Source organism: Ammodytes marinus, assembly GCF_949987685.1.
Source record: "Ammodytes marinus genome assembly, chromosome: 4".
Classification (NCBI taxonomy): Eukaryota; Metazoa; Chordata; class Actinopteri; order Uranoscopiformes; family Ammodytidae; genus Ammodytes; species Ammodytes marinus.
In genome coordinates, this window is record NC_137233.1 from 17,997,239 (window position 1) to 18,277,525 (window position 280,287).

The window sequence follows — 280,287 nt, forward strand, 5'->3', positions numbered from 1 at the left end:
TGCAACACGCAGCATGGGGAAAGGAAGAATCGTGAGGCCCTGATTCCGCCGTCTTAGTCCAGAACGGGGCGACCCCGCCCCAACTCCTGGTACCTGAACTTCGGTTGAGTAGAACCTACCGAGCATCGAGTAGCACCCCCAGGGACTCTGGGGGAGGGCGGAGGCTGGACGCCGACCTCCTGGCGCCTGAAATACAGCTGTAGCGCAGTGTTACGGCACTGTACAGAATGTGCTGAGAAGCACTGGCCCCTTGATTGTCCACCTGAACGTGGTTGAAGCTATTGGCACGGGGTACCACAGAGGTTCCCGGCCTGGATCAGGCAGAGGTGCACGTCGCAGCGTGCAACTACTGTCTAGCCTGGTCAACCTGGACACTTCGCACCGGGCCTGAAGAGCAGCTGGCCGAACGTCTGGCCTGGGATCACTGGAAGAGAATGGAGGGTCTGTCGACACACCTCCGACTGGGACGACGTCACAGTTGACATCAACCTGCCTAGCTCCCTAAGTCATAATGCAAAGTCTGCAGTGAAGCATCACTGAGGGTCCATGCTGAGTGACCAGCACCTGACCCCTGTATGGTTTGCGACCGAGCCAGGACTGTGTGAGAAAGCAAATTCCCAGATGGCCCACACAGGCAGCAATGTCGTAACTCCTAGTAAGGAGGTCGCCTGAAATCCGGCACTGGGGCCGAGGGCAGCGCACATCGGCTCTCAGAGCCTCGTCTGGGGAGACAACCAGGGATGCTATAGCAGGCTCAATCGGAGCTAACCAGTCCAAGCCCTAACTATCAGCATTGTGCATGGCTGCCAGAGCTCTGCTGTCACTAGTGTGATGGGAGAGAGCCCTTAAATCTGGCCAGCATCTACAGAGCTCTGTGGAATAAGGCTCAGAGGGAGGCACACAGAAACGGATGATTGAGGGCCTGCCGAAAAGAAGGCATTCGTGGGTGCAGATGAAACCAGAGCTTCATCTAACCCCATACTTGGCAAGTCACGGACGGACACTGACCCTCTAGCCGAGCTGCCCACCTGTATAACATTACAGGATGCAGCTGTGGACAGCATGTCATCCCCTGAGTAGGAAGGATGCACAGCCGCAAGGCTACTCACTGCCGCTGGTACCCTGAGCTGGTTGGAGGCTAGCAGGAGAGCTTCTACCTAGCAAGCCTCAGTGCCTGAGGCATGAAACTACGGTTCATGCATGGGTTATCTGACAGTGCTTTCCTCAGGTGCTCACCCCGAGACCTGCAGGGCACTTGTCATGGCCATTCTCCACTGTAGGGAGGCCATCCAGGCATCACAATTATGGTTGTTTAGCATGTCAGCAATTTAGCAGGCTAGGCTAAATGAATTAGTAGCCTACTCAACCGAGCTTCAGGTGCAAGCACCAGAGCAACGGAGCGACACCCTTAAAGTAACAGTGACGGCGACCTTAGGAGGCCTAAGCTGCCCATTGTCGAGCCAATTAAAATATGCATCTGTTAAAGGTATGCAACCGGGCTTCAGGCGAGAGCAACCGAGCCACGGTGCGACACCGCTAGAATAAAACGGTGGCGGTGTAAAACTATGCTGCCCACTGGCGAGCACAATTACAGTAGGCTTTAGGCAATCGAGCTTTAGGCGAGAGCACCCAAGCAACAATGCGACCTGTTGTGCAAAACTATGCTGCCCACTGGCGAGCATAATTACAGTAGGCTAGGCAGTCGAGCTTTAGGCGAGAGCACCCAAGCAACAATGCAACCTGTTGAGACAATTAAAATATGCATCCGATTAAGGTATGCAACCGGGCTTCAGGCGAGAGCAACCGAGCCACGGTGCGACACCGCTAGAATAATACAGTGGCAGCGCAAAACTATGCCGCCCACTTGCGAGCAAATACAGTAGCCTGCGCAGACACGACAACTGTGTGACAGCTACAATAACACAGTGAAGTCCTTTGGAAACATAAGACGCTCACTGGCTAGCAACTAATGTATGCAACCGGGCTTAGGCGAGAGCAACCGAGCCTCGGTGCGACACCGCTAGAATAATGCAGTGGTGGTGTAAAACTATGCCGCCCACTGGCGAGCAAGTTACAGTAGGCTAGGCAACCAAGCCGAGAGCGCACCCACACAGTTCAAATGAATTCAGTTTACTTAAGAAGGGGACAGTGCAAATCAATAAACCACATGACCATACATGGGTTAAAAAAATGCTAGAATTAGCCAATTAAGCTATTCTCTATCTGTAGTCCCCTGGCAGTGTCAGCGGCTCTTGGTAACCCCAGCCGCCCACTGGAGAGCAATCAACGAAGGCTATAGGCACTGTGGACAGCATGTCATTGAGCCTTAGGCGAGAGTCCAAGCAATAATGCGCCTTAATAACACAGTGACGGCCGCATGAGCTACCGCAACGGTGCGACACGGCTATAATAACACAGCGGTGTGAAACTAAGCTGCCAACTGGCGCCACACTACAGCAGCCTACACACGAGCAACAGTGTGACACGGCTAAATAACACGGTGAAGGCGATTTAGGAAACTAATTCGTCCACCGGCGAGCAATACAGCAGCATACAGTGTATACAACAGCATACCAGTGTGTGGCACGCACACGATTGGTGCGACACAGCTCAAATACAACAGTGAAAGAGACTTCTGACCCGAAGCCGCCCACCTGACGAGCAAATTAAGTAGCCTATGCAACCGCTCTAGGCTACTCACAGCGACAATGCTACAAAGTAGGCTACTGTGGCGGCGGCTTGGAGCCCAAGCCGCTCGCTGCTCGATTAAATCAAAGTAAGCAACCGGTCTAGGCGAACTTATCACCCGATCAACAGTGCAACAATGCTAGAAAGACAATAGCCTACATTCGAGCATACAATTAGCAACCGGGCTTAGCGAAAAACACGCAAGCAACGGTGCGAACGAAAGAATAACACGGCGACTGTGAACCCAGCCGCCGCCTGATCAAATCAAGCAAGGTGGAAAGGTGATAGTAGCTTCCGCGGTAGCCTCGGGCTACGCGTAGCCTTCACACTTTACTCACCCCTTACCGGCCGCAGCCAAGTCGAACGAATTGCAAGTCGCAGCCCTTGGTGGTCGAAGTCAAATCGAAGCACCAACCCTTAGGTACGAGCTACTTGCGACAAGCTAATGGTATATTATCACACGACAATGTGTGAGACCTGCTAGTCCGCGAGAAAATAGAAGGAACAGAACCTCTGGTGACTTCCGGAATATATACATTCCCGGAGTCACCCAGGTGTCACAGGTGACTTTGTTGGTATAAAGATCTCGACCTGCGCATGCGCGCGATGGAACATCCAGTGCTGTAAGCACCGCCTCTGGCGGTCAGTAGGAACGAAATAGAACCGCAATCATGGGTAACACTGCCGACCTGACTGCTGTCCAGAAGGCCATCATTGACACCCTCAAGCAAGAGGGTAAGACACAGAAATACATTTCTGAGCGAATAGGCTGTTCCCAGAGTGCTGTATCAAGGCACCTCAGTGGGAAGTCTGTGGGAAGAAAAAAGTGTGGCAGAAAACGCTGCACAACCAGAAGAGGTGACCGGACCCTGAGGAGGATTGTGGAGAAGGGCCGATTCCAGACCTTGGGGGACCTGCGGAAGCAGTGGACTGAGTCTGGAGTAGAAACATCCAGAGCCACCGTGCACAGGCGTGTGCAGGAAATGGGCTACAGGTGCCGCATTCCCCAGGTCAAGCCACTTTTGAACCAGAAACAGCGGCAGAAGCGCCTGACCTGGGCTACAGAGAAGCAGCACTGGACTGTTGCTCAGTGGTCCAAAGTACTTTTTTCGGATGAAAGCAAATTTTGCATGTCATTCGGAAATCAAGGTGCCAGAGTCTGGAGGAAGACTGGGGAGAAGGAAATGCCAAAATGCCTGACGTCCAGTGTCAAGTACCCACAGTCAGTGATGGTCTGGGGTGCCATGTCAGCTGCTGGTGTTGGTCCACTGTGTTTTATCAAAGGCAGGGTCAATGCAGCTAGCTATCAGGAGATTTTGGAGCACTTCATGCTTCCATCTGCTGAAAAGCTTTATGGAGATGAAGATTTAATTTTTCAACAAGACCTGGCACCTGCTCACAGTGCCAAAACCACTGGTAAATGGTTTACTGACCATGGTATTACTGTGCTCAATTGGCCTGCCAACTCTCCTGACCTGAACCCCATAGAGAATCTGTGGGATATTGTGAAGAGGAAGTTGAGAGACACCAGACCCAACACTGTGGATGAGCTTAAGGCCGCTATCGAAGCATCCTGGGCCTCCATAACACCTCAGCAGTGCCACAGGCTGATTGCCTCCATGCCACGCCGCATTGAAGCAGTCATTTCTGCGAAAGGATTCTCGACCAAGTATTGAGTGCATAACTGAACATAATTATTTGAAGGTTGACTTTTTTGTATTAAAAACACTTTTCTTTTATTGGTCGGATGAAATATGCTAATTTTTTGAGATAGGGATTTTTGGTTTTTCTTTAATTTTTTTGCCAAAATCATCAATATTAAAACAATAAAAGGCTTGAACTACTTCAGTTGTGTGTAATGAATCTAAAATATATGAAAGTCTAATGTTTATCAATACATTACAGAAAATATTGAACTTTATCACAATATGCTAATTATATGAGAAGGACCTGTATGTGTGTGTGTGTGAGTGTGAGGTGTGAAAAGCCTTTGTCTGTGGCGGGAAGAGCTTGAGGCTTGGTTAGCCTGTGTGTTCCCCTAAGGTTAAGGTCTCAAAGTATGTAACAAAACAACAATGAATAGTTCAAACTAAGTCAATATACATTTCCAAGTTAACAGTCTTTTAAGCCATGTGTTCTGGCTAAGCTAAGCTAACTGCCCAGTAGCTCATACGATACCAGATGATGATACACAGCGTTTGTTGCAGTGTGAGAGGTTCTGGATCTTTTGGCATGGAACAGGGGTTTTGCTTGGCAGGGTCGGTCTTGATTCAGTTCGGATGAACTGGTGCTTTCTGGATCTTCAGTAGCTGCGTGCGAACTGGCGTTGTTGTCTCTGGTAGTTTTGCTGCCAGCTTGGTCTGGTCTTTGGTTCTTCTGGTTCCTCTTTAGTTGCTTGAAGCAGCAGGGTGGATCCTTGTTCCTCTTTGGTTGAGAGGGGCTTCACGGCTGTTTGGACAGGCCATACTGTAGAGCCTGGATCAGGGAGACCAGAGCTTGTCTGGGTCCAGAAGGTTGAGCTACCCCCGGCCTGGGGTGGTTAGCAAGGCAGGAGTGAGCGTGCTACCTTCCTTGAGGTGCGTAGAGAAGAGCGTGGACCTCCTTCCTCTCTGGGTGGAGGCGAGGAGAAAAAGAGGGTTGCACCACTCCGTTCGGAGATGCAGAGAAGAAGAGCACTGAGCACCTTGGATGGTGCTTGAAGAAGAGAGCGAGCTGTACTAGCTCACTAGCTGTTATCAAACAGCATAAGACTTCTGACCAATGGCAGAAGAGACAGGGGGACACATGCTGGGGGGGTTAGAACAGAGGGACTGATAGGTGTGGCTTTACAAACAAAAGCCTGGCTTCAGGCAGAGAAAGGTGTAAAAACACAGATAATGCCTTGGCTCAAGGCAGAGGAATGTTGGGGGTTTTGACAAACGCTATCCGTATTTAAAGTCACAAGGCCAGTGAATGAAATACATGTACACATTCACTACAACTGTTTGCTGAGGTCTAAACATTCCTCCCCAAGTGTCTCCAAGGCAACATTCATCACTTTACCTTTTATCTTCAGTAACGTCACTCCACCACAATTGCAAGATATCTGAAAATATGACAGACGCTTGTTATTGTAGCATGATAGATAGATTGTTAAGAATATCTCCTTCAGTCGTGTCAGGTATTGTGGAGCTTCACTGAACAGATCTCTTTAGTGCTTTAAGCTTTGATGTTATTAAACACAAAGCTGCTTAATGTTCTCCCATGCCTCGGTACGCCTGTGCTAAATGTGCATTTGAATTGGAGTTGATTGTTTGTGTAGGTTGCAGTAATTATGTTTTGGCAAATGTAATGGTGTGATTGTATTTCTGAGTGCGGCTGATATTTGCGCGTCCATATCTATGGGTAGTTATTATTGGCAGTAGGGGCTCTCTGGGGTTACTGCAGCGTCCTCTGCTATTTCTGAGTGCGAATGTGAAGTCTATTTTCAAGGTTGCCATGGAAACCATTGTATTTGTGGTGGCAGCGATTGGTGCTGCCGGCCGAGCAAGACTCTGCTATTTTTGTCATGAGTCAACACCTGATGTACACACACACACACACACACACACACACACACACACACACACACACACACACACACACACACACACACACACACACACACACACACACACACACACACACACACACACACACACACACACACACACACACACACACACACACACACACACACACAGGTGTTAATCCCTTAATACAGATAAAAACAGACAGAATAACACATGTACAAAATCACATACTCTAAAACATGGACACAAGTAGATACTATATATACTGTTTGGAAGGCGTTATGTGTTACACAAGCATGAGGCTATGTTTCATCTTTCCTCTGTGTTACCAGACATCTTGATACATCTTCACCATGACAACAGCAGTAATTGCTGTCCATTAAATCTCTCCACCCAAGCGCATCATGTTTTCTTATGTTTTGCAGTAAAGGCATGTGTCATGTTTGAAGTATTGACAGGGTGAGCCAGCTGATACTAGCTTTTAATCAGTTAGGTTAAGCCAACGTTTAAAGAACATTGGTTACTATAGGCTCACATGAAGTGTAAAATAGAGGAATCCGACTATACAATTGGTACTGGTGTAATGTTTGATAGATAAATGTTGATTGTGAGTAAAACAACAAAATTGCTATTTTACACTCTGAAAATATGGTTTAATGGCGAAAGGACATATTATTTTTGTGTAGTAATAGTGAAAAATGGCTACATAATGTCCCAATTTAGAGGTTTAAAATATTTATTTGTCCAACTGGCAGTCCAAAATACACATGACATTGTATTGTTAACAGTTTCCCTTGTAATATGTGAAATTTAATCTTAATGATCTTATCTTATGTAAAAAGTATTCACTTCACTATCACAGAAGACACATATAACAAGAAATTCCCCACATTTGAGAAACCGGAACCAGACACTTTTTGCCATTTCTGCTTGAAAAACAAAACATTTTCAGAATAGTGGCAAATATACCAAGAATAGCATTAGGAAAAACGGCTATTTGGGAACTACAATAACCAATCCCTTCAAGACATGTGCAGCAAGTTAAAGCATGCTTTTTAATGGTGCAAGATGTGGTTCTCATGAAATGCAAATGCTGTGTTTATTATCGCAGGGAATCTTACAAATGCAAATGAAACCCAGGACCTAGCAGCTCCATCCTTGCTCCTCCAGCAGAGTAGCCTTAGCCATAATGGCCCAGATTTCATTGTCCTCCACAGACAGAGCAATGAGATGGACTGTATATGAAAAAGATCACCGTGGCAACAGGAGCCCCAGTTTGAGAAGCTGGGACAGTGGAGGCTGAGGCTGGGCCTAATCAATGCCTCACTGTCTCAGTAAATCTTTTACTGGAGGGCACTAAAATCCATGAAATTACTGCCCGTATCATTACTGACTGACAACAATAAATAAACTGAGAGAGGAGCAAGAGATCAAAGATTATATGTGATAATTGTTCACATTCCTATTAGCCTAAGTAAACATGCTTAAAGGCCTACTTCACCGGTTTGAATATGAAGGTGTATTGAATTCTGAGATCCTATGTAGTATAAATGTGCAAAAAAAATTGAAATTGGTTCATCCTAGCCTGAGAAAAGGCAGAAAGAGTGTTTTTTTAACCCTATATTAGTCTTACTGTGACATCACAGTAAGATAAATATAGGGTTAAAAAAAAACCTTACTTTGTAAATATTACTGTGATTTCTCCTACTGTGACATCACAGTAATATTTACAAAGTAATTTTTTTTAACCCTATATTTATCTTACTGTGATGTCACAGTAAGATTAATATAGGGTTAAAAAAAACACTCTTTGTGCCTTTTCTCAGGCTAAGATGAACCGATTTTTTTTTTTTTTTTTGCACATTTATACTACATGGGATCTCAGAATTCAATACACCTTCATATTCCCACCGGTGAAGTAGGCCTTTAAGTCACTCGGAGATAACCTGTTAGGCATTTACCTGCAAGTCAGTGTAAACCAATACTAAAAGTTGCAAGCTGTCCTATTTGGCTGCTATTTATTAAGTACGGGCCCTCAATGTATTGAGGGCCCGTAATTATTACTCTCCACCATACTTATTCTGACTTCTGACTTCTGACTTCTGACTTCTTCTTATTCTGCCTCAAATTTCTAGCTGCTTCTCCTCCCACACCGTTACACGCAGACATGCAAAAATTCACACAACGTGCGTCCCCACCCCCCGGGGTGTGCTATTATACAGTTTTTCCCATTTCCGCTAGGGGGCGCTGTTATGAAGTCCCGACTGAAAGAACTTAGAGAGGCCACGCCCCGCACGCCGTAACTCCGATTGACTTGAAATTTCTCACACAGGTGTGTGTTAGGGTGCTCTACAAAAAAGCCTCTGGGACCATAAAATTTCTTTGGGGAATATTTCCCGCTAATTAGCATAAAGTGAAAAACAGCGTGTTATCCACAACTTTCTGCAATTTGACTGTATCAACACCAAATTTCTCGTGAAGCCCCGGGGGACTACAATAAACATACCCGTAAAAGATTAGTAGGACAACTTGAAAAACATGGCAGCCATTGACCAAAAAGTTTACGCAGGGGCGGGGCTTAATAACACGTTGGCCATAACTCCTTAACCATAGGTCCTATCATCATCAAACTTGCTGGGTATGTGCGGAAGTCATGTGGTAGCATGTCCATAGAAGCTTATCGAGGTTAACCCATAGGGGGCGCCACAAATGTCACCCGACTCCGATTCACTTGAAATTGATTACACTTGTACAGCTCATGGTGCTCTACAATATAGCCTCACGGACAATAGGGGTCAGCCATGATTATTTTTTTCGCCGCCATTGCCCAAAAAGTTTACGAAGGGGCGGGGCCTATACACAAATTGGCCATAACTCCTTAACCATACGTCCTATCATCATCAAACTTGCTGGGTATGTGCAGAAGTCATGTGGTAGCATGTCCCCCTAAACTTATCGAGATTAACCCATAGGGGGCGCCACAAATGTCACCCGACTCCGATTCACTTGAAATTGATTACACTTGTACAGCTCATGGTGCTCTACAATATAGCCTCTCAGAATTTTTTTTAAATTTCCGCTAGGGGGCGCTATAATTAAACCCAGACTGAAGAAAGTTTGAGAGGCCGCGCCCCGCACACCGTAAGTCCGATTGACTTGACATTTCTCACACAGCTGTATGATAGGGTGCTCTACAAAAAAGCCTCTTGGACCATAAAAGTTAACCTGGAAATATTTTCGGCTAATTACCATAAACTGAAAAACAGGGTTTTAACCACAACTTTTTCAAGTTTTACTCTATCGACACCAAATGTCTCACGAAGCCCCGGGGGACTATGACGCACGTCTCCGAAAAATATCAGTAGGATAGCTTGGAAAACATGGCCGCCATTGACTAAAATGTTTACGCAGGGGCGGGGCTTAATTACAAATTGGCCATAACTCGTTGACCGTAGGTCCTATCATCGTGAAACTTGCAGGATACGTGCAGAAGACATGTGCTAGCGTGGCCCTCTAAGCTTGTCGGGGTTAACCCATAGGGGGCGCCACAAATGCGAAAAACGTCATTCAAAAATGCAATGTTTGCCAGGTCACGCCCCTTTCCCCCTGACTCCGATTGACTTATCATTTGTCAGACGTGTACAGCTCGCGTCGCTCTACAGTAAAGTCTCTCGGATCGCAGGGGTCGGCCGTGATTTTTTCCCTTCCCGGATTTACACGGGCGGCCCGTACTTTCAAAATCTCCGCGGGATTTCTAGTTTACATTACGCACCAAGTTATCATAAAAACGTAAAGGTTACAGTTGAACTTAGCTACTTAGAATCAGCTGATTTGTTGAGCTGAGAAGTAAATTTAACTAGCTATCATGCTGACTGTCTGTCTCATCATGCAAACAGTAGCATACAGTACGGTTAGCATTCTAACCATGGATGATGCATATATGGGTCACATGCCAGCATTTAGCATGTTGGCATGATACATTTATTTGTTGTATATATTTGTTTTTAAATGTTTACTGTAATATACTTAAGTTTAGGGCAAATATTTTTTGACCTGGTTGTGGAATAAAAATAGGCAAATCACATTTGGCGATTTCATTCATCCTTTGAGGATGATGCATGTCTGTAAAAAAGGACATGACTATCTGATGTTTGTTTTAATATGCTATATGCATTGTTGTTCATACTTTTAGTAACATCTTTTGTGAGAGTTGGAATGGCAGATACAGTATATTGTCATCCCTGTTCGGATGGCTACAAAAGGTGGGCTGGTAAAATTTGACAATGTCGTGAGGACACTAGGACCCTGTGGAGGCACCAGCTCTGGTCCTCTTTCTCACTGCCTCCTGCTCCATCTCTGCAGTCACTGTGTGTGAGTGGAGGGGGAAAAGCAAAGAGTGAGCTGGTGTCTTTGCAAGCATTTACATCAGCAGCGTCTGAGAAAACCTCTACTGCCACAGCTGAAGCCATTCAGCGAGGAGGATGCAAGAGGCAGATCAAGGGATGTACAGTGAGAAGTACCTCAGCAGCATCCACAGTGATTTATGTCCACTGTGTACCTCAACAATGGGAGCTACACCAGCTTTTCATCCTCAGGGACCAAAGCAGCAGACATCTGCATCAGGAAATACTCTGATTCAGGTACATAATGCTCTCTGCCTTGATCTCTCTTCGTTTTCTTCACCTCCCCACCTGATTCTCACCACTGATTCTTCCTTGTTCTCACCCTGTTCTTCTAATCTGCTGATTATATACTGCTGAGTGCAGCTATACATCTAATTAAATTGTGGTGTGATAAATATAATGTGTGCCTTGCTTCATACAGTGGGTGTACTGCATTAATGATTGAATGAGTAGGCGGTAAGACATGACTAAACCAGGCAGGAGGGTTCAACAGAATTGGGAGTACCCCTATGTGGGATTTAGTGACGTTACTCACCGAGAGCAATCATTCATAGGTTATGAGGGAGGATAGAGCTCAATTGTGACCTGATTGGTGCTGTTATCACTGCACACAGGAGACAGAACATCCAAGGCTTTTGTTATATCTGTGGCATTGAGAGCATTCATGGCAGTAAGCAACTGGATTTCCTTGATCTAACACAAACATATTGCAGCGGCTATCAATGTCTGTTTGTTAAAAGAAAGGCACAGTTATATGCAGACAGTCCTGTGTAACCTATCAATTCCCTCAGGTATTCCATTTGAAAACTCAGCCCAGCAGGGCTCGCCTCGTCAAGTGTGCAAATGCCATTTTAGAACATCTATACAATTAAAAGCATACGTTATTTTTAATCGAGGACCTAAATACTGGGGTATACAATGGCATTGGCCTGTCAGAAATCTGCATTGTGCCTCCTTTTTTGTTTTTAGAATAGCCATTTACAATCAGTTTAGACCGTGGCTATACATATTCAACAAGAGCTCTCACAGCAGGTGCAGATGTGACTGAAAATGGCCATCACCTATTTGGTCATAGGATTAGATTTGGGAAATTAGCAGGCATCCATGCATTACCAGGATTTTTGGCTAAAAAGAGCAGGCTGAAATAATATTTGAGCTTTAAAAATGAATGTGTGTGTATATATATATGCTGTATATATAAAGATATATATATATATATTTTAATATTAATAAAAGTGTTTAGAAGTTAAGAACACATGCACCTGTGCACCTAAAACTTAATCCAAGTGAATCCATTTTAACGGTAGTTGGGACAAGAGGGGAATTCCGCACAAGCAAGCTATTGGAAGAGTTATTTCATATAACCCAGAAGTGCAAATATGCATTCACCCATTACAGAAATACACATGCAAACTCACCTGAACATCTGTTTTCCTCTCTTGTTTTAGGGTACTTAATGACTGATGACAGAAATGAAGTCTCTCTAAATGGACTGGAATCATAAAATCTCCCGACGAGCACAGCATCACCCTGCAAACTAATATAAGGCAGCTTTTAAACCTTTTTTAATCCGCTGTTTTCTGGCCGTACTTCTTGGCTTTGAAGGATGGGTGATGGGGCCTTGACTGATCCTGCCTGCCCACCTCATCCCACCCATCAATGGAGTCAGTGTGGAACTCCTCCCACCCACCTCCACAGCTCATGTCCAACGTGTCCGCCTCCTTTCTACCTGAGGGCTGGGCTCTGTCCCAGTCACTAGCCCTGCTTGCCATGCTGCTCATGGATCTGCTGGCTGTGGTGGGCAATGTGTCTGTCATGGCCGTCATTGCCAAGGCCCCACAGCTCCACAAGTTTTCCTTTGTGTTTCACCTGTGTGTGGTGGACCTATTGGCAGCCCTGGTGCTGATGCCCCTTGGCATGCTCTCAAGCCGAGCCTTCTTTGGGGAGGCCCTCTGCCGGAGCTACCTCTTTCTCAGTGTGTGCCTGGTTAGCGCTGCCATACTCTCCATCTCCGTCATCAATTTGGAGCGTTACTACTACATCATGCACCCTATGCGCTACGAAGTGAAGATGACAGTTGGCCTAGTGGCGTCAGTGCTGGTGGGGATATGGGTCAAGGCCCTAGCCATGTCTGCTCTGCCACTGCTGGCTTGGTTCCTGCAAGGTGGAAGAAGTCCTCTTCTGGAGAGCAGTGCTGTTCCTGGAGTAGGAGGGGCAGGCCCATCTCCCCCTGCTCAGGGTCATAGGCGCTGCTCACTACATTGGACCGGGGGAGGGTCAAACCGCATGGCCTTCATGGTCCTGTTTACTCTGGTGTATTTCCTTTGCCCACTTCTGGTCATTCTTGTTGTGTACTGCAATATGTTTAAAGTGGCTCGGGTAGCAGCCATGCACCATGGGCCTCTGCCTACCTGGATGGACACACCTCGTCGCCAGCGGTCAGAATCCCTAAGCAGCCGTTCCACAATGGTTGCCAGCTCTGGGACGGGGACTGGGACGGGCAGAGCCACTCCGCAGCGTCCCTTTGGGGGCGGAAAGGCTGCAGCAGTGCTGGCAGCAGTAGGTGGGCAATTTCTTTTATGCTGGCTGCCCTACTTTACTTTCCACCTGTATTCAGCACTGGCTGCCAGCCCTCCAGCCACACTAGCCTCTCTGGAGGAGGTGGTCACCTGGATTGGCTACTTCTGCTTCACCTCCAACCCCTTTTTCTATGGCTGTCTGAACAGACAGATTCGAGAGGAGTTGGGCAAGCATATACCTTGTCTGTTTCGTCGAGCAGGCGCTGAAATGGAGGACAGGTTGCCCAGTCGTGAAGGATCCATAGAGGAGAATTTCCTTCAGTTTCTTCAGGGCACAGGCTGCAACTTGGATCCACAAAACTCTCACAGTACCTCAAGTCCTAAAGGGGAGGCCTGCTGCCCCGGGCCTCAACCACAACCACCCGAGCCAGCACAGCCCATACCAATTGATTTTCGTATCCCCGGACAGATTGCAGAGGAGACTTCAGAATTTGTTGAGAGCGAGCAGGCAAAAAACAACCACATATATACAGACAATTAAGTTTTTAATGTCTTTATTTCCTGAAAACAATACACATTTTAAACATTCAGATTAAAACATTGATGTTTTAAAAGGTATTTCAGTAAAAAAAAAGAAAAACGTTTCTCTATTCCTACTGACGGCTGTCCAACAGTTCACTTAAAAGGCTTTACATTGTATCTTTGAAACATTGCACTCATCAGATTCCATCAAATAAATGGTCACGATGACAAAATGACATGTAGTTGTTTGAGATGCATTTCAAAATTTTGTTTGTGAACAGGGAAATGACTGCTGGATTTGAAAACATTCCACACAACCGCTCAGCTCTGTACAGTAAATGACTCAGTTAATTAATATTGATGTAACTTGTGAAAGGCTTTTTTTATTTTTATTTATAAAAATCAACATGAATTCTTCGTTTGATTCTAGGTAACCAAATAGTTTATAAAGCGAAATCTTTTCAGAATATCTCTTTGATCTCGAATGACGAATGAGTGAACCCTTCCTGAAATACACTGGCTCCCTCTCGTTTAATTTCTTTTGTATTCTGCGGTGAAGCAGTGCTATTAGACAAGCTGCCTTTGGTATTCAGAAGTGAAGATTAAATGGTTCCGCACACCAACTGATAATATTTTTGTGACTGACAAATCAATCATTTAGGAGACTGGTAAAAGGATTATTTTTGAAAAGAGTTTTGTAAATTACGGTAATGTCAAAGCAGACAGCAATAACATACAAACAGTTATCAGTAATTAGGGACTCTATTGAGAGAAAAGCACTGCAGTCACTATTGATTGGTAGTAAGGCTTTCATCAATGACAATAACACTCTTAACTCGTATGCCAATCTGATTATAATCGATAAGGAGACGTTCATATTTAGACTCTCATGGAATATGGAATTGCTTTGAGTTGTTTACAGCTAACATCTGAATTTGGTACTGCTTTCTTTGGTGCTTGTCCAAACCTTTTTTTTTCTAAGAAAAGGATCAAACAGCGTTCTGCCATGGGATATATTTATCAGTGCATTTGGATATAGATATTTTAAAAAACAATTTTTCTCTTGATGCACTGCATCCAAATGTGATTTTGTTCCTTAAATTTGGTATATGTACTAAACTGTATGTTTTTTTTAAAACTATAAACTGTATGATGGTTGTGTGTTTCATTTAACATCTTCATTTTATTCATGAGTTTAAGTACTTATGAAAGTATTTTGACACGTATGCAGTAGCTGCTTCTTTGTTTTGATTTTTTTCAGCTATACAGATTTGAAGGAGAACGAAATTTAGATTTGTTTGACTACCCTGATTAGGTTTTTGCAGTACCTCACATATGGGAACGAAAGAAGATTATTTTACAATCCTGTGCAGTTCCGTGTCAAGTACGACTCCTGCTAATGTTGTAAGGATATGAAAGTGATTGGCTTGATGAAGTTTTATTAGAAATGAGGGTGCAGACTTTCGATTGATGAGGAGCTGAAATGTTTGGTATAAATATGATCAAATATAAATGGAAATGTTAGATTGAAACAACATAATATTTCTTACTTAATGTGGATAACAGGGTTTTTCAGATATGTTTTCCATGTTTTTTGAGCAACAATGCCAATCCATAATTCAAAAGCTTGTTCAGCTTGATATCTTCTTTTCATTATGTCTGAAAATCCTTGTGTATGATGTGGAATGTTTGTGTTAGGATTTTTTAACTTTTTTTTAATGCTGTGACAAAAATAAAAAAATAACTTATGCTGGACTACAATGATATGAATGTGTTTAGAAAAACACGTGGCTGAAAGTTGAATGAGAAATACTGTTGTAATAAAGAGTTTCTCTGTTTGTTAAAACATTTTGGATGCATTCTCATAATTGTACCAACGGTATTGAGGCTGCTGTCATGGATAGGGTTGGGTGATACCAAATGCACGTTAACATTTAGGGTCCTTACAGTCCTACAACAACTCAGTGCTCTGTTACTGTATAACTGTACTGATTCAATATGCTAGGCATCATCTCCTGGCTTTGCTTTGATATTCCATTGCAAAGAGGAGAGTGGAAAGATACAGTTCAAACGCTTTGACCTTAAGGTAATTTGAACTTCAAAGGCCAAAGCCAGTGATATGACCTTCAACAGACCAGATACTGGGATGAATGGATGGATGGATAGATAGATTGGTTGATGTAAAGAAAGAACTGCAAAGAAATATGAAAAAATGCATCCTGCCACTGTTTAATGCTGTGATTCTGTTGGAAGATGCTGGTGTGCGACAGGCCTCACACCTCAACGATGGCCCTCAGTCAAACCACCCCCAGCCCTCGCCAGTTTCTGCCATCCCCATGGCAATTATTACCTAGTGACATTTCTTCATGCTGTAGTGGGCGGTAGGAGGAGCTTATTCTATTGGGAATCCAGCCAAACACCCTCCTCTGTGACTTCTTAAAATAAATTCCCTAGACTAAACCAGAGCTGACATTTAGTTTTAGTTACCCCCCCCCCCCCCACCCTGCACACTTGGGATTGCATGTGTGAGTATTTCTCACACTGTCATCATGTTTCCCACAGTTGTTATGAAGAAGTGATGATGCCGATGGACAAGTAGGTTGCCGCTGTATTCTGTGTCAGAAGCAAACCTATTATGAGGAGCAAGAAAACAACAATATAATTTCTTTATTTCAACTAGATTTCTAGGCACATTAACAATATTTCAGAAATTACAGATACTGCTGTAAGAACAACAAGGGGACAAGGCAAATGCATGCCGCATGCTGAATTGATTCCAGCCGGTACAAAAAGAGTGACATAGTAGACATCACCTAGAAACTCACCCCAAGTTGTCATTTCTTATCTCAGACTATATGACAAATTAAAACTGCGAGCAGTGATGACCGGGTCCTCGCACTCCGGTGCTGGAAGCCGTCCCGGCTGGCCTCGGCGCTCCGGGTGAGAGAACGCCGCGGTCTCCTCCTCTTCGGAGCGCGCGGCACAATACCTGTCACCGGAAGCGCGGAAGTTGCCGCGACGCGCTTGATACGGATGCAAGGACGTCCTCAGGCCTGGGCTCTTACCAGGCAGGTGAAGTTTGGAGCACATGGGACATTGCAGAGCGAAATTACAGCGACTTCCTGTTTCGTGGCGATGCCGCCGAGAAACTACGAAGGCCACGGAGCCGACAGAACCGGCTTTCCGTGTTATCATTGTCTCTAGACCTCCCTGAGCTGCTTTGAGGTTGATTTGATCAAGTGTGTAGGACTTGAAGGTAAATAACTAGCATGCAATATTTACTTGACCCAGTAGTCTCACTTTTTCTTAATATTATTGTGTGGGCTTACTCAGGCCTTGGGTCTCATTAAGCCAATCAAATGTTGAGAAGATCAGACTGAGTATAGTGGAGTTACAGCTACTTCCTGTTTACTGGCGAAGGCGTTTTGACAGGTGGCGCTCTCACTTTCTATGAATATTAGTGTTTGGGCTTCCTCAGGCCTTGGGTGTCATTGACCATGACACATTTGGAGAAGATGATACAGAGTATGGTGGAGTTAGGCCAACTTCCTGTTTTTTTGTAGAATATTTCAAATTAAAAGTCTTCCTGTTGATTTTGGGGCGGGGCTTCAAGAGGCTTTTTTGTTTGTCCTGGGATTTTACATTGCTATATGAAATATTGTGCATCTAGGTGTAACACAGCCTGAGTTATGATCAATTAAAGGGTTCATGAGGTCTGTTTTTGATGTTTTTTGGCGAATGACGCGCCGGTGCTGCAAGACGGTGGTTCCGATTAAAACGAGCTTTCGGGTATATCATCTTCCATGTCTGAGGACTTAACCTATCATATTTTGCACAAAAAGTTGTTATGAGTCCACTTTACCCTGCAATCCTGCAGAGTAATGTGGAGTTATGACATATGAGTGAATTTTGGCGAATATTGGCCGGCATTTCGTCATAGTTATTCGGAATCAAACAAAACTTTTTTTGGTGTATCTTCCATGTCTTATGAGTGTCCCTAGAGTTTTCGTTTTGCTAAATATGTTCCTGCTAGGAGTTGTGAATTTTTTAACATTGTGATGATTTTCGAGTCAGAAATTCACATATTTCAAATTAAAAGAGTAAAAACTCTAGGACGAGTTCGTAATTTGTAATATGGCGATTTTAGGCACTAAATCCAAAATGGCCGACTTCCTGTTGATTTTGGCCCTGGACATATGGGTTGCGTTCCGAATCGCATACTCTTTCTTTTTTCTATTCTACATACTACATCCTACGATAAAAAAGAATGTAGTTAGGATGCAGTAGGCATACTATTGGGACATACTTTACTCTCTTATTTCATCATAACATTGCGCCTTGAGCTTGCCTCTTGCTTTTATATCCGTCGCGTCCCCGTTTGTTTTCATATGGAGGCTTCGTCGATGTTACGTTACTTCACGTGCGCACTGGATTGTGGGTCAGAATCGCCCAAATAGGATGCACTTTTCAACACTAACAATCTTGGCCGCATGAAGTAGGACATCCGGGTACTTCTAACCATCCTAAATCTGGCCATAAGAATCGGGACATTCTAAATCTTTTTTCTACATACTATATAGTAGAAAGTATGCGATTCGGAACGCAACCAAAATTGCATTTATGTGCGCCTTGGGCCATTACATGTTGTCCTAAAATTTCAGGCTTCTAGCCCAATTTTTGAGCATGCATTTCCTGAAAAACTGTTTGTGGCCATAGGGGGCGCCGTTTTTTTGGCCCGGACTCGAAACCAACGATAAGTTGCAACTTAATTTTTTGCAGGTCTGATGGGTACGCAACACATTTTCAAGGTATGCATGACGGGAAGGGGGTGAAAAGTGCCAAAAATGACTAAAAATAATAAAGATGAAGAATAAAAATCCTTTGCATTTCAATAGGGCTTCGCACCGTATTCGGTGCTCGGGCCCTAATAACCAAACTAATCAGACTCATCAAATCTAATATTTCCACACCCACAGGGTCTAGTCAGAGAGCTTTTAGGTGCCTCCATTGATGTCCATAGTAGGTCACTAGGCTATATAGCTAAGAATCAAACTGGGCCTACTGTTTAATTTCTCCATATCTAAAATAGCATTTGGTGTTAAATTGACAATTATCATAATGACTATAGGCGACTGCCTCTTATATGCAACCAAACTAATTTTGAATAGCCATAGGGTTCCCCAGGACAGGACGCCCTTTTTTGTGATTTAATCGGGCGACCTTTGAACCTTGTAATAGGTCCATGCTTTGAACAAACACAGTGGGCGGGGCTCCTTTTAAAGTTCAACTTTAGAGAAAAGTGCATTTACGTCAAACAAAAGCCCAACTATCTGAGCAAAGGTGCCGACAAGGCCTACCTCTGTTAATTATTTGCAAACCCAAATGATTACTGTGTTTTCCGTTAGTTTCGGTGTAAAGCAAAGTTGCATTGGGGAAGTAACTAACGTATACTTACCCTGAATCATCAGGACGTTAAACTAACGTTAGTGCTGTCTCGTGACGTTATAGCCTATTGGTACATTTTTACTGCGACGTTATTCATATCTAAGATACCACAGCTGCTCAGTGTAACTGACAGCGTATCAGCTCGCGAGCTTACGGTTGCTGCTAGTTTTACATACGCTCTTATCTTATCTGTACTGTGCTCGGTTTTCTGTAGAACATCCTCCTGTCCTGAGCAACTACAGTCTTGACTACTTCTCCTCCCAGCTACGCCTCAGATGTCAGGTGGTAAGTCAGCAAACAGTGACACAGTGCATGACGACGCAAGCATGTTATGCTCAAGGTTACATTTCGTAATGCACTTACTGTCAGTAGCCTAAAATCAGAAGTCTGCCGTGGCCTACAAAGTAGCTTTACATCATCTTGACACAAGTTGTAGGCTATAGGCTTAATGGTAGTGAGTAGACCTACTTAGCCTATTATGCTGTCGTCAGTTGTGTAAGTTATAATGCACAAATCTCAATTTCATCTAAAATTGCGTAACAATCTATGCATCATGACATCCTTTATCTATCTATATGCGACTTTTGCTTTGGTTTCAACGAAGTTTGTGCCATTGAGTCCATGGGCCAGACCAGGTATCGGTAGCCTACTGGGTGGGCAAATTCTAGTTGTGATTTTTTTTTATATCCTATAGGCCTACATCCCTAGCAGAGGTTTTGATGCGATAGACCTTTTATATTGGTAGCTTTTTAGTGGTTATCCCCTCTTAACATAGAGGCTACTGTACTGGAGGTGAGATACTGCAGGTAAATAGGGTACAACTTTGAACTTATATCATCATGAACCTTGCCAGTTGATTACTTACATTAAAACAATAATTCTTTATATAACAATTATTTAAGAAATGTTTGAATACATTTGCAAATTTGGCCATATCTGAATAATTATATGTAGCTACATTTGCATTTTTTTAAAACCCCAATATTAGGTGTTGGAAATAGCCAGAGTTAAAATCATTATTTAATTTTTAGAACAGAATATGGCCTTTTTTTATTTTATAAATCAAAAAATACCATCAAAAATAGTGTTGCCTTTTCGGCATATTTTTATGAAGAAAATGTATCATAAATCACACAATTACCAACATATGAACAACTCCTTTTGTAATAACCTTCAGAATAGTGCTAGAAATGATTATGGAAAGTTTATACGATAAGTTGATTTATGATAGTGTTGGAAACATCAGCCTTTGAATGCAGAGTGTACAAAATTTAATGTATGTAAAATTTAAGAAAATTATGCTTTTTTCAGTTGGGTTTGATGGCATTTTACATTTCACATTACTGATTTTATGACAGCTTTATAGGCTTCATGAAAGGAGAGAGCCCTGTGTTTTTTTTCTTTTCTCGGTGTACGGTCTCTGCAAACAAAATGCTGAATTCCATGAGCTTTGCTCTGAAGGAGTGGGGGGAAATTCTCTGGCAGCCAGTGATATACAGTGGTCTCATTTTTAGCGAAGGGGTGTGTAGACAGAAAAGCTGGACCAAGCAGCCGAGATTTAAGTGAAAAGCAAAAAAGGAATAAAAGATAACATCAGGCTGACATTGTTCACCTCGATTTCCAGGTAAGACTTTGAGAATGTGACGGATTTGTTTTTTAGATAATTGTATGACATTCTTGGGGGTGGTAAATATATTTGTTTCAGACAAAAGTAGGCCTCAAGTTATTAGCCTTTGCTGCTGCTGCACCAGATGGTGAGCGTCAGCTCTCTAAAAAACTGGGTCAGATTTCTTAAAAAGCTGGAGACAAATTGAAACATGATTTTTGTTTAAACTTGGCAAAAGATAAACCTTTCGTCTGCCGACACACTTTTTTTTAAAGGTGTTGTTGCCAAGCTCCTGTAACAGAGAGGTTTAGTTTGAGTCATTTGATTTTTACATGTGCAACTTGTTCTCAATCTTCAAGGCATAGTTTGAACCGGTTTGTGAGTGGAGTTAGCCTTTGTTTTGGCCATATTTCCCACTGATTCAAACATAAAATAATTCAAAGATTGTGTTTTACAGTTTTACAGATCAACGCAATCTAATTATATTCTGAAGTCTTTAAGTGGAATTGATTGGATTATGGTTGAGGAAATTAGTGAATGATTTGACAATAAATAGGTCTTCAGTGCAGGCCTGTTAAATGGACAACACTGTTTAAATATCAATTGCCACCTCTGTTGACTGTGCTATATAATGTTGTATGTAGAAAGTTAATTGTATTAGTTGATTTCAAATCATGGCAAACCCCCTTTTAAGCCTGTGTTTTTGTCAATGAACAAGTCAGATGTTTGCTGTCTAGTGTCTGTAGGCCTACAATGTAAGGTAAGTGAAGCTGCTTGAAAAGCATTTGTTTTCTCAGAAAGGACACATTTTTGCCAAACTGCATAAAAGTTTCATACCACTAGATGGAGATCTTCACCATCTTTTGTGGCTCTCATGCTCCAAATACCTTTGATAAGTTCCAAAATACACTGCAGGCCAATATGAGATAGTCAGGCAGTGTTGAGTAATATACAGGAGATATTATGAAGAACAACTTCAACTTTGTAGTCTATAGGGATTTTTCAAAGAGTGGAATTTTACAGTTATCTTTCAATAATGTGATGAATATGCCACCAGCAAGAAGATTCAATAGAGCAAAGTTTAGAAAAAGTGAATTCTGGCGTTAGGAAGCGTGTGCATTTTTGCAAATGAAATAATGGTGTGGTAATAATTAATGCTCAAACTACAGGAAAAACACGAGAGGAAGTTTTGTACATACTTAATTTCTAGCCTTGCTGGGCATTGGTTGTCACTATTTATATTACATGATTGCAGGCAGGCCTTGATGTGTGTGTTTAGGCAGTCTGTTCCTGCTTCAGCATTCCTGCAAAGAAGATTGAGAGTTCACTAGTTCAGCTTACACACTAAGCTTGTTTCTGTGTTCCTCCACTCTCACCGTTCTTCTACTCTCTTATTTTTGTGCCACTTGCCGTTGATCTGGATCCTGTTTGTGTTGTTCTCTCACGATTGAAAACACACTCTCGTGATATCTTATCTAATTAGTATTTTTAGATTGGTGGAAAAAACTTTTGTCCTTCACTCACCTTGGGGCTCAGCTTGTGGGGCCAAGTCGGTCTCCAGACTTGCTGGCTGTCATGCTAACTGCACACTTTGATCAGCAATGCCCTCCTCGGTGGCTGTTTTCCCCTGCATTGGCTACAAGAGGCTAATTCCCTGGTTGCTAGGGCAACCAAGGAGGATGGCCGCCAGCAGGAGCCGGGGATGCCTTGGGCTGCCTTTCAGCTGGGCGCTGCGCAGCACGCCTGCTGCTCTGCTGCGGGCTGGGAGGAGGAGCCAGCTCTGCAGAGGAGCTTCTCCCAGCACCACATGGGTCCTGACGCCCCACTACTCCACCATGAGGCAGAGCTCCAGCAGCAGAGCTCCTCTCTCCCTCTGCTGGCCACGTCACAGCTCTGACTCCATCGGCTCCGCCACTAACAGGATCACAGGCAGCAAGATGTCATCCTCTTCCACTTCTTCCTCCTCCAACGATGGACCAGGGAAACCTAAGCCTATATCCCCGTTTCAAAAGAGGGGGAGCCTGCAGAGCACCACCAGCCCTGGTGAGTGTGGGTATGATGGGGTCCCATACAAGAATGAGTGAACTCCTCAGCCTTTAAGTGAATGTCGAGCGAGAAGATTACACAGAGGCTTGTGCAATGGCATTTAAGAATTCATATTGCTCTCCAGGGGCTCTAAAGGATGGAGGTTACAGGGACAGGGAACACTGCGACTCTTTCCCCTTTGTTTCTCCCAGTTTAGCTTTATTTCTGTTTTTGGAGTAATTTTTTTTTACTGATGTATATTTAGTTGATACTGCTTTGGGTGGAATTGTAATGAAATACACTTAACTTTACACTTTACAATACACGGCAAAAAATATATTTAATACTAGAGCTGCAATCAAGTTGAAGTTATTCTTTTGATAATTGCCTTCTTATCAGAAAATATGGACAAAAGCACCTTGTGTGTTCTTATAATAGAAAATGCTATGAGGTTTATTTGTGATTGTGCAAAATAAACGACTCATTAATTAATCAGGAAATCTTGTTTAAAATGATTCTGGATTGATTGAAATGTTTTCTATAATGGTGCACTGATGTACAACCGAGTCTTGATGCGCAGTGTTGTCCCGGGTTTACCAACTGAACAATGGAAAGCTATTATTTTTTAAAATGTATTTTGCTTTGGCAGTTTATGAAGGTTTAAGGTTAGGGATATTCGGATGATTCTTTGAATGTAAACAGATCCCCAGCCCTTAATGGGCCCCCTCTGCCTTCTGGTTGTAGCTGCTTATCATGGATCTGGCTTGGGCTTCTTCTTATCTTGCAACTTCAGCTCTCTGCTCATTACAACGACACCTTCCCCAAAATGTCATTATATTTGCTCAGGCAAATTTGCACTGACCATGAATGCACTGAGAAGTAAAGCTCTTTTTATATCATTGCTACTTTATTACTAACCCCATACGTTCTAGTTAGATTTTTTCCATTAGCACATGTTTAGCTTACTTTAGTGACAAATGCAAAAAAAAGTTTGTGCCACAACATTTAGGAAATTAAGTTATTTACAAGATTAATATGACAGAGCAGTTTAATTTCAGATGCTAATCTGTATTCTTCTTTGTTCACTTCTTTGTAAGTTATTTTGCTAGCTGCACTCCTTCAAATCTTCAGCTAACTCAACATGTTCGCTCTTTGAACACATTAATGGATGTTTTTCTATCGTTTTCTTCTTCTTCTTTTTTTTAAATATTCAGCTTTAAAAATATTATTTAACAATTTAAACCAATGGGGGCATACTTCAAATCCTCTAAAACATTCTCCCCCTTTGAAATGTATTTCATCCAGCATACTTTTGAACAAGTCCCAAAGCATCCAGCTATTCTGTATTTACTTTTCTTTTTGAAATCTTCTTTACTTTTTGAAATATCACAGTTTTAGTTTCATGCTTTTTTCAGCATTTTCTGAATTTATAATGGGTTTGTATTGTTCTCCTTAGGGTGCATGATTTCACCAGTGATGTCACCGTCTCTGCCTCTGCTGCTCTTCTGCTTCTTCAAAATGTTCTAACTATAATTCTTCTTTCTCCAATACATTGCATTTCAAAACGTAGAAAAATATATCACCTTTCAGCTCATATACATATTTAATCTGTAGGATGTGCAGTTTTTAAACAGTCTCCCTCAAAAGCAGAAATAAAATCTTTCAGCTTTCTCATTGACAGTGACAGCCATATTATTCAAACTCTCACAGTCCCTGCCAAAAACACAAATGTGCTGATATTGAAACGGTGATTTCTCTGTCATTTTAAACGTTATCCACACCAATAATGAGTTTTCATCTTTAACAAAACTTTGTGGTGCTTTGTAGTGAAAACATTTCAGCAGTATTACCTACTTTTTTCATGTGATACTTTGGCAGGATTTCTCTCTCTTTCTCAACAAGGACTCAGCACTTCAGCCCCCCACCTTACCCACTTACAGTACACACAACTCATGCTGCTTGGCTGATTAGACGTTTTGCAGTGTCTGCATCTTCAGCTATGTTTTGAAGTTCTTGCATTTTCAGCAAATTTTTGCATTTCCTTTGAAATGTCTGCTTTTCCAGCAATGTTTTGCAGTTCCTTTTCAGAATGATTTCCATTGCAAATTTTCAATTTGTAAATCGTCATTCTCCTTCAGCAATCCAGTTTAGGGTCAGCTTTTCAGCATACACATTCACACGCATTCAGCAGGAAATGCATTTTCTAGTTGACATTGATATTTGTATTGGATACCACAGGTCTGTACCTTATGGCATATGGTGGTGTAATAATTACTATTACAGTAGTGTCAGTTAAGAAGTAGCGTGCAGTGGTTCATTAACATGTTGTTGTGTGATGGGATACAGGCCAAATGATCCTAGCTCTATCTATGGTTACCTTTTGAAGTAATGCTAACTGGTCTGGGGTTAAGCCAGAAAGTCAGACCAGCAATCTATCTGTGAAGAAATTAAATGTTGATATTAATTGGATTTGAAGCCTCTTCCCCAGTGTGCCAAGGCATAGCACAAACATTGAGTGTTTGGAGGGATGCAGCAGCAGATCTCAAGCAGTAACTCATGTCGACAGATACTATGCTGTATTTGCAGAGGAGGCCTGTCTTTGCTGCAGTAATAAATAACTTAGAGGTCTCTCCATCTAAGCAGTCATTTAAGTCCTCTCAATTAGCCGCTTGGCTGAGCCCTCTGCACTCCCAGTCCGTCATAAGAGCCACATGTAGGCCACCCATCAACGTACCCCCATCTATTCACACCAGTCGGTTGGTGTTTTCAATGCCACATTACTGCTGTAGCAAATTCTCCTGCAGCTGCAGCATGTCATGAAGACTTTCATATTTCCTGAGTTACATAACACCAGAAATAACTCCAAAAAAGCTTTCCTTACAAGTCTCTCAGAAGTTTAAAAAATAATCAGTTCCTATCTTCAACATATTTAAAACTGTTCTCTTGTGTAAGTGTTGGTGTAGTTTTGCTGGTGGAAACATTGATTACTCAGTAGGAATGCAGGAATCCGTCTCTGCCTGCTGGCTGCTCTCTCCCACTGGACTTCCATTACGTCACATGAAGCAGAATATGTGATGCCGTTGCTTTGCAGGCAAAGCTTTATGACGTGATATATAGAGGCTATTAAGGTATCTGCCAGAGAGATGGAGGGAATTCCTCTCTCCAGCATGAGTAACTGCTGCGCTTTCCGTTGGGATCTGTTGTGATACAGAGGCTCTTACCTCTTTACTCCACTGCTTACCAAATCATTATTAACCCATTGTTGTCCTGTGGACTTTATACTGTAAAACAGGCAACCCCCCTGCCCATTCACTGCACAAGCAGGAAACCCAAACATGCGACAAGCAAACACTGAGAGTCCCTAAGGCCCCATGACCTCACAGCTGTGGGTGTGTAAGCATATTGTAGGTGTTGCCAAGTACATTTACTCAAATCATTTTCTTAACTACATTTTCAGGACAGGTAATATATGTTTTATGCTCCTCTGAAAAGAGCCATTCTGAATTCTGATAAATTTTACTTTTGTTATTTAAAGTCTATATTTTGATGCCTATAGGCTAGGCCTACTTATGTACTTATGTTTATGAAACAGGTTATTTTTTCCTTTGTTGATTTATAAATGACCTGTGCCTGCAAAAAAGCCATCAGCAAATTTAAAGCTATTTTTGTATAGTTGTATTAATGCCTTTGCACGGGAAGAGCCTGTCTTTATGCACATAACTTAATCAAAGTTTACTTTGCTTCTCCATCATCATATTTCCATTATTAATCAGGCATAGTGAAATATAAATTAATTTCCTCATATCGATGCATCTGTGGTCTCTCTTCATAGTCATATTCACTCGTTTCCTTAGCAAATGCACGCGCCACGGGCTATCGCTAATGTCCAAAAGTGCCTCTAGAATCAGCAAAAACTGAAAACTCTTGTTATGTGTGAATGTTTAAAACATATTCTGTGAACTGCTTTTCTACACAACATTTTCAATAGCACAATTCAATACAGTACTGCAATGTTTTCATCTCACCACTAGAGGGCGTTTCTGTCACAATTAAGTGTTGATTACTGTAAGACCATCAGTCTGAAACAAGTGGCTGGTTGTCAGTGTTTTGGGTCTTTGGTTGTTCTGCAGTCAGACATGACTAAGACCAATTTGCTCTGTGTTTGGGTGAAAATGTCCAGGGCTTTCCTCTCCTATGAATAGCAGTTGCTTCCCATGTATCCGAGGAAGTGTGTCAGTTCTGGAACAGGGAATTTGTAGAACCAGCAACTAAGGCCTTGAAAGCCTTCACACCAACAGGTGGGCCTGTTGTTGCTGGGGTTGAGTAGGTATCCAGCAGAGCCACAATATCTGCCCCTTTAATTGTCACCACAGCATCAAAACACACACGCACCCACGCAGCAGTCGGACTCAAATCCAATTGTGCCAAATGGACACACTGTGGACACACCATTGGTCTGTCTCTGCTCTCATCATGGTTCCAAATTAAAATCAGTTTTCTAGAAATTCACTTAATTTGATCAAAGATAAACCTTATTTTTTTATACATACACATACTCATGCACACACAAACACTTCAGAAAGATGCAACACAGGAAGAAGACATGTACTGTTTCCACACACTACCCCCACATCGCGATGTACTAATCATAAGGGAACTCTGTGGATGAACAACACATTCCTGGGAGGGGGCAAATAAATGATCTTCACAGTTGGTCAACATTCATCCAGTCGGACAGTCCCCCCGGACAGCAATTATCTTAAACTAATATCAAAACTGCTAAGCAAGACTATGAAAACGGAATGACTCTTGTTATGTGTTTACATTAGTGATTCTTGAGAAGTGGGACAAAAGACCGTCTTGCAATAGTAACTGCTGTTATGTTTAAAAATAAAAATATTTAAAATTGTAGAATGTCTGGAACACAAGTATCCCCTTAAATGTAATTGTATCATTATTATGTCAAATTTATGACACTTGTTATCGTCTCACGACGTCCAAAACAGTGTGTCCACAGAGAAAGGTTCAATCATTCATATGCAATAAAACCTATTAAAAATGTACTTTAATGACTAAAAAGAGCATGTCTAGCATAAGTTGAGGGGAAATTAATTTGTGTTTTTGGTGTCTGACGGTGTTGACACAAAATAAGGAATGGCAAGGTAAAACGCCTATTTTGATAAAAAAGACAAAAACTGGGCGTTTGTATCATAGCGTAGCTCAGTAGCTTAGTATGTGTTGGATACGTATGTAATTTAATTTGACTAAACATAGGGTTTGTATTTTCTCAACATTGCACCCTGCTTTGTCCCACTTCTCAAGAATCACTGATTAGCACATTCCTGTGCTTATTAGTCCACTGAAATGTTCCCCTCAGCGAAAAAATGTAGCTTTCCTTATTAAGCCTAAGTTGATTGCTGAAATCAGTAGGCAACTGGATTCATCGATTATTCAATCTACTCAAAATAGAACAGCAACTATTTTAATAACCTTTCAGTCATTTTTCAATGACTGGTTCCAGTTTTTCAGATGCTATTTAACTGCTCTTCTCTGTTTTATGTCACTGTACATTTTTTATCTTAGGCTGTTGGTCAAGAAATCTTAAGTTTTCAACTTGGAAAACGAAATGGACAATTTACTGGACGATAATGATTAATCAATGTTTTGACAGTTATGTAACATTATAGTTGCCTAGTGAATGTTCAACTAAGTCACTCAAAAGCTCAAGCAGTGTGGTTATAGAGCCTAACATACTTTGATTTAACCTTGAAACAGATTTTCTTGTATTTATAGCATTCTGTATACAACAAGCAAGACACTGAATCAAAGCAAGAATGATGAGTGTGAACAGAGTTAAGTAAAAATAGCCATTACCATGTGTGTACATGTGCATGTTAGTCTATCAAAGTACCATGTGTGTACATGCATAGATATATATAGAACACATATCTATGTGTACATGTGCATGTTAGTCTATCAAAGTACCATGTGTGTACATGTGCATGTTAGTCTATCAAAGTACCATGTGTGTACATGTGCATGTTAGTCTATCAAAGTTCCTAGAATCAGCACTGGTTATCGGAAGCCTCCTCACTTAGTCATGGAGCAAGCATTCCTTTTATTGCCTCCAGCTTTGATCCCAGACACACCTTTGGTCTAAGGAATGAGATATTTGGCCCTTGATGTCCAAACAGTGCTAAGCACAGTGTGCTACATGTTGGCAGTGTCAAGTGACACAGTGCTCCTCTTTGCTATATTCGGATATGATGAGAGCCGCACTGACAGTGGTGGGAGGCGTGGTGACTGGACAGGACTCTGGATAATCACAGAGGATCAGAGTGTGTGACTGTCAGTGTGTACATATGTGTGTACATGGGAGGATACAGTTTTGTGTGATGGGCTGCAGGCTCAGAGTTACTGTTTCTATGCCTTTCCCCATGGACTAATGAAAAGAGATACACAGCATATAAGTCTACATGCTTGGTTTGCGTGTTTGTCCTATTCTATTCATATGGGAAATTATGTGCAGAGATAGAGAGATTAGGGTTTGCCAACAACGGCCTTAAACATAATGCCATCTTCTGTGTGCCTAGCTATTAGACCCCAGACTGCTTTTTTGAAAATGTAATTTAAAGAAAATAATCACATTGTCTAAATTGACATTTATGCCGTCCTGTATCTGGCTTTTGTAAGCAAACATCTCAGCTGGTTCTGATTCTGTTAAGGAAGTAACGTTAAAATGACAGAACAAATACTCAAAAGCTTCTAAATAGGTGAATGGTTTCCTTTTAGACACAATTGAAATATGGCAGCAACAAAAGATTGGAGGGTAATTACACATCCCACCCTTATACCTTCAAAGTTGTTGACACACGCTAATAAAGTTAATGAACAAAGCTATTGTACTTTGCACACACAGTCAAGTTGTTTACTATCCTCTCGTTTGAGTCATCTATTCCAAAAATGTAAGATTATTTCATATTTTATTTTGCCGTAATAATATGTTTAAAATCATAGTGGGTTCAGTGTTGCAAATCAACACAAACACATCACATCCTGTTCCCATGTTGCAGCAACAGTCTGGAATCTTTTGCCATGAAGATCAATATGACAAATTTTGAACATGTTAATTTTCTCACAGTGCCAGGATCTCAGGATCCTGTTAAAGCCTTGCACTCCACCACAATGTCCATGCCAAGTCATGAGTAATGTACTTCTAGGCTTTCAAAATTCATTAAAAAAAGAATATTGTTTATCTTTTATCCCTACATATGCACTGACATTTTTCAAATTTGAGATGAAGGCAAATATGGCAGTTCTAATGTACAATTATTTTAAACTTAATAAAACATTTATTTGAGGACACTATATTTATCAGAGTGCCTCCTATGTTTGCTCGAATTGTTGATTTAGGATTGTATTTTTAAATGAAGTCTTTTTCAAAGCAAACATCTCCAAATAGATTGTTTATTGCCTGTGGATTCGTTAGACCTGTTACATTCTGGCCCACTTACTGCACAGCAGACAGGATGTGGGAACATCAATGACCACCACATTTTGGGTGCCTCATGGAACAGGCCGCCTGGCTGCAGTTATGACTAGTATTGTGTATCTAGGTCAACTTTTTATTCAATAGCTGTTGTTGGTGGTGAAGTGTTGACTGTGGTGAGAGTCAATGATATTTTTAGTATTTGCTTACGTAAATGAGGTCACATATCTGTTTAAATTAATTTAAAATCTAACTCTTTCTTTACTCTGTTTTTCATTGCAATGCTTGTCTACTAGTACGGCACGGTTCATGAGCGCATATCAATCTTTGTTTCCTGGCAAGCTCCATCAGTCAAGCAACTTTGGAGACACAAATATCCATATTTCTTAAAATTAGGATCTGTCCAGAATACCGCGCCTATAAGGTTTGTTTTGGCCTTATGTGTGTTTTGTTTGTGTGTGTCTACTGTATGTGTGCTTACATTTTTTTTGACCTTCAACTGGAAAATTCCATGATGATATTCTTTGAGGTTCACTCTAAATGGAACTCAAACAGAAGCTAAGCATATTTGTAGTTGTGAAACCAAGTAAAACAGGCTTTCTGTGTGCCGTTTTGCAGTCACGTGAACTCGGAAGGAAACAGCCCCCCATTGAATCATGTGACCGGGAGGAAGGATCATGGCTTTGTAAAAGCACAATCATATACCCAGACCTGCATCTACTCATCCACACAAACATCTTGGCCTTGTGCAAGTGATCACAATGAATTTAACCATCTGGCAATCGCAATCAAATGACTTTAAAGACCTACATTTTTTAAATTGTTTCATCCTAGCCTGAGAAAAGGCAGACATAGTGTTTTATGGTCTCACTAGTCTAACCTTACATTTTACTAGTGTGACATCACACTAGTAAAAATGTAGGGTTACGATTAATAGGACAGCTGGGCTAGGGAAGATTGAGGAAAGACTGAGGGAAGAAAAACCTCATTCATTATATTATAATAGCGATTTTATAATGATAGAACGCCGGTTCCGTATGGGTGAAGTTATCTCTTTAATCTTAACAATAAAAAGTTCAGTTAAGTCTTTATTTCCCCTCATGTGCAATTTGGCTCACAGCATCAACAGCAAACAGAATCTAAAAAAATAAAAATAAAAAAAAAAAAACAACAAGAGAGACTAGCATAAGTCCAAGATCATATATACAATGTTGAGTTACCAATGAGTAATGGTAACATAGTGCCAATTAAGTGATATCATTACACAAACTGGGTAGATATGCTTGAATCAATACACATGTAGCCTATTAAATGTCTCTAACATAATTTATAGATTTGTAGTCATGAGATGATTGAATTTGTGCATTCATGAATAAGAAATGGGAGTGACCATAGATGCAGGGCCTCCTCCATTTTACACAACACAATAGAGCCTGAATTGGTTCAACCCAGACCCTCCCCTTTTTTCTGCCACGTGGTATGTTCTAACCCAGTATTTAATCCGGGAGCTTGAAGGCTGTGTTGTTCATGAACTGAAAACCGGTGCAATACAGGAAGCAGCTGAGAGGCAGAGGCAGAGAGAAAAAGAGAGAAAAAAAGAGAGAATTGCAGGAAAGAGGGAAAAAACTGCTTCACCAGCAGATTGGAGGTGGCGTTAGTAAACGCAGCAGAGGCTAAGAAAAGAGAAAAAAAACAGGGAGGGATAGTGTGTTCCTGGTTTTAGAGCAGCCTGTGTTTAAGAGAGAGTGTATCCTGTGTCTCTCTTCTCCTGTCTTTTTGCTGTCATTCTCTCTCTTCCACTGTACCGGCGGGGGAGAGTACAATTGGCCGTCCCAGGCCTAGTTACATGTCCCAGCATCCTGCAGGACCGCTACGGAGACTCTGAAAACAGGACAAGACAGGGAGATAGAGGTACTGTACTATGATGTGCATATACTGTGTGGATCCTTTTGAATGTGAATGCTGTGTTACTTAGAAGTTTACGCAGGCTCATAGTGACGGATGAGGTGCTAGTAAACACATCATGCAGTAGACTGTGGGAGGAAATGTAGAAAAGAGGAAGGGGGGGGAGAGCATAAGCAGATGCAAGAAAAAAAACGCCATGCATTTGGTTGCTAAAATGCTGATATTGGGGAAAAGCTTGGCCTTGGCTATTGCAGAGTTTGGCTGTTGCAATGAGAGGACATTCGGGGTGTCTATAGCATCTACTGCCTTTCTCTACAGTCCTGTATGATGCAGCAATATTGGAATAATAACAATATCACTGGTTGTTGTGAGTGTGCCTTCAAATACAAACAAAACAAGCCCAAAACATTTACAGCATGTGACTCACGTTCTACAAACGTTTGCATTTCAATCAGAGAGGTTGCAACAGGGCTGATAAGGTGCCTCTGGATATTAATTCAGTATTGCATTTTCATTAACACTGTACTCAACAGACACTAAGTGTGAGCAGACATACTGCAAGCTGCTTGGGTCTTTTTTTAAACTGCTGACATTGTTTTTGTGTGTTGCTGACTTATCGACCTAACGCTTTAAGGCAGTTTATCTTATTCAAAGTTGCAGTGTAGCAGTACATGTAGATTTCCACAGTACTGTGAATTATCTTGTTTTTTGCATGCATTGACATTTATTTTTGTCTCTCCAGCAGTCCTTCATTAAAGTTTTTTTCTGAAGAAAATAATGGCTCAACTCTCTGTTTTTAAAGAGTTAATTTGCAGGGAGTAGCTTTTAGATCACAAAATTCATCCCCAATGTTTGTTTCTTTGTATCCAGCCTGTCGAGTAGCCATGAGGTTTTTTCTTCTCAAGACGAAGGCCTGAAGTACAGGTTTATTCTCATCTGTGGTTGCTAAGGAACATCTGAATAATGTGTCATCATCACTCTCCCTCTCAAGGAATAAAGTAAAATCTGTACTGGATAGAGATGATCCATTACAATAAAATGAATGTAGCAATTGAACTGGGAGATAACTGACTCTATTAGGAAGGGAATAGCTCTACATGTCTACAGTGGCAGCTAAATCTCATTTGTTCTCTGGATGTTTATCTCAAGGTAAATGGCTCAGCCAGTATGTCTGATGGGAAGTTTTTTTCTCACTATGTGGAACTTATGGGGCTTGCAGTTTGTTGTGTAAAGTTATTTTTTTGTCTAGATTGTTCTGGCACTGTAACATTTTCTGGAGATACTTTACAATGTTTCATTTGACTTCTGCTTCAGTATGTACTAGGATGGCATTTAAGATAGAAGGGTTGAGGTATTTCATTGTAAATAAACAAACACACACACAGAGTGAACAGCGTGTTTGGGGCTAGAAGTATTGGCCTGGTTCTGCACAGTGGCTTAAATTTTTATTGATCCCAATAAATAGTACCTTACCCAGTTGACTCTCCTTTTACAAGTGACTCACACGTTTTATTTTGTCAAGGACAAGACCACAGTTTACTACAGTCTAAAGTTCTTTCTAGGGTTGGACTCCATCTTGGCACTGACATCAAAGACATTTATCTTTGTTATTCCTAAATAATTGATAAGACATTGTCAAGACAGATTAGCCATTTAATTGTATTTATCTGTCTAGTTGATATTTAGACAGGTTTTCTTTCTGACTGAATGAATCATACATGTGTTTATGACCAATAAAAGTATTTCTTGAAGTGTTTCTATTGTAAATGATTCTGTTTTTGTTTTAATGTTCAGCTCTCGTTGGCTGTGTTGATTTTGAAAGAGGTATCGGAGTGAGGAGCAGAATATTCACAGAAACTGGCAGGGAGATGCTGTGCAGAGCTTCATTCTTCAACTTATTATTTTTTAACTTGATAGTCTGACACATTTTCTCTCAGGTTCTTTGTAGAAGGTATGTGCTACCACCATGAAGTCACAGAGATAAATAGAGTTGGGGCTGGATTAAGAGTCATCTGTGGAGGAAAAGCTAGGGGATTACATGGATACTATACTAGGGACATACTGTGTGTGTGTCATCTTGTATGTCCATGTGAAAATAGACATTGTCCTTATATCCACATACAGTACATGTGTATGCTGCAAACCATCTAATAAATTGGTCAAGCTGATATGACTATGGTGGCCGTTAGTATGGCGCAAGAAATTGAAGTACTGCTAAAAAGTCAGCTCAGAACCAATAGTGATCATACATCTTTATGAATTCAATCATATGGAACCCTTGTAAAAACAAATGGCTTAGTCATGTGTTAATGTTAGAAAAATACGCCAGACTAAGAGGATACGCATACAGTATAAACTCAGCACGCCTTCCATGCCCTTGATTGTCAGCAGATTGTGGCACATCCTTTTTAAAATGTGACCTATTGAAATGTTCAAGTGTCATGTCAATGTGAGAGTTACCCTCTGCTCACTCCTATCTCCACAGCCTCGTAGGCTGACAACAGATGGTGAAGGCTATTTGTCACAGGCCGGACACTGCACCAATATTATGGCAACTATTTTAGAGGAGGGTAAACACATACCACTCTGAAGCCATGGACCTTATCATGAGTTGCTGTGTGTGCACACAACAATGGTTCTCTTTAAATTAGGGTTCTCTGTAACTTACATTTTTGTCTGTGTTGAGAAAGGACAAAAGAGTCAGTGAATTTGACTTTCCTTCTTCAGCTTACCTCAGACCCGGGTATTTTGTCTCTTGGCATTCTCCTCTAATGTGTTTGGTTCCGTCTGGAGTAGAGCTGGCATCATCTGTTTCCAGCAGGTTGAGTGGAGGGAAGGCCCCTCTGTGTCATCTTCAGGTGTCTGTGTACACACATGTCAGCTTGTAAATGTGTATTAAGGTCATTCAAGTGTGTGCATGTGTGCTTGAAGTGTCACAGTATCTGGTACAGCTGTCTTTCCGTAAGCCTACTTCTGTTCTTGGAAACACAAAGGATTTTCATGCTCAGTCAAAGTTTGCAGACCACCGTCACTAGAGCTTCATAGGATAGCATGATGCCCTGTTTGCATTGGTTTAACTTATGTCTGATTTGTTTAGTTTTTGTGAAATATGTCTTTTTGTTTGATGTCTGCAGCATTGTAAAATGAAGTATTAAAAAGCATGCAGCTGTATGTTTTATGTTTGTTTTAAATGCTCTCAGCCATCGTGTACAGTTAACTTAGTCTGAGCTAAGAATCATATTTTCCTCATTCAAGCTACCACATGTTGCAATCTTTGGTAATCTGAATGTAAATTGCTTTCTATTTTTGTCCATGGTACTTGTTAGCCTTGTCTGTCTCTGTTTTCAATAGACTCTAAAATGATTAAATTTTTTAGAGAGACTGACAGCACCGCAATTGAATTAGCTGTGAGCCTACAAAGCACCCAGATGGTCCATGTGTATCCCAACCCCAAATCATTTCTGTCAATGACTGCACAATACACATCTCATAACGTAGTCTGTGGTTGTCTGTACACCATGACTAATTGGACTCTGTAAAGAAGTAACGTGTGTGGTGAGAGGTCTCATTGATTGTTAATCATTTACGGTCAGAGGCTCAGAGCTATTCCAATACTAAATGTTTACATTGAGAACTACAGATCTTATCAATCAAATACTTATTTGCATGAGCATACACAATGCATATCATCTTGTTAGCCTTTACTTGTCAGGCAAAATTCAAGAGGCTCAATTACATAGACACTATGCAGTAGTGGAATGATTTGTTGTCAACTGGAGGCACTTTTTGACATTTTACTTGATATATTTGGCTTCTTTGTGAACTTCAGTAATGGATAAATATAGCTTATTTTAGGTTGCCAAGTTACTTAAGGTCTTAACATCACCACCCATATCGTCCGTCCTGGGGACCTGCCCAGCTGACAATTGTTTCTCTTTTCTCCAAATACACTGACAAATGACTGTTGCAAACAAATTGGGGAAGAGAAATAACAATATGCTCTTTATATCCCAACTAGTGCAGTTGAATAGGATAATATCATGTACTGTATACAAAAGCAAAACATCTTACGTATTCATTTGTTGCACCATACACACTAGATCTCATTGATTCAAATAAACATACAGGATGGTAGACTGGGCTGAACAGGCTTCTAAATACAAGCAGACCCTCCCAAAAGATGGGCTAAATGATGGGTCAGCATGATGCCACTTTAATCCTCAACTGTCAAATAATATTAGAGGGGTATTTTATTTGTGATAGTGACATTAGAAGATCTAGCAGGAGATACCACTGACCTTATTACCTGTTCCACTTAGCATCCTGTCCGTCTCTGGTCATCCTGCATGCCCTAATGCTACATTCACCTTCTTTGATCTGATGATATAAGGGATACAACTTAGATATAGAAACTAGTTTTAACTAATATTAGGAAGATAACCACAATAGGCTAGTTGCTTCAATAAAAGTAGTCTTATTATATGATGGCTAATATTAGCCTAGTCAGCTAACACAATGACTCGGCAGAAAATACGACTTTTAAATGATTTGACTCATTACTGCAGGGCCATAGCAGTATCATGCACAACTTCTTTTGGGAGGAGATTTTTCTCTTTTTGTTGTTGACCAAACGTTTAGATTTTGCCATGATCAAAAGGTTCAGTGTTTGACGCTTGGTACATATTATCCATGCCCTCTGCATTTACTGGGCATTGGACCTAAAGAAAACACTCACTGATTTGGAAGTTATAGTGACACCATGTTTTTGATATGCTGTAAGTGTTTTCTGTGTCATCATACAGATCTGTGTGGTGAATCTGGGCCCAAGCCCCTCAAGCCCCAGAGATCCCTCCCAGGGACGCCTGTTTCTCTCACACACATCCCAATCGACCTGCGAACATCCATGGAGGAAAAGTACAAAGAGATTGCTGAGGTAAGAATTCAAAGCAAGATGGTTTGAATTTTTTATTTTATTTATTCGTATATATTTATTGACCATGATTACATTAGATATTTAAGGTACAGCTAAATATCTGAATAATATTAAACTAGGAGCTAAGAGAGAGTATGCTTTGTTGATTGACTGAATGAATCCATGTAATATCAAACAGCCTTATCTTTTAAATCAAATGTGGTGTCCTATAAATGTAACAGTCGTTTTTATATGAGCCTCAGCGTCGGCCATATCTGTCCATAAATACAGGGGAATTGACCCCCTTTATGACGCCACAAATTGTTATCACTTATGTTTGCACCAGGAGCTGTTCACACGCAGCATGACCGAAAGCGACATGCGGAGCGCTCCGTACGAGTTCCCGGAGGACAGCCCCATCGAACAGCTGGAAGAGCGGCAGCACCGTCTGGAGAGGCAAATCAGCCAGGACGTTAAGTGAGGAAAAACAAACACACACACACACACACACACACACACACACACACACACACACACACACACACACACACACACACACACACACACACACACACACACACACAGCTGCTTAAATAAACAGTTTACATTACCCTCGGATGGACAAACAGCTCTTCCTTGCCCACACCTATTACACACAGTCTTGCTTTCATCCATGCACACATGCTTATCAGCTTCCAACATGCCAGTTTGTGGGCTAACTAACCCCAGCCGTCAGCTAACTGGGCTAGCCAGCAGTAATCACCTGTTCTGCTGTTGAATATCTTTCTTTACAAACGTTTACAAGGAGGTGGGTTCTGTCTTGGTTGCCATGTTTTTTACACTATCTGCAACACTAAGCAGCTCGTTGAGGTGGTAATCTGACCGCAAGCAATCTCGGTGCACTACTTCTAACTGATGATGTTTTTCTGTTTGTGTCAATATTTTAGATTTCTTAATATCTAATATGCTTTGTGTGGTTGTGTGTGTGTGTGTGTGTGTGTGTGTGTGTGTGTGTGCGCGCTTAAATATGCATATATTTGGTCTCTCTCCTTTTGTGTGCTTAACTTCTTCTCACTGCCTCTGGTGCCCGTTTGCCCCTGCCTTGCCCACACTCCCCTGCGCCGCTGCATATCACCGCAAGGCTTGAGCCAGAGATCTTGCTCCGTGCCAAACAGGACTTCATGAAAATCGACAGTGCCTCAGACCTTGCGTGAGTGAGCTCTGCGCCAGTATGTTTGTTTTTGCTTTGTGATTTTCTCTTTCAGTTCTTCTATACTGTACTCTGTGCAATGAAACTTCTTACCTGAATTTTCTTGTATTTAACAAAACTACATACTTATCACTGTCTAGTCTCCAGTATGTAGGATCCCTACACTAATGTAAGTACTCTTTGCCAGGACCACTAACAGAGATTATCAGCATATTTAGACATACTTAGCCCCAGCCCCTTGCTGGTGACTTGATAGAGGAACCTTAATCTTTTGCTTTTTAAATGTAACAGTGTAAAACCTGCGACTTCATTTGCATGCTCTATTTTCTTTGATTTGAATGTGATTTCTCTGTAATGAAAAACTATATCCTGTGAACCCAGAGAAACTATTAACGTTCATCGAGCTGTTCTGTAGGTTAACTATTAAAGATTACAGCACAGATACGTTGAAACATTATCCTTTGTGTACAGTGGGTTTGGAACGTTATTATTCTTATTCACTTTTTGATTATTTTTCTTAATTCAATTTGTTCTTTCTTTTTCTAAGCTTGAAATCCCAGTGTCCAATGGAAAAGTGAACATTTTGAGAGATGATTGCAAATGTATGTAGACAACATTTCTAACTGAGTTTGGATGCCACCTCCAGAACTTTATTAGAGAGCTCAAATTCAGTCAGTTGGACATGACTTTCCGAAGTTCACACCATTTCTATTGAAACAGAAACTGCGCACCTACAGTTAGAAAAGCTTATATATATATTTTCTTCTAAAGCATGCAAAGTGTGCAGCAACACACTGGAACTAAACCACAGAAGTTCTGTGGAGAGACTTGCTGTTCACTTATGTCCAGCATCCAATCTCTCCACATCCAAGATGACTCCAGGTTGTAAAAACTGCTTGTCATTTGGTTTTATAATTTCTCTTAGTTTTTATGTGACACTTAGTGACTTCTGAGAAACCTTGTTAACTTGGTGTTGTGTGTTGATTGAAGTGAAGGGGTCTGAATACTTTCCAAACCCACTGTTTCAAACACTTAACCGTACTGACTTCTGATGCCGCCGTTCTGACTTCATAAAACCAATCACATTTGGATTCTCTACAGTGACGCTTTCTGCCACTTCCTTCTCATATCCACATGTTTTCCATCTCTCTATGTCCTCCTCCATCCCACCTGCGCTTTCCTTTCTCGTTTAAAACGATCGTTTTCTCTTTTCAGGTACATGAAAGACGACGACTTGGACTCTGTTGACGATGGCTTTATGGGAAGGGTATTGCCCATGGAGAAAGAGTACCAGCGGGTCTCAATATCGGGAGAGGAAAAGTGCGGGGTAAGGAGATTTTTCCAATGTTTTTATTAATGTTTTCAACTGTATTTAAACATAAACTCTAGTAAGTTAAACAGCCAATTTCTGCCCTTTTTTGATATCCTCCCAGGTGCCCTTCACTGACCTGGTAGATGCTGCCAAGTGTGTGGTGAAGGCATTATTCATCCGTGAGAAGTACATAAATCGATCTATGCAGAACTTTTGTAAGACCACAGCTCATGCCCTCCTCGAGCTTGGAATGACGCCTCTGGATCTGAGAGTCTATGAAGATATACTGGAGACCCCTGTAGATGCTGGTATGACATGGACAAACGACACAGATATTCTACTAAAGTTGGGACAACATAGAAATTAGAAAATATATCAGATATGACAGAACCTCATTTGAAGTCAACAAATCCTTCCGGTTGTTGTTCTCAAGTCAAAGGGCTTTGTCGTTGTTTTTTGTACCCAACAAATATAAGCCGTTATGGCAGTGTGACATACTTTGTTAATATGCAGTACCATTGGAGACATTTTATTAATTTAGACGTCTTCTTACTTTGGCAGGGAAAACCAGTAAAAAAGTGGCTGTTGCCATTTTAAGTACACCACGTGGCCCCTATTCTTTTGATAATATTCCTCAGAATACCTGGAATGAATGCATCAGTTCTACAGGAGGTGTCGTTGGGCTGTTTATATACATGAGGCATCAGAAAGTTGCACCCTTATCCACCTGATCTATCTGTAATGATGAATAGGTAATTCGATTAGTCGATCAACAAAATATAAATATAACTTTGTTATTTGATTTAATTCTGAGTTATTTCAAAGCATAAAAAGCAACACTTCTCTGGGTCCAACTGCTTCTTTTCCATAATTCTCTTCCATTTTCAAAGACAAACCTATTTATTGCATTAATAAATCTTTAAAGTATTTATAATAAGCTTCAACTCTAAATGTAGTATATTTGCCCATGAGAACCAAGTGTCTTTCTTTTGAAGTCTTACCCCCTCTTTATAGTATCAGGAGTTAGAAGTTTTGTAAGGTGTTTCAGTTTTCTACATGCCTGTCTCATGTTGTGATTAGTGCCAACATAGCTGACATACAGCATATTCCATAGGGGTTTTCCTGTACCAAAAGTAATGGACGGTTTTAAGCTTGATGAAGGTGTGACAGTCTCTCAGATGAGCCTTTCAGACATGATATAAAATAGGTTCAAGTTCAAGTTTCTTTATTTTATACCCCTGGGTAAATTTGGTTTGCAGTTCAAGAAAAGGCATTCAGCGTAGCATACACACAATGAAAAACATACAACAGAAATAATAGGCATATGTTAATATTGAGTCAGCAAAGACATGCCAGAAATAAAGTGAAGAACTGTGTTAACCTTTTAATCAAAAAAGCCCACATTTGCAAACTGAACTAGTGTGTGAGAAACACTTGCTGAACAGCTTTTCATTTTTTTTTAAATGTTATTAAGCTCCCCAAATTCAAATCTAGTTAAAAAAATAACATTAGTAACCCTGATCCACTATGTAATAAACTACACTTTGTCTCTTTTGTCTGACCATCTACCGTGTTGTAATATTAGGCAACATTGATTATATAGCCTCATTATTATTCCAGACGCCCCTGTCCACCCACCTGTTTCGGAGACCCACCCCTATGACAATCAGGACCTCAAGAATATGCCAGCAGACACAGGATATGGATGCAAAATGGTGGACGGAGTAGTCCATGTCTACACCAAGAACAACAACATGGACAAGTATGTGTGTTTGTACCTATCATAGTAATAATTATAAGGGTGGGTCTCTTTGTATTCTTGTTATACTGTTGTCCATTTTTCAGAAGTACAGAACTGGACCTACCCTATCCTGACCTGAAGGAGTACATCGCAGACATGAACGTTATGATGGCGCTCATTATCAACGGACCAGTGTGAGTGTTCCTTTTGATCATTCAACATACGTCATTGTTTTCAATCTATGTGTTTATTTGAATTAAAACAACACCTGTGCTTCTTTCTGTATGGTACAGAAAGTCTTTCTGCTACCGCCGCCTGCAGTACCTGAGCTCTAAATTCCAGATGCATATCCTTCTGAATGAGATGAAGGAGTTGGCGGCTCAGAAGAGAGTTCGACACAGAGACTTCTACAACATACGAAAGGCAAGAGCCAGCCAACGTGTGTGACGTGTGATGCAAATATTTCAATAAGAGATTTTGAAGTGATGACAGTAGGTATAGAGCCGTAATGTAACTATTGCATCTTCTGCTCTGTCCTAACTCCAGGTGGACACACACATACACGCGTCATCCTGCATGAATCAGAAGCACCTGCTGAGGTTCATCAAGAGGGCCATGAAGAAAAACCCAGACGAGATTGTTCACATTGAGTGTGGTCGCGGTCAGACCCTCATGGAGGTGTTTGAGAACATGAACCTGACGGCCTTTGACCTGAGTGTAGACACTCTCGACATGCATGCGGTGAGAAATACGGGAGTAGAAGTATAAACAAATATTTTGAGTGGTCATATACAAAGGTATGCTGTGTAAATACACTTGCTATCTACACAAATGAGGTTTCGACTGATTTCGTTATTGCTAATCAGGACCGTAACACGTTCCATCGGTTTGACAAGTTCAACGCCAAATACAACCCTATCGGAGAATCCATCCTGCGAGAGATCTTCATCAAGACTGACAACCACATTGAAGGAAAATACTTTGGACACATATGCAAGGTTTGAAATAATTTCGTATTAAAGTATATTTTGTTTCTCAGCTAAACAACATCAGTACGTACACACACACACACACCACACCACACCACACCACACCACACACACTGATACATCTGTGTCTCTTGTCACTGTTTTGTCCAGGAGGTGATGTATGACTTGGAGGAGAGTAAGTACCAGAACGCCGAGCTCCGTCTGTCCATCTATGGTCGCTCCCGAGACGAATGGGATAAGCTGGCCAAGTGGGCCGTTAAACATCGCGTGTACTCGGACAATGTGCGCTGGCTCATCCAGGTGCCTCGTATGTTGTAAGTACTCCACAGACTTATTAAAGCTGAGCCGAGGAGAACGTAACCCCCATATATTTGCGATTGGTTAGTGTAAGAAGAACCAGTCGAGACAAAACATTATAGCAAGTTGTCTCTTTTTGCAACACATGTATGAGAAAACTTAATTTTTTCCCATAGGAATATTATATCACGCAGATGGTAAGAGTGTGATCAAATATAAAAGCTGTGGATTTTAGCTCGATAGAAGGACCTTTGCTGTTGTTAAAGGTCAGCGCTTGTTGATCAAGCCCTGGAAGGAATGTGTCTGATGCAAGCAAAAGAAGATATGACTCAACCTGTAACACAGTTTGATTACCGTGGTTACAACCCCGTCTGAGAGCAAAAGTGCATATCATAAGACGAGATAAGTCTCCTTCCTGCCGCTAGTTTAAAAAAATCAAAGAAGAAGCCACTATATCTAACTCCTTAAACAGTGTAGACATGGTTTATAGATTATAGCTTCTAGCCTCTTCAATGAAACTGTAATGCCATTAATGATCATCATCATCATCTCTTTCACCGCATCTCCAGTGATGTTTACCAAACAAAGAAGCAGCTGGCTAACTTCCAGGAGATGTTGGAGAATATCTTCATGCCTCTGTTTGAAGTCACGGTCGACCCCCGCAGTCATCCTGAGCTGCACCTCTTCCTGGATCATGTGAGAAAATCCCTTCACAAGAAATCCAAACTGCTATCTTGATGCTTCACACTGAGAGAGACTGAGTTATTGTTGTTGTTTTCTTGTGTGTGTGTGTGTGTGTGTGTGTGTGTGTGTGTGTGTGTGTGTGTGTGTGTGTGTGTGTGTGTGTGTGTGTGTGTGTGTGTGTGCGTGTGCGTGTGTGTTTCGTTAGGTGGTGGGCTTCGACAGCGTTGACGATGAGTCCAAACCAGAACACCACATTTTCAATCTTGACAGTCCGCTGCCGGCTGACTGGACAGAAGAAGACAACCCGCCCTATGCCTACTACCTCTACTACACCTACGCCAACATGACTGTGCTCAACCACCTGCGAAGGTAAGGGGCACATTTGTAACACACACAAAACTTTCAACACATTATCATTCACAAAAAAGGCACACTTAATTACGAGTGTTGGAGCTATGCAGTTGTAAGATTTAATTAGAAAACATTTATTTAGTTTGTTTACTTAATATAAAATAATATGATTATTTTGTGTTTATTTTCTCGTTTGTATTATAAATTAAAGTTAATTTGAGTTTGTTTATGCTTTTGTTTTAAAATGATTACTATCCTATATGTATATAGAGGCACCAGGAAGGGTCATGTTTTTTTACTAGCTGTACGAGAGAGACAAAGGAGATGAGGCGGCAAGTTCCCACTGTTGCACATTTGTTTTGTTTGCTTGTAAGATCGGAAAATAAACCTTCAGAAACCCAAAATCCCGACTGGACAGTTGACTCTCTGCCCACACTGCGTAAGAGTCGCCCCCTGGTGCCTCAGTGGCTATTTTGATTGATTTATTTTCCAGTTATTGTTTTATTGAGGACAAATTGCCCCTACAACAAGGTTTTATGTTGTTCTTGTAAAATATTTTGGTCTGAATCAGGCGGCGGGGCTTCCATACATTTGTGCTCCGACCTCACTGTGGTGAAGCAGGGCCGGTGCACCACCTGGTGTCAGGTTTCATGTTATCAGAGAACATCTCCCATGGACTGCTGCTCAGAAAGGTCAGGACAGAGCACACAGGATTGTTTGTAAACCCAATGAATATGCTGCATTTCATTTGAAATGTCATGTCTTTTGTCCAACAAACAACGACAACCAAACAATATTACACTGGACCAAAATAAAAAATAAATGTTGCTGTTTTCTCTTCATCAGGCTCCGGTGCTGCAGTATCTTTACTACCTGGCTCAAATTGGCATCGCCATGTCACCGCTGAGCAACAACAGCCTGTTCCTCAGCTACCATCGCAACCCGCTGCCTGAGTACCTGTCCAGAGGCCTCATGATCTCTCTGTCCACCGACGATCCTCTCCAGTTCCACTTCACAAAGGTCAGCTTATTTGGACGTTGGCCTACATTTACACATGTCCTAAATTTAAGTTACAATCTGCGAAAACAAAAAGAAGGTCTGAAGTGATGATGCTGAAATAACATTTTTCTCCTTGTGTGTGCGTTTTTTCCGGGCTAGGAGCCTTTGATGGAGGAGTACAGCATTGCTACTCAGGTGTGGAAACTAAGTTCCTGTGACATGTGTGAGCTGGCAAGAAACAGTGTCCTCATGAGTGGGTTTTCACACAAGGTAAACTACATTATGGCTTTCTAATTACATCATAGCTCTTCTCATTCAGTGTATTTAATCAGTTGACATACAATCAGTGACTACTTTATTAGGAATCTAAAACAGTTCAATACAACAGCTCTGCTTAAAACTATAATAAATGTATAATAGGTGGGGGTAAGTCACTAATGTGCAAGTCTCAAGCAAGTCTCAAGTCATAACCTGCAAGTCCAAGTCACTGTGGTGAGAATCAAGCAAGTCACAAGTCAAGTCATTGCTCAGGTCAAGCAAGTCACAAGTCAAGTCATACAAAAATCATATTATCTAACCCAGTTTCTACATTTAAAAGACCTGCATTCCACAGTTCTCTTCTTCATACCGTCATCGACAACATCATCCTTAAACTACAATTGAATTATTCTTGGTCTGACCGAGGGGTCTTCAACTAAAATTGAAATGGGTCCAGTTGACAACATTTTCTTACAGCAAAGGTCCGAATCTCATAATGTCTGCATCCAATAGCGACCCCTTATCTATTACATATGATCAACACCGCACATTTCCTTTTCTTTCAACCACATTTAGGCTAGGCTACTTTCAATTTCCAAGTAGCTTACTTTTAACATGGAAAACAAGAAAGGCAAATAGTAACAGATAGGCCTATACTTACACAAAACAGACACTTAATGCCCATAATGCATTTAAAAGAAAACAGGGCAAGGATCTGCGCTATGGCAAAAATATCATATCGCCTTTTATTTTATGGCAGGATCACATTTTGATTCATCCCGATTAATTTATTTTTCATACTGGGGGCGAACTGTCATAACGGGCAGTTTGCTGTGCTGTCGGTGTGGGGGCGGAAGGAGCCGGTGAACGTGAAAGGTCGAACTGCATCATATAGGCCTAGGCCTACTTCATAACGGCTGTTTTGTCTCAAGCAAGTCTCAAGTCCTCAAATTTGCAACTCGAGTCCCCCATGTCTGAATATAGCTATATATTTTTTTTAAATAATCACAAACGTTAAAATTAAATTGTATGATTGATAATTACTGAGGTCATTTCATAGTAGTTAAAGATGGTGTTGTACTGAACTACATTATCTTGAGAAGTGCTTCTGTTGCTCCCTCGTGTGAAAATCGAGAGGAAAAACAGTTGAATCAGTACGAGCCCATCACTAACTATGAATTCAGTGCTAAAACATTTTAATTTTTTTAAAGACTAGTTTTTAGCGCTTTTCACTTTATTTGACAGATTTGTAGAGACAGAGTTGAAATGGGGCAAAGAGGGAAGGACATGCAGAGAACCTACAGGTCGTACTTGAACCGGGTCTGCTGCGATGAGGACCGAGCCTCTCTCACCATTTAAAAAAAACTCTTGTGTACATTTTTTTAAATTAAAGGCATATTAAAAGTCACTTTATAGCAAAACAGTTGTGTTTGATTCCATTTGTTTGTACAAGTGTAACTTAGACACATTGTTCTCTGTTGGTTCCCTCACACCTATTAGTATAGAGGGATGCTTTGAATCTAAAACTAATGGCGCTCAAAGTTTACCAACGTTTCTGAAAACATGATGTCCAATTGATACCAGTCAGATGTTGTCTTTCCTTTCTGTGTTTAACGTGTGTCTGAGCTTCTCACTCATGTAGCTTTATCCTGATTTCCAGGCCAAAAGCTACTGGTTGGGGCCCAACTATTCCAGGGAGGGTCCTGAGAGCAATGACATCCGCCGCACCAACGTCCCTGACATCCGCGTGGCATACCGCAGTGAGACGCTCTGTGAGGAGCTCAACCTCATCACTCACGCTGTGCGCACCGAAGAGCTGGACACCATCGACGAAGAGGACTCCCTGTGCATGGGCCCTCTCCCGGGGGGTCGCTAAAATCCCAATTGTCCCATACCCAAACCCTGTTGTCCTCCCAGCATGACAAGGAAGAGTCGTGGTGTAAGAATAAGTCTGCCCTTCTCATCTTATATACCGTATAAACACCACCAACCATCACTATATAGAAGTATGGCGCAAAGTGACCGCTACACTGATACCAAAAAGCCATGGAGTAGTTCTGCCGGAGAACTTCAGCTTCAGCGTTCTTCAATTTCTTGCGTCCCAGTCATTTTTCAGTTGAAGGAAAATATTTTATCGTCTCCAATATTATTTATATAACCTCCGTTTCTTTTGTCCTCTGCAACATGTTTAGACTCTGTCGGTATAATGAAGGTTAGCAGAGCGTACCAGCACCAGTTATTTTGTGAATGAAAATCAAGAAAATGCTCCTCAGTGACACAATGTTGTCCTTTCTTCTTCATCCAACATATTATGATATTCAGCTAAATGTTTGAATTAACAGTATATAAGTATATTTGTACTATAGAAACCCTCACAACCAGCCTGTTTAAACTTTCCTCACGTCAAACCTGCTCTGATACTGCTCCTCTTCATGCTGCTTCTCTGACCTTCCTGCTCATTATACAGAGCTTAGGAAAGGTTAACAGTTGCAGTGTTATTGAAATTTTACAGCAGGTTCATTGGTGAAAGTTGTCTGCACAAGGTTTCATGTTTTAAGCTACATCAGGGTGGCCAAAAGCTAGGTGGTAAACAGTTAACTGTACTGTGTGCCCGTTTCGTTCCGCCTGGTTTCAGATCATCTATGTGTTGTATTTCGTACCTCCAATCGTTCTTCCATTATTTTAATCAGCTCAGAAAGTAAAGACGTAAATGACATAAACTCCATCGTCTTTAAGTCAGGAGGAAAGAAGCCTGCTAACATTCCATATAGCAAACGGTCTGCAAATGAAATGATTCCCAGTGGGCTACATACATATTGAAATTCATCTGGGAGGGATGGGATTATTTCTGAAGTAGAGAAGATATTAAGGGGAAATTTGAATTGTAGAATTTACCAACAGCACAAATGCATGCTGATGAATTCAGCATCATCCGAGGAGAATGTCCTTACCGTTGCCTCACTGTGGCCATGAAGACATGGACCTTTTGTCCCTCCTAATGGGCTCTGATTTCACTCATTCCTTCCCCTTTGGACTTCTACAAAGTACACTTATTTCCCCTTTGCATGCAGTGCACTGTACATAAGCACCAAGCCTTCACAGTGCCTTTTCATTTTCAGCTTTGGGCGCTGCATGCCCCGTTTTTGCCTTTATCAACTGCAACATGTATTGAATCTCTCGTCCTCAGTCATATACAGTAGGCCTCTTTGCTGTTGTAGTACCAACACCAAACTAACAGGAACCAAGCTACCTGCTTGGTGCAAAATAGCTTCTACGTTGGCCTTCTTTCGATGAGAAAAGTTGATTTTGTTCTCTGCATAAGTGCTTTTTATTTGCATGCCTGCATGAATAATTGATGATTTATAAGTGCAAGTTGTTTACAGCAAGCTGTAATGTAAACCATCTTAATTAATTCAGGGCTGACCAGCTTCCGAGTCAGAAAAACTGTTGAAGTGAATGTTTCAGCAAACAAGTCAGCTTTGTCCACCATGTAGAAATTAACAGAACCATGCTGGGACATGGTTCTTGTAGCGTTTTTTTCCCCTTCTTTTTAACATTTGAAGATAAAATGTGTGATCACATTTAAACAAGCACACTAGTCATCCTGCCACTGGACTTGGTCCAAACTTCCCATCAAACTGTGAGCATTCTGCTTTTTTTGTGGCATTTTTATGCTTTATTATATAAAAACAGAGATGGGGTTGGAAACAAGGAATAGAGGGGGAAGACATGTAGCAAAGGGCCGTGGGCTGAAATCAAACCCACAGCCGTTGCAACAAAGACTTGGCCTTAGTAGTACGCACTCTACCAGTTGAGCATTCTTTTAAAACCTAGATGCTTCTGTTGAGTAATATTCGAAGCCAAGACTAGGAGACTGAATCAAAAAAATTCACGCCTTCTATTTAAATACCTAACCATCATGTATTATTATATATAGGTGTTTGCTTTATAGATGAATAGGGTCAAAGATGAGAGCTGTGTTCAGTGAAAAAATACAGCAGCATCGAAGTGTTGAAGGGGCTGCACTGGAGTTGAACACTGATCACGTTGAAATGTGTGTTTGTTGGACTTCATGTATAAAGTGTATTTTTTTTAAAGGCGATATAGAGATAAGAAATTTTATATTCACAATATATTTGATGTCAATGTTCAACACATGTTTTTTTGCTGATAATCATTGTGAATAAGCATTATGTCAGAACCACAGTTATTTTATATTCTTTATTTGTCGCTAGTTAGCCTTTTTAATATGTTAATTAGACACACATTTCTCACATTTAAGTCAGAAACTGACCTGCTCGCACACACACACACAAACACACACACACACACACACACACACACACATGCAAGTGCATGCATAAATAAACCATCACATCAATAGAATTGGCTTGTTATGTTCTAGTAAGAAAGGTACCATTTGGGGTTACGTTTTTGATAACATTGTAACTGTCGTGGTACATATCAATGAGAGACGATCTGAATCTGGACCAACCTCAACCTTTTCCATCCATTCAGCTTTACAACTTGTTGTTTACAATATGTATGCCCACTTCATGGCTTTGTGGGTTTTCATTTACACTAACCCCTGAGACACTCATAATGCACCCTACCTCACAAATATACTGTTCTCTGATTGTCATGTTGCTGAACCGTGTTGTCTTCAGCAACAGACATCATAAACTTTACAATATGTCCAACAGACATCATAGACTTAATATAGGCAGCAAAGCAAAAGCAACACATTTCATGTTTGAGATGTTTTTAGTCAGTTTTACATTTCTACTCTACTCAATCATTACAATAACTGGTGATTATTTTTCAGTGTTCAACTAATAGATTATTCTCTGTAGATAATTTCACTTGACAAGTGGCAGAGAGCATATAAACATACTGATCAATGTAATCTGAGAGCGGTTATTTGGATGCCAACACATAAACATAAATAAAATATATAGCACAGAGGTTTTAGTTCACATTTTCGGTTGTTAGGACGTTCAGATTGATTGATTACTGTGTACTTAGCGTTCGGATGCCCACACATTCGATATTTTTGTAGCTGGCTGATTTTTTTATTACAGTCTTGTCATTATTTTGGACATTTATCTTTCTTAATTTAACCTAATTATATGTCCATACTATTGCCTGAAATGGATTGCCAGTGTTGAACTGGTTCAAATGATTCTGGTTCATGTGTAGTGTCTGAACAATGAAATAAAGCATGATTATTCACTTAACCTTTGTATGTATGCGTGTCAGAATTTATTTCCAGGTTACAGAACAGCTACATTGATGGATTTTTACTCACCAAAATTCAGACGATTACACAGTGTTAAATGTCCAACTAAACACCATTAGAATAATGTGACTGGAGAAATTATCCATTCTATTGCATGCCACCTTGAAACATATCATGACATTATACCAAACAACTGTGGTAATATATATATATATATATATATATATATATATATATATATATATATATATATATATATATATATATATATATATATATATATATATATATATAACCTGATGCAATATGTTATAATATATATATATATATATATATATATATATATATATATATATATATATATTTATATATATTTATATATATATATAACCTGATGCAATATGTAGCACATTTCATGTGAATGTGACAAACTGCAAGAAAATAATCTGTGAAAACAAACAAGCTGTAAACCATCACCCATTATTACAATTTAGTATTTGAGCAGCGGGGACTTCTTTTGGTCTTCTTGAACTTTCCTCTTGGACGTTCTCTGATGCACTGTTGGTCCCTTTAAGTGTCAGCCTGCAGTGTTTTAACACAAAACAGTCAGATGGTTTAGGTTCTGTGTTGACACCATCGTTCATTAGTCTGATAAAAATAAATCTACAGGAGGCAAATGAAGCTGTGGTCTGTCACTTACAGCCATGGTGGACCTAACCGCTTGTAACTGGAAGAAGACACGCCCCCCTTCCTCTGGACACACGGTCTTCAGTTCCTCTCTGGCCATCCCCAGCAACATAGAGCCACTGAGCACGCCCAGGCAGCGTACAGTGCTGCAAGAGATCACATATATATTGATCTGTCCTTAGTCAATTCACATGTTGGAAAAGTGTTACTACTCCACCAAACTGTAACTTGTGTCGGGTGAGTGAAACTCCAAAAATACTGCAGCCTACATTTCCCATCATGCATTTTCCTGGTGTGTTTTTGGTCTAACCTAACATTACATCTCCAGTTTTATTATACAAGCTTTCTGCAATAAGATAAAAAAAAAGAACCCATCATCAGTGTTATGACATCATCAGGATTATTTTTTATCAGGTTCAGATGAAGGTCCCTCTTGAGCTTATTGAAATATTATGCAACTATTTCCAGCTGTGAGAAGCACTCCTCCAGACAGGTAGAAAAACAAAACAACAGAGTGCCCCACTTTAAAATGCATAATCAGCAAAAACAGGTAAACGAAAACGCCAAAAAACAAACCAAAAATGTTGCTTCCATTATATATATGAATATGAATGTATTGCTGCATAACGGTCTGAACTTACATTTTACTAAAGCCTTTGTCTTCCAGCCATGCTTTCACTTCTGCAGGCTTGGACTTCTTGGTGAGGACAGGAGAACCTCCAGTTTGCTGAGAATAATAATTGCATTGTGATTTCATTTAAATGTAAATCTGACAATAAGGGATTATAAATCACCAATGATACCATCAGCCTTAGTATACAATGGTACAGAGTTTTCATTCCGTTCGCAAACTAATCAGTTTGATTTTTTTCCGCTGCACTGGAGGCTAAAATGGCTTTTCCATTTTGATTTACTCAGGTAAATGTCAGTTGAAAGGTCAAAACCACTGAGACATGACATATTAATACACACAATCATACCAAGTGTTCAATTTACTGAAGTGTAGTTTAAAACCGTAATTGCATATCCCTTCCTTTCCACCAGTGGTGGTGACGAAGTTTAATCTGAGACTGACAATCTGTTCTCTTATTGCGAAGTTGCGGCTTTCACTTCACTGTCACTGCCAGTATCACCCAGGGACTTTTTCTTCCTTTTATAGGCCTACCTTTGGTGTCAGTGGTACCCACCTGGAAAGGTTGCTTGTCATCAGCGTCCAGGATATTGTTGGGTACATAGCCCTCCTCCCCTCTTCTGTTCCTCACTTTCCACCACTGCTTGGACATGTCCAGCAGCTGTGGACAGAAAAAGCAAGTCCTGGAGACAAAGAAGAAATGGAAAACAAAAAGAAAGAGTAGTTGCCTCATGTCACCTACACTCACCTCAACCATCTCCCCTTTTGAGACAGTGAGCTCTCTGTTGTTCCTTGAAACAAAGTCGTACATGACACACATGGGACGCAGAAGGGTTGACTCACTTGAGCTGAAAAACACATCACACAAGACATTTAAAACATTCCCATCACATTGATGAAATAGGCCTATACTTTGTGAGATGGTGTGTACCGTGCTTTTTGTTGGGATCGTGGTGGTGTCCACTTGGCTGAAGTCTACACAGAAGAAGTAGACATTTTGTTAAGTTTGTTTCCTTCTGTGATGGTGTTTCGTACTGAACATTTAATGTGATTGTGAAGGCTTACCTGGCTGTGTGCACTCTCCTGTCTGCTCACAGAATCTCTGGGGTCAACCGATTCAAATGCCTCCGGGGGTTGCCAGCCGTCAAAGAACTCCAAAGTGTATCTCAGGATGTCCTCGTTGTCATCTGGCCATTTGCTTCTTTTAATGTTGAGAAAATCATACCTGGTTATTATCCTGACACTTATCAGACAGGAACATATCAAACCAAATTGTAAGTTTGTGAACATCTCCTCACAATCAGGTAACTGTCCGTAGCCTACTGTGTGTGTGTGCACTGCAAAATAAATGTGGTTAATACACACAGCCTAGGCTCTGTAAACAGGTAGTTAAACAAACTGGCTCGGACCGACCCACCGTAGCTAGCAACAATTGGCCTATGATATAAATAGCTAAGATTTTTCACCATTAAAATACAGCAAGCGTGTGTTTTTAATAATACAAGCAAGTTTGACAATATGCCTGTCAATATTTAAATAGGTGTTGAAGCCACATTCTTCATTGTTTTTTCCTCTTTGGGCTTTTAACAGTTATTTAATGCAACCATCTGAGGAGTTTAGAAGGAGAAAGACATCTGAAAAGTTGTAAAGAGGCCGTTACTAACAGCTTATTTTTTGTGGAAACTACCAGTTTAATCTTAGCACTTACAGTATATGTTATTTTAATGTACAATCTTCATCTAAAGAGTAGGCTAGTAGGATATCTATGCCTATCAAATAACACAATTTTTCTTTGAAATCTCATGGAGTAGGCTAGTATAAAAATGGAAATACTAAAGTAAAATACAAGTACTTTAAAAATTAAGTACAGTCCTTGCGTGAATATAATAAGTTACTTTTGACCACTGCAAAGGTGTGGTGAGATGATTTTGACCCCATCATACAGACAATACAAAATAAATAAAAAAAAAGCTGATGATTTCCAGTAGTGTCCAGTGTCCCACCTTGGGATGTTCCAGGCATCTCCCAGCGACTGCCACAGCTGCTCCTCCTCTGTAGACACCTCTTCACTCATGAGACAGAGACACTGAGGCGTCAGCAGCGGAGCCACGATGCTCGGTGGCAGATCCTCAGGGCAGTGAGATACCACCTGGTGAGGGAAAACAATGGCAGACGAAAACATGCAATTTGTGTGTGAAGACTTATTATTAAGTACGTGATAAAATATGGATAAGACTAAGAGTGCATTTCTTGATTTTTAAATCAGATTATAAAAGGCTTTGAAAAAGTTAAGGTTAACGTTTCTCACACCGGCAACCATCAACAAGTAGTAACCTAATTAGAGATGTAGTCACTTACGAATGCTAATGAGGCAAATAAGGAATGAACAAATTCAGGAGCGCTGGGATTATTGATGTTTCCCTTCAGCTCCGCCTGTCAACAGAAGAAAAAATGTTTTACTCAATACACAGCAGACCGTTACACACACTGTATAGTACAGACTGAATGGGGAAAAATCATATTGTGTTTCATATAAAGATTAAGAACACATACCACAAGGTTGAAACCAAATTTGATTTTTTGGAGACATGCTGCAAATTCTGCAGCAGGGGGCATGCTATCCATAGCTAAAAAAAAAAAAATGTAAATATGCAATTTAAAATATTGCATTTTCCAGTGTATACACAGTTTTCAAGATGGAAGACATGTAAGTTTGCCTTAGTTCACTGCATTAAATGACCTTTTCCTTTCGTCTTCTTCTTCTTCTTCTTTTTCTTGGCATTTTTAGCATCTGCTGCAGCTATTTGTCCCATGAAGATTTCTATGTCACTTACAATATGGTTCAAGATATCCTGTATAGAACAAAGAGGAAATCACATTCTTCTTATCTTAGATGTTATTTTGTATCCTGTTTAAATAGAAAAAAAAGCTTGGTAATCGGTATACCAAACTATGGCTTTCGTATTGTCTGAATCCGAAAGGACACTCACTACATTCCTGTCCAGCTCTGAGTACGGTCGTGGAGTAGACATAGTATCGTGTTCATCCCCCTCCTCCAGGGGTACAAACAGTTCCGGCTCAATGCTGTCATCCTCCTCTGTATATACAAAAGAGACTGGAGGTTTGTAATGATTTTGATTATGCCATTAATAATCAAATGTAGTCGTGTATCCCCTGTCACAGACTCACCATAGTCAGGAGCTGTCCATTGGGGCACTGGGGTAACTGCACGCTTCTGCTCTTTTGGTTCAGAAGATTTTGCAGCGTTACGAGGGTTTGTCCTTCCCACATGTCCAGCCATAAGTCCTGCATTGCTGCTTCAACCAGGGTGGAAAAATCATTTTGAGGAAACATTTTTATTTATATAAAAGATAATAAGTGTCAGCTCGTTTGTTCTCACTCACCTAATGCCTGGATCCTCTCCCCTGCGTGACAGTACTTGAGAGAGAGCCTTTTGAACAAAGTCAGCCTGTAAACAACAAAACAACATTGACTCATTCGCTTCTTTCACTTAACACTCACAACAATCACTGCTGTTTCCATGGGTTTGTCCTCACCCTGACATCCTCACACTGAAACATGAAGACAGTGGTGATGTTTTTTCTCCTGGCCTGGACTGACAATGTGAGCAGGGAGGTAAACACTCCAGAGTCCAGCACTGCCTTTAGCTCCAAGACGTCACTGAGAGCCACAGACTCCAGCTCTTCCTAAAAAAGAAACACAACAGATTTTCATCCACATTAACCACATAATAGACCTCAGCACATACAGATGAGTAACAAATAAAACAAATATGAACATAAAGGTTTATATGGGTGGTAATCAGACACATTTATTCAATTCATTTGTTGTTCCAAGGCACCCACAAACAATTTAGAAACACAAATGTCTACATTAACATAAACACACAATACAGAATACGTTTCTAAAATAAGGAGATCCTAATTGACTGCACCACATTGGGTTTTGATGATCGTGTTGGAGACTGATGTCTAACCTGTCTGTCCAACATCCCATAGGTGTTCAATTGAGTTGATATCTAGTGACTATGGACGCCATAACATATGGTTCACATCTATTTTCACACTCATCTTATCATTCAGAGACTCTTTCTTGCCCCCTGGGTGGGGGTCATTGCTGTCCTGGAACAGACTACTCCCATCAGATTTGTATTTCAATTTGTCACCCATCTGAGGATCTAGTTTGCTGCTTACATTGGTTTCGATGTCTGTGAGAAGCAGGTTGGTTCCTTTCACCTCCAGCAGCATGCTTTGACCCCACACACGACCCATCCCATCCAGCAGCTTCAGCCGCTCCACACAGTCAGCCAAGTTTCTCAACTCTCTCCCATCCAGCTCACAAGTGAACAAGTGCTGTGACAGAGAGAGGCATTGAAAAGCAACATTTAACATGGCATGATTCAGAAAGGTTCACATTGGTAGGCAAGGCAAGGCAAGTTTATTTATATAGCACAATTCAGACACAAGGCCACTCAAAGTGCTTTACAGGGGCAAGATTAGAATACATAAAACACATTATAAAACATTTAAAAGCTAATAAAAGAAGCAAATAAAATAAAAATTGCAGGTTAAAATGGAAACAAAAAAGTCTTCAGACTCGATTTAAAAGAACTGAGAGTTGCAGCAGACCTCAAGTTTTCTGGGAGTTTGTTCCAGATTTTTGGTGCATAATAACTAAAAGCTGCTTCTCCTTGTTTAGTCCTAACTCTAGGGACTGTAAGTAGACCTGTCCTAGACGACCTAAGGGCTCTGGACGGTTCATAACGTATCAGCATATCAGTAATGTATTTTGGCCCTAAACCATTTAGTGCTTTATAAACCAACATCAGTATTTTGAAATCAATTCTTTGAGTGACAGGAAGCCAGTGTAAAGACCTCAGAACTGGGGTAATGTGATCCACTTGTTTGGTCCTAGTGAGGACTCGAGCAGCAGCGTTCTGAATTAGCTGAAGCTGTCTGATAGATTTTTTTGGAAGGCCAGCAAGGACACTGTTACAGTAGTCAAGTCTACTAAAGATGCATGGATAAGTTTTTCTAAATCTTGCTGAGACATAAGCCCTTAGGTAGGGATAATGCGCGCTAAGATACCTCCACTCTGTATTGAAATCCGTCCAGCATCTTGTTTATTGATGATGCGTACTCCTTCCTTTGCACTGTTCAGACATAAAACAGTATCTCTGTATTATTAAAAATATATAATACAACGACCAGGTATAACATCTGAATATGTCCGGCACAGCATTGTTGACTTACAGTAAATTGACCTTGCACTGGGCCTCGACAGACTTGATACCTGTGATGACGCCTCGTCCATAGTGGAGAAGCCACTGTGAAAACAAATGCAATTTTTTACAACAATGATCGTCTACCGATGAAGAAAGTGATAAATGAAACAAAGCACTTAACCACATGAAATTTATAAATCCATACTTAGTCTGGTTCGATCCCATGTAGCTGCTGGCGTCGTTGCCAAGGGGACTGTTGCTCCTGAACATTGTCAGTGCTGACCAAACACACCTGCTGCAACATTTATATACGATGGGAGTTACAAAACCATAAATGTGTCATATCAGTGGTATGAGGTCACTCAGCAACTTGCATCTCAGATATATCAATGTTATATTTCTTTCCTCGAAGCTGACTAAAGCTTAAGGAATTCAAGATTTGTTCAAAACACAACTTTTACCTATGTTGGAAAATAAATTAGTCTTTGTTAAAACAAATCCTCTTATTAGCAATACATTCATGGATGGGTCATATTAATCATCATCTATTTATCATCCCCGCCCTAACAACACAGCAACAACATCTTTGTGATGTGAATATAACATTTCATTTATTTGCTTTTTAAAAGACAGTCAACTGTCCAATGTGAAACAAAACTATGAAATCAGTCCAAAGGAAAATTATCTGTCCGAATACAGTTTAACAAAGTAAATATGTTTCAAACACAGTAAATGGTTGAGAATGTTTTATGGTAAGTACAAGCCTTTCATCTATTCTAATTAGATCAGTTCTCAAGATCTTTTTTTTTAAGGAAGATTATGGTGATGTGAATTCAGTTTGAATTGGTGATAATAAATGAAACGCAAACACACAGCAACCCTTCACCACAGATTACTCAAACAAATAACAAAGATGCATCCAGATTCACCGTGGCAAGCTCTTACCTTTAGTGTCAGGTAGGTGAATGTTCTTGTTGCTTCCTTTTGTATTATTTCCCTTATGACCAAATACAACTCATACTTTAATCCTTTACCCCAGTCAACAACACCTAAGAGTTCCTTGTTAAAGAGGACAAAGTCCAGTGTCAGTAGCACAACGATCTGTGGGACACTTAGTCGACTCAGTTTATGGTGTGAGATCTTTAGTGTGCCATCCCTCCTGAGCAAAGGTTACCAGATAGAGAGGAAATGACCTCTCCTTGGAAAAGCTTACCGGTTTCTAAGGTAAATTTCCTTATTTTTACAGGTAACAATGTCGCGGGATTGTGAGTTTTGAGCCACAGTGCTCCAACTCTTATTGTTGCAAAACAATACTTTGGGACAAAAGAAATATGTGAATCCTACCACAACTAACCGATAATGCCAGATACACGTCACAGTGAGCTAAAAATAGATAAAAAAAGAGATAACGCAGTAATTATGGGATTGATATTGTGACCACCCTCTTTCCAGGGATGTTCATATATCTTTGTGAAACTCCCATTTTATTGCACTCTAGATACATTGATAACAAACAAACAAGAATCTATCAAAGTCAGGATCAGACCAATTAAACATGTTTTTAAAGGTATTTAATGTAATAAAATAAGACTGTCAGCTCACTAAGCGGACTTACTTCACAGTAAAACCACTAGCCTTTTGTCTTTTTATTTTAACTGAAGAAGAATCAAACTGCCAACCATTAACCAGAACATATACCTTAATGTTGTAATAAACACAGAGGATCTCACATGGGGATCATAATATGTGACACAGGTCACCTACTCATCATCCCTATTTGGATTTAATGTGATGATAAGAATTTGTCTAAGATGCAATAAAAAATCAGCATAACCGGTGGCTAAATTACTACCTGTAAGTAAATGTGATAATAGAGATAGAGAGAGTCATGAAACATGGGGAGCTTTAAGTATTTCACGCCACAACATTTTGGGGGGAAATGTTGGCTACTTACAGTAATGTATTTGGCAGCTATGCTTACTATCTTTACAGATATTATGAACTCCCACAGCAAAATAAACTGTTAACATTTGCTCTATCGTGACCTGCCACAACATTCCAATTCTGGTAACATGTTGATAAGATAAGAAAAGATAGGAAAAACTTTACTGTCTGTCACAAGTGACAGAAATTTGTCAAAGACAGAGACAGTCCAAAAACAATGACAATAAATGATGTGTTGATGTTTAATGGCTACTTTTAGTTTTATACTTTTAGAAGAAGTATTGCTGATTTTTTTATGTTATTTTACAGAAGAAGAAGAAACCCATTGAGATCAAAAATCTGTTTTTTAAACGTGGACAAAGTTAATGGAATTAAAATAAATCAAATCAATTCACATTACATCAATTTAAAAGACCCATTTTTGTAACCAGGAAAAAATATTGAAAACACTGATATCTTAAAGCCTACCGCCCATGCCTTTCTTTCATATAGACTTAAAAGACTGATAATACTAATTCACTTTTAAATAATTGACATTCTGAATGCATGTCTTTTACTTGTGGCTGAACATTGTGGTATTGTTACTTCTGCTATCTAGCCAAACACTGCTTCTACCAATTCTGTAGAAGAATATTCATTAGATTCAAAGAATGCATCAACTATTCTATAACAAAATATGCAGGTTACATTTTGCCTGTCTCTCTAGAGGTCATACTTGTGACATACTTGGCATTTAATCTCAGATCCTGGAAATAAACTGAATTCAGCTAATCAAAAACAACCTCACTTTGGAGGTTCAGGCCCTTTCACTGATGCAGGCACTGGACCAAAAGACACCACATAACATTGTAGCCAATCCAGGCCTGTTGCTGTTTAACTTAACCACTGGAGGTCAGTAAAGCCGCATGAACACATTCAGAAGGGACACATCTGCCAACCTGCAGTCTCACCAGTAACTCAGCTGGAGCAGAGGAGTAAACAAACCATGTTCAAACACGGAAATACAGTCAATGTCAACAGTCCCGCTGTTTGAGAGGGGACAAGGTAGTAAAAGTGAATGGGGGACTAATGCTGCACAAAGCTGAAAATCAAGTTTATGTTTGTAATCATTTAAATAATTCATAAACTCCAATGTTATTTTCAAGATGTTTTATTGATAAAATAAACATATAATCACAGGATAAATGGATGAACATTCAACTAGCCATAAAACACAATTCAGCACCCCAAAGTGCATTGGCATCCATATTAAAACAGATCCATAAAAGGTGAATGTTGTTTAGTTAAATGACTGCCTGGATACAATAAATGGCTAACAAGCAAAAGAAATGAATAAAAAAATATCATACAATATAAATGGAAAAATAAAACAACTGAAGACAAAGCTGCAGGCCAGGCAAGGTGAAGACTCCTTTGTCAAAGGTGTGTTTAAAAAAGTGTAAATGCCCAATTATGCTTACAGGTGAATGGGTTCTCACACGGCTAAGTACAGCTGGACTGTTTAGTGATACATGGATAGAAGAAACCATCTTTCTTATAATTCACATTTGCCTACATTTCATCCAAAATATACAAATCCATGTTATATATAATATACAAAACATTTCATGAGATCAAAAGCACTAGGGACTTTCTCAACACTAGGGAATTTTGCAATCACTGACCAGCTTTGGATGAATAAGGCACAGGGCATTTTCTGTAACTCATTAACTAGGTTAAATGTTCCCTTGCAGCAAGCAGGACTTTGGCCCATGCAGTCACCACGGCTGTCTACTGTCTCCTCACACACCATGCAGAGCAATGCTGGCTTGAAGGCACTAAAGTATACAGAAAAGCATTGTCACAGTACATTTATACTAAAGAAAAAAAAAGATGACAAGCACATGCATGGTATATAATGAACACTTCTAAATATGAATACACATAAGTCATTCTTTGCTAACAGTAGGTAACTGGGTAGAAGTGGAAAACATACAGGGTTATATGATATAGATGTAAAGTTCACAGTGTGGGCTGCTTCACTGCGCCTGCAGGGCCTGGACCAGGTTAAGGCCTGAGCCGGGGGGCAGAGCCCAGCCGTCCTGTCCCTGGTGGGTCTGTAGCAGGCAGTACAGCTGCTTGAGGTGGGTCACTATGTTGTCTTTGATATCTGGGATGGAGATCTGCAGGCGCACACTGCCGCTGTCAAAGGATCGTGTGTTGTCCCCAGAAAACATCTCGGTGATCATGCGGGCCACCACCGGAATGATCTGCAGAGGACAAGGGACCAAAGTATGAGTCCCAAAAACCACGACTCTCAACACAAAAGAAATCTGAAAAAGGAATGCAGCTTATTGACCTGCCACAGTTCACGTGTAACGAGGATGAATAGTTGTTGCGTGAAAATGTGCGACAAGAGAAATATGAGAGGTGTGTGACTAAAGGTGTTCAGTTGCAGCTCAAGTTGTCTGAAGCAGCGGTTTAACGTCCATTTCCTTTACATAATAGACAAATGTGTTAAAAACCTTTTCTTTTTGAATCTTTTACAAAGTTTTATTATTTTTATTCTGCCCCATGATCATTGGGCTGCTTTGTCCATTAATCACCACAACTATTCATTACTCCATTGAAGCCCTTGTTTGAGAAACAAAAAAACTTCTTCTTACCTGAACCATGATGAGTTTCCTCTCCCTGGGCCTCCCATCAGGCCATTCCTCTCCAAAACACAGGCTGATTTCAAATGAAGGCGGAGTTGGCGTCTGGCCACGCTGATGGTTTATCACACCTGCACACCATGAAAATTTGAATTAATAAAAAGTCATTCTCTCGATCAGAATATTACATTGAATTCAATATTTTTTTTCCCAGACTAATTGTCTTAAAATGAAATCCACTTACCACTGAGAAAAGACTCCAGGCAGAAGAGTTTGACCTTCCTCTGGCGCTCTATGAGATTTGGTGCGGCCGGATTTGGGGCGCAGGGGCCGCACCAGTACACCTTACACTGGCAGAGACGCACTGCGTAGATATCGTGTCCGTTGACCTCCAGGACCAGGCCTCTGTCCATCACGTCCAGCAGCCGGCTGGTGAAGACCCTCTGCTTGTCGTTGGCGATGTGCTCGGTGGTGGGGAAGCGCAGCTGCTCCAGGTTGACGGGGCCAAAGAGCTCCTCCTGGTTGACCATGGGGCCCAGGTCTCCATAGAACAGCCTGCAGCCCTGAGGGTTACTGACGTTCACCGTGGGACACATCTCCTTCCCTCTGTACAAGAACTGCACCTCCAGGTCCGTCACTGGATTCAGAGACATAATGAAGGTACATGTAAGAACTGTGCTCGACTAAAGTGCATGGGGCTTGATCCTCTGCGCCACCTTTTCCTCAAGTATGTTTTACTAAAAGAAATACTACTATATCCAGCTCTTTTTTCAGAAATTACATAACCTTTTTTTAAATCGAAACTATTGACCCATTTGTGAAGATTTAGGATTTGTACTCACTCGGGAGGGAACTGATCCACATTTCCGGGGAGGCAAACAGGGCGTCAGGTAGAGAAGGGGGGTGCATCGGGTGATCAGGCAGAGGAGGGGGAGGCATGTCACCCAGTGGTGCGGGGTTCATCTCTATATCCACAGGCTCTTCTTTAGGCCAGATTTTGTCAGGCTCCTCTTTGGGCCAGACCTCATTTGAAGGGGGACAGCTGGGTGGCTGCATGGGGGAATCTGAGCTCATAGGAGACCACATAAGGAGAGGAGAAGGACTGGGGCCTAAAATGAGGAAAGAGGGACAAATGTATAAGTTGTTAAACAAACAAACAAACTAACTATCTCTTTTTTCTTAGCTGACAGAAAATATGCAATATGAGCATAAAAGTATGAGAAGAAGTCATGTACCATTGGATGGGTATGGTGGAAGGGGCTCTGGTGTATCTGGAATATCTTCCTCGTCATCATAAGGGGTACGAGAGCCAGCGTCCGACGAGCCTGTGGGGTAAGAAACCGTGATTAAAAAGCGATAAATATCACAAAATTAAAGTTTAAAAGGGTAACTTTGGGTGTTCTAAAGTACTAAATCACACCTTGATAAACAAACTTTTTTCAACGGATTATTAGATTCCTGGGACACTGTTTGAAGTCATAAAGCTACCTTAAAAGTTACTGTTTCACTGTTGTTGTTTACAGCAGCAGGGCCCACAGTTTCTCTTTACAAACATACTCTAGTCTTACGTTTGGTTCCAGGTCCCTCAAGATAATTTTGTTTTGAATCATTCATTACAAAGATTTACATGTAGGCTAGAGTAAATACATTTTATAAACTAACTGCAATTGTAAACCAAGGCCCCTCCTCTGAAACTGCAGAGTGCACCTTTAATGGACAAAAGATGAATTGAGGATGAAGAATGTCGATCATATGTTCACCAGCTCTTATTTACCTTGGTTGCTGAGGGGCTGCGGGATGTCGCACACATCGTAAATCTTCAGAGGGTTCATGGGGACCTCCTTGGTGCCATCATAGACCAGGTTGAATTCTCGACTCTTGTTGAGGGCACATCTGAGCTGAGCTTTCCACTTTGCAGGATCAGGTTCATCCACTCCCTCCTGGAACTTCCCGGTCTCCACGGCCCACGCCTGGAGGAACATTTCAACAAAACGGCGGTGTCAATAACATGGTACTGTTTTTAGCATTTTTTACATCCCTGTGCAGGATACATGGGTTTGTACTGTGTCCTTCAAAAATATATCCTAGTTGATGCATTATGTAGGGTACAAAGAAGATGTTTTGTTTTGTTTTTAGGCCGTCATGTGAATTAAAGTAGCCTACATGAGACAAGCAGAAGCAGAACATTTTAATAATTAAATATCTATATAAAATCTCATATAGGCTAGACAACCAGAGACAGTATGTCACAACATTTCTGACTTTGATTTTTAATAGGAGCAACACAAGCACACACTCAATGGTAGTACCTACTTAGCCGTTTCTTGTTCATATGATCAATCTTAATGCTAGAGGCCAGCAAGATCTTATGTAGGCCTAACTGTGTTGCAAAACCAGATGTAGGCCTAGTTCCAGAGACATGCATTAGTTTTTTCTACCATATATCCACTTTTAGAAGCATATTTAAACATGGCCAAAATAAGCCTTTCTTTAACATGGACTTCGGATAGACCAAATGCCCGCCTGTCTACATTCTACAAGGTCTACATTCATTATTCTATAAACAACAGACAAAGTTTTTCATAAAATCCGTTGATGGGAGTAAAAGGGTCCCAAATGTAACCTTAAATATGGTGTCTTCATCCTCGTGCTGGGGTGTGTGTCGTGTGGCGTGTTTCCATGGGATCCTGAAGCGCATGTTCTCCCGGTCAATCCACCCGAGACCCGGGTATCGCCCGCTGTCCACCTGCGCGACCAGCCACGGCTTCAGCCGCACGCGCCGAGGGGTGACCGCCATCCTCCTGTCAAGAGAAACACAAACTAGTCACTCCATGGTGGTTTTCTAACTCTGAATCCTTTCCCCAAACTACCATAGGTGTTTCACATACTCGGTGACAAACGCAGCTGCAGCACTGTTTCTGCACGTCCAACAATTTCAAAACTGCTCGTCCACACCTTGACAGGCGGATTAGGGCATTCAATTTATTTTGTCTACCATGTTGCTTTTCAGGTTAAACATTTAGCCAAGTATAGGCCAACACATCTTCAAATGCGAGAATTACAGCAGAGTTGATCCCAATGAAGCCTCAAATAAACAAAGGCGACCAAACACATAACGACACACACATACCTGTGGCGAACCAGGAAGTCCGAGACGTTCTTCCTCGTCGGCCTACTGACCGACAACTAGCGATAACATATAAAATAAAAATAAAACGCCTGATTCCTCTGAATATTCCACCAACTCCTGCAGGTCCCCTTTAAACAAAGAGCGTCGACAATCACTACGAAAGAGGACTTAGAGAGTGTTTGAGAATGACAACAAGAGGAAAGATTTATCTGAGGAGTAGATGTTGTTCACCCGGCTTGGCCCTTCCCCTTTCCTCACCGAAACTCAGGTACGACCGTGACGTCAAGGCGCCGACACACCTTTTCTTTTTTTTCTCCCTTCTTTTTTTTCAGCAGCTGGAGGGCAGCGTCTCCCTGAGCACGTGGACAGGAACACTTCACTGGTAGCCCGAGCTGGAGGAGCATACGAGCATCATACAGATAAAGCTTTATGCAAAAATAATTATGAAGAAGTAGTTAGGAAGAAGTAGTTGGGCCTATGTAAAATAAATTTTATCTCCACATAAAAAGTTGCATGTGTAAGGCGCAGTCTGGCTATGTACTGTTATGGCAAAATGAATATTGAGATAATTTACTAAGCATCTGTTTTCATAATTTCCCAAATAGAATGACTGAATAATCCAATTAAGAAGGTGATAATCTCGCATTAAAAACAAATGATTATACATTTTATTTTTGTTGAAGGAAAAGCAGCACAATTTAACATAGGTCCATTACCCTGCAACTATAGCTGGCATAGTAAAAACACTACCACTTTTGTCCAAAAGGGGTGCAAGAAAGAACAAAAACTGAAAGTTTCTCTGAGCACCTTTAATATGCACCATTCTGACCACGGGTGATGATGATGCCGGTCCCTTATTGCCAAAACAGCCCGACAACAATAAGCCACTCCCTGAAACTACTCAAGACTTTGAGAGAGTGTGTGTCCGCTGTCAGCTGCGCACCATTCATTTTTTCCTGGTTTCAGCATAATGAATAATTGGCCTGTTGCCATGTGTGTGTGTGTGTGTGTGTGTGTGTGTGTGTGTGTGTGTGTGTGTGTGTGTGTGTGTGTGTGTGTGTGTGTGTGTGTGTGTGTGTGTGTGTGTGTGTGTGTGTGTAATGCTAATTATGAGATTTACATTTAGGGAGTGGGCTAGATGGCTGTATGGGCCTACTATGGCTGGGTGTGTTGGGTTGTTTTGAGTCTATCAGGTAATTCCCTTTAGTGCCAGCTGCCTGTAGGTGTTCCAACATAAATCCAACATCAAAGAACGGTGAGGGTTCACCAGATGATTAAATGGGTGAATACAATTATTACGAACAATTATATTCCTTTTTTCCCTTCTTGGCTCTAATTTTTGCACTCTTCCTCAAAATCATTCAATGGAAGCAAACCAATAAGACATAGAGGTCATACACACACATCACAGTAATGCCATAATCTGAGATAAGGGGTCCACAGTATTTTGCTTGATTAGAAGTGGCCACACGCCAAAACCACTGTACCACAAAGTCAAACAAAAAGTGCTTGTTAAAGACTTCAAGTCCTCCTTATGAAATGTGCCAGTCATTCTGTTAAAGTCATAGCCAATTAGTAAAATTGAGTGGATGAAATCTGTTATGCCTTTTCAACAGTGCGCATGCACATACAAACACCGTCAACACCAATAAATCATCCATGCACCAACAACATGGACCATTTTGCTTTTCCAAGAAAGAAAAAGTTAAAATTTTAATAAAATGAAGTTGATCACTCACAGAGCAGTCTATTAGATGGACAGAAGATATGCTTTCTTTGTAATGTATATACAAATTTCAATTTTCCACCATCAACTTGAATTCTTTGTATTTCTTTTGAAACCCTCCAGCCAACTCATTTAAGCAAGACCCAAGACTACATGCTGTTTAATGTTGTGGAAGAGAAGAATAACATAATGTTTTAAAACTCTTGTCAGAGTTGTTAAAGAGCTTGTTATTTCCACTTGCTTTGCTTCTATACAACAATTGGAAGGGCAGCTTCCATCCAGTGTTCTTAAGTTTTCCTTGTGCAGGCAGCAAGATTCCTGCCGAAGCTACAATCAAACTAGAGGCTAATAAATGAAAGTGGCATGATGAATTTGATAAAGGTAGGTACTGTTGTTTTTTTATTTCAAAATCATCACAATCATACATCACAGCTACTGTCCAGTGAATCTAAAAAGTTGTTTAGATAGTTGTTTTTGCAGCTTATTCATTCAAAATATAAAGCATACAGTATAAAGGCTTTACAAAAATACTTACATTTCTGTATCGGTTTGAAATAAGGGATTTCCAAAATAAAAACTGCTAGTTGTTTTTACCTAAACACATACGGTTCAACTTGATTTAAATGCAAACAGCATTCAGTGGATAAAATTCATGGAAATAATGGCACTTAATAGAAATGAGATAGAAATCATTCAGTATTTCATTTGAGTCCAACAGTGGATGCACATGAACATCACATTACTTTCAAATCAATAAATAGTGTGCATGTGTGTGTTGTGTTTTAGGTTCATGTTGAAAGCATTAGAAGCTATGGTAGAACACTTTGCTTTTCAGAGTTTGGGCCCTTTCATTGAAAAACGTCCACATTTTTGGTGGAAAGTCTTTGCTTGCCCATGAAAATGTGAAAACATAACCAAAATGGTACATCTAGTTATTATGACAGTTATAAACACAAATGAATTGGTCAGGATCCATGAATTTGGAAACATCAATTGTTGGCCCTCATCTCTCCTTGAATCTTTTGGACAATGTTAGAGAGGTCCATACTCTCTGTCAGTGTCTTCAGCAGCATTTCGTCGTTCTGAATCCCATCCATGAACTCCTCATAGGACAGTTCACCTGGAAAACAAACAGACAGGTGGCCACAGAGACTAATTTTTAGTGTATAATAAAACTATATTAATTCACGTATTCGTTTCTTAAGAGGAAGATGAGGAATCAATGATGATCAGGAGTCAGATGACAGTTCTATGGAGATTTAATGAAAAATAATGACGGCGAGTTACAGCATATTGCAGATCAAGCAGACAACAAAAAAGTGAAGTGTCTCCGGACTTTCAACAATATTTATCAAGTTCAGATATTCATTTCATTGGATTTAGATTAGTCACATGTTTATGAAATCTTCCAATCGTCTTTCTTCTTCCGGATTGATGAATCTGCTCTATGGGAGAAAACTCCTACGTGCCGATGTCCTTGGTGCAATAATGTGTCTTATGGTTTGGTCTGCTGCTAAGCTGCAGGTGTGAGTTTTACAGAGGCCTATTGTTTACAACAGACACCTCGTCTTGGCCTCTAGCGTTATCATATCGAAAGTTATCAAGGGGCTTTTTGTTGCAAACTCATCCCTCACTCCCTTCCTTTCTCACGAGCTCTGGAGTGAGAGAATATTGAGAGAAGTTTAGTCACAAGTTAAGAATATATCGATTATTCTATTGATTATACATGCGTAAATGCAAATAAATGAGGGGGGTATTAGACATCATTAATTCTCAGAAATTAAAATCCTGACATGTATCATTTGCTAAGGTTACAATGTTCAGCCCATTTCCCCTCTCAAGCCCCTAACGGAATTTGTTTTTTTGTATTTTGGTCTTGCCATCTCCATTTATGTCAATCTTGTCAAACACCATGTTGGCCTCTGCCGACATCTCTGCCGTCATCTCAATTCCATTGATAGCACGGATGGACTGCACATGACACAAACAAAAAGACACATGCATTGCTTATCTGTTGTTTACATTTCTTCAACCAGTAGATGTCAGTGTCAGCTATGTCCCTCTGCACCTTGCACTGCAACATACATTGGGCCCGGTTTCACAGACAAGGCTTAAAACTAGTCCGAGACTAAAATGCCTGTTGAGCTGGATTAATTCAAAGCCACTTGCACAGACTGAGTTTAAAATAGTCCTAGATTAAAGATATTCTGGATTAAACAAAGACACTTGCAAGACTGTCAACTAGAGCTACTCTAGGTCTAAATTTGAGATTAAATTAATCCTCCAAGGAAGCAGGTTTAACTTTAGTTTAGTGGTGTTTGTGAGAGAGCGTTGACTATTTGGAATATAAATGAAGACCAACTCCCACTGCAGAGGCCAGCCAGAAGAGTACTTGTGGATAGGTCTTATCCAAAACATTTATTTGATGAACTTACATTTCGAGACCGCTTTCAATATGGAAAATGCACTGAAAATAACAACTTTGCTTGAGTTTATTAGATGGATGCATTTAAATTGAAGATGTATTCAGCACAATACAAGGAGTGTCTAAAACAATTCTGTTTTCAAATGTGGTTGTTGTGATTTAAAATACTGACACACATGAATAACAAAATGACAAAACACAACATGAACACCTTTTATTTTCTACTTATATCTTCACTGTGATTAGTAATCACAATTGTCTCAGTATGTATTTTATGCTAAAAAGATGAAAAGCATGTGATGAATACACTTTGAGATTAAATTTGACATATCTAGTAACATTAGATTAAAGGTATTTCCTTAATGGAAGATAATAAATGAACCTACATCATTCATATCGAACGTTGTAAACATGGACATCACGTAGGCGTTTGACGTATCCGACAGATTCTTCAGGCCAAAGAATTGCTTGAACTTGTAGTAAGTGAGAAGTCCAGATGGGCACTCAGTCATGAATCTTCTGTACCACTGATGACTCTCACAAACTTGTAGTTCTTCCATAGACAAACCACTGCAGTTTCCCATGTCTGTTTTTCAAAATAAAGATGCAAACAAAATCCAGTAAGTACCATAACCAGTGTCCTGCGTCCACCAAGTGTGTGTGTGTTTTTGTTTGTGTGTCATCATCTCCATGTGGGAGAGGCTCAGAAATTGTAAACTTCTTGGCTTGCCAGCAAAGACTTAACTAATTAAAGATACCTAAGAGCAAAAATAAATCCTGTGTGTACATAATCAAACCATCTGACCAAAAAAAAATCATATTTAAGATTCCTAACTGGCTTTTATTAATCAAACATAAATTTTTGCTGCTCACTTACTCAATTTCTAGGCTGTACTTGATGCTTATGTCATAATTCAAGTTTGCTTACAGTGATGACAACACTAATATGTGTACAACACTTGTCAATTTGGTGAATGTGTTACTGCTCTGGCACTGCAGGTATATTGATCAGTGGCGGATTCAGAACCTAATTTGTGGGTGGGCCTAGGAATATTCTGGATGGGCCTTGTTTTTTTCAAAGATTGATCTGCCTGTCAAGAATACAGTTCCACAGCGCCCTTAAATCATCATTGCTCTTGACAGCCGACGTTTTTCCCAGCGTTGTGGTGACAACAGACTCGTGAAACTTTGAAAGAAGCTTGCGTTCACGAGAAGCAAGCACGTCCCAGTTAGTTATCTCATGCTTTTCCATCAGTTCTTCTGTCAGTTTGAGCACGTCACCAAAGTCACCCTTCGAGTCCTCGCGGAAAGTTGCATATGTAGCTTTCAGTGTTTCAATCAGTGAAATGCAGTCTGTCACACAAAGCGTTGAGCTCTGCAGGCCCTTGGTGGAAAAATCGCTGTTTTCAAACAGTTTGTAAAAAGTCACAAGCATGAAAACGAACTTTTTCGTTTGCATCTGCTGCAGGAGCTGCTCTGCTTCTATTTTCGTTTGTCCACTGGTTTCGGAAAAGCCGGCCAGAGCCTCCAGTAATGAGCTGCTTAGCCATTGCTAATTGAGGGTGCTATCTGATGGTGCACGAAACCGCCATCCGCTGTCTGCGTCGACCATGATGTTGCGTAAAGACGTCACTGGACAGAACTAATGAGTAGGCTACGAGAGGGGTTTCTGAATATTATTATTTTTTGGTAGCTACTGTAAATATTTTAAATTATAAATGTTTTCAAGAAAAAAACATATAGCCTATTGTATGAGAAAAGACCATTACATTTTTTATTTTTTTTCATGAATCTGATTGGGTGGGCCCACTGTCAATCTGGGTGGGCCTGTACCAACCAGGCCCACCCGTGGATCCGCCCCTGATATTGATATGAACTAAATCTCACGGCAAAGAGGTCATTGACACCTGGGAGAAAAGGGGAGAGGTAAATATCCATGTGCACGTACATCACAATATTTGGTCATATTCATAAAGCTCCTTAACTTAAGTCTTCTCACCGCAGAGGTCTGAGCCTTCAGACCTTACATCTACTATCTGGTCCACCACAGAGTCTGTTGTTGTGTTGTTCAAGATGTCCACACGCACATGGAATGAGTTAGCCAGCGAGTTAACCACAAAAAGTTCAATCGAAAGTAATTTTTTTCATCTGGTGTCTATTAAAGGATTAAAATTAAAACAATTGCAAAAAAAAAACTAAGCATGCAACATTAAGGAAATATTGATATTGGAAAATATAAAATATATAACAAGACATAGAACATGCAACACAGAAACATGCATTACACAGGACCAGCAACACTTAATTAAACACAAAATTAAAGTTACGTTCAAACGCCAGCTCTTTAATCCGGAGCGGAGTGACTGCCTCTGTCATCGCAGTAACTGCAAACATTCTTCCATACAACAAATGTAGTTCACACGTCATCTGCAGTTTCATATCCATTTCCAGTGGATTCACGCAACATGTTGATTCACGCCTCCTCATGATGGAATGCAACATATCTATGGCATTTTGGTCTTCATTTCCTTGCAATCGCAAATTGTCCCTTTCTTTATACTTATTAATGCTTTTACTAATGCCTGCATGGAATGTAGCTAAAATCTTATGAGAAAAAATGAAAGGAATGCAGAAATTGTTCTGAATAAATGCTGTATATTGGTGCATTCATTAGGGCTGTCTACCGTTAGAACCCTGCCATGTTTACTATATTTGCTATATAATTAACTATATTTGCCTGTTTTAACTGCATTCTTTGCTTGTTTTAACTGTCAGGTGTCCTGGTGTGTTCTGAAAGTTTCCCATAAATAGAATGGATTATTATTATTATTACTTATAATTATGTTTTAATTAATTTAAGTGTGGGGCTTTCACTGCCCACATGGCACATGCAAAGCTGCACAATATGTCCGCTGCTGTGAGGCAGGTGAAGCATTGCAGGCTCTTGCCAGCACATTCTTTACATTTCTGCCAGCATCAGTCGACATGATGAATCCCCGCCACGGGACAAAGGAACTGGATGGACCAGTATTTTTTGTCTCCGGGACAGTTCAGGTTTAGGTGTGACTTAACAGAATCACTTTGACTGTTGCCAAGAGGGAGAAAAAGATTAACTGCCATTCTGAACAGCACGAATATTTTAAAAACCACTTATGTAATTAACTGCACAGGGTCAAAAGTGCTTCAAATTAAATTTCCTTCACAAATTACAGCCGATATTTAAATGTATTCATCCTCCTACGTTTAATGTCATGTTGTCCTTATTAGATTGTTGTTGATAAGATTCATTTATCTGTATAAACCATTGGGGGTGAATATATTCAGAACCAATACTAAGGTCAAAGTTGTGATAGCAAAAAGTTAAAGAATAATCAGCTAAATGTACTTAAGGCGTCAAAATCAAACATACTCACAATGCTGTTTGGCCCCTGTCATTGTAATATTATTTTATATTATTTATTTTGTCTGATTATTCCTTTAAATTATACAATTTTCATACTTAAATATTAATACCAAAGCATAGCTTCAATCCCTCAGTTGTGTATTGATATCAAGTTATTTATACAAAAGTAATTTCTTTTTGATTTAATGATTAGCTGGCATCCCCCAGCCTTACTAATAGATCATATAATATCATATCTTCCCCGATATTTCACCTTTAGTCATTCAAAAAATCTTAGCATGGAAGCTGGTAACTGTAGCTGAGAAAAAAAAACTAATCCTCAAGGATTAACACACGTAGTTTCCATCTTCCATTGACATTATCTTTATGTAAAATAGACTTACGACTGTAAACAACCACAAAGTCAACCACAGCTCTAAGGACATGAACCAATAAAGCTGTACAGAAGGTGGGGGCTGTTTTAGGTCGCTTTCTCAATATGAGCTTTATAGGAGTCTTGATCCTCTTTAGCCGAGTCCCACTACCACCTTTACAGTTGACCTGCTTATGTAGGTCACATGCTTCACCCTCCTTAGGTAAATAATGGCACGGAATCGTGGTGACACAGATTTGTAATAATGATTCAACAAAGGGGTTTATAACAAAAATGAATTAATGACTAACTCACACTAAACACAGGCAACACTGGGCTTAACAGATTGTTTTGACTTCTTAAGTACTCCATAGTTTGGCCCCAGAATACTTCTTCTAGCTATTTTAAACCAGATGTCAATAAACTTTTGTGGTGAGAAAATCAAGCAGAGTGAGTCTATACAAGATAATAACAAATGTTTCCTATTGCATTAATAAGTATTCCAACATTTGAGTCCAGAGATATATCATATGCAAAATATGCCACCACAACTTTCCACAGTCTATGCTCAGGACAAAGGGCGATCATGCTTTTACTGTTTTACCTCCAACTCTGTAAAAACTTCCCCTCAATATCAGCTCAGATGGCTCTGTGCCCAATTGTAAAACTATTTTTGAAAAACTATTCCTGCTTAGGCTGGTGTGTTATATTATGCTCCAATAGATTTATGTTGTTCTTTTTATTTTGTTTACATCGCCATGTTGAAACTTTTCCTGAATTTCTTGTTATATTTCATGATTATGTGCAAATCATAGATAGTATATAAAAGGTGCAAACCTGCAAATCACCCAGTAACGGAAGTTAAATTCAGATCAATGAAGTAATGTAGAAGCAGCAATACAACACTAAATACATAGTAAATAACAAGTAAAAGAACTCCAATAAAATCTTACTAGGTAAACATACATTTGTATTATCAGAAAAATTAACTAAAGTATCAACAGTTCAAGTACTCAATCTGCAGATCTGGCCCGTTTTATTTTATGCATTTATCACATTATTAGATTATTTTTATTGATGGATTAACATGTAGCTACACAGTTATTGTGGTATTGATTATATGAATCCCAATCTTCAAAGTATAGATGTCTGATAAACAAGAGTAAAATTACATACAATACGATAATTTGTCTCTGGATTGTGGTGGAGTAGAAGTTGGAAATCTTAAAGTGAGAATAGGCTTCCTGATTGCATTAAAGGTGTATTTACACAATTTAAGAAAATATGGCTCTAGTCACTTTGTTGTCTGCCTGGATTGATTTATAATTCGGCCTATATAAGGTGCAATAGAAACAAAGTGTAATAAATGTTATGATCTTATTTCCCATCATGTCTTATTTCCTTGTTGAAATCCAAAACAATGGGTGACCCATACACGCCCATTTGGCTTTTTACCTGGGTGTTGTGAAATGTAACTGTTCCTGAACATGTTTATGGTGGGTATTAATGGCCTGATGTGACAAGCTCTGCCGGTCAGTTAGGCCATAGTGCTTTTAAGTCCATTATGTGATGATGATGATGCTGCTGATGATGATGGTGATGATGATGACAGAATAATTTCATGAAGATCTAAGCTTTTTAAAAAGTAAAGTCAGCAATCATTAAGGCAAACATGAATGGCAAAGGCAGCTTCTTCAGTACGCAGGTGCACGTAGGTGAGGCGTTGTGCTGAAATGTCGCAGGAAAGCAGAGCCCAGGCCTCACCTTATGGGAGTGTATCAAAACCGGGAGTCACAGCGAATGGGGAGTAGGCGGGGTTACAGTAACTCCATTTTCTCCGTCCGTCCCGAAAAGTTTGCTCCAAACTGCTGGAATCAGAGTTACCTGGTGCGCGGTGGTGCACCTGTCGAGATTAATCGAGAGAACCTCACCTGCTGCTTTACCTCGGATTTACCTGTTGATCACAATGCGTCAATAAGTCCCGTCTAAACTTGAAGACCGACCCGTTATACATCTACACATTCACTGATCGATCCATTATGAAGAAGGGAGGGATGCATTTTTGGGGTCGAAAGAAACAGTCCCTCTTCGGCTCCAATATCAAAATCGAGGACATGGGTGAGTAGCCTTCACGGCTGCCTCTGGTGTAATGGAAAAACGATTTCTATTCACCGAATAATAATAACACGACCTTTGTACTTGTGTGTTGACATGGACACAAGTGTCAAACGTGTCCACGAAGCTCCTATATGTAGACTATAACGTAGGTATAGTCTCTCACTCTCTCTTTCAGGCTGAATGTATGTAGGCTATGTATGAGTAAAGGCTCTATATGGCTAGAATATTTGACATGCTGTTAAAAGTGACTCCTGTAAGAAATCAACATTTCATTAGGCCTATTTTTTAACGACACGTCCTGAAGAACAACGTATGCCATCAAGGGAGTGTGATCCATGAAAAACCTGTTCTCAAACCTTAATGTCTTCTAAATCTGGGTGAACTTGCAAATGTTGCTTCACACTGAACTGCGCTCTGTCCTTCTTAAATTGTATTCTTATTTTCGGAAATAAGCGGTAGGCTACTGAATTTCTCAAAGATCCCTTACTCTGTAATTGGAAAATATGTCTAAACAGCTGCTTTTTTGACTGAATTGTATATTCTGACACAGTTTGAGAAAAAAAATACAAATGGTATCCTGTGTTGATTGCGGTATCACCTAGAATTATTATAGGGGAAAGATCCTGAAAAAAAATGACAATCTGACAGCTGGACTGCATGAAACTGACACCATCGAAAATCACATGACTTTTGTTTTAATACCTTGATATCAGTACATTATTATATTGAATTTAACTCTTATTAGTAGTACAGGAACAAAGTATAACAAGATACTGTTAAACTGCTTATAGACACACTATTACAACTGAGAAAGACCATGAGGTGCAGTTGAAAGCTTGAGCTGAATTTGAGTTAAGTCAGAGCAAAGTGTGAAATAATAACCATGTATTCACTGTCAACTCAGCTCAAACAGTACAATAATACAAAGCTTAAATGTAAAGCAGCCTTTAGAAAACAGGAGCATACATCTTAAGAAAGAATACTATAGTAAGCCAAATCCCAGACAATATCTACTGCCACATGTTGATATCAGTTTACTGATAAACCTTCCAACTCCATGGGACATGGTTCCATTCGACTGGTGAGAGTAGGAAACAAAAGGAATTGGTATGCAAAATTACTATGGGAAAGAACATTTGTCTATTTAAATCAGGCAGGTGCACGGCAGGCTAAGCTAATAAAATGGACTGGTTAAACACCACAGCTCCCTATAAACCCAGTGAAAAGTGTTAGTAGAGAATCTGACATAACATGTGAACTAAGTGTCTCATGTCATCAGTCAGTTATTGGACAGACAAGAAGACTGACATGGGAATGAACAGCAAAGGAATGTACAAATTCTTCATTTCTTTTCTCAAGTTAACCCTGACGACCTCTGATATAATCAGTTGGTTTAGCAGAATGTTTTGGTGTTTGTATGTTTTAAATGCTTCTACATCTTTAGTTGGATGAGGATACGTTTAGCTACTAGTCGTTGAATCAGTGCTCTTTCAACTAACATTTCCCCCTTTTGGCCTATGTCTAGGATCCTACTGATTCGAACTGAATGAACGTTAAATACATTCATATGTTCCTGACATGTGATGCAAGAGTGAAAATATATTAAATTGAACTAATTTAATCTGAATTGATCCCAAGAAATGTTCTGAGAACTCCTGAAATCAATTCGCCAACCTTCTCAACAAATACACTATTGCTATTTGGAGATACGGATAAACATTATCGTTTCTCATGCCACCAGCGTTGTTACCAACATACCTAAGCTTTCACTTCCAAAACAATGGCGACATTTAAACAAAGATTACAGTCATGGTGATCAGCCACCCATAACTATTTAGTTGTCAACCACAAAGCTAACTCTAACAGCACATGTCATCACAAACAATTTCATTAGGTAGAGTGACAAAGATCTCATTACCTCTACAACGACCACTCTGTACTTATCTCAACCGTAAAGACGTACAACGGACACTTGGACACAGTTATGCAGTTTTGGATGTTGAAATTAGCTCAAAGGCCTTTTGGCATTTTTTTTAATCTAAAAGATTTTGATAAAAAATTATTATATACTTTAAAATGTTGCAGACAACCCAACATCAGTTTTGTTTCAATTCTCTTAAAATGAAAAGTACCAGCTCAAATTATTCACATAGTTTTTAGCAGAAATTCAGTGGCTGGGAAAATTTCCTGAAACTTTGTTGTTAACACAGGACTGGCCAGGGAATTTAAAGCTTTTTACTTTTTTATTTCCTCAGACAATGTTGAGCTGGTGCTGAATTCGGCAGCCATCCCTGAGTCAGGAACTGCCAGTGTGCGGGCAAGACCCACCGTCAACCATCACACAGTGAGTAGCTCTTTCAAGCTTCATTGTGCACACACACCGTAGTTTCTTTTTACATTTATGACTCTTTTACCAATGTTAGAAAATAAGATATACATTTATGAAGAGCCTCGCCCTGTTGTTTATCTACAGTCGAAGGATTACTTCAACTCTGTATCGGAAGAGGTACACAGATAAAAGTTAACATATAGGAGACAGTTGAGTATTTCTAAAATCTTGGTCTGCTTAAAGGTGCACTATGCAGTTTCAGAGGGGAGGGATTTGTTTACATTGGCTGAACCTGCAGTTAAAGTTTACAAAACATATTTACTCTTCATGTATTTCTTAGTATTGAATAATTATTTCATCATAATAAATCAAAACAAAATAATCATTAGGCACCTGGAACCAAAGGTAAGACTTAATATGTTTGTAAACAAAACTCCGTGCCCTGCTGCTGTAAACAACAACAGTGAAACAGTAACTCTGCAGGTAGCTTTCTAACATCCAATTTTGGATAAGGCATGTTAGCAAGTGTCTGTTGATCAACGTTGTTCACTTTTTTTCCTGGAATGATTAGCAATGTGGCTGTGAAAGATGTGGCAATTGCACAATGCTATATTATCACAACATGCCCCTTGTAGAGATGGTATCATTATCCAGCTGTATCACACATCATAGTGTAGGACAAAAGCTAATTTTTCAAATTCATTTTTCAAAACATGTACTTTATTTTACAAAATAAATAATGTTATGTACATTGATTGTGTTAAGAGGGGTTTTAAGTTTTTAACTGGAAATGTTGAATGAAAAAATGACTGCAAATAGCAAATTAAAATACAAAGTCAGTCATGTATGCAGGCAATAGAAACAGCCACACTTGGTGGCAGTGCATTGATACTACTATTACAATTCTGAGTTACTTGAAGTCAACATAAGTAGTTCCATATATAATACCCATGGGGGAAATTCTGCCGCATTTTTTATTTTAGTCAAAGATCCCAATAATGCTTCCACTCGTGCGATGTAATTGTAAATTACCCCAGGTTATTGACATATTGTTTGAGTGCTAATATGCAAGGGTTGGGGAGACTGACCTTTCGTCGTAGCGCCACATTAGCAGACAGTGTGACTGTCAGGCCTTCCATTAAATTGTCATGGCGCAGATATAAATAAAAAATCTAATCTCTGCACTGGTTCACACACCTCAGTGTTTGGGAGTGTTCTCTAAAATGCGTCTGTGGCATGCGTCTGATGTGGCACACCCAGCAGCATACGGGCAGGACATCTCTCACTACGGGGACAAATGTGAGTCACAGTGGCGCAGGGAAAAAACAGATCGAATGAAACTGGATCATACACCAGTTAACGACACGCCCTAAGCCTGCGGTGCTGTGTTCATACCTTTACACAAAGTGTCCTGTGATTATTATTAACTACTTTAATTCCAAATACATTTCATTTCATGAAGTTACCTGAAACACCCACAAGGTTGGTTTTATTTTATGTCAGGGAACTTATTAAGAAAAAAATAAGTAAAAATAAATTCAAACGGTTTGAGCTTTGCTGCATTAGAAGATACGTCATCGAGTCTTCAGCAAAATTACAAACAGCAGTAAAAACAGGTTTTGTGTTCCTGGAATGCTTTTCTATGCTTTTGAAGGGCATAACTCTCTGGACTTGTATTGTGTCAACAAAGTCTGTTTGGGTCATGAAGAGACCAGCAAATCTCTTGTATCTTTTCTCTCAAACAAACACACACACACACACACACACACACACACACACTCACTGCCAGGCCAACATTTAACACTAGACAATGCGTTCATTAATAGGTGTTTCCTCTGATTCACCAAGTCCACCTCATCAATGAAGTATGTGTAAGTGTGATGTAACTAACATTTTCCTTTAGAAATCTCCACCTCCAGTTTAGTCATGGCAAAGAAGTGTAAACACACTTTATCATATTCACTGTACTTTGTTTTATAAAAACATTTTTTCTTACATACTTTATCTCAAATGATTTGCCAATAACCTATATGTAAGCTGCCATACCGTATGGTTCCTCATAATACCAAGACCTGAGAGATAATTCAATTGTTTGGCAGCAACTTTTGTATTATTGATGGAAATAATGTGACAAGTATTGGACTTGCTAATCCGTTTTCCAGGAACATTATTTGCTGAGAACTGGTTTGTTCACTCTAAGAGTGAATACTTGTCAGACAGTAAAAAAAGTTTAGAGTTTAACTCATGTTTACCAATGTTCTTGAACCATGCTTCGTTTCTTGTGTCGAAACATCAACAGTTTGATTGTTTTTTCCCCCTCACAGGCCTCATATGAAAGTTTTCAAGGGTTTGCCGTCCCAACACCAAAGGTTCCCCTCCTCCCCCCTGGCAATGGTCCAAAGATCAATGGTTCAGGTGAGAATCTACCCACCTCAAATATGTACTTGCAAATACTTACTATGCAAATGCTAGAAAGTCATAATTTACACTCTGAAGGACCCATGTCAATTGTGTTGCTTTTACTTAGACTTGATGGATCAGCGCGATTAGAATGTCTCAATAAAGGGTTAAAAATGCAGAGCAGTTAATGTTTTTCCAGGCAATTGCTCAATAACCCTCTTGAAAGAGTCCAAACAGCCATACCACATTGCAAGCAAATTTTCCGAATGGGAGTGTTTGCAGAAAGCAGTGGATATCATTATTTTCCAAATCTATGTAAGATTAGCACGTTACTGGGTCATTAGACTTTAAAATAGAGAACTTATTTGACAGTAAATTGTAATTTATTTAAAATCTACTTAACTATTTCTCCTTTTTAAGATATTTGCTTTGCTGATTGTTGCTAGAATGAAAGCACCGCATCTTGTCCAGAATCAAATTTAGTCATTTAATTGTATTTTTAATATTTTACCATACCTAACACTTCTCATGTGGTTCTGAATGGTTTTACAGTATTTAAGTGCTTGAAACATAGGACAGAAACACATGCACATTTATATATAAAAGAGCACACAACTTTGAAGTGATTCTGTTTCTTCTTTCCCCCCCCCATAGTCGCTGGAAATCATTTGTTCAATGGATCTGTTCAATCTCTACCTAACTTTGTGGAGGAGGATCTATTTGTTCCTCCTCCTCCCTCTTCGGCACCTCCACCCCCTCCTCTGGCCTTTATCCCTCCTCCAGACTTCATGGGAGACCTGAACAGTCTAGACCTTGCAGACCTTCAGCCAACTTCCATGTCTGAAACAAAAATGCCTTTTGCTGCACCTTACATGGAAGAGGAAGACTTAACCATCTTAAAACCACCACCAATGGCTCCACCAAAGCCTCCACCTACTTCCTCTAATCATTCATCGGTGCCCATTTCTAGTCAACCACCTGCCAAAGTTCCTGAGCACCCCACATTTTCCCCACCACAGCCCCCTTCTGAAAGGCTACATAAGACACCACCTCCAAAACCAATTAGACTGTCTTCTATCTCAAACCTTGACTTCCCACCAGAGTTTTCTGCACCACCTCCCCCCGCGCAGACACCAACACTGTCCACATTCAATCCCCAGAACACAGCAAAGATGTACGATGTTCCTAAGACCTCAATTCTCAAAAGGCAAGAGGATCTCGACACAAGACCCAAGCAGACGTTACTCCTGCAAGATTCTGTGTCCGTCAAATCTGCCCCAGTGCCTGTCCAGGTGGATGCAATAGCCCCTAAAGTGGCTACACCATCTGAACCAGTTTCCAAAAGTGTACAGGAGCCGAAGGAACACTTACAGATTACCCAACCCTCTCACACACTCCTGCCTGAGCCAATCAAGGAGGCTAAAACAGTTCCAGCACCACCAATAGACAAACCTCTCCGGATTCAACGTCAGACTTCTCCACAGTTTCAGAAAACGAAAAGTACATTGCCCAACAAGGACAAACTGGAAGGATCTCCAAGTCAAAGTCAAAGTCAAAGTTTCAGTCCATTACTGGACCGTAAACTACGCAACCTGAAAAGTAATGAAACCAACGGGACTGGACACGTAGCTTCACCGCTGGCTCTTTTGATGGCGGCTAAAGAAAGGGATAGATACAGATCAACCCACACTCTATCGCGGGAAAACAGTGCCAAGAAGAATGAGCAGCCTAGTGCAAGCATTCACCCGAGTGACTCAAGTCCCAATTCCTTTATTGTCACCCCAAGGTCCAGCGCTCCCTCTCCTCTACCATCTCAAGAAAGAATACAGGAGAGTCCAAGGTCTTTCAGTCATTTGGAACATACGCAAACAATTCAGACTCCAGAAAAATCCAGCAGTCCTGTACTGGTGAAGGATCAGAAGCCATCTACCAGTTCAGTTCTCAGTAGGATGGCGGCATCCGCTAGTTCGACCAATCGGGTTTCCAAGGAGCAATATGCGGAGCCGACCCCCTTAAAATCTCTATTGACACAGCATGACAATAATAAAAGTGAGTTAAGCATACCATTTCTCCCTCCGCCACCAGAGTTTGATGATTTAGACGAGATTATGGAGCCTCCTCCTTCAATGCCGCCACCTGACCCTCCCATGAAAAAGGCACCAACACCAAGTCCGCCCCGTCTCCCCCTAGCTCCAGTGCCCCCTCTAACTCCATCTCCTCCTCCTCCACCACCAAAAATTAAACTCCCAGCCGCTCCAAAACTCCCACCTCCTGACTTTGATGTCAAACCAAAGCCGAAAGTACAGACACTGCCCAAGATGGCCCCTAACCAGCCACCTTCCAATATGTCAGCCAGCCAGGCCACACTCCTAAGCATCTTACAAAAGAAGATGATGGAAATGGACCACAAAATGGACCAAGTGAACATATCAGAGTCCACTTCTGATGACTGGGGTGCCCCCTTGTCTGATGAGGACAATAAGGCCCCTGTTGTCCACAAAGCCACACCACAGGGTAAGTCTTACCCTGTGTTCAACAAGGCAGCAACCCTGGACATGAAGGAGGTGGAGAGTAAAGTGGCAAGAAAATATCAGGAGAGCTCCTCGGTCAAAATTCCCACCAGGTAAGTCTTCCAGTGCTAAAATATTACATATCCCCATTTTGTGACAGTAAGCGAGTGTTTGGGTGCAGTTTTGTTTTCTAACTATGAATGTGTTCGTCTTTTCAGCAATGGACACAAGTCAAAACACAAGTATGGAATGACCTTTACAGTACGGCCTGGAACCAAACAGCCTATTACTCTTGTCAGTCAAGGGGAAGCCCAATGAGATGAGTGAATGAGATGGGGAAGAGCACTTTGAACAAACAAGTTACACAAATTATTTTCTTTCTTTGGCTGCTGTTATTCTTGTTTAAAGGTATATGTTGCATGCTGCCTTTTTTAACTTAGCGTTTAATCAGTCTCAATTCCACATGGTTAATATTCAAAGTATAAACAAATTCTATCAATACATTTTTTTCCGCTTAGGTCATATGTAGTTATACAAAGTGTATGCTTGAGTGAAAACGCATCTACTATTACATACATCTATTATTCAGCAATTTGTGTGTTTGTGTCTAAAGTTTAAAAAAGAACGTGTATCTTGATTGTAAAATACAATATAATGTACAATGTAATTATTTTGATTCATGCTGTAATTACAAGTCTCATAAATGAAGTTATTTTCAATGTTACATTATGTGGGTCCTTTGGAACGAAGCAAACAGTTAATTCAGACAGGTGCGAAAGTATGTTTCTCTCAGGATTATTTCTCATATTTATTTATCCATGAAATATTTTGTCAACTGTATAATTGTTATTCTACTGCAGTAAAACACCCATTTAGCCACATTTATTTCACTATGCTGTATATATCAGTTTGTATAAGAAAAAAGAAATGATCTATTGTAAAATGTTGTTTTATGTACATGTTAATGTTGTAAAATCAAATTATTTAAAATAATTATTAAAAAGTCTCTTTAAGCAGAGCTGTTTAGCTTAACTTATTTTCGTCCAAAAACTCCCCAAGTGAAGAAAAAATCTAAGCATAAATTGCACGATTTAATAAATGTCCTTGAGTATTTCTTGACGCACAGTATTATGCTTTTGTGTTTGTATCAAGAAGACCTATTCAAGAAAAGACAAAAGTACAGCTAACATGAGTTTTCTGGTTTGTTAATGATAAATAACTTTTACACTGTAGAGTAGTTGGAGTATACCTTAGAGCAAAGTTAAGGGATGCACCAGCATATAGCTAAAAAAGCTCAAAATAACTAACATATTTTCTCAGACATGGTAAGGAGCATTGCAGAACCAATTCTAATTTTTACACCCTTTGTTGAATGAATCATCAAATATGGGACGACATGATCAAGGATATACATTTTTTAACTGACAAATCACATCTGGTTCTCATCATACTTTCCACAAAGGTTCCATTAGTGCTGATTATTATATTGGGCTTTTTAACTCAAATACATATATTGTAAAGCAATATTCGACTCAGAACACAAGTACCAAGAAAGTACACATGATGCCAAAAAAACATTGATCCTGGAGGACGATTTTTTATCAATACACTTATAGTGACTAAGGTAGTACTTTTTCCAAGGACAGCACTAAAATGGTAAATGGCAAGATGTACTTTGAAAGAGTAAAAAAACATGTTCCTGAAAGTGAGCTAAAGGTGAAATAACATTTACCGGTGATCTTCAGAAAGTAAATTTGGCAAAGACAATAATACAAGAAAACATTATTGCAGCCGGCCTGACTGTTGGTGTTCAACCGCTTTAATTGTGTTTCTACAATAAACATTATTTTGGTGACGTTTGTTATGATGGCCTCAACACATTGTGCTGGTGCCATGTGAAAATGATTATGCCATTTTAGGACAGTCTACAGATCAGACAGACCACAGAATAACAATGACACTGTAGCCTGTCACTGACTGTGTCAATCAAACATGTAATCCCTTTAACTTCTGAGCCAGATGCCCACTCTCACACATGAACATGTCACCCACTTACCTCTATAAACCTAGTGGTAGGGTCTGCCTCAATCATACAAGTGTATCAGTATACAGTATGTTGCAATGGTTTACACTAGCATATGGCCTCAGCATTAACTCATAAGAAAAATGCACAATTATTTTCATCATCAGCATTTTCAAACTAAAGATTCTTCCTATATATAATAGTCTTGCAGGTGTTGGCATACAATAGATTTCAGGAAATGAAATAAATGTCAAAACACTGTTGCTTTCAGAACCTTAAGTTACCTTTTATGTAAAACAATGCAATACAAATGGGTTACCTTAAGTGCAATAAGACATGGAAATGCTATACAGTATGAAAGATGTTGAGAGAGAGACCGTTTGTAGAGTAGGGTGATAATCAGGCCTGGGAGAGCAAAGGTCCAAATGTTGTGCTCATATCTAGGGTAGTAAAATGACAATGAAACACTGAAATCCTCATTTTCTGACTGACATATTTTAATAACTTTTTACATATGCATGGACACCCCTTAAAAGTGGGGGGGGGGGGGGGGGGGGGTGGACAGTTGCCATTTTAAACCGTGCTTTTTAAAGGTCTGTGAGCACCTGTTGGGTCTAAGAGGAGGTGTCGGGAGCTCCATTGGCTGGACCCACCGTGTGGTGAAGCACTTGGTGATCCCAGCCTATGGTAGTAAGAGTGTTGGAGCCGCCATGGAGCCAGGACACACCTCTGACATAGTCCTGGTGTCGACGATCTCTATGTCTACGGAAGAAAATACACAATTAGTGTTTTTTTTTAATGGTATAAGAGACTTACCAGGTGTTTTAGTATGAAGTGCAAAAGACTTACACTTCTCCCAATTCAGAGTTCAGAACGGCGAGGGAACAATCATCACTTATGGAGGCCAGCAAGGAGGCACTGGGATTTAAGAGGGAAGGGGGGGGTTATTATTATTTTTTTAAAGAGGAGCAATGTACAAGTGCTAATGGTGCTGTGCTAGGACTTGTGATTACCTATGTGTAGAGAAGGCAAGCCCATTTATTCTGCGGCTGTGTAATTTCTCCACCCGGGCCGGCTCTGTTCCCAGGAAATCCTTTACAGTGACTCTGCCCAGCTCATCACCTGAATCACAATGAGCATGATTTTTTTTTTAAACACAAGGACCACCGATTTACTGTCCCCGTCTTTTAACAATCTGGTGCCGGGCCTTACCGAAAGCAATGGTGCTTCTGTGGTGGGGGTGCCAAGCTGCGGTGGTAGGGGAGCAGCTTGGGGAAACTACATCTGGGACGAAAACAAAGAAAGCAACGGAATAACAGCGTCATAGGGTGTAGTGCCGTTGTGTTACCTAGACAGAGATTCTGGGATCAACAGTCACACAATTGAGGTTTGATGAATTCCAGTAATGTCATGCTGGGACATGGCACTCACCTATTCTAGAGGCTGGTTTGTTTGGCTTTCTCCTGTCCCACATCAGCACACGGCCATCCTGAGAGAAGGGAGGATATCCACAGGTTGAGTTTAAATGAAGACAAGCATCCTTTTTAAAGTGCACATTTCTCCAAAATCCAACTCCACCAGCTATTGTACTTTAGGGGTTGTGTTTACAACCATTGAAAATCTGTTGATCAATATCTTACCTGGCCACAGGAGATGAAGAGAGACTCGTCGGTGGGACTGCAGGCGACATGACTGACTGGCTGTGTGTGCACTGGAGGAATGAAAAAGTTGACATTAAGTTATGTTTTTACTATATTCATGAATAAGCATTTCTTACATGCATCTTCCTTACATGCAACCACATGTCTTAAAATAAGACAAATGATAATACAATCATACTGTTAAATCACTAGAAAATACTGTGAAAAATGCACAGAACTGGCAATTAAAAAGGACAGCAGTAAAGAAGATAAGAACATTAAAAAGTCAAAAGTGGAACACGTCACAACTAAATTATATTTCACTGAATATGATTTGATTGGTAAAAGGGATCAAAACATCCCATTCTTTCCATCTTGACATTCTGAGAACAGGTTTGACATGATGATCCCTTACCACTGTAGGTAGTGACAACCGTCTCCTGGCCGAGATCCCAGACTTTAATTCTGTGGTGAAGAAAAGAGAGAAAGAGGTGAAAAAGAAACTGACAAAATCCTGATGCCAAAGTTGAACGAGTAAACAATCAACACGTATGCTGTGCGGTGAGGGACACTTCAGGAAACTGGTGTGTGTAATGTGTATCGGTGTAAAACAGGGTCTTACCGACAGTCCATGCTGCCGGTGACAGCACCGCTCCCTCCAGAAACCGGGCTCACTGTGGTGAGGATATTGTCGTGCTCGATTTTGGTGAAACGATTCACAAGCAGGCGCTCGTCCTCTGCCAGCTCCCACAGCTCCAAGGCACCTGCACAGGAAGCAGACATACTGAGGGGTCTTTTCACACCTACCTTGTTAGGTCTGGGCCTAAATTAAACATCAGACTTATCTACCAACCAATCAATGTCCAGAATAGGGGAACGCAGCCCATGTAGGGGATAAACAAAGGACTTAAGTATGTCATGGAAAGTTCTTTTGTGCGCTGGTAAAATTGCAATGTGGAACCAAACCTAAGCGCATCAAATCTATACAGGGGATTACAATAATAGTCCTTGGTTCAACCTTAGTGAAGGCGTTCCAGTGTGAAAGCCCCCTAAAGCCAGTTCAACATGTAAGGCTCGAGACCAGAACATCATTAGTATGGGCTGGGACTCTTGCTTATTATTACCCGAGTCTGATCCTACAACAATGCCCTTTTCTGACACCCATTTGACATCTGTGATTCCAGCCTCAGTCTGCACGCCAGCTTTGCAGAGTTCTTCATTGGGGGCCTTTGAGGGGTCACTGTAGATCCAAACAGATCCCTGCCAGCTCCTGCCAGTGAGGCTGGAGGCACCGAGCAGCAGTGTGCCATCTAAGAAACCAACCAATAATATTAAGAAAAACATTAAGAACACCTATATTTTAATGATGCATTGACAAAGACTGAATTGTTAAGGATCTATCCAGCATACAATCTACAGAAAAAAGCTCATATTTCAGCTGCGAACTTGCTATTTGATTGATAATGATCTAAATGAATAAAGAACTTAGCTGGGCTACTGGGCATGCGCACAACTTTATAAACAAAGTTACTAATTTACCATTTTTTGCGGTTAATACATACGTCGGTCAAACTATACAGCCGCACAATTGTAAACATATTCAGGTAAATACAAGCAGTTTGGTAGTCTACAGCACGTGTGTAACCTTCCGCTAGCTTGCTTTGTTACGTTAGTTACCCACCTGCTCTGTACTGCGCCGCGCAGAGATGCTTCTCCATGCACGCTGGGGCATTGGGGGGTACGTTCCACCGGTTCTCCTTGACCATGCTGGTATCCAGTGCACCTTTCATTCAAATAAAGCAATTGATTTTGGTTTTCCTATTTTATTTCAGTGGCTGCAGACACTCGTTCCCAAACAACTTTAGCGCGGTTTCTACGCCAGTTAGCTAGCGTTGTTGTTTGCTTGCAGGGACACCACCGTTTCGTCTTACGTTTTTTGGAAAATATTGACAGTTTATCGCATCCTTAAACCACAATGATGTCCGTCTCGTTTAAAATAGCCGTTTGCAGAATGAATGAAGAACTGGACAGCAACACATGGGACCCGAGTCTACACTTCCTGCTCCGGGTCTCGTCTTCTTCTTTGTGAGTGTTTAAAGCAGTTGTTGTCCGCGACGGTGCAGCACTGCCTCCTACTGGCGGTAATTAAGCTATTTCACTGTTTCACAAACTGAAAAGTAAAGATTTAATCCAACATAGACGTTGTGCATGTGAGGATATTACATAAACTAAAACAAACAAAACAAATAGGCCTAGCTTATGTTGTGACCCAAACAAGGTGTTATACATAACACTGTGAAGCCTGACACCGCCCTATGCTTTCATGAATCGCGTTCTCTCTTGTTTTCTTCCTCGTTTTTATAATAGCAGAGATAAGCCACATGCACACTACTGAGCCCTGAAATATCGTCCTTTTTACTGTAGCCTACATATGCAAAGGCCTGGATAAAATAAAATCCCTTCTTAACTCAAAACATTACTCTGTCCTATCCAAAGACATGTTAGAAATGTGCTCTGTAGGCTTCTGCCAGTGATCTTTAGTTGTGGTCTCAAACGTCTTTTTTTAAGTTGTCTTGGTGTTGACTTGTTGCATCCTCACCACCGACTAGCCTATAAAGCTAGTCTCCACCAAGAAATAAGGCAATGTCTTTTAAAACCGAGCTAGGACTATATCTCTTAACACAAAATGTATTTGGCCAATTCCGGTAACTTATTTCCCTCAGCCTGAGCAGGGCACTTTAGTCACATTTTAAAACAATGGAAACATCAGATCAGACAACATCAACATTGTTTCAAACACTTCTCTAAGGGATATTTCCAGCTTGACCTGATATATGAATCACCGAATTACACATCAGTTTAAGCTCTCAATACTTCCTGTTAAACTAATGGGAAAGAAAATGAAGTTCAGACATTTTCCCGGATGTGATATGGCAAATCTCCTCTACTCAGTTTATATTGTGATGTTAACACTTAACCAACAAGGATATACTTATTTTTTTCATTGATACAATTGGTCATAACTCAAAATTGTAGAATAACCTGCCCAAGACTGGAGTTGCAATCGTTCAGCTCTCTTTTGGAACACGTTTGTGGTGTTTCCAGTAGTTCTCCTTTAAAGAATACTTCACCCATATGGAACCAGCGTTCTATCATTATAAAATCGCTATTATAATATAATGAAAGAGGTTTTTCTTCCCTCAGTCTTTCCTCATTCCCTTGGCCAGCTGTCTTGTTAATTCTAACCCTACATTTTTACTAGTGTGATGTCACACTAGTAAAATGAGACAGTGAGACCATAAAACACTCTTTCTGCCTTTTCTCAGGCTAGGATGCACCATTTCAACAAAAAAATTGCACATTTATACTACGTAGGATCTCAGAGTTCAATACACCTTCATATTTCCACCGGTGAATTAGGTCTTTAAATCAAAATGCCATCTTCTCTATTTCCGACTGTCCCTATTATCCTCATCATTACTTTTTCATCCTCATATTAGCAGACAGGCAACTTGTTTAATTGGTTTGCATCCACCTAAAGATGCCCTGCAAACGTTTCATGGAGAAATTGAGATTGTGCAACTTCTAAACTGCTGCAGAAATGACACAGCCTACCACCGTTAAACATCTGTTGAACCAGGCCAGCTAAACTGAATTAGAAAATGTCAGGAAGGAGGCATTCAATTTACATTTTAAAACATGTAATCTTTTTATATAGCTGAAAATATACCATTGTTTAGGCCTACCCATTTTCCTGCCCCTTTGGTAATGTTAAGCCAAGCATTGACAGCAATTCTGCCAGCTAAATTGTGCTTTTATTCATTGTTGTTTTTCAGGATGAATTTAGTGACATGGTCGCAGTGGCCTAAATGTTCCCATCAGAGCCTGCAACTTGAAGAACTCTAAAAACACTTGAATTAATCTTTCTGTCGTTTAGGCCATAAATAGGTCACATAATGCACAATACAAACATGACTTGTCCTGTGAAGATGGCAAACATAAGGCACTTGTGATCTAAACACATTATGATTGATACAGGGTTATTTTCTAGCTGTAGCTGTAGCCGATGTTGTAGTCTGCCGTAGGTTAGAGAGCAGCCGAAGTGTTTTCAGTCGAATCGAGAAAGGTTCAATCAAATGGCAATTTTGGTGTGTAAAATGGAATTCAACTAACCGGAAGTCTACTGTGCTCATCAGTGTCTCCGTAGCTCACACGTTTTATTTGTATACTTTTGCCATGGGTATTCTTTATAAATACTTGAGTGTCGCAATCCTGCTTATCAAACAAATCAATTATTAAAGTGGGACGAGGGGAAAGAACAATTCCAATCCTGTAAAACGCGTTTATAACTACTGCGAAACCATAGACGCTTTTATTCTGAAAGCGAGCAAACCGGAGCAGCACTCGAGTTGCTGCTAGCTTCACACTCCCGTCTGTCTGGTCTAAAATCGATAAGTGATTGGTTTTTTGATGGTTCAGATATTGTGGGTCTAGTAACGTGCTCACAGCAGGTAAGCACACACACCTGTGTCAAGTTGACTGAAATATACAGCCAAATAGTTGCCGCCATTTTCGTCGGTTCACTTAACGTTCTTTTTTTTGTAGCGATAGACGTTGTAGCAGTGGAGCCTTTTGTCTCGGCTGTAACTAGGTGATGTTAAAGGCTAACCGTTAACTATAGCTAACGTTAGCTGCTCTGTGGTCAGGCTGTACCTGTCCGCGCTGAGTGACAGGTGTGTGCCACGGCCGCTGCTCTGGCTGTTAGCTCACTGCTGATGTGTGAGGTCTGTGTGCGCAGCTAGATGACAGCAGGGAGAGCGGCCAACATGTCTGGTTAATCAAACCTCCAGACATACCAGCATCCTCGGGGTACAGTGAGGGAGCTGCTATACCTGATACAGATCGTCAGCTAGAGTGGATGTCACCTTTTTATTATCTGAAAAAAAAGACCTTGCTGAAAATGACCCTCGAATTACTCAGTGTTTCAGTTGCCAATTGCAACAAGAGAGTATAACGAAATGTAACCCATGTGTGTAGTAAAAAAAAAAGTAAAAAGCATTTAAATGAGTATCAGAGTTTATTTAGTTTGAATTGAAATAACTAATCATGGATGACAAGTGGGGTTTCCCCATCATTATATGCCTGCTTCCAATACACAGAAAGTGAGCATCGAAAATTGTCTTAATTTTGTAACCCAAAATAGAATCTTTATGGATTTAATTTGAGTAGTTTTCGTCTTCTAACATCTTGCATCTTCCCTCCTTTTTAAAGAAAGACTTGTTAATGTCCAGCTTAAAAAAAATACATGAATAAACAGTTTTAGGACAATCCCCCTTGTGTTGCTGCAAACGTTTTTTCCTCATTATTTAGACTTTACTTGGAGCTGAAATATTAACATAATCATTAAATGCAGAGATTAAACATTATTTTTTTTCCGCTTCAAAAGGCCTCTTTTAATGAAAACATTTTGGAACAGGTGCAAATTATAGAATGAAGGGCAGTTGACTTATAATATTTTTTTGCCATTCGTAAAAGCAGCTTGTTGCATTTGACAGGAGAGGGACATGTCATGAAGTGAACAAGACCATCCGAAAAACCCATGCCAACTTTTGATGTTTGGTTTGTGAAATATAGAATAAAATGACCACAAGACCTGATAATATCCACATATCTTACAGTATATACGGATATGATTATAAGTCTATATATATAAGAGGCAGATGGGTTGTAAGAGAAGTAATGTGGTGCGTCGTCAGTATTGGTGGATGGGAAGCCGATGTGGAACTGCCATATCATGATTTGCGATATTAAAAAATTGTCCCACTCTGTATCACCCGTTGTAAACCACTGAGACAGCAGTCCTCAATTTGGATTCATCGCCCATCTGTTTGTAATGTATGTGACTTCAAGCCAATATAGCAACAACATAATAAATGAGCAAAAAAACTGAATAGGACAGATGAGTTCTGCCAACTCTTGTTATGTTCATAAAATAAGCTCTTTAGTCATGCTTTACATACGTTTTATTAGTGAATATTCTCTCAGTCTTTGTAGTTAGTAAATACACTGTTAATACTGTTAAGAGGCAGTTGGATAACTGACTGTGTTATGTTTACAGCTGTAATGTAATTTGACTGTCTCTTTTTACTTCAGGGCTTCGTCATGGCCTTGAAAAGAAGAAGGGCGACATCCCCCTCTAGCAGTGTGAGTGGAGGAGACTTTGACGATAGCCAGACTCCATCGTTAATGTCTTCAATGGGGAGAAAGAGGAGAAGGACCTCAATCATTCCGACTGTGGATCCTGTAATTTTACAAATTTTAGTTTCCGTTTTTTCTTTTAACACAATGTCAGAATAATTCTACCTGCATGGAATTGGTAGTGACTATATCACACTGTCCAATCCTTGCCTTTGCAGATTGCTGTATGTCATGAACTGTACAACACAATCAGAGACTACAAGGATGACCAGGGCAGGATGCTGTGTGAGCTGTTCATCAGGGCGCCCAAGCGAAGGTAAGGAAACGGAAGAATTGTTATCAGACGTGCTGAAATTAACATCAGTCAAGTCAAAGAAAATATATAAGTCCTCCCCCCACACACTTTTTTTCCCCCCCAAAGGAACCAACCGGACTATTACCACGTGGTGTCCCAGCCCATTGACATGATGAAGATCCAGCAAAAATTAAAGTTGGAGGAGTATGATGATGTTGAACAACTCACCACTGACTTTAAGCTGTTATACAACAATGCAAAAACATATTACAAGGTAAAAAAACAAAACAAACAAAGAAAAATCATAAAGTAAAAAGGGTGTATATATCAGTGTGGACAGATAATAGAAATAAATCCATGCATGGCTCATATGAATATGTATCGCTTGCATCTATCTAGTCTGACAGTGCAGAGTACAGGGCAGCCTGCAGACTGTGGGACCTTTACCTGCGGACCAAGAACGAATTTGTTCAGCGAGGGGAATATGATGACGATGATGAAGATGGGTACGACGCACAAGACAATCCCGGAGGCTCCACTGAGGATGAGGTGACACACACATTACTGATAACACAGATTTAAAATGACTCCATTCTTTACCCACTGCTCATAAAAAGTATCTTAAGGTTAAGGTCCATGTTACAACTTGTTTCAATTCATTCTCTTATTACATTTGGCTTCTATGATGATGGTATTTTGAAACTTTATACCTACTGCACATATTTGTTTTTTTTCTAAGAATTTTTAGTATGTTGCTGAATTCATTTGCATATTTATGGATTATCAATTTACTAATGGAAAGTATTTTCCCTTTTGCATTACACACATATAACATACCACCGTGACACGGCTCATATTAATAATTCCAAACTATGTTAACAACTACAGGCCTTCATGATTTAAATTAGTTCTGTTTATTTATTATGTAATATATTTTATATACCTTATTAATATTAAATTACATTATGGAGCTTGGGTGCCTATTGTTAAAGAGTACTGTTATTTATAAGGGAAATTATTAAAAAGTGCAGCCTGATTGAAAGCAAATGTATATGTCAACCTCTTGTGTCTGACAGAGTGCAGCTACCTGCTTGAAAGAGGTCCTTGAGCAGCTCCTCGATGCTGTGGTGACTTATACAGAGCCTACTGGACGCCTTGTCAGCGAGCTCTTCCAGAAACTTCCCTCCAAAATGGTATGTGGCCCTTCAATAGGATTTAAGACATTATCAGTAAAATCAGTGATAAAGCTTTGATGTGTAGTTTGCCTTTTCCATTTAGCAATACCCAGATTATTATGCCATCATTAAGGAACCCATAGATCTGAAAATCATCGCTCAAAAGATTCCGGTACGCTCTAACACTTTCAACGTCAAATATTCATGATTATTTATCTTTCAAGATTTTTGTTGATACAATTTTAAATATATATATTTGCATTTAGTTGGGCCAATACAGGAGTGTCAGTGCCATGGCTAAAGATATAGATTTGCTGGTCAAGAATGCCAAAACCTACAACGAACCTGGATCGCAAGTGTTTAAGGTGAGTCTGTGTAAATGAGAATGTGATACATGCTGTATGTCTTCAGAGGTGTTTGACATATAAAAACCTATGAACTGCTCATGTGTTCCAGGATGCAAACACCATCAAAAAGGTTTTTGCACAAAAGAAGTCCGACATGGAACATGGGGAACCAATTAAGTCCAGCATTCGTATCAGGTAAATATGACAACAGTGGGAATAATGTGAAATATAGTCATGTTAAAGGTGGAGACACTTTTTGTCAAAATCAGGGAATATCTTGTGTGCGCTGAACAAAAAAAATCTGGAGTTAGTTTATACACAGCCTAGGCTCTTTAGACTGGTATGTAAACAAAGGGTATGTAAACAATGGAGGCCCACCATAGCTAGCAACATGCCTGTTTACAGAGCCTAGGCTATTTCAATTTCAATTTCAAAAAACTTTATTTGTCCCCAAGGGGGACTATGTATTACACCGGCTTTTTTTTTCAGCTCAGATTGTGAGGAGATATTAACTGATTTTGCCAAAAAGTTATTTTGACAACAAGCATCCTTCAGAATTGCTGACTCCACTTTTTAACTTTTGAATCTAACTCTGTGACTCTTGCTCTTTGTCTGTCAGGAATAGAAGGTCTGCCCAGGGAGATCGTCTCTCAGCGATCACCATGGCTCTTCAGTATGAGAGTGATGAGGAAGGCATACTCTCTGGTGCATCTTTATTATTGCATCTTATTTTGTCTTATCCAACAGACATGTGCATCCACTGAGCATTGATGAAGATGCTCTGTACAATAATTTGTGGTGTGCCATTATTTATTCATGTCCCCCTGTAACTGCTCAGGTTCTGTCCACTACGACGAGGGGGAATCTGAGGCAGAGAGCATGACCTCTAACATGGACATGAGTAATCCCATCTTCCAGCTGTACGAGGCGGTGCGAGGCGCCAGGAACAGCCAGGGCCAGCTGATCTCTGAACCGTTCCTGCAGCTGCCCAACAGGAAGGACTACCCGGACTACTATCACCAGATCAGCCAACCCATCTGCCTCCACCAGATCAAGTATGACACGATTAGTACTGATCTTACTACGTATATATCTACGTACATAACTACATTGAAATCGGTCTTAACAACTCATTCAACAAAGATCTAATATGTTTATGTAGAATTTATCAAAAATTAATGGTCAAAATATCTCTTAGAAAAAAAGTATTCACTATTAAATTGAGGGGGTTTAATACCACTTTAAATGTGATATACATTTTTAATTCATTTGACAAAAAAACATTGTTTTTATGCATTTGTTTTGTTTATTTTCAAGTGATATTTTTTATTTTGCATGTGTCATAAGATGATGGAGTTTGCTGTGAATTCAGTATCTGATAGTACAGCTACCATAACCATTTTTTTTTCAAATGCATTACAATTAGTTTGCTACGGAGCCCCTCAAGGGACATGGAGAAAAAAGAAAACATTTGGTTTAAATTTTTTTTTAAAGCAGAGAGAAAGAATAATAATTGGTTTGCAAACACATTTGCGAGATATCGCAAACCCCTTTGGCAAACCTCACTCACCAACGGTCCATGCAACAAAGTCCGATCAATTCATTTATGGGAAACCACACAAGAGAAGAGTCATGGGGAAATACTTGGAGCATTCTCTCTCACACTAACAACAAAATACAACCTATTAAACTAACTTTCACAATGCACATTGGAGAGAACAGTGACAATGCTTCACTTCATTTTGACACCATGTACAGAGAGCGAAGGTCTTATTTTCAATACACACACACACACACACACACACACACACACACACACACACACACACACACACACACACACACACACACACACACACACACACACACACACACACACACACACACACACACACACACACAATATTTAGACAAGATAAGTTTGACTATATCAAAAAAGTAAACGTTTCCTAGTTAACCAAAATGTTATAAAGCTCCCTGCTTAATTTAACCTTGGCTTGATTGCAAGACGGACACAATGCCTACACACTACACCTGAGGAGAACTCTGTGTGGCTGTATTGGCGGGTCTGATAAAGGCTATTATGAGTCGCAAAGAGTCCTTTGCATCGGATTAGGCTCTGTCCACGTTCTCCATTGACTCCGTATGATAGGATCTTGAAGCACAATAGTATAGTCCATATATGAAATTCAACCGGATTATGCAAACTTTCTATTTTTCCTCACTTGGAGAGAGGAAAAAGAGCTGTTCTTGTGCGCTCTGGCAGCACTACACCAGCTGTGCCCGGCGCGAGCCTCAAACTGCGTTTTAATAGAAAAGATAACTGCAGGTCATGTGACAAAACTAGTGTAGTGGATTTTGAATGGCTGATACCAGAGTTTGCTGAGCAAAGGCCTTTAAATGTTAGAGGTCACTGTGAGAGACGAAAACAACCTTTTAATAGATAAACGTCATCTGATGCTGGGACCTGTGATATGCCTATTGTAGGAGAACCAGCTTGCCAAGGTTTTGATATAAGACTGCTCACAGGCGTATACAGCTAGCCTTGAGGGGACAGCCCTCCTTGCTCATGCTACCACCAAGTCCTCTGTATGTCTGATGGAAACTCCTGAAATAAACCTGAAACTGATGAATTGTCCAGCCTCGCCTTTGTCTTTGTCAGCATGGGGGAGATTCGGTCACCACACAACACTAGCGATCGGCCTAAGTTAGTAAAGCCTCATTCACACTTTCAGCCTTTCCCAGGGAGGGGTCACTGGAGAACGTGGACAGAGCCTAATCCGATGCAAAGGACTCTTTGCGACTCATAATAGCCTTTATCAGACCCGCCAATACAGCCACACAGAGTTCTCCTCAGGTGTAGTGTGTAGGCATTGTGTCCGTCTTGCAATCAAGCCAAGGTTAAATTAAGCAGGGAGCTTTATAACATTTTGGTTAACTAGGAAACGTTCACTGTTATGATATAGTCAAACTTATCTTGTCTAAATATTGTGTGTGTGTGTGTGTGTATTGACAATTAGACCTCCGCTTTCTGTCCATGGTGTGTCAAAATGTGAAGCGTTGTCACTTTTCATTGTGAACTTTAGTTTTATAGGTTGTATTTTGGTGTTAGTGTGAGAGAGAATGCTCCATGTACTCCTTCATGACTCTTCTCTTGAGTGATTTCCCATAAATGAATTGATCGGACTTTGTTGCATGGACCGTTGGTGAGTGAGGTTTGCAAAAGGGGTTTGCGAGATATCACAAACCTCTTTCGTAAACCTCACCAACGGTCCAATTTTTTTTTCTCTCTGCTTTTTTTTCCCCCCTCCATGTCCCTTGCATGGCTCCATAGTTTGCATTGCGGTGTCAGCGTTTTTTGTCAACTATAAACATTTGCAAGAAGAACTTTACGAGAATTTACCAACACATGGACATTTACCAACATAAGGAAACCCATTCCGATTTCGGCTGAATTTTTTTTCTAATTTGTTCATGTTTTCATAATTGATTTGATTTGTTTTGTTTCACCAACGTTCTCTCTTTTTTATTTTCCACCCCAACGGCCTTACACACACTCACTGTACAGTACAGTATTTCTGTGCCCTCCTTCCCAAATGTGAGAGCCCGTAATTCCCCACAGGAACAAGATGAAGAACAACGAGTATGAGAACGTGGAGCACATTGACTCTGATCTGACGCGGATGTTCGAGAATGCCAAACGCTACAATGTTCCTCACTCCTCCATCTACAAGCGTGTGCTCAAACTTCAACACATTCAGCAGGTCAGTACCAATGCACCCTTGTTGTACATATCAGCATTATAACCATTTTATATACAACCATTGCCTGACATCAGCATTATAACCATTTAATATATATGTATGTGCCTGACATCTGTCTAGATGAAGAGAAAGGAGCTTTTACAGAGAGACGATGATGATGGAGACAGCATGCTCTCATCTGCCACTTCTGACACGAGTAGCACAAAAAGAAAAAGGTTTGCACTTGGTCACATTTCACTTGCTCAACTGTGTAGTTTTTTTTCATGCTGGGAACTACAGTGACAGTTGGGTGTCCATTTTGTTTCCAGTCACAAGAAGAATACAAAGAAAAACCGGATGAAAATCCTCTTTGCTTGTGTGACTGAGGCCCGAGAAGCCGGCACTGGTCGGAGGCTCTGTGACCTCTTTATGGTAAAGCCCTCGAAGAAGGACTACCCTGACTACTACAAGGTCATCCTGGAACCAATGGACCTCCGGACTGTTGAGTTCAACATCCGCTCAGACAAGTACATGACTGAAGATGCAATGGTGGAGGATATGAAGCTGATATTCCGCAATGCTCGGCACTACAACGAAGAAGGCTCCCAGGTCAGATCTGTAATCTGTATCTATCACACATGATTGTTAAGCTTTCAAATATCTTGTCCCGAGACGTTCTAAAGCCTCAAAAGCAACTCCTTCCTGTTGTAAAGAGTTCACTTGGAAATCAGTTTTAAAGTTGATGGACAGACTAAGATGGAAAACTGAATGTTACAAAGGTGAAAAAGGTTAACCTTAACCAATATTTAGTTTGAGATAACTTTTGTCCAGTATCCAGGACCCCCCAAAATGAACTTATCTGTTGTGTTTTAGGTCTACAATGATGCTGATGTCCTAGAGAAGATCATGAAAGATAGACGAAAGGATCTCGGGCCAGCGACAGATGATGACGACATGATGTCCCCAAAGCTGAAAATAAGTATGTCACTTAAGTCAGACAGATTTATTTAGTTTAATTCAATCAAATCCAAGCAAACGGCGAGCTTGTTAGCCTGTCAAGCAGTGCTAAGGCCTGGCTATCATTTAACACTTTATTCGATTGCAGGAAAGAACAACATTCCCCTGAAGAAGTCCAAATACCTGACACCCTTACAGCAGAAGCTGAACGAGCTCTACGAGGCGGTGAAGAACTACACAGACAAGCGGGGCCGGCGCCTCAGCACCATATTCCTGCGGCTGCCGTCTCGCGCCGAGCTGCCCGACTACTACATCGCCATCAAGAAGCCCGTGGACATGGAGAAGATCAAGAGCCACATGCTGTCTAACAAGTACCAGGACGTGGACGCGCTGGTGGAGGACCTGGTGCTCATGTTCAACAACGCCTGCACCTACAACGAGCCCGAGTCTCTGATCTACCGAGACGCTCTCATGCTGCACAGAGTGCTGCTGCAGACCAGGAGGGACCTGGAGGGAGGGGAGGACGGACACGTACCAGACGTGCCCCGACTCATCCAAGACCTCGTCCGGAGCCTCTTCGTTTCCGTGCTGGGTCACCAAGACGACGAGGGCCGTTGCTACAGCGATTCGCTCGCCGAGATCCCAGCCCCGGATCCGTCGAATCCCGAGAAGCCGCGACTCAATTTTGAGGTCATCAGGACTAATGTTGACGGAGGGCGTTACAAGAGGCTGGATGTCTTTCAGGACCACATGTTTGAAGTGCTGGAAAAGGCCAGACGATTGAATAGGTGAGGTTGTGATTGTCATTATGGGACAATATGAAAATAATTGCGATTCACGCTATTATCCCAATGATCATAAGCCTGGAAATCCAGACCCTGATATCTTGAACGATAGAGGGTCTGGCCATGATCAATAGTAATATCCAACTCAAGGGGCGGCTCCTACTCGTGCATTTCAAATGCCACTTTACGCAGTTGGATAGCACTACAACCAATCAGAGCGATGCACAAGGTGACGTAGTTTAGCGAACAGCTGTTAAACTGTTAAATTAAACGTTTGCCGTTGTAGGTCGGCAAAACGGAACATTCCACTTACTTGCTAATGAAAGATTTGAGTGCCGTCTTCCAAATCGCTAAGGGTCGAGGCCAAAGCAGTCTCAAACTCACACAACATATTCGCAGCCATCTTTGATGTTTACTATCACGGCTTCGACGTTGCATGCACGTCACTGTCGTCATCCGGTTACGTCCTCCCCAGAGTACCATATAAAGAGCTCTGGCGTGCCCATATTAGATAGAACCAATTGAAACGTGAGCCCAGATTTCTGGTCTTCTTGATAAAGCTTCAACGGAGCGTGTCCAGACCAACAGGCGCAGCAAATTTAATTTGCCAGCGCCTAGTGGCAGGTCTGGGAATGCCAGGCTAAATGATCATCTAAATATTCTTAAAAACTCTTACAGCATGGCTCTCAAACATACTACAATCACTTTCTCTTACGATTTGTTAAGAAATAAATATCATCAGTGATGACCATGGCAGTACAAGCCTTCAGCCATGGTGACTGCTTAGCATTCAGGAAAGATGCAGTGCCCAACTATACAATATAAACTATACCCAAAAGGGAAATTCAACACAATCAACATATTGTGTATGTTATAAATCACGATACTATTTGCGATAAGATCTTACATCCTCCAATCGTAGGATTACCTTTATTTTATTTTATTTTTTTAAGACAAAGTTGTATTACCATATCTTCATAACAGGACTGATTCAGAGATCTTTGAAGATGCTGTGGAGCTGCAGCAGTTCTTTATCCGGATCAGAGATGAGCTGTGTAAGAACGGAGAGATCCTGATGTCTCCTGCTCTCAGCTACACGTCCAAACATCTGCACAGTGACGTGGAGAAGGAGAAGAAAGGGAAGCTTCCCAACGAGTTTGAGGAGGACAAAATCAAGAGGGAGGAGGAAAAAAAGGGTATTCTGTTGAATATCATGTTAGAGACATAGAATAGCACACACACATAGAATCGTCATTTGCAGCATTGACTCTGCCGCTGTTTTACTGAGTCTGTTGTGAATTTCCTAGAAGCTGAGAAGAGAGAGGACTCTGTGGGAGGATCGTGGCAGTCCAACCTGCAGCGCACATACAGTCAGGGCTGCAGCTTCAAAGACAGTATGTACCACGTGGGAGACTATGTGTATGTGGAACCCGCAGAGCCAAACCTCCAGCCTCATATCATCTTCATTGAACGCCTTTGGGAAGACATCACCGGTCAGTCTCATTTTTTGCACTAATCAGATAATAAGTATTTTTTGTATGAAAGACACGTTAATAATTTCTGCTAGCTTTGTTGTCACATACTGTATATTTATTTGGTGTTCCAGTTCAGTAAGACAATACTTCATTCAGTATTTTCCACCTCTTCATAAATGCAGGTGAGAAGTGGCTGTACGGCTGCTGGTTCTACAGGCCAAACGAAACATTTCATCTCGCCACAAGGAAATTCCTGGAGAAGGAAGTTTTTAAGAGCGACTTTTACAACAAAGCTCCTGTCAGCAAGATTCTGGGCAAATGTGTAGTTATGTTTGTAAAGGTAAATGCTAAGTTTTTAGGTTTTATTTTTCAAGCATGGCCTATTTTCAAAAAGTGTATTGCGTGTTGACCAAATATTTCTGTTGTGTGTGGGATTTTAAGGATTACTTCAAACTTCACCCAGAAGGCTACAGAGGCGAGGATGTCTATGTCTGCGAGTCGCGCTACTCTGCCAAGTCCAAGTCCTTCAAGAAGATCAAGTTGTGGACCATGCCCTTGAGCTCTGTTCGGTTTGTGCCCAGAAACGTCCCGCTACCTGTCGTCCGCGTGGCGTCCATGTTTGCCCCTAAACAAGAGGAGAAACCACCAGAGATGATAGATGAAAACAAAATGACAGATGCTAGTGTAGATAAGGTAAAGGCCAGTTTTCTCTTCCCCCATTTAAAGAAAAAGTATACATAAAATAACACAGGCTTTTATCAGGAAAACAATTTGTGTCTGCAGGAGCGGGAGGATGTTCCAATGGATATGTCCAATGGAGAGCCAGGGTGTCAGTACTACGAGCAGCTCTGCTACAACAACCTGTGGCTGAAAGTGGGAGACTGTGTTTACATTGGTTCCCATGGACTAGTGCGCCACCGAGTGGGCAGGTAGAGTAAATGCATTTGTAAGGCGCACAGTACATGCTTCGATATACTGTTTTTGAAAGGTGTGTGTGTGTCTTCGTTATTGGAGAAAAGCATTTAGCTCCGAGATTTTGTTTAATTTCTATAAGCATTTTCTTAATCAAAGGCATACATGCAAAAATGATTGCAAAGGCTTAGTGTCACTGTCTTCTCTTCAGTTATGGACACACGTTGTGGTATGGTTGGAAAGCAGGGAATACCGGGAACTTGACTCAATGGCAACGATAACGTTCCTTGATTTCCAACATATCGTATTCAGATTTTTGGCATTTTTTATTTTGTTTAAATGTATACAACAGGATTGAGAAAATGTGGATGCGTGATGGAGCAGGTTACTTCTTTGGCCCAATCTTCATCCATCCAGAGGAAACAGAGCATGAGCCCACCAAGATGTTCTACAAGAAGGAAGTGTTCCTTAGTAACCTTGAGGAAACTTGTCCTATGACCTGCATCATAGGTAAGCTCCTTACTCTACATTGGGTTGAACGGAATACCAACACTTTGCTTATACAAATGCGGCAGCAGTATGTAACATTTCCTGTATACATTTGATAGAAATAAATTAATGAGTTTACTGTGTTAAATTTTTTTCATTTCACAGGGAAGTGTGTAGTGTCATCCTTCAAAGACTACCTGTCCTGTCGGCCAACTGAAGTGCCAGAAGAGAATGTTCTGCTCTGTGAGAGCCGCTACATTGAAAGTGAGAAGCAGATGAAGAAGTTCAAGGGTCTTAAGCGCTTCTCTCTCTCTGGGAAGGTAGTGGAGGATGAAATCTACTATTTCAGGTGAAAAACCTGAAATGTTATTGTTGGCTATGGGAAAGGAAATAAAAAAATCTTTGACAAATATGTTTGTCAGTAAGTTAACATTGTACTGCTCCTAAATTTCGAAAACCTATAATGTGTTTAATGCTTGGTTGTGTTCTTTTTGATTCTCCATGCCTGTTTTTCAGTTTCATAAAAGAAGAATTTAAAGTATCGAATCCAGTTCTTCCTAAATTAGAGATTTATTTTGAACAGATGGAGATATTTGCACTGAAGGCCTATATATTTTCTGATTTTATTTATCCAGGAAGCTCATAGTTCCCCAGAAGGAGCCATCCCCTCTGCTGGACAAGAAAATTGAGGAACTGGAGGCCAAGTTTGCTGATATGACAGATGAGGAACTGGAGGATCTTGGGGATGATGACGGTGACCTAGGAGACCAGTCTGTTCCTCAGATGCACTCTTCCATGTCTAGTGACTTGGATATCATGCCCTACACTCCTCCGCAGGTCAGGGTGGAATTATTTAACTACAAATGTAAACAAGTGATTGTGTGTGGGTTGTGTCATTTATTCAGAAATGCTTCTCCTGTGTGTTTTGGTTGCAGTCCACACCCAAGTCCATAAAGGGCCTTTCAAAGAAGGAGGGCTCGAAGCGGAAGATCAACATGAGTGGCTACATCCTGTTCAGCAGTGAGATGCGAGCGGTCATCAAAGCCCAGCACCCAGACTTCTCCTTTGGGGAGCTGAGCCGCCTCGTTGGCACAGAGTGGAGGAACCTGGAGAGTTCCAAAAAAGCAGATTATGAAGGTGAGCAGAATGTTAAAAAAAAGTCTATGCTTGATCCAGATGATGTTTGTTTTTCATAATTGTGAACCATATTATCATTGTATTCCAGAGCGAGCAGCCAAAGTGGCCGAACAGCAGGAGCGCGAGAGGTCCCAGCATCAGACGTCCCCTAGAGCAGGTACCCCAGTAGGGGCACTGATGGGGGTGGTGCCTCCCCCAACCCCCATGGGGATGCTAAATCCCTGCATGACGCATGTGTCAGGTAACCCCTCATAGATACAGATGGATCCCCAGTGGACACTAGAAGGCTGGATTAAGGAGCTGAACTGCTAAACATTCACATTTTTAAGTTTGCTATTAATGCCCCCATGTCTGCATGTTTGTATTGTCGTAGTGTTGTGATTACATTTTGTGGTTCCTCTCATATCCTTTAATAAGTCCCCACCTTCATTGTTGTACAGTAATCTTTATTCTTCATCACACCATGGTAGACTCAACATGTCTGTATTTAAATGCAGAACACAAAGTGGAAAGGTTTCTGCACACCATTTGAAGAGTTGGACTTAAAAAAAAAATAGTGCTTGAGTGCATGTGCTCTAACTTGTTTACCTTGTGTATTTTTCATTTGTGTTGTCTGTTTTCTCCTTTTATATCCATCCTAATGAAAGCATATAGAGTATGTGTTAACACATCTCTGCATGCCTGGTAGTTAAGTAGTTGATGCACGTTTAACTAATGCATGTTGCTGTCATGTGTTACTACTGTTTCTTCTAACAAGGTATGATGGGTGCATATAGGGCAGCTATGATGCCCCCGCAGGGCTACAATGAAGGCATGTTTAATATGACTGGCATACCACCACATCACATGGGGATGCCTGTCTTTCCCCAACATCTCCTGCCTGTTATGCCTGGGTTTCCTGGAATGCACTACTTTGGTAAGAGTGCTGTCATAGCCACCCCACAAACCATGCAGTTGCTTCTGGTCTACCAATCTGACTTGCTGGAGGGGCTACCTGTACCAATAGACTGAGGTCCTTCAGTTGATGACTTGCATAAAGCCTCAACTGGGGCCTGGTGTTTTTTCCTGCTCATTAACAGTGGGGTGGTAATGAGCAAGTTAACCTGATACTTTAATTGATATATACATTAATGCCACTTTAGTGCTTTAATGTCAGTATTGGACTCGTCGTATTTTTAATATAAAACCAATATTGAGTGGCCCTGTTGCACTTTTTGACAGTGTCTTGATGTTGAATTACCCTACAGGTGTCAATGGCATGGGAGGCGGAGCAGGAAACATACATGGATCCCAGGTAACCTATAAGGCTTTGTGATAAAGTAATAATTGCAAACAGTATGTAAGATCAATGTTTAAATACTGTAGTGTTGTTCAGAGAGGGATATGTGACTCCTGGTTATAATCAAGATATGTATTAGTTTAAGTTTGCATCAAGCTATTCTAAAACATTTTCAGAAATGGGAGTCAAGATCCAGTTTTAGTGTTTTTACAGTTTTTTATAGTTTTATCAAAGCTGGAATTCAAGTTGGCTTGGAGGCCTAACGACGGAAGAAGGCAAAGCTTTGTTTGTGGGACCACATCACTTTATTAAGCTAAAGTCTGCGAGTGGGACTGGCACCAGGGCCACAGCCCGAGGAGACTGTGACGTCCCATACAGACGTACTACATTCGGACAAACTGTTCTGTCAGTCAAAGGAACTAAATATTGGAATACTCTCCCACTCACAATAAGAGACACACAAAATTATTCAACCTTCAAAACACACCTCAAACAGTGGATAAAAGAAAACCAAGTCTGTGACCACCTTTAAACTCTTTTATTTTCTTGTGTTATTTGTGCCTTTGTATATGTATGAATTTTTTAACCTGTATTTCTTTGCATGCCAGGGACAACAGATGAAATCTAGCATTTTTGCTAAAATCTGGCATTTTTACAGCTGTAAATGTTACAGCTGTTCATGAATATGCACTGTCCCTAACAAATAAACAAATAAATAAATAAATACATTTAATCAGAAAAATAAAACACAAAATAGAAATGTTGTATGCCTGCTAAATCATAAAAGAAGAATTGAAACAATAGGTCACGGCTTATCATTTGAAATCTTACATTATATTACAATATTTGTATCATATTTCTCTCTGGAGTTGTAAGTAGTAGGCTATAATACAAAACAAATGTAAAAAAAAAAAGTGAGTTTCTGATCATTCTCTCATGATAAACATTGAAACAGCCCAGGGTAATCTTCCAGCAGTATGCAGCTAAATCAGCAGCTGGATTCACTACTTCTGTAAGATATACTATTGGACACACACCAGTTGCATATTGGATCTTTAATTTGTTCAAGATGTACAAGAATGCTCTGTTAGTTTCAATATGAATCAGAGAAATAATAAAAGTTTTTATTATATTTTCATTAGATGGGTTTGATGGGCCCAGGGCAGCAGGCTCCACCACCATACCCAGGACAAGGACAACCTGCGCTCCAGCAGCCATCCACCCCGCTGTTTGTGTCCCCACCAGCCAAGTCTCAGCGGCTACTCCACTCTGAGGCATACCTCAGGTACATCGAGGGCCTTACTGCCGAGTCCCCCACCATTAGCAAGTGGGACCAAACTCTGTCAGGTTAATATATTTTTATTTTCTCAAATGCAAGTGATTAGGTTGGGTAGAGATGGGGTTGCTGGGATTTTCACTGTTTCTACATACAGTGACAAACATTCCTGAGGAGATAATTATGGATGATTATTTTGTATTTGTGGACTTTCAGTTCAAAAACAGGATGTGCGCCTGACAAAAGAGCAAGAGAGCAGACTACCATCCCACTGGCTGAAGAGTAAGGGGGCCCACAAGACCATGGCAGATGCACTCTGGCGACTCCGTGACCTGATGCTGCGAGACACCCTCAATGTCTGTCAGACGCACAACCTGTAGCATGCTTGTGTTCTGAGCCTGTGTTCCCTCTTTACCTGTGAGACAGGGAGAGGGATAAGCTCACTAAAAGTGTTAACCTTGTGTTGTTGTTTAAAAGAAATGTGTGTGTAGCCATAAAAGCTGCTTTCTGTGTTGAAACGCTGTTATTAGTTTGTTTTACATTTCAGATTGTTATTTGTTTGTTTTACATTTCGGATATACTGTTCTAAGTGCTTTATTGTTAACGACTGTTCATTCCGTGATGGTCGCCTTCATGCTTTCACGATTAAAATGTGAAGTTTAATTTGGTTGTGTTTACTTACTTGGTTTGACTTACTGTATTTTAACGTTTGAGATGCATTACCTAAACTAACACAATAGCTGTCACTTATAAACAATGAACATTTAATAAAGTATCTCCTGAAAGCCAGACCTGTAGGTATTAAATACATTTCAAGTATTTCTGTGTTCTCTCCATATATGTAGCCTTCCTATACACTGGAGATTATTTATTATCCTATCATTGTAATATTGAGTATGTTAAAAATATAATTTGTATTTCATTAAAATAGTTGCCTTTTTGTGTCTGTACTTGATGCAAGGGGCGTGCCTTACAGCTTTCGTCTAACATGTGCGCTTGCGCAGTGTAGTGACCGCGCAGTTCCTTTTGCTCCAGACGTTTGAAACCTGGCACGAGCTCGCTGGAACGGTTTGTAGTGCCTCCCCATCCCACCCTGACTGAAATTTACTGTAAGGGTAAGACGTCTCAAATGCTTTATCAGTTATCATACCCAGTAATACAGGATTCAAACTTGTAAAGTGGATGCTAGTCCAATACTTTGCGAGGAAATGCGCCATGTTTGCGAATTAGCTTAACTTTATGGTTAGCACAAAACACATTAGCAAGCTAAAGCTAACTTTAGCAGGATGACTTGGAGGGGACCGGGTGCTGGATCAGTCTATTCACTGGGTTTATGATATTGCTTTCCACGCCGCTTTAGATGACAGTGTATGTTATGTTGTTATTTCGGGACAGTCGATCTAACATCTGTTCAGTGCAACTTGATATGAGTTCCTGCTAAATCCCGACCACCATGTGCTTTCATTTTAACTCTCAGAACACTAGACAGCCTTTACACTGTTAGCTTGAACAGTAGACTGCATAAAAACAGACCTGGAGTCGGCGGGGCCAGCTGAGCTAATGCCAGATTGAGGCAATGTAGCTAGTCAAGCTAGGTTAGCTGCTAGTAAGCTAACGTCAGACTCAGCGGTAGACGGAAAGCATGAATGACTGAAACTAGCAGAGGACCTGTGAACTTAGTATTAAGAACTGTTGTTGGATACATAAATCAGTGAGACGTTTGTTAATCACTGCTTATTTTAGTTAAACGATTAAACTTTGCACTCATTAGACAACTTAAATTATTGTGATCCAGAACCAACACATATTTTGATATCGCACGTCAATTATGAGTACAGACTTACTCAGCAAATTGCTGCCAGTCATTAACTCTCTTTTATTGATTCACTCAAAGGTTTCCTTGGCCTTTGTTGCGAGCATGGAACTCAATGACGCTAACTTACAGTCCCTCACCGAGTTTCTCAGGAAAACACTCGACCCAGACCCAGCAGTCAGACGTCCAGGTAATACCACTTACCGGTAATGACATAGCATTGACTTGCATATTTTAATACCGTTTCTAAATGATACTATTACCATATCCTGGCCAAGTATTCACTTAATTGGTCTATCTCTGCTTTGCAAAACCTGTTTCTATCCCGATTTCTATATGTATTTTTTCTTTCTCAGCGGAAAAGTTCCTTGAATCTGTGGAGGGAAACCAAAACTACCCCCTATTTCTACTCACTTTGCTGGAGAAGTCTCAAGACACTGTGATTCGTGTTTGTGCTGCTGTTACATTCAAGAACTACATCAAAAGAAACTGGCGCATTGTGAGTCGCACTAAGTAACATCAGGTTTCGATGTTCTTGTTACTCTATGGGACAAACTGTATACAATGTAACTTTAAGTGTCAAGCATGAACTAAACCATTGACGTAATAACATTGTTGATTATTTTTAATTTTATGGACTATTTCTCTGATAGATTGAAGATGAACCAAACAAAGTCTCAGATCCAGACAGAACGGCGATCAAAGCAAACATAATCAATTTGATGTTGAGCAGCCCAGAACAGATTCAAAAACAGGTAAGTCCTCAAGTCACTGTACCTTTTTGCTTTATTTTTAAGGAAGTACATTTGAAAGTTTCAAATTTACTTCCTTTTTTTTAAAGAGGACCTATGATGCTTTTTGACTTTTATGACCTATAAACGTTGTTATGATGATTCATAGTCATGCTTAACCATACTAAATTATCAAATAATGACTTACATGCATTTCGACGTATTCCCTGCTGACCGTCTGGTGTGTCTGTGCAGAGCACTAAACACTATTCTAGCCAGTCGAGAAGTCACGTCTTCAAAGCGGTCTACCCTTTCATAATTCGTGATGTCGCATAAAAATTCGTGACGTGACCACGCGGATGTTTCCATGTATGGTAATGCTGTCACTTCCCTGTTCGCGTCTGCCTCGCGCCCTTATAGGTCCATGCTCGCGCTTCCCGCCACTGAAAGTGTTCCGGAAGGAAGGTAACCAATCACAACGGAGTGGGGTTTGCAAGAGGGGGGGGAGGGTAGCGGAGATGGCCGATGCACAGGCGGAGGGAGCGGAGATTGCCGAAGCACACACACTCAAGTGTTGACAGGATGTGCTGGATCGCCAAAATAAGAGAAAGAGCTTCCCGAAAATCTACATAGTTTTTTGTGATGTGATTCGTGTCAGGTTGCTCTATAGCAGTGTAAAACAAGAAATTAAGACCAGAAAAGTAGTATAATAGGTCCTCTTTAAGGAAGTAAATTAAAGATGTGAGAGATGCTAAGCAAAGCCCCTGTTCATTCCCATGCATTTCCACAGTTAAGCGATGCCATCAGTATCATAGGAAGGGAAGATTTCCCTCAAAAATGGCCCGATCTGCTAACGGAGATGGTGACACGCTTTGGAAGTGGAGACTTCCACATCATTAATGGAGTGCTTCGTACTGCACATTCCATCTTCAAGAGGTAGGGCTTAACTTTAAAATGGTTAAAAAATGTTCCCCTCGTGAACTTCAAACAGAAAGTTTCAAATCATTTTTGCCCTTTTTTCCTCTAGGTACCGCCATGAGTTCAAGTCAAATGAGCTTTGGTCAGAGATCAAACTAGTACTGGACACATTCGCCCTACCTCTGACAGAGCTCTTCAAGGTTCGGAACGACTTTCATTTCAGTTACCACAACATTTAAACATAAAGCAGTTACTCTATGACACTTAACAAGTGTCAACATTTTATTAACATAATTATTACAATTGAACCTTTTCTTGTTGTTTTTTTCTCTTTGCTGCAGGCCACTATTGAGTTGTGTCAGACTCATGCTACAGATGTCAATGCTTTGAAAGTCCTCTTCTCTTCCCTCACCCTTATCGCCAAGCTCTTCTACAGCCTTAACTTCCAGGTCAGCTCAATTTGCTTTGTATGTAAAGACTCAATTGTTTGGGAGAGTTCCATTGTCTCTAAAGGTAATCCTTTATTTCCCCCAAACAATAGCAAATCACGATCCACCTTCTTTGTGTGTGGTTTCCCCTTTATACATTTTGGTGGCATTTTTTTGCTGAGGAAGTCTTTGAAGCTGCAACCAAGATCAGTGTTGATCATGAAGGATTGCTAGCCGTTTTTTTGGTTCTTAATAATGAGGAAAGTCTTGCTGATGAATGTCTTTCTTTTTTGAAGACTTGATGTAGTATACAGTTGTAAACCTCTGGTAGTCATGTATGCAACAAAGACAAATATAGAGGGAATAGCAAATGTTTAGGGACCCCGTAAGTTGGTTTGAAGCTACAACTGTTGAACGCGTTATTGGTTGATTGTGTACAGTTTTTGAACAGCTTGTAAACACTGTTGTATGACCTAACCCTTAGCATTTCTATGTAGCTTTCATTGTTGATGACAAGGTTTTTGTCTTTAACATGCATGTAGCCAATAGCCATGCATACGTTTTTTTCTTGGTTCTCCTGTGGCACATGTGATAATCATTTTATGGTTAAAGTTTTTTGTAGGAATTGTTTTAGAGACTAATTGAAGCCTGTAGTTAAAATTGTACACTATCATCTTTGCCTTCAAATGTACACTGTATTGCTACACAGGACCTTCCAGAGTTTTTTGAAGACAACATGGAAACCTGGATGACCAATTTCCACGGCCTGCTGACTTTGGATAATAAACTTTTACAGACAGATGTGAGTTTTTTTATATATCGTGTTTGTCTATGTATGTGTGTATATATATGTATATGTGTATATGTATATATATATATATATATATATATGTGTGTGTGTGTGTGTAAATATACAAATTTGCAACACTGCTGTGCTATGAAGTGTTTAAAAAAGAAATATGGGAATATAAATGCATGTCTCTGTACAACTCTGTAGGATGAGGAGGAGGCAGGTCTCCTGGAGCTGCTGAAGTCTCAGATCTGTGACAACGCTGCTCTTTACGCTCAGAAGTACGATGAAGAGTTCCAGCCGTATCTGCCCCGCTTTGTCACTGCTATCTGGAACCTTTTAGTTTCTACGGGCCAGGAAGTCAAATATGATCTGGTGAGAGCACTGATGCCTGATAAGATGGGTTGTTTTTTAAAGCCCCCCCCCCCATACTAACAGTACACCTTGTCTTTGTTGCAGCTTGTAAGCAATGCTATCCAGTTCTTGGCATCCGTCTGCGAAAGGCCACACTACAAGCATCTATTCGAAGACCAGAATACACTCACTAGCATATGTGAGAAGGTCATTGTGCCCAACATGGAGTTCAGAAGTAAGTAAATGCTTTTTTCATTGAGTTATCAGATTACACCTGGAAATGTTGTCGGTAGTTGGCAGATTTAGGACTCTACTTGCTTGGAAACAAACTTATACTTGTATATTGTGTGATTCTGACCAGACTGCCCTCAATGTGTTATTAGGTGCGGACGAGGAGGCCTTTGAAGACAACTCTGAGGAATACATCCGAAGGGACCTTGAAGGATCTGGTATTGATTATAAATTATTCACCTAATGTAACCATTTCCCATAACAAACATGGGGGGGAAATGCAGTTTGTCCTCACATTTTGAGTTTGATTTTGTTTGGGAAGTTCAATTTCTAGTATATAAGGTTATTGGAACTCCATATGCACAGTTATTTGGTCAGTTGATTTGTTAGTTGGAATACATATATATACATGCATTCAAGAGAAGGTTTCCACATAAAGCTGGGAAATAATAGACGGTTAACAAAAGTATGCCATTGATAACCATTTCCCCATTGTTGACCTGTTTTCCTATCTTTCCCCAGACATTGACACTCGTCGTAGGGCGGCCTGTGACCTGGTGAGAGGCCTTTGTAAGTTTTTCGAGGGCCCCGTCACAGCAATCTTCTCTGGCTACGTGAACTCGATGCTGACAGAGTATGCAAAGAACCCTGCGAAGAACTGGAAACACAAAGATGCTGCCATCTATTTGGTCACATCACTGGCGTCTAAAGCACAGACACAGAAGGTTATTTTGACTTTCATTTTTAAACGCTTACTTTACTGCTAATTAAATAAACATTAAATACTGTTTTAAAATAACAAGCTCATTCATTAAGATGTCTTCTTTTTTTCACCAGCATGGAATAACACAAGCCAATGAGTTGGTGAATCTGAATGAGTTCTTTGTGAACCACATTCTCTCCGACTTAAAATCCCCCAACGGTAAGAATTATCTACTAATGTAAAATTACAAGTGTATGCTAGAGCAGCAAGCTCGCTTCAGAATTTGGCTGATCAAATGAACCTATAAAGGCTTTTAAACTTTATTAACCTATTGTTTGCTGCTCGCAACATGAAACAAACTGTGGTTAAATGTGAATGTCCAAATGTATTTGTGTATACACAATAAATAACATGAAGCATCACCTGTCATTGTAGTTAATGAGTTCCCAGTGCTGAAGGCAGATGCCATCAAGTACGTCATGATCTTCAGAAGCCAGGTATGAGCTGTTACTTTCGCCACCACTTGTATAATTTCAAAAGCCAAACTGTATGAATGATAGCGGTGATCTTCTATCCCTTTTGCTTCAGCTTCCTAAGGAGCAGCTGCTGCAGGCCGTCCCTATGCTGATAAGTCACCTGCAGGCTGAGAGCACTGTGGAGCACACTTACGCAGCCCATGCTTTGGAGAGGCTGTTCACTATGAGGGGCCCCAACAACACCACACTGTAAGTATCTCCAGTAAAACAATACTAATAGCTATAAGCTCACCCGGAACTGTTTCCCAAATTCATACCTAGTGTGCAGTTATTGTACATGTGCACTATTTGACTTGTCTAATAAAATTATGCTTGCATGAGCATGGCAAAGTGTCAAAAGTCTGCTCAGAGTTTTGCAGCTATCTGTGTTGCTAATAGCCCATTATATTAGCCAATAATCCCTCTTTGTATGTTTTCCAGTATCACTGCTGGAGAGATGACACATTTGATTGAACAGCTCCTCAACAACTTGTTCAAGGCATTGGCTCTTCCCGGTTCTGCAGAAAATGAATACATCATGAAAGGTAAACCTGACTTACCACTGTCATCTATAAGCTCCTCATTAATGTTCCTCAACTGCTGTCGGACAAATTCCAGAGTTATTTTTAGTAGCCTCGCCATATCTTTGTTTTAATTTTTTCTTTCTTTCCTTAAAGCCATCATGCGCAGCTTCTCCCTGCTGCAGGATGCCATTGTTCCCTACATTCCCACTCTGATTGGCCAGCTCACTCATAAGCTCCTCCTAGTCAGCAAGGTAACACACACATTATTATTTATTGATACAGATTAGTTCTTTGTTTATTTAGGGGAGACAGAGGTTACCACTATTCCAAAATCTGTCACTCTTTTGCAGAATCCCAGCAAGCCTCACTTCAACCACTACTTGTTTGAGTCGCTCTGTCTGTCTGTGCGGATCACCTGTAAGGCCAATCCCACCACTGTCAGCAGCTTCGAGGAGGCACTCTTCCCTGTCTTCACTGAGATCCTTCAGAATGATGTCCAGGGTGTGTAAAAAAAAACAACAACATAAACCTTCAATGTGTGTGTATAGATGGCGGTGCTATGCCGATAAACGCCGCTAATGGCTGGGAGAAGCAACCCCACTCATCCTCTTTGTGTCCTCTCTGTTTCAGAGTTTCTTCCGTACGTGTTCCAGGTGATGTCGCTCCTCCTGGAGATCCACTCCAACTCTATCCCTGATTCATACATGGCTTTATTCCCTCACCTGCTGCAGCCGGTGCTATGGGAACGCACAGGGAACATCCCGCCTCTGGTGCGTCTGCTTCAGGCGTACCTGGAGAAAGGAGGCTCCTCCATTGCCGGCGCTGCTTCAGATAAAATAGTAAGCGATGGCACTGTCGTCTTCGGCAGTGAAAATCATAATGTTTGAGGGAGGGTGATGAGTATGATTTGTATCCATTTGTCTTATTCTTAGTATTGTGTCATGTATTCATTGTGTAACCAGAAAATTGGCCCTGATCATCTTTTTCCCTCTCAGCCTGGCTTACTTGGAGTTTTCCAAAAGCTAATTGCCTCTAAAGCCAACGACCACCAAGGTTTTTACCTTCTCAACAGCATCATAGAGCACATGCCCCCGTAAGTTGATTTAACAGTCAAAAGTAAATAATTTTATAGCCGATCATCTATAGGATGTAAATGTGTGTGTATGATGTTGGGTCATGACATGCTTTGTTTTTCACTTTGCCAGAGAGTCTATCATCCAGTACAGGAAACAGATCTACATTTTGCTGTTCCAGAGGCTCCAAAGCTCCAAAACCACCAAGTTCATCAAGAGTTAGTACAATGATTTCATTACCAATACAGATGTTCTCTTAAAATCTATTACCGGTAATATTTGATAAATAACCAAGCACATGCCTTTTTACAGTTACCTGTTTTAGTGTTCACTGTATGCTTATGCTGAGTTTTAATTGTTAGAGTTTTATTATTGTTCCGTCTTTCCCTCAGGTTTCTTGGTGTTCATCAACTTGTATTGTGTCAAATACGGAGCTATTGCACTGCAGGAGATTTTTGACAGCATCCAGCCCAAGTAAGTGCATTTTAGTTTAACCTCAACATGTTAGATGAAAGTACACTGATCTCTGATTGCTGTTATTTAGTAGGTTAGTACACCAGTGTAACATCAGTCTCTATTGAGAGTAATGCCACAAAAGATTAACAAACCCTTTTTAAATTGTAACTATCCAAACCTTTTTTTTATCAATGTAAAAGCACCATTGTTGAGAAATTGGACATATTTAAAAGGAACACTCATGCCAAAACATTGATTATAAAACACTCAGCCATTTTCTAAGTTTTATAGGTGGCATGTCATGAAGATGGAATCTATAGTCAGAGATAATGGGCGACTGTGGCTCAATTGGTAGAGCGGGTCGGCTGATGATCAAAGGGTTGGAGGTTCGATCCTCGCCCTGCCACCTGTGTCATAGTTGTTGTGTCCTTGGGCAAGACACTTCACCCACCTTGCCTCGTGTGAATGTCGATAATTAGCCCGCTATCGGTGTATGAATGTGTGTGTGAATGGTAACGTGTAAATGGGAACAGGTCTCCCTTGCAAAAGAGTCTTCGGACTCAATGGGATATACCTGTATAAATAAAGGTTCAAAAATTTTTTTTTACAGTTTTTTAATCCTGTTTGCTTTTTTGTGTTGCAGAATGTTTGGTATGGTATTGGAGAAAATAATTATTCCAGAAGTTCAGAAGGTGTCTGGACCAGTGGAGAAGAAGATCTGCGCTGTTGGCATCACAAAAATCCTTACTGAATGTCCTTCAATGATGGACACGGAGTACACTAAACTCTGGTAAGAAATCAGCCTGAAGTTAACGCAACCAATGCGATGTCAATGAAATTAAACAAAATCCGTAATTTAAGGTTGGGCTCATGAATGCCAAGGAGGAAATCGTTTTGCATTTAAAATAAGCCAAGCAAAGTTAAGCTACCATGGTGCAACAAGTACAATGTGTGTCAACACATGTAATTTAAGCATTAATAAACTGGAAGTGTTTCAGGTGTTTCCACCGCTGCAAGACTTAGCTGTGATCTGAGCTTTAGAGGGTAAATCCCTGCAGAATGCTTAGTGTTGGGGGGCGCCTTTAGCTCAGTTGGTAAGGCGTCCCCCTCCCGGGCCGGGCCCAGCAGCAGACCCGGGTTCGTTCTCTGCATGTCACTCCCCTCTCTGCCCCATTTCACCTCTGTCTCTCTGCACTATCAATAAAGCATAAAAATGCCCAAAAAATATCTTAAAAAAAAAAAAAAATGCTTAGCGTTTGTCATTTAGCCTACTGTTGTCGTGCACTTTGAGGTGTGTCGACGTCACCTTGTCATTTTGCGTTTTCAGGTTCCCTAGCATTTGGTTGAAATCCAAAATATTGCCAAATAAGCGCGTTTGCTTTCCACTTGAAAAGCCAAATCCTCCACCATTGCATTGTTGGTAAACTCTCCTCTGGTTATGGGAGACTCCGAGTGTTTTCCTTCATTTTGTCCTGAGTAAAACTAGAACCAACCATTTGGTTTTTAATGTTTTTGTTCAGGACCCCTCTTCTCCAGGCGCTCATTGGTCTGTTTGAGTTGCCTGAAGATGACAGCATCCCAGATGATGAGCACTTCATCGACATCGAGGACACGGCCAGCTATCAGACAGCGTTCTCGCAACTGGCCTTTGCCGGGAAGAAGGAGCACGACCCGATCGGAGACGCTGTGGCAAATCCCAAGATCCTGCTGGCCCAGTCTCTCCACAAGCTTTCTACAGCCTGTCCAGGACGGGTATGTTAAGACATGCAGGAAATATTCAGCAATGTATGCCAAAACTAATCTTCTGCGGTTAATCTTAAAAAACAAACAAAGTCAAAATAGTTTTGTATGGAATAACAGAAAAGTTATAATCTTCCATTGATGATGGGACTGTGCAGAAAGCAAATCAGTTATTTTTGTCTCAATCTTTCTCGTGCAGGTTCCCTCAATGCTGAGCACCAGTCTGAATGCAGAAGCCCTCCAGTACCTACAGGGGTATTTACAGGCAGCCACTGTGCAGTTGGTTTGAAACAGACGTGATGGTGTTGAATTAATAAGGTGACTACAATACGCTGTCGGAGTAGCAACAGTGAACTCGCGACACACGACAGACCTGCCTCAGCTGAAATGAGTCGTGACAGCTTTGGTTTGACACCACAGCTTATGACAGATTTGCTAGAGAATAAAATGTTGCCCGAATTGAGGGTTGTGTTGTTCTCTGATGGAGTTTTTTTTAAGGGTTTTTAAAGACACTACCAAGAGTTGACCCAACTGAGTAAATTAAGGATTTGAATGACATCTTCTCAAACAATCAGTTTATTTCATTAACAGCAGCAGCAGATGTATATTCAATATTATTGTGGAAGCTGAACATCTAAATCGTAATGGGGGGGGGGGGGGGGGGGTGTCTTTAGCTTTTCTTTTGTATGTTTGAATTCATACTTGCAGTTGTGGAGACTGTATTCTCTGGCTCAAACATAGTGCTTCATATTTTTCTGTTGCATGTTTCCTGTAGATTTGTTTACGTCTAGTCTTTGTTTCTACACTGTTTGTTAATGTCTATGTGAATAAAAGAGGCACTTGTACAGATCTGTTATCTCTTTTCCATCAACAATTCTTTTTGATTGATTTTCAGTTGTGGAATCTTAGTAGCTCTTTGGCCTCCAGTAGAGGTTTGTAAAATATATATATTTTTTTATATTATGTATTAAAGGCCCTTCGGTTATTAACCACCATAGATGACTCGACTTGCAAACAGTACCATTGGGCTGTGAATAAGGCTTTCCTTTAGCCCAGTGTAAATATAAACATGCAGATGTTGGAATTTGCCCTCAGATGACATTAATCCATTAAGAATATACAGTGTGAGCCTTTGGTGTCGGCATTGGTCCATAATTTAACAAGGTTAAACGGAGAGAGAGGCCTCAGGAGGATTTGATGTGTCCATTTGAGGTCTTAAGTTCAGTGTTCTGGATGAAGGGTAGCATACATTTGTCACCTCCCATGAAGCGATATGTCGCTAGATTGGCCTCCCATGGTAGCAATCTAGAGAAGAGAAAAACAAATCCCACATTAATTTGTCGTCTTTGTGTTGATACATTGCTGATATTGGCTTTATTACTGATTATAATCATTCTGGGAAAAACAATCCAATCTATACTCACGCTCGTGTGAGGAATGGAATGTACATAAGACGTGGGATGCAGATCATTTGCTGTTCAGCTAAGATTGCTTTCATAGACTGCTGGACAGTGTAGAGTGGATCAAGGGGTGGAATCAGACTCCGAAGCTCCTTTCTGATAAAAAAAAACAAATTAAGAATGTATGATCTGTTATTTTCCAGTGTGTTAACTGAAAAAGGTTCAAATGACAAATGGTGGCATCTCACCTGATTTCACAGCCTGCAAACATCCCTGTGTCCACAATATAAGGGCAGACCAAAGTGGTTTTGATGCCATCCAGATCTTCTGCTAGCAAGTCATGTGTCAGTGACTCATGGAAACCAACAGCTCCAAATTTACTGGCACAGTAATCCTGGAAGAGGAAAGTAAATACAAGCCGTGTGATGTGCATTTCTGTGTGCTCTTTAATGGTTTGTTTAAGGATTTATCTGTTCAGTTTGCGGTTGGGGAAGTCATGAATCATGTGTCTTACCTCTACACACGCTGTGCTGAAAAGCCCAAGTGCACTGGCAATGGTTACAATGTGACCATGGTTCCTTGCTTTCATCTGAGGCAGGAAGGCCTTTGTCATCTGTTAAATAGAATCAAAGAAGAGGATCTGAGTAACCCATCACGCCCAGGGCAGGCTCAACATTGGCATTTTTCACAGCGACCCATTGTGCCCCCTTACAAAGTTAATGCAACTGACCAAATGGTATGGTATCTGACGCCGTTTATAGGATTACAATCAGGTGAAGTGTTCCAACGTATGCAAACCAAATATTTGTTAAACATGCAGCAGCCTATGTTTGGCTCTGTAAGCTTGCTTTCATTTGCTCAAATGAACATTTTTTTTATTTATTTTTTTTAAAGATATTTTTTGGGCATTTTTTTTAATGCTTTATTGATAGTGCAGAGAGACAGTTGAAATGGGGCAGAGAGGGGAGTGACATGCAGAGAACGACCGCGGGTGGGAATTGAACCCGGGTCTGCCGCTGGGCCCGGCCCGGGAGGGGGACGCCTTACCAACTGAGCTAAAGGCGCCCCCCAAATGAACATTTGTTAAGGAATATGCAGCACAAAGGCAGGGAATCACTGAAAATGAGTGATTTGTAACTTGGTTAGTTTGTGATTATGAACCATTCACTTATAGAGTCACTGCTGTTGGGTTGGTTCTGCTTTTAACTGTGTTTAGGCTGTGTCTCGAAGAGGGAACTTTTTTTTGGTATGTCATTGTAAGACTTATAACTTAAGCTGGAGCTTAACTTTAAAAGGCTGCATAGGAATACACAAGGCTAAACACATAGAGAGTGAGAACCCAAGGTTTAATAAGGCCACAGCAGCTCATTTTAGCGCATGTTGGAGTATGGTCTTAGGGAAGCTGCCAACAGAGAGAGTCCTCCTTTGCCCTATTGTTTGGAAGTTGCTTTCACTAAAATGATGACCACCCACTTTATACCAGCTGTATGTCTTATCCTTGATATATGGGGCTTAACAGCTTATACCCTTTGATTGTATGACCATGACTGGGGCTTTAAAGGGATCAATGGCAGAATCACATGCTGGCTTAACTGGTGGGCTCCTTTATTTCTGGGGGTTTGAGTGGACGAGATTACCTACTGCCACCTGTTTTTAACCTTATGTCAACTGGGACAATTAAACAGTCGTGACTGAGAACATACTGTAGCGTGATGTACCAGCGCTGCAGCGGCACAGGCTGCTCTGATCCCTTCACACGCCAGTGCACACATTTACTGACCCGAGCCGGCGGCGGGGGACAGCAGTGACTGCCACGGTGAATAGATATTACGTAATTCGCGACAGGCTGGTAGTACATAGGCTACATGATGTTAGCTCTTCATGGTGTAACCAAAAGTGGAGCCTTCTTAACAGTTTCACGTGTCTTGCGCGTAAAAAGGTGCGTGCGTCAAATTCTCACCCAGAACAGCGCGTGGCAGTTCACCAGCAGGGTCCTCTCCAAAAGCTCGTCGGGACAGTCCAGCAGCCTCCGCCCGGCCACCACGCCGGCGTTGTTGACGAGTATGGAAACTTCCCCGACCTCTGCTCTTACCCTGTCCGCCGCCTCGTAGATGCCCTGACGCTTGGACAGGTCCACAGTGTACGTGTGCACACGAACCCCCAGCTCGCGCGCCAGTTTGGCGGTCTGCTCATTGGCGTCCGTGTTGCAGTCCCACAGCACCAGGTGCGCTCCCTCTTTGGCAAACTCCAGAGCGAACAGCCGACCCAGTGCGCCCCCGGCCCCTGTTATCAGACAGAGCTCCCCGTCAATGCACTTCAGCCTCGGCGGGAGGAAAGTCTGTATGATAGCGGCCACTATGGAGTAGGTGAGGTCGATGAGCATCAGCACCAAGTCCACTATAAATATCATGATGCTCCAGTGAAGACCTGTACTCCACAAGCTGACCAACAAGCTTTCGGAGTATATATTGTTTCTCTGTCTGGCGTGGGATTGGATGGCCATTTTATGTAATGTGTGTGTGTGTGTGTGTGTGTGTGTGTGTGTGTGTGTGTGTGTGTGTGTGTGCGTGCGTGCGTGCGTGCGTGCGGGTGTGTGTGTGTGTGTGCGTGTGTGCATGGGATTAGGACGCCACTGATGGTGGCCACCAATAGAAGAGCGTTTTGTCTGATGACCGAGGGGCTGACGACTGACTAACACGTGCACATACATAACTCGTTCAAAAACAATGGCTAAACAAGACTGAGGCAGGGATTAGGATTAGTCCAGAGAGCCAAAGCCACCATAGCCTAACCCAAGATGTTATATCGATCCCATAGTATGGGATGTATTAAGCATCTGCAGGCCACATTACCACATATATGTGTATTGAACCAACAGGTTTATAGTTTATTAGAGATTAAGTCCATAAAGGTTGGACATAAACACCTTCATTGATCAAATCCTTTCCATAAATCCACCATTTCACATTGATCTTGAGTCCCTTTCTGCTTGAAATGATAGGGTAACATTTTGTTTTTCAAGTCAGTCTTTCAAGATTAAATGAAAAACGTTTTAGTTTGATAAAGTTTTAACTTTAGTGTGTATTGATTCAAAAATGTTCCCCAGAATGAAGACTGTGGATTTATTCCCCATCACTAGATTACAGCACCATTACATCCGACTGTTTTAAGGAAAGAGACCTCTTCACCAGAATGGAGATGAGGAATGATGACAGTGATCAATAACTTTTACTTGAACACATAAGCATAATAAACATGGAATAATAACAAAGGACTCTGTTCAATAAGGTGTATCCTCCTTTCAGTGGCTCTTAAAACCAAATAGCTGTGGTGGTTACTGTTGCTTTTCTGTCAACACCCTAAAACATGAAGGTATCAGCAGTGGCGGACTCAGACTGTTTGAAGGGCAGGGGCGAAAAAATAAAAAGGGCACATTATGGACAACATGGGGCCCCACCAGCGCACACAGTGGCTTTTCTAACTTTATGGTGTTTTGTTCCCCCAACGGGGCCTTAAAGGCAGCGCTGCCTTGAAGGTCCTATCCCCTAACCTTAGCAAGCGCTGCCTTGAAGGTCCCATTCGGGGCAGTTGTTACATCTCCATGTAGCACTTAAAAAAAATTGTTGGGCTTATACAATTAAACGTGGGGTCTGGGGGTCCCCCCCAGAAAAAATGTTGCTTCAAAGACACTGTTTCCCCTTATTCTAGCGACTTTATAAACACCAAAATGAGTTGTTCACATCATTGTGCACTTTCACATTTTAGCCTAAGAAAGGAGGATGCCTTGCTGCTTTCATCCTTACTAACATTTAAGTAAAAATTTGACAGGAGAAAATTCAATGTGCCGCTACCATACAGTCTTTGACCGCTGACAGCCAGCTACGGAAATATTGAAGGAAGTTTTCCTTCATGTTGAGGTGATAGCTGACTATTATCGTCTCTCTTGCATGAAATGACCTACACTTGAATGATCTTGAACGCTCAAAAAATGTGTATACATTTTAAACGGATTATGCAAACTGAAAACATGTTTTTCTAGCTTTGCATCTAATTGCGCTTTTCCACTATGGGTACTGACATACTCTTAATCCGCTTTTTGCTTAGTTATCCAGTGGAGATTTGAGTACCACTCGATGTAGCTGTTTGTCATGGCGACGCCACATGAAAGCAACGCCTCTTTCGCATTCCCCGTTCGTCAGCTACCAAGGAGAGGAACGTCTGCACCTCAATAGCTAACCACAACATGTTTTATTCGGTTTGCCATATTCTTGCTCCAGAGTGCACATCATCATCATTTAGGCCTATTGTATGGAGGGGCAACCTAGGGCACTCATTCATTTTTGTTCACGTGTAAAGGGCAGCCAATAAGGCACTTTCTCTCATTTTCACCACAATAGAGGGCACTTTAGCACACTTTTTCAACCATGGGGGCACTAGACGGGCAGAAGAGCACTAGAAGGGCACTATAAGGACCAGGCGGGCAGAAGGGGACTATCAGGGCACTAGAAGGGCACTGGAAGGGCACTAGGGTACTATAAGGGCACTAGAAGGACCAGGTGGGCAGAAGGGGACTATCAGGGCACTAGAAGGGCACCAGATGGGCAGAAGGCCACTAGAAGGACCAGACGGGCAGAAGGGCACTATCAGGGCACTAGAAGGACCAGACGGGCAGAAGGGCACTATCTTTTTCATCCATTGAGCCTCGAGGGGGGGCGGTCGCCCTCCCTGCCCCCCCCCCCCCCCCTGAGCCCACCACTGGGTATCAGTGTGCCAAAGTGGGTAAGTTATTTTGCGGTTACATAAAAAAAAGTCCCTTCGTGCTGTAAATAAGAGTTGCCTGGAAAAGAATACAAATAACAAAGTTGTCTTATAATTTAAAAAAAAGTGAAACTTGAAAAAGTTTTACTTTGAGGTAAATGAATATCTTTACCCCAGCCATAATTGTTAACAGTAGACTACTTTAGCACAAGCGTAATATTTTTAGTATTTTGTCCATGAATGGTCGCCTCTTAAGTGGAAATTCCTTTAATCGTTTCATGTAACAGAAAGTTATTTCCTGATCCATGATGTGAGGGGGATTAGCCACCTCTGAGTAACATGTTAAGGTGATAAACTGCTCCGCACGTGAGCACAAATCCCTAGTGTAGCAATCTTCATAAATTCTAGTTTTTGGATATATAATCTGTTTCTTCTCTGAATACGATTTTGCTTTTAATTTGATTGTATTTTGGAACATTTTACTGTTCTTGTGAGCCATGCTTTTTTTCCTGCAGAGAATGTTTTCTTTTGGTAGTTAAGACCGTTCGTTTGTGTTTTGTGAAAAGCTTAAAGTTGTGACTGGCATTGACTGTGACGTAAACCTATCTAAAACTTTCGTCATGACCTGATAGAAAAAAAAAATGGGAATCTGCAGCTTGCATTGGAGGATCATTTGACTTACATTGATTTTATCAACCGTTAAAACACCTTTACAAGTTTTCTGTCAATCGATTAATCGAGTGGCAGAAAACATGATACAGTTTTGATGCCCGATTATTCAATTAAGGAATTGAAATGCCAGAGAATTGCTGCGACCATCTTGCTAAATATGTTTTTGCTTTCTCTTTGTTTAAAATGATTTTAACTAGAATAATTTGGGTATTTGAGCAGTTGCTCAAACAAGACATTTGGAAGATGACTCCCTGGGCTGTGGGAAATCGCGATGGACACATTTTTAGTATTTGTTATAGTGATTTTATATACCAAACAAACAATTAGTAAAAAAAAAAAAGTTATATGTCATGCTAATATTATATATGTATTCTATTAAAATTATATATAAAGAGTATTGTAAATAGAAAATAAGTTGTAGCTGTGAACTATTCAACTACCTATATTATATTAACTATTCCTAAATCCAGTTTAGATTATTCAGAACAGCATTTTTCAACTTTAATCCAAAATTCAAAGAGTTCATCATGTTTAACTCTAATATTTTCCGAATAAATAACATGACCTATAACTACACCTTTTGACTTCAATGTCAGTCATGTGTGGAGTTGGTAGTCTTGATATTCTTTGTACTGAATACAGAACAGAACACTGGAGGGAGCTGTTGTATAACATGCAGTTTCCATCTACAAACCAAAAACTCAGTCATTGACCAATCTTACTGTTCGCTCTCATGTATTTCAGTCCAGTTGTAAATATTCAGTGGTTTTAGCAAAACACACTCAGTAAATGAAGTGAGGCTTGTAGCACCAATGATGGATTATTGTCTTTTATTAGGCATCAGTAAGTAAGAGGAGAAAAATTGCTTCAAAATTGCTAATCGTATACATTTTTCTAGAGCTTCTTTTAACAGTAGATAATAATTACAAGGTCTGTGTGTCAAAGTCTTATTTGCGCTACATGCATTGAACAACAAGAAAACCAACAGAGATAATAATCTATAAAGTCAACTGGTACAAAGTATGAAACTTTACAAAACAAACACTTCCCGCACACAACCAGTAAGTGCAGCATACAGTCCTGTGGTAGCTGAGAAGAGGTGACCAATACCCGAAAGACTTGGGGAAGATGATGTAAATTGTAAATGATGTGTCTGTATTTGGCTTAAACTGTTAGTGTGGCTTATTGTGCTTTAGTAAAATGGCATTTATACTTGCTGACATTATAACTTGTGCTTTTGTAAAATCGCATTTGAACCAATAAGTACATTTGTATTTTATTCAGAGGATTTAATAAGGGGGAAAAAAATCAATAAAGTGCAGTTCAGGAAACAAGAAAAAAATATATAAAAAGCAAAAAGGACATTGTTAACATTCATCCAATAGAGGAAAGAGCTGTAAGCATTTAAATAGACTATGGCTTGTTTTGGGAGTAAGTCCACTGTGACGACCGTCAATACCGTAGATTTGTCAGTATTCCTTGCATGTCTGACTGTTGTGTGATGCATGCTGAGGAATTTTCACTCTTCACTGTGTACGACACTCCACCTTTTTATCTATTTATCCTGTCTTTTCTTTTGTTTTCCAGTGATTTTCCAGTGAGCAGTCTAAGTGAGTCATGCTTGTGTATTTGTTATTTGTACCTTTACTCCTAGTGGGGCCTCTTGGACCAGATCAATATTGTAAATAAGAAACGGTTCTTAATGTTTTATCTGGAAAAATAAAGGTTTAAATAAATAAATACAAATTCGAGAAGTGAAAGTCATCACCATTGGTCAGTTTGACAATTTTCTCCTATTGTCATTCAGCGTTAAGGGCTAGGCTGCTACAAATCCCACACACAGGTGACTTCATTGTTCCCCGTTCCGTTTGCATGTCTCAAACCTATACAGTTTGTTCTCCAGAACTTCATGTCTCCATCTGACCAAAGACATTTCTGTAACCGAGCCCTTCCTGCTGGTCCAGACGCTCCCTCTGCGTGCCCAGGAATGTATTTATAGAATCGCAGAAATGAACACATCCTCAAAAGGATGCCTCAGCCCATTTTTGCACCGTCACTCTGCACGAGGCTGATCCTTGTAATGGAAAATCTCATGAGTGCTGTTTGCATAATCTGGAACGTAGTTTCTCAGTGACATAATATAATGGAAATTGTCCTGTCTAAGTGGATGCTTTATCTTTTAAAGAAAAATAGCTGACAGAGCTCACAGATAACGTTTTGAATGATCTTATCTGCGTTATTTGGACACTTGGAGCTGAAGTTGGACAACCAGTGAAGGAGCAGAGTGCTACAGCGGTCCATCAACAGGGATGTCAGCTGTAATCAGGTTGACAGCTCTGCTTCACAGCTCCCTCTTGTAACACACTGCTTGTCCCTTTGCCATTCACTTTTCACACTCACTCCGTCCATGGGAACAGGTAGCTGAAGTGAACATAGACATTCTGGTGCGTGCGCTCTGCCAGAGTAAAATAAAGGGAGGCAGTCTAATTAAAAGACAAACAATCCAGTAATCTGTTTACATAATTTCTTCAATAACTCTGGCTTCAGTAGACTGAAACCACAAGTGAAGAGGGAAACAAAAGAGATGAATGATTGAATAAATTAACAATATGGTTATGTTTGCAAAATGTTATTTGAGTCATGAAAGACTCCATCACTAGATATTAGGCTACTTGCTTACATTACATTTGAGCCAGGCAGTTATGTCAAACATCACCATGGAAACAGTGGCCATTCACTCTGCTGGGTGAGTCTGCACCTGTTTATTTTTGTGGATTGAGCCTTTTTTATGAAATGCTCAGTGCCTTTAAGTGTACAGTAAGTGTGTAGGAAGAACATGAGCGGGAGGCGTGTGGATGTTTTCTATATTAGTTGGACAACTTGATGGCCCATGTTTTCTCCGTGTTAATTCGCTGTATAATCTGTTTAACTGTCATTTGTGCTCCATTGAACAGGGCACAGTGACAGCTTCAGTGTGCAGGGCAAGCTTTTGATAAAAGCAAAGGCACAGAAATATCTAGCTCATATTATGACTCATGATTGCAAGCTGCCATGCAGAGTGACATTTTAAATAAATATTCACTGTTACAAGTAGACACTTTGTAGCATGCGTGCAAAGATTATAAACTAATAATTCCATGCTTGCATGATAAATGTAACAAAGGGCATGAGAGCACCGGATGATAAACACCCAGATTAGTCGTATGTTTGGGGTCAGGTGCATACTGTACATACAGTAAAAGCAGGATGTGGGCTAACTGGTTGAGCCAAAATGGCCCACAGACACTCCATGCCATTTGTGTGCCTGAAAAAGGGAGCTGTACATAGCTGAGAGGTGGCTTTATGTTTATAAGAGATGTCATGTGAACTCGTATGAAATTAATGTTTTAGATTTCCAGAGGCGAAGGACTTGCCAAGATCCACAGTGTGTAAATAATCAAATTAGCTTTTGAAAGTGGATGTGAAATAAAGTGCTGTGTCCCCTTATCATTCAACAGCTTTCTTCTTCAGAGGCCAGTCCTTTCGTCTGTGCATTCTCCAGCATACATGTTTGTACTGAAATGAGCAAGTATGGCTCCCTGAAATTTGTCAGATTATTCTGTTTAGAAAACTAATGCTTACACTTCTATTTTTTAGATAAAACGGGAAATCAAGAATCTATATGAGTCATCAGAGAGAACAATTTTTTGGTTCCTCACATTAGACAAAGAGGGACTGACATTCACAGGGACACAGTAACAAACAATACAAATGTATCGATTATAGTATATTGTCTAATAAATGCAACTCCATCAAAATAATGCAGTAGATACGTATATAATTAAATGCAAAACTACGAGCTTAGCACAATATATATGTCTAAGAGTCCATACTTTTAGAAAATACCTTAAAAATATAAATCATTTTGATTCTTTACCTTGTACAATACACGTGTTGGTTTTTGTAATATTTGACGTGTACTCCTACAAAACTGAAGGCTCAACAGAGAAAATCTGTGTGATTTTCAGTCCTGTTTAAAGTTATAGTGATGCTCATAAGCGCTGTCATTTTTATAAATGGTTCAGATTATCAGGTACAATAGGAATTATGACTCCTCCCAAACGTGTTGGAGAAATGTTTTGCAGACACACATGGACATTAAGAAACAATAAAAAATAAATTAACAAAGACATTTTTTTTTCTGTGTTCATAATAAAAAGCATCATTAACTTACAGTTCTCTCTTGGGCAAAATGGGAACAAGAGGGAAATAGATGGTTGTGCCTCACAGTGTCTCTCTGTGTGTCGTCACAGTGTTTTCTGTGCAGTAAAAAATATAGATGAGCATGACAATAAAACTCCTGTTGAACAGAAACGTACACAGACAAACTTGTTTCTCCTCAAGTTCACACAAGAGCTCAATTACAGAACATAACAATAAATATTGTGTATAAGAAAGATAATCATTGCACACACTTTTTTATGGATGTGCTGTCTGTCTCACTCATACAAACACAAAAATAAAACATTGTGGACAACACAAACTAAGGCCAGTTTTGATGACAGAAGTTAAAGGAAGAAAAATTTACATTTTCGCACACTGTTGCATTTGTGATGCCATTATTATACATTGTATAACTATAACTAAATACATGATAAGATTCCCCTACAACATTGTTATTTGAACTATGTAAACTGAATGAGTTTCCCAGTTTATCGTGCTACATTGCTACTGATTGGATAGCATTGGCTAAAGTGGCCAGAAAAATAGGGGTTTGCTTATAAAAATTATATTCTGTTGTCTTATGAGTGTTATTAAGATGCTAATCTGGGCTAAAACAGATGTATAAATATTAAAAATTATCAGACAGGAATTCTTGAAATCTCTTAGATCATATAAGTCCCTTTCTAAATTATCATAGGGGTCTTTTGTAGGAAAAGATTTGAGAGGCAAAAAAAAAGAAATCTTAACCTTTGTCTACGAGTAGGCCTATTGTTTCCTTTTAATGGAGGGAGCATTTTGTATTGCAGATCTGCAAATGTTCCTGCAAATGTTTCAGTGCCTTTCATATTTTTGGGAAATTCAGTTTTTGATGAGTTTACTGCGTTTCTTATTTCCCTTTCTGCTTCCTCCACTCCTGTATGTCTCCTCCATGGTCTCTCACTTATTGTTACTCCAAGCCTTAGAATATCTCTTCTCTCCCTGAAGTGGCTGTAGTTCATGAGCCATGTTGTTCTCCTGCCTTTCTAGTGGTAGAGTGCTGTTCCCTGGCTTCCTCTGCAGACCCTCCATGTGGTTGGAGCCTTGCTGGAAGCTGCAGTGCTGACCAGACTTAGGGCAAGCTCTGTCTAAGAGTCTTCGGGATGGGTTGGTCCGTGAACCATCATGCAGGTGCTCCTCCTCATCCGTGTCAGCATCAATGAATTTATTGATGGATGCATCGTGGAATGTGTAGATGCCCGGCCGTAAAGTCTCCTGGCTTTTCTTGGGTGTCCTGCTGCTGGCAGTTGTGTAGACAGACACTTGGGGGCTCTGGACAGATGAGCTGTCTGAGAGGGCTCCAGTCACTGTATCGTCCCCATCTCTGAAGTTGACTTGGATAGAGCTACTCTTGAGTGGGTTTTTGAAGGGAAGACCCCTGGGGCTTTCAGGATGCCAGCCGGGCTTGTTGCTTCGTCCTGTCAGGAGCGTATTGTTGCACTGGGATCCTTCGTGCTCATTCTCCAAGGTGGGCTCCAGGCTGGGGTTGGTGCTGACCCTCCCTGGCATGTTGCCGACAGGGCTTTGGGAAAAGCGAGAGCTCTCAAGAAAGTCAGTGGCGCAGCTGATGAAGCTGTCAACGCTGGAAATGCTCCTCATGTCTGCAACTACCTCTGCTGTGCTTGAGATTGCTTTAGCGGGAATGCTTCCCATCTCAAATCCAGCTTTTTGCCTAACTGCTTTGGACGGCCCTTTTTCCTTGCGGTTGAGGTTGAGGTTAGGTTGTTGCTGGGTCTCGGCCATCTTGTTGTACATCTCTTCCAGTTTGTGTGCACTAAGATGCTGAGGGCTTCCAGAGGGCTTGGCGTGCTCTTGGTAGCTCACTTCAAGAGTCTTAGCGTTGCTGCTGGGGCTCATCTGAGACTTGAGTTTCTGTGACCCTTTCTGCGGAATTAGAGACACATGATTATCATGCACCTTCTCCTTCATTGCATCAGGGTTTTCCACCATTATATCCATCAGCTCTACATCATTGCCAAATGCATCTTTAATATTCATGGAGACAATGCTACCATTTCGCTTAGCCCTCTCCAGAGCCTCCCTTCTTTTGATGGCTTTCTCCTGCCTCTTTTGCTCTTTGTAGAACTCAGAGAAGTTATTCACAATGATGGGGATAGGCAAGGCTATCACCAGTACTCCGGCAATGCAGCATAGACCTCCAACTATCTTTCCCAAAAGAGTTTTTGGGTAGATGTCTCCATAGCCTACTGTTGTCATAGTAATGGTAGCCCACCAGAAAGAAGCTGGGATGCTTTTGAACTTAGTGTCCTCTTCATCCTTTTCTGCAAAGAACACCAGACTGGAGAATATCATGATGCCCATGGCCAGGAAAAGGATCAGCAGGCCCAGCTCATTGTAGCTCCTTTTTAGAGTGAAACCCAGCGACTGAAGGCCTGTTGAGTGACGAGCCAGCTTCAGAATACGCAAGATCCGCATGATCCGGAAAATCTGAACCACTCGACGAACGTTTTGAAATTGCAGCACATTTTTGTTTGATGCTGTGAGGAAGATGGTGACGTAGTATGGCAGGATGGCCAAGAGGTCGATAATATTCAGAGCACCCTTAAAGAACTTCCACTTGCTGGGGGAGGAGAGGAAGCGAAGCAGGTACTCCATGGTAAACCAAGCAATACATATAGCTTCAACGTGGGCCAGCTGTCGGTTGTCTGTGGACTGACCAAACTCATCTATGTCCTGCAGCTCTGGAAGGGTGTTCAGAGACAAGGCAATGGTGGACAAAACAATGAAAAGGATGGAGATAATCGCCAGGATCTGGAAAACACAGAAGAAAAGAGCAATGAAAAACACTGAAGAATACACAATCATTTCTGAGGAATATACCCCAGTATTGTATATCCAAAGTTTACCATAACTATCGGTCTACCAATGAAATATATATCTCAACATTTATTGGACCCCAGAGGTGTATGTAGATCCTTTGGTTATTTATTTTGCCGTCTTTGGTGATTTCCTGAACTTTCCTCTAGTACCCCATGACATTGCCATTCATGGTTTTATGTGAAATGTATCAAGAACTACTGAATGGTTTGCAATGCAAATTGGTACACAAATTCATGTTTCCCTCAAGATGTATCATAAAAACAGTGTTTTTATGCTTGCGTTAGCGTTTAGCGCAAAGCATCAGTCTGCAGTACAGTCTCACACAGCTGGTAGCATGGCTGTCGACTGTTAATCTTGTTTGGTTAATAAAGTTCTCTTGAGGGTCAATTTGAAATACAGTCCACTAATACCGTTTGAGGGGGTGTTGGTCAGGTGGCTTTTAATCTGTCACAAAAAAAAGTTTAATCATCAGTACAACCCTGAACTGATGATAGTCTCCTGGACTGAAAAGATTAAGACTGCACTGAAATTGCAATAACTCTGAAGCCATCTGTTTTGCTGTCTGTCCTTCCCATTACCTTGAACCTGTGGTTGGCCTCACACTTTCATTTGAACAAAGGATCATAATTCTACTCGCAGTATATATTTCTACAAAGTGCTTTACAGATCAGACGTTTGGAGGACTAGTTTTGGTCAATTAAAGGTTGAATGGGAGCGTTGGTCAAAAGGGGAAATGAAGAAAGTCCCTAAACAACAATGCTGAAAGTTAAAACACTCCACCAATGTGGACTAGTGCTTTAACAATTTCAGAGTAAGGTCATAACTCCATTTCAATATATCAAACTGGTGCGGTTCCATTTCTGACACTAACTTGTGTTTTCAAACTTGATAAATTACTTCAACTCGTGGTGAAATTTTCTGATAATATACTGTAAGGTTACGGACCATTTCACGTTGTCCAGAGTATTCATGGCATGTACTGTGATCTTGAAATAGGGTCAGAGCTTATGTCATCGCCGGGGCAGATGTTGTTTTTTTGTGAGAGATACATGCTTTTTACCATTTCCCTCTACATTCCATTTAATGTGATTCAATCCTTCAAAACCCAATGCTACAAGAAAACCACAATGTGTTATTTATTTTATTTTTTTACAGAGCACACCATGCATGATCAGTGAGCTTGCCTGACAGACTACTGGAGCCACCTTCTAAAGATATTATCTGCTGAGTACAATAGGGTTTGGTCACAGCACTGGGGATTAAGAACAGTTGTGGGTGTGCAGGTGTGCCACATTCCTGTCACTGAATCAGTGTGAAATCCAACACAAGGTCACTGTGGAGGGGAGGATGTGTCTCATGGCCAGTGGCGAGGAGGATTATTCCCTGGCATCAATTAGCGGCCATAAGCTTTAATTAATGTTGACAGGTGACTGCTTTTACACCTACCTTGGCCTATGAGCAGGGAGGAACTAAAAGCAGAGACTTGGGACGATGGTGAGGAAAGGCAGGGGGAAGAGCAGAGTAAAGGCATTTCAACATCAGCAACCAGATAGCATTGAGGGTGAATTCAAGGGCAGACAGACTCATTTAAACCCCACAAGAGCATTCCTTGAAATAGTTTGCCTCCCTGTCTGGATCCCATGAGACCCGAACTAATGGATGAAAACGTTCAAATAGGACCTATTAGTGGTGAGGAGTAGAGAATTACATGTAACTATTACCAGTAGCTTGCTGGTAGTTCAACATCATTCATATTTCCATAGTGATTCAAGTAAAAAGTAAAATTAAACCACATGTGAAATAATTTAGCAGCAACAATTGAAAAGAGAGAGACCAGAGCATCTTTTCCCCTCCTTGCCTGGCTGGCAGCATGCCAACCTGGGTCAGCAAGAGGGGATTATCTGGGATGTGATCTCACCACAGAGATAGATTGAAAGAAAGAAGTGTCTACCCAAGACACTCAGCACAGTGCAAAATATGTGACACAGAGGGAATTAGGCTGACCCAGTCTGTGAAATGCAGCAGAAACTTGTCTATGCTGGCTGGCATGACATTGTTTCACCAATGAGGAATTATAATATGAATATCTTTATGTAGATGCCAGAGAAAACTTAGCAGAAAGAGGAAAGCAAACAATTAGAGCTAAGTGACTATTCTCAAGGTGGGTCTACAGGCACTGAAGTAAAATGTAATTGGGTGAATATTTTTTTACTATGGAACAGGGGGATGAAGACAACAGATGCTGACGATATTTATGGTTAGTGTTCTGTTACCTCATTAGCTCTTAATGATGAGCAGTGAGGTCATAGGGACAGCCCATACTGCCTACTGTTTGCCCAATTGGAAGGTGAATCTGATCAAGACTGTCGCTACTTCTACACAACAACGACAAATGCACCCATGTCACACACACACACACACACACACACACACACACTCACACACACACACACACACACACACACACACACACACACACACACACACACACACACACACACACACACACACACACACACACACAGTCTCCCTTTCACAGAGGCCTAAAGGCCAGAGAATGAATATTTAATATCCTCCTGAAGTGCAAGCAATCCTGTCCTGGAAGAGGTGTGTGTGTTGTGTGTGTGTGTGTGTGTGTGTGTGTGTGTGTGTGTGTGTGTGTGTGTGTGTGTGTGTTGTGTGTGAGTAGTTTTCATGCTACTTTCACCTCACAAGGTCAGTATTCTTCATGCTTGATCAAAGTTGCGTTGGAGAGGGAAGGAGAATTCCTATAAACAAATGGCAGGAGGTTCCTCAAGAGAGGGAGTGTCCCATCAGGAATAAGAGTTTGAGAGTGACCTGGGGCCGTATTCACAAAACATTTTATCTTAGTGCTAAGAGTACTCCTAAGGAGCACTAAAAGTTCTTAGTAAGGAGTAATTTCTTAAAACCTATTCACAAAGCTGATAAGACCAACTTTTACTATGGAATGGGAGGGACTCCTTAGCTAAGACTAGAGGGCGGTGTTGACCCTGTTGCTATGGATGATGTCATGTTCATACCTTCTATGCCCATAGTGATTGGCTGAGAGGTAATGAGAGCTAAGAGTGAATTTATGATGGAAACACTGTGGGAGATATCCATATCGTGTCGCTGTATTAAAGTAAAGAGTTGTAGCAGACCTGTGGAACGGAGGAGATGCTGGGAAGTGCCACATATAGGTCTACTCTAGTAGGAAATTAAACCCAAACGTGACACCAACAGTAACTTTCAGTGCATCGTAAACCCAAAGCAACTGGAGGAAAAGGAACTTAATAAATATTTTTTTATATAAATATAATAAATATAAATGTGTCTATACTTTCTAAATATAGCTTTACTAAGAGCATTAAACCCTTACAGCTATCAAAGGTACCTTTTATAAAGCTCACTAGCATTAAATCTCTCCAAAACACCATCAAATGGTTGTCTGTGATTTACTCTTAGTGTATTAGGAGTCCTCTCGAGGACTCCTAGCTTTTTATAGATTTAGGAGCTAGTTTTAGCGCTAAAATGCTTTGTGAATTACACTTATCTTAAAAAGTTAGGAGTCCTAAAATTAGGAGTGAAACGCCCCTTATTTTTGAGAGTTACTCCTAAATCAGCACGTTAGGACCTTAAGCCTTAAAATGTTTTGTGAATACGGCCCCTGGTGCGTAGCCAGGTTGTGCTCATCATTTCCCAGGACTTAAAAACAAAGCATTTCTGAACTATGGTGCTATATGCAAAGTCAGCGGATCACCAAAGTGTTTACAATCCATCCAATCCTAAAGGGGAGATGAATAACTGTTCCATATTGCAAACCATCCTCAGGTTGTAGGGACATTACACTTAAAGCCACAAATGTGGAGCAAAGTCATGGCATTACCAATGCCAGTAGGATATACCCTACATACATTCGCATTTTTCTCAAAACATGCCTCCATCTTTTTCTGTCTTAGACCTCACCCATTACAATGTCCTGGTCAAAACAGACATCACAATTAAGTAACTTAGCTCCCTCTTTAGCTTATTTTCATATTATTTTCATATTATTATTGTTATTATTATTATTATTATTATTATTATTATTATTATTATTATTATTATTATTATTATTATTATTATTATTATTATTATTATTATTATTATTATTATTATTATTATTATTATTATTATCATAACCTTAATTTCTACAGGTAAATCCCATTGAGACCAGAGACTCTTTTTCAAGGGAGACATGTTCCCATTCCCACATTACCATTCACACACACATTCTTACACAGGCTAACTATCGACATTCACACGAGGCAAGGTGGTTGATGAGTCTTGCCCAAGGACACAACAACTATGACACAAGTGGCAGGGCGGGGATCGAACCGCCAACCCTTCGATCATTGGCCAACCTGCTCTATACCACCTGAGCCACAGTCATATTATTTATACTTCAACTTCTAAAATCCTCACTTTTAAAAATAACTCAAGATAAATACCTCAAAATAACTCTCCAGTGAGAGATCAGTATAAATACAGTCAAAGTACTGTCAGCCTTTTGCTGTTGCAGTAGTTTTTGAGACAACGGGTTCACACAGATAGTGGCATACCTTTTTAGAAGAGAGAGTCATGATGTTCTAATCATCAGTGAAAGGATAGAGATTTACAGTGCCTTGCAAAAGTATTCATACCCCTTGGAATTTTGTCACATTAAAACCTCACACGTACATTTATTTTACTGGGATTTCATGTGATAGACACAAAGTGGTGCATTATTGTGAAGTGGAATGAATTTGAAATATGGTTTTAATTTTTTTTTAAATAAAAAACTGAAAAGCGTGGCGTGCATAAGTATTCAGCCCCCCTGAGTCAATACTTTGTAGAACCACCTATCGCTGCAATAACAGCTGCAAGTCCATTGGGGTATGTCTCCGCCAGCTTTGCCCATCTAGAGACTGATATTTTTGCCCATTCTTCTTTACAAAATAGCTCAAGCATCAGATTCAGCATCAGATTGGATGGAGAGCATCTGTCAACAGCAATTTTCAAGTCTTTCCAGATATTCTCAATTGTATTGAGGTCTGGACTTTGACTGGGCCATTCTAACACATGACTATGCTTTGATTTGAACCATTCCATAGTAGATCTGGCTGTATGTTTAGGGTATTTAACCTTCTGGAAGGTGAACCTCCACCCAGTCTCAAGTCTAACAGGTTTTTCTGCCCTGTATTTGGCTCCATCCATCTTCCCATCAACTCTGACCAGCTTCCCTGTCCCTGCTGAAGAAAAGAACCGCCAACGCATGATGCTCCCACCACCTTGTTTCACAGTGGGGATGGTGTGTATAGGGTGATGTGCAGTGTTAGTTTTCCACCACACATTGCACTTTTCGTTAAGGCCAAAAACTTCCATTTTGGTCTGATCTGACCAGAGCACCTTCCTCCAACCCTTGCCACAAGCCATGCGGGGGACACATCATATTCAGATGAGACCAAAGTTTTTGGCCTGAATGCAAAATGCAATGTGTGGCAGAAACTAACACTGCACATCACCCTATACACACCATCCCCACCGTGAAACATGGTGGTGGCAGCATCATGCTTTGCGGGTCCTGTTCTTCAGCAGGGACAGGGAAGCTGTTTAGAGTTGATGGGAAGATGGATGGAGCCAACTACAGGGCAGAAAACCTGTTAGAGTCTGCAAAAGACTTGAGACTGGGGTGGAGGTTCACCTTCCAGAGGGACAACTACCCTAAAAATACAGCCAGATCTACTATGGAATGGTTTAAATCAAAGCATAGTCATGTGTCCAGTCAAAGTCCAGACCTCAATACAATTGAGAATCTCTGGAAAGACTTGAAAATTGCTGTTCACAGACGCTCTCCATCCAATCTGATGCTAAATCTGAAGCTCAAGCTATTTTTTTAAAGAAGAATGGGCAAAAATGTCAGTCTGTAGATGGGCAAAGCTGGTGGAGACATACCCAAATAGACTTAATAGCTGTAATTGCAGCGATAGGTGGTTCTACAAAGCATTGACTCAGGGGGCTGAATACTTTTGCACGCCATGCTTTTCAGTTTTTTATTTATTAAAAAAATGTAAAACCTCGTTTCATTTTCATTCCACTTCACAATTATGCGCCACTGTGTGTTGGTCTATCACATAAAATCCCAATAAAATAAATGTACCCGTGTGGTTATAACGTGACTAAATGTCGAAAATGTCAAGGGGTATGAATACTTTTGCAAGGCACTGTACATACTGCAGTATTTTGAGACAGAGAACTCAGGAGAGACGAGGCAGAAGAGATAAGACAGAAGGGAGACGGCAGCCAGGGGAAAGAGAGTGGAGTCAGATAAAGGCTGGAGGGCGTGTAAGGAATGAATGAAAACAGAAGAACTCGACACACGACTGACATTTAAGTATGGGGACAGATGCCATGAAGAACAAAAGTGGCATTGTAGTTGCCAGAAGCAATCTTTTCATCTGGTATCTGGGGCTTTCCCTTGAGTCATGCCGCGTGAAATGTTGGCTCACGTCTAGTCATCCCTCATCGTAAAAGGTTTGGCCCTTTACACTGCATGACAAGTCAATGGATGGATTATGTTCACATTCACAGTGACTTGCTCACTTTATTTTCCGAGGGCATGTTGAGTGAAAGGTGGCATCTCTAATCCTATTGTTGTTCTTTACTTCTTCCGTGATTTGCCAAACAATGTTTTCTGGCCCAGTGCCCGGTGCTGTCAGCTGACCTTCATCCTTCCCAGTCTGCTGTGTGGGTCTGCTCCCTCAGTCGGATACAGTGTCAGTGTTTTTCCTTTAAGTAAAGACTTCAATGGAAAAGAGGTATGTAGTTACGCTGCCGGTAAACAAAGGGGAGAATCCTCTCTGGCACAGGCTGTAAACACTTCCTCCCTAGGGTTTCCATAACCTTCTTGGACGTTTCCACATAGAGATCGCTGCTGTAAATGACTCTCACTTGCTGCCCTCCTATGTCAATTAATGGCTACTCCTTCTAACCCCTCAACCCCTTTATATGCAATTGTTTTCCACTTACAGAGTTTTAAGGTTTCTAATGGAACAGGCTGAGAGAATCCTTTGTTATTATTTACTGTCAAAAAATCTACAAAATACCAAAACCAGCTACATGTAAGTCCGGCTTTTATTACTTTCCGCATTCCCCAACCTGTCTGTCGTACTCAGACTCAAGTTCATTAGTTTAAACTAGATTCAAATGCCTCACAAATGTATAGTATCATTCTTTAAAATGGCTCGTTAAACAATGTTCAACAATTTAACTCTCTATAGTATTCGTGTTAAGAGACAAGTGAACATTGTATTTTGTTTTACAAAATAATTTTCAGCCGCATGATGGCATTAAATATGTATCAATGTTGTCAACAATTTAGTCTTTTAATGGGACTTGGGAATAACAATGAGTAGGTATATAAAATGTCAACAGAATTATTTTATTGTTCAAACCCAACCATCTGTGTTTTCTTATGGCTGCACTGCACTGCAAGTGGAAATATTCTACATCCCATGTTCATCACTTTATACACATTTCTCTAAAGATCAGCCTGACATATTCTGTATCTTTTTGATCCACCAGAAGGCAAAATAATGTTTCTGTGATTTTAAAACATTTTGATGGAGTTCGTTATTATTGTTACCACTAAAACAAAAAGTGAGTAAACTTTGAGGAGGCATCAGACAGGGATCACCGATGTGTAATTTACACATGATTTCTTAAACTGCAACATTCTTATATTATTTTACATATTTAAGTGGTATTGATTGGGTAACACATGCTGATTTTAGTTGATTTCATTGTATTTTTTTAATTATTTATCCAGTATGCATTGTTAACAGATGTCTTGTCAAAAGATGAAAAACAAACACATTTAGTCTTTTAATTAACATCCTCAACTTTGCATCCCAATCTGGTTGAAAAGTGATGAACAGTTTAATATTACATAAGTGCCCCTTGTCTAACCTCCCCATCTGTTTCTAAAGCAGATAGAGAATGACATTAAGCATCTCCCAAACTTACAAGACCTCCTGTGTCTCACACAGATGTTCTGTTCACCTCAACTACCTTGTTTCACCTTGCCTGGCAACCTCGTATGTCCCGCCTATAGCAGAGAGCCTGCCTTGTGCTGAAGTGGGGTCAGGGAGATGGATGGCTGAGCTTGCGGCTACGCACAGGATATGTCCCGGGAAGTGTGAAGGTGGTGCTAAAATGATGAGAAGCCCAGACACAGACATTTGTATGGACATTTGCAAAGAATTATGAGTAATGGAAGAAATATAATTCAACAGCCGTTTATAACATAAACGGTGACATATATATGCCCGTGAATCTGATTGATGCGATTTTTTACTGCACAATGAGAAAAAAGAACAGAGGCGTGTGAAAAATAAGGACAAACTAAAAGAGTAAATGAGTGAGATGAGACATTGCTTCCGTGATGGCTGTGGCCAAATCAGTGCTGTCGCCATTAAAAGTCCCCCTCTGATAAAACATCTGTGCTTTTGCCTCTGGCCTTCCACTTTGGACAGCAAACCTTTACTCTTACATCTGGAACACCTGTGTTGTCAGGTGCAGTTGGAGAATGCATGCCAAGATCAAATTAGCATATTTGTCCTCCCGTATGTGTAGGATTAGTTCTATATAATCTTAGTTTTAAAAGATTGTTTTTAGATAATTCAAAACTATTTTATGTAGGCCATACTGGGCTGCTGCAGATCTCAGACACTAACTGAGTAGTTTCATCATGAGGCATATAAATCAGTTTAAGCATGAAATGAGAGTGGTCCAAGATTATTAAAAGATAAAATATCCCACTGGAGCTTCTGTGTTGGCAGCGCAAAGGAGGCTTATAGATCCACATAACCTTAATGATGCAAGACTATTGATTTCAAACCATAAACCTCCAGAAATTACTCTGAATCCGGCAGCTGTCACCCTCTTGTGCACCTTGCATTGATGAGTTATCATGTAAGAGCCCTTTAGCAAGGGAAATAATATATATTTTTTATTATACAGGATGTATCTAATCATAATATAAATATGTAATCTATACGTGTAATTTTATAATAAGTGGTAGAGATGGGAAAATGTGAGGTAAGTAATTTGGGAGAATTGAGTCCCATTTTCCTATGTAGAGTGCTGAATTTCCATGAAATGCTTCAACAAAACCCCTAAAATTCACATTACAGTCTTTCAATCAGACTTGCTCTAAAAGACTCAGACCAAATCTTCTCATTTTGTATATCATCCTGTACTTTTTTAAGAATCATCCATGACAAAAAAAGATTGTGAGAGTTTCCATAAATACAGTAGGGGAGAACGGGGGTATCTGAGGCATCGGGTAATGTGAGCCACCCCCTGTATCTAGGCAACGGAAAATATTTTTGGTCATGTGAGATATATGTTTTCAAGCCCCTCTCATTTCCCCATGGCCCTGAAAGAGAGGACCTCATGGTGCTGTGGTAAGCATGTTTTTTTCACCAAAATAGGTATTTTGCAAGTAAAAGTTAATTTTCTTGCTGTCAACTTAATCAACTGTTGTGCCAAAGCAAATGTATTCACGTAGAAAAACTTCTATCATACGTGTTTATGAACTACCAACATATAAAAACCATGTGATGATATTAGCTAAAGATTAGCCTGAAATGCTAAGAGAGGTAGTTTTTTCTCAAATTGTGGTGGTGGGGGAAAGTGAGCCAAATGCTGTGGGGGAAAGTGAGCCACTGTCTCACTTTCCCCCACCATGAGGCACAAGTTAAGTTTAGTCTTAAACATATTTTAATGTAATATTACATGACATATGTTTTATTTTAATGTCATACACATTGTAGAAAAGCCATCATGCCAAGGAAATACACCAGGAAGACGACCTGGGGCAACCACACGGAAAGAGCACCTTCTCATCTTTCCCTGTAACCTTCAGGGCTGGAATGTAGAGTAGGTCTAGTTGTAGAGTATGACAGGCTGATGTTATAATCCAGTTGGGTCTTCTCCTGTGTTCTGAGTCCCAGGCTGTTCTCGCTGGTTCTGATTTTCCTATGCTTTGACCCCCAGACACAAGCTGGATCTAAGGGTCCTGTGTTCTGACCCCCAGACTGTGTTCTAATCTAACTGGTTCTATCTTTCATTTGAATCTTATTAAAACCTTTTGAATTATAATATGTTGTATTTGATTTTGTTCAGAGTTACTTTCAAGTGTTTAGAAAATTTGCTTTGCTTAATTGACCAAACCCCATCATTCTTTTACTAGTCTGACACTAGTTCTGGAATGTGTGGCTAGCTTTCAGGATTCTAACTGTTACAATATGTGTTGTTATGGTAGTTTCAGTGTGGAAAAAGTAAGTGGATCAGTTTACCCCCAGCTGGTTCACTTTACCCCCTTGATTTTTCTGGTCTGTCTCAGTTTACCCCACAGCTGGGGTAAAGTGAGCCACATGACAACTTTTTTTTAAACAATCATATTTTCACTGCCCTTTGTCTTGAAAAAATTCTGCTAATGCCCATTTATAGGAAACATCCTGAATTAATGGGAAATGTGTACATTTGAGTGATAAATCATTTTAGCTCGCTTAGAGGGGAGCAAATGTAAAAAGTGGCTCAGATTACACCGTTTTCCCCTATAAGAAAAACTAAACCCTATTTCTGTATTTAATATGATTATAATAACTTGAATACCACCCAAATATGATGCCTTCACATTGACTGTCAACTCCGTCATTGGCCTGTCACCACCGTCAGACAGGAAATCTGACGGAGTTGACAGCTGACGGTGTTGACATATTTAACATTTCTTAAACAAAACAAATGGAATTAATCTAGTTAGCCATTTGTTTTTTCTGTTGATGATTGGTGCTAGTATGAACTACTTCAGGAATATAAAATTATCGAAACATTTCAAATAACTTCTTCAGAAATTGTAAGTCGGTGTTGACATATCATGGTTGTGACGCATGACTTTCAAGATTTGGAGTGTAAAATATTCTAAAACTACAACACTTATCAGAGCCTGTCTGACTCTAATGTACTCTGCAGAGGTAGAATGTGACAAGAGGTCCTTCATAGTGACAGCTGCCCCTTATTTTGGCTGATTTTCTTACATTTTAATGGATTGTCTGACGGTGGTGACAAAAAGTGTCCCACCACTTTGAAACCATATAAAACATGAATGTGTTGAAGAAAAACAGTTTTTATTGATATGAGAGATTATAATAATATATATAGAGAGATAATTGTGCTCCAGACATTCTATTCTTAATCCCTATTTTTAAAGATAACAGCAGATACATATGGACGGCCTTTTGTCCCGGTTCTCAAGAATCACTGTTATACAAAAGAGCAAATTTATTTGCACGCCATTCAAAATGTTCCAGATAAGGTGAAATTAGCTATGCACTCTCTCTCTCTCTTCTGAGTTTGAGAGACAGGCAGTTCTTCCTCACAGGATATGCCTGTCTGTCTGCATAAACCAGCTGTGGGATCCTTCAGTGGGCAGCAGCATAAAACAGCAGCATAAAACAACAACACAAAACCTGTATGGCCGAGCCCTAGTAATGGAATAAGTGTGGTTTGTGTGATCCTGAGACGTACAACCCTAATATACAGTGGGCGTTTTTGTGGGCATGAAATACACCACGTCTCGCATGGCTTGCAGCACAATCACGTCTCCTCTCACCCAGCTGAAAATGACAAGTACTCAAAATCTGGCTTTGTACTTCATACTTGTTTATAACAGGTTGGAGCTCCAGCTGTCTCTTGTTGCCATGGTCTTTGTTCACTCTGAAACTGGCAGCATAGTTAGCAGGCGATAAAAAAGTACAGAAAAAAAGAACAGAATATATCATGCTGAATCACCATCGACTGTGAAAATGTACCATTTGGCTGCGTTTTAGTGGGTAAAAAACAATCCTTGTTTCTTGTCTTATGAGTGGGGTAATGTGTTGGTTACACAAGAGGATAAGTACCAGTAGAGCGATTGCTAACAGGTTTTTGGTGACATAATCAACATGTCAATCAGTCTGGTCAAGTCAGGTTTAATTGGGCTTGGAGCAAGATATCAAACGTCAGCAGAGTGGCAAGGCAAGGCAAGGCAAGGCAAGGCAAGGCAAGGCAAGGCAAGGCAAGGCAAGGCAAGGCAAGGCAAGTTTATATAGCACAATTCGACCTAGAGAGAAGCAGTGAGACACTACTAGCTTTAAAGCAGATTATGACCAGGACCCAGACAAGAGAGAGAGACAAGACTGTATCACACAATCAAGTTCATGACCTCTGTCATTTCTGAGAATGAAAGCAAATCAATGAGTCAATTCCAGTTGTAAGCGTTGTGAGTCCAGCAACATTAGTCTAGACATCGTGACGCCATTCTGATGAAAGAGGAATATCTCTTTTCTGTAACCAAGGCAAGCTCAGCTTTGCCTGGTCCTACCAGACCATTGTAATTCATTTCATTTGTACAGAAGGTCTGGAATCGCTCAATTGACAAACGTTACCTCACTTGAAGGCGGGTGTCTGTTGAAGTTTAAAACTATTGGATCTGCCCAGTGCCACTCAGGATCTGCTAACCAATCGCATAACGTTTGGTCTTGGCGTGTGTCATGCGCCGGCTTCTGAGCCACTCCCTCTGTTCGCTGATTAGACCGGCAAAAATCTGTCCGGAGAAAACCTAAGAATATTCCGCAGGCCCACACTGACTACTGAAGGGAAATTAAAATTGAGTTGAAGTACGTAGGCGGGCGGTGCCAGGCTAAGCTCTGCTATTTACTATTTACTCAGCCAGATGTCTCCATGGCTACAAAGTGCAAAGCCTCATCACATGCCAGGACCTCAGATCTGAAGCTTGATACGAGGCCGTGCCAAGTAGCGGACACAAGAGGCCAGATAAGATGCCTTTACTGATCTGGTGTCTGCTAACAGCTAAGTAACTTCGACTAATTTACCGTCTTGGGTGACGAGCCTCGGGTGGGGTGCACTGGCCCTGTTCTGTGTTTACTATGAAGAGCAGATGTCACCGGGCTCCTGTGACATGATTAGGTGTCTGCGCTGAGTGGAGAGAGTTACCTGGGCTGCTTAATGTGAACAGCACCTGAAACAGGAGAGGCCTGGTCACTGCGCATAATCCTAAATGATGGGCAGATCAGTTCTACACTACAGTTCTAGTGCGAGACATTTGATGACATACAAGACAGAGACATAAGTCGCGAGGAGACGATTATCTTAGCTAAGCATGGAACCTGGAACTGGGGAAACAAGCTAACCTTTTTCCCCCTTTCGTTGAGTAAAATGGTTTTTCATTTGTTCTTTAAGTCATCCAAAAGAGACAAATATGAAACCATTCAAATTGTTCAGCACATTAAAACATCTGAGCATAATGACCCGTTCTAAACTTAGACACTCAGTGCGTTTACATGCAGACTCATAATCGGGTAACTAAACGAATAAGACTTCAACAGGACTTTTAAACTGCATGTAAACACCTTTATCCGATCTACTTCGCACACAAATCGGCACAATAACGGACAAGAGAAGTCAGGTAAGAACACCTAGATAACTCGTTCATTGTCGGCATTCTCTCTGCATGCATACAGGGATCGGACATCGCATATCAGAGTTTGCTTCTGCGCCTGCTCAAGAATCCCCGTGGAGGATTTCACAAGGAAGTGGAAGGAGACAACGTAAAAAAATAGTAGGGTTATAGTAGGGTTATTGCATAGATAGTATATAAAAATATAAATATATATATATATATATATATATATATACTGAGAACCAACTTGATATACTGAGAACCAACTTGATTCTGACTGATTTAGTTGTGCTTAGCTGTGTGTAGTTTTGTCCCTGTTCTTTAATTTTAGTAACTGAAAGAGGAGGAAGCAGCTAGCCTTGTGCTGTCCAAATACGAAACAAATCTACCAACCAGAACCTCTATATTAACACTGTCTTATCCGTACAAAATAGACTGACACATCAGTTTATTAAAGGATTGAACGAAGAAGTTATAACATTAATAAGTTAGCTTTGGAGATGCTAAGGCGGAATGTATTATCTTCAGAAATAGCTAACTGTTCTTGGTCTTTAAGCTGAGGTAACTGGCTGATGTGGTTGTAGCTTCGTATTTAACAAACATACTGTATACTGTATGAGTGGTATCAACTTTTTCATTTAGCTCTCAGAAAGAAAGAATAGTTCCCAAAATGCCACCATCTTCCTTGAACATGGTGGCAGACTCCTGTTGAGAGCCGAATTTACTTTGAGAGCTGAATTTACTTGTGGATGTCGGCTTAATCCAGACGCAAATTGCTAATGCATCAAAAATAAAATCTACTTAACTGGCTTAAATTCAATACGTTGAAATTATTTTAAAAAAGTGCTGTGTTACTGGATCCACAACAAAAGCTCCTCTTATACCTTCTCTATTTTCTTTTGGTTATCCGTTCATTTACACTTAGTCCGTGTAGGCTATTGGTCATATCTTTCTCTGTCTGAATGGCATTGGCGATTGATTTCTGTTCAAGCAATGAATGGTTGGTTGGCGGTTGGTGTGTTCCATTCAACATAGTCGGCATTTCTTTTAGAAATCTGAGATGCACAATCTGCACAGAGAAAGAAATGGCCCACAGTCTTGTCTTAAAAGTGAGTATGCCTCAGCATCTCCTGTGGAGATTAAGGCATCCAGCTGACACAGCACTTTACACCCAAGCCCGTTGTAACAGGATGGCAGATCTCAGCCTCAGATTCACTCCCTAAAGATAGGTTGCTTTTTTTTCATTGTGAAATGAAATTCTCCAAAAGGGCTTCCAACAGTCCAGAATTTCCACTTTCTTGAGCAGCACCATTTTGATTACTCAAGTTAGTCCAATTCAATCTATGATTATTCCTCTCACACTTAACTTGTGTAACATAAAACCATCTATTTTTCATTCCGCAGAAGTGAAACATCTGCTGTGTGCCAGAGTCTCCTCTTAAATGATTCAGTAGGAGAGGAAGGGCAGACCAAGACACTTCCTGCTTGACCACTGACAACCCCAGCTGTGTGTGTGTCTATTTAACAGTCTATGAAGTACAGAATGTCTCTTACATCAGAGTCCCACCACTAAATGTCGCCCTGCTCATTTCTGTCCAGCTGTGCTGTGCTATGGAGGCCCGACTCTCAGATACACCCACTCATCTTTAGTTATAAAGCAAGGTCAGAGATACATAATGTAGAAAGAGACCAGGAGGAAATGCTTGAAGTGCAGTGTATAATGTATGTTGCTGGAGATGTACAGGCACTGGAGAGCCCTGAGGCAACAGGCAGGGAAGAAACGTTAAAAGTGCCCTATTTTCTGAAACACTCCAATGAAAGTTGAGCTATAATGATCAACGTCCGAAATAGATCAAGCAAACACATATACATTTCAGTCTAAAAAAAACTGAGTCTGACATTTGCAAAAACAGTATAAAGGGATCTAACTTTTAAAATATCATAATTCATTCTAAGCGTCTGAGCTACATTAAAACATTCAGTACAAGTGACTTCAAGATGGAGCCTTTCAATGCAGGTTATAAAAACAACAGAACAGTGCAAATTGGGGACACACTTTACTTAAAGTAAACTATACATAACACTGTGTGTTAGTTTGAACAAAGAACAATGTGAGAACGGGTGATGTTTTGGTGTACACCATGGCCAGAGGGCCTTTCAGTCATGCTTTAATAAGAGTCCACAGAGATTGTAATGAGGCAGAAATTGTGTCAGGCTGTCTGTCACATCATATGGCAAATGCAACAAAAAAAAAGGCAGGCAGCTACATGCGGTGTGTGTGAATGACTGAACCATGGATTTGCACAATGATGATCAGAAACTCAACTGGCTCCATCAATGCAGAATGCAGGAGGATTAATTGTAATGTTGTATTGACGGAGGAGAGAAAAAAAGCCAGGTTTATTTTCTCTGCCTCTTTCACACTTCTCTTCTCACTCACACGTGAAGGCTTACCTATGCACACACAAGTACACAAACAGACATACCACAGCAGCACAGTGTAAGCAGGCCTCTTCATGGGGAGACTGCAGTAGCTTGGCCCACAGTAAGCTGATAGTTTCCATGGTGACATGAGGCTTTTAGCATTTTGCATAACAGATGCAGAAAGGCATTCACAAAAAAAAGACAAAAAAAAAAACAGGACATAGAGAACAGAGGCCAGAGTGCATTTGATCTTACTGAAACACACTGAATAAATATAGCTCATTTAACAGAGGTGACGTCAGTAAACTCTCCTCTCCAATTTGTATAAATGAATGCATGAATAGCATCTGTTAATATTGAATAACACTCAAAAGTTATCTGACAGGCAGTTTTCCCTGCTTCTATGAAACCCACATTGAATCTCTCATATTGACATTGACAAATAATAAAGAGTATTCCGTCATTAGAAGCTGGTAAGGAAGAAGTCTAAGCCAGCTGCCACCATGTGAAAAGTATTCACGCTTATGCTGAAACAATTAGTAAATAAATAGGTTACATAAATCCTGAGAAAAATATAAATTTTATAATTTCGATAATTTTTCATGCATTAATGCCAAATTTAACCTAGCTTCACTCAGCCTCTTAAATATGAGGATTTTCTACTGATTTTCTTCATCAAATGTAGTTTTTCAAATGACATTTTAGAGGGTTTTGGACCACTGATCAAACAAAACAATCAATTGATGATAAGTTAAAAAATAATCAACAGATTAAATAAGAGTTGCAGGCCTGTGTATTGCTATTAGACAATGTTCAAGCACTCAAACTTTATTTGTACAGCCCTACTTGTAAGCTGTATACAAATGCTTCAATGGGCATTAAATGAATAAAAATCAGATCCCCTAATTACAGTGAAGAAAACTCCCCAAAAATCTCCATGGAAAAGGAAATTGAATAAAAAAAGAAGCCTGCTTCCTTTAAATACCCTTTTTAGCATTGTCTGCGTGTGAACAGTCCCACAAGCTGAATGTGTTTCAAAAATTACGAGCACTGTAATGATCCAATGCCCTGTTTTAGCGAGGTGATTGGCTGCCAATATCAAATCTGGGTTGTACTGTATATTCAATTTCGAGTTAAGCGGCTTGTGATTGTGTAATAATTTACGCTCTTGTGTTCAGACGAAATCCTGCCGTCATAACACTGTTGGAATGAGAAATGTCTGCAGGTCGTTAACAGCTGGCACACAGCCAACATGGACTGCGGCAGAGAGTTGATTTCCAGCCAGGAGCATCTCTGTCGCAAGTGGCAGTGACGGTGATTTGCAAGTGGAACAAAACCCTAAATTATAGAGGGCCTGTGTTTAATGCTGCTGGCATCCTCAGGATCCCAGAGTTTAGACATTGAACATAAAGAAATCTCTGGTCTGATTCGAGTAGGTAAAACAAGACAAAAATCCCTAATTAAAAAAAACACTTGTCTCAAAATCATTTGCTCTATTTTGAGTTTCCCAAGCATGGAACCCAAGTGTGTGTGTGTGTGTGTGGAGGGGGGGGGGGGGGGGGGCTGCACATCCTGGGAAAAAAAAGAGACTAAACACATGCCAGACGTGTGCCTGATGCTCCACACACAACCCACATCCATCCAACCTGCAGTAAGCTGGATGACAGTCAGGCATGCTGCTCTAGCCAATCACTGCCATACATGGAGATGCTGACCCCAGATTAAAACACACTTAACAATTCTCTCCCTCTGCTTGTCCTGACCCTCGCTATACTCTAGCCACAATTCTATTTACACATTTCTTTGCGTGCAAATGTTCTGTTGAGTAAACAACACTGTCCAATGGGCAGACACAGAGGTTTCCTTTATGAAAGAAATCAATCAGGAAGCTGTTTTCATTTGCAGCTGTTATCCTTCCCACTACTAATCTTCCTCCTCTGCTGCTAGTGCAGCTGGTGACTTGCCCAGCAACTACTGTATTGGTTTATGTATTGAAGGGAGGATGTGTACAGTATCCTGGTGGTAACAGAAAAAAATCATCTTCCCTAGATGTGTTTGTTGCGAGCATCCACCCTGCTGAAGTGTCTGGATGTCACTGAAGGGAGTAAGTGAAAAACAATTCAGCAGTGATTTAGTAAGTGACACATTCCCATTTTCGGATCTGGCAAGTGACATACAATTCAAATTAATTAAATAATCACATAAATAATATCAATAAAAGTAATAAGTAATGTCTTTATAAACAGGATAAAGGGGTGTTCAATTTCTAAATCTGTTAGAAAATGCAATATATATAACCAAATCTATTCCTCTGTGAGTATCCTCTTGAGTTTGTGCAACAACAGGAATTGCAAGCATTTCTGTAATCACTTTTTGGCATTAGACTGTGAGAGTGAGAGATCACACCCAGATTAGAGAGCAAATCCTAAGAGATTTGGCACCGCTGTTGTTGGCATTATCCTCAGAGCCAAGGTTTCCAAGGAATAGTCCCTGGGATTTCCGTTTAATTCTGATTCTGATCTGGCCAGAGCGTTGATGAAGAGGCTCTAATGAACATCCTTCCCGTCTCATTTCCTCAAAGCTGTGTCTGGCTATTAACCCACTGTGCTGACCACAAGAAGAATAGCATTACACGAAAGCACGTCAACATAGAATTATGACGTAGACATGTTGTCTTCATTACTATTTGGTTTTAGGTGGATAAGACAACAAAGGTAAATGTTAATTACAGGTCTTCTTTACATTTTGTTTTAAACATAGTCAGCAGGTCAATTGTGCTTGTCATTGTATCCAACTAACATTTGAAATGAAAAGACTTCTTTCTGTACGAGAATTTCATGTGGTAAAGCTGCTAACGCTATCTTTATAAACTGCATATGGGCCAAGCGAGAAAGGAAAGCTTGAGGAATAACAGAAGACGGGCTCAGCATAGGGTCAACCAATTCAACCCATCACTCACACAAAGCGAGACTTTCCAAATTGTCCATGTTTAGTCTGTGTCTTCTGTCCATGGAGATCTGGAACCACAAATGTGTTAATGTAATGACAAGGGGGAGTCAAGTTTCCCACGGATCGCTAACCCTTTTAATTTACATCACGCTGCTCAGTTTACACAGGGGGCCCATCGACCCCTCATCTTCTGCTGTCTGCTGAGACTGAGCTGCCTTAGGTAGTCATGGATTGACGTCACAGGCAAAATGAGGCGTCCGGACCATTCAATTCCAATTCCAATTGTATGCTTAATGTGACTTTCATGTGACTTTCGTGCACCTCGCCGGCAGTGTTCATTACCATATAAACTAACTTACAGTCCACAGGAGAGAAAACAATGGAGCCAATTGGTTATATGTGAGCTAAATATAATGGAGAACAGACAATAGCCATTAGGTCTTAACAGCAGAGTGGAAGAGGAAGTGGCATACATCATGCTGATTGTATTGACAGCACTACTAGTAAGTTACTGATCATGAACAGTGTTTTTTTTTTTTTTTTTTTGGCTTTTATGCCCACTGCACTGGCCTTCCATAATGTTGCCAACCTTCAATGTGTGACCTACATATTGCCCTCTCCTGCTTGGCCTACTTACCACCTATATGCCTATGCATCTGTGTGGCTATAATAACCTACAACCAGACAGGAGGTTGAGGTGATCTGCTAGTGGCTGCTGTCTGTAAAGGCGGAGGGAAAGAGCAAGACGAAATGAGAGCAGCGCGTAGGCTGAGGCTCTGGAAGTATACTGGGAAGAACAGGGGTCTCCTGGGACTGCATGCTGCCTGGAGATTAGTGGGACAGTGATTGGAAACTCACACTGTCTACCCACCTTGCTGCACTGGTACTCTGCGGTATGCCTTTCAATTTAGATGAACGCGTAGGCGGTTTTCAGGATCCTTTAAATGAGAAACCCCTGCAGATGTCAGTCATCTGATGGGCCGAGTGGCCAGCGAGCCTTGTTTGAGCGATCTGAGGAGGTGTACTGCTCTCAGATAAAGATAGACTTAGGAACTTGCTTTGTGGTCCCCATTAAAGCAAGCACTACTAAAGGGGATAACCTGGGTTCTCGTATGGCTCCTCTATCCACATTACTCCGGAAGCAGCACTCATGACTGTAATTACAACAAATGAACACCAGTTCTTTCTCAGTCAGCACACCACAGGAGTCTCATGTTACCATCCATATTAGCATACAAGCAACCACAAGGATGTGGCCTTTGATTTTTCTCCCATCATCATATGTTCACACTGGGTTCTGCATATTACAAATAAACTTTTGCTCCTCTCACTTAAATGTCTGGCTGGCAGTGCATCTGTTGTTCCAATTTCATCGCTTGTTTATAAGTACGTAAGTAAATTTTGGGTGAAATATACAGCTGATTGGCAGGCGAACACAGCCTTGCTCCATTAAGACCTCTACAACGGAAACATTTTGGCAGAGACAGAAAGTGTGACTCAATATTTGGTTTCAAATGAAAGATAAATTCAGATGTTGTATATGGCACAGTAAACACAGTACACACAAGTACTCATACAGCGCAGTGTAGCATGCAGGCAGGTGATGTCATGTGTCTGTGAATATTTATATTTAAAGCATCTTAAGTAGACTTTATGATTTTGATAAATTGTTTTGCACAAGAGGAGCCTATTATCAATTTGATACTTTTTATTAAAACCTAATGTTACCTGCACAGAAGTGAGTAGACATAAGTGTGCAGCACCACTGCCACTGTTGGTCTGTAACCTCCTCTGACCATCTACTCTTTGGTATGTCAATGGGTTTTCTGCAGAAAGCAGAAAAGTGTTCGTTGAAAGAACGACCACTATAGTTAACAATTAAACCAGCTATCAGGGAACAAGTACAAACAAGCTTTGACCTTTATTAACAAATGACATTAAATGATGTGGCAGTGGTTCCAGCTACATTAAGAAGCACCGAGTACACTGGAAAACTACAATCTTCTGATCACTCTGGATCCCCACTGATGCTCTGCAATCACACCAATCACACCAATCACACCCTTTCTCCCTCACACTGCCTCATTCTGTCTCTCTGTATGAAGGAACACCTCTGCCATATCCACTGATGATTTTGACAAATTTAGACAGTCTGCTGCTGGGAAATTAGATGAAGGTTTGGTGTAGACCAATGAAAAGGTTTGTGACAATCAACTAAATTACAACATCAATGTGTCTATTTAAGGCAATGTGTGTTTCATGGGGAGAATGAGTCAGGAAATGAAGGCTAAAAAGAGAAACACGGTTGAAAAGAAATCCAGAGAAAGGGTGGGAAAATGTGCAAATTAGTGCATGTGTTAGTGTGTGTGTGTGTGTGTGTGTGTGTGTGTGTGTGTGTGTGTGAATGTGCGTTTACATTTGCGTGACAGCGTATTTATTTATAGAATCCCCTTGGGAGAGGGAGTGCCATTACCGTGCTTAGGTAGAATATCTTGTGGGGCTGTGCAGGATGTCACACTGAGGTGGCTTCATCACTCCTCGCAGCTGTGCCTCATTAAGATGAGCAACACCCCATATAATATTAACAACACCACCTCTTCTGCATTGCCCTTTTAAACCTCTGTGAATAAACACTTTAAAAAATAGTGGGATGGTTGTTAAAAAACGACCATGTATTTTCTCTTTACTGTAAATTCATGCTGGGCATCTTGTTTTTCATACAGAATTAATTAGTGAGGAGAAACATACTTTACTTTGAGGTTTTTCATGCTCCCTGTCGCTATTGATTGCCTTGGTTTGAATGAGTATTTCTGTTGCTTAAGAATGAGAGCGAGTAGGCGGACACATTGATCCAGAAATCGAAATGAAACTCTCTCAGTGGATATAAACAAACTGCCTCAGTTCTGGTAGCACGCACGCACACGCGCACACACACACACACACACACACACACACACACACGGTTCCCCCCCCCTGCCAGCTTAATCAGCGATGATTATTAGAGGTGGGGACACCTGAAGAACCTCTCACACACTCACTTCACTCCCACACTAGGGGGGTGCTAGATAAACTCGACCTCCTCACGCTCCAGAGGATCATTGGTGAAGTCCATTCAAAATTGTGCAATGGGCGCCGCGGCCACACAACTAGATATAAAACTTTGTATTGCACTTCAATGCACACATCTCCCTCCCTGAATATAAGGAGTGAAACAAGAACGGCAGATGACAGGATTTGCAAATAGCTCCCTTGTTTGCTTTCCATTCTGGCTCTATTTGCACAAAGAGCAGAAGCTATTGATTTGGACGTGTCTGGAGAACAATGGGTCTCTCTCGCTATCCATCTGCCTCTATTACTGCTGTTATTGTCCCTCAGTCACACGATAAGCCCTTGTCTATTTCAATGTATATCAGCCTATGTAAAGACTGCATTAGTGTTTGTTGGATAAGCCCCTTATGGAATTGATCAATTCTTATTTGTTTACTGCACTTATGTACCTTAGTGTATCAACAGCATCAATCGAATCGATGCCAAGGAGATCTGCTCACCCCAACTGCAACCTGACGCTTTATCGAATTCGGCGTGTCTACCGTGGAAGATGCGATGCCCTGACTGCAAGGAGGGACTGGAGGTGATCTTGTGTTAATCGAAACCTGTTGTGTGTCTTTTGGTACATGCGGCGTTCAGGTGTTGGGTTCTGTATCAAGTAATTGCTGTTTCTCAGTCTTCCAGCTGCTGTGAACTCGTGTGAGTCTGCGTTTGAATCTCAACGTGCAGCTTCATGACGCACACTTTACTGGTACTGCTGTAGTGGTGTACGAACATCCATGCAGCCCATGATACGGCCATTGTTAATGCCAGAACACTTCATTTTTCACTTTAAAAAACAAAACAAAGCTAACAATAAACCAATAAATGTAGAAAGAAGAAATAAGCCTGAAGTGAGTAATCTACCCATGTGTATCATGTGCACGGTCCCATCTCAAAGAGGAAGCCTACAGTAGATTAGTAATTACAGTATATTTTGATGTATTTACTTTCCTTGAGATTAAACTATGCTCAACCATTCAGATTTTTAGTTGTTCTTTAAATTCAATGCAAAATAGAACTCTTCTTGCTTCTGCATTAAATAACATTACACAGCACCATAATCTTTTCTCCCAGACTCAGCTACCCTTTAAACGCGACCCGCGTCCCGCTAAAATCAGTTGAGCCTTGGCACTGCACAGTGTAGCCAAACAAAAGGACAAGTCTCCACACTTCCTCAGTTTCAGTGTGACCGCATTCTGCTGCTTCACGATTTGCCTGACAGCTAATTGACCCTGGAGGGGAGGCCCTGAATGCATGCGCGCACCCTCCTTTTGTTCCGCTGTCACCAGTTGAAAACAAGCAGGGTGTAAGCCTGTGTACTGTAGCACTCCAGTTTTTCGTAAGGAGCCAAACGAGAAACATCGGAGAGCAGTGTCATGCTAGGGGAGAATCTGTGAAAGCTGCAGAGAGATGGATTACAGGCTCCACAGAAAAAATGTGGTCTGCGGTCAGAAAAAAACGTGTTGGTCCCACTACAGAATTTCATTGCATTATTCAGTCACGCCTGTCATTCCTGTACTGGTGGTTGGAAACTGACCTTTTCATTCTGCAGCGGTAGCTTAAGAAGCAGTTTTACCAAGCAATGACTTCAAAACTCTGACTCTCTAGAAAACTTCTGTTCCCCTCTGCGAGCGACCACTTGGCCCCGCACCATTCTATATCTTCTTGAGTGATGTTCCTTTCCTTGACAGGCCTGTCTGAATAATGAATGAAGGTCTGCAGCAAAGTGCTTGTGTCCCGCCTCCCCTCGAGATTGACCTATCACCTTTCTAAGTGTCAGCGCTGGTGAGGGTCCTCACAGCCTCAAAACCCACTTGCACCAATATTGGAAGAATAAGAAAAGAGGCAGCAGGAAGATAAGGCATTGTGCTAAAAATAAAACATGGATTTTGTAGGTCTGTCACACAGAGATACTATGCAGCGGGAGTCTGTGTGTGTGTGTGTGTGTGTCTGCCCCTGCAAGTGTAGCATACAGTGTTGCCCCAGCTGTCTCGTGTGATAAGCTAATGTAGCGTGCCTGCTGGATCACCTCTCTCCATGGAAACTGCAGAGCAATGGAAGGGCTAGAGTTGAGTACCTCTTTCTGAAAATCATATGCCCCAAAACTGCAACTACAAGGCACCATTGTTACTGTGGTAACTTCTGCTGTTGATGGACGAGCTGCTGCTTTAAAAAGGAGTACTTAATGGCTGACTGTCCGCAAATTATCCTAATCTTCTATGGATCGCATCACGGTACGCAACAGGTGAATTCCAGAGGCTAAAAACCAAGGCCCAACCACAGCGAGTTCTACCACAATCCAATGCGGAAGTGACAAAAACATCTGTTCACTAATGCCTCGTTTCCACCGAGCAGAGCGGGTCGGGTCGGAGCGGAGCGGCTCAGAGCGGAACAGCTCATTTTTAAGAATCTCGGTGGTGTTTCCACCGCCGACCCTACCCTTACTGGTAGGGCGGGGTTTAGGCTGGACTGCGACTGCGATAGCCGCCGCCAGAATATGGGTCAAACTATCGGGCTGTGGAACAACTGTGGTACAGCCAGCGGTCTCTCGTTTTTGCTTGGTCAAACCAGCCGCTTCTTTATTGATTCCCCCCGTGTTGTTGTGAGCGTAAACACACAGAGACGGCTCGGTGCAACTGATAGAGACAGTGAGCGAACAGTGCAGGCTGTGGGAGCTACGTGACATCGTAGCAGTGGGACACAACTGATTAATTTAATGACGAGGAAAAACAGAGGCTCAGAGCGGTTAGGTGCGCTTAAACCGTACCCTACCCAACTTTTGGCGAATGAAAAGCCAAACTACCCGGACCGAACCGCTCCGATCCGACCCTCTCTACTCTGTGGAAACGAGGCATAAGAGTTGGTACTAAAACAGAGCAATTTCTCATTGACTCCCATGTTAAATAGGCTGTTTTCACAGCATTATTAAACCTATTTACGGCCTGGTCCAAAAAGCCATTTTAGTCTGTATGTTTAGGTCATATCTCCATGACAACACTGAGAGGGGTGAATTCTTTTGTACTATGCTAGTTTTTAAACTATTGGAGGTTAAAATGTATGAATAATTAGGGGCGCAGCCTCTTGAGTGACAGCTAGCCGTCCGCTGGCCCTCACTTCGCCTCGGAGGTATACTTTTTTTTTTTTTTTTAAGATATTTTTTTGGCATTCTTTATGCTTTATTGATAGTGTAGAGACAGAGTTGATATTTTTTTGGGCATTTTTTATGCTTTATTGATAGTGTAGAGACAGAGTTGAAATGGGGCAGAGAGGGGAGTGACATGCAGAGAACGACCGCGGGCAGGAATCGAACCCGGGTCCGCTGCTGGCCGAGGCCCATGGGGGGACGCCCTACCAACTGAGCTAAGGGCGCCCCCTCAGAGGTATACTTCAGCTAGATTATCATTATATTAGGTTTATCAGCTGCCTGCTGTGCTCAGAACACAACATTGATGTTAATGATGAGAGAGAAACAAAACAGTAAAGATATGGGCCAGAAAATGAAAGCAAAGAGCTGAAAGATGGGCACCTGCAGTGTTGGCTTGTCATTTTCCGTGGTTTCATCATTACGATTGAGCCCTTTCACATACATTTAGTTAATATAGAAATAATGACTTTAATATCCCTTTAAGAGTGAAACACTGTGTGTATGACAGTGATTTTTTAATTAAACATATTTCAAATGTAACATATTAATACATGCAAATTCATCTTGCTATTGCTTTTTGAAAATCTTTTTTAAAGATTAATAATGTTTAAGTCAATGTTTTCACCTGCCTGCAGTGTTTGGCATCTGTGAACTAATGTACAGCCAGCCACACAGGACATTTTACCAACAATGTATTGCCAGCCTGCTCAAGGTTATTTATGTAGTTGTATATTAAATCAAACACAAACGAGGTCCGGAATAAGAAGACACTAATAGGACAAAGTAAGTCCGTCACATAACTCAATGGCTAACAGGAACTCCATCACTGAAGCAAGTGATTTAAAGACCACAGGAACAGAAACTGTCTTCTGAGTGAAGTGTGAAGTGTAAAACTTCACTCTCCTATTCATCAGCTGAACATTTCTTCAAGACATCAATATATTGCTGAGTACTAACATCTAAGGGTTCCGTTTATTACATTTGTGTAGAAAAACTACCTCCAATGCAATGTTGAAGCTGTGATCGCAACAGAAGTCTTTGAAGTCCCTGAGAAATAATTTCCGGCTTAGCAAGTAAGCTGCGTATGGACCACAGTCAGGCCAATGCACAAACAATTTAATCCCTATCTTTGAGGTTCACAGATGGGCAGATACTCTCCATCGATTAGAAGCACTCTGATGGGAGCATGGATGGTATACATTCTTAGGTGAACTTCCATTCATGTGTTTTCCACAAGGCTGATCACAAATCATCAAAGGCATGCATTAAATCAATAATGCTAATGTCACTCTCAGTCAACAGTTTCCATAGAGTATATAAAAGGGTGTTTAAAAATATACTCCCTCCACTAATGATTTTAGTCAAAAATTATAGCAGTAAGTACTTCAATATTCTCTGTGTAGATGAAAACCACAAGTAATCTATTTTTTTCTTTCTTGATTATGTACATGAGTGCATTGGGAGCCACAAAAGGAATATTCTATAGCTATTATCTCTATACAGTGACATGAGTAAAAGGAATACATAAAAAAAGAGTCCTTTCTATCTTTAATTAAAATGTGTTCTGTATCGAATGCTTACAAGCTGATCATGTTACTTGGACTTGAGTAATGAGATGAGAGAGTACAATAGAAGAAAACGGAGACAGGGAGATGGGATGATAAGAAGAGCAAGGAAGCGACTGAGAGACTTTGGTTTCTCTCTGTCAATGTGCCAAGCCGTCACTGCGCAAAATATATGGCCCCGCTATCTGTCTGGCAGCTTGGGAAATGGTGTGTCATTGATTCACGGCTATTCAAAGCTCACCAAGGCACAATGGAAGAGTCACTGTCACCCAGCAACAACTCATAAAATACACTCTGGTTGGATAACCAGATGCTTGGCTATTAACAGACATAAATACACACATAAATATAGTAAGAAAAAGTTAGGGGAAGGGAGAGACAGAAACACAAAGAGACAGAGGAGACACTCAGCTCCATTACTTAGAGCCACTGCTTTAAGAAAAATAACAACAGAGAGCGTTACATCATAGCAACTTCACTGCTGTGTCTCCTCTGGATCCCACTGCACTCCCTGTGACACAGTACCGGAGGTTAGCATGAGAGTGACTGCCCTCCCTCGTGCAGAGCCATCAGCAGGCAGTGGTCCATGGGAAGTCACACAGCTTAATCTCTCTCGAATGGATGGTCAGGGTTGTGACCTCACTCAACCCAGCTTGCCTCACATCTTAATGCATTTGCCATCGATTTTTCTCTTACGAAAAGTTCTGAACGTGTAGCAGGTAACAGAATACAGTGGGGTATATCCGTCCTGACAGTGTACAGCCCCATAGCCAGGGTGCACAGATTAATCTCAGACTTTTTTTTATTTTTCAAACTAATAAGAAAAGTGCGTGGAGTGAAGTCAACTGGGCATGGCTGATGCGTGGTAACAAGTTGAGTTAAGTGCCTGTAGTCATGGCTGCCTCTGGCTCACTGACAGAGGAAGTTTCTGTGCAATTAGTTCAAACAGCCTCTCGCGAGGCAAAATAAAAGTGTCAGTTTTTATAGCTCAGTCTCCGGTTCTGACCCAAAGCTTCAGCGCGTAGAGAGAGCGCTGTGAGACTTTTAGGAGACAATAATTCCAATTCATGTGGGGTGTCAAAAAAGTCTGTAAAGTAAAAGCTGTATGTGACAACATTCAGCAGCAATTTACTTAACAGGAATTTAACAACCAAAGCCTGCTCCCACTCAGTTTGAACATTATCATTATGGTCAATCAAATACAAATGCTGTGCAGTTGTCTTGGCAATAAGAATTTTGCAGCGCAGTAATTTGTAATTTCAATCTCACACAACATCCTCCATCCCATCCAATCCATAAAGTGTGTTTAATTGTCCATGATGCAACTCCTTGACATTTTGAATCTCTTTGTCATGTCATGTCTTACATTTTGTAAACTAAATGTATATATAATTGTTAATTTAATTTAATTAATTTGTTGATTATTTTCACACAACATACATGTTTCTTTTTCTTGCCATTCTAAGCTTTGGGTGTTTGATCAAACTTAGAGTTGTAAAAACAAAACCAAGGAATTAAAACCTTTATTATTTAAGTAAATAATTAAGGATATTTTCAAAACAATTCATTCTAACTTTGTAGTAAAACTCTTAACAAAGATTAGGGCCTACAACTGTGAGGTGTTTGGTGTTTTGTGCCCCCAATGGAGCCTTCAAGGCAGCGCTGCCTGCAAGGCACCGTTGGGGGACAACAGTTAGGGTTAGCGTTAGGGTTAGGTTTGGGTTAGGGTTAGGGACTTCCAGGCAGCGTTGCCTTGGAGGCTCCGTTTGGGCCACAAAACACCATCGAGCCAACTGTGAAAGGTGACTTGGTATTTCTCCGATGCCTACAAGTTTCGTTTTGTTAAGTTTCGTTTACTCATACGTCATTATATCATTAAAAACAATTGGTACCTTTTTGTGCGACTTGTGTTAAATAAACTCATTTTAAACAACCTTATACACTCAAGTTTAGGGCTAGGGTTAGGGTATAGCTGAAAGTTGGATTTTTGTGACTAAAATGGTGACAATCCAATTTGAAGTTGGAAACATTAAATCAGATGTGATGGACAGTGGCCTGTTGTCACATCATTCAAATTTTCCTAAAATGCTAATTGGTTCATGGAAGTACATCACCCTTTCCCAAATGATCCCCACCCCTTTTCAAAAACCAGCCAGAGTAAGACAAAAAAACACAGACACAGAGTTTTTTCTTGAAATAACCCAAACTGTTTCAAAGGTTACTGCAATGACAGTTGTGATGCGAATCCCCTGGGAGTCTGATTTATTGGGCAACTATAATCCCACAGATAATTCAGCAACAGAGGCATGCTGAGACCTGCTGTATTACATAGGCTGGTATCACTAAACCCCTTACTCCCACTTGTACACACTATGCTGTATCCATGAGAGATTGTTATTATTGATGAGATGATTACCAGCAGGTTTTCCCCTGTGTTTTCAGATATATTGTTATGGAAAATATTAACTTAACAGGCAGACCTGTAGTAGAAATGCAGACTCAAGTGGATTCTAAAGCAGATAGACACACTGGCTACAAACTTGGTGTCCTTCAATGTTGCTTCCACATGAAAAACGGCTTACCCCTGGTGCCCAATGTGTATTTTTGGTTGAGGTTATAACTCCAAAAGGTCTAGGATGACATAACATCTGGAGCTATAGATATTCTGGATCACACCTACTCTCTCTGGCATTTAGTCAAGCGTTATTAATGTGCAATTAAAATTTCATCAGCACTGAAAAATAAATGAGGTGGAATGTGTGTTGGGGAACAAGCCATTTCACCGATTGTACTCTTCAATTAAGCTTCAGAAACAAGACTGTTTTTAATGGCTGCCATTTAACCTCAGCATGACATTTCTAACTAGACCAAGAGAAAAGGACCCTTATTTAAAAGAAAACATCTCTTTCCTTCCCTTTATTTTAAAGAGATGAGAAGGACATAAAATGTATTCTATTTGATTGTGTGAAGAAGTTTAAGCTGAATGACACTTCTAAAAGTGTACCATTATTTTATGTAAATAACCTATTGTCACGTCATAAGGTGGACATTGTGCCTGTTAAGATGTGTAATATAACTTAACAAAAAATATTGCTTAAATGACAAATGAAGCAAATTATTCCATAATGATTGTGCCATGGAGCATGCCTTCTGCCTGTAATGAATTTACTGAGCAAACATTGTTAGATAAATACAATACATCGTATTTGACTAGTGCTCCTGGCCATTATTTAATAATTTATAGCCGCATGAGCTCAGTGAGCAGCAGCAAAACTGAGCAAATATTTAGGTTTCAAAGAGATATTTCCTCACATGTCCTCAATGAAATCATGCTTGTGTTTAAAATAAACCAAGAACAGCTAAATGAAAGATGAAATTTAAAAACAGATTACAGTGTTAGTGTTCAGGAACAATCCATAGTATTATTAAATAAGTCAGCAATTAAAATGTTTAATCAAGATATAATATCATATAAAAAAGTCAATAATTGAAAGTCAGAGCAATTATCTTCATTCATATGGTGCATAGTACTCCAAAGTGTTTTTTCTGTGTCTCAAATGTAATATCTAAGTCTGACCACTCTGTGAACTGGTACAGTATAGATATAGGAGTTATTGAGAAAGGTTTCTCTCACATTAATTAGCGTTACATGGGTCTCTGAATCCTGTCTGGAGACCAAGTCCACTCATTTTAGGGTAGAATTAGCAATATAAGAGTACAGATCTAATCAAAAATGGATTTGAGAGTCAATTGTCAATTGTATAACACTTTCTATTTTCAAAAGAAAGTATACTAAATATATTTTGCATGTACTCCACATGTATTTTAGTCTGCTTTTAAATGGCTTCAAAAAGCTAAAAAGAGGACTGAGGGGCACTAAGCGTCTTACATGGAAAATATCTTCAAGCAATGCGATTCAATAACCACGAAAATAATTAAGGGCTTCAGTAATGGGAGGTCAGCGATAGAGCAGATCCTTTTTTTGACATGAGCTGAATGAATTATGCAGGAACCCCTGTTAAACGAGGTGTTTGAAATGTCTTCAACTAACTATTCAACCACAATATATTTTGGAGCTGGAATACCGGGAGGTCTGACTTCTTTCATTCAACGTACCTCAGCAAACACAAACGTGACATCTTCATTAATTTCAAAACTCATACACCAAGGACATATTGGGAAAACATTTTCGACATAGTTAGGGTAGTTATTTCAGAATTCTAATTGAATATTGAGCCAGTAACATCTTTCGCAAAGTCAGTTCACTTAAAAATGCTGTTTACACAACTATAGCCATTGATCCAAACGAAGTAAAGCACTCTCACTGCTGGAGTGTGAGCTCTGAACCTGTTGGTGGTGGGTGGCTAATGAAGCCAAGAGAAGGGGCAACTCTAGAAAGGAAGGAGGGAGGGAGGAATAGGGGTGTAAGCATTGTGTGATGGTCTAAAAATATTAATTTGTTCAGTAGAGTTTCTTGCAGTCTGACATGTCTGATAATATTCTAACAATGAGTACCAGTCTCCTCCTCCATCCTCTGTGATGTTGCCAATAAAAAAAACAAAAAAAATATTCAAGAAGTACCCGAGAGACCAGCTCCTGGACAACAAACCAAACCTGGCCTGGGATCAAGTATCTGACTGAATAATTAAGGGGACACAATGAAGGCGGACATGTTTTCATCTAATCAAGCACAAACCAAAAAAGGTTTTTAATTGACTCTCCAGACAGACCACAAATTACTGCACCAAACAAGTCTTTTCTTCCTGGGGAAAGCTCACCCAGTTACCATTATTGATTTGAGGGGAGGTTACAAAAATGAGTTTCAAGGGGGCGCCCTTAGCTCAATTGATAGGGCGTCCCCCCCATGGGCCTCGGCCAGCAGCGGACGCGGGTTCGATTCCAGCCCGCGGTCGTTCTCTGCATATCACTCCCCTCTCTGCCCCATTTCAACTCTGTCTCTACACTGTCAATAAAGCATAAAAATGCAAAAAAAATATCTTAAAAAAAAAAAAAAGTTTCAAAAGTCTCAAACCTTTTAGATGCACACAGACACAGTAGAACTTTTCTGACAGCTTTTTACATTCACCTCTGACTAGAACAACATCTCCCTCTCTCTCTCTCCCCTGCTCCTGCTACTGACAGTGACAGATTAAAAGCACTCAGGTTAAAAGGAAGTCAGACATCAGATCAAGCCGACCTCAAAGAGGGACCACAGATAGCCTCTGGATGTTCAACTAAACCTCCCATTCTCCCACTGTTCTCCTTTGGTCTATAATATTGTAAAGTATTAACCCTATTCGTTGGTACCAAATTCCACTCAGCAAAAACAGCTCTAAAAACAATGAATTTTGAATGAGGGTTTCTCCGTCCCTCCTCTTCTGGACGGGGTAACCCTCATTCAAAATGTGACTAGTTTTAGACCTGTTTCTGGGGTTACTCATTGCTTTCACCTGATGTGTCCTGTAAAGGTAGAGTCAGCGAATTCGGAGAAAGCTTGTGGTCAAAATCATTGAATTTCTCCTCAGGATCTGCTACCTGTCCGTACTGTGTGTGCGCTTTAAAAAAACGTTTTAATGCACAGCCTAGTCTCTGTAAATTGACATGTTGCTAGATACGGTGTGCCTCCTTTGTGTTGACACAGCCTAGGCTGTGTATGAATACTGGCTATCTTTTTCAGCACACACAGTACAGACAGGTGGCGGAGCATGAGGAGATATTCACAGATTTAGACAAAAAAGCGGTTTTTACAACAAGCATTCTCCAGAATGGCGGACTCCACCTTTATGTGTTATTGCTTTTTCTCTCAGCGCACACATGGTATGGACACCTAGCAGATCGTAGGAGATATTCACTGATTTTGATTCTCCAGAATCGCTGACTCCACATTAAAGTGTGGCGATTAAAAAATGAAAAGCTGAGTTGGACACTACCTTAGCAGCAAAGGACGAACTTGGCTTCTCCAGGAGGTCCCAGAGCTTCTGCCTCTTCTCGGAACAACAGGTGGTTGTGAACTCCTCGCAGTCCCTCTCGCGCATGTTCTCGGCCTCTCGTTTGAGCTCCTCGTTCATCTGCTCCTTCTTCTGGTGGTACCGGGCCTGGCAGCAGGACTCCAGGTAGATCTCGTCGATGCCCCAGAAGTCCAGCTCTTGGCTGAAGGAGAGGGCGCACATCTCCTCCATCATGTGCAACTTCCCCGTGCGGTAGAAGTTCAGGATGGAGGTGAAGGCGCCCGGGTGTCGGTCGAAAAAGTACTCGTTGCTGTCCAGGCTGTAGTCGTCGCAAACCTCCATGATGGAGTCGTGGGTGTCGCAGTCTTGCAGCTTGCCGAGCCGCGTGCGGGGCAGCCGGTCCAGCGTCCTCCACAGGACCTCGTGGAGGAGGCCGCCGACGTTGATCCTCACGCGGCGGGTTTGGGCTTTGACGCGGATGATGTCCATTGCGTCCGGCGGCAGCGAGGTGTCCGAAGAAGGGTCCGCTTTGCTCATCTTCACTCAAAGCAACACTCGGTCACTCGAAAAGACTCGAAGATCTAGAAAGTCTGGTAGATTAAGAAGACATGGCCATGTGGATGACCGCATTAGGGTCCCTCCTCGTCCCTTCCTGTGGCTGAAAAAAATAAGAAAAATAAGAAATTATTCGGGCGCTGTTGAACAATCGATGCATGTGTCCTATACAGTAGCAATGTCAGGTGGTTTATCCACTCATCAGAGAACCCAATAGATCTTTTTAATCAGCTTTGAGTGGCACAGCCGCTTTTCTTGCTGACAAGTGTGGCGGTGGGAGGGAGGGGAGACCCGGGCCAATGATAAACTGTGCTCCTCTCGGTGAGGTGAGCGCTGTCCGGTGCTGATCCGCCCGGGCCGTCTGTCACTGCAAAGCGACCGGCGCTGTCCACGGACCCTGGTGCTGAAGCGTCTCAGCCCGGGTGGGACAGCAGCGATCAATCCCGATTCGGAGGAAGCATTGGTCGTTCGGTGAAGGATATAGGCTACGTGAATGCGTTGCTGAACTGTTCTCTATGGGGAATTGTGATAGGTTGGACTTATACTAACATATAGGCTACTACTACAATTTAGATTAGGAGCCTATTACAGCTGTCACCATGCCCTAAAACCGAAGTCGGCTCACCTCGACTTTCAAAAGACGTGCAATTATAACAATTTATAAAGTAAATTTTTGTATGAGACAAACATGATACATGCAACAAAACCGCATTTTTGGGAGGAAATCCTAAATTAAGTAATACATCTGTATGGCCTGTAACGCCGAATAGAGACAGGAGGACACACAATAGCAAAAGGAAAATCAAGTAGGCTATAAAACTGTATGCTAAAAAAAAGAAAAAAGAAAAAAGCTTCAAACAAAGTGGAAATGTGATACACACGTGTCTCCCGTATATCCCGAATCACCTCATTGAAGAACATCAGCAACATTTCCAGAGTGAACGCTCTCAAACTTGTTAAGTCGGTCCAGGTCTCCGGCGCTCTTACTGGGAGCTGATGGTGGTGGCATCATGAGCTACGAAGCGACATGGTGAAATATCTCCTCCATCTGATACAGTAAATATATATATATGTGTATATCCTGTCCAAGAGTGCACCCTCGATCTAGGGGCGACTCAACAAGTAAATTCTCATGAGAGGGAACGGGAACGCTCTCGGAACCTCTCCTCTCTACCTGCTCGCAGAGTGAGTGTGTGTGTGTGTGTCTGTGCTGGCCGGCGCATGTGACTGTGAACTGAGCGGGATCCTGCAGGGGCTGCAGTCTGTGTGAGTTTAACCCTCACAGAGCCACAGCTCAGTGCAGCAAGACTGTACAGTATGTCTGCTTTGTGCAGCAGTTAAAAACTGCAAGTAAAAGTGAGGCCATTCAACATAGGCTATACCACATACCATTATACTAAAAAGTATCACACATTCAACCATTAAATATAGACATTCTGGAAGGTATCCTAGGAACTTTTCAGCGATCTTATGTTTTTATTAGCCTGTGTGGATGCTTTTTAAATTGGAAAATGGTGAAAAGTACAATATCTGATGTAAGTCTGTATAGTATAACATTTATTTTTGGTTCCTTGGCACAGTAAGGTTCAGTGTGAAAAAGTCACTCATTAATCCATCCAAAAATAATCTAAATCTGGGATACACAATTAAACTGAAGACAAATGTATGGGAGGCAACAACAAAAAAAAATCTGTGATTGTGTATTTTAATGAAAACATAAACTGAAGTGACAGAAATGCTACAAAGTGAGCAGAAATACAAGAATGTTCTTTGTTGTTCCTTCACAAACCTGCACCACAACTTAAAATCAGCACTTTATGCCGGACCTGCTTCTGGTAGGGAGTTATCAGTTGCTATTTCCGAGTGACAAACAAATCTAAACTTTCCACTCAGCTTCACTCGGCAACCAGTCGGCATCTGTGAGTGTGACAGATGTGTGTCTGGCTCTGTTTACAGTACAGGCAGTCCCCTCATTACGCCTCTGCTCTCTATTAAACATACGAAAGCATGCACCAAAGCTTAACTTTAAGCGTTACAGCTCCTAGAAATGACACCCAACTTAACCTTCGGCGTCTTATTATTTCTGTCTTACTCACAAAATTATAATGTGAGATGCAGCGCAAATCTATGTGACTGTAATGTAGCCATTGAATCATTTTAGGCAAAAAACTCAACACGAGATTATACATAGTGTATTTTTTTCCATTTATTGATAAATAACAAAATAATCATATGCTGCAATATATAAATATAAAATACAAAAGTACAAATGGCATATTGACACTATAAACAATTGGAATTTGTTGAAATGTGCATAAAAAAAAGACATGTGCGATGTTCGTTTTTTAAGTCCTAGTGTGTGTTCCTTGGTTTGTATCGGACGAGTAAGTCCCCCTCTGGTTGTAGCATCCCAAATCCATAACGATTAGCATTTACTTCGGGCATCTTAGCATTTGGTTCACACAGCTCCAAATCATAATTGGACAACACCATGTAGACAAATCTGTAGAGCAAACAAGAGATGAAACTTGATATTACAAATATTCAATCAGAAATTTGATGGAAACAATCTTGTTCAATGTGGAACATTGTGTTGCTGGTCTTAAACCTGATCATTAAATGAAATAGTGCACCAATTCTACTATTCAACACTTACTGTCTGATGGTATTGATGGCAAACTGCTTTCCCATACAGACATTGGCCCCTGCGCCCCATGGCATGGTGTAATATTTCAGCCGCCTCCCTCCTTTATAAAAATCTCTCTTCACTGTTCCGTCATCATTCAGGAAGCGATTGTACCTGTACTCCTGGAAAGGAAACACATTTTGCATTTAGCAGCAGAAATTAGATTAGCAAACAATAAGAATTTAAAAATGTAGCTATGACAAAATTAGCTTGATCAGTTAAATCTCTGTTTATATGTCAAACTTATAGTCCATAGACTTTTTTTGAATGCATCCTAACTGCAGTGCCCTTCCCACGCCTATTAGCTGTGTTTGTGTTCCCGTGCTTGGCTAATCCCTCCGATTGTGCACAGCTCAGGGGTTAGATCTCTCACTGGCTAATAAGGGGTCAGCTTTGTGTAGGCGTTGATTGCACCTTGCATAAACAGCTACACTAATTGCACTTAAGTCTGCTCCTCCAACTAGTCCCACAGACAAATCACTAGTAATACTGTAAGCAGCACTGGAAAGTGTCGGGGGTTGGCAACAGAAAAGCAAACATTTTACTTTAACGAAGACAGGACAAACAAACCTGTGGCTCTTGGTGAATCTCGGGGTCCATTTGAGGGCTGTTGAAGGGGAACAAACACACCCGGTCTCCTTTCCTCAGCAGGTACTCTTGGCCGTCAGACATGTGGAGGGCTTTCTCCTGCACTACCTCTCTGGTGATGAAGGGGGCAGCAGTCAGTCGAAGTGTCTCATCCAGGGCACTATCTGGTAAAGGGGCAGAAACCAATGTTGCATATTTCCTCATAAAAACATGTCTGTTGTAACTGTCCACTTTTTATGATGTAAAAAACCCTAATCTGTTTGTATTTCATACTGTACACTTTACCCTTTTGCATATATGAACACAGCATTTTTTAAAATTAAATACATTTTCCCTTTGCTGTGGCATTTTCTCTCAAACGTTATTATTTCACACTCATATCTGCACTATAAATGTACATCATGCCTTAATATGTTGTGTCATCAAGTCCCTCACCAAACACAGGTGTGTTCACAGATCTGTCCAGTAAAGAGGTCTCTGACGTCTCCATCTCCCTCCTCACTGCTGCCAGAGCTTCAGGATTGGTCAACATGAAGCCCAACAGCCAAAATGTAGCAGGGCCCACATTACCCTGGAAACAAACAAAAAGACTGATAAGCCCGTCGCTCTCACTCTGGCGTTGCATAGTGACAGCGCAGGTGTTCATTTGGTTATAGCCAATAAGAACATCACATGACATGCATAGTACTCATGCCTCTCTTTTGTTAGAGACACAGTTCACCTAAACTGAAAAAGCCCAATGAGCCCTCAGTGTTGACGAGATTAAAAAAATAATGGCTTCCTTTCTTGTGCCTGGGATCAGAGAAGCCGAGCTCTGGGTAGTCTCACTACTGGCAAAGTGCAACGTGCTAATGGTGTCATGGTCTGTCTTTGTCTTGTCTTGTTTTGGTGGTTCCCTGTGTTTCCCGTTTTATTTTGGTATGTCTGTCTTGGTCCTCCCCATGTCCTGTCAAGTTTCCCTCCTGTTTGATTACTGGTCCCTCCCCTAATGTGTCCCACCTGTTCCTCGTTGTCTTGTGTGTGTTTTTAACTCCCTGTGTGTCATTGTTCCGTGTCTTTGCATTGTGGGTGTTGGTGAGTTCTCTGTGATCCCCTTGCCTTCCCTGTATTCTTTGCCTTTTTGCATTTACGCTTTTATTGTATTTTGGAGCTAAATAAATGATAATTTTCTTGAACGGTCTGCATCTGGCCTGCCTGCTAACCACCCCGTAACGAATGGTTTACTAAAAAAGGAAAGCAATAGGAAACCTGAGGTCCCCATCGGACTGTGGCCATTGGTGGGACATTAAAGCTATTTAGTTGTATGGCAAACCGCAACGCTGCCTGCCCAGAGTAAACACATAAAATACTGAACACTGTGGAAAATAAAACATAGTGAATAAAATGCAAGAAAATTGCCACCTCTGTGTAACAAACAGTATGCTTACGTTACAACACATACACAGATTGCTGATGATAGAACTTGTGTATCCAATGAAACATGCGTCAAAATAGATCCTAGAATTGTCAATCTGGTCAGGCGTGACTCATAAACAACTACATCATAAGTTATGACTAAAAAATCAAATAAAAATAATAAACCATTGTGACGAGTGCACATGTGGGTGATTAAGCAGCCTTCAGGCGACTGTTTCAGTAAAGATCTGATTAATACATTTGATGCAGTGAACCCCTCCTTCAGATATGTAAGCCAGACTGTATGAATCAATACCAAGTCCGGTTACAAGTGAGCGAGAAGACTTTCCCATTCAAGACTAAAAATAACATCAACAATAAACTACTTGCTGTCTTAAACGTTAAAAAAAACTGTATTCACAAAAATATCACTATAGCTTTGTTGTTGTTTTTTTTGCCATGTCAACGCTCAGACATTTAAAATCCATATATTCCAGAACCCCTTTCATGGCTCTCCCTCTGAAAGGCAGAACAGCCACAATGAAAGCAGGGACGAACATCACCCTCATGTGACAAACAAGAGAACTACCACTGCTCCTCTATGTTTCTATCTCTCTGCCTCATTCAATTCAAGTGTCTTTGGAGACAGACGCAGCCTCAGAGACAGCACAGCAGCATCAAGTTTACCAGGCTGAACAGACAGCTTTCCTTATGTCAAGAGGCGATCAGTAACTAAAATTCTTGTTTTGTGCAGAATAACTTCTTTGTGACTCACCTGTGTGGCCCAGAGTTGCATCAGTACAGCCTTCTCCTGCGTCTCCTGGTCGGCCCCCTCCTCCTGCAGCAGCCGCCTGTAGGCTTGAAGCCAAGGGCTGGACTCTGAGTCTGGACTCTCAGTCAGGCCTGCTGGAGCCAACAGCTCCCACAGTCTGTGCCGAGCGCTCTGGGCTCTCCTCTTCTCCTCTGTCACACGGATAAACAACACAAAGAGTGAGCAAGCCATTCTGACAGGTTGGCTCAATCTGAATGTCAATTAATGAAAAGCCAGAAACATAAACACTCATTGTTGTGCGCAGGAGGGAGGAGAGGGAACGTTATTTCAGGTATGACAGGCAGGACTCGAGGAGTAAGGTAATAATGATAATATTGTAATTGGCAAATTTCCCAGTGCAGTGTAGTATGGGTGGATTGGGTAATAAACAATGGCGCGGCACACAAAGATAGACGAGGCCCTGGAAAATACGCTGTATGCTGTGGTGACTGTAGAGTGAGCTATAAGTGCAAGTTAGAACACAATCTGCAGATTGACTGTGATGAGGAACTATGAATGGTGAAAGTCTACAGAACAGACGTTATGTAAGCTGCTGAGTAAGTGAAACTAGCCATGGCAACCGCAAAACAAATCGGAGGGATCATCCATCGATGACGCGACAACACTTAATACGAGACGACATTATGTAAACAGTGAAGGTTCTTTCTCTTGACTCATTGTTATGCTGATGTAGGCCTACCTCATAATAACTGATCTCATTCACTTCATCACAGTGCTGTCAGAGAAACTGCAGGCTCATCTCATAGTGACAAATATCAGCATAAACGTGGGGTTTCAGTGTGATAGGTGTTTTTTTAAGTGTCCCTACCTGGCATCAGTGTTCCTCTTGCCATTTTGGTCAAGAGGCTTTCGAACTTCTTGTACTCCTCATAGACACTAGAGGGATCTGTGCCGTTGTTGTTCTGCTCACCTCCAAACAGCGTCAGATAGCCAGCCCTGCAGAGAAAGGAGGGTTCATATATTAATTCACCTTTATTTATACTCAAAGAGATCATTGAGGAGCGACCATAATTTCCAATGACTTCGAGTCAGGGATACAGATTGATTAATGACAGCAAATTATGTGTGGATGCAAAGCTAACCAGAAATGTTTTCCATTTCGAGGGCTTGGAGCAAACAGTGACATATTTTGCAAAAATGACTTTAATATATCATTTTAAAAGGTCTTAATAAGTTCTATCAAATGGTAAAAGAATAACGTCACTATACATTTTACTTTTTGAAACAAAGGCTGAAAACATAAAGGCGTAAGTGAAAACCTTCAGTTGAGTTTGGATCAAAATAGGCGTAGGTGCACTGATCTAGGCGCACAAAAGGCGTAAGTGCATTAAGAATAGGCTAAAAGAGCTGACAATATGGAGGGATCGCAGAAAATACCAACATTTATACTACAGAAAAAGTGTTTTGAATATGTTTGGAGAACCTGATATACCCACATATGATGGAGAAAATATGGACACTAAAATAAACACTTTATTTTAGATTTTTTTTTAAACATTTTTTTTTTTTACAAATATGAATTCCTTGAAGCCTAATCTCTATTAAAGTAGAGATTGCTTCAATATGCTGTTTTTTATTAAATATTTACAATCAATAAAAAGTTTGTTTTTGCCCTCCTGTAAAATTCTGAAAATGTCACTTACCCCCCTTGTGCGCCAAGCCCTCGATTTGAAAGCTGACATCATTGCATGAGCTATCCCCCTTCTGACTGTTATTTAACCCCCCTGGCCCACACACTTCATGAGGCATCTTCTTCTTTTTGACGTCATCTTGTTAGAGTAAACAAGGCTACTCCTATATACTGTTTTTCCACAGTCAATATAACTTCTGGCTAAATAACCGATCTCTCTTTTTTTTATACCACTGATAAATATCGTGGAAGATATTCAACCACAGTGGATAGCTGTGCAACCTGAAAGGCTACCTTGGACATATGTGTGAAAGAGGGTAGTCATCCTATATTTTACTTTACGAGTTTACAAACAGAGGAGAGTTGCACGTAAACTGTTTAGCTAAAGGCTTTTGCCATGAATGTGTGCCTCTTGACACAGCTAATTAAAGTGTGGGAGGTTCTTACTTGAAGAGTAAGCTGTAAGAGAAGTTGAACAGTTCCTCATTTTTCCAGTCTTTCTGGTTCAAAGGCATCTCAGCTTTCAGCAAGGCCCGCATGTTTCCACTCATGGTGTTGTTAAGTGTGACTAGATTCATTCCCATGAAGTGCCTGCGGACACAAAAGGTTGCGAAAATGAGAGCAGAACAAAGATATTTCTGTGCCATAGAGGAGAGTTCTTTAAATCTTGTCACTCTGATTGATGGTGCTGTGAAGAGAATGCCATTACTATGCAACATGCATTAGTGACATACATTAACAAAGTTACTTGTTTGTCCTTCATCTTTCCTCTGAGGTAATATCACTTAGGCTTAATATAAAGCTAATTTGGGTTGAGTTTTACCACGCTTAGGACAGAAAGGAGGAGAAAGCAGCACACTCATGTGAGCCCTGCAACCCTGAAGAAGACAGTGCCCCCAAACACTCAAAATGAAAAAGACTATTCATTCTATGTGGCTTTCCCCATCTCCCTTTGATTGCCGGCCTGACAGCTGGTGTCACACCGGCGTTCTTTCACTTTTCACTTCACTTCTACACAGTAAACAAAAACTGCGTAGATGAAACCTGTGCAATAGCAAAACCAGGAAGCCCTGAAAATGAATTTCCAATAAATGGGAAGGGAGTTTTACAGAAATATCCACAACGACTTGGCGGATTGCCTCGGAAAGAACCTTGCTTCTATTTTTACATGTAATTGAAATGGAAATATACAGTATAAGCTTTTGATTTGGTGTACAAAGTAATGAGGACCTACCTTTTCATCATTGCTTTTTCCTTAGCCGGCTGGTGATGTGGGAGCCTCAGGTTGAAGATCCTCTCCATGAGCACCTGAGCATAGCGGGTGAAGTCCAGCGAGTCTGAGTCATTGATCACTGTGTCGTATGAGTGTGGGTCCAGCAACACCGTCACGTAACGCCCGGCAACACGCACCTGTAGATCATCAGCGCAAGTCAAACAACATACATTATAGCTCTAAATTCTTTTGGCAGTCATTAATGAGTGTTTAAATGTTAAATAAAATGTAGTGAACCCAGAAATGACCAATTCGTTTGTAATTATCTTAATATTCTCAAGTTTTAAGAAAAACTATTCACCACAGTTGAATTGATTTCTGATCAAAGTTCAGTATTCCATAAATCCTCTGAATGAAAACTCAGGATGCCATTTATTGGACAATGTTTTGTTAGTACCACACAAGAAATACGAAAAAGATTATTTTTCAGCATAGCTTGAAATCCATGTGTATCCGGATGGAAACTCATGTTACATGATGGTATCTGAAAAATGCTGCTACATAAAATGAACATGTATTCTCAAGCTGCATTGGCAAGGCAGCAGGTCCACCAGCCTGTACCAGATTACATTTTATAAGATGAAAACAAGCAGACAAGTCTGATTAAAAATTCACGCTCAAATCCGGAAAAGCATTAGGTATCATATATTTTTTCAAACCTGCAATGCGTAAGAAAGTTCATAAAGTGAATTGTAAATGTGTAAAGACTTTAAAGCTGAACCTTCATGCTGATATGGACAATACCTCCTTAAAAGTGCACTTATGTATCTAGAGAAGAAATTGTTGTGACAAATGCCATCATCCTTAGGGTTTCATCTACTCACTGTGAAAATGTTGCCATGTTTCAGCTTCATTCGAGCCAGGAACTTGGAAGCGTCTTTTCCAAATTCAAGTGCATGGCCCAACCACGGGATAACTCCTTTGTCTAGAGGTGGCTCACTCTTGGATCTAAATAAAAATAAAAAAATAAAAGTAATGTAATAAAGTGAACTGATTTGGTGTATTTTCAAAGAGTTGTTTATGTCTCAATTGCAGTTCATCATCCTAAACACAGTTTTCGATTTGGGGCCACTAATACAAATGCAGGGCAATCAACTATACAGTGATTCTAATTAGTTGGACGAAATAGTTTCCTTTATCGGTATTTGGTCTTTAAAACAATGTATTCATATGAGCCTTTACCATGGGATTATGGTTATAGAGGTGGAGGTCAACATAACAATACAAGGGATTAGTTGAACAATTATTATGACATCACAAACCCATTGCATGACCAAAGACCATTGAGGTGTAAAGCTTTCCTATAGGGAGATCTCTAAATTTAACACTGTCGTAGTTTAACTACATTCCTTAGACTTGGGCAGGAACATTACACTAAACTAAGAACGCTTGGTTATGAGTCAATATCATTACACTGTTATTATTATTGATACATTCACTATAAGTAGCGCGTCAAAGGGATTTCAAACCAGCCACGAATTGATTGACAGCAAAAATACAGATGTTAGGGTGATAAAGTAATCAGTTAAAGGCGATTTCCTTGTCCCGGGCTAAATGTAGTGTTTAAAATATAGGACAACAAGTGAATCAAATTGTGGCTCACCTCGATCTGTGTCTCGTTAGGATGAAAAAAAGCAGCACAGCTTGGACAAGGAGAAAAACGGTCCAGATCATCTCGTGTGTTTACGTCTGCGGTCCGCAGTCACTGCAATCCCCTCGGTCCTCACGTGGCCTTTATAGTTTAGAAGCCCTAACCCGCGGGGACGTACGGCCCCGCCCCCTGCCTCTCCAGGCATAACAGTCAGCGACACACAACTGATTTCAGAACATGACACTTCCATAGCATGGACCAATTTTAAAAGTTCCATAGTCGTGCCTATTCCGGCTCACGTCATTCTTCTTGACCTGCTTCCCAGTGATTTTGATTGACACGTTGAAACAGAACACCATCCAATTTCCATTAGCGCGAGTTTTACAAGCCGTACAACTGCTCCAGCGGTTTACAGCATTGTAGTTAAAAATAGCAGTCTTCTTTTACTTGTGACCTATTCATAGTTCATTCACTGCTATCAAGAACTAAAAATACATCTACATCAAATTCACCACAGAACATTCTCTGTGTCTCGTGTTTCTGACATGTATTTACTTTTTTGTTTTAAGAACTAAAACAACTAAAATAATTTTCCTATTGGGGAATGCAACAAAAGGTGCAGGTGTTAGGCAAAGGGAAGTATAGACATGCCTGAAAACCTTCACGTACTTAACCGTCACAATTCTGAGTCACAGCAGGCCCAGACACACATAAATTTCCTTTATGTCTTAATATCAGTTGAAAAAAAATCTTTGTCTCCCACCACCTGTAGTGTGCTGATGTTACATGAGAAGAAATCAAGGCTTGCATGTAGAGGCTAGCTCATCTTTCAAACTCTTTCCCAGCATGTCAGATATATAAAATGTTCAAACGATATGAAAACATTTCTTAAAGCTTCCCATTCCCACACACGGATAAGTCTCTTTGTTGTAAATTGACAATTGTGTGTAACCCGCTACTTAAAATGATGTATATGGTATGATTCAAATTCACATCAACTGACATTTTGTTTGAAAGTTTATTAGGCCGAACCAATGGCAAATGTGCAGCTCCTGTTAAGTGGACAGAGCGGGTCTGAGGTGTGTGCAATGAAACAACTTCCACGAGGGTTTTTAAACAGCCACAGTCAAGCAAGAGTGGAAGAACCACTCAACTGCTGCTGAACAGAAAAGCAGCTTTTTCTCATTTCTAGTTAGCAGTTTCTCACATTAAACCAAATAAGAAATAACAAAAAGTATAACTTAAAAACTGCTTGGCACGCTTGACCAGAGAACCTGAATAAAAAAACTAAACATAAAATCGGTAAAAAGTAATATAAATAATGGAAATCCTACGTGGTCTGGAATATACATTCAGAGGTTAAACGCAGGTTGTTGAGTTAAGAGAGCTCTTTGTCCCCCGAGCCATCGCCCTGCTGTGTGTTAACAGTTCCTCGTGACTCATAGACATCCTCCGGAGTTTGGCCAAACACGTTACTGGTCCGCTTGAGGACGTAGACTCCGGCGTGTAAACCCCCGACATTGACCCAAACAGTGTGCAGCTTCTTCCACAGTCCTCCCATCCTCGAGACAGCCTGGAGACCACATAAATCGTGTGAGGGCAAACTAACAAATGAGACATTTGTTTTTTAGCAACGCAAAACTTCTGCTTAAAACATATACAGCTGGTAGAAGAAGTCTTTTTCCATGATGCGCTGAGCAGAGGTAACCTGCATCAGCCAAACCGTGGAGGGCTTATGTAGAGGTCATTACAGGATGTACTGAAGCGGAAGGACCACATTAAGTTGTTTTAAACTTTAGACAGCTTGGCAAACATTAAAGAACACTCACTTTTATAAATGCAGTAAAAGGGGAAACGCTGGCTTTTTTCATTTTACAAGAGAAAACATATACTCTTAATGTTTAAGAATGATTTATAAGTACTATATAGTACATTTAAAGTTACATTTTTTGCAACCCATTACTCCATACTGAGGTCCAAAACAAACACCAATTAAGACACTTTCTTGATCACATCAAACTGACTGAGGTGTATAAAAAAGAAATACAATTGATTAAAATAGGTGGAGATACAAACCAATCTGTGCGTGGATCTTTGTAGTAATACTGTGTATTGTTCATCTGTATTAAGAACATGCTTTACACAAAAATGGCAGAACATCAGAGGGCCCCCATCCGCAGTTAATGATAATACAATTGTACAGCTGAGCAGGTCCATCTATCTATTCCCAGTGTAAATAAACATATATTTTTAGACGACAATACTTATTAGTGTGGCATAGGTATTCTGGTTTGTCTATCTTTACTTTATATTATTATTATTATTATTATTATTATTATTATTATTATAATAAGCAGCACCTTTGAGGATGTTAGGGAACCCTTGCCATTCTGCCCAAACAGTCTGAGCAGTTATCATGTCTGTCCAAACCGATGCAGCCTTAAAGAGGGGCTTAAAATATGCAACAAGTTCAATGTTCCTTGTTCTGTTTGTTTATTGCGGTGAGTTAGATGCTACTTTATGGATAACGAGGCTACTGAGGGAAGCAATTGTTGTCTCCCTAACAGAAAGTCGGTTATTTGCGTAGGGCTGCCCAAGAGTGTCCATCCGGTGTAACATTTGGTGTAGGGAACAACAGCTCGCATAAAGAGTTACCTGGAAGCAAGCCGGTGGCAGGTCAGGACTTGCGCTGGGATCAATGTCAGAATTCTCATGTAATTCTCATGGAAAAATTCTGTGACATCAAAGCTGAAGGAAGTGGTTAACTGAGATAACAGGTAACAGTTACCTTGGAAAAGCATTTCTTGTCCTGTGTCAACAAGACGGCCTTTCCTGTGCCTGGTCTGCACACACGGGCCATTTCTCTCAGACAGGACGGGTAAAGGTCCCAGTTCTTCTTCCTAGAGCCCATTCTACATAAAGAACAACGAGTAAATGATAGGAATTAGAATTGATAACTCTTGTAAGGTACTTTTTAGGTTTATGTATTTGAAACATCAACTTGCTCTGTATAATTGTTTACCTCTTCCCAAAGGGCATGTCAGTGATGACGATGTCAACAGAGCTAGTCCTCATGGGTAAATTGCACAGATCCCATTGCACTGTGTCAATAGGCAATTCAGGTGCACTGTTTGGAAGGACACAACAACGATCTTAAATCATCATGATGATCCTCAACTACACAATATCGTACATTCAAACTAACTCCTCAGTCTCACCTGCCCTTCTCTGCCCTCCGTTTCTGGATGTGACATATATTATTGACGGTGCGGTTCACTGCCATGTCATTGTTGTCACCAGCGATGTAGAATGCACTGTTAAATTCAATGGCCCCCTGTGGAGAGAAAAACACAACACAATTAGTGGTATGTGGTTTTATTATCATTGAGATCCTGACTACTGTGATCTCTAAAACAACACTGAATAACTCATTCCCATTAAAAAATCAGAAAATCACTTGTTTTGGTCCAGTAAGCCACATGTCGCCTTAAGAAATAGGGTTTATTTTATGATAGTGTTAAGAGTGTTAATTGGAACAGTTGTGGCGAAGTGGGTAGGGTAGTCGACTCTCAACTACAGGGTCGGACGTTCGATCCCTCTTCCCCCCGCCAAATGTCGAAGTGTCCCTGAGCAAGACACAATCCCCAAATTGCTCCCGATAGTTGCTATCTGTGTATGAATGTGTGTGTGAATGGTAACGTGGGAATTGGAACAGGTCTCCCTTGAAAAAGAGTATCCGGTCTTTACCTGTGGGATTTACCAGTATAAATGAAGGTTAGAAAAAAATAAAAAATAAAGATGTGACCAAACGTTTTGTCCAAGCTAAGGGGGTCTGATTACAGATAAAAGAGACAAGTGATAAGTGAGCATACTTTTTATTTTAAGATGCTTAAATAAGCTAAGCTCATAGTAAACTACAATGAAAAAGTACATGTTTGTTTTGACTTTCTGGTCATTTGACTAGTCTTTAGACAGTGGTTTGCCAATGACGTGAATTTGATGTGTGCATTAGAAAATGTGGCAGTAGGCCAGGGTGGTGCAATATAATGACGGGTGTGTTTTCAGTGTGAGGTGACAGGCAAATTAACCCGTATTACTCAATAAATCGTGAGGTTGGAGAAGGCTTCAACCTCACGATCCTATGTTCTTCTTTTGAGCAAAACTTGAAAACATATTGTAAGAATATTGTAGAAGTCATGTCTCACCTCCAACGGTATGGCTCCAGTGCCGGACATTGGATCAAGTATTATATCTGCTGGCTCAGGTTTACACAGCCTGTCAACAAAACAACTGAGTATGAATATAACACCAATTGAACATGAGAGGTTTTCTCATTAAATTAACTCATTTTATACATGTTAATATCATACAACAATTCTGCTTGTCCTTGGGCGTCACCAACAACTTTTTCCCCAGCTGTGTTGAAACTGACGTCACCAAAGGACCCAAGAAACATGTATTTAATAACCGATTAATATTATTAACAGCATCCAAAATCTACTGCACTTGGCACCGGCAGTAGCTGTTTTGATGTACCAGAATACTGACAGTGATACTCAAGAACACAAAGCTGTTCAATTACCTAACAATACTGCCCTACAGCGTGTTACATGACACCCAACTACACCGTTTCTTCAACACAATTATTAATATCACTTCAAACGTTCAAACAGTATGCCATAACCTCACTAACAACTTATTGAAACTGAAACAGGGAGAATCTAAATGTGAAATCATTTATTTTGTCTGTTTATTTATATTAGCCCTGCATTTCATTGTTATGATTTATATTTCTTTGCACAGCTTTCGTTGTGCTGATTTGGCATGAGCACAAAAAATGCTTTTTTTTGCACAATAATCGAGTAATTGCCACGTAAGTCCAATTAAACTGAAACATGCTTCATCAATAAAAAACATTTATTTTGGATCATAAACCCAAAAAACTTCTGAAAAAACAACTAAGTTATTTTTTTGGAAATGAGATGATGGATATGCAGACATCCCACCCTAGAACACGCCAGATATCACAATACCACCCTACAGCCACATTTTGACAAGGAAAATAAATCAATGCAAAGCCTGCATGTCATTCAGTGCGTTTACATGCAGACTCATAATCGGGTAACTAAACGAATAAGACTTCAACAGGACTTTTAAACTGCATGTAAACACCTTTATCCGATCTACTTCGCACACAAATCGGCATAATAACGGACAAGAGAAGTCGGATAAGAACACCTAGATAACTCGATCATTGTCGGCATTCTCTCTGCATGTATACAGGGATCGGATATCGCATATCGGACTTCTCGTTCTGTGCTTGTGTGCCTGCGCGTTATAGGCTACACCATGGGTTATTGCCGGAAGGGAACCGGACGTGGCTCTAAAACCACTTGTTGAAAGCATGGTTGAAAGGGCTACAGCGCCACCTAGCATAGTGGAGACAGCCATGCATCGGACATTTATCCGATTCCTGAAAGGCCATGTATACTCAGACAAGTGACACGGTCCGTTCGAGTGTCTAGTTCGATATATGTCTTAATCCAATCTAGTTGTGCCATGGAAATGCACTGACTGATACTAAAAAGCATACACTACTCAAAGTGTAATGTTGAGAGTGGTGTTGTAGTAGGTGTAACAAGAGATTGTGTTGAATGTCAAGTGATGTTTTTCTTTCTTGTAGAGTTATAAATTAACAGGTCCATCACCTTCATTTTGGAATGAATAATGACTCATAAGTATCCCGGCTAAGAACCCTTGTCAAATAAACAATAAACCATCTCCCTTTACAATTCTCAAAATACCTGAGGGCTTTGCAATTGGTCAATGACCTCAGTCTCCCATTCAACCTAAGAGCTACTTGTAATGATGGTCTTAAATGCATCACAACATGTTGTTACCTGCCTCAGTTGTCATCCCACTGCCATTTTCCATGCGTCATTCATTCCATGCTAACCATTAACCAGGCATGCAAACTCATGAGCCATGAAAAAGGTGAGAAGCCCGAAAACAAACAACGGTAGGGGGGTCTGGGGGTTAGTCAGCCAACCTTCTTGACGTTTCCAATACAAAGTGTGTAGGTAGCCTATTTACCAAGAAAAACGGTTAAAAACAGCTTAGAAAAACGGTTAAAAATGCTGGCAAAACCAGCTTTAAATAAGACAGAAAATAACATGGAGCCTCAAATCAATCACACCAAATTCCCTTACAATAAACTAACTATTTATATTGTGGCAAACAGGATTTGCCTTATCTTTGTTACACAACCATCAATATAACACATAAGAATACACTCTGTCACCATAGTTAATCTCGTGTTCACGCACTCACACACACACACACACACACACACACACACACACACACACACACACACACACACACACACACACACACACACACACACACACACACACACACACACACACACACACACACACACACACACACACACACACACACACACACACACACACACACACACACACACACACACACACACACACACACCTCAGTCGTGCGCAGTAACATAATGGTGCAAAATGAGACGATAGTGGAGGAAGCAGGTGAGTGTGTTGTTTCGGCGCTGATCTGCTAAAATCACTACATGCACGGCCAGAACACCACGCACCATTCAAAAACCGTGAAAACAGCAATAGACAAAAGAACATTATTAACTTGAGGTGACACGTTAATCTGCAGTGACAATCCGCCAACCGCGGCTGTTAATCAGCGCGAGCACAAAGCAATGCAAATGGCTGTAAAACAACGGTTGGCAAAATCCGTGAATTTATTTAAAAAGTGATTCACATAAACCGAGTAGGCACTAGGGTTGCCACCTTGGATTTAGGAAAAAAAGGGACACTTGATGTTTGGGGCGGAGGGCTCGGCCATTATTAGGCTACCAGTTCAGACTGACCAGTGTAATGACCTATAATAACCATAAACACCTACAGTGCTTTTTACAGTAGGATATATAAGGAGACTGAGGTGGGAACCCTGGACCTTGTAGGGTGGTCTGGGGGAATGCTCCCCCGGAAGAAAAAAATGCAACCTTTTAAAGTAAAATTCATCAATCTGGTGCACTTTGAGAAGAAAATTTCATGCAACCAGGCCCAGGGGCCCAAGGGCTCAGGGGGGCCCTAAGCCAGAAATACTGATATTAACTTTACATGTCGCATTGTCAAAGAGCTCAGTCACTCATGTCAATAACAGGGTCCAAAAAGGTATCGCCTAAAATAAGGAAATAAATCATCATGGGCCCCTCAACTAGTAGGTGAATAATAGAAAAGCAAGTGCAAAACTAAAGCATTATTAGCTCTGTTTTAGGGGCTTCATGAGGGGCCTTGAAGGCCCCCTCACACCTACAGTAATAAGCTTTCTATGTGTAAATTATATACTGTTCATAAAAAGTAGCTATCCACCCTTTATATGTTGAATAGGGATAGGGAGGAGTGGGGGAGGGAGAGGGGGGGGCTTTAAGAGTCTGGGCCCATGGGCCCATTATCCGTATATGAACCAAATGGTTTCCACAATCTTTTTTTCTATTTTCGCCAGGAGCATGCACAAGCATTATTTATTAAAAAAAATTAATAAAAAATAAAAAAAAGTGGGGGGCCACACACTGGGTCTTGAAACGGGCCTCGAGATCGTTGAGACCGCCCCTGCCCGCTTGTCGTACCGCCTGACAACGGAACGCTGCGCTTTCTCTCTGCCCGGCCCCGCTCGCCTCTCCATTGAGAATGCATTAGTTGGCGCAACAAACGCCTCGGCCCGTGTGAAACGGCCTTAACTACTGAACGAAGGAAATCAAATGAGGTGTTGGCATTTCCCCCCAAAAAACGGGACAAATTGTGTCCCGGGAGAGATTTCTTTTTTCCCGGGACAGCTGGTGAAAAAAGAGAACAATTCTGGGAAATACGGGACGGGTGGCAACACTAGTAGGCACATTAACACGGTAAAATACTAGTACTGCGGCTACTTGAACGCTCCGATGACTCGGAGAGAAAAAAAATTTAACTTTCCTGCAGACGCTCTGACTGACTGATGTCACCGCCCCTCAATGACAAACACTGTTTCTGATTGGCCAAATGACCGTCAAAGCTCATATGATAGGAGTTAACATCCGTCAATCATAGTTAGTCACTATGGTCACTCCATGTCCATGCTCCGCTCCACACACACACACACACACACACACACACACACACACACACACACACACACACACACACACACACACACACACACACACACACACACACACACACACACACACACACACACACACACACACACACACACACACACACACACACACACACACACACACACACACACACACACACGGCCATCAGACCCCCCCCCCCCCCCTCCAAAAAATATTTTCTCAACGGATTTCCACGAATCACATAGATGGCCAATTTTGTTTCCAAAACGGCGAATTTCGCCGAAAGGTGACGAGTTTGCATGCCCGATTAACTGAAATAACACAATTGAAAGAAACATTAAATCCTTATCAAACATTTTCTCAAAAATCTATCTGCCACAATAATTGGCACTGCATCATTTAAAGGCCTACTTCACCTGTTTGAATATGAAGGTGTATTGAATTCTGAGATCCTATGTAGTATAAATGTGCAAAAAAAAAATTAAAATCGGTTCATCCTAGCCTGAGAAAAGGCAGAAAGAGTGTTTTTTTAACCCTATATTTCTCTTTCTCGTGACATCACAGAAAACGTACTTTGTAAATATTACTGTGATGTCACAGTAAAAGACATCACAGTAATATTTACAAAGAAAGTTTTTTTTTAACCCTATATTTCTATTTCTGTGATGTCACGAGAAAGAGAAATATGGGGTTAAAAAAAAACACTCTTTCTGCCTTTTCTCAGGCTAGGATGAACCGATTTAATTTTTTTTCGCACATTTATACTACATAGGATCTCAGAATTCAATACACCTTCATATTCAAACCGGTGAAGTAGGCCTTTAATTATTTTGTGCGGCCGCCTACATCCTGAAATTAATATTTTCAAGTGCTGGGCAATTTTATTAGATCCACGTCCTTATTTTTGCAGCTTAGCGAATTACGTTGCATTGCGTCACCGCGTTCTTAGGGTTTTCTGCGTTGCTGAATAACAGAAAAGGGAATTTGGCCTGTGGCACCTAATAAATATACACCAGTCAAACCGGATGTCACGTCGGACCACAAAATAGGATTTATTTAGTGTGCTGATTTTCTGTGGTGCACAGATTCTTTATAGGTAAAATGTTGTTGAATAGTTTTTGAATATTTCAAGAGAAAGTTCGAGAGCATAAACAGCAAATATTTTTTTTTATCAGCTTCTAAAAAGGTGCCAATAATTATGCAGGGCTCTGTATTGGACATTGTTCATTTAAAGCGGCTACGAGTAACATTTAAAAATCTTTTAAACAGCCTCATGTTTCCTCTGATAATCATAAATTACCTTTAACAGCAAACGAGACCATCAGTGCAAAGAAAGACGTTTTTATATAGTTTTTATTACTGCTTTTGGTCTGGTTGCACACCCAGTCCGATTTTCGGTTCGCTCGTGCAGGCTCAATGGTCACATATCCGTATTGGTCGCAGATTTCAGTGTGGTGCTGCAACGCGATTTGAGAAGCCTATCCCTCCAGGTGAGGGAAGGGGAGCGGGAGCCTTGTTTGAGACAGTTATTTGTCGTCATAATGACTGATAACGGGGCTGAACCATCAAAGAAAAAAAAGAGAATGCAATGAAGAAAAGCTAAAAGGGAGAGTGATATAGGCTATGGGCGGGACGAGGGCGTTGCCAAGCAACCTGTTTACAATTTCACGAGAGCGAAACTAGACTGCAGTGTTTACTCCTAGATGAATGAGCGGTTGGTACTAACACAAAGTTTGCTTTGCTTCACCATCATCAGATAACCATTATCTGAAATAGTGATTATTTACATCAACAACACAAACACATAACCTCATCGTGATCCATACTAACTGCCGTCTCTTGTTCATTCGCTTTCTGTGAGGACACGTAATCTTTCAGCTGAGAGAGAGTAGTTAGGTGACGCTGCTGCATCAACTCATTGCAATCAGGTGTGTGTAGCACTGACTGGCATTAGTTGATGCAGTGTCAAAACCACTCTCACGGAGCCGAAAAGAGTCCTCACACTTTCAACACACGGACATGCACTATATTGCGCCCTTCTCAGTTCACACTCGCACACCTGGCACGAGCTAGAAAACAGCTTTGCGACAGCGGGCGTCGTAAAAATACTACCGCTTTTGTCCAAAGGGGACGCCAACGTGCCATGTTACTCGTAGTGGCTTTAAATGAGCTGATGATTTAAATCAGTAACATCCAGAAACTGCATTTTAACTGTTAATTTATGTGTTCATCTAGATGGAAAATGTTACTTAGCCGGGCCGATACTTGTCTATTTTGTTACACCTTAACAAAAACAACCTGGGTGTGACCTACAGATTGATTTTGAAACATAAGAGTTTTTCTTGGCTAGTGTGATAGTACGGCATGCCTATCAACTAAGTCATGTCTATTTTCCCATAACGCCTTTTGGAAATATTCCTTTGCTTAGAATCATTATTACAAATTGATCCTTTTATTCTCTCTGTCATTCAACCAACTTTGCATTGTAAAAGTACACGGAGCAATAATGGAGCAGGGTTCAGCTTCCTGCTGATGAGAATTTGGAGTGTGTGTCCCTTGTCCTCATCTATTTGTACCTTTTCCTTCATGTGTGTCTATTTGTGTTGACGGGAAGTTGGCAAAACAAATCTGCTGTGAGCTGCATGTCTGCAGTATTTTTGTGACCAACTCTTCCTCCTTCCCCTGTAAACTTGATTATTGTCCAATGTCCATGTGATCGCACTTTTTTTTACAAAAACTTTGTCATATCAACACAACCTTTATATTAATTTACCAATTACAAACTATTGATCTATACTGTATATATATATATATATATATATATATATATATATATATATATGATCACAACAAACCTAAAAATCAACTATATCCTCATAAATTCATAGATACATGGGAAGACAGAGGCATACATGCACATAGTTCTGCTGTTTACTACATTGAATGTGTGCATGCACGTTCGGCACGTACAATCCACATTCCTAAAAATATCAGCACACAGACATTTACTTTGACTTTCTCAGACATGAGCAGATAGCAATGGGGGCGGGGGTTACTAAAATGTAGGCTTAGCAGCATTAACACTAGAACCGCCACGGGGTCAATTTGACCCGTGGCGGTTTTTCAACTGCCCATAACTATACTTTTACGAAATATTGAAGCCCCCAACTCTTTGACTTTTCCTAAAATTGTGTTGTGATGCTCTCCCTGTGGTTAAATAAAGTCACAATTAAACTGGATTAAAAAAACAGGCATTTATACCTAGAACCGCCACACTGGGTCAATTTGACCCGCACAGGAAAATGAAATATTTTCGAGCAGGTTGCTAGGCAACGACATTGTTTGGGGTCCGCGATCTGACAACTGTAGCCTACGTACAATCATTCATAAACACTTACAATAAATTAGAGATGAAGATAAATACCTAACAACATTATAGTTACTAAGTGAAATGAGTGATACGAGTCTGATAGCGAGAGATCAGAACTGAGCGCTGTCTTCTATGCACCGCTGCTCGCAGCTCAACTGACAGACAGCTGAGTGCTGTCTGTGAGCCGGAGAGAGAGCGTCGGAGGGATCCTCCGCCTCAAAACATGTCAACGTGGGGAAAAATTAATGAATAATCAATTAGAGCTTACCTAAAAATAAGTTTGCCATGTTACTGTTTATTGTATTTATGATTTTAGCTCATTTGGACGCTGTTTTGACCTTCTGTTTTCATTACTATACTTGCGATATTATATCTACTTTCAGTTTCATTACTGAGTCGCCACGAAACGTGATTTGTGTTCTTAAAGATACTTAGATTATAAAACAAGAGGTCCAAAACACAGATGATTATTAAACAAACTAATTTATGACTTTATACCACACTAGAAATGCATGGGTCAATTTGACCCGCCTGGCGGTAGGTATAAATAGAATGCTGGCGGTTCTAGTGTTAAGGTCATCAGGATCACAGAGTGTACCTGGTAAAAACAGTGTGATATAATTACCTGAGCATTCCATAGCACAAGGTGGATCGCAGAGTCGTGGGTCCAAAGTGACTGATGTTTCTCCTGTGAAGACTCTCTTCTGTTAGGGCGATGCCGATCACCACCTCTACACCGTGTATGTTCAACAACACCTACAGCATAGGAACATACGGTGTTTCACATAATCAAACATCAACTATCAACCAAACCATGCACACACACTTTTTATATTCTTTGAAGCTGAAGTAATTGTCAGAAAATTAATCTGCAACTATTTTTTATTTGGATTCATGGTTTCTGACATGTTTATGCAACAATACCAAAAATGTAGTGGTTTCAGCTACATTGCTCATATATGATAAGTCAATTGACTATCTCTGGGTTTTGCACAGTTGCTTGGACAAAACAAGCAGCTTAAAGACATAACATTAGGCTTTGAAAACTTGTAATGGCCATTGTTCACATCTACTGGAACATTTTATTGATTAGTGACTGTCTTATTGAGAAACTCATCTGCAGGTTAATAAATAATGGTAAGTTGCAGAGAATGCAGACCTAATATTTTAGTGTATCATCTCAAGCACACTGACATGCAAGAACAAAGCAAGCTTATACAAGGCATTTAACACCTGGCAAAAAAATGTAGGCGGCCACACATCACAAACATAGTGCGAAGGGCTTTTAAAAACACACACATCATCTCCTCCATTTGATACACCGCTGAACTTGACATCGCACAATGTGAACAGCTTATCTTAGAGTTATCTTCTCCCTTTTCGTTCCTCAAACTAAACATTAAGTCAGGGCTTGCGAATTTGATCTGAAGTGGTTGAGTTTGTTTTGGCCGCTGCTGCAAAGGTATTCACAGTCTAGGCCTAAACAAGCAGGTCTTACCTCTATGTCAAACTTTGTCATATCTGCCTTCCACTGGAAGAATTCTTGTACGGCCCCACCAAAGTCTCTGGCTGCCTCACTAGAGGAAAAGCTGTGCTTGTCCCCGGCCCTGCTGCACGTCACACGGAACTTGATGACTTTAGGCCCGGGTGCTGCTGCTGCCTCCTCTGACTCCTGAGCACTGGTCTCCACTTCAGGCGTGCTCTCCTCCGCCTTCTCCTGGCCTTCATCAGCAGCAGCAACAGACGCGGCTGGAGGTAGTTCTTCTTGCTGCTCAGTGTCAACTACAGATGCATCAGCAGCCTCACTATTATTAGGTTTTGCTTTGGTGCTCTTTCCCACTCTCCGGAAGCCTTTCTTCTTCTTAAAGGTGGCATTCTGTTTCCAAACCTCGAGGGCGTTAGTCCAGGGGAGTTTGGAGGCAAGCTCCTGCAACTCCATCAATGTCTCCTCCTGTACAAAACAGTAACACACTGTGCATTATTACCCTGATGACAATGCGCCAAAACATGGCGGGCTACAGCAGCAGAATAAAGATGATTGTAGGTTACCTTTGATTCTTTGAACTGGTAGTGATCGTACTCCTCAACCACAACAAAGAGGTTGTCCACAGACTTCAGGAGATGGGCCTACAGAGGGAATTCAGACAGAAAGACATAAGGAAAAATGGTCAGATAGTGTTTTCCTTATTTAGAATAATGTGTTTATTCTGAAGACAATGCAATGCATATGATTCATGCAATATGTTCATAATATAACTGGACCTTTTGCAATTTATAGATATAGTCTTTTTCAACTGACAAAATTAAACAGTTTTTTTTTTCAAGATATCACCACCGGGCTCCATCCATATCAACGACTATTATTCACATCAAAGCAAATTCTCTGTGCTTACCATACAATTTGCCAGTGACTTAGAGAGACACATAGGGAGAACAAGGCATACGTTGTCTTTTTTTTTTTGTACCTGGAAAAGCTTGTCAGTGGTTATTGGGAAGTAAATGCGACCTCGATCTTTGCTGATGCGTGCATCCACTCCGATTTTCTCCTTGACCTCTTCTGCAGCTGTGTGCTCAAACCCTGTGGGCACGGTTGCTCCAATGGTGACGGTGATGACGTCCCCGGTGGCGGCGTCAACATTCTCCGTAGAAGAAGAGCTGGATGGTCCCTCTGTGCTGGGGCCTTGCTCTGCAACCCCATCTTCCTGGGAAGACATGCTGTAATGTGTGCGCTAGACACAGATGTATAACTAGATGTAACGTGTCCAGACCGGTTCCAATCTCAGTGGCTCACGTGTAATATCTGATGGTAGAGAGAGAGAGAGAGTCAAACCATCAATGCAGCATATTTTGCCATTTATTCAGGTAATATCATGACTACTCAAGGGGAGGACGTATTTTAAAGAGTACTTTCAAGTAGTCATACGTTGGCATTCATTTCAACACTGTGACTAAACATGTAACAATATTGCTAGACAAGTGTCGTTACCAATTAACTTAGCTGGCTAACGTTAGCGGAGAGTAGCTAAAAAGTTGTTACAAGGTAACTAATATTAGTCCCGGATACGGCTTTTGCATTAGACCGCTCCCACATCATGATATGTGTGTCTGTGATGAGCCCATTGTTTAACCGTAAACGCTGAAGACAATGAACATATGAGAGTTTGTTATATTGAAGTTGCTAACTGGAGTCAGACCAACCTGTCACACACACACGAGGCGACGGCAAGTTGTTTCCGCTCAGCTGCAACAACACCCAGGGTTCCGGTCGAATCCTCCACAATAAAAGCTTAATCTCCATAGTTCATCTAGATTTTTTTTTTAAATATAATTTGGACACGCAAAATGTAAAAATACTCATGAAAAATTAAACATTCACTGTGCCAAGGGGGCCTTTCTCCAAAATAGTAGGCCGAGCTGTCTCTACGGTGCAATTATTCCTAAGGCTTTTTACTATAAAAATAAAAAGTCAAAATACTTTTTCACACATTAATTTATTTTATTTCATTTGTTCATTTCCTTTCTTTCTTATTTCATGTATTTATATGTATTTGTGTATATAGTCATACGATTGTATCCTTTAAAATGTGCTTTGTATGTTTTAATGTGAATGTCTAAAATGTTAAATTATAAACTAAACAAACAGAAAACTAAAAAGTGTTATTTTTCACAACTTTCTCGCACCATTTGGTTTTTGATATGACCTTAATTTAGTAGGCATGGTGTTTGAATTCCATACTACATTAGTTGTAATTAAACTTTTTATTCTAAAAAAAAAAGTTTTATTTCGAAAATCCAAAATCCCAAACAGGGAATGTAGTTTGCGCCAGCTGGATTGTTTTATTTTATCCTCTGCCTTCTACTTCCGGGAACATCTAGACCCTTAACTGGTCGACAGAGGGCGCCATGGTGTAATTTGATCTGAATGTGAGAACACTGAGGGAAACCGTTCAACTTTCAAGAAAACAAAACAAGAAAGAGGCGAATAAAAGAGATGGTAGGCTACATGAAAAGAGAGAGGCATTGTGGTGAGTCTTCAAAACACCTCCCAACCCATGCTCCCAAACCCACAAGAGAAGTAGCCTATTAAATAGGGAAAGCAGGTTACAAGAAAAACAAGAGACAGCAACAAATAGGAACATTTTGAAAATTCAGTCATTTTAAATTTAAATTTTAGTGCATTTAATTTCATGTTTACCTTTTTTCGTATTTACTGTTGTTTGGTCAAGTTCAAAGTACTAAGAACAATCTGCAGGACTTAATTTGAAAGAAAAAACACACCCATATTGTTGCATGCATCTCCACGCTACATACAGTGTGTTTATTGGCAAATTTTACTTTTTGTTGTCATTCCTCCCGACTGATTGGTAAGTGTGAAGTCTAGAGAGCAGTGGGCGTGTGTGCACGTCAGGGAACAAAAAGTAATGCACAGCAGATGGCCAGTGTTGCACTGTGTACAGTCAGACACTCCAAAAACTTTTTCCAACTTAATGATCTTTATAACACATTAGCAAAGGCAGATTTGTTTTGTTTGTTGCATAATACATGACGTTATCGCCTCTGCAAAGAGAATAAGCAAAGAGTAGTTTAAAGTGAAAATAAACTCAGGTCCAGTTCAGTAATAAGCTCCCGAACATCAAACAGACACGACCACAATCCTATTTGACCCGTGTGTAATTCAGATGTTATCCATACACCTGGTGAGATCGCTTCAATCCTCACATGTAACTCAAGTGCAGCTGCAATCAGGGGCGTAGCACCAAATTCTGGGCCCCTATACAAAAAGTCCTGATGGGCCCCCTGAAAAGCGGTCTTACAATACACATGTCTCTCTGAGCCAGACAACTCCACAATATTTCATCTGATGAATGACCAAATCATTACTTTTACCGGTGTTTCCCCCATAATATGTCTTAGTCAAGGTGGTCACTGGGCAGGGTCACAGGAGGCGCGGCGAAAATTTTGGGGGTATTTTGCTCAAAGATGCCAATGCGCACTATAGAAATAAACAACTGTTTATTTGAATACAGATGTGCAATTTTGTTTGCTATGTGCAAGTATAATTTTACAGACAGTACAAAACACAATTAAAGAAAACTTCTACTGTTTTTGTGCAATACTATGCAGACACACTAAATACAAATAATAGACCATACACTTGTGTAGGCACATCAAGTGCAAATTAAACTTTTTAAAGTTCCTTTATGGATGGGGGGCTGTGATTATTGTGGACAATAGGCCTACTGTGATGCGATAGCCTATAATTAATTAATGGTTATTATTAGCCTACTTGCTTGATTTCTTTTTAAATACAGGTTGTTTTGGAACATGTCTTTCCCAATTTAAAACATAAAAATAAAGCAGCATTGAAAATTCAGAAAATCAATCTTGTTGGCCTACACTAGCATGCTGTTCTACAAATAACTCAATAGTTGAAATAATAAATACAATGTGTTTTCCCCTTAAAATGTCTAAATGCATTTCAAAGGCAGTAACAGTGTGGCACTTCTTTAAACTTACTGAAACTTGCAGGGGCCATCACTCTCATGTATTCATCAGACTTTTCTTTGCGCTGTCTGAGCTGATAGATAGGTTGTGTTGCCACAGTGATGTGGAGTCTTAAACTGTCCTAGCTTTGCCAGCACTTATTTCTGTACAGCTAAATATCCCCATAGAATGACATCCATGCCAGAATGAGGGAATATCCTCAAAGCGATCAGGTATGATAAACCCTGTGGGATTTAATGCCAGGATTTTCTCCCAGTGATAAAAAGACCCTGGCTTGGATTATTCTTCAGATCCTCTTCTCACCGAGGTATTACTTTATAGAATAGAAGTGACAGTTAGAGAGATATGAGCCGACTTCTTACCGTAGGAAAATCGGTAGCATATCAAAGAGACACCTCTACATGAGTGTTTGATGATTGAACGATGACAGTGTAAATCAGCATGAGAGAAAATCTATCAAAGACTACGATAGTGAGACAGTGGTTTTGCATTTGATTGTCTTTACTCTTGAGTTCAAACAAAAGGCAGAAGTCAGCGTCCATGTGGCCTTTAACTAATTGGAGCGAGAATGTAACTCAAAAGTAAACTCAATCTGAAATCAACTTCACATTTTTGGAAGTTGGAGATATGTGCCAGATGGGAACATGAAAACACTTGTAGTCATTAAATGGTGCTGCAAATACATACACATATGGATTTACATAAGCTGCCGACAAGACAGCATGGGCATGAGACAGATAGATACATATCTATCTATCTATCTATCTATCTATCTATCTATCTATCTATCTATCTATCTATCTATCTATCTATCTATCTATCTATCTATCTATCTATCTATCTATCTATCTATCTATCTATCTATCTATCTATCTATCTATCTATCTATCTATCTATCTATCTATCTATCTATCTATCTATCTATCTATCTATCCATCCATCCATCCATCCATCCATCCATCCATCCATCCATCCATCCATCCATCCATCCATCCATCCATCCATCCATCCATCCATCCATCCATCCATCCATCCATCCATCCATCCATCCATCCATCCATCCATCCATCCATCTATCTATCTATCTATCTATACATATATTGTATATATACACTCACCGGCCACTTGCCATTTTTCACATGTTGGGTAAGAAGACCAGATCATGTTATACACCACAGAAAGGAATAGTAAAAGGATCTCACAATAGTTCTTTGTGCCATAAAAAACAGTGAAGTCATAGTTTCCCAGGCTGAGATGCCTGAGGAGAGAGGTAGGGGTGATGGACAGAGGGACAGAGGTGGGAGAGATGAAGACACTACACAAAGGTTACCTCTGCTGACTTCTCTGTGGTAAACACAAAGAGAAGCAGAATCCACCCTGCTGTCACTCTCCTCCCGTCACTTCACCCCTCATTCACATGCGTAGGTGATACATGAGGCCTGACAAGCAACATACACTTACTCACCACCGGAACTTCAAATATTACAAAAGACGGGGCAATTCAGTGAGACACATAACACAGGAAGCTACTCGCCCTTTTCGTGGTCTCTCTCTCTCTCTCTCTCTTCTCTCTCTCTCTCTCTCTCTCTCTCTCTCTCTCTCTCTCTCTCTCTCTCTCTCTCATAACCACACACGCTAAACACATAGACAGACATAGATACACGTACACACCCACCCACACAGCCAGAGGGCATTTCAAATACCTCACGGGCTTTTAGTCCTGTGAAGAGGGCCGTGCATGCTCTGCTCTGCTCAATGGCCAGAAAGTATCTCATAAGGCCAGCAAAGAATTCAAACCTGATTTCAATACTGGTGGAGATATACACTACATTTTAGAGAAGGGATATGATTGCCATGAGAAAAGTGATGTAGAAATCTTCCTTATCTCTCTGCTATTGTTGAACAAGACTCTCTATGGCGAATAGCTGATTGTTTTCAATGTATTACATATTTATATTTCACATTAAATTGTCTTTTAAGTTGGTTCTGCTGGCTGCAGGCTAACATGAGGTCTATACTTAATGTGCCCTAAACTGATATGTCCTGGAAAGTCATGTTGTTCGCTATATCCTGAAACCCATCAATGACCTTACCATATAAAAATCAAATGCTTGTTTTAGAGAATGAATTATTGAAGCACAGAAATGTTAAAATTACATAGTTCATACAAAGTCCAAGGCAAAAGTAGTGTTTCTAATTGAGTCATTACATATACGGTATATATGACTATGCTTAAGGCTATTGAAGTAAAAGTATAAAGCACTAATTAGAACAAGGCTTTGGTTGGTTTTGTTGTTTGGTTTGTGGCAGGTGTGTACCCTTTCTTTTCAGTAATAATGCCCGCTGTATATATTTGTAATCCACATTAATCCATTGGTAAATATATATTGCTTTCCAATATGGGCCAGGAGTTACAAAATGTTTGTAAGGCAATGATAAAAGTTCATGACTTTCTCATATACAGTACTAATAAGCCGCCATGCAGCCATTAAAGCTAACCTACAAACTATTATAGAGTGTAAGGCTGTGTAGAAAAATCCCTTTTCCTAGCTCGATGAAGAACCAAAATCTGTAAAAAATGTCCTCCTATACCTGTCAACTTGAAACGCTGCAGGTGGTAATGTAATGCAGAGTGGCTTCTGGAGTACGGCAGTTTGCAGGTTGGAGTCACCTCATTGTGAGTCAACAGCCTGTTTCCTCCTGAACTGAGAAGAGCCAAGGTGACAGACAACGAAAACACAGTGAAGCACCTTGATGGATGAGATATCTGTCAGCAAACACTCACACAGTCCCCATCACTGCAACACTCTGAAAAGCTGCCTTTTCTTTATGAATACCTGAATGAATTCCAATCCCCCCCCCCTCCTCCTAGAAGTGTTCCTTATCTTGTACATGCTTAACACAGATACACACAGCGTCTGCCACTGATGACATTCCTACTATCAGGTTTATCTTTAATTATCAGCATCATCAGAGGAGAGAACAATGCATGCAATGGTACATCTGTTTGCACCAAAAGGAGAGTGGGGTAAAAGGACAATGTTCCTCTAGTAGGGATGATGTTGGTGTGTGCGTATATAGCCTACACATGCAGCATTGGCTTCCTTCATGATAACACGTCAAAGCGTGTTTGCATCCGTGGCGACGCTGGTGTGGTGTGTCATGTCTGAGCCGTTTAGCCACCCAGGCCATTCTCTCAATCCTCATCATCTCTGCTCTGGGTGTGTGCGATGGAGGAGCAGCATGCCAGGGATTATAGCTCTCACTCACAACCAGTGCTGAGGCGCCACATGTGCTAAAAGTAGGTGAAAGTAAGGCAGGGATAAAAGTGTGCATGAGGTTTCCATGGCAATGGAGTCTGAAAGGGGGGAGGGAAGATTCACTGGTTGGCCCATCTTCTTTCTTTCTTTCTTTCTTTCTTTCTTTCTTTCTTTCTTTCTTTCTTTCTTTCTTTCTTTCTTTCTTTCTTTCTTTCTTTCTATTTATTTATTTATTATTTTCTATCATAACTGTCATATTATCAAAACGTGACCAGCATCAAGCCTTTGGCAGTGTGATGATGATGGTAATATTATGACCTTTGTATGGAAGTCACCTAAAAAGGGCATAGGCTAAATTATATTTTTGCACCTCTCTGTGTGCTTTTGTATAGTGTGGTGTGTGTGTGTGTGTGTGTGTGTGTGTGTGTGTTTGTGTGTGTGACTTTGTATGTGCATGTGTGCGTGAGTGTGTGTGTGTGTGTGTGTAATGGGGGCGTTGGTTGGACAATATGAGGAGGCTCACGTGACGATCTTTTAAATTCCTGTTTCCCTGCAGCGCAATTTGTCAGAGAGTGCGAATGCCATCTGTCTGACCGCCTCGCTCCTCGTACGCATAATCATTTGTATTCCTTTTTGGGCCGCACAACGAAGGTCTCCGAGCAGCGTACAGCTTACGCTCTCCTCATCATGTTGTTGTTTTAGTTTGGGAGCTCGCTTGTGTCTTTTGTCTGTTGAAGCCTTGGAGTTGACTGGTGCCAGAAGGAGAGAGGAGGAGGAGGAGGAGGACTCGCTCGGTTCTTCTGCCAGACAGAAAAGAAATCTCGCTAAAGAAAGAAGAATGCAACGCTGGATCTCTGCTCGCGTATTGTTTCTGGACTGATTTTTCCTGCGATACGGCGATCTTTAAAAACTAGCCTGATCGGACGGACTGCGGGTATACGGGAAGGAAAGAGGAAGAAGAAAGCGCTGCAAACGTTATTTAGCCTACGCCGGGGAGGGGGTTCATCACCAAAGACCTCAAGACAGTCCTCGTCGTACCGCGGGGGTGTCACCCTGAAATCCTGAACCATGTCTACCAAATACAAGAAGGATAAGGAAATCATAGCGGATTATGAGACCCAAGTGAAAGGTGCGGTGTGAGAGTGAAGTGGCGTTTGTGTCTCTGTAGTGTGTCTCTGTGTGTGTGCATTGTCTCTGCAGAGCCTGTCCCTGTCCAATGTTTTACCCCGCCTGACCAAGAGCCTGCATGTTTCTTTTCTTCTCCGTTATATTCATGCAATGAAGGCTAATGCAATCCATTGGGTAGCCTAGATACGCCTAATGTAGCCTAGGCTTTATTGTGTTAAAGCAGATGGGCAGTGGAAAGACTTGCCCCACCAGATGACAGGTAAACCGTGACAGTCAATGCAATGACAGGAGCATCAGAGTGCATGATTGTTTTTCTTTTTCTCTCCCCTGTGCACATATTGCTAGTTCATGCTGTGGTCAGGATGCTTTGTCGTTGGGTTAAATGATCCCTGTGTCCATATTCACCTCATTCTATCACATTTTTAAGGAGCCTATTTCTGGCTGGTGTGGTCCAAGATGCTGATCAGAATATTTGGGAATAGATGTCGATATTGTGCGTTACATCCATCAAATACGGATTATTTTTTCCATATCATCTTTCTAGGGTCTTATAGTGGCTTGTGGTGCCAAGGAGGCTTCTTCAGCTTTCGTCCAGAGCTGATGACACTCTGCTCACGTTTGGCCTTAGATTCATTGCCAGTACTGATTGGCTGTTTTCCCCTTGCTGCTCTCACCCTGTAACATGGATGAAACACTCTAAATATCACCTTTTTCCACACATGATTATACTTACCCAGTATTTTAGAATCATGGTTATCTAAAATCTGGGTGGGTGAGGGTGGCGATAAGATTTTGCTGTTAAAAAGTCTTCTCACTGGTTGATGAAACTTTGGAGGAAAGTGCTGGCCTGGATGGATATGGATGATGCTTGGCTATATGTTTTTCCTCACGGCTCTGTTAGACAGGGGTTCAACTTGACTGTATTGGTAACACTGTGCTCACCATCTAACCCCGCTTTGTCCAATTATACCAGCACTTGTGCTCATGTGATAAACTGTGCGGCCAGTGGATTTTTGAAACAATTGTTTAAGCCTTGTGCAGAACAAAAGAAGATGATTGGTCCTATATTCCAGACGATCACAGGATACTTTAATCAACTGTAAAAAAAGAAGGGGCATTCAGACAGAGTTTGCATTTCCCTCAGTGGAGCTGGGGTTCGGTTTCAAGGCCCTGGACCCATTTACTAGCACTCTCCCTCTCAGTGGTTACACTAATGTTATACACTGTATAGGGCTGATCCCTGGAGTCATGTACCCATAGAGGCCTTGGGGTGCTCAAAGTGTGAGTGGATTTGTAGGATTGATCTGCTGACACATTCCTCTTTGTGTGGACAGTGTGGATCAGTTTCTGGTTCTCTGCCTATAATCTAACCTCAGTTTAGTCTCGTTTGGCATGGGCTGGCCATTCACATAAAATGCTCTTGTTTCGGCCGTATCAATGCCCATCTCATTCTACTTTTCACTTTACTCTAGGACATTTTCCTGGTAACTATTAAATAAATACTCTTGCTTCACAGAGCCTGGGCCTGTCTGCTCCTCTTTGCATTAGATGGGGCCTGTGAACTGTGCGAAAAGGAGGGATGTTAATTTATGGTGGAATGCTGCTTGTTTCTCGTTCACAGCTGGTGTAGTGCGTTGCCTACGGACACAGGGCTCTCCTCCTGAACATCCACTGCCTCACAACAATGGCAATGTTAGCAGCACAAGAAGCAGGCAGGGTGCGGAACCGTAATGAGATTCAGATTGGAAATTGCACCTGTCTTACTCTGAGTTATTGCTTTATGGTTAATGTGTACATAGCAGAAGGGGCCAAACCATCAGTGTGTCATGGATTGGGCCATTCCAACAATGTGGGGTTGCTTCATTATGTTGGGGGGCTAATACAATAATATAAAATAAAAATACTTTCAGTAGTTGTTTAAAAACAACAATTAGTTTTTGCTCAAATGCAATGTGGGGTGTCTGAAGGACCTTGGGAGAGTACGGAGTTCACTTCATTCAAGCTGTTCAGCTGGCAGGCTGTGCATTAGCATGTCAATAGAGAGGGTTCATACAGAGAGAGAGAGAGACTTGCCAGTTTTATAGGCAGCTTGCGAAGTGTTCCTCTCTCACTCGACCATCAGCAGTTTGACATTTACAGACCGGAACTAAAATATGGCTGCGGTGTCAACTCCCTCACACATCGGCAGGGCAAAGATGAACTGAACATTATTGTGAAAAGGGATGCATGGGCAAAGTCCATCACATCATAAGTGAACTAACTAGCCAGAAAGAGAGGATATAGAGGCAGTGAGCTATAGCAAGAGGTTGTCAAGAAGATACAATACATGTACAGGACAAAGCACGCCTGTACAGTTACAGTTAATGGCACTTGTAAATATCAGGACACGAGTGAGTGCAGTGCGCCCAGGCTTGAACACATTGTCTTCAGTACCGCTCAGTTTTATTTAATTAGTCTCGTGTTGACATGTTTTTGCTGAAGCCTACTGTACTTTTGACTCGAGAGACAGCAGGTTGCCTGTTCTGTTGGCCGTCTTCCCCGAATCCCCCTCTGCAAGGAGTTCTAGCATGATTTTACAACACTTTGATTTTCTGGCAGTAACTGGACCCCTTCGTAGGCTTATACTATATTTATTCAGTAGAAGTGCTTGTTTAGCCTGTTGGCATGATTTTTTTTTTCTTTCTTTGAACCATTTTTGCTGATTGCCCCTCACATATAGCTCATGGCCTGTCATTTCCTAGACACCATTGTCTGACTCAGGCACAGCCGCACCAGTCATTACCCACACTGACACCAATACACCCACGCACAAAGACAGGCATACAGATAGAACGGCACGCACGTAGATGAATGGTGTTAGGGAGGCGGCACAGTTTGTGATGTGATGAAAGTGATGCATGCAACTCCTTGTGGAAATTTGTCCTTCAGATGTACACATTAATACACACACGCACGCACGCACACACACGCACGCACGCACACACGCACACACGCACAAACAAACATGCACTTGAGGTGATTCTGAGAAAGATGTGTGGTTTGTACACCTCTGCGTTCAGGTTTCCAATTATTTTCTTCTTGTCAGTTCCTTTCTGTGAGAGAAATGCAAACAAGTGTAACATCCTGAGCTGATGTTTTTAAAAGTAAGAATGCAAACCTGAGTGATGACAGCAAGTTAAGTGCCACTATAGTATATGGGATGTACTAGATGAACAAAACCCTTTTTAATCTTTTATTTGCAGCATTATAATACACATTTCAATCCGCAGCTTATTTAGTATCAGCAGCCTGACCTCAGCACATACCTATCGTGTGTTCGCCAGCCACAATTCTCAATGATTATAATAAAAGTGTGCTGTCTGGTGCAACATAATGATCCTTGGTTGGGTTAGATGCTGATGAGAATTATGTTTGACATTAGGTGTGTCTGTTTGCTGTGGCTTCAGGCTACACACAGCTCTGCTTAAGGAAGTTGATTGGTGAAAGTGGTTGATACGGTTCATGGTGCCTTTTAACCAAAGCAGCAACTGTTGCCGAATACAGCCTGTGGTCTCTTTGCACTCAAAAACACGACTGCTAGGTAATGCCAGGTCAGGTTTATCAGCAGTTCTGCATGTGTTGCTCAGCCGTCTCTGTAAATGTTTCTTATGATTAGAGCTTGTTATTGGTTTGTTAGCTGTTAACCCCCTGCATTGCAGCATGAAGCCTGGCTTTGTAGAGAACAGACATGTTGGGAGTTTAAAGATTTGGTTGTACTGACTCACCGGCTGAGGATCCACCAGCTGCCAGCTTGTTTGGCAAACCTGCGGCTGACTGAGAGAACATTTTCAACAACACAACAACAACATTACTAGCTTTTTAGGCAACATTATCTTAAGTGGGACACCTTATTCATTCTTGCGGTTCAATACCTTTTGGGTTCCATTCAATGCCGGTTTGTTTGTGTGGCGTGCCAGCGACAAGTCATACAAACAGTCAGCTCAAGTTGGTCTGTCGCTGACTCGGATGAGATTGCATGACTTCATTCTATAGATATATGCTATATGCTGAAGTGTTTGAAAGTTTGAGATTTCTTCACTTTCGTGCCAAGAGTTGGGTGATAAGTTTGATGCGTTAAGAACTAAGTTGTGTACTACCTCCAGGAGCAGGTTAGCTTAGAAAAGAGCTAGCTTAAATAATTGAAAAAAAACTATACTGGCTCCGTCTTTGACTGTTTATACTTTTATCGAAGAAATATGAGCTATACTATATATACAGTATATATTATGTTTTGTTTCCAAGTTCGCTCAACTTTCTCTGCTCTGGTCTCTTTTAACTAAGTCTGGTAAATGCAGCTGCCACTTTGTCCGCTTTGAAGGATTCGAGAGATAATGAGCCGTTTATTAAAATGGTGATGTGCCAGGCGCAGATTGTCATTGAACACAGTCTCAGAATAGTTTCTTCTTGGTTCAATGCTGACATTGATGAAGTAAACAAAGGTCCAGTTAAACAAAAAAAGCATTTAACTAGTTAACTTAATTTTTTGTTATTTGGTGCAAGGCAGTGCATGAGTGTGCTATTTAATTTCCTTCAGTTGTCTATGCTGAACGAACCTTAATCGGCCCTTGTTCTGGAGAAGGGCAGTTTTCAACACCAAGATTACATTACAAGTCCAGTAAGGCACGGTTGTTTGCTATGGGACTGCAACCTAGTTACATGGCTTAATGCGCTTTATATAAATGTGTGAAGTAATTGATATGGCATACCAAATATGCATTGACAAATGTTTAGTTGTTCAATTATAAAGATGTATGCTGTCGAGGCCTGTGAATAGACACATACTTTGCCATTGTTTTGCTGTTGGACATTCCCATTAGTTCAGTTGTGCAATTATCTCAGAGCACCATTTACATTTTTTTATTAAATAATATTTTTTCCAAAATGATGGAAATTATGCCATTATTTGGATATACTGTACTGTATCACTCAATAGATTAACAGCTATCCATGGTGAGAAGCAGGAATAAGTGATACAAAAACAGACACAGTTACCTTAGAAACCGAATAACGAGGACGGTGTAAAAATAACTCTACAGAGAGTTTTAAGAAGTCACTATTTGATATGGAGTAATTAGTTAAGTTGTCGGTGTAGTCTTGGGACCTGCTATATTAACATTTTCATGTACCAGAGATTTTTGTCCCACTCGACTTTACATGATTAAAAAGTGCACCTATTTGCAGCTCACACATATCTCTCTCTCTCTCTCTCTCTCTCTCTCTCTCTCTCTCTCTCTCTCTCTCCCTCCTTCTTGCCTGCCACTTAAGGTGGAAATAGAAGCAGATGTGGCACGCACAGACTCGTTAGTTATTGGGAGAACAAAACCTTGTCATTCTGTTTGTTTTTAATGAATTGTGTCCTGCCGGGCTAATCACAAGCTAATGATTATGTACGATATTGATCAAGTCGATATTATTGACATTCTTCTTGATTAATCAGTTGTGTGGTCTATAAAGGATTTTACTTAAAGCCCAAGGTTACATCTTGAAATTGCAGTCCAAAACCCCAAACTATTTACAGTTTATTGTATTACTAGTTTTCAGTTCACTCTCAATGCAGTATATTGTGAATGTAACTGATAACTAAATAACTGAACTTCAATCTGAAACCTGCCAAAAACAAGGAACTGGTATGGTTGTGACTCGCCAAAGAAGGTGACATGTCTGTGTCGTCTTGGTTATCTCTCAGTCTTTTTTTAAACTGAACTCTGCTCTCAGTTTCACCTACTCTGTTCTGGGCGATAGCTGTCCTGGTGTCGATCTGGCTTTCACAAGACCGCACGGCACGCACAGACACACACACGAAATATTGTTGGATACATTGAGTCATTTAAAATAGCACACACACACACACACACACACACACACACACACACACACACACAAAGGTTGTTGGATAATTGAGTCATTTAAAATGTTCAGAACATGTCCTTGTAACACACATACGGAGTATTTTTATTTAAATTTTATGCAGAAGGAAATTTTGTACTGCTGTCATCAGCTGCTGCAGTGCAGACAGTGGTTACTTTATTGGCTTCACTGACAAATCTATAGCATGTCTCAGTGCATATAGATCTGCACGTGCCTCCTCACTCAAAGCTGCCACCTATCCACATCCATCAGACGCCCTCTCCTCCAATAGGCTGCTCCCTGAGGGACTGCTGCACGCCCATGTTGCCATGGAGACACCTCTCAGCCTGGCCCTGCAGAGCTGTATCATAAATACAGCAGTGATGGACAGCCAAACCCTTAAAGGGTGTGTATCCGGTTGTAGCTTAAGATCGGGCTTCTGTGAACACGCTGACACCATGGTGATATGGGATCAAGAGAGGAAATCAATGTCAGAGAGCGCTGAGGCAGTCTGGGATGAGTTTCATTTCCTTCAACTGAAAAGCAGAGCGACAATTGATGGTCAATGTTCATATTTATTTTCATCAGGAGTTGGGTGTTTTCCTTGACAGGAGTGAAGTTTAAAGACCTACAATATATCACAAGTGGGAATATGAAGGAGTATTGAACTCTGAGATCCTATGTAGTATAAATGTGCAAACATTTTTGAAATCGGTTCATCCTAGTCTGAGAAAAGGCAGAAAAAGTATTTTATGTTTTCACTGTCTAACCCTACATTTTACTAGTGTGACATCACACTATTAAAAATGTAGGGTTAGGATTAACAGGACATCTGGGCCAAGGGAAGACTGAGGAAAGACTGAGGGAAGAAAAACCTCAATAATTATATTATAATAGCGATTTTATAACGATAGAACGCCGGTTCCTATTGGTGAAGTATTCCTTTAAGGTTTATTACAGTTTGGTCTTTTTCTTTTCTTTTTTTTAATCAATAATAAACAAGTTAATAATAATTTTCAGTAAGTGTACAGAAATGTGGCAAAATTAGCGGTTCTAAACGTGTCATTCCCTCTCTCTACCCCATTTAATATCTGTCTCTTAACACTGTCAATAAAGCATGGAAAATGCCCCCAAAAAATAATCTAAAAATGAATCAAACAAACTGATTTGATGATCATTTTCACAGTCTGGAATTGACAGAACATCCGGTGGAAAATCGGTTATAGCGGCAGATAATTAGGAGGGAGGATTGAGAGCGAGGGACGAGTCGGTGACTGACAGCTGACATGATGATGTAGGACGCTCTATCGGTTCACCTCTGCTCCAGCCATTGATTGTTCTCAGCTCCTGTTGTCTTATCTCTGAGTTACATGTGCTGCAGCAGTCTGGGCTAATGAGGGGACAGACTAGAGATAGAGACAGAATGAAAACATAACCTGCACATACGGAGCGTGACCTCATAAATCCAAAATTGCATTAATTATTAGGGGATGAAAAAAAAGGACATCGAAGTGGGGGGATTAGTTCAGGGACAGACAGAGTGAATTAAGGTCTGGGAAAAAGAGCTGCGTGTGTGTGTGTGCGTGTGTGTGTGTGTGTGTGTGTGTGTGTGTGTGCAGAGCCGGCCCAAGCCTTCAGGGGGCCCTAAGCGAAATATGATTAGGGGGCCCCTCTCCAATGTTAGCGCTGCTGAAACTATAGATCTTTGTTAAATATCATTCACACACCCAGTGTTTTCCGCTAGTGCCTCCACTGTGCGGCTGTGCGAAAATATTATACATCCGAGATTCAGACCCTCCTAGGGGGGTCCGGGGGTATGCCCCCCCGGGAGATTTTTTTAACCTTTTTAAAGTGTAATGCATGAATCTGGTGCACTTTGAGAGGAAAATTAAGAGGCTAAATCTGAGGAATTTTGTGTGAACAAATTATTTGGAGACACTGGGTCAGATGAATTAGAAGCTATTGAAGAAGGACACATGGATTTTCCATAAAAATATTAATATAAAATAAAATATTATGGAGGGTCCTCTGGGTTGGGCTTGGAGCTCTTTTTCTTTTACGGGACATATTTCTCTGTAACATAGTGAATGCATTTAAATGCAGTGTGAGGAACTAAGCAGAAGAACTCTGTTGTCCAGCTACTGTATCTTTTTTTCCACAGACAAGGCTGAAATAGGCTATAGACTATACACAGTGCATGGGCAACTGAGGGCAGCCCCATTTCCAATTGTTTTTAAATAAACTCAATACACACTGTGCATGGATGTGAACGTGACATGATCAGATAATTTCGGATTTCCTCAGATGAACTGATTACATTTTTAGGCTATTAATTATCTAGACCAAAACATTTGATTTCTTTTTTTGTATAACTCACATGTGCATAATATGATGTTAATATCAAACACACAAACTAAAAAAAAAAAAAAATTTTTTTTTTTTTTTTTTTGGAGGGGGCCCCCTAGGCATTCGGGGGCCCTAAGCGGCCGCTTAGTTCGCTTATGCCTCGGGCCGGCTCTGTGTGTGTGTGTGTGTGTGTGTGTGTGTGTGTGTGTGTGTGTGTGTGTGTGTGTGTGTGTGTGTGTGTGTGTGTGTGTGTGTGTGTGTGTGTGTGTGTGTGTGTGTGTGTGTGTGTGTGTGTGTGTGTGTGTGTGTGTGTGTGTGTGTGTGTGTGTGTGTGTGTGTGTGTGTGTGTGTGTGCTTTTCATGTGAATTAGGCTCAGCAGCATATATAGAGCCCAGATACTGCAGAGCTGAGTTTGGGGATTAGGTTGAGGAAGTTGTCACCATTACACGGAGACATGTGGCTCTTTCCTCCACACTCACTGCAGCAGTATCCAGTGTGGAATAGATGTGTGCTTCTTATTATAAATGTATGCCAAACATGACTGCAATTAACTGTAGAGAAGGCGCATATTAACAACTATATTATCCTGCAGTGACATGATGCATCCCTTGTCAGGCTGCTACAGCTCGGCTTCCCCTGCTGCCCTTGGGATACTCTGAAGCCCTCTCATTCACTAGCTCTCCAATTTTATCCCCACTTCATTGCGTCAAGACGTCACGTGGCCCGCTTAAACAGCAGACTGTCAGGAAAAATGCTGCACCAGTGCATCACTTGCTAGTGTCCTGAATTGACCTCAAGGGGAGGTGCGGGTTTTGTTTTTAGGCTAATAAGTAACGTATGATTCTCTCTGCCATTCAAAGTGCACTTAGTCAAAGTCCTTTTGAGTGTGGATCACTTCGACTTTTTTTCACCTATTTGAGAAGTTGTTGTCTTGTTGACAATGTTTTGCCCTGTGCTTGCCTCAAGGAGACAACACGCTATAACATATTTTGAAAAATGTTAGGACTGCAAACACTATAAGCGCGCAGCGGCGGTTCGTAGAAGCGTTTGAGCATTAATTATATACTTTTAAAATCTCTGCGGGATTTTCTTGTTATTATTGCTGTTTATGTGAAACACACACTGGCACATTGGCTGGCCAGATGAAGTATCTTAACGTGGATGCTCTCAACCGCCTGTAGGTGAGAACGGGGTAATTTGTAACACGGGTTGGTTGTCACAATCGTTATATCTCGGAACCAGAAGGCGCTGTCTGTGAAATGTTGGTATGTAAATATCCACAATTGGGGTCAGAGGTCACCTATATAGTCTTCCTTGGAGTTAGACTGCTGAATTTGAGGTGAGAGGACTGTTTGTGTTTTTCATGTCAAATTGAAAATATTTAGCTCCTCAGTATTTTTCTTCTAGGCTTTTACACAATGGGTTTATAACAAAACACTTGTTACCCATAAAAAGAGTGAAGGGTAAACTATAGTTTAGATTGTGGTTAGCAAGCTAATTAGTTGTCAGATGGTTGTTGGCCTTGATGCTAGCAAGAAATTCAAGTTGGGGTTGGTCGTCACATTTTTTGGGGGGTTGGTTGTCACATGTTATCCAAAGGCTGCAGCCAGAAAAGGAACGCAATAACGAAAGAAATTGTCAAGCTGTGTCCTCACTGACACCCCAGAGAAGGAGAGAATAGAGCAGGAAAAGGCAGCTAGCATGCAAAAGAAAAAAGGGCAACAAAATCAAAACAACCCAGTGCATCCCAAACTAGACCAGCTGCCAAGGCAGCTTAAGTAAGTTATGTAGGCCTATTTGTCAACTTGACAATGCAATTACACGTTCAAATTTTGTTCTGCTTTCTCGTCTTCTTTTTAAGATTATTCCCATTAAGATAACATTGTGACAAACAACCCCATAGTGTGTGACAACCGACCCCTTGATGGGGTTGGTTGTCACAATGTGTAAGGGTGTCTTTGACGATTAATTTCTTCTTTATTACAATAAGATAGAAAAAGTGAGGGGTACACATTTCAAGCCAACACCTTAAGCTTCCATTTAATGTAGGAATGACTATTGAAAGATGTTTAGGTGATGAGCAATTCTCACTAGAGTAAAAAGTGTGCCTACTTACCCCGTTCTCCCCTACTGGCACAGAAATAGAAAAAGCCTGTGGAAAAAAACGCACAAAAAATAAAGTCTTGGGCGCATTCACTTCCCTTATATCGTCCATAGCCCAATGCAAAGTCTGCTGGGGAGCACAAATGAGAAGACAGAAAGGAAGTTGTCATTTTTTCATGCTCAGTGACCTCACAGGAGGTTACTGTTCTGTTCACAGCAGACTCTCAATCATTGCTAGAAACCCAGCTGCCAATACAGGGATTAGTCTGTGTGGGTCAAAGTTCAGGGATGTCTAACATCCTCCTATTGTTTTCAGAGGGTTTTCCTGTGCTGTGGGGGAGACAAGTGTCCACTGTGTGCATTCAATTCCTGTCCCTTAACGGTGTAGGAGAAATTATATTGTGGAGCAGGTGTCCAGTGGAAAGGGTGAGGCTTTGATAGTGATGATGTATGGACACAAGGTCAGAAATGTGGAGTGTCTGCCATGTATTTATACTGTCTGATCATAATATGTCATGTGCAGTATATTTCATAATGAACCTGTGGTAATTTACAGAGCAGCAGTCATGAACCCGCCTGCAGGACAATAAAACAAGGCTTTTGACCATGTTATCCGACTTAGATCTAAATCTTATGTGATTTTTCTTAAACACTTAGCATATACTGTATATAAACACATCCATTCCCAACATGGCTTCAACTTAACATAAACCTTTTAATACATATGGAAAAAGTCTGAGTTGTCTGCATACAACTCAAATGAAAAAAAGCTTTTGATTCCACTCGATTTGAGTAATAATACTTCTCTGTTTTACAGGACACCACTCAATAGAGATAATAGAGCTCTAAGAGGAATGCAGCTGTTGGGAATTATTTGTTATGCTTTTTGCTAAAAACTGAAAGAAGTTTAAATTAAAAGTTATTAGACTTTATAATTGTAGTTAATTTATTATACAGCTCAGAAGCAGTGTTTAGCCATTTTAAACAACATAATAGGCATGGGTTCCACCATATGAAAATTATATGTCATGATGATCCTGGCCAAATGAATTGGGATTCACGGAATTATCCTGACAATCACATCACAATCAGTAACTAAGTAAAGGTCTATAGACTTTAATTACACAAGCAAAAATACATGTTATTATTGTCACCCGGCCCCTTTTTTGTATGGTCAGTTTGACCATATTACAGCTGCTCTAGTCTTTCCCTCCTCTTTCTCCATCAGCCCTTTCTGTCTGAAGATCACCTTTGGAAAAAAACAACATTAAAAAAAAACGGATGGCTCCATCTCTTTATAGCAAGACATAGAGGCATCACACACTGGGTCTGCCAAATATAATAGCTGCATGCTTAATCAAGCATTAATGGTTTAACTTTGAATCAGAGCAGTTGGTTGCCCAAACCCGCACTGAAGTACCTGCCCATCCCTAAATCCAATAACGATGTAATCAAAAACACAGTTGGAAATTAATGGTCAGATCTTGATCATCGGGCATGCTCATAGATACATAGTTAATCAGGCTGATAAAAGTCCTTTATCATTCCTAATGTTTATTAATGTTCCAACACATTGCATATGGTATGTGTTTTTTTTCCTTTCTTTAAAGAAACCCGTCTGGAAAACATTGCTCTGTGCTCAATAATATTCTCACTACAAAGCAATTTGTCTTGTTTTGAATCCAAGAAACCCAGAGCACAGATGAAAGCCGTGTTGTCCATGTCTAGCATGTTAACACAGAAATATGTCAGTGGTGTACTAAGCCTTGTAACATACATGGCATGAAATGTAGGGAGGGTAGTTTCGAGACACATTTATTTCAAGGTTTTGTCATGAAGAAGAAGAGAGGTCTCTAATCTCAAACAGCTTTAAAAGCACTTGATTTGTTGGTGGCTTGAACCAGTAATCATTCTTGAAAGGAGTAACTGCTACGTACTGAGCACTCTATCTGCGCCATAAACGCTGGGCTTTTTATTTCTCTCCCTGGTTGTGAATCACAGCACAGACAATTATGGATATCAGGAGGATTTATTTTTGTAAGGAGTGTAATAATGGTGCATAGAGGATTTGCTTTGGCGGGGTTCAAAAATATAAACAACAATGTTCACTTTTACTGCAGGCCTACATTCACACAGCATTACTCCTCCATCACAGATTGAAATGAACCACAGAGGGGTCCTTCACCACAGCCAGTGAAGCCCGTCACAGAGCTGGGAATACTTAGGGAGTAATTCTCCAATTGCTCATGGTTTCTCAGAGGGAAGGGCACACTTCTGGTGTGTGCTTGACCTATTTTCCCAAACTCATCCATCAAATGCAGAGCTGCAGCTGGTGGTTCAGAATTCCCTTTTTTTTTCTAAAACTCAGATTTTTTAAAAGTAACTCCCTGCCACTTGATTTTAATGTGCGTCAGTTTTGGTTTCCTGGGGGGCATTTCTCTCGACTCGCCTGCTTTGGCACAGTTTTTCCTTTTCTTTTTTATATATATATTTTTTTTGCAAAAATAACATTGCAAAAACAGGGAGAGCATAGCTGCATGTCTTAGGGCAAGACATTCCTGACAGTGATGAAACAGTAGTGGTGGTATCCTTACCCTGAGCACTAAAAACGGAGCTTTAAGCCCTCAGAGCCCGCGAGGCAGAGGGAGGCCCCCTGGATGCAGGCGAAGGGCAGGGACAATGGTTAACCACAGAGTGAGGCATGCCGCTCGGGGCTGAGGCCAGGCGGCACGACATCACAGGGAGAGAGAGAGAGAGAAAAAAAGGCTCCCCCGCACACAACATCACTTTTTCAGTTCTAAATGGCAATCTTCCCCCAGCAGTGAGATCCTACATATATCCAGGAGTAGGGTTTGGCTGACCAAATTACACCCCGAGCCACATGGAAACACAGTCTGTGTCGTTGCTGCGGTTTTCACCGTTCAGTCAGCAGTTCATCAGATCCATATAAAATCCATGCCTAGGCCTTATTTCTTATTTTTTCAAGGTTTTAACTTGCCTCATGACTCATGTTGTAACTCAAGGATGTTGCTACATGCAGTGACTTTCATTTGGGAAGTTAATTTTTCCGTTGCTGCTTTCAACCTTAATAGGACATAATGTGATTGTGTATTTCTGTTGGTATTATTAATTGTATTTTATAGAAAAACATTTTTGTCAGCACCGTGCAGCCACGCACATTCGATGGATACCTAAAGTTCCCAAAAAACCTTACAGCGTCTAAGTACCATGATTTTTAACTCATGACATTAAATTCTCCTCCTAGACTTGATTCAGGGACTGCAAGGACAGAAATTCTGTTTTTCTGTGATGATAAAGCAACTTTAATGTGAGATGATTTAAAAAAAAAAAGATAACTTTTTGGTTCCTCCATAAATGATGCTCATTAGTTCAGGAGCTTTCCTTTTCTTTTTAAAAAGTGACACCACTCATCCTGTTTACTGAAGCGCCTTCCATCACGTGGTAGTTTGGATTCCCAGTATAGGTCTCTCTGTTCCTGAGTGGAGGTATCTTTACTGCTGATGACAGCACAACAAAGGGGAATTGGGTTTCTCTGGTGGGTTCCCACTGGCATGAAGGATCTGTTAGTCTGCCTAACGGCATCAGGTTCCTCTTGAGGAGAAATCTTACTCCACTACTCGCTCCAAGTGGGGGAGTGCAGCAGCTTGTTCTCACAGTGCAGACGCCGTCACACACACACACACACACACACACACACACACACACACACACACACACACACACACACACACACACACACACACACACACACACACACACACACACACACACACACACACGCTGTCCTATTCAGAATAAGAATCAGAAATACTTTATTGATTCCCGGGGGGGAAATTCACATTGTTACAGTTGCTCCAATTTAGAATATAAACACGAAGAAAAAAAAACAAGCGTAAATAATATGTGTTCAACCAACAATACAATATAAGAATAGGAAGTTAATAAGTAAGTAAATATGAACATTATTATACAATTTGTACACAATGGAAGTACTGGAAATATGGAGTATGTTCGAAATGTATGTCAATAAAGTGTTAAGAGGAAAAGAGTTGGAGCGACTGTAACAGGCTGCATGCACGGTTGACGCATTCGGCATGCGCACAATGTCAATGAACATTGAAGCCCATCATTTTATATTAACTGGAAATTGGAAGAAAACCTTAGCTTTAAAAAATGCTGATTAAGAGGTCTGAGTTCTTTGGGAGGGCTCAAAGGGACCAAGTGTGAAAACACCCCTAATAATAATAATAATAATAATAATAATAATAATAATAATAATAATAATAATAACTAGAACTGCGAGCAGTTGTGAACGGGGGCCAAGCCACCCACGCGACTCGGGATCGGGCGTCGTCGTCCGCGGCGCCGGCCCCTCGCTTCACGGAATCCGGGGATGTAAAGTTTCTGAATGTGGGATGTTTGGTTTGGGAGTTATAGACCAAAAGGCAAAAAGATTGCAGAGAAAGATGCTCAAGTGTGTTATTGGCGCCCCCTTTTGGAGCAATTTAAGGAAAAAGTAGAACCAACCTGAGAACTATAGGACAAACACTTGTGTGAAGTTTGGTGTTAATAGGATGAATCGTTATGGATTTAGGAGCAGTTTGGTACAAGGTAGCTAATGTGCAAATCTTTAAAGCGCTACCGTTTGGTCTTCCGATGGTCGCAGAAAAATTCTTTAAACTACTTTTGCTCGTGGGAGTCGGTAGAGCATAATGCTTTTGGTTTCGTCCAAATCGGGCAAAAACTGTAGGAGGAGTGTGTTTTGGTGACTGACACAGTTTTTGCGATGTAGCGAAAAAAAATCCCATAGGCAAATGGGCGTGGCCTATCTGAAAAGATGCAACTGACTTGTGGGCATCTGTGGATATAAAGTTTTTGACTGTGGGATGTTCGGTGTGGAAGTTATAGCCCCAAACGAGTTTTCTTTGCTTTTTGTGGTTTTGGCGCCCCCTATGGATGACATTCGCAAAACAACGTTAGATAGAAAGATGCAGCTTAATGTACCAAACAAGTGGATGTCAAGTTTTTGAATGTGCGATGTTCGGTTGGGGAGTTATAGCAAAATCCAATTGTCAACCTCTCCATTGTAAAGACACTTTTTTGAATTTCCCGCCAAAACACTTAGGAAATGGCGAAAACAGGCAAAAAAATTGAAAAACTCTTTTTTTTAATAAGTCCCGCCCAGAAAGGAATTTCTTGCCCATATTTTTGCCATAGACTCAGGTATGCCCCATGATAGTCTCCCTTGAGTTTCAAGAAAATCCCTCTTTTTTTTTTTTTTTACGGATTTTCGCAAATCTTTAAAGCGCTAGCGTTTGGTCTTCCGATGGTCGTAGAAAAATTATTTGACCAACTTTTGCTCGTGGGAGTCGGTAGAGCATAATGCTTTTGGTTTCGTCCAAATCGGGCGAAAACTGTAGGAGGAGTATGTTTTGGTGACTGACACAGTTTTTGCGATTTAGCGAAAATTCTATATATACGCAAATGGGCGTGGCCTATCTCAAAAGATGCAGCTGACTTGTGGGCATCTGTGGATATAAAGTTTTTGACTCTCGGACTTTCGGTGCGGAAGTTATAGCCCAAAACGCCTTTTCCTTTGTTGTAGCGCCACCTAGTGGTCAGCATGTCTGAATTTTTTTGTCTGCGTACCAGGCACGGACCTGGATAAGCCCTGCAAGTGGCATGTCCCAACCTTTTACGGTTTGGGCTGCAGCACCACTTTTACGTAAGGAATAATAGGAAGAATAAAAGGCCCAACAAGATCAATAGGGTTCCCTGCCCCGCAGGGCTTGGGAACCGCGTTGCTCTGCAAAACGCGGTCCCAGCCCTACTCGGGCTTGGCCCCCTAATAACTAGAACTGCAAGCAGTTGTGAACGGGGGCCAAGCCTCCCACGCGACTCGGGATCGGGCGTCGTCGTCCGCGGCGCCGGCCCCTCGCTTCACGGAATCCGGAGATGTAAAGTTTTTGAATGTGCGATGTTCGGTGTGGGAGTTATAGCCCCAAACGCGTTTTCTTTGCTTTTTGTGGTTTTGGTGCCCCCTATGGATGACATTCGCAAAACTGTGTCATATAGAAAGATGCAGCTCAATGTACCGAACAAGTGGATGTCAAGTTTTTGAATGTGTGATGTTTGGTGTGGGAGTTATAGCCCCACACGCGTTTTCTTTGCTTTTTGTGGTTTTGGCGCCCCCTATGGATGACATTCGCAAAACTGTGTTAGATGGAAAGATGCAGCTCAATGTACCGAACAAGTGGATGTCAAGTTTTTGAATGTGGGATGTTCGGTTTGGGAGTTGTAGATCAAAAGGCAAAAAAATTGCAGAGAAAGATGCTCAAGTGGATAAGGAGATGTATACTTTTTGTGTTTTTGGCGCCCCCTTTTGGCGAAATTTTCCATTTTTTTTGAGGATGTTCAATAGGACAGTACGACCATATTTCTAAAATATTGTCTTGATACGATGTATAGTTTTGGATTTATGATCACTTACGTACAAGGTATTACAAGGAAGCTAATCGGCGAATCTTTAAAGCGCTACCGTTTGGTCTTCCGATGGTCGTAGAAAAATTATTTGACCAACTTTTGCTCGTGGGAGTCGGTAGAGCATAATGCTTTTGGTTTCGTCCAAATCGGGCAAAAACTGTAGGAGGAGTATGTTTTGGTGACTGACACAGTTTTTGCGACGTAGCGAAAAATGTATATATACGCAAATGGGCGTGGCCTATCTCAAAAGATGCATCTGACTTGTGTGCATCTGTGGATATAAAGTTTTTGACTGTCGGACATTCGGTGAGGAAGTTATACACGTTTTCCTTTTTTTGTAGCGCCACCTAGTGGTCGGCATGTCTGAATTTTTTTGTCTGCGTACCAGGCATGGACCTGGATGTAGTCATGCAAGTGGCATGTCTCAACCATTTATGGTTTGGGCTGCAGCACCACTTTTACGTAAGGAATAGGAATAATCCCTACAAGAACAATAGGGTTCCCTGCCCAGCAGGGCTATGGAACCGCGTTGCTCTGCAAAACGCGGTCCCAGGCCCTTCTCGGGCTTGGCCCCCTAATAATAATGCAGTGCTTGATATTTCCATGGCAGATTGTTTTCGACCAGGGTGGTAGCCAATGTTGTAATTGCATTATTTAAACAGTTGACTGATAGCAACTTTTTCCTCCTTTTTTTTCTGATGGACAGAGATTCGTAACCAGCTGGTGGAGCAGTTCAAATGCTTGGAGCAACAGTCTGAGTCACGCATCCAGCTGCTTCAGGACTTGCAGGATTTCTTCCGGCGCAAGGCAGAGATCGAAGTGGAATACTCCCGCAGCTTAGAGAAACTGGCCGAAAGGTTCTCCTCCAAGATCCGCAGCTCAAGGGAACACCAACAGTTCAAGTGAGTGTCCCTCCCTCCCTGCTGCTCACCCTAAATACAGACACACACATGCTGCTGAATCTCTCTCATGGACAGTGTGAGTGTTTGTGCATTTTCGAGAGGTTGTGTGCAAGGTTTCCAAGTTAATGGGGACCTCATATTTTATATATATATATATACATATATATTTTATATTATATTGAACAAATATTGTATGCACATCTCTCTTACTTAACTTGATGTAGCATAGTTTTTATTTCAGCCCACAGTTTTACCTCCAGCCTTTTTCTCAAGCTCAGGCTGCAAGTAACATGTAGCATGTAGCCTGACCTGCGAAACCCAGGGCAAAAAAAGTCCATAAACGCCTCATTGCTATTTGCATACTGTAATACTTAAAGGAGTCTCTTGAAGGGGTCTGAGTGGCAATACAAAATAAATACAGCTGAAACAATAAAGTTGGGTGACAAAATGAGGCTCCCTCATGTGTTGGTTATACTGTGACTCTGAACCTTATTGTTCTCTTTTATGTATTTTTTTCTGCAGAAGTTACTGTTCCTTTTTACCGCTAATGTGTGACCATACCAGAGGGAATCGGTATGCCGCAGTATCTTTACCATCCTCTAAGCGCTTCACTGTTTATAGCCCTGCTGCTAATCACGGAGCCTTGTTTGATAACACAGTGCAGAACTGTACAACAGAATACTCCATTACGTTTATGCGCTGCCAGGGAACATCTTTTATTACAGTCAGGCTCTTAACGATGTCCAGGAAGGTCAGCCGGCTCTGGCGTGATGATGAGGATGCAGTTCATTAAAGAAGTTATAGACAATAACACATTCAATGTGCTGGTGTTTATAGAAGAAGGCCCCGAGTTCAGCTTCATGCTTCATTATGTTTTAAACTGCATCCATTATATATAAAGATGGCCGACTTTACACGTGCGGACCTTAAGCCGTGGATTGTGTTGGCATCAATGTGGAGATTTGATATTACATTAAATAAAAACATGTCATTAGAAAGTAACTTATAGCAAAATTATATGGTATTGTATCTGTTTGCTCAACTGTTGCCAAGATGAACATTTGCAGTTGGAGAGCTAACAGCAAAATACATATCATTCTATTACTGTTCTATTAATTAATACACTAGATGGGTAAACAATTTCTTATTACTCTTATTTGAATTGACCTCTTTTAAATATATTACTTTAATGAAAGAAGGACTGAGTCTTTTAAAGTGAAAGGGAAAGCCAATGGCAAGTAAGAAGGGGGAAACATACATGTTCCTTAGCAGTGAAGGAGGCAGTGAATAATGAAGGCCATTGAGTCAGTCATCAGACATCAGATCAAAATGAGCTCATCCTTGACCCATTTAGATTTGTAGCCCTGCAAACACCCAAACATACGCTGGTGAATTTTAAAGAGGGATTGTCCGCATTGACACCACTGCTCACACATTGGTACATGACTCATGCGGGGCATGAAATTAAGAGCGGCCGCTCCCAAAATCGAACACCTCGGGCGATCAGCTTAGTTCAGTCTGGAAATGGGACACTTACCCAGCTGTGATCTGGCAGCACATCTCAGACATGAATCTACAGCAGCATAGATCTAGACTATGCCCGCCTCGGATTCTTGCAAATGGAAACAGCAGGACTGCATTCCTAACATTTCCGTATTTTTCTAAATTAGTTTTTAAGTTGGAATTGAGACACTGAATCGTCTTCCTCTCAAATGCTCATTGATCTGTTTGTGACAATGTGAGAAAATGAACACACAGATATTAATATATCTCCTGTTCAGGTTTAAAAAGAATAGTTTTGAAAATACAGTAAATCTATATAGTGGAAATGTACAGTAATGTAAAATACGACCATATACAGTATATTTCAGTAAATGAAACCACAATTACTACATTTAATCAGTAAATACTGCTAACCTCTGCATGTGCATATGATGTAGTGCATGCATAGTGCATGCGTACGTTACTTTTCTGCTCTCATTTTGTCAGTTTGGAGATTGTAAGATGGGCTTTACTCAGTTTAAGCTTCCGTCTTTGTCAAATGAAACAATGGTCACTGACCACATGATCCATTGAAACAGATATACCGGCTCTACTTGCCTTTCTGACTTTTTGCCAGTTGTATTATCCTTTATACAAGCCAACCGAGTGGGTTACAGTGACTTTTACAAACCTGGTTTATTTTAGGGTGAGACTCACTTTAATTTGTGAACAGAAAAATAAGACTCACCAAAGTACTTTTACTCGAGTTACATATTTTGGCATCCTTGGCTATCTCGACCCAGGATAAGATCATGTAAAAGTGTGTTAATTTGTGCACGTACTGTATTTAGGAGAAGTGTGTGTGTGTGTGTGTGTGTGTGTGAAATGGAGGAGGATTTGACTGGGTAATTGACTCCAGCTGTGTTAGAGGAGGCATGCTTCACTCTGGCGTCTAAGACTTGGCTGATGGTAGACAGAACTGTGCTGCTGAGAGACAGCGGCTTAACCTCTGGACTGTACAGTTGATGTTATCCACACAGCGAGGGACAGGTGTTAGAAAACCCACCTAATCTTCGGACACATGTTCTAATTATAATATACATGACGCTGCCAAGATCATGGCTGGTTTAGAAACCAATGGCAGTAGCAACACATTAACACAAACACATATACAGTAAAGATACACTTTAATGGTCAACATCCCAGTATGCCGATTTTTAATGCAATATATTTTTCAATGCAAATTCCTCTTTATTCTGCTTGCTTCATTAAAACGCTGTGTATTCAGATTTTTCAAATGTGGAACCCCTAAATAATTGTAGCAAATAAACAAGTAAGCAGTGACAGACCACCGAGTAAGTGTAGGTGGGAGACTAGACACATGTAGAGGATGTAATATTCAGTCACACTGACATTGGTACAACATACACTTTGTCACGCATTCGAAAGGAAACAGTTTGACTTTTTCCTGCTTAAAGGATATCCTTCACAACATTAAATTCACACTAGCGGTATATCATCCAAAACATGATTGAACTTTGTACAGTGCACTCGTAGTCTGAGCAGGCAGGGGATCACAAATCCTTGTAATCAGCTGTGACACGCCCTTTACTGAGCGTTTCCTCCCATTTTGATGTAGTTAAGTTCATGGCCAGGCACCAATACACCTAAGGGCATAGGCAAGAAAAACTTTATTGTGTGTCCAATAAAAACACTTTGTTGGCGCATAGTGCAACCATGTAGCATCAGAAATAAAAAGTAAAACATTTGTTTTGGCCCTATTGCCTCTTTATTTTGCGCAAAAAATGAATTGCTTTTGATTTTCTCTTGAACGTACCTGTGACTGTCTGTCATTGCTCTGATAGTGGTATCTATAGCCTATCATCTTGTGCCTAGTTATGCATTTATGTTTCTGACATTAAAACCAAGCGGTAAGATAAAGTCAGTCACTTTCATATGCGCTGGATCACTTCCTACAGCCTGTTGGCTGAACCCATCCAGTGCAGATTCATTATAGTGGCCAATAGTGGCTGAATGCCACTGTGATTTACAGCTACTGCAGTTACAGCTACACCGCAGCAACCCCACAAGGATAATTTTGCTCCTCCACTTTACCTCATTTCCCACTGAGACACTAAAGGGTTACTTAGCTGCTCCATATTGCAGTTGCTATGCCAGATAGTGCACCTTCCAATTCCTTCCTTCATTCTTCTTACTGGTTCACAGAGAGACAATAGATAACTTGATTGTAATTATGGAGCAGACGTTTTAGGAGCAAATCATAAATGGCAGTAATAATGTACCCCATCAAATTACAGTGAATTGGTATCGTCTGTCATACAGACATAACACCATTAGAGCGGCAACTCATGCAATATTGATATGGAAAATAACCTGTCTGGAAGAGATAAGGCTTGTAGTGGTGTCTGAATGGTTTGGGAGCAAGTGAGGGAGAAATGCGTTTGGTATCTTGACAGTGTTTGTACAGCATATTTGAGTTATTCTAGTTTGGAAGCTGCCTTTCCTCATTTCAGCAGGCCACCGCTTTGAAATAGTTGAAGTGTGATGCCGCCTGTGTACAAAGCACAGCAAAGCTCTTCAAAGAGTCACTATGAAAAACTGTTACACAATTAGTTAAGTTATCATTCTGATGAGTGATGTCTGCTGCTGAAGGATAGGATTATACGCTTTAATGCGGTGGCTTTTGTGCACTGGCACCAAACTACAGCTAGAGCTTTAGTCCCATATACGTAGTGTGACTGTGTGGCTGAACCATGGCTACTCAGGGGCTCTGAGGCACAAAGGGTGAAAGGTTAAACTCTATCTCCCTGGGCTTGGTTTATTTGAACACCGCTCTTGTCATATTGACTTGTCCAGCTGGTGGAAGTCAGCGTGTTCAACATCTCCAGATTCGCTGGTTTGCAGTTAGTTTATTCAGATCTTGTCATGAGTTTTCCGCTCCTCTCGGGCCCCTGTGTCTGTGCAGCTGTGCATTATCAAATGTTGGCAGCGCTTCTCCTCACAAAATAAAGCAAAGAAGTGCTAAATGATGTGCAAATCAGCAATGTAGCATATTGAAGCCCTGCTTGAAATCCGGTGGCAAAAATTCGAATTTGAAGGGCAAAGCTGCCGGCAAGCGCCTACTTGCCCCTTGTCTTTTTAAACTGTGTTTGGCTGGGTCTCCTTTTCCTCGGCTGTTTCATTGATAAGCAGCAGGCAGGCAGTGTGGAGGGGATTAGTGGCCTTCACAGAGCCGAGTCCTGGTTTGATAAATACACACTTGCTTCTGGAAATCTTGGCTCAGACGCATTATAGGTGATTGCCAGGGACTACAGGTGAAAATTAGCCTGCATGGTTAAATCTGGCACATTTACATGTTGAACTTTGGTGCTCATGTTTATTAATGTGCGCTGTCCCTTTTTAAATAAAGAAATAATAAAAAAAAAAAAGATGGTGGCATCGCATACAGCAATGACCAAAGCACTGTTTCTATTCAATGCTTATGTGTTCAGCGTATGTGTACATTGTGGAGACAGCTTGACATCAGTTTATCGTTGAATAGGAGGATTATTGCGTTATTCTCCAACCCTCTTTTATTTATTTTCCACTTCCACTGTCATCATTTTCCACTTCCACATTCACAGATTATACTGCATGTATGTAATGTGAGGCAGTGCAGAACTGGTAAGAAACCATGGACACAATCGGGCAGTGCTTTGCAGGACGAGACAGATGTAATAAGATGCCAGAGAGCTGCACTCGTCTCTCCTCCCCTCCCCTTCCTTCCCACTTCTCTAGAGACTCTCAAAGCTCATCGTTTGCCTCCTGCATGTCAATGATATCCTGTGTATAAATGCCGAGGGCAGGGAGCCATCCTAAGCCCAGCCTTTCTGAAGCCCTGTAGATTAATTGACCCGCAAGCTCTATGGCTGATGCTCAGCCCTTTTACGGGAAATCAGCGAGGAGAAGTGGGTAGAGATGGAAGAATGAGCTTTTGCTGCATGCTGAGGTCGATCCTTTTGTGATAGATAGGCCAGCGTAAGAGTCGGTAAAGTAGTGCCTCCTCAGTCCCATAAAAGAGCTGTGTTTATCAATGTGTTAAAGGACCTAGCTCCCAGAGATGCGGCTGGGACAAAGGCCTAATTACCCACCTCCTGCTCCTAATTCCTATGAAATGAGAACAGCGTCTGGGGAAAAAGGGATTTTGCAGCTTTTGTCAGTTTCTCCCTTCAAGGTTTTAACCCTGATTGTTGTGAAAATATACCTGGCCACTTTAAAGTCCTTATTTTCCCTATAAAGAGGGGTTTTCTCCAAACAATAATAATAAGCTTCCATGTCAGTAGTTGAATTAAGAACAAGTAGTAATACCTCCGAAGATTCAATTTAAATGTATTTGTCTCAAATGCACCGTGGCTTTACAGATGCTGGTGCTGTTCCATCACTTTGGTTCGGACAGAAATATCTATTACTATTATTAATATCTAATAACTATTGGGAATGGCATCGATGTGCCTGTCTTTGTCCAATACTTTGCTTTATGAGTAAAGATCTGCAAAACCAATGATGATTCTATTACCGTTCCTATTAGCATAACAGAGGTGCTAGCATGGCTTAATAATCTTAGTTATGTTTGGTTCGTTATGAACATGATTAGTTTTAAGCCTATAGATTCCAAAATTGTGGATCAATTAAAATATAATCAGAGATATACAGTATGTGCATTTGCAAATAAATAACATTGGTATTCTAGTCTTGTGAAACACCTAATCACCTTAAAGGGAAAACAGTGACTTAAGCAGCAGATTTAGAAGTAGTAAAATAGTGGCAGGTCCACAAAGGAATTAACTGACATGATGAAGCATCTCTCAGACAGATTAGCAGAGACTAGAGGTGCTTGTTCCCTAAAACTCTCAACCACAAATGGCAATTATACACAGAGGACCTGCGTCCCTTACAGGCAGATAGGCCAGCCAAGCAAGAACTGGTGCAAAATGAGGGATGGTGAGAGGGTATTAGAAATAGGCCATCCCAGAGGAGGACTGAAGGAAACTGTTCTCCACACTAGGTTCTCTACTGTTAGTAACATTAAATCCTACCCTTCTTTTGCCTAGTCTGTCGGTCGGGTATATCTCATTTTAGTACAGTCACTAGATGTCCAATTTAATCGTTTTTGTTATCACTTTTTGATTGCATGACTAGAATGTGGCACGGCTTGATGGCCGGGTTTCTCTCTGCTCTTTGAAATTGCCATTACATTTCTGTAACGGCAGATTAATTGACTCGCCTTTTTTTCGAGGAAAAGTGCACCTCGGGACAGACACCATTCTCAATGAAGAAGCAGGCCAGGAAATAAAATGATAGATGGAGTTTACCACTCATGCTGTCCTGTTTTTTCTGCCCTGCTCTGATGCCATGAGAACAAAGTGATGGTGTTCTCTTGATGGAAGTGAGTTCAGGGGCAGAGTTGAGTAAAGGAATAATGGGCAATGCAGTCTGGAGTAGCTGGATATCAACTTCATTAGATGTGATTAGCATTATGGAAGCTCTCTGGAGGGCGGGGGGAGCTCTTTGATGTTGGTGCTCCTGGTTTGCTCCACAGTGAAACCCTATCCGCCCTGCTCTGGCTCTCACTCCTTTGCTCTCATCTTTCGTTCTCTCTTTGTCTCCTCCTCGGGGTTGGTTGATTGATTAATGCTCTGATAGAATCCAGACAAGGGTATGGGGTTTGAAGGGACTATGTTAGTGTGTGTGTGCGTGTGCGTGTGTGTGTGCGCATGTGTGTGTGTGTCTTGTTCGATGTCTATGTGCCTCGGTTGGCCTTTCTATTTGAAAGAACCCGAGGCGGAGACAGTTTAAACTGATTATGCAGCAATCACTGCCCATGACTCCCAGGATCCTTTTGGTCACCAGCCTATTACATTTAACACGTTGATGCTTTGCTTGACAACAGCCATTGATCGGAGTGTGGTGGAGGGCGGAAAAGGAAACAATGGAGTGAGGGATTGAGGTTATCTTTTTTGTTTGCAGGTCTGTGTGAACAGGTCTGTAGCTATATTGTCATCATATACTGTCATCTTTAGTCAAGCAATGGTATATACTGTATTATATTGCCACAAAAACATAGTGCAGCAGTATAAGTTTAATTTTTTTATGTGTAGTATTGCTTTAATTCTTCCAATAATCATCCTTGTGTCGGCCCATCACTAGTCGAGAATGCTTTCCATGAGTTTCTGTAAAAACATCCTTTGTCCCCAGAGAAGAAATCAGAATTTCTTTCACGCACTTTCTGTTAAGTCCAAATGTTTTTTTTTAGCATGTATACTAGTATTGCACATGAACAAAGTTTAACAACATCATAATACATAAACATAAACTTAGCATGCTAGCATTATCATTTTGTGCATAGTAACACACTCGGACATTAGCGAAACACCATGCTACGACATATACTGTACATGGAAATGTTCAATAAAACCAGATTAGGTTTTTTTTTCTGACAGACATGGTAACATTTCTGTTTTCCTCCTGTTTTTTTTTGTTCAGGAAAGACCAGCACCTGCTTTCCTCAGTGAACTGCTGGTACCTGGTGTTGAACCAGACCAGACGGGAGAGCCGAGATCATGCCACTGTCAACGACATCTACACCAACAATGTCATTGTCCGCTTGGCCCAGATCAGCGAGGACGTCATCCGCCTGTTCAAGAAGGTCAGTGAGACTCCTGTCTTTCAAGCAATTAGCTTAAGTATTTGCTAAGTTAAGTTAAGTTGTCTTTATTAGTTTATTATTTACACAAGGCACATTGAAATTTTACTTTTCGCATATCCCCTTTCAAGTTACCACACTTCAGAGGGAGTCAGAGCGCAGGGTCAGCCATAGTACAGCGCGCCTGGAGCAGTTTGGGGTTAAGTGCCTTGCTCAAGGACACAATGGTAGAAATGGTGGGCACTGCAGATGTAATACCAGCCACCACGAGTATTACAAGTAACACCCTCCTGTTTGGTGCCGGGGATCGAACCAGCGACCTCATGGTCACTAGTCGTCCCCCTTTCCTCTAGGCCTCATTGTTATTCCTTGGTGGTACTATAAAGTTAAATCATCAGCAGCTGAAATGAAACCTGCTTTTCAATTTGTTTTGGCTTCAATTCTGTCTTTGGAATATATATACTTGCTTATAGTAGCCATATACAACAGAGGTGAGTTAGTAGAAGGTGTATGAGTTTTGTCTGGCCTGCAGCACATTCCCAACAGTATGGGGAAGGGTGAAGCTAATAAGACCCCCTCAGCCTAACATCATACGGTCCCAACTACTGTGAGCAACGTTTGGCTCACTGTCAGCACATAGCAGAGATGACTGAGGTCTTATCCAAACATCACAACCATGTTTCCACCTTACAGAACTTCCTGTAGGTGAGCTCCACTCTGCCTACTAGGCTGTGTGAGTGTGCGTGCATGCGTGTGTGCGTGCGTGTGTGTGTGTGTGTGTGTGTGTGTGCGTGCGAGTATGTGCGTGTGTGTGTGTGTGTGTGTGTGTACTTCTGTGGATGCATGTGTTTGTCAGAAGCAGTGCCAGCTGAAAAGGCATTTTTAAGATGCCCTCAGGTCGCTTTTTCTATGTTTGATAGAATTAATGGATAGCTCTGCTGCTGCTTGCTTGCAGACTTATTGGGAGGCAATAAATAATATATTATCAACAAAGTTGAGGAGATCTAGAGAAAAAAATTAATTGAAATGGCAAAAGAGCTTTGGATGACTGACTGTTGGACAAAGGGGTCAGGGACAAAAAGTACATATGTTGAGAAAAACTTGATCAAGGGCTCGTCAATATAAACATCTACTAAAACTGAATACATGATAAATGCTATTTAATTTAAAATGTATTGCAATATTCTATGTAGCTGATTGTTAAGGTGCCTTTCCTGCTGTCTGCTCCATTCTTAATGACCCTCAGTATAAATGAATTGCACGTAGAATAAATTTAAACACTGCAGTAGATGCAACTGTGCTACTATTTGCCTCTCATAGAGGGAGGGTTTTAGGAATGAATATTTGTTAGCTTTTCTAGAAGGGTCTTTCGCAATATAGTAACCCTCCAAAGCGCTTACATTGTGTTGCATCACGGTTGTTAACTGGCCGATGGAAGCCGCCCCAGTTCCTCCCCTGAGCCTCTGCAGTCCATGCTAGAGTCGGTCTCCCTTCAGAACCACTGATGCATACAGATGCCGTTCACCAGCTGCTGGGGACCTCTGAGGGGTTTTTACCATTTATCACATTCAGTCCAGTGGGTGCTTGAGTATAGACGAAATGTTTGTACTTCAGGCTAGGTTAGTGAAGAACTATCAGAGCAAGATTTTATTTAAATTTGCTCTTGGATGATTAGTTACATTTCTGACTCACTAGTAACATGTTTTTTCAAGCACCGTTATCATAGCCGAGCAGGGTGTGTACGAAAATGTTAACTCTCATGAGTCTATTAATCCCTCCTCAGTTCGTATGTCTGGTTTGGGGTTTGTGTGTGTGTGTGTGTGTGTGTGTGTGTGTGTGTGTGTGTGTGTGTGTGTGTGTGTGTGTGTGTGTGTGTGTGTGTGTGTGTGTGTGTGTGTGTGTGTGTGTGTGTGTGTGTGTGTGTGTGTGTGTGTGTGTGTGTGTGTGTGTGTGCCTGGGGGGTAGAGGGTAGGGGGGGGGGGGGGGTTGAATTGCATTAGTCCATACTGCATAGGTGCAGACGTGCAGTGAGGTTATATTGATCTGAAAGAAAATGATACCACTCATGAGGATTCATATGTCTAATGACCGTTATTCATCTTGCTGAGTCACCGTGTTGCAGCAGAATGAATGAGTCGGCTGTAAGTAGTGTACCGCTACAAGTAGTGTCTAAGAAAGGTAGTGAACACAGGGGTTTACACAACTATGTTAAACAACATATTAAAAAGCACCTCACACACCGCACACTTTTGTATGTAACTGCACTCCAACAACCATCCAATCTCATTGAATCAACTGGATAGACAAGTGTCGTTCCCGTCCATCACCTGCAAGTTGGACTGTTTTAGATGTTTTAAAAGTCTACTTTCGTGTTGCCTTAGGTAGGCCATTTCCCACCTCCATGCCAAAATGTAGAGCTTTTCACATTACAATACTTAGTCTCACTCATCACAGCAGCCAGGCTTTTTGAAAGATTACCTGTTTTAGCCTCCAGCAGAAGTTTCACAGCACAGAAATAATAATAATAAAAAATGTCAGGGATGGACTGTGCCTTTGTGGTGGCCTGTTCTTTTTAATCATCACCACTGTAATGGGCCTCTGCCTCTGCACTGGAAAAGCCTGAATACCAAGCCAACTGTTGGCTCTATTTTAGCTGATTTATATTGTCTTCGAACAAATGATCGAACGCTGAATCTTATGTATGAGGTCAGAGTCTGTTTTGGTGCCCTTTTCTACCGACCAGCAACTTCCTTCTGCAGCAGGTGATCATCATCTTTGGATATAAAATATATAAGATCCTCAAATTCATACAAAATATTAAGATTGTTCTTTCAACATTATGAGTCCAATTAAACTTTCAATAATGTGACATATTACTGAAAATATGCTTTTCATTAAACTGGTCTAAAAAAAAAGATCATAAAGGCACAATAAAAGTATAATCCATGTCCACTAGGTGTAACACAGTATGTCCTGTGATGTTTTGAGCTGAAAATATTCTCAGGTCTTATAACAGGTGAGACCTTCAGGCGGATATACTGTGGGACAACAAAAGCTGAACATCACAATATGTGAAGGCGAAATAAAAATGGGCTGCAAAACATAAGGCAGACAATAAAGATTATATTTTGTACAAACCCAGTCTGTTCTCAGTTAAATTCTACACTTCACTAAAAAACCCACTAAATCAAATTTGTTTTTGATAAATGGTTTGATACACAATATATCAAACTGAGCTTAAAATGACTTGGTAACATTGAATACTGGCCATGATTGTATTGAAGATGTTTTTGTGTCACCTTTCCTCAAACATTGCAACTTCTTACAAAGAAAATGAAAGTTAGAAGAGGTGTTTCCTCTGTTTTTTTCTCTGTGTCAGACCATCCCACTGAGGTAAAGCTGGGGCTGTTGGTGTATTTTCTCACCTTGCAGTCTTCAAATAATGGTGTCATTATGTTGCAACATGCCACATAATGTGTAACATTATTGCAAAACATGTGTCTCGTGTTTTAACGTATTCATGCTGTGCTGTGTAATGACTAATACAAAGTTGTGAGAGGACCACGAAAAAAAAAATGTTGCTCTCAAAATGAAATGTGAAGCTGAAAATGGGGCTTGTTGCTCATATCGATTTCTATTCATGTCTGTGGAGCACAGAGGGATACTATTGTATTTGACAGAGGATATCACACATTGTCTTCACCGCTTGACTCACTTCACACATGCACACAGATACACATACATACACGCCCAAAGGTAAAATGCGAGTCGCACGTCTTCGCAGTTCGTCAACACTTACAGAGAATGGCTGCATTAAACTTTTGAAGAACAAAATTACAGTCAAATTTTTAATTAACAGAATGTTCATGAAGCTTAAAAACCAAATATGATAACGATCTCAGTCGGGATGAATGTCTTCCCTGAGTCTCCTTTGTTTACGTGAGCCTGCCTCTTGTTACTAAAACTCATGACACACCTATTAGTGTGGCATTACCAACGTCACTAGGATTGGTCCTCTGTACAGATTACAGTGCCAATGCATTGTCGAGATACTTCCATTCACCATGACTCACCGAAGTCATTGCCTCAGCATAACAGACCTGAGGGTAACAGCTGTTATTATTTGTTTTTCACCGGCCTTCTTTCTGCCCCTGCTGTGTTTCAGAGCAAGGACATTGGGATCCAGATGCATGAGGAGCTGGTGAAGGTGACCAATGAACTCTACACTGTGAGTAATAATACACCGTATCTCCTGCAGATCCATCCCTCACTCACACCTTATCTCATCTCTAAGCTCCTCCGCTTCTCTTTCCTCTCTCTTTCTCACAGTAGATTTCATTTATATATATATTTTTTCTCCTGTTATATATCCTTCTTTCCTTCTTTGAAGAAGGGGCTGTTGAGTTTTCCCTGGGAAATTTGCCTTAGCCTTTCAAACTTGACTTTCCCCCGAGTGTACAAGTGAAGCTAATTCAAGTCCTAATGTTGTGTGTCTTTTATGGCTGTGTTGATAACAACAGCAGCAGGGCCCGCTGTTTAGTAGTCTACAAATGGGATTATGAAGATGATGATTGATGAAAGGTGAAATGTGAAAGGAAGATAGCTGGGCAGTTGTAATGAAATGGAACGTGTCTGGGCTCCAATCACCTTTGCATCAGGGGCCTCCTTCAACACTGGTCCTGCTCAAGGGTCACGTCACATCTCTGTGGGTAAAATATATCTGCCTGCTTTAACACAGGACTGTAGCATCCATTGAGAGAGGAAGGGATCTTTTTAGGAGAAATGTTTCCATAGCAATGGACACACACATTCATTTTAGGTTACCAGTTCCAGCTGAGTTGCTTTGTTGTATCTGATGTCGCACTGTGCTTTGCTGTGCTCTGCAAAGTTGGTTGCTGTATAATGACCAGTTTCTCTAGGGCTACAACATGTTCTCTTGATCTCTTGTCGTCGTTGTTGTTGTTGCTGGAACTGTCCACGGATACAATGGGATTTGTCAGTGGAGATAAAGGTAGTCCACACACCACTTCTTTTTTTCTCTGCATTCGCACAGCCTCTTCTTTCTGTTAGCAACACACTCTTCGGCATCCTGCAGCTGCTTCCCATACATTTTAATATAGAAGGAAAGGTGCTGAATGGATGTGCAGATGGATTTTTCCTGTCATACTTTATTGCCAAAGTGTTTGGTTTAAGCCCCAACAAAAATCCCACATAACTTCTGTTTCGCTGCAATTGTGAATTCTATGTGGGTAACACTGTCAACCGAGTCTTTACAGTCAAAAATCTCTGTATAGCATTAATTAGAGCAAATTAATGAGGGCAGAAAGCAAACATTTTCCCAGTTGTATTTTTTAATTGGCTCAGACTGTTGTAACACTGTCAAATAACATAAGTAACACAGTTTCATCGGTTATGATACTCCTTAATGTTCATATATTTACAGGTTTTTCTTCTTCACTATTTGTTATATTTATTCTTATCTTATCTACAATCATTGGTCAGAACGGACTAAAAGGATTCCCTGCTGAAAACCCTGCGGATGGATGAGAGTATGTCAGGGGGACGGACATGCTTTACTTATGCCGCACTATTACACATAGACAGGTTCTTATTGATGGAGGCCTAGTGCCCGAAAACTGGACGGGCTCCATGCAACTTCAGCAGTCTTCTGCCCCCTGAGTAGAAACACAAGAGATGGCAGAGCTTCCTTTTACTGTATGACTTATTCATATGTGCAATGTGATGGGAATCAAACGACCAAAGGGCAGTGCTGGGTTGGCAACTCTCCCTGATCCTGCCATCTGTACATTTGGATGCTGAAACAGGCCAGTGTTTTGGGGAGCATATGGGAATCAAAAGTGCATACGTGTTAAGTACATGCATGCACATTTGCATTTCTTTCATCAAATATGTTTTAAGACTGAACAAGTCTGTTATACTCTACACTTTATCACCTTATGTTAATAACATAAAATGTAATTATTTTCATTCTTCAAAGCGATATGCCTTTTTAGTTTGGTGATCAGTGTCAGGTTGTATTTCAGGTTCAGTTCAGAAAGCCTTGGATTTTTTTTCTTTTTCTAATACATTTATTTACATAATTTTGTACTAAATCTGTTCAAATCGTTATCCCCTTTCGGGCTGAGGACAATCCCATAAAACTCAGATGTTCCCTCTTCTCATGCTCTACTTGGCCTCAGCTGCAGTCTGGCCTATCCAAATGTTGACTTTAAAAAAATAATGTTTTTATAAGAAGGCGATTGCAGATGACAGGTGAAATTTCCAAACTAATGCTAGTCAACAAACCACATACCTTTTGCACTTGATAATTGATTCTTCTCTAAAACAGTCCCTCGCATCATGGTATCGCCCCTCATGGCTTTTTCTACCATTTGTTTATTTATTTCAGTTTAATGACTTCGATGTTGATTTATTTACAGTGCTTGGGAATTTATAGGAACGTATTTTCTGCCCTAAACTTTAGCAAAGTTTGACAGTGCACTGGTAGATGTAGAAGTTTGAAGCATTTCACAAGGTCACCAGTCTGATTTCATCTCTCTGTGACCCCCGCGGACCACTAGCTCCGTCTGTTGTAGGAAAATGAAGGTATTGTTTTTCATGACTGCACCCTTTTGATCGTAGAGAAATAGATAAATCAATAGCGTGGCCACATGGTGATTGCCTTGTGGTTTTCAATGGCTGCCGACAAAACAGATTTTGCTGAAAGAAAATGTTTGAAATCCCATTTGGATCCTCTCATGGTCAACGAACAGTAAAGGAAAAAATGTAAGAGCTGTAGCTGAAGTTTAAACATTGTATCATAAACTATGACGCTGCAGCAGGAGTATTAGAGTTGTTGTCCTGTTGTTTGTGGCTTTATATTAAAACCAAACCTGAAAGAAATACAGTAGGAGCAAAAGCCAGAACATGCGTAAGCGCCAGTGAGGGCCTGATATTGCATATGTTGCAACATATTTGTGAAATCCTTTTTTTTCTCTTATTGAACCCGTTTTCATTTCCTGCTACATCGATTTAATATCCCACTGGGATCATTGAAGCTTATCTTATCTTTCTGATCCACCACCGTGTGTCTAGTCTCTGCTCTTCAATCTCACACAGGGTTATTCGTTGTTGTCAACAACACTAAACATCTCTCTGTCGGGCCTTGGTAAGGGTGTAGCTTTCTTTCATTCATTAGTGTTTTTATTCATTCATTGCCTTTCTAGGCAGTATTTATTTATTTACTGACTCACAGCATGTTAGTGCTTAAAAAGACACACTGTACTAATATAATATCTGCTGCATTTTTGGGAAGTAGTTAGTTAGACTTTTGCAATGCTTATATTGACCTTGATACTGCTAAAAGCTCTAAAATAGGTCTTCGGCCAGAGTCGATAGAGGGATCTTGTGTTCAGTCGATACTTACCACCATAGAGTGAAGGTTTCTCGACACTCACCATACATATATTATTTCAAAAAAAATCCAGCCATATTCTAACTTTTGAGTTTCTTTCCCAGTTCAGAGTCTCAGCTCAGGAGTTGAAAAGCCCAAGGCTGTCAATAGAGGACTCAACTTTACACACACCTCCTGTGTCCACAGCTGAAGCTCAGTCTTCCTGCAAATGACCTTGTGTCTTTGGCTGCAGGTCCTGTTGTCAGATGGTTGAAAGTTGTCTGGAAATCTAGTTTTTCGGAGGATTCTTTTTAAAGAAATCTTTTGACAGCCTGGGGAGGAACACAGTGTTAACCTAGTTTTCTGTCTCCCTGGAGTGACAACATGGATGCCGAGCTTTGTCACTTAGGGTGTATTCACACATGGAAAGTCCGTTAGTTCACTTGCTTTGGTCCAGACCAAATAGAATTTGGATTTTTTTGTTTGGTGTGGTCCACTTTCATATTGCCCCTTTTGCAAGTGAACCAGCATTACGAAGCAAAACCACACGTGATCTAAGGTCATTCATTCATTGGACATACATTCTGGGGTGGAGAGAAGCAGGAAGAACGAAGTAAAAACTGCGAATTTATCATTGATATAATATGGAGTTAAAAATAATAAAAATGCCTACATCTAGCCTATAAATAAAGAAGAAAAAAATCTAATTATTGTTGTTTCATATGTTTATAATATGTAGCCCTATGACAATGCCACGTTATGTGGCTTCTAGCCTACGATGTGAAACATAATTTTTACTGTATTTTTGCTGCTGGACGCGCGACTCGCGTGAAGAATAGGCTCAAACTGAAACACAGCTGATTAAGCTGTGTATCAGCTGGGTGTCAGTTCGGCGCAGTTCAGCACCAAACTGACACGGGGACAGTATTGACGGTCCCGTTGGGAAGAACAATAAAAACACACACTTCATGCAAAGCGCAGCGTGAACCTGTTGGCACTGTAGGCTACGGGAGACGCTCCTCTCCATCTGATCGCTGATCCGCACGCATCATTATCAAATGTAATATTTTCGCTCGGGGCTCCCGGTCAAACCACAACTAATCTTCCTAACAATGGCGACAACAACACTTTCCCATAATGTGAAGCTGATGGCGATTTATTAAAAAAGAAAAGAAAGAAAAGGCGCAGTGCTTCCTGCAATTGGGTCGGATCGAGTCCGGCCAAATTCACACCACAAACGAACTGCAGCAGAGTGCGTTTTGAAGCGCATCGAGACTACCTCTTCAGCTGGGTCTCGGAGCGTTTGTTTGGTCCGCCCCCGAGTGCGATTGCTGTATTCACACCTGTCTGAACAACACACTCTCACACCGGAAACGTCACAGTGCGACTGTGGTCCACGTCACATTCCCGTCTGTCACTGACGTGAAACATCACCTTTTTCGGCGTCTGCTGACGCAGAGTGGGTTCAATTCACTACAATGTAATCCATACCCGGTGATGTTTGACGTTGTGAGCTTCTTTCCTATTGGATAGTTTTTATGAAGATTTTCTGTGAAAATGGCCGACATTTTTTTTTAATTCTGGGTGGAAAATATGATTTTTTAAGTATAGTTACGCCATTAAAAGTGTTTGTGTAAACATTTTTAGCGAGAAATGTGCATTCCACTTTCATAATCTTTGCTCGGTGAAAGTGTAGGATGTTTGGTTTGATAGTTATGACGAAGAATATTTCGCTATGTAATAACATGGTTGCTATGATGGTTGCTATGGACGCTGAGATCAGCAGCTCGCATGCTGCTTGAATCATGGCGGACAACGCTTCTCCTCTCATCGTCACCAGCGCATTTCAACAGGGATATTTTTCATGACTTTCAATCTACCGGTAATGTATTTTAGTATATTGTGTCGTGCTAAAATGCACGTTATTCTTTTCTGTACTCCTGGAAGCAGAGAACAGCAGCTACATCGTTCTTTTCCTAGTTTGTATTAGTTCACAAACTATTATTTTTGATCAATTTGCCTAATTTAATTTTATAATGGCACCTTGTGAGTATTTATTGTGTTTTTGTGATCGTTGGTGGTCCTATTGTCTGATTGCATTTCGTTTTATAATCTGTTAAATGTTCATGATCTCTGATAATGATTTATTTTTATAACGTTCCTTTGTAATATTAATAATCTATTTTTACCGTTTATTTTTCGCTATCCTACCACGAGCGGGGCTCCTATTAACTTAACGATCGCTCTCTATTAATCTGTAAATGTTATTTTTTATTTATTTTTGGTGAGAGCTGATTGAGAGCAGTAGAAGTACCGGTAGGGGGCGATAATTAAATGGCAATATCAAAAACTCCCCACAGGCTCCATGAAGAAGAAACCTGCAGTCAACAGCAACAAAAACATTCCGGACTCCACCCATCCGGCCCTCTTCCTGTCCTCCTGTCCTAGACTCTCAGGTATGATTGATTAACGTGATAAAACGTGTGCTGTAGCTTCGTTTTTAGGATATCTGTCATTTTCGGTAAATGTTATTTACGTTGACGGTATCTGACGGTACGCAACCGAAAGTAACTATCAAAAGAATGTAACACTAACAAGTAGGCTATGCTATTTTAGCTTTAAAGCTAGCTGAAAGGCAAGGTAGCTTATTGAATTGATAATCAACCTATATCTGTAATTCAGAAAATATAAGTTAACCACTTACTTTGTCAGTCTGAACAAAATCTATCTTGCTCAGATTACTCCTTATTGAAAAATATTAAGCAAGTTAACACTGTGGATTGTTTGATAGTTAACTAGATTGTAGGCCAGTAGTTTAGCACACAGGTTATGGAGTAATGTAATGTTCTTCTTTCAGACAGACAGACAGACAGACAGACAGAGATGCAGACAGTTCAGTAGATTCTGGCATCCTGGGTTTAAGTCTATAATGCCTTGTTTCCACAGAGTAGAGCGGGTTGTTCATCATGGAGGATGTGCTAGATGTCGGGCTTTTGGCTCAGTTATCAAACATGTGTCTGGGACAGTAGAACATGGGCTAACATTCTGTTTTCTGTTTTCATTAGGGTCTGAGGAACCATATAAAAGGCAGAATTATTGCCAAGAATGCAGATCCTTGTTCTTTGAGTAGATCAGAAAAAAAAGTAAAGTGTTTTGGATTAGTCTTATCTAGATACATTTTGCATGCAGACTCCAGGAAGAGGTAGCTGTTAATCATGTAAGATATTTGTATAATTTATTTCAGATAGAATAATACTAGTCTTAAATGGTGCTCACATTAACAAGTGAAACACCTGGATATAATGTGTGTTATGGAAATATTTTGTGAGAATCTATATATGAATATATACACTCACCGGCCACTTTATTAGGTACAGCAGTTCATTTTCTTGTTAACACATATAACTAATCAGCCAATCACATGTCAGCAACTCAATGCATTTAGGCATGTAGACCTGGACGGGACAACTTATTGCAGTTAAAACTGAGCAACAGAATGGGGAAGAAAGGGGTTTTAAGGGACTTTGAACATGGCAATGTTGAGGGTGCCTGCTGATCTACTGGGATTTTCACTCCAAACCATTTCTAGGGTTTACAGAGAATGGTCTGAAAAAGAAAAAAATATGCAGTGAGCGGCATTTGTGTGGACGTAAAATGCCTTGTTGAAGTCAGAGGTCAGTGGAGGATGGGCATACTGGTTCTAGATGATAGAAAGGCAACAGTAACTCAAATAACCACTTGTTACAAGCAGGGTATGCAGAATACCATCTCTGAACGCAAAACACGACCAACCTTGAAGCAGATGGGCTACAGCAACAGAAGACCCCATCGGGTGCCACTCCTGTCAGCTAAAAACCGGAAAATTAGGCTACAATTATCACAGGATCACCAATATTGGACAATAGAAGATTGAAAAATCATGCCTGGTCTGATGAGTCTCGATTTAAGTTGCGACATTCAGATGGCAGGTTCAGAGTTTGGCATAAACAACATGAAAGCATGGCCCCATCCTGCCGTGCACCATCAACCATGCCATGTTCAAACTTCAAAGTCACCTAAACCTCCTTTCTTCCCCATTCTGATGCTCAGTTTGACTTCAGTACATTGTCTTGACCACGTCTAAATGCCTAAATGCATTAAATTGCTGCTATGTGATTGGCTGATTAGCTTTTTGTTTTTATAAGCCTCTGAATAGGTGTACCTAATAAAGGGGCCGGTGAGTGTATATACTGTACATATACATTCACACAACATGTGTTATGTCTTTTTTGAACAGTTGCGGCGAGACTAACTGGTGGCTAAGAACAGAAAACTCTGTCAAGCGATACAATCAGCAGGTGCCAGAGAAGAAGTGCATAGAGGAGATGATGGTGGAAAGACGACTGTCCGTGGTGGGACATGGCCATGGGAAGTGTACAGCAATGGTAAAGAAAAACATCTGAGTGATTACATTTATTCAGAAAATTAGTTTATATGTTCTTGATTTTGTATTGCAGCGAGAGGTGTAAAGAGTACTAAAACATTCTAATAAAGTAAAAGTACAATAGCTATGATGACATTTTACTTACTGTAAGTACAAGTTCAATTATCAGTCTAAAAATCTACTCAAGTAAAAGTAGCTGCTGTGTAGTGCAAAAAAGACAAGGGGAAATAAAAATGGCATGTATGCAACGCTACAGTGGCAGTTTGCCACTATACTTCAAACAAAACATACTAAGGTCAAAGTAAAATTGCAGATTGTATAAACTACTCAAAAAGTAAATACACTAAAAAAACTACTCAATTACAATAATGAGTAAATGTAATCCGTTAAGACTTCTGCTTGCAGCGTACAGGTTACAATTTACTGTTGGCCATTATGAGAACTCTTTGTATGATTTCAGAATTCACAAACATCCTCACTAAGAAGAAAAATCTTCTATGCTGAAAGAGCAGCTGAAGAAGACAAGCTCTTGGTCCTTAAGGAGATGAGACAGCACTGCACCTATCTCAGAGGCTAGCTGATGTCATCAGGAAGCTGATCGTAGAAATGCCTGGAGGAAAGAACTATGGTAAGAACATGGTGAGCACACAATGGAGGTCTTCTTATGCTATTTTGAGATGGAATTTAAGTCAGTGATCTTACTTTGGTCCGATTCTAACCTGGCAAGAATGACTGTTCTAATTGTTCCCTGTTTCATTTTGTATTTCCTCCTAGGAACTGATGAGGGACTGCAGGTGTGCTGACAATAACCGGCTCCTTAACACCAGCAATAGTACACGAGATCATCTTGGACCTCTCCTGGTCCACTAACACCTCCAGTCTGCTGAAAAAGGCTCATCAACCTTTTTCCTGTGGACACTGAAGAGACCCCACCTGTTTTCAGCTGTACTGATGAACTTCTACCACTGTGAGATCAAGAGCATCCTGACCAGCAGTGTCACAGTCTGGTAAGGTCACAGACCGTAAGGCGCTAAAGCGCATCACAGGGTTTTCAGTTCCTGCCATTGAGGACGTCCAAAGGAAACGCTGTCTTCTGCTAGCTCACAGCATCCTTAAAGACTCCTCCCACCCTGCCCACAGACTGTTTGCCCTCCTGCCCTCGGTAGATGCTTCAGAAGCCTCTGGACCAGAACCAGCTGACTGAAAAACAGCTGCACATCACCTCACTCACACCCATCATCGCCCCACTACTCCTCCTGGTCATACACACACATCTCTTTTCCACCTGTATTTGTGTATTATAGTAGGTTCATATCACTGCAAAAAGTTATCAACCTGTACAATTTGTCCATATTCTATATATCTGTAATCTAGTATATCATGATCACTTCACCTTAATCTGTATATTATAATCCTAAAAATATACTTATATGTATAGCATTTATTTATATGTATAGTATCCCATTAATCCAGCCATCCATATATACCCAATAATTCACATTTTTGTCATCTGTACATCTTGTAATTACATGTACTGTACTTAGCAGATTCCTGCACGTTCTGCTTATTGCACTTCTGGTGAGATGCCAATTCTCTATAAAATTTTGTTGCACTTTGTGCAATGACAATAAAGAGATTCTGATTCTCTGATTCTGATTCAAATGTGTGATGACAATAAAGTTAAATCTCATCTTTCCTTATTTGCCTCATTTGTTTGTTGTTTTGACTGTTTTTGAAATGCGTCCGTGGATCCCTTGTAAATGACCTATATAAATGAAATATATTATAATTGTTATTATCCTGCTAGACACATGAATGGTTGATGATGGGAATAATTATTAAAAATGGACATTATATCTGTCTGAGAATCATATTGAATGCAAAATCGATTTAACCTTTGCTTAATGCAGACTAACTGTTAAATCTATGAAGGTCTATCTAATCTCCGGAATCATACTTAAAGTAAAAAAAAACTATAATGTTATTGATACTAATTAAACCATTTTATTCATGATAATTCTATGGAATCCCACAGCTGTCTCATTTATATTAAAATATTATATTAAAGCTTGCTCTTTTGTGTTGGACATTAATACATAGTTTTGGATAACATTGACTCTTCAATCTGAACTCATTTGTAATATAATAGCATTAGATATAAACTTGAATGGTCATCATTTACTCTTTAGCTCTGCTGCTAGCTTACAGCTTCAACTGCCAACATTTTTCCAAATTTGAGTTGCACTGATCTGCACCGTTCATTTTCTGAAACCACATTATATGTTATCAAATTACAAATCACAGTTACACATATATAGACCAAAACCATAAGAACGTTGATTAATCCGTTTTGTCATTAAACGCACCACAGTTTTTTTTACAAGCAGCAGTTAGAAGAACGTCTAAATAGCACTGATGAATGTATAGGCCTATATTTATATGTGACCAACATATGTTGCCACATAATGTAAACAAATGTGTTAAGTAGTACTTTCTCAGTTGAAAAATGGGCGGAAAGTTGTTTTCTAAACAGAATGTCACAATCCTCAGCCTAAACCGCAAGAACAATAAAAAACTACAAACACAGGGAAATGCAATACGCAGTAGATTGCAGCGCCATATTGGTTGTAGTTCTAGTGTGTTTTCCCTATTATATGAACGTTTGACCAGGGAACTTGCAAGTATATTATATGTATTTGGTAGTGTTAAGCACATATATTTGGTCAGATTTAATTTTTGATATTGTTAAGAGGGTGAACTCATGTTTTGACCCTACTTAATGGCTCCCAGTGTATTTTTTACTAAGGTCATGATAAAGGAGGTCAATAACTTTCCAAAATAGTTAATCTCATGTCTCTATCACTTTTGGTTGTTTCCCTGTAAGCCTTCAAACGTGCTTCAGTTTCAAGGTTCAAAGGGCAACCCCTAGGGGTAGGTTACGCCCACAATGTTCACAGTGACATATTTGTAATCTCCTGATTAAGACCTTTCCAATGACGTATTCATTGTCTTCCTACGACAAAGTTTTAATTTTCATCACTCTTCATGCGAAGCCCCTTCTATATGTACTTGTGGACACCCTGTTTGTGCCAAGCTGTATAGCATCAGTCAAAAAAGATTTAAGGGGTATTTAGTTATTAAATGTGTTCAAGATATTGATGGTTACCTTATCCACAGTCATGCTTTTCAATTTGGACCAGTTTAGACCCAAATTAACCTGTAAACTACATTCTGTTTCATATCAATATGTTCCCATTCACTTAAAGCCATTTAGTCATTGTGTGAAAAAGGTGAAAAAAAATATTATGACTGATTACATGCAAAGTGGGATCTTTATTTGTTTATCATTGTTATTATTATGGCTTACAGCTTATGAAAACCCCAAATTCAGAATCTCTGAAAATTTTAATATTACATGAAATCAATGAAAAAGAGATTTTAAATACAGAAATGTCGGCCCTCTATAAAGTATAATCATACATGTGTACTAAGTACTTGGTTTGGGCCCCTTTCGCATGAATTCTTGTCTCAATTCCAATGAATTTTCCATGATATTCTAATAATATGAGTATCACCTGTATGTCTGTGTGCAGCAACACAATACATTTTTAATTAACCAAGATATGAGCCTTAAAAGTACAAGCACAAAGTAAAAGGCCTATGCATGACGTTATGTGATTTACTGATTTACTAAGGGCTATTGACGACTCTATTGAAGAAGCCTACAGTCTGCTTATTTTAAATAAAATACAGCAATTGTCTTTTTGTATATCATAGTTATATATGTACTATAACTATACATGTTTAATCCACAGAGACTGGATTTAAACACCTTCTACAAGTCAACCATATTCCATATATTATTTTGCTTAATAATTCTTGTATAATCCCTAAAATACCACAAGGGAAGAGATTTTATGAGACTTAACTGCTCTCTAAATACATGTTTCTTATGTTGAGAAAATGAAATAGAATACTTGGAAATGTGTGTTTAATATATTTTCAAACAAAGTACATCTTTAAACAAACATGTGAAGCTGTAACTTTAATTTTGATGCAAAAAGAAAAGACAGTAGGACTTAATGCAATTATAACAAGTGCTATCCATGAGGCATCTCGTCTCCTCGTCATCACAGCTTCCATTCCCCCTTTCAGATGAAAACAAAGTATCGGCAGCTTACAGACAAACTAGAGACACCATGCCTAAAATCTGATGTACCATATAATAAACTTCAAATTACAGGAAAGATACACAAGATTATGATTGTATTTAATTCCACTGTGACAAAAGGACAGAAAAAAAAAGAAATATGAGGCTTAACGCCGGCCCTCCACAGAGGAGGAACATGGTAAAATGGCTCTTCATTTAGGCTCCAGTAGCTAAAAACCTGTACACCATCCTTATTTTTGTAATGCCATTGGCAAAGACAGATGAGAGCAGACCTTTTCGGTAACACTTTACAATAAGGGTACATCGATTAACTGTTAATTAGTGCTTAGTTAATGATAATAACATTTAACATTTAGTTCATCCTCATAAAGCATTAACTAACTGTTAATATTTAGTTATTGTGGGTACGTTTATGCTTGGTTAGGCATTGTTAACTAATGCTTAGTTAAGAATGAACTAAGCATAACATTAAGTTAAGGCTTAGATAATTCTCCTTTTCAAATACTAGCAACAAATACAGAAAGGACACATAAATATCAAAACAATCCCAATCTGGGGCGTTGAGATGAATTCGAGCCTTCAGCATCCATCTGCCACCCACTCCAAACGGCCATTCTTTTCCACTGCAACACACAAACAAGGAGATATAAATGAAGATGTTATCTTAATGCATTTTACCTGTACCTTTCAGACCTGCCGTGCTTTGTTTGATTAAAACAAACTCAGGTTTTTTTTCCACCTTTGCTGTGGTAACTGAAACCCTGAAACATTAAGTTCCAAACAAACTGGTGCGGTTCGTAGTAATAATGTGATCTGACTGCAGGAAGCACTGACGTTCTCACGTGGCTTATGCCACTGAATTTTGGTTCTTCTCCAAACATTAACCCAAACTGTTGATTAACCAATCAATGGATCATTCTCACATCTGGTGAGAACCAATTAAGTGGAGCTATGACGTTTTAAGCCGCCTTAACATTCCCTTACCTGTTTTAAGTCAAAAAAGTGGCATATGGTCCCGGCAACTTTCTCATGCCGTGTTGTCATATTGGTCCTTTTTCACAAAAATCACCCTTTTCTGTTATCATTATATATCAAACTGTACAATTTGGGCAATTTGAACTTTACCATGATCAGAAGTACTCAATCTGTAATTTTGTGAAACTTTGCTGTTTGTGAGCATTGACTTGCTAGACTTTCTATTGAATTATATAAAAAGGTAAAGTCAAGATGACATTTCACTTTGAGAGAAAATATAATCAATTGAGCTCAAAAGCTGATACTAACCCTGCGTTCCAAAACCCATACTATTTACTATGGTAGAAAAAATATTTAAGATGTTCCAATTTTTGTGGCCAGATTTAGGTTAGTAAGCAATACCCAAGATTGTTAGTGTTGAAAACAGCATCCTATTTGGGTGATTCTGAGCCATAATCCGGTGCGCACGTGAAGTGAAGTCACATCGACTAAAGGCTGTAACATACTCCGCGAGAAGAAAGAACAAAGTTCTCGGTGACAGAGCTGCGAGAAGAAAATGACGTCATTTTCTTCTCTCAGCTCTTGTTTAGCTGTTCTCGCAGCTTGTTCTCGACACATCACCCGGGCCGAACTTTCTTCTCGCAGCTTGTCCGAGAACTACTGTGTGATTGGTCAGTTTGAAGTCAATGAGGAAAGCGAAGTGAAATCAGCTGGCGCTACTGAGTCAAATTTCCATGGTAACAATGCGCCGCGGTGAGGAGTTCGGCAGTTGAGTTCTCGTGAAGTATGTAATGTCAGACCAGAAAGAACTTCTCGCAGCTCTGTCACCGAGAACTTTCTTCTTTCTTCTCGCGGAGTATGTAACAGCCTTAAGCCTCCATATGATAACAAACAGGGATGCGACGGATTTAAAAGCAAGAGGCAAGATCAAGTTGCAATGTTATAAATATGTTATTTAAAATAAGTAAAAGTATGTCCGAATAGTGTGCCTACTGTATCCCAACTAGTTTTTTTTATCTTCAGATGTGGAATTTAAAATAGAGAAAAGAAAGAGTATGCAATTCGGAAGGCAGGGTAAGCCTGTTTCTAAGTATGTCATTTCTGTAATAACAAAATATGAAATTATTGCCCGAGCTCATTTGCATACTAAAGTCTAGAACGTTTGGCTAGTGTGACCACGCCATCCGTATTGCAGCACGGAACAGCCCCTTGGCCACGGCACACATGGGAGAGGTGTGCCGTGGCCAAAGTACAGATGCTAATGAGATGACACGTGCACACGCACGGATACGCAACCTGAGCTGGATGACGTAGTCCATGCGCGACCCTTCTTCCCCACAATAATTGTAAACAATGGCGGCAAGAGGTTCACGAGTGGGTTCCGGTGCGATCGCGAAGTGGAGAGTTTGCTAGAAAATTGGGCCGGTGACAGTATTCAGTCGCAGCCATGCTCGCAGCTGGATAAGACCCACAACATTTCGGAGGTGTTTGGGGCAATCCACGACTACTGCTGTTCTCGATTGTTGTTCTACTAATTCTGGCAGCGAGTACGCTTGGTGATGACATATGTATCGTATTACGACGTGATGACTTATGTATGATAGAGCAATCGTGCCCGGGCTGCGGCCTTTGGGAGCAGTGTGACCACGGGCCAGCGAGGGAGTGGGGACAATCGTACTGGAGCACGGAACAGGCAAACTTGCCTAGTGTGAGTGCGCCCTTATATATCTATGTGAAACACCTAACAGCTATTGACACCATTTGTTTGTCAAACTGTACTTTTCTGTACTACTTTGTAAAAAATGTGGGTATCTCTTTTTCATTTGACAAAATATGTTGACAATTAAAAATAATTAAAGTACATAAGCACTTTTGCAAATCCAAATGGATTGAATACAGGAATGAACATGCTTTGAATTAGTTTACATTTGATCAACTTATCAAGCACATTTCATTGGGGGTTAAACTTAGTTACAGAAGTCTAGATAAAAGATCACTTTTGCATACCTGCTTCAAGAAAGACAGATGAATTCTGGAAGTGCTTTTAGAGAATTGGATCATTCCGCCAGGAGGTCAGAGGGCTGATCTTTTTGGTCGGTAGGTCAGGTCTGCTGGCTGTCCAATTGAGGTACTGGTTGATTAGGCAACAGCAGGGCTACCTGGACATGTGGGGCTGATGGTTCCTGTACATGTTCTGCAAAGTATGTGGAGTTTAACATCCATTGGAAAAGAACAACATTTTGAGTGTTATAAACAACATTAAGTTTAATATTTACGCTGAAAGAGCATTAACCCAAATAGGAAGCAATCAATACTCAATATAAGATTTTCTTGTTAAAAAAAATCCCTTTCTTGACTTCAGCAGATAACAACTTAAGAATATTTTGCATTATTGTACATTGATGTTCTAAAACTTTCTATTCAACATTAACAGTGAAACAAATATAGTGCTGAGGGCTTCTCATACTTAAAAATAAGTAAATTCATATGAATGCTAGTGTAATAAAAAAACACATGGAGACATGGCATCAACTATTAACATTCCTTTTATGAATATGAATAGATGTTACCGTTAATAACACATATGCCCTCCATTCTTTCAGGAAATGCTGATGATGTCTCTGAAAAATGACAACAGAGAACATACACCCAGCCTTTGGAATTTCTTTCAGATTTAGCCAGGAAAAAAACGGTCTCAATCCCAGGGCTTGCAATTTCTCCACCTAAAAAACATAGACAAACAAAATGACGGACAAGAATGTTGAACTCAAGCAAGACTATAGCAACAACATGTGTTAACAATACATGTCTGGAATCACTCTGGAGGGTAATAAGCAGCTGTAAGGAAGTAGCTCACTGCTATGCCACTCACCTTGGGCTGCAGACTGCTGTAAGCTCCATGATGACCAAGTAATAGACATGAACCCTTGATGCCAGAATCTACTGAACTGTCTGCATCTCTGTCTGTCTGTCTGAAAGAAGAACATTACATTACTCCATAACCTGTGTGCTAAACTACTGGCCTACAATCTAGTTAACTATCAAACAATCCACAGTGTTAACTTGCTTAATATTTTTCAATAAGGAGTAATCTGAGCAAGATAGATTTTGTTCAGACTGACAAAGTAAGTGGTTAACTTATATTTTCTGAATTACAGATATAGGTTGATTATCAATTCAATAGGCTACCTTGCCTTTCAGCTAGCTTTAAAGCTAAAATAGCATAGCCTACTCGTTAGTGTTACATTCTTTTGATAGTTACTTTCGGTTGCCTACCGTCAGATACCGTCAACGTAAATAACATTTACCGAAAATGACAGATATCCTAAAAACGAAGCAACAGCACACGTTTTATCACGTTAATCAATCATACCTGAGAGTCTAGGACAGGAGGACAGGAAGAGGGCCGGATGGGTGGAGTCCGGAATGTTTTTGTTGCTGTTGACTGCAGGTTTCTTCTTCATGGAGCCTGTGGGGAGTTTTTGATATTGCCATTTAATTATCGCCCCCTACCGGTACTTCTACTGCTCTCAATCAGCTCTCACCAAAAATAAATAAAAAATAACATTTACAGATGAATAGAGAGCGATCGTTAAAGGCCTACTTCACCGGTTTGAATATGAAGGTGTATTGAATTCTGAGATCCTATGTAGTATAAATGTGCGAAAAAAATTGAAATCGGTTCATCCTAGCCTGAGAAAAGGCCTTCTCGTGACATCTGTGATGTCACGAGAAGGCCTTCTCGTGACATCACAGAAAGAGAAATATAGGGTTAAAAAAAAAAATTACTTTGTAAATATTACTGTGATGTCTTTTACTGTGACATCACAGTAATATTTACAAGTACGTTTTTTTTTAACCCTATATTTCTCTTTCTGTGATGTCACGAGAAGGAGAAATATAGGGTTAAAAAAAACACTCTTTCTGCCTTTTCTCAGGCTAGGATGAACCGATTTTAATTTTTTTTGCACATTTATACTACATAGGATCTCAGAATTCAATTCACCTTCATATTCAAACCGGTGAAGTAGGCCTTTAAGTTAATAGGAGCCCCGCTCGTGGTAGGATAGCGAAAAATAAACGGTAAAAATAGATTATTAATATTACAAAGGAACATTATAAAAATAAATCATTATCAGAGATCATGAACATTTAACAGATTATAAAACGAAATGCAATCAGACAATAGGACCACCAACGATCACAAAAACACAATAAATACTCACAAGGTGCCATTATAAAATTAAATTAGGCAAATTGATCAAAAATAATAGTTTGTGAACTAATACAAACTAGGAAAAGAACAATGTAGCTGCTGTTCTCTGCTTCCAGGAGTACAGAAAAGAATAACGTGCATTTTAGCACGACACAATATACTAAAATACATTACCGGTAGATTGAAAGTCATGAAAAATATCCCTGTTGAAATGCGCTGGTGACGATGAGAGGAGAAGCGTTGTCCGCCATGATTCAAGCAGCATGCGAGCTGCTGATCTCAGCGTCCATAGCAACCATCATAGCAACCATGTTATTACATAGCGAAATATTCTTCGTCATAACTATCAAACCAAACATCCTACACTTTCACCGAGCAAAGATTATGAAAGTGGAATGCACATTTCTTGCTAAAAATGTTTACACAAACACTTTTAATGGCGTAACTATACTAAAAAAATCATATTTTCCACCTAGAATTTAAAAAAATGTCGGCCATTTTCACAGAAAATCTTCATAAAAACTATCCAATAGGAAAGAAGCTCACAACGTCAAACATCACCGGGTATGGATTACATTGTAGTGAATTGAACCCACTCTGCGTCAGCAGACGACGGACAAAGGTGACTTTCACGTCAGTGACAGACGGGAATGTGACGTGGACCACAGTCGCACTGTGACGTTTCCGGTGTGAGACTGTGTTGGTCTGAAAGATGCGCACCGAAGGTGGAAGTGCACCTGAGTTCGTTTCAACCGAACTAAACACAGCATGTGTGAATACACCCTTAGAGAATAGACTTGTGGCTATGTATTTCAGGTGTTTGCCTTCTAGCTGTTAGTCACTCTGTTGTTCTTGTCATGGTACGAGTTCCTGTGCTGGTGCCTGGAGAGGAGTTGGATAAAGAGAGGGGAATAAAAAAACAGAGCCATTTCAATGGGCATCACTGGTACATATTATACTAACTAACAGGTTCGGAGGTCACTAGAGGATTATAGTTGCGACTCCAACATGTGAGTATAGCTCTCAGAGATAAAAGGGAAGAACCCTACTGTTTTAAGTTCAGCAAAGTGAGCATTACTTACTTTATCACAGGAAACAAATAAACTGCTGTTTTTGTTGACTGATGAGATGCTTGAGATGTTTGAAGACGCAGCTCGCATCCTGAGGTCCCTTTTACGAGGCTCAAGAGTGCAGCTTCCAATTGAAGAGATTCTCTTGACGAGCATCTGGGACGGGTTAGGAGAGACTCAGGATGCTTCTGTCTTGTCTAACGAGTGTTTTCTGTCACTGCAGTCTTGTCATCACTATGCTGGAGTGGGTCGGGTGTGTGTGGTGTCTTGAGTGTTTAAGTGTAAGTTCAAAGTGAAGAGGTAACGGCTAGGTGAGAACGCGGAATACAATGTTGTCAATCATGCTGCACAACAGAGCTGAAAATGAACATTGAATTTTTAGACAGACAAGACCACTCACAACGCAAGGGCCCGTGGAATTCCATGGGCTATGTGTGTTACAGCTGTATTGATGCCCAAATTGATCCAGCAGGATGCTGTGAAAAAGCTCAATTCATCCGTCTCAAAAGCCTTCAAAAAGTTTCTGTGAGGGACCTTAACTGAATCAGGGCTTGTTCACATGTTCTTTTTTAGAATTCCTGACATAATTATGGCAAGCGGATTCTTGTAAAAAATGCTAATGTGGCCTTTTGCTTGAAGAATTCAGACAACTGCAGAAAGCTTATAGGCCATTTATTGTTTTACAGAGGAATGCAGCAATTAGTTTAATAATTGATTAATCCAACAATTAACTGATAAATCCTTTAGCCTATAAAATAAAAATAAAAAATAAATAAAATAAAACAACCCTTAAAGAATACCATTCATAGAGTCCACGCCACGGTCATTTTTCACTTCGATTGTTTTGTCTTATCAGTTGTCCAAAATCCATAGGTATTCAATATCTCTCCTGTTGAACTGTATTATATGAAAAAGAAGCACATCCTTGCGTTTGAGAGATTTGAAACCTGAGACACCTTTGCCTTTAAAAAGGACAATTAATTGCCCTAACGTTGCAGCTCTTTTATATAAAGCATTGATTAAAGAAAATAACCTCCCGACCCAATTCAGTGTGACACACTTAGCCCATTGATGGTCGGCCCTTTTTTCAATATCTCTTCTGCTCCTCCTGCAGGTGATGAAAACATACCACATGTACCACACTGAGAGCATCAGTGCAGAGAGCAAGCTGAAGGATGCGGAGAAGCAGGAGGAGAAGCAGTTCAGCAAGTCGGGAGATCTCAACGTCAACCTCCTGCGCCACGAGGACCGCCAACCGAGACGCAGCTTCGTCAGGAAAATTGAGAAGATGAAAGAGAAGGTGAGTACGTCCAAGAATGGATAGTGTTTGTTTATGTGCATGTATATTATCTAGCGGCATTCAACTTCAGTTCTCTTGATAAAAATTCTGAACCATCAGTTTGGTATTTAGACCAGCTGAGACATTTATGCTGCTATAATTAGTATTTTTATAATAACAATGCATGTATTCACTAAAGGGGTCGCTCACAGTGAAGAACCCATAGATGAAATTAGCACTAACAAAGCTACAGCTCTCCGGAGCTTAAAAGCTTCTCTAAGCCCATTGTTATGGTATTAGGACCGGCTACTTCATTGTTTAGTCCACCCTCGTACAATCATTCTTGGTCAAAGTAGGCAGTTGTTTTGACGTCATTGAAAATGAGGGTCACCCCTCAATTGGTCTCTCGAGGATAAATAAAAGTTAAATGAAATGAAAATGATTAGCCTGCCCATCACTACAATGGCAAAACAGACATTGTTAGTGAATAGCTGGTGAACATAGCAAACAATTTGCCCAGAGGTCAGAAATGGCATGTATACAGTTGCATATAAACTTGTCTTCAATGGCCCAGGTGACCAACATATCTGTAGTTGTGGGCTAAGCCATCGGAGCTGCATTAGGAGGTTAGAAAAAGTGTAAGTTATTTTTTATTATTATTTTCCTTTATTTATTCTCGAAAGATCAATTGAGGGTTACCCTCTTTTACAATGACGTCGAGACAGATACACAATATACAATGAGAATACACAACAAGCTTACAAAGAGACAACAACAATTAAAACATTCAGATCAATTGAATATAACAGAACAATAGCCTAATTAAAACAGTTACAAGTGGAGTGGGGCTGATTCAAAATAATAACTTTAAATTGGTTAACAGTTATGAGTGTATTTATTTTAATTTGATGTTGTAGGCTGTTCCAGGAGTCAGGGGCACTGTGGCTAAAAGCAGTTTTACCAAGGTCAGACCGGGCGTATGGAACATATAACATGAGCATTTCAGTTGAGCGGGTTTGATAAAGCCCATCTGAAATATGCAGCATTGTTGTCAAATAGAGTGGCAGCTTTCCGGTCAGGGCTTTATATATAAAAATATGCCAATGTGCATCACGTCTCTCTTTAAGAGAGGACCACCCAACCTTTTCATATAAAAGACAATGGTGAGTGTCATAAGCATCTCCTGTAATGAACCTTAAGGCAGAGTGAAAAACGGAGTCTAGGAGTTTAAGACATGATTGAGATGCATGCCTATAAACCACATCACCGTAATCAAGGACAGACATAAAAACTGCCTCAATAATCCTTTTCCTACTGAACAACGGGAAGGTGGCTTTGTTCCTATAAAAATATCCAATCTTTTGTCGCAGACGACAGACACGATTTTTTATGTGAAATTTAAAAGATACTTTTTCATCTATCCAGATGCCGAGATATTTATATTCAGTGACTCTTTCAATTTGAGATGCATTATTTGTATGAATATTAAGATCATTAAAATGTATAGTTCTTGCTCTGGAGAAACACATATATTTTATATAAGTGGAGAACCTGCTCAAAATGCTGGCTTCACTTGGAGAGTGTGTGTGAGTGGGATAGACCAGCAGACAGACGGCATTATAAGATCAGAAACTCCTCAGTATGTGTCTGCACTCCAGAAACGCACTAAGCAAACGGAAGTACTCCCTGCCAAAAACCCAACTCCCTTTTCATCTTATGCAGATTTTTAGTTTGTGTAAAGTCTTCTCTGCCAGCAGTGTGGGGCTGTTGTTCTCTGGAGCACGCTGGTACTTCAGATGCACCCATGCATTTTTGATTCTGAATCTTCTTATGGAATGTTCTCATGCAAATGAAACTCCCCATTATTTCTCAGGTGCCGGAAATCAAAAGGCTGTCAGAAACGACATGCTGGTATCCTCAGAGATACTGCTTGGCTTGGGAGCTGAACACTATTTATATAACACAGTGTGGCAATGAATATTCTTATTTCCCCCCTTGTTTCTAGGCCTGACTTATTTCAATACTCTGCCTCCCAACAGGTTGCACAGGCAAAAGGGAGACATACAAAGGAATCTTTTTTCCTCTAGCCTACTAATGACATATGCATCATAATGGGCTTTGTGAAATTGGAAGTAACATATTTTTGCACTGTGAAATATACAAACAAACCATTCAAATAATGAGCTAAATGTGTCCACTTCAGAACTAGTATACTACTATGCAGTGTCTGAATCACTGTGTTGATAAAGGGAAATTACTTTGTCAATGTGCTTTTCAGTACAAATGTCACCTAATGGAAAATGCTTTTATTTTATTACTATTCCCTTGTCCTTAGCGATACAGGCCCACATATTAACCCATGTTTGTTAAACTATGATTGAACACGAAAATACAGTCAATACTTTTTATTTTAAACGAAAAGTTGGACATTCTGGGAATTACTTATTACATATTTATTGACTATATTTATTTGCTTTCGGATATACACTTCCATGTGTGTATGGTGAATATGTACCTTTAATTTGCATCGTATTGTTTGTTTCAATTCTGTTTTTGTACCAATTACACAAATCATCTGTAACGTACTAATTAGTTAAACATCAGAGGGGCTGGTAGTCAGATGAACAACAACGCTTTTTACAGCAAAAAGTCAAACTAATCCTGTAATGATACATTTCAGTAAGCCGCTGAACTCTTCATACATCTATCTTAAAATTAACAAATGTTTAAAACCACACAACTTACCAAAGCTAGAGCCTCTTTTAAGTGCTTCTTTGTCAGCATCCCCCTCTGATCTTCAGCCTCTGGTACTCTGGTGTTTAGGGACATAATAATGACTCAATGCTAGCCTGGCTGTGCCACTTAGCACGTTACTATCTAGAGGCAGCTTCTGTAGAGCCTGTTTGCTCCAAACTGTCCCTGCCGTCTCCCCACCTGTCTGGGGGATCCCAAAGCTGCTGCAGCTGCCTGAACACAAACTCAAAGCATCGATACAGCTTGACTTCCCTTCACTGATGGTTTTTTCTCCCTTTATCTGCTCTGTCTCTTCTCTCCACCCCAGAGGCAAGCCAAGTACTCAGAGAATAAGCTGAAGTGCACGAAAGCCCGGAACGACTATCTGTTGAACCTGGCAGCAACGAATGCAGTCGTGGCAAAATATTACATCCACGACGTCTCCGATATGATTGATGTAAGTATCCGAGCTATAGGCTACACGTCTTTGTTTACGTCGCTCAGCTGGGATTTCTGAAGTGTTGATTTAACTCTGCAGCACTGTCGCTCGTCTCACCATCTGCTCCTGTGTCTCATTCGCTTCTCCGCCTGTTAGCTATTTGTTTTCAAGCTGTTCTGTTGGCCCCAATTGTATGCATTTGCCATGATTTTCTCATAAATAGTTTTCTGCATAACAAGCTTTACACTGGTTGACTGACTGTCGTTGACATGGATATTAGTACAGCAATCTGTAGTATCGCGCTGGTGTGGAAGGATCATTTAAACTGATGATTTGCTCCGTCACTATTTTGCTCTCTTTTTTTTCTCTGCCTCATCGTCATTGGCTTGTTTTTGTCGAGGCTGCCTTTGGGTGATTTGCTGGGACAAACCCAGCATGTCCTTTGTGATCGTCTGCCTCTTAATTGTCGCCAAGTAAAAAACACAACCCGAGACACACACACACACACACACACACACACACACACACACACACACACACACACACACACACACACACACACACACACACTTACTCACTTTCCCTCTATTTGCTATGGTCTCTCCTTTCAATTATTTTCTTCTTTTAAAGTAGGGGAAGCTTAACGAGAAGCTATAGGTGTGTTACTGCAAGTGAATCTATAATTGTTACCTTCATTATTACCCAAAATATCCCAATTTTATACACTTAGAAAACCTACCTCTATCACTTGAATTTGAAGTCCCTTGTATTTGAATTATAGGCCAGTATCACAGCCAGAAAGTCTGATTGCCAGCGTTCATAAGGATGACTTTGTTTAGCAAACCACTAATGGTTGGAAGTCGGTCAAAGTCAGCTGGTGAGCAGAGGCTGTGTGTCGGCAGGCATGAATGCGGTCAATGTGGTTGGCATTGGGCCCTCAGCCCCCGGGTGACCAGCTACCAGCTTACCCTTCAGACAAACAGACCAGAATGAAGATTTAGAAGCCTTTATTGGCCATTATAAGATGAGACTATTGGAAAGGCTGCAAATCTATTCCTTTAGTAGATGTGCATTCATACAGCTTCCTCTTCAGGGAAGAGCGATTTTGCGTCGCATTGTAATCTCACTGTCATTTAAAAATGTCATTGTCCCTTTTGTGTTTTTATTCCAGTTCCACTATTAAATAATACATAAACACAAACACAGATTGAGCACAACAGAGACTCAGTTTCATTTTTTTTAATGTTTCAGATCTGTTATATGTATTTTAATTATTGTACTCTGTGCTGTTGTGCTGACAAGTCATGTCTTTCCAAAATTGTGTTATGTGGATTGTTTTTTTTTTCTTGTCTCTTGGAATGCTGCATAATGTTTTAAATCGTTTAATTTTGGCATTGACTGTTGAAGAGCAAAAACCAAGGTTGATTGATCCTTCTCTGTAAAGTAATTCACTGTCACGAAGGCCAATGTCACAGAATTTACCAGACATGACAAATGGAAGTGAATGCGGGCTTTGTGGCTGTCGATTTACACACACAAAAACCCATTAATGACACATTTCTGTCACTAATGTTCACCTTGTTAGCCATTTATTCTGCATGTTTTTCCCCCTTCTCCTCTGTGTGCTAATGGCCCGGTTGTCACGTTTCTGCTTGAGGCCAGACCACCATACGGCACCACATTAACCACAGTGATAGATGCACATTTTCCAGGTCAGGCATGATAATAAGGTGGGCCTCAGTGAGGTTTCTATAATATAAAGAACATTACTTGTAATTCAAGACAATAGCTGTTGAAAGTGTATCAATAGTTCTGTATATCTCTGCAATATGAAGTGTGATGGTGATATAGCTGGACATACTGAGTCCCTGATTCATGACCGGCCACGCCTCTTTGTTGGACTAGATGGAGCCAGTGTCTTGAAACTGAAAGGTCCATGTTATCCCAAAATCCTGCTGAGCTGTGCAGGGAATGGGATTGTGAGCATGACTGGGTTTTAGCTGCCACACTGTGTGGGGGCACAGGAGGAGAAAGGCTCCGTTTGTCATGTCAGAGTAACTGCACACCACACACCACACACCAAACCAGACGCTCAAGCAGCAAGAGGTCAGCTTCGGCCGTCAGCATCTCTGACTTTAAAACTGTTGAAGTGTAACTGCAAGCAACATGTTGAGGTTTATTCGCCACACTGCCTAGAACTGACAAAATGACAGTGATGTCAAGCGAGGCTGGTCAGTGGGGTCAGCACGATTATCATATTTAAGCTTGTGGGAAGATGAGAAGCTTAAACCTGAGCATGTTTGAAGATGAAATACATAATCAACACTCATGCAAAGATTTACAGGTGATACTCGTATTATTAGAATATCATGGAAAATGAATTGGAATTGAGGGAATAATTTTCATAAGCTGTTAGCTACAATAATCAAAATTATAACGAATAAAGGCTTGAGATATCTCACTTTGCATGTAATTAGTCTATACAATATATTATTTTCACCTTTTAAGTTGAACTACTGAAATAAATGAACTTTTGCATGATATTCAAATTTTTCGAGTTTCACTGGTATATGCTGTATATCTGAGTGGGTGCGTGTGTGTATATACATGTACAGTATGTTTGCACAGTTCTAATGAAAAAGATGTGAAAAAAAGAGGTATCAAAGGATTTTGGATTAAATAGTGTATCTAATCTTTCCTCACCCATCATCTGCTCCTCTGGGCTGCTGTAGTTATGAATGCGTTTTCACTCAGTTTGCTTCTTTTAAAAAACAAGCTAATTTGCTCCCTTAAGTCTTTAGTCTACTGAGGCACTTTGACTGAGGGGTGCAATGAGGCTTGTGCACCAAAGGCGAGAGTCTACTTCCTCAGTGCTAAACTATGCTAAAGAGCGTTTACTTAGTGATTCACGGAGCTGTCAGTTGCCTCCAGCTCCCTGTAAAACCACCTCACCACCATCCTCTGCCTAATGAGGTTACTTCATACAGCCCTGTGTGATAAGGCTCTGTAATTATCCCTGGTGTCCTACTGTTCCAGCTCCCTGTAATTCTGTGAACTTCTATTTTTGAGAGGTAATCTTTTAGGAGGACGTAATTTGGGATTTATTCCATTAAACTAGGTCTGGACATGATGGAAGGTTTTCAAACTAACAATGCTCTACAGCTGAAATGAGCACATTCACATTCTTCCATATTCCCTGATTAGGTTATATTGATTTGTCAAATCAAAGATCAAATTGACATCGGTTGAAATATATTTTGCTAGTTACTGCTACCTTCCCGTTTTGCTGGAGTGATGTAGAAGTGTACCTTTGGGGTGTGGTCTGTACACCTTGACATCACTGTTGGTTGTGGTTACAGATGCGTGTAACATAGCACACTTGTGACTTTACCCAAAACACTGGTGAAGCACAATTCTTCTGGTGTTTATTTGGTCTTAACTATTTAAGAACACATTCAGCTTTTTTCCCCTAGTTACCCTTTTTTTTAAACAATTTCTTGAAGTGTTTTCCTTGTTGTTTATAAGATATTTTCTCTCCACAGTGCTGTGACATGGGCTACCACGCTAGCCTGGCACGCACCTTCAGGACCTACTTGTCTGCCGAGTACAACTTAGAGACATCGCGCCACGAGGGACTGGACATCATCGAGAATGCAGTGGACAACCTGGACTCCCGCAGTGACAAGCACAAGATCATGGATATGCATAACCAGGTGTTCTGCCCTCCAATGCGCTTCGAGTACCTGCCTCACATGGGAGATGAGGTGAGACGCTTGAAGGCGCTGCAGCAGCTGTCGTGCAAGCTTTTGTTCATCACTTTCTTCTACTGAAATAGTATGGTAACTCTTTGAGCTTGAGATGGGTCCATTTTGTCTGTTCTTCTAACACGTGTGTGTGTCTGCCGTCTCAGGTGTGCCAGGTGAGCGCGCAGCAGCCGGTCCAGACTGAACTCCTGATGCGCTTCCACCAACTGCAGTCTCGCCTAGCCACGCTAAAGATTGAGAATGAGGAGGTGAGGCTTTGTGATGGCTCTGTTTCTGTCCAGCAGCAACCCCCCCCCTCCCCACACACCACCACCTTCAGCCCCAACCCCCTCAAAAACAGAATGCCCTGTCTCATTTTCACCAGAGCCAAGTAGGAGGGCAACATCACCATCTGTTCTCATTGCAATTACTCTCGTATGACCCCTTTGCTCTGCGGGGAGCCGAGAATATATTTATATTGACACAGTGCCAATATTTGTCCTGTCTATGAAGTTACATATGTAATTGTTTATAGTGTGATGAAGAGTGGGACTTTCTCATTAATAGCCGCTGGCAACGAAGGTGCAAAATGGAGGTGATAACAACCAGGGCCTGTTAGACTCTCCTGTGCCAATGTGTGCCTCTCCCTGTCTGCCTGTGTGTCTCCTGCTCTGGAGGATAATGGACGAGCCATGCCGTTACTGAAAATGAGCTGTATCAATCTCCGCCACCCTAAACAAAAAAAAGCCTCCTTCAGTGATTTCACATACAATTTGTTACTTTTTCCCAGACACTGTTCCTTTTCATGTCGCTCTGGACTGATAAATAAGATGCTGCATAATGCCCATTTCAGTGCAAACCAAGGTCATTTATTGTTTCAGGTGTCAATTTGTCTTGGAAATGACTATGCTAATTGCACTAAATCCCTCACTGTTAACCTTGAAAGTGTCATCAGTTACTTTGGTTCCATTCCATCGTGGCTGGAAAAAGTCTAACGAAAAAGGAAAAATATGACAGAGACTGAGTAAGATACACTTGCCTCATTTGTCATCATCCCCCAACCTCTCCCCCATCTGTGCAGGTGAGAAAGACCTTGGATGCCACCATGCAAACGCTGCAGGACATGCTGACGGTGGAGGACTTTGACGTGTCGGACGCCTTCCAACACAGCCGCTCCACTGAATCCATTAAGTCTGTGGCCTCCGAGTCCTACATGAGCAAGCTCAACGTAGCCAAGAGGAGGTCCAACCAACAGGAGACTGAAATGTTCTACTTCTCAGTGAGTTTTTGTCGATTTCCATCCGTCCGTCGGTCCAAGCTGTTAATTGCTGCCAGCCTGCTTTGAACTCTTTTATCTTTTGCTATACTGTTCAAAATAGATCCATCAGTCATCATGTCCTCATGCTCTGAAAATTACAAAGTCAATTAAAACTAGAACAGATTTAATTTATGCAATTTTTTTATTGTTTGACCGGGCTCCTGTTACTTCGGATTAGTGATGTTGCTTTACTCACTGTCTCCTCCATCTCTCTATGTTTAGAAATTCAAGGAGTTCCTGAATGGCAGTAACCTCATCATTAAGCTGCAGGCCAAGCATGACTTACTGAAGCAGACACTGGGTGAAGGTAAGAATTATTTTCTCTTCATCTTCATTTGGTATACACAAAATAACATAAATATCACTATCACCAAAACAACAACATAAAGTGACAATGAATTAGTGAGGCCCAACACAATGCGGTCAAGATGATCTGTGTGTGTGTGTGTCTGTGTCTGTGCCTTTGTGTGTGTGTGTGTGTGTGTGTGTGTGTGTGTGTGTGTGTGTGTGTGTGTGTGTGTGGTGTCTTTTGTAAATGGCAGGCGCCCGACCCAGTATTTGGGCCTGTCATTAGGACTCACAGAATCCTGCCACAGCTCTGTAAAAATTGCTGCCTCCAGGGCCATAGTGGTGCAGGTCTTATCTGAAAGGCAGCAGGGAGGGAGTGGGCTATGGGAGGAGGCTAGTACAAAGACACATATTTATTTTAGAGGAAAGAGAAAATGAGAGTAGATATATTCAAACCGAATCCCACCACACCAGGCCGCATTTACTGTTGAGGTATCCATTTTCTCCTTTGCATTAATCCCCATCGGTTATAGCCTTATCCTGTTATATCGTCTCTTTATGGTATAGCTGCAGGGAGGGGTTTCCATTTCCACGCTGTAAGAGAAAGGCTTCCTTCGGCCCCTATTCTCCCCCCCAGGGGTCCTCTTGTCACGTCAGCCGTGAACAGTTTACGCCCAATCAATCAGCAGGACCAGACCCAGGCCCATTCCTCCAGCTGCTCCTGCATCGGGGGCTCCACCTAATAGAGAAGGGGCATCAGGCACAGACAGCTGAGACATTGAAACACACACACAAATATATTTAAATTCTAGACCTTAGATTTATTCATTTAAGCCTTATCAATTAATCATTTATCTCCGTGGCAAACTAACACACCACGTGCTTTTGCTCTCATAAAGTCAAATTGTTGTTCAAATCAATGTCCTCGCTGATCTGTCTGTGTTTGTGTGGTGAAGCAGCTGAGAGAGCCTATGAACGCAGCATATGGCATCTCCAGGTACCAACCCCTGTTTAATTATTCAGGTGATCAATCAGGCTTGCGCGCAGCTCATTAGCTCGTCGCTTCGCACCCAAAGTAGCGTGTTGGTGCTTGGTGGTCGCTTGAGAGAATGACAGAGGGAACGAGAGGAGACTGGTGTGAGTGCCACATGGCGTTTACATCTCGCCGCATTTGTTAATAAAAACATAATGTCAAGCCTTAGCACCAGCCGAGGTGGTCCCCCAGAAAATCTGCCTGTCCTTGTTTCGCCAGACAAGGAGTCACCAATTCCCACAGTTCAGTGAACTTGATTTGTGCGCGTTGCCTTTCCATGTTATAGAATACATGTCTCTTTATCATTGAGGGACTCTGGCCACGTTTTTTTTGCACATGCTTGAGAAAGTGCTGTAATTTTGAGGTTGGATGGTCAGAGGTAGGCAGGGCTATCGCTCAAAGGGAACAATGTCTGTGAAATGTGCTGTTGTTTCTTCACATGAGCGCACCACAGACCTTGTCCCCATCTGCCCGAATGACGCTTTATGAAATGGGGTTAGCCTCTGCTCTTTCGGTCCATTGTTAAGTGGAGTGAAGAAACAATGATGTTGAAATGCTCCGTCGCCTTTTGTAGTTTTTCCTTGTTTGTACATTGACTCCCCTTCGAAGAAAAAAATAACTTGTTCGGTTCATAAAGAAAAACTGGGTCCCCTTTTGAAATAACTGTCAGAGGTGTGTTTTGTTGTATTGTGGTTTAATGATGTGCGTAATAAGCAGACACTTTTTTGATTATCAAAATGTACTCAAAAAAGAGTATTGCTGAGTTTTGCGATGACTTTGCAGATCTCTTTAATAAGGCTCTGTGTATATTCCTAAGACATGTGCGTGTGCTGTGGGAGAGCCGTAACAAAAGGCTCAGCGAGGCAGCACAGACATTGCTCAGTGTCACCATTGATAGACCCCTCCCTCTACAACACATAGACACTACGGCCACCACCCCCCCTTTCTCTGTGCTCAGAGTGGAGGTCTATAACCCCGCGGGGTCCACTGGGCCCCCCTTTAGGTTTCAGCCACGACTTCTCAATAGGTTGGTCCAGTGAATGGTGTTAGGGCTGCTCCATCGTCGCTCTCTCAATAGTCATGTTGTCTCTCAACAAACCCTTCATTGGACACTGGACACTGGAGTCTGTATAATATTGTACAACAAACATATAACATGCCCTTTCCTGTTTTATATTTCCACAGGGGAAAGGGCTGAGTGTGGAACTACAAGGTATGATGTCCTTTGAGATTTCTCTCTTTCAGCCACGAAGAGTCTGCTGCTTCTACCTATTTTTTCTGTTAGAACAATAATTATTTCAAACATCACAAAAAAAGAATTGTATAACTGTTAAGCTCATGTTAATGCTCAGTATGGATATACCATTAATGTTCAATATATATACAAATTTGCATGGATTAGCCATTTTCAGTTGCTACTTTCCTTCCAATAATGACACGTTAGCTTGCTCACAGAATATTAAAAAATATACAGTATATATAAATATTCGAATCAGTTTTAACTGCATCTGACTCAACTTATCAAAATAAGTTGTGCTTGCATGTACTGTATAAATGTGGTTGTGAGAGTGAAACTATATGGGTGCATGTTTTTTTAATGTTGGATAACAACATCTAGAGTATAATCTTTTTGAGATATATTATTAATAGAATGTCATAGGAAACATGTTTTTGTATTTTCAGTGATGAGTCATGATATGTTTGATTTGCTAGTTTTTAATACTGAACTTTTCTGCCTGACAACATCTCAACTGGTGGACTTGATTCTAATGGCCTTGTTGATCATGCTCATTGATCTGCGCTTTGTTTTTAGTCAAGTGAATAAGTGTTTTATTGAAGATCTAGACTTAGAGTCTTGTTCACCCCAAGCCCACAGCAGTAATTAAAGGGCCGACTCTCAGCCTTTGATGATAATAGACTTCTTTAATGAAACATTTCACGTTGCGTTTTTTTTGTCCACTTTTCTCTTTTCCATATAATTTACTCAAACAAAGGATTATTTATTTTATTTGAACCACTCTTTTTTAGTGTTTTTTTCATACCTGCTTTTGAAGGTATGTTTGGTTCTACAGTTCTCACAGAATGTGGTGTTTTTGTTTCCTTTGTCCATCATTCCCCAGGCCCCCCACCCTTCCCCCTAAACCACAGAAAATGCGGAAGCCTAGGCCACGCTCCGTGTATAACCATAAGCTGTTTAACGGCAATATGGAGACCTTCATCAAGGTACCCTGTGGTGGTGTGGTATGACTGACAGGAGGGGAAGGCAGCTAGAGCCTTATTTGCTCTCATTCTTTTTCTCACTATGGCCTTTCTGTTCCCTCCCTCTTTCAGCTGCCTTTTATCATGACATAACGCCACTGTTTCACCTCTAATCCTCCTCCTCCCTTCCATGGCTCTGCCGGCGCAGACAGAGTGGCAGTCTGCTGTCTCTTTATTCCCATCCAGAGCAGTTGGCCCTCTCTTGCTTTATTTCTAAATGCCTGTCACTCTTCAGATGTCTGAGAGGCACAAGACAGCATTGGGACTGCTTTGTCCCTCACTGCAACCCAAACTCTGTGGCTTTACCTATCGCTAGTCCCCTTTGCTTATAGCCTTCTTTAACCTCCGCAGGGGTCGTTGGTCATCTGAGCTTTTCTAACATTGTGCTTCTCTCCCCCTCTCTTCTTCTTGCTACTCTGTGCCTTGCTGCTTTCTGCCCCAGAGGGAGAAGGAATGCCCGTAGCCGCATTCAGGTACCTCTCTTGTTGGAGAGTATAGGTCAGAGCACAGGGGCACCAAAACCTTTTTAGACTAATAGTAGGAATATACTGGCTGCCGCTCAGCTTACCCTTGCATGCTGCTAGCTTCCACAACTGTGTGTCTTCTGTGACATCAGGTTATTAATAACAGTTGCTTGTATAATGGGTCTTTTTGTTTTGTTTAACACTGCTCATTAATTTTGCATAATGAAATGTTTGTGAGGCATGTTTCATTTCTACTGTTTCACATATCTTGAATTAATATCAGGTAAAACAGGGGGTTTGTTCTGTGTTTGTTTTGAAAAGAGAATACTGTTAAAGGTGGAGTCAGCAATTCTTAGGCATGCTTGTTGTCAAAACCACTTTTTGTCAAACTCAGTGAATATCTCCTCACAATGTGCTACCTCTACGCTGAAATCCCGTCTTAATACATAGCCTAGACTTTGTGAACTGGCATGTTGTTCCTACGGTGGACTCCAGTTTACAGAGCACAGTTGGCTGTGTATTAACACAATTTTTTTTCAGCGCACACACAGTACGGACATTTCATGGATCGTGAGGAGATATTCACTTATTTAGACCAAAACACATTTTCACAACAAGCGTTCTCCAGGATCGCTGACTCGGCTTTATTTCCTTAATTTTTTTTGAGAAATGTAAAGTAGCGGTAGGTCTACTGTATAAAAGTTGCACCAATACTACATGCATTGCTTTTAGTATTTCCATGTGTATTATGTTTTGCTCTTATTTGTCTTGCCTTTTTCTGCAATTTCTTTTCTCAATTTTGACATAATTTCATTTCAGGATTCAGGCCAACCGATCCCTCTTGTTGTTGAAAGCTGTATCAGACACATCAATCTTTACGGTAAGTCTTTCTCCCCATCATGTTGCTGCTACTTCTGGGTGAAAGGGAGGGAAAGGGAAGGAAGCTACAAGGCTCCTTCATCCTCGTAGGAAGTGACAGCTGCCTTTGGACAAAGCAATCTATTTCCACAAATAGCCACAGGTACAGAGAGTGACCTGCTCAGCTGCCTGCCAAGCTGATTTGACAAGCTCATAACAATATATCACACACGGAGAGTTTTGAAAGTCCCATTGGTGTTTGTTTTGTCAGCTTGGCCCTCCCCCTCCCCTTCAACTCTCTGTGTAACTCCTCCCTGTCTACCTTTAACATCTGTCTTCAGATCGTTGCTGTATAGCCTGCAGGGCCTTTCCTTTGGATCTGGACCTAATGAAACTCCAACAAACTGATTAGGAGCCTTCTAACTGAAACCATATGCTGCTGTAGGCTCACTGAGGGGCCCTCTCGTGGAAAAATACGCATCTCCCTTTATGACTAGATTACATTTCCTGCCCTGTGTTATGTGCTTCCAATGAGCTCTCGTGAAGCTGACACTGGGGAGGTTCGAGGATAACGGTACTGGTACTGGTGGAACTCTGAATTTGGGTCCTGCCGAGACCTGAACATTCTGGGTTGTGTTTCTTTCAGGCTTGCAGCAGCAAGGGATATTCCGTGTGCCGGGATCACAGGTGGAAGTCAATGACATTAAAAACTCATTTGAGAGAGGTGAGTTACAGACAGATGGCAGTATGTTCCCAATAGTTAAGTGTCATAATACAGATTATTTTTTTAAACACAACCTTTTGGCACATTATTCATCTCAAGTGTCACCACTGAAATTAAGCACATGTATTTGTACACGCATTCAGGAGAGGATCCCTTGATGGACGACCAGAATGAGCACGATATCAACTCAGTGGCAGGGGTTCTGAAGCTGTACTTCAGAGGTCTGGAGAACCCCATCTTTCCAAAGGAGCGCTTTCTGGATCTCATCTCCACCATCAGTGAGTCACGCACAACAACAGAGAATATTCAAAGCCACCACAGCACAGTCATGAGTGGACAGGTCAGATAGGAGAACAGAGTAAACACACCTTGCAGTAAGATTAAAGGCCTGCACCAGCAGCACATGGAAGCAATCTGAAGACCTGGGCTCTCTGCCTGATATTTAACAGAAAGCCAGTAGGAAGGAGGAAGAGTGTGAGCCAGATCATTCTGTCATGTGCATGTTCACCACATACTCATTCCCCCCGCTGTTTCTACAGTAATAGTTTGATCACTCAATATGCCTTAGGGGTCCGCTGAAAGGCTGGAGGGGGGGGGGGGGGGGCACCAATCACCAATTAAAGTGTCAAATGACAGCTTTCAAAATCTCCTCTGCCATTTTGCTTTTTGCTCACTTTGATACATTTTCCTTGCTAGGGTCTGGTTTATATTATATTTTAGTGGACAGTGTTTTTTGTAGGCTCAGTGTGCCATTACAATGAAGTTTAAGTCTGTTTGTTTTTCCTGTTTCCTGCAGATTAAACCACTGTTGTACACCTTTCCATCTTTTGTCTTTTTAGAGCTGGAGTCTGGAGCTGAGAGAGCGCACCACATCCAGCAGATCGTTGTGACTCTTTCTCGCAGCATCATCATCGTCATGAGATACCTCTTTGCTTTCCTCAATCAGTGAGTTTGTCCTGTCTGTTTCACGTTACATTTTAACACCACTGGTTTTGGTGTTTACAGTAGAGGAAAGCATGTAGAGAGAGATTAGTTTATCCTTTGAGCAGACACCGGTGATGTTATTAAATCTCAAACTTGATTTGACCTAAATGCAAATATAATTATATTGGGGGGAGGGAGGGGGTGTCCATTATGAACAAACACAGAACAGCAACAAGCAAGAGAAAATATACCAAGAAAGAACAAAAAAAACTGTTATCCGATGCTACATCTGTCTGCAGTATTTTAGAATTTATTTATGGACTCGGAAGCGCATATCTCGCTGCAGCAGTATACCTGTCCCCTTTTAATGGGTGTTATTAATGCTCCTTTTACTGGGTTTGCCTGCAGAACAAAGAGGTTGATTTCACAGCCCAGGTTTTACTCTGCTCTCTTCTATAGCCCCCTTCACTGTTGGAGCTGTTCCAGCTGTGGCTTTACTGCTCAGTCTGTTGATAATGTGAAAGCACTGATTATGACTTCCTCTTGCAGCTCTGCATGATTTGGTTACCAAGAGTGGGGCTGTGGCATGTGCTGGCTAAGTCCATTTGTTGAATGGGTTGGTTGATTAGAATGCTTTTTAAGCAGATGTTTAACTAAGCCGTGCAATGGTGAAATATATAATACTGTATGTCAAAAACTAAATGTCAAAAAGCCAGTGACTCTAAGGGATACTTCTTCTACTTTTTCCATATTCAGACATAATGTGATTTCTATTTCTTAACTTACAACGGCTATAAAAACAATATTTAAAACAAACATACAACCCCCCCCCCCCTTCCTGTTCCTCAGTCTCTCCCAGTACAGTGACGAGAACATGATGGATTCCTATAATTTGGCGATCTGCTTCGGTCCGACCCTGATGCCCATCCCAGACGGACAGGATCCTGTGGCGTGCCAGGCGCATGTTAACGAGGTCATCAAGACCATCATCGTCCACAGTGAAGCCATCTTTCCTAGTCACAGGGAGCTGGACGGCCCAGTGTATGAGAAGTGCATGACTGGGGGGGAGGAGTACTGGTGAGTGTGAACACCTGAGAAAAGTACAACTATGTTTTAGACCATAGGGTTTTTTGAACTTCCAACAGGCAAAGTTTATTCGATCAGCTAATCATCTGCTTAAACATGCTTATTGACAATGTCTACATATCAAGTGAGTTTTCAATTACCATTTCTTCCAATAGTGACAGTCCCCACAGTGAGCCAGGGACCATTGACGAGGCTGACAATGGCACTGAACCACACACCAGTGATGAAGGTATGTAGTCAATCGGATAAATATTCATGTTTCCCTCAGGATAGATTGTAACAACTTTGGTGATCCCTTAACTTACCCCTATGAAATATCACTGTCCAATAACTTGATGTATGATCAAACACCTGCCAAGAAAACATATCCATTAGCCTCAGTGGCTGTAAGTGCAAACATGCTAAACTAAGATGGTTAAAATAAGAAAAATGATGCCTGCTAAGCATCCGCATGTTAGCATTGTTGTAGCACGTTAATCTTCGCTTTGAGCTCAAGTGCGAGCATTTTTCGCAATGCTGTTTCCACTCCTTGATTTACTGCATCTTATGATATTGGCCTAAGAACTGTGGGTCTCAACTCTGTGCAAAGTAGTCAATTTCAGAGGTGGGGGAAGGTGTTCCCATTATCTGATGCTAAAGTGCACATTTAGACTAGTGCTAACTATTTCAGGGACTTTACATACATAGTATTGAAGGCATCTTTACAACAGCCTCCAGGTAAGGAAAGGCTAAATCTATAATTGTATTAGAGGCAACTCAGGCAAGTATGAAATGACTTGTTTGATAGTAGCATAGAGTATTTCATGGATTTTGAATATGTGATGTGAATTTAGCAGCCTTTTTACATACGACGGCCTCACGACCAGACTGGCCTTTTTTATTAAGTGCTTTTGACTGAGAGGTGAGTGAGAGGTTTGCGCCGCAAAGGCTTATGATTGCAAAGGCTTATGTGATTTTTGAAGCTGAAGGCAAGTTGAGTAAACAGTGTTGGCATGCACCACTGCTTCTTTGATCCGTCGATCTGTGTGTGTGTGTGTGTATATGAGAGAGAGAGAGAGTCTCTCTCTTCTCCCCCCTTTCTACCTCCTCCCCTGCTTGCTCTTTGTTCGGTGTTAGTCAGCAATTCTCCTGGGACTTTCTCCTTTGTGCAGTATTTCCCCAATTCCCCTCTTGAGCTTTGAATGCATAACTGGGCCAAACACAACAGCCAAAAACATGGGTAATACACAGAATAATATCCTGTGCCATGAGTGAGGAGTCGGTGGACAGGTCTATGAAGTGTGGAGTCAGACTAGGGGGGTTAACTTTATCTCTGTGCTTCATCTGTCCTGTTGGCTGCGTTTGTAATGAGGGCCCAGACCCCGTTCTCCCTTTTGTTCCTCTTGCCTGGAATAAACCACAAAGGCTGATTGCTTGCTTTTAGCCTTAATACAGAGGGTCTTTAGTGACATAATTATGAGCTCTGGTGTTGCACTGTAGTTGATTAGGTCGGTTCAACCGTTCAGTTTTTGTAAAATAAAAATACATTGGTGTCGGGGTTAAGAATGAAGCACCGATGCTGTGATGATGTCACCTCTTCTATTCTCGTTTTTTTGTATTTGAAACAACATTTGAACAAAACTGCCTCTCAACCTTATTCTCACTCTAACTATAACTGTCCACTTTCACATCGTTGCACCCTTCTGATCATTTAAACCGTACAGCTATCTCTGACTGACCCCTAGTGGCCGGTGTGTTGAACTACACTGCAGAAAAGACTAGGATTTCGGACACGATTATGTTTTCTTTATTATTAAGTCTTTTTTTAGTATTTAGCATTGTATTAGACTGGTTGTTGTAACCTAGAATATTTCCTATGTAATGCTGTATTATCATTTAACATACAACATTTTGTATGAACGTAATTAAAAGTGTGTGATTAGCTTTGCAACTGTGCAGTATATTTGAGTGACTTACAATGTTATCTCAGACGTAATGCGTTCAACTTTTTGACGATGTATTAGATCAAGGGTTAGAGTAAAAATATCGAATTGAAAGCCCATATTCAAAGCTCTCTTGATTTTGTTTATCATTGTTGTCTTAGTACTTCATTAGAGCAAGCTTGATGAGTTTTATTTGTCTATTTGTGTGTTCAGAGGTTGAACAGATTGAGGCCATCGCTAAGTTTGACTACGTTGGACGCACTCCCAGAGAACTGTCCTTCAAGAAGGGAGCCTCTCTACTCCTGTACCACCGAGCATCTGAGGACTGGTGGGAGGGCCGCCACAACGGCGTGGACGGCCTAATCCCACATCAGTACATCGTAGTGCAAGACCTGTGAGTAACAAGCAGAAGGGCTTTCAGTCGCTGTGATTTTCCTTATGTCGAGTTATTCTCTCTTATATTTTCAAATGATCATCAGGGAAGCCGACAACGCTACAATAAACTGTTTTTGTTGTATGAAGTTACACTTGGTATTCTTTACCAAAATGAAATTCACTTTATGTGTTCGTGCTAACACACATTGCCTTTTGCTCTTTTTTAGGGATGATGCTTTCTCAGATAACCTCAGCCAGAAAGCAGACAGTGAAGCCAGCAGTGGGCCTTTGCTCGACGATAAGGGTTCAACCAAAGAGGATGCCCCGTCACCATGTGAACAATCGCCTGATTACAACTTTGGAGGAGGCATGGGGAGGTGGATACAATTAAGAGCACAGCACCTTTCATTGACTTACTATTGAGGTTCTATTGAGATGGTTCCCTGTTTGAGCGTTGTTAGTCTAATCTGGTCCACTTTCCTCAGGGTAAGGTTACGGTCCGATGGAGCTGCGATCCCTCGTCGTCGCAGCGGCACAGACACCCACAGCCCGACCAGAGCAGCTGACACTCCGCCGCGGGCTGCAGCCTGTCCCAGCAGCCCACACAAGGTGTCCATCAGCAAGGCTCGTATGGAGAGCCCGGAGAAGAGGCGCCTCGGTACCTTCGGCAGCGCGGGAAGCATCAACTACCCAGACAGGAAGACCTATCCTGAGGGCCACCCTCTGAGACCGGTGCCGGGGGCCACTCGTCACAGCAGCCTCGGGGACCACAAGTCACTGGAGGCTGAAGCTTTGGCTGAAGTAAGAACAGGAACAATTAGATAAAGGCAAAACTGGTAAAACAGTGAAAAAATTATACTGAGAAATAGCCATTTTTCGTTTGTTTATCTATCCTCTGTTTGGCGGCTGTGTGGCCCGGGTTCCAGACTTGATATGAAGTATCAGGAAGTAATAATATACAAGTAGATTGGAAAGGTCTGGAAGAACACAGCAAGGCCCCCGATGGAGTTGTCAATCAGAGAAGCAGATGGGACCTATTGTTTAATTTCATGGCCTGTCTGCAGCTGGGAGATAGACCTGGCCTTGAACTGAAAAACAAATTAAACACCACTGAAGGTTTGCCACCAAATTCTTCTCATCAGCTAACAGCTGAGGCCAGTGACTCCAAACAAAATCCAAGCACAAAATATTCAGTATGTACTTTAAGGTCTATTACAACTGATGTGTTGTGATTAAATAATTTTTGTTATAAATAAATGCTGTATAAATAGATGTCATTTACCTACTTTTCCTTTCTTCCTTTGCCAGGACATAGAGAAGACCATGACCACGGCCCTTCACGAGCTGCGTGAGCTTGAGCGGCAGAACAGCGTGAAGCAGGCGCCAGACGTGGTGCTGGACACACTGGAGCCTATGAAGAACCCGGCCAGCTCGGAGCCGGGCAGTCCCCTTCACACCATCATGATCAGGGACCCGGATGCCGCCATGCGCCGCAGCAGCTCTGAGATGATGAGCACCTTCAAACCGGCCCTGTCCGCGCGCTTTGCCGGGGCCCAGCTACGCCCACCGCCCATGAGACCGGTGAGGCCTCCTTCTTCATCTTCAACCCAGCACCGCTCAAGCAGCTCCAGCTCCTCAGGGGTGGGCAGCCCGGCCATAACTCCCACCGAGAAGATGTTTCCAAGTAACAATACAGCGGCCGGTTCCAGTATGAATGCGTCCAGCGATGCCGGGGATAAGTCCGGTACCATGTAGCGAAGGTGGAATCAGGTCAGGTCAGGTGGTGGGAAGGGTTTTAGAAAGCTTTCCAAATGAAAGGGAAAAAGCTCTTGTGGAAATGGGGTGATGTGTGTGTTTGGAGATAAGATAAGGATATTTCCCTGACTTTTCCGCCTGACTTTTCCTCATAGATCCAGGAAGCTCCTGAAGCTATAGCCCCGAAGTATGTTACTGTTGTGATAAGCGGCCGAAGAAGAAGCCGTGTGATATATAGCGTAAAATCTCAACTCTCTTTGAAACTTGATCTAACTATAGAAAATGTATGTATTTCAGTTTTACCTCAGTTTTAACCACAAAAGAAAATCTATGGACATGTTGTCATTTCACAGGTACAGTGAATGCAAGTGTAGCTATACTTGTGTGAAATTTGGTATTTGTTTCCAACCAAGCATACACACCATCCAGCAGATGTTTCAGCCACTCCTGCTAAGGTGTATGAGGCAACTCTTTGGGACGGGTGTAAACATTCAGGCTAAAATACCATGTTTGCTTACCATTTAGGTCACAGGCCTTCTGGCTGTACATACAAACCTACTTGGAAGTTGCCCCACGCTTTGTATTTGCATTATAATACAGTGGATGGCAAATTAACAACTTAATAGCATTATATACTCCTCCATGCATGGTTTGGGAGGAAATATATAAATTGAACACTTGCATCAGTGAAAGAATTGCAAAGACCTTAAGGAAATACAAATGTAAGTTTGAAACCTTATTTTCAATGTTAAAGAAAAATCTAACAGTATTATAATGGAAATTCTACGATGTGTGTAGCTATTGGTACTCCAGCTTTTGTACCTGAAGTCGCCCTCTCCTCGCTAAAGATAAAAGCCTCTCAGCATGAAGGTGTATATTAAGGTCTTAAACCTTGCAAATCAGAACTTTATAAAGCAAGTAATCCACCTCCATCACGTATGTTTAGACTGGGCAGACTCAACCTGGTTGTTTCCATGTTTTTTTCTTTGTCCTGTTTATGAAATGCAAAAACTAATACACCCTCTAATATACGAATCCTGTGGTAAACTTGTACATAATATATAGAAAGTAATTTCTTAAGTAGTAATCTTCTACAACAAGCTAATATAAAAGCAATGATGTCTGTAAATGGCACACGCTGAGATCATAAAACACCTTTTAATCGTCTTTAACAACATTTCAATTCAAGAATACTGAGGAAAATATAGTTCAAATAATTTACCTTGCACTGTGCGCACGCACAATTGAAAACTGATTACTGTTGAACGACAACAAATGGCTGAACAAATGTGCTTTCCATTATTTTTCGGACACACTTGCCCATTTTCAGGCTCAGATCTCAAAACTTCAGCTTTTGCCTCTTCGAGTCAAGTTTGTTTTTTGATTTCATTGCATAATGTACATTGTAAAGTTCCCTCCGACAGTCCCCCTTTCAAATTTAAAATGTGACTAACCCAGCGCAACCTTAGATGCAGATGTTGTGACATACTGATATCACAACTGTTTCCTTCCTTTACTGCCTTTTTTATCCTCGTTGATAGCTACAGTTCTGCTCTAACTAAGACTATTGCTTTCTTTCTCTAGAAGAAAAAACATAATGGAGAACATTTGAGTGTCTATATCCAATGTACCTGTTGTCATTCTGACATCTCAGAGCCCAGAGACCGTGTTACTCGCATCCCAAAGAGCCTGCTCTTTTCTGCATGTTTTGCGCTGTAATGTCCGACTCATACTCTGAGGCACTTAATGGCTGTATGTGGTGCCTTGCCTTGGTCCAACGCACAAATGATTTCAATATATGGGATGTATGGGTTTATTTTTCCTCAAGACAATGGGCCTTAATATTTACTGGCATTGGGGATTATGAATTGAGCTTCTTGCTGCGGTTGCCAAAATATAAGTGAGAGAGGAGCAATGCTTGATTGAGCAAAGTAAACTCAAATAGTAGCATGAAAAACAGGCCCGGATTCCACTCTAAGCTCTGCGGACCTTCTGTAATATTCTGCAGTGTAACTGAGAAAAGTGCTGTAAATTTAAAATATACTCTAGTTGTCGATGTACTCTTCTTTTAATTTGTCACAGACAGATCTATAAATGCATAAAGGATTGGGTAAAACAGAAAATGGCAATGGAGCATTTGAAGTCACAGAGTGCACTCCCATCCTCTGCTGGTTCCTGCTGATTTTGCCTCTTGGTCATTAAGAGTATGATCTGCATCGGGATGTTACAATCACACTAGGCACATCCCATCTAGTTCTATATTTGTCCGTCCTGGTTAGAGTTCCGCACCTGTTGAAAATCTATGAAGATAATGTTGCAAATAAACCACAGGTGTATTGAACATGCGAAGAAAGCACATTTCAAAAGATGAAATTATCATCATTATATTTAACTAGACTGTTTTTTTGTAATATTATTTATAGACACTTGTTTAAGTGGAGCAAAAAAAATTGAGTGCCTTTTGTGCACTGCATTGATTTTTATTGGACTTTTATATTTGCTTTTTTTAACTGTAATATGTTGTCAATTAGTTGTCATGCTTATTATAAATTGACGTTGCTTATTTTTATCTTTGTTTTCTATTGTGCCACCGCCATAAGGAATAGATAATGTACAGATATTTCTCTCGTGAATTACAGAAGAATCATCATGAAACGCTCTGTTGTGTTTTTGCGTGGCCGCTGAAGACTAGAAGTAATAAAAACTACTGTATACACTTTCTGCTGGTAACGTTCAGTAGAATCATCTCAGAATATTTCTCTCACCTTTTTTTTGTTTTTCCGTGTGAACTGCCTGTGCTGTGGTTGAGCCGTAACTCTTGTCATTTTAGCTCCTTCCCTTTTTCAAAGCAAAATCATGGCAGTGTTGGCGGAAACGGCAGCACTGATATAGACCCCACTCCTTTTGCGGAGGTTATTAGGCGGTTGGTGCACTCTCCGTTTCCCCTACATGTGATGTTACATGGACATTTTTCCTTCCTGGAATGTATGCTGACATGGGTAACACTGTTCAAAAAGGACCTCACAGTGAGAGAGCAGCCTGAGCACCTGTCATGTCGTGGGGACCTGAGTGTGAGTCGCCGTCACACTGTTTACCTTCTCTTTAATTGTTTGTCTAGTGATGCTGTCTGTTGATGAGTGTCTGGTTGGTTGAAAACCCCCTGTGATGTAACCCTAAACCATACCACTTACTGGATGTTGAAAACCCCCTGCATCCAAATAAAACCATTATTGCTCTGTGATCCGGATGTTGTGAGTGAATTGTTTTCTCTTATTCCATGGCGCTAAAATGCAGACCTCGACTCCAGTTGTGAACATAAGGAGAATCACGTCATAGAAATGTAAAAGCTGGCCATTCTTTAAAACCACTGAAAACCCCAGCTTTAAATGTGAACTGTTTCTTCGTTATTTTAAATACGCATTATTAAATAGCACAGATTCCAGCATACAAATACTTTGTCTGTGTAAGACTCCATTGATCATGGTAAGAACAAAGCTGGTTGAGAAAATCAACCTGTAAATACAAGGACAATACATGCAAATTTGACCCAACCCAAGGTTATAATTTTCATTGCTTTGTAATGATGTTGACTGTTGATGTTCTAGCAGCTTTGGACACAAAAAACAAAAAGCCTGCACATGCCTTGTAATAAACATCAATTATAATACAAATATATTTGTTATTATTTAAATATATAATAATATCAGCTCAAAACTGGAGCTGATATTACATCAGAGAGAAAAAGAGAGATTGTTAAAGCTTATTGTAAAAATAGAAAATACACATACAGTAAATCGCAAGACTCATTTGATGGCTAACGTGTACCAGAGTCTGTAGTTCATCCTGTGGCCACATGATGGAGAAGCTGCAGCAGAGAAAGTGTTTTGATATTCATGAGGTTTGGTTTAGATGGGAGTGTAGTCAGCACCACAATAATAAGGAGTGAACAGCGTTTTGCATAAATTAGATGATTACATCTCCCTTTGAAATTGGCTTTCTAGTCCATTGATCAGAGAGTGTATCACCGGCAGCTCACACTGACAGAGCATAAGCACAATTCAATTTGTTCCACCTGAGAAACCCCTGTTCAACAAGAACGTGTCAAACAAGCAACTGTGGTCACCTATTTCCATTAGTCTGAAAAGTACACCACTTACTAACAAGTAAAGATCTGCTGCTAGCAGGCCTGCCCACACACATGTTTGGGCCACCAAAATGGTCCAGTCAATGGGCACCATTTGCTCATGTTGTATTCATATCAATGTGTGTGCATACGCTCATTCCTACATAAACACATACATATTTGGAGAGAAATTACTTATCTTATCATTTATTAAGTTCACGGAAAAGACACTTTAGTATATGAAAGACTAACATAAAAACGGCATGTAGTCATCAATGCAAGCTTAACCTCAAAAACTGGCTGCATTTATCTAAGTTGAAATCTTATTTATATGTGATCATATCTGTATCAAGGCACCAGAAGCAGCGATAGTAGCCTACCCTTGTTTGGTTGACGGTTTGACGTTACACGCAAAAGCTACAAGGGAAAAACACGACTGCTACTATTTTTAGGTTTTCAAGATGATATAGGATAGATTTTACTCAAGTAACAATAAATACAATATTTGTTTTGTTATAATAAGTTTGGTGGTTCAAAATAAAGTTAAGCTTAGTTAGGTTCTATCCATGCCCATGGAGCTCCAAGAGTCTGGGCCCTAGAAAGCTTTCCCACTCTCTCTCCCTCATGGGCGGGCCTGGCTGTAAGTGTGCTTTTGAGAAGTTCTGTGTTCAGTGGATCTGCCACATAAAGTTAACATGGTCTATCCATGTGTTAAAGAACTTAAGTCATGTTGTCTAAAGTAATCCAGGGATAAATCTCAGGGGCAATGTTATTTTCTCAGAGTTGGTTTCCTTTACTTACCAAGAGAAATACAAACATAGCTATAGAAAGTATGGAGGTTGTTAGGGTGACATAAGAATAAACATGTGCTAATTTGTTTTCATTATACAGTGACATTGATGTGTCTGTTTACATAGGAAGATTTGTATTCAGTATCGATTTACATAAGTACATAAGTACAAACATTCAGGTTATACAAGCAATTTTTTTCTTCCTTTGTGAGCACAGAGGCACACTTCCCTGTAGACCAGGGGTGGTCAACCCGCGGCTCGCGAGCCGCATGCGGCTCTTTGCCCAGCTTCGTGCGGCTCTTCAGTTCATATCAAATTATGTGATTATAATTTTTTTTTTTTTTATATACTTTTTTTTTGTGTGGGCCTATGTGTGTGCATGTTCGCAAACGTTTCATGCGGCTCTTACGTTCGTTTTACATGTTGTCTATTATTTCATTTTTTATTTTATTAATGTGTAGGCCCTATGTGTATGCCTGTTCGCAAATGTTTAATTGAGGACGCAACATAACGTTCGCAAACGTTTGGTGCGGACGCAACATAAAACTGCCCGCTAAGCTTGGAGGGAGGTTTTCCGTGAGTAAACTATTTGTGTCAAGTTCGCTCCGAAACAGAGTGGGAGAGTTCATATTTTTTGTTGAACGTTATGCCAAGCCATTCTGCCTTATATGCCAGGTGTCATTTGCGCATTTCAAGGCTTCAAATCTTCAGCGCCACTTCAGCTCTCTCCATGCTAAAAGTAAGTCCCACAAAGCAACATGCATAGTAAGAGAAAAACGCTATTTTAAATTGTTATATTTTTGTTTGTGGACTTGGTTGAACTGAGAGTTTGTGTGTGAGGCAGTGCACACAATGTTCATTGTTGAAAATGACTGCCCTGTCGTCTTTAGTCCAGTCCTGTCATTATCACAGGGGCGGCCTTAACGATCTGGGGGCCCATTTCAAGTCCTAGTGTGGGGCCCCCTTTTTTTTTTCTTTTTCTTTTATTAAATTTTTTTCCTGATATGTATCCTAGTTCAGAGATGATATGTATTTTTTTTCTTTCTTAACTTTTTTGATAGGTAGTTGCCAAGTTCATCACACAAACACTCCAATCCACTGATATGAGATCAGTTTGCAATTTTCAATTACTAAATTAATGGTAGGACTGTGGCCACTAGAACTGGTCTCTGGTCAGCAAAGGTCTTGAAAACAGCATAAGTGTGCTTGTGACATGTGTGCCACCCATGCATGTGTATAGGCACGTGTCCCAGCAGATTTTTGAAATCTGAATAAAAAAATTAAAGTTTGTAGTTAGCGAGTGTAACATGTTCTTAGCAAGGGCAGACTTTCATAAATAAAGGTTTATTTTTTTAGCAAGATATTTGGTCAAAAGCTAGTGGTCATCCGTCCCTCTGTCCAGTTGTTAGGCATCTGGCTGCTAGCAAGTTATGTTGTCTTGCTAATTTTACTATTCATCTGAGTTGAAATAAATATTGACTTTTTCCTTTATTATCTTCGCGAGAATGCACCAGAATGCTTAGATTACATGTTAAAAACACAAAAACATCTTCTGGGGGGGGATGCCCCCAGACCCCCCTTCAGGGGTTTAGTTTTCTGACAAACATTACAATGGATACTAACATGATTTGGGCATTTGGGATTATAAATCATCTTTGAATTGGTTGTACAGCATATCACATGCTATTCATTCAGGGGTGCGATGGCCACCCCACTCTAACTCTGTGGCCCACCTTGGCCACCCCCAGTCAAAATTTCCTGGAATCGCCACTGTGTGTACCCGTGTGTACCCGTGTGTACGATGTGGCTCTTTGCAGTAACACAGTAAAAATGTGGCTCTTTGTCTCTGACTGGTTGGCCACCCCTGCTGTAGACCTTAAGCTTAATTGGACAAGGTTGGCCTAATACACATACATGTGTGTGTGTTTGCTCTGAGAAAGTGTGTTTAACACGAAAATAAACAAGAAAACAAGCTTATACATTTTTAAGGTTACACTGAAAGAGAGAAAAAAAGATGACGAAAAAACTGGCGAACAACAAGGAAATCTACAGTTGTGACAAACAAATCCTGCAGCTGGATTGAAAAATATGTTGCATAAGCCCTCTCCAGTGGCTTATCCTCCATTAGAATTAATATGCAAACGAGAGCAAACGCTTCGATAACACCTAATCTCTTTGAAAGAGTCACTGCAAAACAAAATTATCATAAATTACTGTTCTCAACCTACAGCCTTTCTGCCTTCATCTCAGCCACATCGACACAATTAATAGTGGAGCATCACTCATCACTCATTTAACTCTCTCAGTTTAAAATCGCTTGAGGATCAGTGATGGGCTTGGACTATTCATATCTATCATATCATTGTTCGTATTCAAAATGAAACAGTCATTTTTACAAAAAAGCTAGCAGTCAATATTATTTTTATTTTTAATCATTTTACCTCAAGCTTTATCAGTGTTACATGATTTATGATGGCAATGTACTGATACCTAAGTGATGTAGGGTTTTGATCAACAATCACCTGTTGTTGACTCATCGTGGTTGTGGGAAGAAATGTTGTTAAAATGATTTCACATAAAACTGAATGTGTGTTCAGCAAGAAAATGTACAAAATAAATAAATTAAATTAAATTAAATATTTTTTTTACATGTATACTTATGCAATAGTTTGACAGTTGACAACATGCTTGATTTCTGCACTATCCAGTTGAAAGTTGCTGGCAGGGCAAGAGACTTGGGACATTTCTACAGAAAGATGAAAACATGAGGCTTTTTCATTTTTCATATGTGTCAGACAGACAGACATCGGCGTAGTGTGTAAGAAATCCCTCAAATACTTAATACTTAATGCCGTAGGTCAACCAATAATTTTACTATGATGCATTTTCAGAAACATTTCTGACCTCACGTGGAACTCTGAACATCTTGTACATTTCTGTGTGGACAAGCATGAAGGGTAGAGGACCTCCAAAGACCATTAGACTTTTAAGGTTATAGCGATTGCCTTTGAATTCAGTGACATTTCCAGCAGCTACGCCTTTTTCTTTGAAGTGCAGGGAATTGTGTGTGTGTGTGTGTGTGTGTGTGTGTGTGTGTGTGTGTGTGTGTGTGTGTGTGTGTGTGTGTTGTGGGGGGGTGGGGGGTTCCGTAAGAAATTAAACCCAAAGACACAAGTCGGCCTGGTTGTTTTCATTGTTCGTGCACATCCTCACACAAATCACTCAAAAGAATGCAAGGCATGCCACACACACACGTTACACACAAGATCGAGTCCCACAGCTCCGGATGGGACGCCCAGAGAGCAAACACATTAGATCTTATCGCTGCCTTGTTTATTTTTATGATGTTTTTTTGCACTCCAATTAGGCTCATAGGTTATGACTGAAGTTTTTCGAGAGGTGCCAACGAGGCAGACCCTGCATTATGGATAGCATATGTCTCCATGAAAACAACTGACCCAAACACTGTTGTCAGTTACAGAAAAGCGTTCATCTTCAAGCTATTTTATGCTTGGGTTTTAGATGTATTTGTTGTTTATGCACCTACTGTAATGATATACTGTGTATATAGGGGAGAACGGGGGAATCTGAGGCATCAGGTAATGTGAGCCACCCCCTGTATCTAGGCAACGGAAAACATTTGTGGTCATGTGAGATATATGTTTTCAAGCCCCTCTCATTTCCCCATGGCCCTGAAAGAGAGGACCTCATGGTGCTGTGGTAAGCATGTTTTTTTTCACCAAAATAGGTATTTTGCATGTAAAAGTAAATTTTCTTGCTGTCAACTTAATCAATTGTTGTGCCAAAGCAAATGTATTCACGTAGAAAAACTTCTATCATACGTGTTGATGAACTACCAACATATGAAACCATGTGATGCTGATAACTGAAGATTAGCCTGAAATGCTAAGAGAGGTAGTTTTTTCTCAAATTGTGGTGGTGGGGGAAAATGAGCCAAATGCTGTGAGGGAAAGTGAGCCACTGTCTCAATTTCCCCCACCATGAGGCACAAGTTAAGTTTAGTCTTAAACATATTTTAATGTAATATTACATAACGTGTTTTATTTTAATGTCATACACATTGTAGAAAAGCCATCATGCCAAGGAAATACACCAGGAAGACGACCTGGGGCAACCACACGGAAAGAGCACCTTCTCATCTTTCCCTGTAACCTTCAGGGCTGGAATGTAGAGTAGGCCTAGTTGTAGAGTATGACAAGCTGATGTTATAATCCAGTTGGGTCTTCTCCTGTGTTCTGAGTCCCAGGCTGTTGTCGCTGGTTCTGATTTTCCTATGCTTTGACCCCCAGACACTAGCTGGCTCTAAGGGTCCTGTGTTCTGACCCCCAGACTGTGTTCTAATCTAACTGGTTCTATCTTTCATTTGAATCTTATTAAAACCTTTTGAATTATAATATGTTGTATTTGATTTTGTTTAGAGTTACTTTCAAGTGTTTAGAAAATTTGCTTTGCTTAATTGACCAAACCCCATCATTCTCTTACTAGTCCGACATTAGTTCTGGAATGTGTGGCTAGCTTTCTGGATTCTTACTGTTACAATATGTGTTGTTATGGTAGTTTCAGAGTGGAAAAAGTAAGTGGATCTGTTTACCCCACAGCTGGGGTAAAGTGAGCCACATGACAACTTTTTTTAAAACAATCATATTTTCACTGCCCTTTGTCTTGAAAAAATTCTGCTATAATGCCCATTTCTAGGAAACATCCTGAATTAATGGGAAATGTGTACATTTGAGTGATAAATCAATCTGATTTAGCTCCCTTAGAGGGGAGCAAATGTAAAAAGTGGCTCAGATTACCCCGTTCTCCCCTATATATATATATATATATATATATATATATATATATATATATATATATACATATTTTTTTTTACATTCATTCACTAGGTCATTGGTAATATTCCTCAGAAACAGACCAGTAAAATTATCTCAGCCAAAATGTTCATCACTTGAAGAACCTAATGCTTAAAATATGTAACATATCATTATCCGTCAATTATAGTCACATTGTTGCAAGTAAGTTATTCATGTTGAGGACAATTCAGCTGCAGATTGCATTGCACTTAATGCGTCACAAGTAAAAAATTCACTTTTTCTACTAGTAGTAAACAGCCCCATTACTACGTGAAACAAACTGTGGTAGTAAACAATACAGCTATTGTTTCCAAACCCCCCCCCCCCAACACACACACACTGAAACACACCCCCCACCCCCACACACACACACACACACACCCACACACACACACACACCTGCTATATAAAAACAAGATACCAGAATTACACATACAACACATGCAGAATGAATTAAAGATTGAATCGCTATAACAGAGCCCCGATGTTGGCATCTTCAAGGACAAGGTTTTCTGGCCTGCTCCACGTCCATTGTTTTGCTCCACCACACAGAGCTCTGGCTTCATCTGTTTGCTCTCATTCCCCACAGCTCCAGCCATTGTTAAGATCCCAGACAGGTCCGGCCGTGCACCGGGCAACACAGGGCTGGATGACTCACTTACTGAGGGCCTCATTAGATAGAGATATGTGGAGAAGAGATAGCAGGATAACACTGTTTGTGACGGACCATGTTCTTCGTTGTGTATTATTGAGCGAGGCACACACAGGAGTTGAGTTTCTAGGAGGTTTTATTCACCTTTTCAAAGGAAACAGAAAACACAGGCGTCGCACACAGTCCAATATCTCTCTCTCCACTCAGCTCCGAGCATCAGTGCTCACTCAAGCTTCATAGTTCCGAAACAAATTATGACTGCGTGTGGAAATTCTAAAAGCTGTGGAGGAAATGCATTGTGCAATGGGGTCATGTAATTCAGTGTGGGATGGGTCACTGGGTGGCATTATACGTAAATAAAAGAATCATACATTCATTCATTCATGAAACTGATAAACCAAAAGCACAGTTCAGCAATTTTAACACCATGTCTGTCAAATTGCAGTTGTTTCGGACAAAGCCACATCAAGCCTCACACATCTACTCTGTACGTGTGGGCTTCAGATTCACCTCAGTGGACTGAAAGCTGAGCTTGGGTTATCTTATTTCCCTATATTTATTTTCACGTGTTACTATTTTGCATTAGCAAAGGACTTTTGGGGGAAAACATGACACTGCCTGAATAAAGTTTTGCATTGAAGCCAATGTGAAAAAGTTAATAAACATGATAAAATGATCTGTCGTTGGTTTGTGGGAACTTGCTTTAGGCACAAATGTACTGTAAGTGAGAAAGGCCACATAGATTTTCTCAATGTCTGTAGCATCATAATGTCGTCATTTATACCATAATTCAATTGATGTGTTTCTGAAGTGTAATACTTGTTTTAAACCACATCAAAGCGCTGCACATGATACACGTCATATTACTGCAGATGCTGTTCTGTTCTACACAACATAAATAGTTTGTTGAATAGAGTGTTTTAACCTAAAATCAAACACATTTTTTTTTCTCGCATTATTCATCCCTATTTAAGTACTCCCCAACTTTTCTTCTGCAATGAAAAGTCTTAAAATTACAAAATATTTGCCTCTCCTTTTCTATAAGACACCAGAAAACATGTTTGTTTGAAAAATATAACTCATTTAGTCAACTCGTGAGCATGAGGACTGTAAAGCCTGCTGTCTGCCTCTAATAGACCCTCATGTCTAGACATAACTTAATCATAACCAAAATCGAACTTGAAGAACAAAATAGAAACAGTCAATTCTCTCTGTTCTCTCACAGTGACAGTAGCAGTGCTAATATACACTAAAAAGAAATCACCAGCAGTCATTGGAAAAATGAGGGTCATTCTTGACTAAACTACTGCATGATATTATGTGATTGCCATAATGGTTTCTCCGTGTGAGGAGAGATTTAGAAAGAGGCCATGAGTGTGGGAGAAATATGTATTTGAAAAAAGAAACATAATGACGGGTTTAGACTAACAAAACATCAGAAAAACATTTAATGTACTGTAGATTATTCTTAAACACACAGAATCAGTAACACAACTCTGCTCCGAAAAGAACATTTCTGAAAAAGACTCTGTATAAAACACCTGGTCATGGCTTGAATCTGTAACATTATTCCTGAAAACCTGACTTACAGAGTCTCGCATGCATTCAGTACATTATCTCTTCCAGCTAATACAAGCATATAATTACTGCTTTGCTGAGCATCCAGTGGTAGGCATTGCCAGTTTCCATAGTCTCAGCAGAGAGCCTGAAAAAGGACAGTGGTTGGTCAAACTCCAGCTGAAATCGCCTGATATAAGGCAGACTTTTAATCCATGTATCTTTGTACTGTCTGTCAGTTTGTGTGTCTCTGTTATATCCATTCTACTATATAATTTATTGTGCAGTTGGTCATATTTTGTGGCCTTTTAAAGAAGCTCATTATTTGCAATTATTCAGTCAGTGCATGTATACAGAATTCAAAGCATGGGCACACACAAACTCACACACACACACTCACACACTCACACACAAAAACACACACACACACACACACACACAATAACACACACACACACACACACACACACACACACACACACACACACACACACACACACACACACACACACACACACACACACACACACACACACACACACACACACACACACACACACACACTCTCACACACACACACACACACGCGCAAACACACACACACACACACACACACACACACACACACACACACACACACACACACACACACACACACACACACACACACACTGAAGAAAGTAGACTGCAATCAGGAAAAAGGCAAGCAGCATAACATTATCTCTGGTTAAATTAATCCGACCTTACACTATCAAATGAAACATAGGCTGATTGGCCTTGACATTTACAATTTAATTGAGTCCTCCTGACACACATTTTGACTCTCTTGCATTCTACTGTAACAGTTGTGACAATGGTTGGAACTTGGAAATGAAATAATGACTGGTGGAACAATGACTTAATTAATAATAACTGACGGGACCCTATCACAAAGGCGTGTCATGTTCTGTGTCATGTTAATGCCAAAACAACTGTGCAAATGAAACTGTTCTCATCCTCCTCTGCAGGGGAAACATAGATAACAAAGTGTAGGGTGCTAAAGAACCTGTGGAAAGAGACAACACTTAGTCAAAACTGGCCAAAGTCTGCAGGGTTTGTCCCCCCCGAACCACCAGGGAAATGACTGCATTACAGCTACAAATTAGTGGACATAGTGCCTCTGGTCAGCCATGCGACTAAACTATCACATTCCAGCACACCAGTGACATTATCCAACATACATTTATTTGCATTATAATGGCTTGTTGGGACTATTTAGATGCTCATCATGATCATTTTAACGTGTAAAGAAAATGCTGCTTCTTTATCATTTAAAAAATATGAGAAGAGTATGTTTTTAAACGCACACACGCACACACACACACACACACACACACACACACACACACACACACACACACACACACACACACACACACACACTCTCTCTCTCTCTCTCTCTATCTCTCTCTTGGTTGTCCATCGATTTCGATGATGACGTCCACTTTTAACCTTTTTGTAAAAAGACATTTTAAATAAACAAAAACATACTTCTTCTCTTACTTACTTTACTTTTCCTATCCTATCCTATGGCTACCACAGCCCAAACAGCACAGCCACCTTCAACAGACCAAGGCTCTGTACAAACAAGCTCCAGGTAGTATCAATGCTGATTCTACCTATCCTATCCTACTACAAGGCTATCACAGCCTAAAAACAGCATAGCCACCTTCAACAGATCCAGGCTCCGTACTAGTAAGCTCCAGGTAGTGACAATGCCCATACTACCCATCCCCATTTTTCCACATCTATCTATGAGATTTAATGTGGCTATACAACCCAATCCTAGACATACTGTACATAACCTCTGACAAGTAGGACATGTAAATGTGTCTGTAGACACTGTGGTCTCCACAGGAGTTTTCCTCCTGTCCCTCTTCTGCTGTCTCCTGGCTGTCCTGTCCTCCGCCAGCCTACGGGTCCCCTCCTTACACACCAGCCGCCATGTGGTGCGGTCAGCAGCAGTAACTTCCAGGTCCTCAGGGCTGATGTTACATTTCTTCAATGTGGTCTTCATCTGGTCCTTGTAGCGCTTTTTCTCAATCTCCTTATGGAGAAGCTGAGTAACACAGAGAAGGAATATGTTAAAGAGCACAGGTAGCACACAGCCCTGCTTGACGCCTGTACGGACAGGGAAAGGAGCGGACTCTTTTCCTCCCATGGTCACTAGCAGTCATATCATCATGGAACTGACGGAGGATGTTAACACATTTTTTGGGACAGCCAAACTTTAAAGGCCTACTTCACCGGTTTGAATATGAAGGTGTATTGAATTCTGAGATCCTATGTAGTATAAATGTGCAAAAAAAAAAAAATCGGTTCATCCTAGCCTGAGAAAAGGCAGAAAGAGTGTTTTTTTTAACCCTATATTTCTCTTTCTCGTGACATCACAGAAAGAGAAATATAGGGTTAAAAAAAACATACTTTGTAAATATTACTGTAATGTCATAGTAAAAGACATCACAGTAATATTTACAAAGTACCGATTTAAAAAAATGTTCGCACATTTATACTACATAGGATCTCAGAATTCAATACACCTTCATATTCAAACTGGTGAAGTAGGCCTTTAAGAGGATGTCCCACAAAAGTTCTCTCTGAACAGAGTCAAATGCTTTGGAGAGGTCGACAAAAGCTATAAAAACATCCTGATGTTGTTTCCGGCACTTCTCCTGAAGTTGCCGTGCTGTAAAGATCATGTCGACCGTACTCCTGCTTTTTCTGAAGCCACATTGTGATTCAGGCAGCATTGACTCTGTGATGTTACTGACCAATCTGTTCAACATCACCTTAGCCAGGACCTTACCAGCAACAGCCAGTAATGAAATACCCCTACTATTGACACACACACACACACACGCACGCACACACACACGCACGCACACACACACACACACACACACACACACACACACACACACACACACACACACACACACACACACACACACACACACACACACACACACACACACACACAAATATATACTATATACTGTACTGTATCTTATTTAAATTAATATCTGGGATTCAGGGTCTCCTGAAGGGCTGAATAATTAGTTCAAGGCCAGTGCAAATAGAATTGATCTGTGGAGCATTGTGTCTAAATGCATTTAATTAAGGGTATAACACATAATAATAAATAATGTAAAATACAATCATAGCACACACAGAGTTGATGGACATTTATTAAAGCTGTTAGACATTTTAACTAATAAATTAATGCTAATACAGGGAGCAATGAGAGTTTTTTTATACAGGTATATCCCATTGAGTCCAAAGACTCTTTTTCAAGGGAGACCTGTTCCCATTCCCACGTTACCATTCACACACACACACACCGATAGCAGGCTAACTATCGACATTCACACGAGGCAAGGTGGGTGAAGTGTCTTGCCCAAGGACACAACAACTGTGACACAGGTGGCAGGGCGGGGATCGAACCTCCAACCCTTTGATCATCGGCCAACCCGCTCAACCAACTGAGCCACAGTCACCCCATGATGATATTTTCTAGGATTTTGTGAGCCTCTTGCAGGAGCTCTCTAGTCTCAAAGATTCTTATGAGAAAATACTGTGACACCCCTCAAAAGCCTGCTAAGCATTTTCTAGTTCAAGGACAGGATGTTATTATTGCTCAATCAAGCCTCAGTTCAAGGCTTTCTTATTAGTGAATACGAGGACCTAAAAAACAACTGTCAAAGCCACTTTGTGTGTGTGTGTGTGTGTGTAATAATATTTTTTGATGGTAGGCTTGGAAGTGGTTATGCCATATTTTGTCATACTTAGACTTGTCATCCAGTTTCACTTGTCACTTAATCAGCTGAAATGGAGAGTAGCAGGCCTGTCACAGAAGAGGCACCACACGTAAGTCTCTTGTTATGGAATACCCATTTTCCACTCTCAGATTTCCTGTTTGGAGTCATCTAACAGAGTTTAAATCCCGAGGGGTTTACTTGATTGATGTAAGGAATACAAACATCTGGTAAAGTCTTGTCTTGTCTTGTGCTATTTGCCCATTCATTCAGGCCAGTTTCCATCAGTGGTACCAAAAATGTTATCTAATCTGAAGTCTTTAAGGCTGTTGGATCTTTGTGCTTAAATCTTACTTGTCTGTGCTGTCTCAACTGTCATGCTGAGGATTCTTTCAAAGTGAGCTGCAATGGATAATCATAAAGAATGTTTAAAACTGACTGCCACTCACCAATAAAGAAGTATTGGTAACACTTTACAATAAGGGTACATTAATTAACTGATAGTAAATGCTTACTCAACGCAATGAATGGTTAGTTAAAGCACAGTTAATGCTTATAATGGATTAACTAACTGTTCAGTTTTTAGTTATTAATGGTTAGTAAATGGTTGGTTAAGCGCATGAACTATGCTTAGTTAACTAATGCTTAGTGTTAGCTAAGCATAACGGTTAATCAGTACCCTTATTGTAATGTCTTACAGAAGTATTGAAAATGTTGCAGTGGAGCTCATTAAAACAGTTGACATGTTGTGTTTATTCAGTATACTCTTACCCCATCACCTGTTATTAAAAAATTGTAAAACTGTGCAAAAATAAAAGGGAATTCAGGTTTAATAGTTAAGCCAACATATAAAAAACTAAACATTAAAATGGGGACAGC

At 40.8% G+C, this 280,287-nt stretch overlaps 14 protein-coding genes and 2 long non-coding RNA genes across 21 annotated transcripts; 7 read left to right on the forward strand and 9 right to left on the reverse strand.

Moving 5' to 3' along the window:
- Positions 1–12,301: 12,301 nt before the first annotated feature.
- Positions 12,302–13,702, forward strand: LOC307249643 (G-protein coupled receptor 61-like; the record flags this gene model as incomplete). The annotated part of the gene is made up of 1 exon (XM_080026472.1): positions 12,302–13,702. One exon carries the CDS (start codon positions 12,302–12,304, stop codon positions 13,700–13,702), a length of 1,401 nt encoding a protein of 466 aa, XP_079882598.1.
- Positions 13,703–22,335: 8,633 nt separating this feature from the next.
- Positions 22,336–50,143, forward strand: ampd2a (adenosine monophosphate deaminase 2a; the record flags this gene model as incomplete). Of its 2 annotated transcripts, none has more annotated exons than XM_080026139.1 (18): positions 22,336–22,777; positions 36,956–37,086; positions 37,412–37,542; positions 38,207–38,275; positions 39,491–39,602; positions 39,709–39,895; positions 41,208–41,349; positions 41,433–41,522; positions 41,622–41,751; positions 41,875–42,069; positions 42,195–42,326; positions 42,468–42,631; positions 43,184–43,310; positions 43,504–43,667; positions 44,221–44,341; positions 44,496–44,669; positions 44,808–44,918; positions 46,567–50,143. In XM_080026139.1, 18 exons carry the CDS (start codon positions 22,336–22,338, stop codon positions 46,780–46,782), a joined length of 2,838 nt encoding a protein of 945 aa, XP_079882265.1. In that variant the 3' UTR covers positions 46,783–50,143. The 2 variants fall into 2 exon arrangements, with proteins under 2 accessions (XP_079882265.1, XP_079882264.1); XM_080026138.1 differs by lacking the exon at positions 22,336–22,777 and adding an exon at positions 31,830–32,159.
- A 572-nt stretch (positions 50,144–50,715) lies between these two features.
- Positions 50,716–56,978, reverse strand: eps8l3a (EPS8 signaling adaptor L3a; the record flags this gene model as incomplete). The annotated part of the gene is made up of 19 exons (XM_080026567.1): positions 50,716–50,727; positions 50,846–50,978; positions 51,474–51,559; positions 52,020–52,124; positions 52,212–52,311; positions 52,395–52,438; positions 52,529–52,664; positions 53,467–53,612; positions 53,822–53,896; positions 54,017–54,090; positions 54,204–54,315; positions 54,454–54,560; positions 54,653–54,780; positions 54,868–54,932; positions 55,021–55,170; positions 55,678–55,836; positions 56,572–56,636; positions 56,737–56,810; positions 56,914–56,978. The coding sequence occupies 19 exons, from the start codon at positions 56,976–56,978 to the stop codon at positions 50,716–50,718; spliced, it is 1,836 nt and encodes a 611-aa protein (XP_079882693.1).
- A 2,808-nt stretch (positions 56,979–59,786) lies between these two features.
- On the reverse strand, positions 59,787–64,657 carry irf6 (interferon regulatory factor 6). 2 transcript variants are annotated; one of them, XM_080025369.1, is made up of 9 exons: positions 64,416–64,657; positions 63,909–64,086; positions 63,060–63,255; positions 62,521–62,610; positions 62,128–62,394; positions 61,530–61,922; positions 61,298–61,416; positions 60,628–60,901; positions 59,787–60,469 (listed from the first exon to the last, which is right to left on the reverse strand). In XM_080025369.1, exons 2-8 carry the CDS (start codon positions 64,080–64,082, stop codon positions 60,671–60,673), a joined length of 1,470 nt encoding a protein of 489 aa, XP_079881495.1. In that variant the 5' UTR covers positions 64,083–64,086; positions 64,416–64,657; the 3' UTR covers positions 59,787–60,469; positions 60,628–60,670. The 2 variants fall into 2 exon arrangements, with proteins under 2 accessions (XP_079881495.1, XP_079881494.1); XM_080025368.1 differs by having other exon boundaries at positions 59,787–60,901.
- Positions 64,658–67,130: 2,473 nt separating this feature from the next.
- On the reverse strand, positions 67,131–69,150 carry LOC307249717 (guanylyl cyclase-activating protein 1-like; the record flags this gene model as incomplete). The annotated part of the gene is made up of 3 exons (XM_080026568.1): positions 67,131–67,261; positions 68,022–68,112; positions 68,953–69,150. 3 exons carry the CDS (start codon positions 69,148–69,150, stop codon positions 67,131–67,133), a joined length of 420 nt encoding a protein of 139 aa, XP_079882694.1.
- A 5,049-nt stretch (positions 69,151–74,199) lies between these two features.
- Positions 74,200–82,806, forward strand: LOC307249434 (uncharacterized protein). The gene is made up of 5 exons (XM_080026148.1): positions 74,200–74,439; positions 76,695–76,783; positions 79,093–79,183; positions 79,823–81,791; positions 81,897–82,806. The coding sequence occupies exons 1-5, from the start codon at positions 74,361–74,363 to the stop codon at positions 81,994–81,996; spliced, it is 2,328 nt and encodes a 775-aa protein (XP_079882274.1). The 5' UTR covers positions 74,200–74,360; the 3' UTR covers positions 81,997–82,806.
- A 137-nt stretch (positions 82,807–82,943) lies between these two features.
- Positions 82,944–87,409, reverse strand: wdr77 (WD repeat domain 77). 2 transcript variants are annotated; one of them, XM_080026150.1, is made up of 11 exons: positions 87,023–87,409; positions 86,466–86,651; positions 85,964–86,105; positions 85,757–85,806; positions 85,342–85,412; positions 85,133–85,190; positions 84,914–84,985; positions 84,715–84,823; positions 84,551–84,619; positions 84,307–84,463; positions 82,944–84,141 (listed from the first exon to the last, which is right to left on the reverse strand). In XM_080026150.1, the coding sequence occupies exons 1-10, from the start codon at positions 87,129–87,131 to the stop codon at positions 84,316–84,318; spliced, it is 1,014 nt and encodes a 337-aa protein (XP_079882276.1). In that variant the 5' UTR covers positions 87,132–87,409; the 3' UTR covers positions 82,944–84,141; positions 84,307–84,315. The 2 variants fall into 2 exon arrangements, with proteins under 2 accessions (XP_079882276.1, XP_079882275.1); XM_080026149.1 differs by having other exon boundaries at positions 82,944–84,463.
- Positions 87,410–89,772: 2,363 nt separating this feature from the next.
- Positions 89,773–106,136, forward strand: LOC307248945 (protein polybromo-1-like). 3 transcript variants are annotated; one of them, XM_080025508.1, is made up of 30 exons: positions 89,773–89,852; positions 91,495–91,644; positions 91,758–91,855; positions 91,961–92,108; positions 92,234–92,383; positions 92,911–93,027; positions 93,113–93,181; positions 93,276–93,374; positions 93,466–93,551; positions 93,976–94,061; positions 94,195–94,411; positions 96,979–97,120; positions 97,241–97,335; positions 97,429–97,708; positions 97,973–98,078; positions 98,205–98,844; positions 99,826–100,037; positions 100,149–100,334; positions 100,499–100,656; positions 100,758–101,009; positions 101,100–101,245; positions 101,581–101,738; positions 101,883–102,066; positions 102,353–102,554; positions 102,653–102,854; positions 102,943–103,095; positions 103,612–103,770; positions 104,102–104,148; positions 105,276–105,480; positions 105,626–106,136. In XM_080025508.1, exons 2-30 carry the CDS (start codon positions 91,504–91,506, stop codon positions 105,787–105,789), a joined length of 4,902 nt encoding a protein of 1,633 aa, XP_079881634.1. In that variant the 5' UTR covers positions 89,773–89,852; positions 91,495–91,503; the 3' UTR covers positions 105,790–106,136. The 3 variants fall into 3 exon arrangements, with proteins under 3 accessions (XP_079881634.1, XP_079881635.1, XP_079881636.1); XM_080025509.1 differs by lacking the exon at positions 103,612–103,770; XM_080025510.1 differs by lacking the exon at positions 103,612–103,770 and having other exon boundaries at positions 102,943–103,011.
- A 288-nt stretch (positions 106,137–106,424) lies between these two features.
- Positions 106,425–116,526, forward strand: cse1l (CSE1 chromosome segregation 1-like (yeast)). Its single transcript, XM_080026784.1, has 25 exons — positions 106,425–106,524; positions 107,304–107,412; positions 107,579–107,721; positions 107,876–107,977; positions 108,744–108,889; positions 108,981–109,071; positions 109,213–109,320; positions 110,009–110,101; positions 110,297–110,464; positions 110,549–110,678; positions 110,827–110,892; positions 111,197–111,399; positions 111,512–111,596; positions 111,813–111,874; positions 111,966–112,102; positions 112,334–112,437; positions 112,570–112,667; positions 112,767–112,917; positions 113,047–113,255; positions 113,412–113,509; positions 113,622–113,707; positions 113,882–113,963; positions 114,589–114,735; positions 115,466–115,697; positions 115,885–116,526. The coding sequence occupies exons 2-25, from the start codon at positions 107,328–107,330 to the stop codon at positions 115,972–115,974; spliced, it is 2,916 nt and encodes a 971-aa protein (XP_079882910.1). The 5' UTR covers positions 106,425–106,524; positions 107,304–107,327; the 3' UTR covers positions 115,975–116,526.
- Positions 116,527–116,869: 343 nt separating this feature from the next.
- On the reverse strand, positions 116,870–119,495 carry LOC307249046 (retinol dehydrogenase 10-like; the record flags this gene model as incomplete). The annotated part of the gene is made up of 5 exons (XM_080025646.1): positions 116,870–116,990; positions 117,110–117,241; positions 117,334–117,479; positions 117,600–117,698; positions 119,046–119,495. The coding sequence occupies 5 exons, from the start codon at positions 119,493–119,495 to the stop codon at positions 116,870–116,872; spliced, it is 948 nt and encodes a 315-aa protein (XP_079881772.1).
- Positions 119,496–127,654: 8,159 nt separating this feature from the next.
- Positions 127,655–162,796, reverse strand: LOC307249718 (potassium voltage-gated channel subfamily B member 1-like; the record flags this gene model as incomplete). Its single annotated transcript, XM_080026569.1, has 2 exons — positions 127,655–129,526; positions 162,242–162,796. The coding sequence occupies 2 exons, from the start codon at positions 162,794–162,796 to the stop codon at positions 127,655–127,657; spliced, it is 2,427 nt and encodes an 808-aa protein (XP_079882695.1).
- Positions 162,797–165,094: 2,298 nt separating this feature from the next.
- LOC307249915 (prostacyclin synthase-like) lies at positions 165,095–172,943 on the reverse strand. Its single transcript, XM_080026816.1, has 10 exons — positions 172,822–172,943; positions 172,043–172,166; positions 171,180–171,355; positions 170,393–170,536; positions 169,124–169,251; positions 168,259–168,446; positions 166,524–166,659; positions 166,071–166,252; positions 165,471–165,622; positions 165,095–165,317 (listed from the first exon to the last, which is right to left on the reverse strand). The coding sequence occupies exons 1-10, from the start codon at positions 172,890–172,892 to the stop codon at positions 165,167–165,169; spliced, it is 1,452 nt and encodes a 483-aa protein (XP_079882942.1). The 5' UTR covers positions 172,893–172,943; the 3' UTR covers positions 165,095–165,166.
- An 880-nt stretch (positions 172,944–173,823) lies between these two features.
- thumpd3 (THUMP domain containing 3) lies at positions 173,824–187,568 on the reverse strand. Its single transcript, XM_080026736.1, has 10 exons — positions 187,548–187,568; positions 186,815–187,149; positions 186,399–186,476; positions 185,848–186,300; positions 184,975–185,105; positions 177,015–177,084; positions 176,028–176,143; positions 175,832–175,936; positions 175,598–175,721; positions 173,824–174,382 (listed from the first exon to the last, which is right to left on the reverse strand). The coding sequence occupies exons 2-10, from the start codon at positions 187,061–187,063 to the stop codon at positions 174,188–174,190; spliced, it is 1,521 nt and encodes a 506-aa protein (XP_079882862.1). The 5' UTR covers positions 187,064–187,149; positions 187,548–187,568; the 3' UTR covers positions 173,824–174,187.
- Positions 187,569–193,949: 6,381 nt separating this feature from the next.
- srgap3 (SLIT-ROBO Rho GTPase activating protein 3) lies at positions 193,950–266,858 on the forward strand. The gene is made up of 22 exons (XM_080026384.1): positions 193,950–194,243; positions 211,789–211,984; positions 220,010–220,172; positions 224,335–224,397; positions 243,532–243,717; positions 246,758–246,886; positions 250,411–250,632; positions 250,779–250,880; positions 251,693–251,890; positions 252,152–252,236; positions 254,436–254,463; positions 255,371–255,473; positions 256,793–256,853; positions 257,478–257,555; positions 257,699–257,833; positions 258,395–258,500; positions 259,329–259,556; positions 259,721–259,794; positions 261,701–261,881; positions 262,090–262,239; positions 262,348–262,663; positions 263,171–266,858. Exons 1-22 carry the CDS (start codon positions 194,183–194,185, stop codon positions 263,615–263,617), a joined length of 3,312 nt encoding a protein of 1,103 aa, XP_079882510.1. The 5' UTR covers positions 193,950–194,182; the 3' UTR covers positions 263,618–266,858.
- LOC307249587 lies at positions 229,959–233,652 on the forward strand. The gene is made up of 4 exons (XR_013844839.1): positions 229,959–230,018; positions 231,839–231,986; positions 232,446–232,613; positions 232,760–233,652. It is a non-coding gene; the product is annotated as an uncharacterized lncRNA (long non-coding RNA).
- Positions 236,028–240,638, reverse strand: LOC307249588. Its single transcript, XR_013844840.1, has 5 exons — positions 240,505–240,638; positions 240,004–240,103; positions 239,702–239,854; positions 239,139–239,325; positions 236,028–236,779 (listed from the first exon to the last, which is right to left on the reverse strand). It is a non-coding gene; the product is annotated as an uncharacterized lncRNA (long non-coding RNA).
- Positions 266,859–280,287: the final 13,429 nt, after the last annotated feature.

Bases quoted from the DNA above. Each gene is read 5' to 3' on its own strand.
- srgap3 (XM_080026384.1), top strand. From the start codon at position 194,183: ATGTCTACCAAATACAAGAAGGATAAGGAAATCATAGCGGATTATGAG. The intron at 211,985-220,009 runs GTGAGTGTCCCT...TTTTTTGTTCAG, and splicing joins AGGGAACACCAACAGTTCAA to GAAAGACCAGCACCTGCTTT. The intron at 259,557-259,720 runs GTGAGTGTGAAC...TTCTTCCAATAG, and splicing joins ACTGGGGGGGAGGAGTACTG to TGACAGTCCCCACAGTGAGC.
- wdr77 (XM_080026150.1), bottom strand. From the start codon at position 87,131: ATGAAAGGTGCACTGGATACCAGCATGGTCAAGGAGAACCGGTGGAAC. The intron at 86,652-87,022 runs GTGGGTAACTAA...TTGGTTTCTTAG, and splicing joins CGCGGCGCAGTACAGAGCAG to ATGGCACACTGCTGCTCGGT. The intron at 84,824-84,913 runs GTAAGGCCCGGC...ATTGTGATTCAG, and splicing joins CAGAAGCACCATTGCTTTCG to GTGATGAGCTGGGCAGAGTC.
- LOC307249915 (XM_080026816.1), bottom strand. From the start codon at position 172,892: ATGATCTGGACCGTTTTTCTCCTTGTCCAAGCTGTGCTGCTTTTTTTC. The intron at 169,252-170,392 runs GTAAGAACCTCC...CTTTCTCTGCAG, and splicing joins TCTTACAGCTTACTCTTCAA to GGCTGGCTATCTGACGCTGT. The intron at 166,253-166,523 runs GTGAGGGACTTG...CCCCTTTACCAG, and splicing joins TGTGAACACACCTGTGTTTG to ATAGTGCCCTGGATGAGACA.
- LOC307249434 (XM_080026148.1), top strand. From the start codon at position 74,361: ATGAAGAAGGGAGGGATGCATTTTTGGGGTCGAAAGAAACAGTCCCTC. The intron at 74,440-76,694 runs GTGAGTAGCCTT...TTATTTCCTCAG, and splicing joins TATCAAAATCGAGGACATGG to ACAATGTTGAGCTGGTGCTG. The intron at 76,784-79,092 runs GTGAGTAGCTCT...TCCCCCTCACAG, and splicing joins CCACCGTCAACCATCACACA to GCCTCATATGAAAGTTTTCA.
- thumpd3 (XM_080026736.1), bottom strand. From the start codon at position 187,063: ATGTCTTCCCAGGAAGATGGGGTTGCAGAGCAAGGCCCCAGCACAGAG. The intron at 185,106-185,847 runs GTAAGACCTGCT...CCTATGCTGTAG, and splicing joins TGACAAAGTTTGACATAGAG to GTGTTGTTGAACATACACGG. The intron at 174,383-175,597 runs GTAACTGTTACC...TGTGGTCTCCAG, and splicing joins ACAAGAAATGCTTTTCCAAG to GCTGTCTCGAGGATGGGAGG.
- LOC307248945 (XM_080025508.1), top strand. From the start codon at position 91,504: ATGGCCTTGAAAAGAAGAAGGGCGACATCCCCCTCTAGCAGTGTGAGT. The intron at 94,062-94,194 runs GTGCATCTTTAT...GTAACTGCTCAG, and splicing joins TGAGGAAGGCATACTCTCTG to GTTCTGTCCACTACGACGAG. The intron at 97,121-97,240 runs GTCAGTACCAAT...ACATCTGTCTAG, and splicing joins AACTTCAACACATTCAGCAG to ATGAAGAGAAAGGAGCTTTT.
- cse1l (XM_080026784.1), top strand. From the start codon at position 107,328: ATGGAACTCAATGACGCTAACTTACAGTCCCTCACCGAGTTTCTCAGG. The intron at 108,890-108,980 runs GTAGGGCTTAAC...TTTTTCCTCTAG, and splicing joins GCACATTCCATCTTCAAGAG to GTACCGCCATGAGTTCAAGT. The intron at 110,465-110,548 runs GTGAGAGCACTG...TCTTTGTTGCAG, and splicing joins AGGAAGTCAAATATGATCTG to CTTGTAAGCAATGCTATCCA.
- irf6 (XM_080025369.1), bottom strand. From the start codon at position 64,082: ATGGCGGTCACCCCTCGGCGCGTGCGGCTGAAGCCGTGGCTGGTCGCG. The intron at 61,923-62,127 runs GTGAGTACAAAT...CTCTGAATCCAG, and splicing joins GTGGATCAGTTCCCTCCCGA to TGACGGACCTGGAGGTGCAG. The intron at 60,902-61,297 runs GTAAGAAGAAGT...TGTCCTCTGCAG, and splicing joins GGAAACTCATCATGGTTCAG to ATCATTCCGGTGGTGGCCCG.